The sequence below is a fragment of the Hemitrygon akajei genome, chromosome 31 (genome assembly GCF_048418815.1).
Source record: "Hemitrygon akajei chromosome 31, sHemAka1.3, whole genome shotgun sequence".
Taxonomy (NCBI): Eukaryota; Metazoa; Chordata; class Chondrichthyes; order Myliobatiformes; family Dasyatidae; genus Hemitrygon; species Hemitrygon akajei.
Window position 1 is genome coordinate 11,413,475 of NC_133154.1, and position 288,358 is coordinate 11,701,832.

At 46.4% G+C, this 288,358-nt stretch overlaps 5 protein-coding genes across 19 annotated transcripts; 3 read left to right on the plus strand and 2 right to left on the minus strand.

Annotated features, from left to right (window-relative positions):
• Positions 1–2,264: 2,264 nt before the first annotated feature.
• On the plus strand, positions 2,265–116,384 carry LOC140719031 (uncharacterized). Of its 14 annotated transcripts, XM_073033371.1 has the most exons (78): positions 2,266–2,432; positions 3,455–3,484; positions 9,676–9,732; positions 11,834–11,890; positions 14,287–14,322; positions 14,462–14,497; positions 15,370–15,426; positions 17,485–17,520; positions 18,678–18,734; positions 19,854–19,889; positions 20,685–20,741; positions 22,326–22,382; positions 24,649–24,705; positions 26,601–26,636; positions 29,713–29,769; positions 32,755–32,811; positions 34,075–34,110; positions 34,621–34,677; positions 36,593–36,637; positions 40,065–40,121; positions 41,084–41,119; positions 41,793–41,849; positions 42,400–42,435; positions 42,988–43,044; positions 44,963–44,998; positions 45,824–45,880; positions 47,295–47,351; positions 48,428–48,463; positions 48,980–49,036; positions 50,874–50,909; positions 52,717–52,752; positions 53,576–53,632; positions 55,866–55,910; positions 58,319–58,375; positions 60,121–60,156; positions 60,706–60,762; positions 61,992–62,027; positions 62,577–62,633; positions 63,722–63,757; positions 64,317–64,373; positions 65,461–65,496; positions 66,065–66,121; positions 67,209–67,244; positions 67,808–67,864; positions 68,952–68,987; positions 69,425–69,481; positions 70,562–70,597; positions 71,408–71,464; positions 72,551–72,586; positions 73,396–73,452; positions 75,414–75,449; positions 76,262–76,318; positions 77,405–77,440; positions 78,249–78,305; positions 79,392–79,427; positions 80,238–80,294; positions 82,257–82,292; positions 83,104–83,160; positions 84,247–84,282; positions 85,097–85,153; positions 86,238–86,273; positions 86,821–86,877; positions 90,322–90,357; positions 90,859–90,894; positions 92,024–92,080; positions 93,294–93,329; positions 93,478–93,513; positions 96,569–96,613; positions 97,001–97,057; positions 97,343–97,378; positions 97,516–97,551; positions 102,057–102,092; positions 105,221–105,256; positions 105,401–105,436; positions 106,954–107,010; positions 108,278–108,313; positions 112,485–112,560; positions 114,092–116,384. In XM_073033371.1, exons 1-78 carry the CDS (start codon positions 2,372–2,374, stop codon positions 114,228–114,230), a joined length of 3,732 nt encoding a protein of 1,243 aa, XP_072889472.1. In that variant the 5' UTR covers positions 2,266–2,371; the 3' UTR covers positions 114,231–116,384. The 14 variants fall into 14 exon arrangements, with proteins under 14 accessions (XP_072889473.1, XP_072889478.1, XP_072889482.1 ...); XM_073033372.1 differs by lacking the exon at positions 36,593–36,637 and having other exon boundaries at positions 2,265–2,432; XM_073033374.1 differs by lacking the exon at positions 73,396–73,452.
• Positions 116,385–122,823: 6,439 nt separating this feature from the next.
• On the minus strand, positions 122,824–172,620 carry ddx47 (DEAD (Asp-Glu-Ala-Asp) box polypeptide 47). Its single transcript, XM_073034021.1, has 12 exons — positions 172,509–172,620; positions 167,723–167,816; positions 157,676–157,864; positions 156,335–156,406; positions 152,799–152,917; positions 147,438–147,509; positions 146,524–146,640; positions 145,794–145,940; positions 145,558–145,695; positions 143,131–143,201; positions 133,425–133,554; positions 122,824–123,270 (listed from the first exon to the last, which is right to left on the minus strand). Exons 1-12 carry the CDS (start codon positions 172,608–172,610, stop codon positions 123,151–123,153), a joined length of 1,371 nt encoding a protein of 456 aa, XP_072890122.1. The 5' UTR covers positions 172,611–172,620; the 3' UTR covers positions 122,824–123,150.
• Positions 172,621–175,973: 3,353 nt separating this feature from the next.
• LOC140719282 (E3 ubiquitin-protein ligase TRIM56-like) lies at positions 175,974–189,421 on the plus strand. 2 transcript variants are annotated; one of them, XM_073033800.1, is made up of 3 exons: positions 175,974–176,191; positions 177,429–177,506; positions 184,514–189,421. In XM_073033800.1, the coding sequence occupies exon 3, from the start codon at positions 184,528–184,530 to the stop codon at positions 186,505–186,507; it is 1,980 nt and encodes a 659-aa protein (XP_072889901.1). In that variant the 5' UTR covers positions 175,974–176,191; positions 177,429–177,506; positions 184,514–184,527; the 3' UTR covers positions 186,508–189,421. The 2 variants fall into 2 exon arrangements, with proteins under 2 accessions (XP_072889901.1, XP_072889900.1); XM_073033799.1 differs by lacking the exon at positions 177,429–177,506 and having other exon boundaries at positions 175,975–176,191.
• Positions 189,422–194,105: 4,684 nt separating this feature from the next.
• Positions 194,106–206,559, minus strand: LOC140719353 (parvalbumin, thymic-like). Its single transcript, XM_073033932.1, has 5 exons — positions 206,527–206,559; positions 205,481–205,548; positions 200,749–200,881; positions 196,972–197,081; positions 194,106–194,294 (listed from the first exon to the last, which is right to left on the minus strand). Exons 2-5 carry the CDS (start codon positions 205,539–205,541, stop codon positions 194,257–194,259), a joined length of 342 nt encoding a protein of 113 aa, XP_072890033.1. The 5' UTR covers positions 205,542–205,548; positions 206,527–206,559; the 3' UTR covers positions 194,106–194,256.
• A 41,516-nt stretch (positions 206,560–248,075) lies between these two features.
• Positions 248,076–262,936, plus strand: LOC140719494 (G-protein coupled receptor family C group 5 member B-like). Its single transcript, XM_073034212.1, has 4 exons — positions 248,076–248,199; positions 251,202–252,175; positions 259,645–259,715; positions 261,400–262,936. Exons 1-4 carry the CDS (start codon positions 248,180–248,182, stop codon positions 261,517–261,519), a joined length of 1,185 nt encoding a protein of 394 aa, XP_072890313.1. The 5' UTR covers positions 248,076–248,179; the 3' UTR covers positions 261,520–262,936.
• Positions 262,937–288,358: the final 25,422 nt, after the last annotated feature.

Below are 288,358 nucleotides of genomic sequence, written 5' to 3' on the forward strand. Positions count from 1 at the left end.
TGGCTGTGGGAAGCAGAGTGGAAGAATGCAGATGTGCCTGAGTGATTTGTTCGAAGTACTGATGTCAGCGTGGGGGGGGGGGGGGGGGGGAGGAGGCAGCTGCGTAAGGGGCAGCGGGGTGGAAAACGGGTGTAGGGAAGGAGAGCGAGACCCTTGGTTGGTGGTGGCTGAGGCGGACGGAGGGGCTGGCGGGATCACGACGGGAGAGGAACGAGATTGGGTGGGTGGAGGGAGAGACGGATTAGTCAGTGAGGGAACGTCGGGGAGGGGTGGGTGCGCAATGTAAAGAAGCGTCAACGGGGGTGACGTGTGATGGGACGCCACGTACAGGGGATGCGGAGTTGCAACCAACACTGGGCTGGGTGGCGGGGGGGGGGGTGGTGTGGGGATAAACAGTATGCGCTGAGTGGCTGGGGTAGGAGGTGAGAGGTGTGGGGCTGGACAGTACTGGGCAGAACGGAATGGACGAAAGGGAGGCAGGAGACGCCAATCCATAAAGAGAAGAACGGTCGGGATGGCAAACAATTTCTGCCCTCAGGCCTTCAGGCTTCTGAACTCCCTGCCACATCACATTCCGTGTGTCACCAGATAACCTGTTCTGTATAATTAATCTATATTATTTTTATAATATATATTAAATTTATGCACTTTGTTTATAGAAACATAGAAAACAGGTGCAGGAGTAGGCCATTCAGCCCTTCGAGCCAGCACCACCATTCAGTATGATCATGGCTGATCATCCAACTCAGAACCCTGTACCTGCTTTCTCTCCATACCCCCTGATCCCTTTAGCCACAAGGGCCATATCTAACTCCCTCTTAAATATAGCCAATGAATTCTGCATAATTCACCTGTAGATTTTATCATTAAGTCATTGTGTGTTATGTGTTCTACTGTGCTTTACCGCCCAGTCTGGAGAAACGTTGTCTCGTTTGACGGTATACATTCATATAGTTAAAAGACAAAAAAACTCGAGTTGAACAGTGTGTGTGGATGAGGTCTGCAGGGTTCCAGAGCTGGGGTCGGTGAGGTGGGAAGACCCTGTACACATCAGACTTCCAATATAACTCGGAGTCCTACTATGTGCAGAAGTTCGCTGATAGTGGGGTGTGTCAGGAATGGACAGGAGGAGGAGTATAGGAAACTGATACAGGACTTTGTGATATGGTGCAACTCAAACTACCTGCGTCTCAATATCACCAAGACCAAGGAGATGGTGGTGGACTTTAGGAGATCTAGGCCTCATATGGAGCCAGTGATCATTAATGGAGAATGTGTGGAGCAGGTTAAGACCTACAAGTATCTGGGAGTACAGTTAGACGAGAAGCTAGACTGGACTGCCAACACAGATGCCTTGTGCAGGAAGGCACAGAGTCGACTGTACTTCCTTAGAAGGTTGGCGTCATTCAATGTCTGTAGTGAGATGCTGAAGATGTTCTATAGGTCAGTTGTGGAGAGCGCCCTCTTCTTTGTGGTGGCGTGTTGGGGAGGAAGCATTAAGAAGAGGGACGCCTCACGTCTTAATAAGCTGGTAAGGAAGACGGGCTCTGTCGGCAAAGTACTGGAGAGTTTAACATTGGTAGCTGAGCGAAGGGCGCTGAGTAGGCTACGGTCAATTATGGAAAACTCTGAACATCCTCTACATAGCACCATCCAGAGACAGAGAAGCAGTTTCAGCGACAGGTTACTATCGATGCAATGCTCCTCAGACAGGATGAAGAGGTCAATACTCCCCAATGCCATTAGGCTTTACAATTCAACCGCCAGGACTATGGGACATTGGAAAAAAAAAAGTTGAATTTCCCCATGGGGATGAATAAAGTATCTATCTATCTATCTATCTATCTAAGATCAGTGTGGAGGTTGGGGGGGGATTCTAGATTTCTTCGACAGAGGAGGTAGGCCGCGGAGAGCCACCGGGCCACAGCCCTGAGATTATGGCATCCCTTTGGAATCCCCGGCTGGAACAATGTCCAGATCCGAAATAAAAAAAAAACGATGCACTTCATTGAGAGTGTAAATAGACTGCAAGCCTAGCGTGACCACATCTGCCCGGAATTAGCTCGGAAGAGGTGGAATAATTTGTCTCACAGACACACACACACACACTCTCCCTATACATTGTGAGCTGCGATGGCTGGTCCTGTCAGGATTGTGAATCACCGGGCAGGTGGCGGCGGGGGGTTCGGGGTTTGGACGCTGCTGCCCTCGCTGTGGTTACCTCTGGTCCATCCTGCGAGCAGATGGTAGAAGCCACAGCATCACATGACTCACTCCGCCAGGCAGCAGGAGCGGCATAAAAAAGCCAGGTCTGCCCCTTGTAGATCATTGCATTGCCGGTCTCCAGCTCGCTGCCAGGACACGCGGAGAGATGAGAAGCCTGCTGCTGCTGCTCGCCCTGCTCGGACTGGTGGCTCACACCTACTGCCGAGGTAGGCAGAGGAGTTAAATCTGCTCCGGTTAGCCCCCCACCTGCTGTAGCACGGGAAGGATGTATCTCGCACCTTGGAGACGCCAATCCAAGGGATGTTTTTTAGTGCGCAGTCATTCATTCTGCGATGCGGGATCGCGCGTTTTAATTCACCCTGGCTTCCTCGCACTCTCCGGGGGAAAAAACACAGATCCCAGGGGCGCATCTGCATAGATGGGGTTTAAATGAGGTGCTCAGCTCCTGCACCACTCTCTCTCGCAGCCCAAGCGCTCTGCCCCCCTCCTCCCCACTGCAGCAACAGCCCCGTGGGGCTGCAGTGCGTTTCCCCTGCCCCCTCCACCCCCGACCGTCCTGCCGGTTAACCCGGGGCGGAGGCGAACCCCAGGCTTGACCTTGTGCCGCTTGCGGTGACATTGGGATCTTTTCACCATTCCCCGCCATGGTTGCGCCTCCCTCCCCCCCGGCCCTGACGATGACCCTGCGTCGCTTCAGTGACCCTTACGACCGCAGCAACCCAGCCAACCCTGTGACCCGTCACTGGAACCCCGGAAACCCCTGCTGCATGCTTTTACAGCAGCCCCCTGGGGAGGGGAGGGGAGGGGGTGTGAGGATCTCTGGCACCGGGAGAGTCCCTTCCTGAGCGTTACCCAGTCCGAGGGGGGGTCTGTAGAAGGTTCCAGGGGAGGGCTGGCATCCTCAGCCCGTTAGGATGGACCGACCGTCAGCCAAAGGCAGCAGGACAGGAGCATGTAGTTGCAGGAAGTGGGTACTGCAGATGTGCTAAAGATGCAGTAAGACACAAGCTCCACTGCAATAATGTGGAGACCTGCCCGTTCCCCACTCGCGTTCAAATAACGGGGCAGGGGGGGCAGAGGGAGAGGGAAAACAAGGCGAGAAACATCCAGAAACAGTCAGAAAGATTCTTGAAAATCCCTCCGTGGTAAATTGGTCTGTTGACACCTATCTTTATTGATCGATCGCACTGGAAGCATCATTGTGACACGGTATTTCTGTCTTTTGCAGTGATCGTGAAAGACCTTAATGAAGGAGACGGTCAGTATCTTTACTTCCCTTCAACTTTCGTAGTGTCCTGTTGCGATTCTATTCTGATTTAAGATTTCTATTTGTATATTTTTGCTATTACTGCCAATAACTGAGGACTAATTGCTACTGGAGGTTGGTATATTTGCAATTTAGATGTAATTAGAAGATCCCTTGATCAGTCTGTTCATTCCCTGTAACAGCTAGCAGCTAAGTCCCGTTCTGCCACTTACAGGGCTTTTCTCGTTGTGTTTTGAAGGTTGCTGTAGTGCTGGACCTGTACAAGTGTAAGGAGTCAGTTTACAAATCAACACTCTCTCCCTCTCTCCCTTCCCTCCCTCTCTCCCTTCCCTCCCTCTCTCCCTTCCCTCCCTCCATTTTTTATGTTCGAGTGAGTGGACACTTTATTAGGTACTCCTGAGTGCATAAAAGCATGCACACATGGTCAAGAGGTTCAGTTGTCGTTCAGACCAAACATCAGAATAGGGAAGTGCCTTTGACCGTGGAATGATTGTTGGTGCCAGCTGGGGTGGTTTGAGTATCTCAGAAATTGCTGATCTCCTGGGATTTCCACGCACAACGGTCTCTAGAGTTTACAGAGAATGGTGAGATCAACTAAAAAAAAATTCAGTGAGGGACAGTTCTGTGGTGAAAATGCCTTGTTAACAAGAGAAATCAGAGGAGAACGGCCAGACTGGTACAAGCTGACAGGAAGCCAACAGTAACTCAAATAACAACAGTGGTGTGCTGAAGAGCATCTCTGAACGCAGAACACGTTGAACCTTGAAGTGGATGGGCTACAGCAGCAGAAGACCACGAACATACACTCATTGGCCACTTTGTTAGGTACAGTGGCCACCGAATACAGTATATACAGAGGGAGGGCAAATGAGGAATAGCAATAAAGAGAGTCAGACAGTGCAAGACAGAGAGAGAGAGAGACTGAGTAAGAGAGAGAAAGACGTAGAACTGGGCAGGGCAAGAGACAACTAGAGACTGACAGCTCTAATATCTTTATGTCTGTCTATGTTGCAATCTCCTTTTCTCCGTTGTTACACGGAGGCAGAGGGGAGGATAAGATACGGAGAGACAGACTGAAAGGCAAAGAGAGACGGAAGAGCAGATGGTGACGAGTGAGATGAGCAGAGAGAGAGAGAAGGACAGATGGAGGTCGGAGAGGGAGACAGACAGATAAATAGATAGGTTGGCAAAAGAGAGAGACGGAGACATAGTCGAGGGAGAGTGCAAGTCCTTACTGGCGTGCCTTTGACCTGCCCTTGTGCAGGATGCTCCAGCTTCTCCTGGCACCGCTCACTGGGTTGGCTCTGGCCCAGCCAGTGAGGCAGCAGGTCCCTAATAAATCCTGTGTTGCATTTGGCTGCTCATCTGCTGTTACTGATAAGCTACAACGTGAAGCTTCTAGTCACTCCCCTCCCGAAAGTAATGTTTTGCTCTCACCCACCTCATCTATTACAAGCCTCCGATGAGGGTCCCAGTGACGGTCAATATATCCACTTACCGTTGCACTGATCAGTGCACCCCCTTCCTCAATGTCGGACCCCTTAGGAGACGGAGGTCTGGGGTGTTACACAGAGGGTGGTGGGCGCATGGAGCACCTTGCCAGGGGCGGTGGTAGAGGCAGATACATGAGGTAATTAAAGAAGCTCTTAGATGGGCTCATGGATGATAGAAAAATGGAGGGTTATGTAGGAGGGAAGGGCTAGATTGATCTTGAGAGTAGATTAAAATTTTGGCACAGCGTTGTTGGCTGAAGGGGTGTATTGTTCGATAGATAGTCTATGTTAGTCGCTATGTTAGTTCCTCCAGAAATACTATACAGTTTTGATACAAGATGGGTCCTTGTCGTCCTGGCGTTTTATTGAGTAGCAGCAGGGTGGGGGTGGGGGGGGGGACCGGAAAATAGGAGGGTGATTCCGGAAAGCCGGAATGCCACAGGCTGAAGAACCTGCGGAGCAGCGGAGCATCTCCGTAACAACAAGCCTCGGCTCGAGCACCTCCTCTGCTTTCCAGTTCACTGGCGGCATCAGGGTTAAAATGACGAACCGTGCGTCCAATTCTGTCTGAATTCACTGCTCTACCGGACTGGTTGGGGTGGGGTAACATGCAGGTGGAGAGAATAGGCTGACATCTCCTCCCCATCATGATGCCTATTTCTGCCCTGTGATAGGCAAGGCAGGGTTCACTTTATGGATAGGCGAGGACCCTCCTGATAAGAAAGAATCTGACCTGTCCATGTGAATATCCAGCACATCATTTGATGCTGGTTTTCAATGCTGGAGCGATTGAATTTAAGAGCGGGGAAGTTATGCCGTAACTCTACAGGGTATTGGTGAGGACACACCTGGAGTACTGTTCATTTCTGGTCTTCTTACTTGTGCAAAGATATACTGGCTGTGGAAGTGGTTCAGTGGAGATCCACGAGGTTGATTATGGAGATGAGGGGTTTAACCTCTGAGGAGAGATTGAGTTGCCTGGGACTACGCTTGCTGGAATTCCGAAGAATGAGAGGAGTTCTTATACAAACATTTTGATAGATACAATAGAGGCAGGAAAGTTGTATCAACTAATAAGTGAGACTAGAACTTGGGGACATAATCTCAAGATTCAAGGGAATAGATTTAGGAGAGAGATGAGGAGAAACTGCTTTCCCCAGAGACTATTGGCTCTGTGGAATTTTCTGCCCAAGGAAGCAGTAGCGGCTACCTTATTTAACATATTGAAGGCACAGTTCGGTAGATATTTCCATAGCAGGGGAACTAAGGGATTCTGGGGAAAAGACAAGTAGGTGGAGCTGAGCCCACAGCCATGATCTTATTAAATAGCAGACCAAGCTCAACGGGCCAAATGGCCTTGTCCTCGTCCCATTTCTTATGTTTTTTTTGCTCTTACATCTGAACCCTGAGACCGTGCGATCTGTCTATCTCTCTGGGGTGAGACTGTTCAGCTCAGTGACACAGTTCCCCCAAGCCTCCTCCTCCTCCTCCCATTGGAGCTTGGTAACACCCTCATCCAATTAGTCGCCTTGCTTTTGGTCATGTGATCATTTCTCTCCTCCCCGCCTCTAAATATATCATTGAACAATTCCTTTAAAATTTCAAAGTCTCTTGGTGCAGAGAGTGTAGAGAAGGTTTAGCAGAATGCTCTCTAGAGTGGAAAGGGTTTTGGATAGGCTAGGGTTAAATCGGGGAGTTGCTGGGCAGCACGGCTCGAGGGGAGGAAGGGCCTATTCTGCGCTGTATCTCAATAAATAAATTAACAGCTTGATCTTTATATTGTACTTGCCCTGGCTTGCTGGAACGCAAGATCCATGGTAGACCCCAACTCTACAACTAGATAAGTACAACTAGATCAGGGGTCACCAACAGACCGGTTTAATATTGACAATATTCTTGTGGACCGGCCGACGGGAGGGGGTTGTTAATCGCGACTGGAATACAGCGATACTCGAAGGAGGTTCCTTATGTCCAGTCTATTCCGCAAGTTAGTTTACGCAGCAATCAGCACTTGCTTCTGTCCCGCTTGCTTACGTTTTTTCCCGCTCAAAAAACTCAACGGGTTTGTCTTTAAATGTGGGGTGCTTGGACCCAAGGTACCGAAGCAGTTTTGAGGGCTTCATTGCCTCATTAGACAGCCTCCAGGCCTGAACTCCAGCCTCCCGCCCACCCGCTGCCAGATGCCTTGGCCAGATGCAGCAGGTCATGGATGGGGTGAGAGGACAAGGGCAGGGCCGGAGGTCCCCGTACCGGAGCCGCGACGGTCGCAGTCCGGAGAGAGGGACAGGGAACGTGCCCCCTTTGTAGGATCCATCGGCTGACAAGGGTTTGTCTGGAGGGATGACTTTCAGTAGATCGCAGCGAGGTAGCTGCTCTGCTACTTACAAAACCCTGAGCCCGAATTAGGCCGTCTGCGAATATTTTAGCACCGGTTTCCCCGTGAACATTCAGTGTAGTAAACAGGTTTAGAGGCAGCGCCCACCTGTCCGCGCTCCGGGCCGGTAGCAACGGCGCTTCCCGGCGGCCACGCAAAGCCAACCAGTGATCCCTGGCGCGAGGGTCTCACTGCGTTTAGGCGATTGATGACCTCGCGTGCGTTCAAGTTCAACAGTCAGCGTGACAGGGAATGAGGAAAGGTGCAGCTGACTCATATCGTTTCATATCGCCAAGTCATATCGTTTCCTCGCAGCCCGGTGGTTGGGGACCACTGAACTGGATAACTCTAATCCTACCCTAAGCTAGTGTTGCATTTGGAGATGATATTGGAAGTCAAGTCATGTGGTTACAAACATTTCATTAAAGGAATGTCAGTGAACCACAGCAACTGGGAACTAACTCTAACTGTAACCAACTCACTCTAACTGAGAACCTGCCTCGTGACCTCTCTTTGTACTGAAAACCAGTTTAAGGTGGCAGATAGAGTGGATGTGGAAAGGATGTTTCCTGTAGTGGAGGATTCCAAGACCAGAGGACACAGCCTCAGAATAGAGGGATTTAGAGAGTTTTAGATGGGAGATGAGGAGGAATTTCTTTAACCAGAGAGTAGTGAGTCTGTGGAATTCTTTGCCACAGGTGGCTGCGGAGGCCAAGTCATTGGGTATATTTAAGGCAGAGGTTGATAGGTTCTTGATTGCTCAGGGCAATGAGGGATACTGGGAGAAGGCAGGAGATTGGGGCTGAGAGAAAATGGATCAGCCATGATGAAATGGTGGAGCAGACTTGATGGGCCAAATGGCCTAATTCTGCTCCTATGTCTTATGGTCTTATAAGGGAATCTTCTCCGATTTTAAAAATTGCTCATGAGACAACAAAGACAGTCTTGATTAAGGCTCACAAAGAAAGAAAGAGAACACAGAGCCAGCTATGCCGCAAGTGATTGAAAATCGGCTGAATGTTTACAGGCAAACAGCTGATTATAAGCATGTAAACAAGCATAAAGAAGATTAAATTACAAGAGAAATAGCAATTTGGACCCCAATCCACCACCAGGCGCTTAGGTATGGGGAGATAGCTGATGGGGATTGCGTAGGTATGGGGAGATAGCTGATGGGGATTGCGTAGGTACGGGGAGATAGCTGATGGGGATTGTGTAGGTACGGGGAGATAGCTGATGGGGATTGCGTAGGTACGGGGAGATAGCTGATGGGGATTGCGTAGGTACGGGGAGATAGCTGATGGGGATTGCGTAGGTACGGGGAGATAGCTGATGGGGATTGCGTAGGTACGGGGAGATAGCTGATGGGGATTGCGTAGGTACGGGGAGATAGCTGATGGGGATTGCGTAGGTACGGGGAGATAGCTGATGGGGATTGCGTAGGTACGGGGAGATAGCTGATGGGGATTGCGTAGGTACGGGGAGATAGCTGATGGGGATTGCGTAGGTACGGGGAGATAGCTGATGGGGATTGCGTAGGTACGGGGAGATAGCTGATGGGGATTGCGTAGGTACGGGGAGATAGCTGATGGGGATTGCGTAGGTACGGAGAGATAGCTGATGGGGATTGCGTAGGTATGGGGAGATAGCTGATGGGGATTGCGTAGGTACGGGGAGATAGCTGATGGGGATTGCGTAGGTACGGGGAGATAGCTGATGGGGATTGCGTAGGTACGGAGAGATAGCTGATGGGGATTGCGTAGGTACAGGGAGATAGCTGATGGGGATTGCGTAGGTACGGAGAGATAGCTGATGGGGATTGCGTAGGTACGGGGAGATAGCTGATGGGGATTGCGTAGGTACGGAGAGATAGCTGATGGGGATTGCGTAGGTACGGGGAGATAGCTGATGGGGATTGCGTAGGTACGGAGAGATAGCTGATGGGGATTGCGTAGGTACGGGGAGATAGCTGATGGGGATTGTGTAGGTACGGGGAGATAGCTGATGGGGATTGTGTAGGTATGGGGAGATAGCTGATGGGGATTGTGTAGGTATGGGGAGATAGCTGATGGGGATTGCGTAGGTATGGGGAGATAGCTGATGGGGATTGCGCAGTCTGGGAGTCCGTTATGGAGGAGCAATTGGGGTTGATGTCCTCTCCTTGATGAGGTGTTTGACCAGCCCCTATGTTGGCCAAGTTCTTTGGTAATTCATAATAGATTCCTTCCATAATTCATCGCCCAGTCACATGTGTCACTGGGAACCTTCCACGCTCATTTTCCATTTTATAACCAAAAACCGGTTTTTCTTTACAGATTCCAAAGAGGGCGTCGAAAGGAAAGTCAAAGTCTTCGGATCAGAAGGAGATGATGGTTTGTGGATCTCTCTGTATGGGGGTAGACTGGGTCAGTGGGGATTAACAAGCACATGATATCAGATCCACGGGTACCAGCAACAGAACGGGGAGTGGAAGGCCAGATACAAAGCAGAAGGATTCGGTTTAGGGAAGGCCCGATCGAGGGAAGAACCCCCCACCCCCCCAGTGTGCTGAGGGAACTGAGGGGACGGGGACGGGAGAGGAGGTAGCTGGAGGCCATGGGCGCTTGCAAAATTAAAAATTGAATGAGATGAGCAGAAAGATTTAGGAAAGAGATCAACAATGCAAAACAGCAACACAGTTAAATAAGGTGAAAAATAGACTGTGGAGTTCACTCCCACACTAAATGGTTGAGCGATGTAACAGTGAAGAAGATGTACAAAATACAAGTAACAACGATATACAAGAACATAGAATCGTAGAATTGGCCAATCAGGTCTATGCCTGCTCTAACAGAGTAACCCCCTTCCCGTTACCCACAGCTCTGCATGTTATTCTATCTCAGTTCCCAAACCCAGTTCCTCGATCGGGGCACGCTCAGATGCAAAACTACAATTTGTACAAAGAGAGGTCCACAAACATGCCTTCTATCTTTGTCCACCATTTTGAAGCTGTGACCCCTCCTCTTTGGATCTTCCGCTGCCAGGGTCCGCTTCCTTCAGTTTACCTCAAAGAAAATGTTATGATCTAGGTCTGCTCTTTCCAATATCTCCCCAAGGAGAGCAATTCTCTCCAGGATGACCTTATACCTTTATCCAAGTCCCAGGAACCATTCCAGATCCTTGTTCCTGTACCCTCCACAAATCCTTCACGCCCTTGCTAAGGTGAAGTGTCTGATGTTGGCCAGGACTCTCCAGAAGCTGCCATCCCAGAGATTTACACAGGCTGGGCAGAACCACCCTATACTTGCCACCAATGCCTCTACGTAGGCCCTCTGTTGATCAGGGTCAATCACGGATGTTGCATCCTAGATGTCTGCGCTTCCCAGGGCCCGTGCGGCAGGCTCCCCCTCTCCACGCAGCTGATGAATCCAGGGACCGATACGGTTAATCACCAGCGGCATTGCAGGAGTTTCCAGTCGGTGTTGAGCTCAGCGTAGGACTGCCTTAGGGACTCCAGCTTCAGGTTTTTCCTTGGGGTTTACTCCTGAAGCCTCCCCCATGAGTGGATATAACCTCAAGGCAGTGGAGGTTTGAGATCAGAGTTCTTCCTCCTCCTAGATGAGCTGCCAACCACGGCTGAGGAGCCCCAACTGCTGGAAGCGGCTGGTTTTGGCACCAGAAACCCACCTTTGTCGCTTCTCCTGTTGGTAGAAACTGTTCTGCTGGGTTTAGTAGCTAAGCCACATGTGAAGGCCAGGAGCTGGACTTGATTGCCAGAGGCTATTTGAGGTGCACGCCATTGGGAGGATTTAATAGGCAATCCCCATTACCATCCCCGACTATGACAACCTTAAGGATCCAAACACTATGTACTAAGGCCAGATCCCCCTTTGGTTTATGGTGGCCAACAGGAAGGAGACTTGAATGAAGCTTAAATATCAGCACACGTTTATTCCTGTTTATTCTACATACAGTAAATCTGATAATCCGCTATCGGCTGCTCAGAAATCCCAGTGTATCAGCACCTAATTCCTGTACTCCCTTCCACGAGCTGGAGCCGGGATTTGTCCTGCTCTAAGCCGAGCTGGTTCTAGTTCCCCAAACGCCCTTGAAACTTATCGAGAAGGGTCTCGCCCCGAATCGTCTCCAGTCTACTCTTTTCCATCGATGCTGCCTGACCTGCTGAGTTTCTCCAGCATTTTGTGTGTGTGTCTGTCGCTTTGGGCTTCCAGCTTCTGCAGACTTCCTCTGTGTCTGTGCGTTGACTGGAAGACTTAATACATTGGGAGGACACCGACTCGGCAGCCAGGCATCTCAGATCAAGGGGTAGGAGACCCACTCGCCCCGGAGACTCTGGGGTTCAATTAGCGGTGAAAAGCTGGACAATTCCACCCACCCTGAGTCAGATCGGTAGGGATGCAGCATTGGAATATGACTGGGAACACAGATGCCCTTTCTTCGCAGTGTATGATCAAAAACTGGTTTTGCTTTCAGGTTCCAAAGAGAGCGGCGAGCGGAAGATCAAAGTGATCGGACCCAGAGAAGACGATGGTTTGTGTGGGGATTATTGACTAAGCTGGTGTGGTGAGGGTGGGGGGGGGGGGGGGGGGGGGGAAGAGAGCTGACACCGTGAGGATTAAAAGGCTGCTTGTTTCACATCAAACCCGTGTGGAGTCGGGGGACCAGCCGCGGAGCAGTGAACAGGCTGAATATACAACAGAAACGGTAGCGAGGCGGTCAGCGCGAAGCTATTACAGGGCGTCAGAGGTCGGAGTTCAATTCCGCATCCTCTGTAAGCAAGTTGATATGTTCCTTCCCGTGAGCGCGTGGGTTTCCTCCGGGTGTTCCGGTTTCCTCCACAATCCAAAGACAAAGGTTGGTAGGTTAATTGTACTGTGACTTGGCTAGGGTTGAATCGGTGGGTAGCTGCGTAGTGCGACTCAAAAGGCCGGAACAGCCTGTCCTTGCACGATATCGCTAAATAAAATCAAAACATTTGGTCCCGGGGCAGACTATGCTACCATACGGGAGCTGGGTCCATTGTCATGTTCATCACCCTAGGATAAATAGTTTCAATAAAGATTTGGATGGAAACAAGGAGACAGGCTCAGGTGGGGAGAAAAGGAGGGGACATTCTGTTGTGAAAACAGGGCAGCAACTGGTGTGGGGGAGAATAGAGAAGTGGGGAGATGCGATCGTAACTCATTCGAAGTAGACGGGTGATAGAATCAGGTTTACTATCACCGGACAACAACACACACAAAATGCTGGTAGAACACAGCAGGCCAGGCAGCATTTTGTGTGTTGTTGTTGTTTGAGTTTCCAGCATCCGCAGATTTCCTCGTGTTTACTATCACCGGCATAGGTTGTGAAAATTGTTAACTTTGCGGCAACAGTACAAAGCAATACATGATAATAGAAAGGGAAGGAAACTGTAATAATAATTAGCTGTCATAAAGCTATAATAATAAGCAGAAAATTAAGGGATAACCTGTACAAATCATTTCAGAAGAACACAGATGCTCTAGGAAACAGGGGTTGGTGAAATGGAAAACCAGCAGGGTTAGCCTTGAGGCAGCTGGATTGAAGGATTGGGAAAATCAAAGCAGAAGGATCCAGGAAGCAAGTGTAAATTAACCAGAATGAGTCAATCTGATATAAAAATAAATCATGCCAAAAGAAATAAATATTCCTGGAACTGTTACCAAGTGTGATCGCAGTTATCGTTTCTATAATAGCACGTCCAGGCTTCTTTAGCTGTTGGGATTAAATATAACGACTTATTTTTAATCCTAAGTAATTTATTTCTTATTTTGTTTATTTAGATACAGCACGAAACAGCCGCACCTCCCAGCCCACCTTTTAACCCTATAGTCTAATCTCGGGGCAATTTACAAAGACCTATTAATCTACTAACGGGTTCGTCTTTGGACTGTGTGGGGGGGGAAACTGGGTCACCCGGAGGAAACCTACGCGGTCACGAGGAGATCTTGCAAACTCCTTACAGAAAGCACTGTAATTGAACTCTGATCTCTGGAGCTGTAATAGTGTCATGCAAAAAAAAACCCACCACGCTAACGTCTGTCTGCCCGTTATGCCGCCGGCATTTAGGGCAGCGATGAAGGTCCTCCATCTCTGGCGGTGTTCAGGGCTTCCTTCATCGTGTCAGCGGTTTCCTTGCGGTTTTCACCACTGTCAGCCATGCAGGTCCCGGGTGGCGACTCAGGAATACCGTCACGCTCCGATGTAGAAGGACTCTTCATTGCTGTTTCCGTAACAGTTTTGTTTTACCAGCTGGGGGTAGTCAGCCCTGAGCTGAACCCCCAAACCTGGAGAACCACCATGTCACCGTACAGCCCTGTTAGTAAGATAAGATTAAAAATAATCATCATAATCTTTAAACAGCCATCTGATTGAAAATTGATTAGCCTGGATTGAACTGGGTTTGCAAGCACCACTGATGGGGCAGGCTCAGACGCAGGGCAGAGAGCTGCTCTCTCTAGCGAAGGGGCTCCCAACCCTTTTTAATGCCATGGACCCCCTACCAGTCACCAAGGGCTCGTGGGCCGCAGGTCTAGTGCAAAGATCATGGATCTGAGGCCCTGGAGAAGGTGAATCAGTGATGCATGGGGATGATTGGGAGGTCGAAACTATCAGGAAGAAGGAACAGAGTGGAAATCCCCTTCTTTAAGTGTAAACATTACCTTCATGAGAGGTGTTGTTAATGAGGGGTAGGCCTGATGATGTCAGAGCTTGTGCTTCACACCAGGGCCAGGAACATTACTGTAAGATTCTCAGCGATCCTGAGGTCCCACAAGGAAGGAAGGGGAAGTTTTCTCAAAGATTGCAATGTCTCGGTGTCCACAGGGGGAGTGGGACTTTTGAGAAATGTTTGAGTAGCTGACTGTGTGCTCGGGAAACTGAAATTCTCTCCCTTTACGTTTCAGACTCTGCCGAGAATGAGAGTGGGCCGGACGCTAAAGGTATGTCTGCTGACCTGTCGACAATACGTCACTGGGATATGTCATAAAAGCGGGACGGGTAGAGTTTAAAAGAGTGCAATGGATGGGAAATAGAAAGCCTTGCGGTTTGTGAATCGATTTCTTTATTTGACTCTTCCAGATTCTGTTGAAAAAGAGAGTCACTCCGCAGCTCGAGGTATTGATATTTATGATTTCAATGTCACCCTATCACATTCTCTGGTGAATAATCCACTGATGACTGGATTAATGACTCTCGGAATCTGTTGGAATCCATTGGCCTTGGCTGGAGTCCCGAAACTGTGAGCTCGGAGCCAGTGCTGGGCTCTCTGTTACGATACGCACCCAACCATGCCGCCTTCCAGGGTTTAGGTGCTCTGACTCTCCAGAATATGGATAGCATTTAAAGCCTCAGGCCTGCCCCGCTAACTGGCGGCCATGTTTTGAAGCCAAGATTTTAATACTTAACGAGCACCTGACCTGAGGTTAGGTGCTCAGCTGTCAGCTTTATTTTGGATTCTTGCCTAGGGTCTAGTTTAGAACCCTTTCCTCGTCTTTGTCTTGGATCAGGCCTCGATTCTAGGCTCAGATACTCCAGCACTTGGGTCCTAACCGCACCCACCTAGGCCTCTCGTCGTACCTGGCTCCTGTATCCGAGGAGCTGGGAGGCCAGAGTGGATGGGGGGAGGGACATTCTCATCCCCGGACACCAGTGCTTTGGAACAGAGGGCATGTGTGTGGCGCGACTGGGTTGAAACTGGCAGAGGTGGGTGGATGCCAACCTGGACCCAGAGGCAGGACTCTCACTTGCCCCAGAGACATTGGATTTCAGGCTGCGGTGTCCCGGGGTAAAGGTCAGACCCTAATCCCAACCTCAGCTGGGGCTTTGGGCAAAGGGCGATCAGCTCATGGGGAGGCACCCAGATTAGTGGGGGGCATGCAGTGCATTAGGATGGACAGATAGTTGCACGTTACATGTTTGCACTTGGGAGCCGGGAACTTTATAGACACTCGTCTTCCATTTTATAATAAAACACTACTTTCTTCCAGACTCCAAAGAGAGCGGCGAGCGGAAAATCAAAGTGATCGGATCGCGAGAAGACGACGGTGTGTGGATCTCTCTGTGTGGGGACTATTGACTGAGCTGGTGTGGGGGAGCTGGCACTGTGAGGAATAACAAGCTACTTACTCCACATCAATCCCATTAGGCCACTCGGTCCATCAAGTGCTCTGCTCTCCAATCATGGCTGATTTATCCTCCCTCTCAGCCCCGTTTTCCTGCCTTCTCCCCGTAACCTTTGACGCCCTGACTAATCAAAAACCTATCAACCTCCACTTTTAACACACCCAGTGACCTGGTCTCCACAGACGTGCGTTGCAATGAATTCCATAGAATCACTACCCACTGGATAAAGTTGCTCCTCATCTCTGCTCTAAGTTGACATCCCTGAAGCTGTGCCCTCTGGTCTCGGGCTCTCCCACTATTGAAAACATCCTCTGCACATCCACTTTGCCTAGGCCTTTCAATATTTGGTAGGTTTCAATAACAGTACCCACCCCCCCCCCCCCCATTCTTCTAAACTCCAGCGAGTACAGGCCCAGAGCCATCAAATTCTCCTCATACATTAACCCTTTTATTCCCGGGATCATTTTTGTGAACCTTCTCTGGACCCTCTCCAATGCCAGCACATCCATTCTTGGATAAGGGGCCCAAAACTGCTCTCAATACTCCAGACAGAACTGGACGTACAACAGAAGCAGCTTCCCCAGTGCAGTCTGCGCTGCTGAACAGGAACTGGGCCTGTTAATTGCCCCAAGGCAGTGAATGGCTATATCTTTGATAAAGATCTGACTGGGAATGAGGAGACTCACTCTGGCGGGGAGAAAAGGAGATGACAGTCTCTTGTGAAAATAGGAGGGTAAATGGGTCAGGAGAGAATAGACAATACGTGCAGGAGTAGGCCATTCGGCCCTTCAAGCCAGCACCGCCATTCACTGTGATCATGGCTGATCATCCACAATCAGTACCCCCGTTCCTGCCTTCTCCCCATATCCCTTGACTCCGCTATCTTTGAGAGCTCTATCTAACTCTTTCTTGAAAGCATCCAGAGAATTGGCCTCCACTGCCTTCTGATGCACAGCATTCCATAGATCCACAACTCTGGGTGAAAAAGTTTCCTCAAGAATGGAGATCCGGGGAAACATAATTACAACTCGTTCAAAGCATCTCGGTACTTTTCATGCTGTCCTTCAGTAACCAATGGGCCCTGTTTTTACACAAATCCAGAAATCATTTTTTGTCCTTACACCAAAATCTCATTATATAGTAACTATACTGCCCCATGAATGGAATCCAAAGCACATCAGATCAATAAGAAAGAACACTGTTATGAAAATTACAGAGAGACAGGAAAGTAATTCTTCCATCTGTAGATAAGAACCTGATGTACACACATTGGACTTCTGAATTTAATCATGTTATGGGAGGGCTCCCCTTAAGTTGGGTATTCGTAACCCAGGTAATTAGTAAAAGGGTCAGGAAGAAGCATTTTCAGGTTATTTCAGGATTATGGAGATGTTCTACTGAAAAAGTGATGACATTGGAGAGTGCTGTCCCAGACACTGGGCCCGGAGATGGAACTCTCCACCACAATGAAGCCGAGTCCTTGGAGAGGACGCAAAGTGGTATTCAGGGGTAATACCAGGACTGGGAGGCTGTACCTGTTAGGAAAGATTGGGTAATCAGTAGGAAACTCCTCTAGGAAAGTCCACTGCATTTATCATTAGGTAATGAGAGCTGTTGATAGGGTAGACCTGACAAAGATCTCAGGGCTTGTTTCTGAGACCAAGGTCATCACTATAAGACCGTAAGTGATGCAACGAGGAATGAAGAAGAAGATTGCTCTTTCTGGGCACCAGTGATTTTCACAGCCGGAGATGAAACCTTTTTTTTTTTGGTAACTGACCATATGCTCAAGAATCTAAAATGATCTTCCTTGCATTTCAGTCTCGACTGAGAACGAGAGTGGGCCAGATTCTAAAGATAGGTCTCCCAATCTGTGAAGGATTCATTGTTGGAAAAAAAAAGAGATTTAAACTATTCTGACAGCAGGGGAAAAAATGTCTTGAAATGGATATGTTAAAATCCTTTTTCTTCTTTTCCAGACTCTACCGAGAAAGAGAGTCACTCTGCAGCTCGAGGTACGGATATTTATAAATTTTAATGTCTCCCTGTCACATTCCCTGGTGAATTATCAACTCAGCAGTTGTCATACCGAGCTGAGATGGATCTGGAGCGGGTGTTTTCTATGGGGCATCTATAAAAATTGGTGAGGGTCAACAGGGACATGTTGATTTTCCGTCAACTTCTGAAGAAGTGAAGGTGTTGGTGTGCTTTCTTGGCCATTGGATCTACGTGGTTGGACTAGGACAAGCCTTTTGTGTTGTTGACACCTTCAAACTTCACCAACTCACACCACACAATTAACACATAGAGGGAACTGTATGGAAGCACTTCGATACTGTGGAACTCCCCCAACAATTTCCATTTTATTGTGTTTTTAATATTTAAGAAAGTGTGTGGGTGTGTATCTCATTCGTTTAAATAATTAATTACAGGTTATATGTAAAAATATGTCATTCTACCTTGTGATACATGCACTCCTCGCTTCGAGTAAAATACAAAGTTATACCCACATTCTTTGGACTTCCCGGAGGGCACCCATTTCAGTTCTACTTCCCATTCTCAGTCCATGGCCGCCTCTGCTGCCACAATGAGGCCGCACTCGGGTTCCGTCTGGGTAATCGATCCATGAACATCGGTTACTCTAACTTCCAGAAATTGCTCCCCTCCCCCCGCCTCTCCTTCACCATTCCCCGTTCCTGTTTCCCCCTCTCAGCTTATCTCCTTACCTGACCATCACTTCCCTTTGGTGCTCCTCCCCTTCCCCTCCTTCCATGGTCTTCTGTCCTCTCCGAATAGATTCTCCCTTCTCCAGCCCTTTCACCAATCAACGTCCCAGATCTTCACTTCAACCCTTCCCCCTCTCTCAGTGTCCCCTCTATCACCTGCCACCTTGTACTTCTTCCTCCCCCCCCCCCACCAAATCTTCTTAATCTGACTTCTCCCCTTCCTTTCCAGTCCCTAATAACGGGTCTTAGTCCGAAACATCGACTGTTAACTGTTTTCCTGACCTGCTGAGTTCCTCCAACACTTCATCTGTTGCTTTGGATTTCCAGCATCTGCAGATTTCTTCGTGTTTGTTCTTCGGACTCCCATGTTTTCTTAGAACTAGTTTAATGTTTTGAAGATACAAGACATAACACACTTTATAATCAAAAACTGGTTTTGCTTTCAGATTCCAAAGAGAGCGGCGAGAGGAAAGTCAAAGTGATTGGATCGCGAGAAGACGATGGTTTGTTGATCTCTCTGTGTGGGGATTATTGACTGTGGGGGAGCTGGCACTGTGAGGAATAACAAGCTACTTATTCCACATCAGATCTGCGTGGAGTCAGGGATCTGGCAGTGGGACAGTGAACAGACTGGTTATTCGACAGAACCAATTACTCCAGCCCACTGTCCAAGAGCTGGGTCCGTTATCGTGTTAGTCACCGCAAGGAAGTAAATTGTAAATATCTTTGGATGAGATGATTCACTCGGTTGAGGAGGAAAGGAGATGACAACCTCTTGTGAAAATTGGAGGGTAAATAGAAATAGAACATGGTCTGTTCAGCACAGTCTAGGCCCTTCAGCCCACAATGTTGTACTGACCAACTCCACAATCAATCTAACCCTTCCCTCCTACACAGACCATTGTTATTGTTCCTTTCCATGCCTTGTGACTCATCAGGTGGCAACCTTAATGTTTCTTTAGGAATTTGTGTCTGTTTTACGAGCCCAAGTTGCTAGCTCGAAGCTCAATCCAGCACGGATGGAAAGTGTGCAAGGAGCCGACCGGATTCGAACCCCGGACAACTCGACTCCAAGTCCAGGGCAGATACCATTACACCAGCAACCGGCACGCAGCCCATAACCCTCCATTTTTCTTGCGTGCGCCTATCTAAGATTCTTCTAAATGTCCCTCTTGTATCAGCCTTTACCCCCACCCCCCAGCAGTTCATTCCACACACCTATCACTCTCCGTACGTGAAACTGTCTCTGACATCTCCCCGGAACTTTCCATCACTCATCTTACAGGGCCATTACTAGCCTGGGAAAAGGGCGCTGGGGAGAACAGAGTTTAGGGAAGACAGATTTACATCTCATTCAAAGTAGCCAGGGACGATAATAAAAATAATAAGGGAAAAATATTTTGGAAGAACACGAATGTTGGGGTGAATGTGTACTTAGACATTGGTGAGTGCAGACCTGGACGCCTGGGGTCAGAACTGCTCTCTCTCTACTACTGTGAGGAGACTGGGGCCCTGGAGACAGAGCACCAGTGGTGTACAGGGATAAAATCAGGACGGTAATTTTATGAGAAACAGACGATGTATTCTGATGGATAAACCAAAATTCTTTTCCTTCTTTCCAGATTCTGGAGAAAAAGCGAGTCACTCTGCAGCTCGAGGTATTAATATTTATGATTTCAATATCTCCCTATCACATTCTCTGGTGATTAGTCCATTGACACTTGTACCAATGAATCTGGCAATCTGCTGAGATCCACTGGGCTTGTCTGGAAGCCCAAAGTTGTGAGCCCAGAGTCAATGCTGTATCTGAGGAGCCAGGAGGGTGGACTGTGCGGGAGAGGGACATTCTCATCCCCAGACTCCAGTCCCTCAGGAAACGGGACATGTGTGTGTGTGTGTGTGTGTGTGTGTGTGTCTCCGAGGGTTTGGGATGAGGAAACAATGGGCAGCACAGTGGAGCATCTAGTAGGGAAGCTGCTTCGCATCTCCGGAGAACAGGGATCAATCAGGGTGTCATCTGTGTAGGGTTTGCATGCGCTCCCTGTGACCATGTGGTTTCCCACCCAAATCTCAAAGATGTATGGAATTGTGAGTTAATTAACCAGTATAAATCCACAGATTCAACATTCTCTGGCTAAAGAAATTCCTTCTCACCTCTGTTCTAAAAGGACACCCCTCTATTCTGAGGCTGTGTCCTCTGGTCCTAGATTCTCCCACCAGAGGAAACATCCTCTCCACATCCATTCTATCAAGGCCTTGCAACATTCAATAGGTTTCAATGAGGTCACCTCATTCTCTTTCAGCATTTGGGCGACAGGCAAACAGTAGATGGGGAGGGACCTAGATGTGAGCGTAACTGAGTGTGATCAAACACAAATGCACTTTACTACTGCGAACTTTGCACACTCTTTCCCAATTTATAACTGGAAACCATCTTTTTTTTAAAATTTCAGATTCCAGAGAGAGCAGTGAGAGGAAAATCAAAGTGATCGGATCCCGAGAAGATCACGGTTTGTGGAGATTATTTACTGCTCTAACATTTGGGACCGAGGTCCAATATCATATGAGACACCCATGGGTGTGAGTGATGGATCGGGGTGAGGATTGAGGGGAATGAGGAGCCCGCAGGTGGGGCGAGCAGTGGGGTTTGTAGAAGGAGTTTGTGGGAACAAGTTTGCACAATGAGATAAAAATCCTCAACACAAAACCTTGAAACCTAATTTCACTGGAAAACTAAGAATACTACACTCTGTAACATCTAAGCAAAAGCCAATTTTGTGTGGAGTAATAACCAGGAAAATGACCAACAATGCCGAAAATCCATCATGTCTCCCGATCACATTCATTGGTGAATAATCCATTGATTGATGATTGATAATTGGGAATCTGTTGGGATTCATTAGCCTTGGGTGGAAACCCAACGCGTGAGCCCAGAGTCAGTGCTGGGCTCCCTGTTCATGTACCTGAGGAGGGTGGAGTGTGCGGGAGAGGGGCATTCTCATCCCCAGACTCCAGTCCCTCAGGAAACGGGATGTGTGTGTGTGTGTGTGTGTGTGTGTGTGTGTGTGTGTGTGTGTGTGTGTGTGTGTGTGTGTGTGTGTGTGTGTGTGTGTGTGTGTGTGTCTCTCTCTCTCTCTCTCTCCCCGAGGGTTTGGGATGAGAAAACAATGGGCAGCACAGTGGAGCATCTAGTAGGGAAGCTGCTTCACATCTCTGGAGAACAGGGATCAATCTGGGTGTCATCTGTGTAGGGTTTGCATGCGCTCCCTGTGACCACCCAAATCTCAAAGATGTATGGAATTGTGAGTTAATTAACCAGTATAAACTTGCCATAGTGCGTGGTAGAGTCTGGGGGAGGGGGAGATGATGAGAACTTAGGGAGAATAAACTAGAGTTGATACAACTGGGTGATTGATGGGTTGTGGGAACTCATTGTGCTGACGGACTTGATTTTATTCTGACTCCCTCTGTGACACCAACAAGGACCCACTTTCACTTCTCTCATTCTGCTGGTGGAAGGCCACAGTTTACTCCCACTCTCCACAAGACCATTGGATGTAGGAGCAGAACTAGGCCATCGAGTCTGTTCCGCCATGTCATCATGGCTGATCCATTTTTCTTCTCGGACCCAATCTCCTGCTTTCTTCCCTTATCCCCCCATTCCCTGACAAATCAAAAATCTACCAATGTCAGCCTTAAATACACCCAATGACCTGGCCTCCACAGCCGCCTGTGGCAATGAATTCCACAGATTCACCATTCTCTGGCTAAAGAAATTCCTTCTCACCTGTGTTCTAAAAGGACACCCCTCTATTCTGAGGCTGTGTCCTCTGGTCCTAGATTCTCCCACCATAGGAAACATCCTCTCCACATCCATTCTATCAAGGCCTTGCAACATTCAATGGGTTTCAATGAGGTCACCTCATTCTCTTTCAGCATTTGGGTGATAGGCAAACACTAGATGGGGATGTGATCACTAGAACACTAGATGTGAGCGTAACTGAGTGTGATCAAACACGAGTGCACTTTAGTACCACAAACTTTGCACACTCTTTCCCATTTTCTAACTGGAAACCACCTTTTTTAAATTTCAGATTCCAGAGAGAGCAGTGAGAGGAAAATCAAAGTGATGGGATCCCGAGAAGATCATGGTTTGTGGAGATTATTTTCTGCTCTAACACTTGGGACCGAGGTCCAATATCATATGAGACACCCATGGGTGTGAGTGATGGATCGGGGTGAGGATTGAGGGGAATGAGGAGCCCGCAGGTGGGGCGAGCAGTGGGGTTTGTAGAAGGAGTTTGTGGGAACAAGTTTGCACAATGAGATAAAAATCATCAACACAAAACCTTGAAACCTAATTTCACTGGAAAACTAAGAATACTACACTCTGTAACATCTAAGCAGAAGCCAATTTTGTGTGGAGTAATAACCAGGAAAATGACCAACAATGCCGAAAATCCATCATGTCTCCCGATCACATTCATTGGTGAATAATCCATTGATTGATGATTGATAATTGGGAATCTGTTGGGATTCATTAGCCTTGGGTGGAAACCCAACGCGTGAGCCCAGAGTCAGTGCTGGGCTCCCTGTTCATGTACCTGAGGAGTGAGGAGGGTGGAGTGTGCGGGAGAAGGGCATTTCCTCGGGACACAGGATATGGGTGTCTGCGCGCCTAGGTTTGGTTTGGGACTGCCAAACAAAGGAGAGCTCGGTGTGGCCCCAATAGCCGCCACTCTCTGGAGTTTGCACCTTCTCCTGGTCAACACATGGGTTTCCTCCGGATGATCCGGTTTCCACCATATCCCAAATGCATACCGGTTAGTAGGTTAACAGGCTGCTGCAGATATTCCCTACTGTGTAAGTAAGGGGTAGAATCAGGAAGTAGTTGATAAGAACGTGGGGAGAACCGAACAGGATTAATGTAAATGGATGAATGGTGGTCAGCACTGAGTCAGTGGGCCAAAGGGCCTATATCCACACTGCGTCTCACTGTGACACTCTGACAGCAACCAGAACCCACTTCCACTTTTCTCACTGTCCTGATGAAAGGCTGGACCTTGATCACACTCACATCAGGCACTTGGGCAACGGGAAGTGAGAGGGGCGGCCTCCAGATAGCGAACTGAGTGGAACTGATTGTACCTGGACTCTTCCAATTCTGTGTTTCTTATTCTGTGTTTCTCACTCTTTTTTTGTTGCTGCTTGCATGATTTGCTTTTTTTTTCTTTTGTGCTTGGTTTTTTTGGAACAGGCTCCATGATTTTCTTTGTTTCTCGGCTGTCTGTGGGAAGACGAATCTCAGGGTTGTACACTGCATATAGACTTTGATAATAAATGTACTTTGAAATTTTCATACACGGGGAAGGATCCAGATCGCTGTGGGTATGATCAAAGATTCACGTGTGACACTAACACAGTTTAACACTTGGAACATTCCACACTCAATATAACTGGAAATCGCCTTCTCATTGCAGATTCCAGAGAGAGCAGCGAGGTGAAAATCAAAGGGGCCGTATCGTTAGCTGATGATGATTTGTAGATCTCTCTGTGTGGGGTTTACATGGGAGCTGTGTCCGTTATCATACAAAACAGCTGTGGGTGTGGGTGGCAAATACCTTCAGGGCAGATTAGGATGAGGATTGAGGGGTGTAAGAAGGCTAGCTGCAGGTGGGATGAGCAATGGCATCTGTGACGGGAGAGATTCCCTGTCCATTAAAGTGCAGTGAATTAAACACCTTGCTGTCTTGTGCCCTTTTAGACTTACCGGATTCCTTTCCCCATTCTTGCCTGGACATTATCTTAACCCTTGCCTTACCGCACCTTCCTCGGCTGGACCCCAGTCCCACTCTCATTAGACATCTGGGTGATATGGCACGATGGGCACTGGCAATATCAGGACCCAAGTGCGGAGGAAAGATAGACTCTGACGTAAAGAGGGCGACCTGAGTTTATTCATAATAATTCCGAAAGCACATCGGTGGCTCGGCTGAGCGACACCGCAAGAAGCAGCATTCTCAAAACTAGGACCCCCGTGATCAGCGCTAATCAGGCGTCCGCTTAAACAATACGAGTAACACAGAATCCCTGAGTCTATCAAAATAAACTTAACAAGTTAAACGAAAGGCACCAGGAGGCCGCAATACAAAATGAGTCATGGGAGAAAAACACAACAACCTGTAATGAGTGTCATTAAACCACAATTAACCAATTCAGGTGCTCCAACACCTCGGAGCCCAATGGTCTCTGGCGCCCCACTGAGGAACTCATTACATGATAGAGGAGCAGTACCCGGATTGGTGTGGCTGTCTGAGTTTGATCAAAGACTCAAAAATTCGCACTGACACAGTTTAATACTGGGAACCTTCCACACTCAATCCTGTGTTATAACTGGAAATCGCCTTCTCATTTCAGATTCCAAAGAGAGCGGCGAGAGGCGAATCGAAGTGATCGGATCCCGGGAAGACGATGGTTTGTGGATTTCTCTGTGTGGGGATTATACCAAAGCTCTGTGCGTCATCAAATCAAACCCCACATGGGTGTGAATGGCAAACGCCTTTGGGGATAGATCAGCATGGAGAACGAAGGGAAGAAGAGCGTCACTGGCAATGTAATCTGTGATCGGACTGGTTCACAATTCGATAAATCAAAGTATTTATCAAAGCAAGAGATGGGAGGTTATGAAGTTGTATGACACATTGGTGAGACCTAATTTGGTGTATTGTGTGCAGTTTTGGCAACCTACCCTCAGGAAAGATGTAAACAAGGTTGAAAGAGTACAGAGAAAATTCACAAGGATGTTGCTGGGTTTGGAGGACCTGAGTTATAAGGAAATATTGAACAGGTTGGGACTGTATTCCTGGGAGTGTAGAAGACCAAGAGGAGATTTGATAGAGGTGTACAAAATTATGAGGGGTATAGATAGGATAAATGCAAGCAGACTTTTTCCACTGAGGTTGGGAGGGACTACAACCAGAGGTCATGGGTTAAGGGTGAAAGGTGAAAGTTTAAGGGGAACATCAGGGGAAGCTTCTTCACTCAGAGGGTCGCGAGAGTGTGGAACGAGCTGCCAGCACAAGTGGCCCATTTGAGCTTGATTTCAACGTTTAAGAGAAGTTCGGATAGGTACACGGATGGTAGGGGTAAGGAGGGCTATTGTTCCGGTGCAGGTCGATGGGAGTAGGCAGTTTGAATGGTACAGCATGGGCTAGATGGGCTGAAGGGCCTCTTTCTTTGCTGTACTTCTCTGTGACTCTAACCATCTCAGAGAGCCTAATGAGATGCCCCTGTCTCCCCCTGGACTCTGTTTAGAAGTGGAACATTTATTATACTATTCCTCTTCAGTTTCCTGCGATCCCTCTGAACAATGCAGGTTCACAGGAAGTTTATTATACTGTTCTACTGTCTCAGATCCTAACAAAATTCCATTACGTGTGCTGGAGCCGAGTAACATCCAACAGCATGGAGGTTCTGCTGGATTGCTACCAGCTATGTGCCAGATTACAGGACTGTCAATGGGAATTATGTAAAGGATTAAAGAGCGGAGGTGTCACAGGGAACGTGTGCCGGATGTTAGGTCAGTGTTAACGCAGTGGGCAAGGGGGTCTATCACTATGCTGTGCAACCCTGTGACACTGTGATGCCACAGCAGCGTAGCGGTCAGTGTTGTTACAGCTTGGGGTGTCGGTTCGGAGTTTAACTCCGGTGAGGTCAATAAGGAGATCGTGTGCTCTCCCCATGACTGCGTTGGTTTCCTCCCTCAGGATTAGTAGATCACTCCGGTAGTGAATTTCTGGTAATGGCCCCCCCTTCACCATTCCCCATTCCCATTTCCCCCTCTCACCTTATCTACTCACCTGCCCATCATCTCCCTTTTCCCTTTCTTCCCAGGCCTTCTGTCCTCTCCTATCAGATTAAGAGAGTCCAGAACCAATCTGGGTTCAAAAGGAGGGGGTGTTTGTGGGGTAGGCAGTACAACATGGGCTTGGAGACCAAAGACTGGACTGTCAATGTAATATGGCCACTGACCTAGTCTGATCTAATGAAGGAGATTTCTGCAGGCGGGGTTGGGAGTGGTGACGTGAAACTCCATTTCACAGGGAAAGGGTGCGAGGAGGCTGGTATACACCAGGGTGTGAAGTAAATCACACGATGTGGTGGCAGCAGCAGATGGAGGTCCAGGTGTGAAGCACAAGCTCTGGCACGGCCCAGCTGGGACACTCGGCCGGATCCTGCGCTGTAGATTCAATGTTCACCTGTGCAAAGAATCTGCCTGGCAACATCACCAGCCCAGGTGCTGGTGGGGATAGTGACCTTGAAAGGCCGTTCGGGTAACTTAAACTGAAACTCTCTTCCTTGTGTTTCAGACTCTGCAGAGAATGAGAGTGGGCCTGATAATAAAGGTACTTCTCCTGATCTGTGAACAGTACATCCCCTCGATCGAGTGAAATGTCATTAAAATGGGAGGGCAAGTTTTTAAAACTACTCTGAGAACAGGTTAGGTATTTCTTGTGACCACTGAACTGAAATACTTTCCCTTTCTCCCCCCCCCCCCCCCCCCCAGAATCCGCTGAAAAAGAGAGTCACTCTGCAGCTCGAGGTATTGATATTTATGATTTCAATACGTCCCTGTAACGTTCACTGGTGAACTATTGTGCTGACGACTCTGGGAATCTGTTAGGGTGCTGGAGTTGTTCTAGTTTGAGACTGTAAACACCGGGCAGCACAGTGCGTCAGCTTATAGACCCACTGCCGCTCAGCGCTGGTATCCACAGGTCAATCTGGACCTTGGCTGGTGTCCACGTGGAGTCCCCGTGGTCCCCCCATGAGCTGTAGAGTCACAGGGCACCACAGCATAGAAATAGGCCCTTTGGCTCCTCTAACCTGCCTAGTGCCACTGACCTGCACCTGGACCACAGCCCTCCATACCCCTCCCATCCATGTACCTGTCCAAATTTCCCTTAAATGTTGAAATCGAACCCGCATCCACTGTTTGTACAGGCAGCTCACACCAGCAAATGTTCTCTTTAAACACTTCACTGTTGACCCTTAACCTGTGACCTCTAACCTCACCCAACCTCAGTGGAAAAAGCCTCCTTGCATTTCACCCATCTAAAGCCCTCATAATTGTGTATACCTATCTCAAATCTCTCCCCAGTCTCCTCCACTCCAGAGAATAAAGTCTATTCAAACATGGGTTTCCTCTAGGTGCTCCCATTCACACAGAAATCCTCGGGATGTACGAGTTGGAATGTGGATCGTGATAAAATTAGGGCAGCGGAAGTTTAAAGATGTGATTAATGTAGAATTACTGTAGACTGGGTGTTGCTTGCTTTTATTGTTCACAGGATTTGTGTTTTTTTTCCCCCCCCTCTCTTTCTCTGCAAGTTGGGTGTTGGTCTTCTTTTAATTGGGTCCTTTCAGTTTTCTTGCTTTGTGACTGTGTGGAAGCAGGCAAATCTCAAGGTTTATGCATTCTTTGATAATAAATGTACTTTGATGGTCAGTACAGACTCTGTGGGCTAAAGGGCCTGTTTCCATTCTCTATCCTATTTTCAAGCTGGTGGTTGCAGGTTCAATTGCAACTTCTAAGAGAAGTTTGGGTAGCTAAAGAGATGCAACGGTTATGGTGGACTATGATATGACGTGGATAAATGGAACGAGGCAAAATAACCTTTTTGTCTCTTTTGCCAATCTCTCTTCAATGTGTTCTTAGTTCTTGATTCCTTCACAAATGGGAGCAGTTTTTTTCCTGTCTACAATGCTAATATCCTTCATGGCTTTAATGCCTCTAGCAGATCTTCTCACAAACTCTATATTTTGTATAGGAGTGTACAAAATTATCAGGGGTATGGATAGGGTAAATGTGAGAGGGCCTTTTCCACCAAGGTTGAGTGAGGCTAGAAGTAGAGGTCATAGGTTGAAGATGAAATGTTTAAGGGGAACATGAGGGGGAACTTCACTCAGAGGGAGGTGAGAATGTGGAGTAAGCTGCCAGCAGAAGTGGTGGATGTGGGTTCGATTGTAACATTTAAGATAGGTACATGGATGGGAGGGGTATTGAGGGCTATGGTGCAGATGCAGGTCTACAGGACTAGGTAGAATAATAGTTCAGCATTATGGGCTGAAAGGCCTGGTTTGTACTGTACTGTACTGTACTGTAGTGTTCAGTGAGTCCTTGAATCTATCTCTCTGTTACTCTGACAACAACCTGAACTCATTTGCAACTGTCCTGGTGGAAGGCTCACTAACTGCCACACACACACACACACACACACACACACACACACACACACACACACACACACACACACACACACACACACACACACACACACACACACACACACACACACACACACACACACACACACACACACACACACACACTCTCTCTCTCCATACTGTCCTGAAGTCTGAACAGAGAAATGGTATTTTCATACAGAATTGACTAGCAGTTGTGGACGTTGACCAACTGGTAACCTTGAGAGATCAATCACAGTTCATAGTTATTCGTTCATTGTGTGCCGTGTCGTATGACATGTACGATCATGGTCTTTCCATGCCCTTGCTTGTTCTTGCAAGTTTTCTACAGAAATTCTACATGATTGTTCTTGGCAAAATTTTTCGACAGAAGTGGTTTGCCATTGCCTTCTTCTGGGCAGTGTCTTTACAAGACAGGTGACTCCAGCCATTATCAATACTCTTCAGAGATTGTCTGCCTGGCGTCAGTGGTCGCATAACCAGGACTTGGGATATGCACCGGCTGCTCATACGACCATCCACCAGCTGCTCCCGTGGCTTCATGTGACCCTGATCGGGGGGCTAAGCAGGTGCTACACCTTGCCCAAGGGTGACCTGCAGGCTAGCAGAGGAAAGGAGTGCCTTGCACCTCCTTTGGTAGGGACATTCATGATACAGGTGTTAAAAGTCAATTGAAACTACAAGCTAACAACTGATGATACTTGAAGTTAGTAAAGTAATTGTCTCTTAGTTAGTGTGTGGCTTCATGGTCTAATTGCGTCCTTATCTTGTCTCTGTATGCCAAATGGCTTAAGACCCCTGCTGTGCACCGAGAAGCACAATGGGTCAGCTTGTAGACCCACTGCCACTCAGCGCTGGTGTCCACAGTTCAATCCGGACCTTGGCTGGTGTCCACGTGGAGTCCCCATGGTCCCCCCATGAGCTGTAGAGTCACAGGTCACCACAGTACAGAAATAGGCCCTTTGGCCCATCTAATCTGCCTAAACAATTAATGACTGTTATTAAACAACAATTAACCAATTCAGGTGCTGTAGAAACCTCAGAGCCCAACGCTCTCTGGCGCCCCACAGAGGCCTGAAGAACTGGTTACACGATAGAGGAGCAGTACCCAGATCAGTGTGCCCGTGTGAGCTCGATCAAAGATTCATGCATCACACGGACACAGTTTTAACACCTCCACACTCAATATATCTGGAAATCACCTTCTCATTTCAGATTCCAGAGAGAGCGGCGAGGTGAAAATCAAAGCGGCCGTATCGCTAGCTGATGATGGTTTGTAGATCTCTCTGTGTGGGGGTTACATGGGAGCTGTGTCCATTATCATATGAAACAGCCCATGGGTTTGGGTGGCAAATATCTTCAGGGCAGATTAGGATGAGGATTGAGGGGTGTAAGAAGCCTGGCTGCAGGTGGGATGAGCAATGGCATCTGTGACGGGAGAGATTCCCTGTCCATTAAAGTGCAGTGAATTAAACACCTCACTGTCTTGTGCCCTTTTAAACTTACTGGATTCCTTTCCCCTCAACCCCTTGAAACATATCACTGCTACTTTATTATATGAATTTACCGTGTATAGTCTAAACAAAAGCCTTAAGTGAGACTGGAGTATTAATTCTAGTGGGAGGGGAGGGGGGCTTTGGGGTTCTGATGTTACCATCATTTATTCTTTGGGGGTTTCTTGTTTTGTGGATGTCTGTGAAGAATATGAATTTCAGGTTGTACACATTCTCTGATATTAAATTCAACCATTTGAAAATCAAGGGAGGGAAATGGGCGGTTGATGTTTCTGGTCAAGACCCTTTATCCAGACCAGGGGTTCCCAACCTGGGGTCCACAGACCCCTCGGTTAATGGTATTGGTCCATAGTATAAAAAAGGTTGGGAACCCCTGATCTGGACTGAAAGAGGGAAGATAGCGCTTATAAAAGGTGGAGTATAATCTGACAGGATGAGAAAGAGGATTAAGGTATAAAGACTTTAAGACCATAAGAGTTAGGCGCATTAAGTCTGCTCTGCTATTCTATCATGGCTGATTTTATTTTCCCTCGCTACCTTATTCTCCTGCCTTCTCCCCAAAACTTTCAATGCTCTTTCTAATCAAGAACCTATCAACCTTTGCTTTAAACATCTTGGCAAATTTTTCTACGGAAGTGGTTTGCCTTTGCCTTCTTCTGGATGGTGTCTTTGCAAGGCGGGTGACTCAGTGATTATGAATACTCTTCAGAGATTGTCTGCCTGGACTTGTGATATGCACCATTTGCTCATACGACCGTCCACCACCTGCTCCCATGGCTTCACCTGACCCTGATCAGGGGGCTAAGAAATGTTCTACACCTTGCCCAAGGGTGTCTTGCAGGCTAGCAGAGGGAAGGAGCACCTTACACCTCCTTTGGTAGAGACGTATCTCCACCCAGCCACCCCACTTTAAATATGCCCAAATAAAAAGGGACATTCCACTTTCATTTTCTGTCAAACTCCATCTTCAGTGCTTCATCCATCACCTCCCAGACTCTTTTCCCCCGTCTGCTTATCACAGACCCTCACCTGGATCCACCCAACACCTGCCTCCAACTCTTCACTTCTCCTTTCTAAACTGCCTTTCTCCCCTCTATCCTTTCAGTCCAGATGAAGGGTCTCGACCCCAAATGCCAACAATCAGTATCTCTCCGTCGATGTTGTTTGGCCAACTTTGTGTGCTGCTGCTCTAGATTCTGCAATTTCTTGCATCTACGGTACAGAAAATCTGTTGGATTGACACCACTGAAGTGTTGGAATAGGGAAGTTTCTCTGCGAATGGGAAGATCATCAAGGGGAATTATTTCTGGAGTTTAACTGTTCCTGCACCAGATGTTGGGCTCAGTGATGGTTGGTGCTACCTCAGTAGGCCAAAGCGTCTGTCACTGTGCCACGTGTCTCGTTGACTCTACAACAGAGCCGGTCTCTCTGTCACAGAGAACGCATGGGAACCCAGACGGGTACCACAGTGCTCCATCCGGGAAGATGGCGCCAGCGAGCAACACGACCAAGGGCGACATCCTCCAGACGGTTCACAAAACTATTTCTTTCGCCTCCTTCCCTTCTTTTTCTTTCAAATGATACTTTCGGAGCCTGTGATCTACGTCTTGGTGGTGTGCTTTTGGATTGAGTGATCTGGCGCTTTGCTGTCTCCAAGGGGGTTCGGCAAGCCCACGATCGACTCCATTTCCCGCTGGTCTCGCCAATTAAAGTGTCCAGGAAGACTGAGGTCATCGAGGACGAGATCCGAAGGCGAGTGGGTGTTCAGCGCCATCTGCCTGCGGGTGTCTGGTCTCTCTCTGTCTCTCCCACTCGCTCACTGCTGCCGAAGGAAGTTGTCTGTGTGCGTTTCTCTCTCCCCCCCCCCCCCCCACCTCTCAACCACTGCTCCCAGAGGAAGGTCCCCATGTTCCAATGATCTCCCTCCCTCTCACTTGATGCTACCGGAGGATAGTACGGAGTTCTGGGTCCCGGGGCAAGGTTGAATCAACGTGGTTTGTGGGTTGGACTCTGTAGTTCATGTTATGATGTGTTTCTGGTTTCTGGTCATTCCTTTTTTGGTTGCTATTTTGTGCAATTTTGATCGGGGTGGACTGACTCCGTGGCCTGAAGTTAATGAATGACGCAGCACGAGATTAAACTGAATATGCCTGGACTGTTTTGATGGCTTGTGGTTCAAAGTTCAATTCCGGTGTGCTCTGTAAGCAGTTTGTATGTCCCTCCTGTGAGTGAGTGAGCCCACGGGTTTCCTCCCACAGTCCAAAGATGTACTGGTTGGTAGGCTAATTGGTCATTGTAAATTGTCCTGTGATTCGGCTGGGATTAATTGGAGGGATTGCTGGGAGGTGTGGCTTATTGGGCTGGAGGAGCCTGTTCTGCACAATACCTCTAAATCAGGGATTCTCAACCTTTGGTATGAAACCCTGCCATTGACTGGGGGGGGGGGGGGGGGGGGGGTCCATGGATCCCAGGGTGAGAACCCCTGCTCTTAAAAAAAAATAATTAACTAGATGTAAGAAGAAAGATCTACACTCACGCCTGAGATACCAGGGTTTGAGCCACAGTATCCTGGGGAGATGGAGGACCCCAGTCCCTCCCTCAGCAGGGTTTTTGGGTGATGGGAATGCAGCTCACTTGTGGAGATACCCAGGCAAGTGTGCGGGTGGTGCCAGTGCACTTTGACACCCTGAATCTTCCACGTTCTTTTCTCCACTCTCTAACCGGAACTTTCCTTCGGTTTCAGACTCCAAAGAGAGCGGCGAAGCGAAAATTAAGGAGCTGAGATCCGGAGGAGATGACGGTTTGTGATTCTCTCTGTATGGGCATCAGTGTTGCGCTCGTAACCGGGGGGGTGGGTGCCTGCGCCTGTCATCGTTGGTGTAAGTAATGAACCCACAGGCTCTGGAGAAAGAAAAGGCCTAAACAGGATAGGGGAAAGGGCAGAGGGATCTGGGAGATTTGTTCTCAATATTGCAGAAAGTCGCAATATTGGATAATATAGGAAAAAGTGGAAGCTAAATATAAGGTCATTTCAGGAGACCAGAGCATCAGTGTAATGTTGCCAGTGACCCAAAAAAAAAGGATTAAAGGAGTGGTTTCCTCAAGCAGAGAATGGAAAGAATATGAAACTGCCACCCCAAGGGGTGGGGAGCTGGTAAACACCCGTGTGAAATAAATGGGGGAGTGGAGGTTCAGTGGACACTGGTGTGGAGCGTAACCTCTGGTTCAGCCCTGCTGGGCCACTCGGCCAGGTACTATGCTGTAAATTCAACGTTTCTGTGTAAATAATCTACCTGAACTGGTGCTGGGTGTGTCGGTGCTCACGGGGACCGTGATCTCGGAAAACCGTTTGGTCACCTGACCGCGTTGAACTTCTCTTCCTTGTGGTTCAGACTCTGCCGAGAACGAGAGTGGGCCCGGACACTCAAGGTAGTTCTGATCTGTGAACAGTACGTCATTGGGATAGAGCGAAATGTCATTAAAGCGGGAGGGAGAGCTTTAGAACCCATCTGTTGTGATGGAAAATAACTGGTTCTTTGAGTCTCAACAGTAGAGGCCTGGACACACACAGTTTTAATAATAAGGAATTTATTTACAAGGGGAAGTCAGGTCAACACAAGCAACTACAATACACAGGAAGCGGTGTGGGGACAGGGTACGGTTACACATACAAAGAACAAGGGAAAAGCACTACAACAGCTATCCCCCTTGACCTTGGATAGCTGCGGCTCCCTTACCAGGACAAACGATAGACCTTCCCAAACATAAACCAATGCACTTACCTCCAATGAGGTGGTCTGTAAGAGAGACCGAGCCAGGGCCAAGTCTCACCTTTTATAGCGTGGGGCTGGGCGCGATAATCCAATTAAGGTGACCAATAATTTAGGTGTGCATTGATTAGTTGGGAAGGACCAAATGTTGATTGGCGTGTGGTGTGTCCTCCGACCAGCCAGGTGGCAGTGCGTCTGTCACGTGGCCGGTATCTCTGGATACAGCGTCTGTTGATGGGACACAGAGAATGTCTGAGAACTGGTGAACTGAAATTCTTTTCCTGCTTTTCCAGATTCGGGAGAAAAAGGGAGTCAATCCGCAGCTCGAGGTATGGACATAATGTCTCCCTATCACATTCACTGGTGAATAACCCATTGCCGTTTGCGCTAAGGTCACTGGAAATCTGCTGGGATCCATTGGCCTTGCCTGGAAACCCAATGCTATGACCCTTTGCTGGGTCAGTGCTGGGCTCCCTGGTCCTGTACCCAAGGAGCTGGCAGGGTGAAGTGTGGGGAGACACTGGAGCTGTGTGCTGCTCTGAAAATTAGAGATAGGCACCGACCGGGCTGGACCCACGGGTACCTGCTTCACACCCAGGACCAATGGCAAATTCATCCCAAGAGACACTGTTACTAGGGGAACAGCCCTTCCTTGAACCCACAGCATAAGCGGCCATTGGGTAATGGGAAAGCAGCTCGTGGGGTGGGAGGGGGGCTACCTAGATCAGTGGGGAGTGCAAACTGTAAGTGTGATGAACAGTAACAAGGACACACTTTGACACTGTGAACCTTTCACGCCTATTTACTATCTTCTAATCAGAAACCGGTTTCCGTTTCAGACTCCAAAGAGAGCGGAGAGCAGAAGGTCAGAGTGACTGGATCCAGGGAAGATGATGGTACGTGGATTTCCCTCTGTGTGGGGATTATTGGCTGTGGTCATCTACGGGAACTGGGGCCTTTGTCATTTGAAACGCCTTGAGGTCAGAGTGAGGGATGAGGAAAATGAGGAGGACACAGTTTCCTGAGCAAAGCTTAAATGTGGCTGGGAGGGCAATGGGGGATTGAGGAGTAACATCCACAATTTGCTCACAGCAGCGCGAGAGGCTAACAAGGAGAACGTTAGAAAAATAACAAAGAAGATGATTTATTTTTTATTTATTCATTGAGATACAGCGCAGAATAGGCCCTTCCGGCCCTTCAGGCTGTGCTGCCCAGCAACCCCTGATTTAACCCTGGCCTAATCACAGGACAGTTTACAATGACCAGCTAACCATAAGACATGGGAGCAGAATTGGGCCATTCAGCCCATCGAGTCTGCTCTGCCATTCCATCATGGCTGATCCAGGATCCGGCTCAACCCCGTACACCTGCCTACTCGCCATCTCCTTCGATGCCCTGACCAATCAAGTAACTATCAACTTCTGCCTAAAATATATATATTTTTTAATCCACTTACGGGATGTGGGCGTCGCCAGCTAAGCCAGCATTTATTGCCCATCCCTAGTTGGCCTTGAGAAGGAGGTGACGAGCTGCCTTCTTGGATCATTGCAGTCCCTGAGGTGTGGGTACACCCACCGTGCTGTTAGATATACGCACTGACTTAACCTCCACTGCAGTCTGCGGCAGAGCATTCTACAGATTTACTACTCCCTGGCTTAAAAAAAAATATTCCCCCTTATCTCTGTTCTAAAGGGTCACCCCTCAGTTTTGAGGCTGTGCCCTCTAGTTCTAGATGCCCCCCCCCACAGGAAACATCCTCTCCACATCCACCCTATTGAGTCCTTTCAACATTTGTTAGGTTTCAATGAGATCCTCACGTATTCTTCTCAATTCCAGTGAGCACAGGCCCAAAGCTGCCAAGCGCTCCTCATATGTTAACCCCTTCTTTCCCAGAATCTTCCTCTTGAACCTCCTCTGGACTCCGTCCAATGACAACACATCCTTTCTGAGATGAGGAGCCCAAAACTGTTGACAATACTCCAAGTGCGGCCTGACTAGTGTCTTATAAAGGTTCTGCATTATCTCCTCACTTTTATATTCTATTCCCCTTGAAATAAATACCAACATTGCATTTGCCTTCTTTACCACTGACTCAACCTGTAAATTAACCTTCTGGGAGTCTTGTACGTGGACTCGTAAGTCCCTCTGCACCCCTGATGTTTGAACCTTCTCCCCATTTAGATAATAGTCCGCACTATTGTTCCATTTACCAAAATGCACTGACATCTTTGGACTGTGGGAGGAAACTGGAGCACCTGGAGGAAATCTGTGCATTCCACGAGGAGGATGTACAAGCTCCTTATAGAAGACGTTGGAATTGTACCCCGAATGGCCACACTGTAATAGCGTCACACTCGCGCTGCCGCAAGGAATTAAAGAACTTGATTAGAGAATGAAAGAAGTAAAGAGAGAAATTGCTGGAAACACTCAGCAGGTCAGACAGCATCTGGGGAGGGGGAAACCAAGCAAAGGAAGACCCTGTATATGAACTGATCACAATGTATTCGGAGTGACTGGACCATTGATCACAGACGACTCTCAGGGCAGAGTGGGACAGTCCGCTCTGGGTCTGGTCCAACTTCTGCCCTGAGCTCTGGGACTGTTTAGTGCCGGGGTGGTGGAGCAGGATCTGAGGAGCTGCAGGCCCCCGGGAAAGCTAGGAGCGGGGTGTGTTCAGAGAGGCCCCTCCCGCACATTGCCACCCTCCCCTGGTTTTAACGAGAATTTGAGGGGGCTGGAGCAGTTCTAGCACGCGGAGATTTCCCAGACATCCCTCGGTGACCAAAGGTTGTTCTGTTGTCTCTGATGCAGATTCGGGTGAGAGCAGAGAGAGGAACAGCAACAACAACAACTCCAGTGAGTAGACAATTCGAAGTTTTACTGAACCCGTGCGTGTGGCGACCGGACAGTCTGTCCGCTGGGCCTCGGTCCCAGACCCTCTCAGAACCAGCACGCACCCCGAGTAGAACGGGAGCTCAGGGATAAAATTAAACCGACCCAAACTCACCTCGCCAAGTTAAATCCATCCCCATCCGGGCAAAGAAAACATGAAAATAACCACTGTTGTAGGCCACTCATCCCTCAAGCCTGCCCCATCAATGAAAAGCGTCACGGCCCGTCTACTCCAAGCCAAGGAGTCATACAGCCAGAAGACCAGGTTGGCATGGACTAGATGGGCCAAATGGCCTGTTTCTGAGCTGGAGTACTCCATGAATGGTGAACTAGTGGCCTTTGTTGCAAGAGTATTGGAATGGGAAAAAAAGTGGAAAAGATTGTGTTTTTCACAACCTCTTGTGGACTACTCTGATGTCTACATAAGGTATGGTCTATTGGAGCTGGTTCAATAGACTGATTTCCTGAGATGTGGAGGTTGTTGTGTGAAGATGGGTTTATACTCACGATAGATAATACAGGGGGTCCCGTTGAAATATATAATTCCAATGGCGCCCAACAAGACAGATGTTGTGACTACAAGACCACAAAATACTGGAGCAGAAATTGGACCATCAGCCCATTGAGTCTGCTCCACCATTCAATCATGAAATTTTTTTTTAATCGACCTCCTTCTCCTGCCTTTTCCCCATTATGTTTAACCTGCTTACCTCAAGAACTTATCAAAGCCACACACACAAAGTGCTGGAGGAACCCGGAAGGTCAGGCAGGATCCATGGAAATGAATACAGTCGGCGTTTCGGGCTGAGACCCTTCACCAGGACTGCAATGGAAGGGGGAAGACGCCAGAATACAAAGATGGTGGGGAGGGGAAGGAGGCTAGCTGGAAGTTGATAGGTGAAGCCAGGTGGGTGGGAAAGCTTAGGGTCTGGAGATGAAGGAATCTGATAGGAGAGTGGACCATAGGAGAAGGGGAAGGAGGAGGGGACGGGGTGGGGGGGAGAATGTGATAGCAGATGAGAAGAGGTAAAAGGCCAGAGAGGGAAATAGAAGAGTGGAGGGGGAGGGAAAATAACATTTTCCCAGAAGGAGAAATGAATCTTCATTAAAACCTATCGATCTCTGCCTTAAATACATCTGATGATTTGGCTTCTACAGCTCTCTCTGGCAATAAGTTTCACAGCACACTCTAGCTGAAGCAATTCCTCCTCATCCCAGTTTTAAAGGGGCATCACTTTATTCTGAGGCTGTGCCCTCGAATCCTTGATGCTCCTCCACATTCACTCTATCCAGGCCTTTCGGTATCTGGTAGGTTTTAGTAGGAATCCCCCTCCTTCTGCTGAATTCCATCGAGGTAAGGCCCAGAGATATCAGACATTCATTGCCAAGATCACTCTTAGGAAACCCCGCTGGACCCTCTCCAGGACCAGAATGTCTCTCCTTAAACCCTCTTCAGGACCAGAACGTCTCTCCTTAAACCCTCTCCAGGACCAGCACGTCTCTCCTTAAACCCTCTCCAGGACCAGCACGTCTCTCCTTAAACCCTCTCCAGGACCAGAACGTCTCTCCTTAAACCCTCTCCAGGACCAGAACGTCTCTCCTTAAACCCTCTCCAGGACCAGAACGTCTCTCCTTAAACCCTCTCCAGGACCAGAACGTCTCTCCTTAAACCCTCTCCAGGACCAGAACGTCTCTCCTTAAACCCTCTCCAGGACCAGAACGTCTCTCCTTAAACCCTCTCCAGGACCAGCACGTCTCTCCTTAAACCCTCTCCAGGACCAGCACGTCTCTCCTTAAACCCTCTCCAGGACCAGCACGTCTCTCCTTAAACCCTCTCCAGGACCAGCACGTCTCTCCTTAAACCCTCTCCAGGACCAGCACGTCTCTCCTTAAACCCTCTCCAGGACCAGAACGACTCTCCTTAAACCCTCTCCAGGACCAGAACGTCTCTCCTTAAACCCTCTCCAGGACCAGAACGTCTCTCCTTAAACCCTCTCCAGGACCAGAACGTCTCTCCTTAAACCCTCTCCAGGACCAGAACGACTCTCCTTAAACCCTCTCCAGGACCAGAACGTCTCTCCTTAAACCCTCTCCAGGACCAGAACGTCTCTCCTTAAACCCTCTCCAGGACCAGAACGTCTCTCCTTAAACCCTCTCCAGGACCAGAACGTCTCTCCTTAAACCCTCTCCAGGACCAGACCGTCTCTCCTTAAACCCTCTCCAGGACCAGCACGTCTCTCCTTAAACCCTCTCCAGGACCAGCACGTCTCTCCTTAAACCCTCTCCAGGACCAGCACGTCTCTCCTTAAACCCTCTCCAGGACCAGCACGTCTCTCCTTAAACCCTCTCCAGGACCAGCACGTCTCTCCTTAAACCCTCTCCAGGACCAGCACGTCTCTCCTTAAACCCTCTCCAGGACCAGAATGTCTCTCCTTAGACCTTCTCCAGGACCGGCAGATCTTTTATTGGTGGGGGGGGGAGGGGGAATCGCTATGGTAACACAGTAGTTAGCGCAATGCTATTTCAGCTCAAGACATCGGGGTTTGAAGCTCAATTCAGATGCCATCTGTAGGGAGTTGGTACGTTCACCCCGTGACCTTGTGGGTTTCCTGTTGGTTTCTCCAATTTCATCCCACGGTCCAAAGATGTACAGGTTCGTAGGTTAATTGGTAAATTGTCCTGTGATTAGGTTAGGGTTAAAAAGGTTGCTGGGCCTGTTCCGCACTCTGTCTCTAAATAAATAACCAAGTAAATAGTTACAGGTCCTAAAATTACTCACAACGTTCCAAATGCAGTCTGATAAACATTAAATAAAACCACAGCAGGACTTCCTTGTTTTTTTTTAATGTTCCAGTCCTCTTGATATAACTGCTAACATTGTACTTGCCATTTAACTGCCGACTCAACCTGCAAGCTAAGGGAATCCCGAACTAGGACTCACGGTCGCTTTGCACCTCTGATTTCTGAATTCTCTCCCCATTTAGAAAGGAGTCTACACCTTTACTCTTCCTACCAAAGCGTGCGCCTCACATGAAATCTCCCCCTGGTGTTTTTGGCAGGGCAGAGGGTGTAAGCACTAGGGGTATTAGCTCAAGATAAGGTGTCACCCCTTTATTCAGTGTATAATTTTCTCTGAGGGCATTACTAAATATTTTCAAGGTTGAGGTTAGATCAAGATGATTGAAGGAAAGTGGTTCTGAGCCAGACGGTCTCATTGAATGGAAGAGATAACATGGCTGACACCAGCTTCTGTACTTTACCTTCTAACCTGGGCTTCTGGGCAGCAGATACTGAGAGTGTGTGAGCACGCAGCCATGTGAGAGGCAGACAACCACTGTGAACCCTTCACGCTGAATTTCGCTTCACAATTGGAATCCGGTTTGTATTTCAGATTCCGATGAAAGCGTCGAAAGGAAGGTCGAAGTGCTGGCGCCCGGAGGAGACGACGGTACGTGGGGAGTTAACTCTGTGTGGGGATTATTGACTGCGCTGACGTACGGGGGGGGAGCTGTCTGCTTGAGAGCTTGCCTGCCCGCCAGCTAATCCGTGAGGAATCCGGGAACGGGCAGATGAATGGAGGGAAAACGGGATACAGAGCAGTCAGATTTATTCCGGATCAGGGGAATGGTGAAGGGAACTGTGATAAACAAAATTCAGAAGGTGGACTCCAAGGAACAAATAAATTGGATTCAGATCAGGGTGAGGAAGAATATTGTATTGGGAAGGATAAGGGTACCACAGGCTCCTGGGATTGGTGAAAAAGCAGGAGGGGAGGGATAGGGGGTTACAGGAGGTTGAAGGAGAGATTTTGAATCATTCATCAACGTGCCAAAGTTCCTTTTGCAAAGATGTTGCTCGGACCAGATAGTGTGAGTCTTCGGAGAGGTTTGCCAGGCTAGTTTTCATTCCTTGGGACGTAGGGAATGAAGGAAGACTTACAGAAAGTACGAGAGGCATTGATAAGGTGGAGGGTGACGGCCTTTTCCCCATGGTAGGGGAGTCCAAAAAAACAACAACCTGTGAAAATACAGATCGACAAAAAAAACCCAAACAAAATAGTAAGCAATAAATATGGAGATTATGAGACGAAGAGACCTTGAGAGTGCATCTAGAGGTTGTGGGAAAAGTTCAGTGTTGAGGTGAGTGAAGTTATCCCCTCTGGTTCAAGAACCTGATGGATCAGGGGTGCTAACTACTCCTGATCTGGGTGGTGAGAGTCCTGAGGCTCCTGTACCTTCTTCCTGATGCCAGCAGTGAGAGGACAGCATGACTCCTGATCCGTGAATAATACGTCACTGGTAGAGAATGAGATGTTATTAAAATGGGGGAGTATTAAACTATTCCAATAGCCAGACACAGAAAACATCCTGTGAATTGTGAACTTTAGAATTCTTTCTCTTTCTGTTCCAGATTCTGCAGAAAAGGACAGCCACTCTGCAGCTCGAGGTATTGATATTTATGATGCCAATACATCCTCTGGTGATAATCCATTCAGAATTGCACTAATGACTCTGGGAACATTAGTTCTGGGAATCTGTTAGGATCCACTGACCCAAAGACGTGAGCGGCCAAACTTGTCTCACACTCAAGACCAATGCACAAACTCAACCAGGAGACCATAAGATAATAGGAGCCATTCAGCCCATCGAGCCTACTCCACTACTTCATCATTGCAGATTTATTACCCTTCTTGACCATATCCTCCTGCCTTCTTCCCCTAACCTGTAACGCCATGACTGATCAAGACCGTATCAAGCTCCACTTTAAACATACCCAATAACTTGGTCTCTACAGCCGTCTGCAGCAACAAATTCCACAGGTTCACCACCCCCCGGCTAAAGAAATTCCTCCTCATCTCCGTTCTAAAGGAACGTCCTTCTATTCTGAGGCTGTGCCCTCTGGTCCCAGACTCCCCTAATATAAGAAACATCCTCTTGACAACACTGAGCTCGAGCCGCATTTCCCAGGCCCTGATCCAGTGCCAAGTATAGCCTTTGGGTAATGGAAGAACAGCCTGTGGGAGTTGGGGGGGGTGGGGGGGGGCTTACCCAGATCAGTAGGGAGTGCAGTATGTGGATGTGAACGAACAGTAACACTGCGAACCTGGTTTCCATTTCAGACTCCAAAGAGAGCGGCGAGAGGAGAATCAAAGTGATCGGATCCAGAGAAGACGATGGTTTGTGGATTTCTCTGTGTGGGGATTATTGGCTGTGGTAATCTGCAGAAACTGGGGATTTAATCCTATAAATCACCTCAGGAGTAAACAGCAAATAACTTTGGGACAGAGCAGAGTGAGGACGAGGAGAAGGAAGAGAAAACAGATTTCTGAGGGAAGCCTAAATGGGCAAAGGGGTTTGAGGAATAATGTTCACAATTCATTCACAACAGAGAAAACCAAGAAGAGAAATTGAAAAAAAATGAAGAGAATTATTTCCAGAATAAAGAAATGAAAGGACTTGAAAGGTTTGAAATAAAAATAGAAAATGCTACAAAGACTCAGGAGGTCGGGCAGCATCTGTGCAGAGAGAAACGGAGCAGAGTGAGAGCCCTGATTCTGTGTTCAGAATAGGTGGATCAATTTGTCACCAGCTGAGAGTGAAATCCCACTAAGGTGGGAGGAAGAGATTTGGGAATATGGCAATAACGGCAAAGAAATTCCTGCAAGTGTTGAACTGAAATTCTTTTGGAAAAAGGACCTAGTGCTAATTCTTTTCCTCCTTTTCCAGATTCTGTGGAAAAAGGAAGTCACTCTGCAGCTCGAGGTATGGATATTAATGGTTTCAAAGTCCCTCTGTAACATTCTTTGGTGGATAATCCATTGACGATTGTACTAATGACTCTGGGAATCTGTTGGGTCCAGTTGCCTTGGGTGGAGTTCCAATGCTCTGACCCCAGAGTGAGTGAGTGTGTGTGTGTGTGTGTGTGTTCCTCTCTCTCCCCTCCCTCTCTCCCCTCCCAAGGGCGCGATAATTCCAGTGAATAAAGTAAGTTTAAACACGACTTATGTTCACGGGTTCATGGACCATTCAGAAATCCGATGGTGGACATTAGAAGCTGTTCCTATAATTTTGAGTGTGTGTCTTTAGGCTCAAGTATCTCCTCCCTGATGGTAGCAATGAGAGGGAAGCAGCTCTGGGTGGTGGGCATCCTTAATGATGGATGCTGCCCCTTTTCAGGTATCACCTCATGAGGAGGTCCCGAGATCGGAGGGGGTGCGGTGTATGAGTGTGGTCTAGCAATGATGCGAGACCGGTTCATGTTTTGAAAACACACTCGCTTTCCATTTTATATTCAGAATCCGGTTTTCATTTCAGATTCCAAGGAGAGCGGCGAAAGGAAGATCAGATTGATCGGATCCAGGGAAGACCATGGTTTGTGGATCTTTCTGTGTGGGGGGGGTTACGGACTGTGGTGAGATACGGGGGCTGGGACTGTGGGCTTTTTAACTTTGAGAAATTCTCATCAAGCTGTGGTTGTAAGCAGCGGATGAAACGTATCGCGTGCAGGGAGAGGCGGTGTAATCCAGAGAGGGGAATAGAATCAGGAACCAGAATCAGGTTTATTATCACCAGCATGTGACGTGAAATTTGTTAATTTAGCAGTAGCAGTCCAATGCAATATATAATCTAGCATAGTGAGAAAAAATAATAAAAATAAACAAACTAATCAATTACATATGTTGAATAGATTTTTTTAAATGTGCAGAAACAGAAATACTGTATATATTTTTTTTAAAAGCTTCTTGCAAAATAAAGTGGGTGAATCGGGGGAAAATGTTTCACAATTCTTTCGACCAGAAGTGTGGGTGAATTAGCAGGGAAATGGACCCTGGTCCCTGAAGTAGAGTTAATGGAAAGTTCAAAGTAAATTTATTATCAAAGTGTGTGTGTGTATATTATATATATAAAATAATAGATATATTATCTATAAGTGTAATAGATTAATAGATATATATATATAATGTGTGTGTGTGTGTATATATATACACCACCATATACAACCCTGAGACTCATTTTCTTGCAGGCATTTACAGTAAAACCAGAGAAATACAATAGAATCGATGAAAAACTACATACCGACAAAGACTGACAAACAACTACTGTGCAAAATATAGTAAATAAATAATATTGAGAACTTTGTAGAGTCCTTGAAAGTGAGTCCATAGGTTGAGGAATCAGTTCAGAGTTGAGATGAGTGAAGTTATCCACAATGGCTCAGGAGCCTGACGGTCGAAGGGTATTAACTGTTTTGTGGGACCTTAGTCTCCTGTGACTCCTTCCCGGTGGAAAGAGTCGGGATCCATATTCAGTGTTGGTTCTGTTTTATTACTGGCTCATGTAGCAAGCTACGGTGAAGAGTGTTCCCACCGATCAGATCACTACACAATGCACTGAGGTCAAACCATCACCGAGTGCAGAATGAGGTGTAAAAGCTGCTGAAAAAGTGCAGCGCGGGCTAACGGTAAAGTACAAGATCGTGAAGTCATGAAGGTGCAGGGAGCAGAGGGGACTGAGGACACAACTTCGTGAGGCACCAGCATTTAAAATAATCATAGCAGGGTGTTCTGCCTGTCCTTACTGGTTATGATGGATTCAAGGAGAAGATGGATAAACATACAAGCTAGAGAGGAACAGAAGGCTTTGGAATCTTTGGAGCCGACAAATAGACCATCCGGCCCGCAGAATCCATGCTGACTCCAGTGAATCCCACTTCCCCACTCATCCCCCATTGTCCTTTCCTGTTCCTGCTGAAGGCCCTGATTATTTCTGATCCCATCCCCCTCATGACAATACACTTGGTTAAAAAATACCTTCCAGACGTGTCCTCTGCATCTTTTGCCCAGACTTTTAAAATCATTGACCCCCCCCCCCCACCCCGGCCCTTGAGCTAATTGGGAACGGGATCAGTTACGGGATCAGTTCCCCTCGGTGTGACATACCTAACCCAATCAGGATCTCAGAGACTTCTGCCATATCACCTCTCAGTCTGTTTTACAGTACAGTCTAAATTTATCCCTGAGCACCCTCATTTCAGGACCCATTCAAGTAAACCTTTCATCCACTCCCCGTAGGACCTCCACCTTCTTCCTAAGGTTAGATCGTCGGCCGTGATCTAGCTGTGGCCTAGCAAGTGTTTTCACAGCTTCAGCATAAATTCATCTCTTCTGTACCCCAAGGCTCTATTCATGAATTTCCTGCGTTACATGCAGACACCCTGTGTTATTCTGATAACCAGACAGAGAAAATAGCCATTTATTTGTGAACTGAAATTCTGTTTCTTTTATTCCAGATTCTACAGAGAAAGAGAGCCACTCTGCAGCTCGAGGTATCGATATTTATGATTTCAATGTCCCCCTATAGCATTCACTGGTGAATTATCCATTAATGATTGTACTAATGGCTCTGGGAATCAAAATCAGACTCTGGTTTATTATCACTGGTGTATGTTGTGAAATTTGTTGTTCTACGTCAGCAGTACAGTGAATACATAATCTTTAAAAAATCTGTTGGGGTCCATCAGCCTTGACCGGAAAGCCAAAGCTGTGAGACCGCAATCAGCGCTGGGCTCCCTGTCCCTTTATCTGAGGAGACGGGAGGGCAAAGTGCATGGGGGAGGGGAAGTGTGTGGGTTCGGGCTCCGCTGGGCTCAGACAGGTGGACTTAGCAAGGATACATAAAACCAGAATCAAGTTCATTATCACTGATGTATGACGTAAAATTTGTTGTTGTGTGGCAGCAGTACAGTGCAATGCATAAAATATACTATCAAATACAATAAGAAATATACAGCATATATATAAATTAAATCAGGAGTACGAAAAGAGCAAAAGTACTGAGCTAGTCTTCATGGGTTCATGATCCGTTCAGAAACCTGATTGTGGGTGGGAAGAAGCTGTTCCTAAGACATTGAGTGTGGGTCTTCAGGCTCCTGTATCTCCTCCCTGATGGTAGCAATGAGAGGGGAGCAGCTCTGGGTGGTGGGGATCTTTACAATGGATGCTGCCCTTCTGAGGTATCGCCTCATGAGGAGGTCCCGAGATCGGAGGGGGTACGGTGCGTGAGTGTGGACAAACAACGATGCGAGACCGGTTCGCACTTTGAAAATACATCCGCTTTCCATTTTATATTCAGAATCCGGTTTTCATTTCAGATTCCAAGGAGAGCGGCGAAAGGAAGATCAGATTGATCGGATCCAGGGAAGACCATGGTTTGTGGATCTTTCTGTGTCGGGAGGGGGGGGGGGGGTTACGGACTGTGGTGAAATACGGGGGCTGGGACTGTGGGCTTTTTAACTTTGAGAAATTCTCATCAGGCTGTGGTTGTAAGCACCGGATGAAACGTATCGCGTGCAGGGAGAGGCGGTGTAATCCAGGGAGGAGAATAAAGAGTCACAAACTCCTTCCAAAATAAAGTGGATGAATCTGGGGAAGGAGTTCGCAGTCCTCCCTCAGACATTCCAAGGATACGCTGGGACACAGACAGGGAGAATACACACAATCTTTTCCTTAAGGGGAAGGAAACCAAACACTAGGTTTAAGGCGAGAGGGGGAATATTTAAAAGGAAACTGAGAAGAAAGTGCTTCACGCAGAGAATGGTGCACATTTGGAACGAGCTGTAAGTAACCGAGGCAGGCACAGCACCAACATTCATTCGGTCAGTCAGTTAGCTTGTTCGTTAGTTAGTTATTGAGGCACAGCATGCAATAGGCCCTTCCGGCCTTTCGAGCCACGCCACCCAGAAACCCCCAAATTAGCCCTAACCTAATCACGGGACAACGTACAATGACCATTTACCCTACTGACCAGTAGGTCTTTGGGCGGAAACCAGAGCACCCGGAGGAAACCCATGCGGTCACGGTGAGAACAAACAAACTCCTCACAGACACGGGGGTGAACTGAAGCTTGGTCACTGGTGCTGTAAGGTGTTGTGCTAACCACTACACCACCATAACTTTTGGATAAGTATATGGATGTGGAAGTGTTTAGAGGGAAATAGGCCTAGTGTAAGGAAGTGGGAGGAGCTGAGGTGGGCAACCCTTGGTCGGCCGGGCCCAGTTGGGCCGAAAGGCCTGCTTCCATACACTATGAGTTCAGGGCTGTGTGACACCAACATGGACCGGACTCTGCACCAGCAGAAACACCACAAACACCACTGTGAGACAATGGGGTTCGAGCTTCCGTGTGTTGGGGACAGACTGGACCCTTAACCCAACCTCATCTGGACCTTTGGGTGGTGGGAGAGCGGTTCATAGGGATGTACCTGGATCGGGGTGTGAGCATGAGCAAATTGCAACGTATTATTGACCCTGTGAACCGTCCACTCTCTCTTTCCATTCATTTATTGAGATTCAGCAGGGAACAGGCCATTCTGGCCATTCTGAGCCATTCCTCCACACTCCCCGATTTAACCCCAGCCTAATCACAAGACCAGTTAACCTACTAACCAGCATGTCTTTAGACTGTGGGAGGAAACCGGAGCACCCGGAGGCAAACCACGGGGAGAATATCCAAACTCTTTACAGACAGCAGGGGGGAGTTGAACTCAGGTCACTGGTGCTATAAGGTGTCATGCTAACCCCTACGCAGTTGTGCCACTAATCAGAAACCGTTTCCCATTTCAGACTCCAAAGAGAGCGGTGAACAGAAATTCGAAGTGGTCGGATCCCGAGAAGACGATGGTTTGTGGATCTCTGTGTTGGGCGGGGCGGGGGAGGGGGGAGGTTTGTAGACTATCTGAGATACCGGAACAGGAACCGTGGGGATGAACTGACCGGTTAGCTTTATGATGTGGACTCCACGTGGAGTCAGGGGTCCAGCAGCAACGTGGAGGGCCGGGTGGATGCAAACGAGAAACAGTTCTTCCTGGGAGATCAGACTTAACGCAGGGGGAAATAGGACAAAGTTTTCATCTTAAATCAGGGTTGTAAACGGGAAATGGGAAATTCTGCGTAGGGTAGGGGTTGATGATCATGTTGCTGCTTGTGTGAGTATTTTTTCACATGGAGGGTTGATGATTGTTCTGTCATTTGCAAGATTTGTTTTTTTTTGTGCGGTTAAGGTGGTTTGATGGTTTCTTTGAACGACCTCCATGGCTTGCTTTGTTTCGTGGCTGTCTGGAGAAGACGAATCTCAGAGTTGTGTACTGCATGCATACTTTGATAACAAATGAACCAGATGAACCTGTGAACCTTTTGACGAGGAGTTGGGGAGATGAAGGAGGCCACAGGCTCCTGGGAACATCAAAGTCCAGATTTGGAGAATGTTAAATCGCTGACAGCTCCCACAAAAAACCCGCTTTGTGTCCCAGACTCCGCGTAACTTCACCACGTTTGTTCCCTGAGCCTTTGTTCAGGAATCCCGGGATTCTGTTCCCTTTACGGTCTGACACTGTGACGTCTCAGTGCATCCGAGACGGTTTCTGTGAGCGTGAATACTAGCCCGCAATATGATGTTTGTTACAGTATTGTGAATCTTATGGCTGTGTGAAGTGCTTTCACCTGCCCGGAGGGAGTGAAAATGTCCATGTCTAGACAAGGTGCTCAGGAAAATAAAGCTCTATTCTTTGTGTTTCAAACTCTGCTGAGAACGAGAGCGGGCCGGACACTAAAGGTAGTTCTCTCAATTCATCAACAGTATGCGACTGGAATAGAGTGAAATGTCATTAAAGCTGGAGTTAGCTTTAAACAATTCTGACAATCAGACACAGAAAGCAACAGTTTAATTATGAACTTGAATTCCTTTCCTTCCCTTCCAGATTCTGCAGAAAAAGGGAGCAACTCCGCAGCTCGAGGTATTGACATTTCTGGTTTTAATGTCTCCCTATTCACTGGTGAATAATCTGTTGCTGATTGTACTCGTGACTCTGGGAATCTGCTGGGATCCATTGGCCTTGCTTGGAAACCGAACTCCATTAGCACGGAGTCGGTGCTGGGCTCACTGTTCCTGTATCTGAGGAGCCGGGAGGGCAGAGTGGGTGGGAGAAGGAACCCTCATCCCCGGATGCCAGTTCCTCGGGACAGGGGGCGTGCGTGTGGCTTAGCTGGGTTGTATGTGACGTATGTTGGGTGGACACCAACCTGGACCCAGAGGCACCTGTCTCCCCACCAGGAGAAAGACTCTTGCTCATTCCGGTGACATGATTCGTGTCCTGGGGAAGGTCAGATCTAATCCCAACTTCAGCTTGGGCTTTGGGCGAAGGGAGGTCCCCAGATCAGTGTGAGTGTAAATAGACAGCAACGTATAACATACAACATGGACACATCCACACTTTTACAACTCTGTGACACAAAGCTGGTTTGCATTTCAGATTCCAAAGAGAGCAGTGAGGGGAAAGTCAAAGTGACTGGATCCCGGGAAGATGATGGTTTGTAGATCTCTCAGTGCGGGGATTACTAAATTCGCTCAGACACGGGATCTGGGAAACCGAGGATGAATAGTCTTTGACTTTATCCCCGAAGTCTCTACGCATTCTCCCCGGTGTGCCTTTCTCATTCCAAGCTGAAGGCCATAGTTGACTCTGCTTTCCCTCCCCTCCAGGCAGTGAATTCCTGATTTTTGTTAAAAATAAACTTTCTGCACATCCCCTCTGTATCTTTTGCCCAGACTTTTAAACCACTAACCCCTGGACTTTGAACCAACTGCAAATGGGAACAGTGGGGTGCTAGCTTAGCGATTAGCACCATTGTTTTACAGCTCTGACAACCGATCTGGGTTGGATTCCCGCCGCTGTCTGTTGGGAGTTTGTACCATCTCCCCGTGACCACGTTGGCTTCCTCTTGACGGTCCAGATTCCGCCCACATTTCAAAGACATACAGATTAGGGTTAGTAAATTGTGGGCACATTATTGTTGGCATCGGAAGCATGCCGACATTTCAGGCTGCCTTGAACATCCTCAACACAAATGATGCATTTCAAAAATTCTAAGTACGTTTATTATCAAAATATGTATCCAACCCTGAGACTCGTCTCCCTCACAGTCAGCCACGAAACAAAGAAAACTACCGAACCCATTCAAAGAATAAAACATCAAACCTCCCCCCTTCCCTACACACAAAAAAAAATGGTAACGAGAAGAAGGTTTGAAAAACGCAGAATATAAAATAACAAACCACAAAGTCTTCAAAACAGTCCAGGAACATTCAGTTTCAGCTCAGTTCAGTTCAATCTAGTGCTGCGTTGTTCATCAACTGCAGGCCGTAGAGCCTATCCGCCCCGATCAAAATTGCACAAAATAGCAACAAGAACAGAATCAGAACCAGAACAGCATGTGTCGTGAAATGTGTTAATTTTGTGGCAGCAGTACAATGCAATACATGATAATATAGAGAAAACTGAACTATAGTAAGTGTATGTATATGTGTGTGTGTGTGTGTGTGTGTGTGTGTGTGTATATATATATATATATATGTGTGTGTGTGTGAGTGTGTATATATATATAAAATAGTTAAATTAAATAAGTAGTGCAAAGAAGAAGAAGACTAACCCTTAACTCAGCAGTGGAGTTATCGGGGCACCGTCATGACGGTGTTTCCGTAGCGAGCTATTCTTGTTTTTACGAGACCGAGTTGCTAGCTCGACGCTCAACCCGACTTGGATTCGAACCCGGCAATCTTCACTCCGGAGTCCAGTGCTGATACTATTGCGCCACTGAGCGGGACAAATCAGAAATAAAAAAAGTAGTGAGTTAGCGTTCATGGGTTCATTGTCCATTCAGAAATCGGGTGGCAGAGGGAAAGAAGCTGTTCCTGAATCACTGAGTGTGTGACTTCAGGCTCCTGTACCTCCTTCCCGATGGTAGCAATGAGAAGAGGGCATGTCCTGGGTGATGGGTCCCTAATGATGGATGCTGCCTTTCTGAGGCATCGCTCCTTGTAGGTGCCTTGGATACCTCAGAGGCTCGTGTCCATGCTGGAACTGACCAAAGGGAGCAAACAGATCAGGTGCACACCATGACATGATCTGCAGAGTCCAAAGATTCGTAATTTTTACATGCTGACGTTGTGAGGGGACGAGGGGGGAGGAGGTTTCTGTGAGGCTACTGCACACTCCGAAAGGTCCCAGCATCGATTTTAAAGGCTAACTCCCTCTGGGGATGTCAGCTACCCAGCTATTTAGTGCGCTGAGTCTCCAGGCTGAGAGAAACCGTTCGGGTAACTGACCATGTGGTCGGAAAACTGAAATTATCTTCCTTATGTTTCAGACTCTGCTGAGAACAAGAGTGGACCAGATAATAAAGGTAGTTCTGTGCTTCACCAGGATACAATGAAATGCTCTCAGGGTGGGAGAGTGGGTCTTAAAACTATTCTGATAATGGGACAGAGAACATCCTGTGATTTTATCACATGGATCAGTGCTGGGACTCTTAAAGTTTGCATTGTACGTCAGTAACTTGGATTGGAAGGTACGGGGTACAATCGGTTAAGTTTCCAGATGACACAAAAGGATGAGGGATGAAAAGGCATGTCTTAGATGACAGTATGAGATAGATCAGCTGGAAAGTTGCGCAGAATTGTGGCAGGCGGGAATTACTTCTGACAAGCACAAAGGAATACATTTTGGAAGGATATAAAAGGATAAGGCCTTCACGGTAGATTGTAGGGTTTTCAGGAACGCTGATGAGTACAGATTAGTAAGTTTCTGAAAGTGAATAGAGAATGTTCTAGGCCGGGAGCCTTTCGCTGCAGCGGTACCTGGGTCCCAGTGCAAGGTACGTTACACTGTTTGGACAATTTAGACACTGGCTCAGATATACTGGAAAGACAGGGTGTCGAGCTTGGAGACGAGAGCTGATTTTGCTCGCTGAGGCTATGAAGACTGCGCCCGGCTGCTGCGTTCTGTGCCTGCTAATATAATGAGCCAATACTAAGGCTTTAGGCCTACTCCAGGGTTCAGATTTAAGGACACTTTCTGGTTCAGAATGTTGTTGTTCCCTCCCATTGTTTGCATGATTTGTTGTCTTTTTTTTCCCCTTTCTCTGCATATCAGATGTTGGTCTTGTTTTTAATTGGGTTATTTTGGGTTTCTTGCTTTGTGGCCGCTTGTAAGCAAACAAACCTCAAGGTTGAATAATTTGTACATTGAATCTTTGTTTGGAGCGAGGTGGGGGTGGGTGGGGTGTTGGTCGGAGAGACAGGGGCCTGAGGGAGGAGCATGGATTTCCACAGCCACGGCACAGAGTATAACAACACGATCATATTAAGTTATAAAATATTGGTTAATGTCACCCTGAGTGCCGTGGGCAGTTCTGTCCACACACAATACACTGATTGGACCGGAGAGGGTGCAGTGGAGATTTGCCACCCTGGACTTCAGCAGGGAGGAGACTGGGTTTGTTTCACCTCAGAGGCTGAGTGGCAAGCAGATAGAGGCATAGAAAATTATAATGGGATAATTGGATAGGTAGATACTTTTTCCCACATCCGTTGTCTAAAACAAGGAGGAATAGTATAAATTGAGGAGGTTTAGAGGGAATCTGGGAGGGGGGATTTTTCTTCAGACGGAGCATGGTTGGAATATGGATCCCACTGCCTGAGGAGGTAGTGGAAGCAGGTACTGTTCACTACATTTACCAATATTACACAAGCAAATGAACCGCCAAGGCCGAAGGTCTACAGACCAAGCATGGATAAACGGGTCTTGTATGGGCGTGGAGAAGATGCTTTCAATAATGGGAGAGTCTAGGATTGGAGGGCACAGCATCAGAATACAAGAAGGCCGAATTTCTTGAGAGAGCGAAGAATCTGTGGAATTCATTGCCACGGACAACTGTGGAGGCCAGATCATTGGGTATATTTAAAGCTGAGGGTGATAGGTTCTTGATTAGTAAGGGCGTCCAAGGTGAGGGGGAGAAGGCGGGAGAATGACGTCCGGGAGGGATTGTAAATCAGACAGGATCAATTGGTGGAGGAGACCCAATAGGCCAAATAGCCTAATTCTGCTCCTATGGTCATTTGGTTAGCATTGGCACGATAGGCTGTGGAGCTTGACTCTGTACCGTAGAATTCAATCACTCTAATTCAAATTCTTTTACCTTTTTTTTCCAGATTCTGGAGAAAGAGAGAGTCACTCTGCAGCTCGAGGTATGGATAGTTGTGATTTCAATCTCACCCTATCACTTTTCTCTGGTGAATAATCCACTGATGAGTGTACTATTGATTCTGGGAGTCTGTTGGGATCCATTGGCTTTGGGTGGAAACCCAACACTGTGAGCCCGGAGTCAGTGCTGGGCTCCCTGCTCCTGAATCTGAGGGAGAAGGCCATCCTCATTCCAGGACACCAGGCCTGTCTGTTGGTTGGAGATGGGTGGACACCACTGGGGTTGGTGGTGGTGGGGGGGTGGGTACACTGACCTGAACTCCTGTGTACCTAATTCATACCAAGGACCAAAGCACAAAGGCATCTCAGAGACACTAGGGCCCGAACTGCACTGCCCAGGGGAACATCCCCACCCTGATCTAGTGCCAAGCCTGGCCATTGTCTTGTCTTGTCCATACCGCACCAATCGCCGCCACTGGGCTGTAAACGTGCAGGAGCAGTGTGTGGTTAAGTGCCTTGCTCAAGGACACACACACTGCCTCGGCTGAGGCTCGAACTAACGACCTTCAGATCGCCAGCCCAAAGCCTTAACCACTTGGCCACGCGCCATTGGGAGATAGGAAAGCTGCTGATGGGGAGGTACCCAGATCAGTAGGGAGTGCAGCGTGTGAGTGTGAACAAACACGCCTTGACATCATGAACCTTCCTTCACCCTTTCAGGCAGGAGACTGGGGCTGAGAGGAAAATGGGTCAGCCATGATGAAATGGCAGAGCTGATGCAATGGGCCAAATGGCTAATTCTTCTCCTATATCTTATAGTCTTATGGTCGTTACCATTTTATAATTGGAAACCGGTCTCCATTTCAGATTCAGAAGAGAGCGGTGAACGGAAAATCAAAGTGATTGGATCCAAAGAAGACAATGGTTTGTGGATCTCCGTGTGGGATTTATTGGCTGTGGTACTCTGCAGAAACTGGGGCCCTTATCATATGTATCACCTCAGGAGTTAGTGGCAAATAACTTGGAGACAGATCACAATGAGAAAATGTAGTGTCTTGAGAAGAAGGAAACAGCCACGGGCTCCTGGGGAAAATAATAATCTAAACGGTGTGAGAACGCAAAGGCATTTAGGGAGCAAACTTCAAAATCTGTGTGAAGCAGCCGCAGGGATTACTGAGGGAAAGGATGTTCTTTTTATTCTTTGCCCTCGTAATATTGTTACACCTCTCCGTGCCCTGTGGCGGATTGGGTGGCCACCTTCCCTGTTCCTTCAGCATCTGTTTGTTTTTTACGAGGTCGAGCTACTGGCTCGAAGATCAACCCAGCACAGGTGGAAAACAAGCAGGGGGATAGCCGGATTCGAACCCAGGACCACTCGTCCCAAAGTCCAGTGCAAATGTCACCACTCCACCGGCAGGTTATCATAATATTATACACCTATTAATATCCTTCCAAAATCATCTGTCCCAAATTAAACTTCTGAAGTCAATTGAAATTCTGACAACTGAAGTACTCCCACACACCCAACATCCTTAAAAATCTTTTCTATAACCTCCATGTGCAATCTTAACCCTCGAGTCCTGGCAACATTCTCGCAAATCCTCTTTGCACTCTTTATAGTCTAATAACAAGGTGACCGAAAAGGTACACAATTCTCCACCTACAGTCTCACTTACTACACGGAGGTTAGCGCAACGCCTTAAAGCACCAGTAATCAGCGATCGGGGTTCAATTCCTGCTGCTGTCTGTAAGGAGTTTGTATGTTCTCCCTGTGACTGTGTGGGTTTCCTCTGGGTGCTCCAGTTTCTTCCCACAGTCCAAAGGGTTATTAAATTGCGGGCATGCGACGTTGTCGTTGGAAGCCCCCCAGCATATATTCAGACTGTGTCAGTCATTGATACAAATAACGCATTTCACTGTATGATTCGATGTTTCTATGAACATCTGACAAATAACCACCAATCTTGTCGTGAACACAGAAGACATTTGGACAGGTACTTGGAAAGGAAAGGGTTAGAGGGTTAAAAGGTCTCCGCCCAAAACATTGACTGTTTATTCCTCTCCATAGATCAGACATTTCCCAACCCTCCTTATGCCTTGGACCAATGCCATTAAGCAAGGAGTCCATGGACCCCAGGTTGGGAACCCCTGACACAGATGCAGCTTGACCTCTTGAGTTCCTCCAGCATTCTGTGTGTGTTGCTCTAGATTTCCTGCATCTGTAGAATGTCCTTGTGTGTATAAAGCTAATTTTTTATCATCGTCTTTAATCTTCGTACACTTGCAATTACCTTCCCAACTCCTGTGCTCAATGCCCAGACTGAGAATAATCCGAACCTTTCTCTACACCAGTCAGGCTGATGGTCAGAATCGATTTACCAGCATCTGGCCCCATCTTCAGAGTGGCTAGCCATTTTATGCCCCTGATTGCGGTCAACTCTCAGGACAGAGCTGGCCTGTCCAATCTAGATCTGGTCCAGTTTCTGTTGTAAGATCCAGGACTGATGCTGGATCTGGAGGACCTGAGAAATAAGGAAATATTGAATAGGTTAGCACTTTATTTCTTAGAACATAGAAGGTTGAGAGGAGATTTCATAGAGGTATAGAAAATTATGAAGGGTATAAATAGGGTAAATACAAGCGGGCTTTTTCCACTGAGGTTGGGTGGGACTACAACCAGAGGTCATGGGTTAGGGGCGAAAGGTGAAAGGTTTATGGGGAACATGAGGGGAAACTTCTTCACTCAGAGGGTCGCAAGAGTGTGGAATGAGCTGCCAGCATAAGTGGTGCATGCAAGCTCGATTTCAATGTTTAAGAGAAGTTTGGATAGGTACGTGGATGGTAGGGGTATGGAGGGTTATGGTCCTGGTGCAGGTCAATGGGAGTCGGCAGTTTAAATGGTTTCGGCATGGTCTAGATGGGCCGAAGGGCCTTATTCTGTGCTGTACTGTTCTATGACTTTATGACTGTTTGGTCTTGGGGAGGTGGAATGGGAGCTGAGGAACACCTCCCCCCCCCCCACCAAAAGCCCTGTATCCCAGGAGAGCCCCTCCCCTGGTTTTAACGAGAATTTGAGGGGGCTGGAGCAGTTCTAGCACGTAGAGATTTCCCAGACATCCCTCGGTGACCAAAGGTTGTTCTGTTGTCTCTGATGCAGATTCGGGTGAGAGCAGAGAGAGGAACAGCAACAACAACAACTCCAGTGAGTGGACAATTCGAGGTTTTACTGAACCTGTGCGTGTGGCAACCGGACAGTCTGTCCGCTGGGCCTTGGTTCACAATCGGTGTGCTTATTTTCTCCATTCCTACTTGTTTTATTAATGGATATTTATCACGGCAATGATGAGAAAGGCAAAAGGAACATAGGCCTTTGTTGCTATTGAGATGGGATGCGGAATTGGAGGAAAAATTGCAGTAAAATTGAATGGCCTAGATAGAATGAACATGCGAAGGATGCAAGAGTCTGGGACCAGAGGGCTCAGCCTCAGAATACAAGGATGTCCCTTTAGAACAGAGATGAGGAGAAATTTCTTCATCCAGAGGGTGGTAAATTTATGGAATTAATTGCCACAGATGGCTGTGGAGGCTAAAGCTTAGGGTATATTTAAAGTGGAGGTTGATAGGTACTTAATTGGTAAGGGTGTCAAAGGTTACGGGGAGAAGGCAGGAGAATGGGGTTGAGAGGGATAATAAATCAGCCATGATAGAATGGTGGGGCAGACTCAATGGGCCGAATGATCTAATTTTGCTCCTGTGTCTTCTGGCGTTACGATTTTACAAATACGGCAGATTATGTTGAGGCCTCACTGAAGTCGGCTTGGGTTTCACTTAAGGAAAGAGTATCTCCTCTGAAGCCGGGCTGAACGTTTGGGACATTGTTAAGAGAGTGGGAGTTGACGTCATTGAAACTTGTACAATTCTGCTGGTGCTTGACACAGTGAGAATGGTTCCCTGGGTGGGCGTGGGGTGGAATCAGGAGCAACTTGTTTAGGATGCAGGTGAGAAGCTAGTTCTTCCCTCAGAGAGTTGTGTGCCTTGCAGATTTCAAGTCGTGTTTAAATCAGTATTGTTTATTGCTTTACTGTTGTCACATATACCATGTGGTGCTTGTCCCTCACGTCTGACGATGACAGGAGGCCTGTGAGGGAGAGTTTTTAAAGCGGGGGAGCCGTTGCACTGTGGGACAGTTCCACTTTCTCCAGTGGTACGAACAAGCGCCACAAACTGGGGTCCTCCTCGGTCACGGTGGATGACCGTGACGTCTCCTGGGCGCTGTCACGCCCTCCGCTCTCCGCGGAGCCTTGCAGTGCCGCCTTCCTGGCCGTTGGATCTCGGCTGCCCAGTCCGCTGGAGCTGGCTCCGCTTGCTAGGACAGCCACGTCCCTAGCTCACTGGGGTACGAGGCCGGCAGCTACCCTCACCCGGTTTAGCCCACCTGTCGGAGTGGCGAACCGGGGTGTTACAGCTGTCGCATGCAGACAGCAATTTGGAGCCACGGGTGAGAGCCGAGCGTCCGGTGAGGACCAAAAATGAGTGAGCTCCCCGGAATGGACACGACAAACCCCCCCACCAGAGGCGCCACCCCTCCCTGGACACCTCATCCAGTGAAAAGTTTGTCTTGCATACTATTCGTACAGGTCCAACCATCACACAGTGAGGTAGGACAAGATAAAACAATAACAATGCAGAATTAGGTGTATAAGTACAGTGAAAATGCAGCGCAGGTAAATTATAAAGTGTGAGACCATAACAAGACGGGTTGAGAGGTCAGGAGTCCATCTTATTGTACAAGAGGGCCGTTCAAGAGCCTGTCAGCAGAGGGATGGAAGCTGTCCTCGAGCCTGATGGTACGTGCTTCTGCCCGCTGAGGGAGGGGAGAAGAGAGAATGCCCAGGGTGCAGTGCTGGCAGCTTTACTGAGGCAGCAAGAGGTGTCTCAAGCGTCCTTAGAAGGAAGGCTGGTTTTCTGTGATGAGCACAACCAGAGTGAGGGACGGGTCCGGAGTAAAACTTGCTTGCAGGAACAGAAGCAGAGGGAGCTTGGATCGCACATGTATTATATATAAATTATGACGGTGAAGGGAGAGGGAGACAAAAGAGTGTTAAAGCGAGACTCTAGTGCAAAATCAAATACACAATCAGACTTGTCCATGGTAGAGCAGAAGGTGAGGTAGAGTGAGTTTTGTGCAGGTCGTTTCAAGAACGTGGTGCTTGTAGGAAAGAGTCTGTTCCTCACCCTCGTGGGTTTGGGACCTTGGGTTTTTATACCCCCGGTTGATAGCAACGGCGGGAAGAGTGCACGAGGAATTCCCACCAAAAGGCGTTGAGTGTATTCGAGGGTGCGGTGGATTCCTTGGCGGGAGGTGAATGCAGACTGTTGGTGATCGTGCATGAGGGCGGGGAGCAGCCCGTGGCCACGTACTGGGGGGGGGTCACGTGGATCACTCTGCCCAGTGTCTGAGCCAGAACTCTACCTTCTAACGAGGGAGTTCCTGATCCTATGGGGGCTGCAACACGCGAGTGTGAACTGGCCTGCGACACAGACAATCTTAACAACTCGGCCTTCCTCACTGACTTTCATTCCGTAACCAGAAGCCCATTTTCATTTCAGATTCCGATGAAAGTGCCGAAAGGAAGGTTAAAGTGATTGGATCAGGAGAGGATCACGGTGTGTGAACGTCTCTGCTTTGGGGAATACTGACTCGGGGACTGATGGAGATTCAGAAAGTTAGAGAGCACAGAACAGGCCCTTCGGCCTAGCCTAACCACGATTCCGATCTACACCGATCTCATTTGGCTCGTATCCCTATAATCAAAGAATCATGTGCCGTCTTGGTCATCGTGTTATAGGAAAGACATTGTTAAACCACAGACGATGCAGGAGAAATTTACCAAGGTGCTGCCTGGACTACAGGGCCTAGTTACAGGGAGAGGCTGACTGTGCTGGATCTTTGTTCCTTGGAGTGTAAGAGAACGGTGGGGGGGGGGGGGTGACCTCAGAGAGGCTTATAAAGTCTTGAGAGGTACGGATAAGCTGGATAGACATAATCTTTTATTCAAGGTAAAGTCTTAATGGCAGAGAAATCTTTAAAATAGGCCTGAGAACTAACTCCTTTACACAGAGGGTAATGAGTGCCTGGAATGAGCTGCCTGAGGAAGTGGTCGAGGCAGATACAATCGGAACATTTAAGAGGTATTTGGATAGGTATATGGAGGGGGTGAGTTTGGAAGGTTTGGGAAACAAGAGGATGCATGGACCAGATGGGCCGAACAGTCTGTTTCCACACAGTATTACCCTATGATGCTAAATGGTTTCTATCCGTGTATCTGTTGAAATACCTATTAAATGTTGTGCCTCTGTTACCTGCTCTGGCAGCTTATCCATCTACCCACCATCCTGTGTGCGGAAAACTTGTCCCTCAGAACCCCGGTAAATCTTTCCCCTCTCATCTTAAATCTGTGCCCTGCAGTCTCCCCCTACCCTGGGAAAAGACTGTGACCATCTACCCTGCTTATAAGCATGATACGTTGGGGACCAGTCTATGAAAATTTACAAGTTGTTTATTTAATAAATGATCCTTGCAGGGTTAGGGGTCGGAAGCAGAATTGAGAACAGGCTGGTGACAAAAGGATTCACTCCAGGAAATCAGAATGGAGGGAGAATCAACAGTGGGGGGGAAATGATAAGGAAATGTAATGTATTAATTGTGAGTATTTTGGAAGGGATGCAGAGAAGATTTACCAGGATGCTGCCTGGATTAGAGAGCATGTCTCTTTGCTCCTAAGAGAAAACCTTAGGTTTCTCAGTCTATCATCATAAGACGTGCCCCTGAGTCCATTCAGCATCCTGGTAAATCCTCTCTGAAGCTTCCTCATCCTTCCTGACGAGACCTGAACACAGTATTCCAAGTGTGGTATAACTACGGGAAGCAGGATAAGAGGTGGTGTGAATGAAGTGTACAGTAAAGGCGTAGATAGAGTGGACAGCCAGAGATATTTTCCCAAGTGGAAATGGATAATAGAGGGAGCAGAACTCCCGTGTTTGTGGGAAAGTACGGCGAGGGAGATGTCTGGGATTTGTTTTTATACACAGAGAGCAGTAGTTGTGTAGAAAGCTCTGCCGGGGCTGATGGTAGAGGAAGATAAATTAGGCACATTTAAGAGACTCTGAGGGAAATGATGAAAGAAAAATTGAAGGATTCTGTGAAAGGAAAGTGTCAGATTGATTTTGGAGAAGGTTAAAGGGCCTGGACTATACTGTACTGTTTTCTGCTCTATGATCCGTGCACAATTCATCACCGGCTTAAAGTGAAATGTCATTAAAATGGGGGAAGAGTTTGAGAACTGAACTGATGATGGCCATAGAGGATGTGTTGGGATTGGTGAACTGAAATTCTTTTCCTTCTTTTCCAGATTCTACAGAGAGAAATAGTCACTCTGAAGCTCGAGGTATCGATATTTATGATTTCAATCTCTTGCTGTAACATTCATAGTGAACAATCCACTGATGATTGTACTAATGACTCTGGGAATCTGTGGGTAACCACTGGCCCTGGCTGGAACCCCATCACTGTGAGCTCAGAGTCAGTGCTGGGCTCCTTGTTCCTGTGTCTGAGGAGTTGGGAGAGCAGAGTATGGGGGGAGAGGGAAACCTTCATCCCCGACAAAGGTTTCTCGGTATGGGAGGCTCAGTTGTGTTGAAGCTGACCGGTGTGGGTGGACACCAACCTGGACCCTTAGGCACCAGTCTCACTTCCAGGGAAAAACTCTCACTCGCCCCAGATCGACCGTATTCGGACCACAGTGTCCCAGAAAATGTCAGGTCAAATATCAGAGGTATTAGGCAAAAGGTGAGCAGCTCGTGGGAAGAGAATCAGATCAGTGGGGTGCAGTGTGTGAGTGTGAACAGATAGGCACACGTTGTGAGGATGCATTTTGAAGCTGGGAGACTTTCCACACTCACCTTCCATTTTATCATCAAACACTTTTTACTTTCAGATTCCAGAGAAAGTGGAGAAAGGAAAATCAAAGTGATTGGATCCCGAGAAGATGATGGTTCGTGGATTTCTTTCTATACGGAGATTGTGGACTGAGCTAATCTGGGTCTGAGAGGATTAGTTCTCTGGTTATTTATTTGACGTCAGAATCCACAAGGAATCAGGTAGAATGGGGAAGAGACTGGATACAAAGCAGAAGCATTTATTGCAGGGGAGGCTGAGAAATGGCAGATGGAGTTCAACTCAGGAAAGTGTGGAGTGATTCAGGTTGGAAGGTCAACCTTGAAGGCAGAATTAGTCGTGGGATCAAGTTCAAGAGCCACAGGTAATGTTGCAGCTCTATAAAACTCTAGTTAGACCACACTTGGAATATTGTGTTGATTTCTGGTCACCTTGTTAAAGGAAGGATGTAGAAACTTTAAGAGAGAGTGCAGAGAAAATTTACCAAGCTGCTGCCCAGATTAGAGAACATGTCTGTTTGCTCCTTGGAGAACAGCCTTAGCTTGCTCCATATATCTTCAAAAGACGTCCTCAAGTAGAGTCACCGTCCTGTTAAATCTTCTCTGCTTCCTCATCCTTCCTATAACGAAGAGACTAAACACTGAACACAATATCCCAAGTGTGGTCTAGCCACAGGAAGAGGATAAGAGATGGCGTGATAGAAGTGTACAGTGAGGCACAGATAGTAAACACAAAGTACACTGCAGATGCTGGGGTCAAATCAACACGTACAAACAAGCTGGATGAACTCAGCAGGTCGGGCAGGATCCGTGGAAAGGAGCCGTCAACGTTTCGGGCCGAGACCCTTCGTCAGGACTCGAGAATAGATAGAGTGGACAGCCAGGGATGCTTCCCCAAGTTGGAAATGGATAATCGAGGGATCAGAACTCACGTGTTCGTGGGAAGTACAGGGGAATGTCAGGGGATGGTTTTTATTCACAGAGAGTGGTAATTGTGTGGAATGCACAGCCAGGGGTGATGATAGTGGCAGATATATTAGGGATATTTTAGAAACCCTGAGGCACATGGATGAAAGAGAAATGAAGGACTATGTGAGAGGAAAGGGTAAGGTTGATCTTGGAGAAGGTTGAAGGGTTAGCACAACATTGTGGGATGAAGGGCCTGGACTGTGCTGTACTTTTCTATGTTCTGTTCTCTGTAAACTAAACATCACCAGCTTAAAGTGAAATATCATTAAAATGGGGGAAGAGTTTGGGAACTGAACTGATGATGGCCATAGAGACTGCCCTGGGATTAGTTACTGAAATTCTTTCTCATCTTTTCCAGATTCTACAGAGAGAAATAGTCACTCTGAAGCTCGAGGTATCGATATTTATGATTTCAATCTCTTGCTGTAACATTCATAGTGAATAGTCCACTGACGATTGTACTAATGACCCTGGGAATCTGTGGGCCTTGGCTGGAACCCCATCACTGTGAGCTCAGAGTCAGTGCTGGGCTCCTTGTTCCTGTATCTCAAGAGTTGGGAGAGCAGAGTGTGGGGGGAGAGGGAAACCTTCATCCCCAACAAAGGTTTCTCGGTATGGGATGCCCGGTTGTGTTGAAGCTGACCGGTGTGGTTGGACACCGACCTGGACCCTTAGGCACCGGTCTCACTTCCAGGGAAAAACTCTCACTCACCCCAGAGCGACCATATTCGGACAACAGTGTCCTAGAAAAAGGACGGATCTAATCCCAACTTCAGCTCGAGCTTTGGACAGTTGGTGGGCAGCTCGTGGGAAGAGAATCAGATCAGTGGGGTGCAGTGTGTGAGTGTGAACAGATAGGCACACGTTGTGTGGATGCATTTTGAAGCTGGGAGACTTTCCACACTCACCTTCCATTTTATCATCAAACACTTTTTACTTTCAGATTCCAGAGAAAGTGGAGAAAGGAAAATCAAAGTGATTGGATCCCGAGAAGATGATGGTTTGTGGATTTCTTTCTATACGGAGATTGTGGACTGAGCTAATCTGGGTCTGAGAGGATTAGTTCTCTGGTTATTTATTTGACATCAGAATCCACAAGGAATCAGGTAGAATGGGGAAGAGACTGGATACAAAGCAGAAGCATTTATTGCAGGGGAGGCTGAGAAATGGCAGATGGAGTTCAACTCAGGAAAGTGTGGAGTGATTTAGTTTGGAAGGTCCATCTTGAAGGCTGAATTAGTCTTGGGATCAAGTTCAAGAGCCAGAAGGTAATGTTGCAGCTCTATAAAACTCTGGTTAGACGACGCTTGGAATATTGTGTTGATTTCTGGTCACTTTGTTATAGGAAGGATGTAGAAACTTTAGAGGGAGTGCAGAGAAGGTTTACCTGGATTAAAGAACATTTTTCTTTTCTCCTTAGATAAAAGCCTTAACTTGCTCAATAAACCTTCATAAGACAGGCCCTTTAGAACAGGCAGCATCCTGGTAAATACCCCCTGCACCCTCTATAAAGCTTCCTCATACTTCCAATAATGAAGTTAGCAGAACTGAACACAATATTCCAAGTGTGGTGTAACCACAAGATGTGGGAATAAGCAGGGGTGTGATAGAGGTGTACACTAAAGACATAAATAGAGTGGACAGCCAGAGATATTTTCCCAAGGAGGAAATGGAAAATTGAGGAAGCAGAACTCACACGTTTGTGGAAAGTTCAGAGAGATGTCAGAGATTAGTTTTTATACACAGATAATGGTAATTGAGTGGAATGCTCTGCCGGGAGTGATGGTAGCGGCAGATATATTAGGGACATTTAAGAGACTCTGGGGAACATGACGAAAGAAAAAAATGGAGAACAATGTGAAAGGAAAGGGCAAGATTGATCTTGGAGTAGCTTAAAGTGTCAGCACAACATTGTGGGCCAAAGGGCCTGATCTGTACAGTACAGTTCTATGTTCTATGATCTTTGAACAATTCATCACAGGGATTAAGTGAAATAAAATAGGAGGGAGAGTTTGAGAACTGAACTGATGATGGGCATAGAGAATGCCCTGGGATTGGTGAACTGAAATTCTTTTCCTTCTTTTCCAGATTCTACAGAGAGAAATAGTCACTCTGAAGTTCGAGGTATCAATATTTATGATTTCAATCTCTTGCTGTAACATTCACTGGTGAACAATCTACTGACGATTGTACTAATGACCCTGGGAATCTGTTGGGATCCACTGACATTGGCTGTAGTCCCTAAACTGTGAGCCCAGAGTCCGTTCCTTTGTCTGAGGATTTGGGAGAGCAGAGTGTGGGGGGAGAGGGAAACCTTCATCCCCAACAAAGGTTCCTTGGTATGGGAGGCTCAGTTGTGTTGAAGCTGACCGGTGTGGGTGGACACCAACCTGGACCCTCAGGCACCTGTTTCATCTCCAGATGAAAGATTTTCACTCACGCCGGGGGGACCAAATTCAGGCTGTAGCGTCCTAGAAAAGGTCGGATCTAATCCCAACCTCGGGTGGGGTGTTGGGCAATGGGTGAGCAGCTCATGGGGGGGGGGGGGGTACAGTACTCAGATTAGTGGCAGTGCAGTGTGTGAGTGTGAACACATCGTTACAGGTTACAGGGATACACTTTGAAGCTGGGAGACTTTCCACACTCACCTTCCATTTTATCAACAAACACTTTTTACTTTCAGATTCCAGAGAAAGTGGAGAAAGGAAAATCAAAGTGATTGGATCCCGAGAAGATGATGGTTCGTGGATTTCTTTCTTTACAGAGATTGTTGTCTGAGCTAATCTGTATCTGAGAGGATTAGTTCTCTGGTTATTTATTTGACGTCAGGATCCACAAGGAATCAGGTAGAATGGGGAACAGACTGGATACAAAGCAGAAGCATTTATTGCAGGGGAGGCTGAGAAATGGCAGATGGAGTTCAACTCAGGAAAGTGTGGAGTGATTCAGGTTGGAAGGTCAATCTTGAAGGCTGAATTAGTCGTGAGATCAAGTTCAAGAGCCAGAAGGTAATGCTGCAGCTCTATAAAACTCTGGTTAGACCACACTTGGAATATTGTGTTGATTTCTGGTCACTTTGTTATAGGAAGGATGTAGAAACTTTAGAGGGAGTGCAGAGAAGATTTACCTGGATTAAAGAATATATCTCTTTTCTCCTTAGATAAAAGCCTTAACTTGTTCAATAAACGTTCATAAGACAGGCCCTTTAGAACAGGCAGCATCCTGGTAAATATTCCCTGCACCCTCTATAAAGCTTCCTCATACTTCCAATAATGAAGTTAGCAGAACTGAACACAATATTCCAAGTGTGGTGTAACCACAAGATGTGGGAATAAGCAGGGGCGTGATAGAGGTGTACACTAAAGACGTAAATAGAGTGGACAGCCAGAGATATTTTCCCAAGGAGGAAATGGATAATTGAGGAAGCAGAACTCACACGTTTGTGGAAAGTTCAGAGAGAAGTCAGAGATTAGTTCTTGTACACAGATAATGGTAATTGAGTGGAATGCTCTGCCGGGAGTGATGGAAGCGGCAGATATATTAGGGACATTTAAGAGACTCTAAGGAACATGACAAAAGAAAAAATGGAGGGCAATGTGAAAGGAAAGGGCAAGATTGATCTTGGAATAGTTTAAAATGTCAGCACAACATTGTGGGCCAAAGGGCCTGATCTGTACAGTACAGTTCTATGTTCTATGATCTCTGAACAATTCATCACAGGGATTAAGTGAAATAAAATAGGAGGGAGAGTTTGAGAACTGAACTGATGATGGGCATAGAGAATGTCCTGGGATTGGTGAACTGAAATTCTTTTCCTTCTTTTCCAGATTCTACAGAGAGAAATAGTCACTCTGAAGCTCGAGGTATCGATATTTATGATTTCAATCTCTTGCTGTAACATTCATTGGTGAATAATCTACTGACGATTGTACTAATGAATCTGGGAATCTGTTGGGATCCACTGACATTGGCTGTAGTCCCTAAACTGTGAGCCCAGAGTCAGTTCCTGTGTCTGAGGATTTGGGAGTGCAGAGTGTGGGGGGAGAGGGAAACCTTCATCCCCAGCAAAGGTTCCTTTGTATGGGAGGCTCAGTTGTGTTGAAGCTGACCGGTGTGGGTGGACACCAACCTGGACCCTCGGACACCTGTTTCATCTCCAGATGAAAGATTTTCACTCACCCTGGGGGGACCAAATTCAGGCTGTAGCATCCTAGAAAAGGTGGGATCTAATCCCAAACGGATGGGGTGTTGGGCAATGGGTGAGCAGCTCATGGGGGGGGGGGGGGGGGGGGGCGGGTACAGTACTCAGATTAGTGGCAGTGCAGTGTGTGAGTGTGAACAGATCGTTACACGTTACAGGGATACACTTTGAAGCTGGGAGACTTTCCACACTCACCTTCCATTTTATCATCAAACACTTTTTACTTTCAGATTCCAGAGAAAGTGGAGAAAGGAAAATCAAAGTGATTGGATCCCGAGAAGATGATGGTTCGTGGATTTCTTTCTATACGGAGATTGTTGATCTGAGCTAATCTGGGTCTGAGAGGATTAGTTCACTGGTTATTTATTTGACGTCAGGATCCACAAGGAATCAGGTAGAATGGGGAAGAGACTGGATACAAAGCAGAAGCATTTATTGCAGGGGAGGCTGAGAAATGGCAGATGGAGTTCAACTCAGGAAAGTGTGGAGTGATTCAGGTTGGAAGGTCAATCTTGAAGGCTGAATTAGTCTTGGGATCAAGTTCAAGAGCCAGAAGGTAATGTTACAGCTCTATAAAACTCTGGTTAGACCACACTTGGAATATTGTGTTGATTTCTGGTCACTTTGTTATAGGAAGGATGTAGAAACTTTAGAGGGAGTGCAGAGAAGGTTTACCTGGATTAAAGAATATTTCTTTTCTCCGTAGATAAAAGCCTTAACTTGCTCAATAAACCTTCATAAGACAGGCCCTTTAGAACAGGCAGCATCCTGGTAAATATTCCCTGCACCCTCTATAAAGCTTCCTCATACTTCCAATAATGAAGTTAGCAGAACTGAACACAATATTCCAAGTGTGGTGTAACCACAAGATGTGGGAATAAGCAGGGGTGTGATAGAGGTGTACACTAAAGACGTAAATAGAGTGGACAGCCAGAGATATTTTCCCAAGGAGGAAATGGAAAATTGAGGAAGCAGAACTCACACGTTTGTGGAAAGTTCAGAGAGAATGTCAGAGATTAGTTCTTGTACACAGATAATGGTAATTGAGTGGAATGCTCTGCCGGGAGTGATGGTAGCGGCTGATATATTAGGGACATTTAAGAGACTCTGGGGAACATGACAAAAGAAAAAATGGAGGACAATGTGAAAGGAAAAGGTAAGATTGATCTTGGAATAGATTTAAGGGTCAGCACAGCATTGTGGGCCAAAGGGCCTGATCTGTACAGTACAGTTCTATGTTCTATGATCTCTGAACAATTCATCACAGGGATTAAGTGAAATAAAATAGGAGGGAGAGTTTGGGAACTGAACTGATGATGGGCATAGAGAATGTCCTGGGATTGGTGAACTGAAATTCTTTTCCTTCTTTTCCAGATTCTACAGAGAGAAATAGTCACTCTGCAGCTCGAGGTATCGATATTTATGATTTCAATCTCTTGCTGTAACATTCATTGGTGAATAATCTACTGACGATTGTACTAATGAATCTGGGAATCTGTTGGGATCCACTGACATTGGCTGTAGTCCCTAAACTGTGAGCCCAGAGTCAGTTCCTGTGTCTGAGGATTTGGGAGTGCAGAGTGTGGGGGGAGAGGGAAACCTTCATCCCCAGCAAAGGTTCCTTGGTATGGGAGGCTCAGTTGTGTTGAAGCTGACCGGTGTGGGTGGACACCAACCTGGACCCTCGGACACCTGTTTCATCTCCAGATGAAAGATTTTCACTCACCCTGGGGGGACCAAATTCAGGCTGTAGCATCCTAGAAAAGGTCGGATCTAATCCCAAACGGATGGGGTGTTGGGCAATGGGTGAGCAGCTCATGGGGGGGGGGGGGGGGGTGGTACAGTACTCAGATCAGTGGCAGTGCAGTGTGTGAGTGTGAACAGATCGTTACACGTTACAGGGATACACTTTGAAGCTGGGAGACTTTCCACACTCACCTTCCATTTTATCAACAAACACTTTTTACTTTCAGATTCCAGAGAAAGTGGAGAAAGGAAAATCAAAGTGATTGGATCCCGAGAAGATGATGGTTCGTGGATTTCTTTCTATACGGAGATTGTGGACTGAGTTAATCTGGGTCTGAGAGGATTAGTTCACTGGTTATTTATTTGACGTCAGGATCCACAAGGAATCAGGTAGAATGGGGAACAGACTGGATACAAAGCAGAAGCATTTATTGCAGGGGAGGCTGAGAAATGGCAGATGGAGTTCAACTCAGGAAAGTGTGGAGTGATTCAGGTTGGAAGGTCAATCTTGAAGGCTGAATTAGTCGTGAGATCAAGTTCAAGAGCCAGAAGGTAATGCTGCAGCTCTATAAAACTCTGGTTAGACCACACTTGGAATATTGTGTTGATTTCTGGTCACTTTGTTATAGGAAGGATGTAGAAACTTTAGAGGGAGTGCAGAGAAGGTTTACCTGGATTAAAGAACATTTCTCTTTTCTCCTTAGATAAAAGCCTTAACTTGCTCAATAAACCTTCATAAGACAGGCCCTTTAGAACAGGCAGCATCCTGGTAAATACCCCCTGCACCCTCTATAAAGCTTCCTCATACTTCCAATAATGAAGTTAGCAGAACTGAACACAATATTCCAAGTGTGGTGTAACCACAAGATGTGGGAATAAGCAGGGGCGTGATAGAGGTGTACACTAAAGGCATAAATAGAGTGGACAGCCAGAGATATTTTCCCAAGGAGGAAATGGATAATTGAGGAAGCAGAACTCACACATTTGTGGAAAGTTCAGAGAGATGTCAGAGATTAGTTCTCGTGCACAGATAATGGTAATTGAGTGGAATGCTCTGCCGGGAGTGATGGTAGCGGCAGATATATTAGGGACATTTAAGAGACTCTAAGGAACATGACAAAAGAAAAAATGGAGGGCAATGTGAAAGGAAAGGGCAAGATTGATCTTGGAATAGCTTAAACGGTCAGCACAACATTGTGGGCCAAAGGGCCTGATCTGTACAGTACAGTTCTATGTTCTATGATCTCTGAACAATTCATCACAGGGATTAAGTGAAATAAAATAGGAGGGAGAGTTTGAGAACTGAACTGATGATGGGCATAGAGAATGCCCTGGGATTGGTGAACTGAAATTCTTTTCCTTCTTTTCTAGATTCTACAGAGAGAAATAGTCACTCTGCAGCTCGAGGTATCAATATTTATGATTTCAATCTCTTGCTGTAACATTCATAGTGAATAATCCACTGACGATTGTACTAATGACCTTGGGAATCTGTTGGGATCCACTGACATTGGCTGTAGTTGTGTTGAAGCTGACCGGTGTGGGTGGACACCAACCTGGACCCTCGGGCACCTGTTTCATCTCCAGATGAAAGATTCTCACTCACCCCGGGGGGTCCAAATTCAGGCTGTAGCGTCCTAGAAAAGGTCGGATCTAATCCCAACCTCGGATGGGGTGTTGGGCAATGGGTGAGCAGCTCATGGGGGGGGGTACAGTACTCAGATTAGTGGCAGTGCAGTGTGTGAGTGTGGACAGATCGTTACACGTTACAGGGATACACTTTGAAGCTGGGAGACTTTCCACACACACCTTCCATTTTATCATCAAACACTTTTTACTTTCAGATTCCAGAGAAAGTGGAGAAAGGAAAATCAAAGTGATTGGATCCCGAGAAGATGATGGTTCGTGGATTTCTTTCTATACGGAGATTGTGGGCTGAGCTAATCTGGGTCTGAGAGGATTAGTTCACTGGTTATTTATTTGACGTCAGGATCCACAAGGAATCGGGTAGAATGGGGAACAGTCTGGATACAAAGCAGAAGCATTTATTGCAGGGGAGGCTGAGAAATGGCAGATGGAGTTCAACTCAGGAAAGTGTGTAGTGATTCAGTTTGGAAGGACAAACTTGAAGGCTGAATTAGTCGGGGGATCAACTTCAAGAGCCACAAGGTAACGTTGTAGCTCTATAAAAATTCTGGTTTGACCACACCTGGAGTATTGTGTTGATTTCTGTTCACTTCTTTATAGGAAAGATGTAGAAGCTTTAAAGAGAGTGCAGAGAAGATTTACGAGGATTATACCCAGATGTCTCTTCGCTCATGAGATAAAATCCTTCGCTTGATCAATATATCTTCATAAAACATGCTCTCTCATCCAGCCAACGTCTTGGTAAATCTTCTCTGCACCCTCTCTAAAGCTTCCTCATCCTTCCAATAATAAAGTGACTAGAACCGAACACAATACTCCAAGTGTGGTCTAACCACAAGAAGGAGGATAAGAGGTGGTGTGTTCAAAGTGTACAATAAAGCCATGGATAGAGTGGACAGCCAGGGATATTTTCCTGAGGCAGAAATGGACAGTTGAAGGATCAGAACTCGCGTGTTAGTGGGAAAGTACAGGGGGATGTCTGAGGTTGGTTTTTATACACAGAGACTGGTAATTGTGTGGAATGTGCTGCAGAGGGGATGGTAGAGGGACATTTAAGAGACTCTGAGGCACATGGAAAAAAGAGAAATGAAGGACTATGTGAAAAGAAAGGGTATGATTGATCTTGGAGAAGGTTAAAGGGTTAGCACAGCATTATGGGCTGAAGCACCTAGACTCTACTGGACTGTTCTGTGTTCAATGATCTGTGAAAAATTCATCACTGGCTTCAAGTGAAATATCATTAAAATGGGGGAAGAGTTTGGCAACTGAATTGATGATGGGCATAGAGAATGCCCTAGGATTGATGAACTGAAATTCTTTCCCATCTTTTCCAGATTCTACAGAGAGAAATAGTCACTCTGAAGCTCGAGGTATCGCTATTTATGATTTCAATCTCTTGCTGTAACATTCACTGGTGAATAATTCACTGACGATTGTACTAATGAATCTGGAAATCTGTTGGTAACCATTGGCCTTAGCTGGAAACCCCATCACTGTGACCCTTGTTCCTGAATCTGAGGGGACAGGACGGTGGAGTATGTGGGAGAGGGGGGCAACATCATCCCCGAGAAAGGTTCCTTGGTAAGGGAGGCTCAGTTGTGTTGAATCTGACAAGTTTGGGTGGACACCAACAAGGACCCATTGGCAAACACGAAGAAATCTGCAGATGCTGGAAATTCAAACAACACACACAAAGTGCTGGTGGAACGCAGCAGGCCAAGCAGCATCCATAGGGAGAAGCGCTGTCGACGTTTCGGTCCCAGACCCTTCGTCAGGACACCCTTCCGAGCCCCTTCCTGTTGAAAGGTCTTGGCCCGAAACGTCGACAGCGCTTCTCCCTATAGATGCTGCCTGGCCTGTTGCGTTCCACCAGCATTTTGTGTGTGTTGCTTGAGGACACATTGGCACCTGCCACACCTCCAGGGATAATTCTCTCTCGCCCCAGAGAGACCATATTCCGGTCGCTGGGTCCTGGGAAAAGTTGGATCTAATCCCAACCTCGGGTGGGGTGTTGTGCAATGGGTGAGCAGCTCATGGGGGGGGGGGGGGGTACGGTACTCAGATCAGTAGCAGTGCAGTGTGTGAGTGTGAACAGATAGCTATCCGTTACAGAAATACACTTTGCTGCTGGGAGACTTTCCACACTCACCTTCCATTTTATCATCACTTTTTACTTTCAGATTCCAAAGAAAGTGGAGAAAGGAAAATCAAAGTGATTGGATCCCAAGAAGATGATGGTTCGTGGATTTCTTTCTTTACAGAGATTGTTGATCTGCTAATATACGGCATCTGTGTCTGAGAGGATTAGTTCACTGGTTAATTACTTGATATCAGAGTCCACAAGGGCTCGGGAATAAAGGGGAACAGACTGGATACAAAGCAGAAGCATTTATTCAAGAACAGGCTGAGAAGTGGCAGATGGAGTTCAGCTCAGAAAAGTGTGGAGTTATTCACTTTGGAAAGTCAAACTTGAAGGCAGAATTAGTCGGGGGATCAAGTTCAAGAGCCACAAGTTAACACTGCAGCATTGCAAAGCTCTGGTTAGACCACACTGAGAGTATTGTGTTGATTTCCATTCACTTCTTTACAGGAAGGATGCAGAAGCTTTAGAGAGAATGCAGAGAAGATTTACGAGGATCCTAGCCAGATGTCTCTTTGCTTCTTAGATAAAATCCTTAGCTTGGTCAATATAAATTCATAAAACATGCTCTCTCATCCAGCCAGCGTCCTGGTAAATCTTTACTGCACCCTCTCTAAAGCTACCTCATCCTTCCAATAATAAAGTGACCAGAACTGAACACAATACTCCAAGTGTGGTCTAACCACAAGGGTGGTGTGATAGAGGTGTACACTAAAGGCGTGGATCGAGTGGACGGCATGAGATAATCTCCCAAGGTAAAAATGGATAATAGAGGGAACAGATCTCCAATGTGTATGGGGAGGTACAGGGGGATGTCAGAGCTTGGTTTATATACACAGAGTGGAAATTGTGTGGAATGCTCTGCCAGGATTGATGGTAATGGCAGATATATTAGGGGTATTTAAGAGACTCTGAGGCACATGGATGAAAGAGAAATGAAGGACTATGTGAGAGGAAAGGGTAAGGATGATCTTGGAGAGTGTTGAAGGGTTAGCACAACATTGTGGGATGAAGGGCCTGGACTGTGCTGTACTTTTCTATGTTCTGTTATCTGTAAACTAAACATCGCCAGCTTAAAATGAAATATCATTAAAATGGGAGAGAGAGTTTGGGAACTGAACTGATGATGGCCATAGAGACTGCCCTGGGATTGGTTACTGAAATTCTTTCTCATCTTTTTCAGATTCTACAGAGAGAAATAGTCACTCTGCAGCTCGAGGTATCGATATTTATGATTTCAATCTCTTGCTGTAACATTCTCTGATGAACAGTCCATTGACCATTGTACTAATGAATCTGGGAATCTGTTGGTAACCATTGGCCTTAGCTGGAAACCCGATCACTGTGAGCCTTGTTCCTGAATCTGAGGGGAGAGGATGGTGGAGTATGTGGGAGAGGGGCAACATCGTCCCTGAAAAAGGTTCCTTGGTAAGGGAGGCTCAGTTGTGTTGAATCTGACAAGTTTGGGTGGACACCAACAAGGACCCATTGGCAAACACGAGGAAATCTGCAGATGCTGGAAATTCAGGCAACACACACAAAATGCTGGTGGAACGCAGCAGGCCAGGCAGCATCTATAGGGAGAAGCGCTGTCGACGATTCGGTCTGAGACCCTTCATCAGGACACCCTTCCGAGACCCTTCCTGATGAAGGGTCTTGGCCCGAAACGTCGACAGCGCTTCTCCCTATAGATGCCTCCTGGCCTGTTGTGTTCCACCAGCATTTTGTGTGTGTTGCTTGAGGACCCATTGGCACCTGCCACACCTCCAGGGGATAATTCTCACTCGCCCCAGAGAGACCATATTCCGGTCGCTGGGTCCTGGGAAAAGTTGGATCTAATCCCAACCTCGGGTGGGGTGTTGGGCAATGGGTGAACAGCTCATGGGGGGGGGCGGGGGTACGGTACTCAGATCAGTAGCAGTGCAGTGTGTGAGTGTGAACAGATAGCTATCCGTTACAGAAATACACTTTGCTGCTGGGAGACTTTCCACACACACCTTCCATTTTATCATCACTTTTTACTTTCAGATTCCAAAGAAAGTGGAGAAAGGAAAATCAAAGTGATAGGATCCCGAGAAGATGATGGTTCGTGGATTTCTTTCTATACGGAGATTGTTGATCTGCTAATATACGGCATCTGTGTCTGAGAGGATTAGCTCACTGGTTAATTACTTGATATTAGAGTCCACAAGGGCTCGGGAAGAAAGGGGAACAGACTGGATACAAAGCAGAAGCATTTATTCCAGAGCAGGCTGAGAAGTGGCAGATGGAGTTCAGCTCAGAAAAGTGTGGAGTTATTCACTTTGGAAAGTCAAACTTGAAGGCAGAATTAGTCGGGGGATCAAGTTCAAGAGCCACAAGTTAACACTGCAGCATTGCAAAGCTCTGGTTAGACCACACTTAGAGTATTGTGTTGGTTTCTGTTCACTTCTTTACAGGAAGGATGCAGAAGCTTTAGAGAGAATGCAGAGAAGATTTACGAGGATCCTACCCAGATGTCTCTTTGCTCCTTAGATAAAATCCTTAGCTTGGTCAATATAAATTCATAAAACATGCTCTCTCATCCAGCCAGCGTCCTGGTAAATCTTCACTGCACCCTCTCTAAAGCTTCCTCATCCTTCCAATAAGAAAGTGACCAGAACTGAACACAATACTCCAAGTGTGGTCTAACCACAAGGGTGGTGTGATAGAGGTGTACACTAAAGGTGTGGATAGAGTGGACAGCCTGAGCTAATCTCCCAAGGTAAAAATGGAAGATAGAGGGAACAGATCTCCAATGTGTATGGGGAGGTACAGGGGGATGTCAGAGCTTGGTTTATATACACAGAGTGGAAATTGTGTGGAATGCTCTGCCAGGATTGATGGTAGTGGCAGATATATTAGGGGTATTTAAGAGACTCTGAGGCACATGGATGAAAGAGAAATGAAGGACTATGTGAGAGGAAACGGTAAGGTTGATCTTGGAGGAGGTTGAAGGGCTAGCACAACATTGTGGGATGAAGGGCCTGGACTGTGCTGTACTTTCCTATGTTCTGTTATCTGTAAACTAAACATCACCAGCTTAAAGTGAAATATCATTAAAAGGGGGAAGAGTTTGGGAATTGAACTGATGATGGCCATAAATCATAGGTGTCAAACACAAGGCCCGCGGGCCATATCCGGCCCGGCATACAATTATATCCGGCCCGCGAGATTATTTATTAATGGCCCGGCGATATGAAGCGCTGATAACACGCAAACTACAGATCCCATAATGCAGCGCAACAGCTGCCGATAGGCTACCCGGGAACATTCCCGCGTCAAGTATCTGTTGCTGTATACAACGCTATTCTGAAGTCAAAGCTGCAGTGTAATGGGACACTAAAGGCAAAGTACGACACTGCAGGGCCCGTACAGTTTATTCGCTCCATTCCTGAAGCAATGCCTCAGCTCCGTCTACATGCGGCTCGAACCTTGTGCATGTTTGGTAGCACATATCTGTGTGAGAAGCTTTTCTCAGTGATAAAAATTAACAAAACATCACACAGGAGTCGTCTCACTGATGAACACCTGCAGTCCATCCTGAGAATCTCCACAACACAGAACCTTACACCAAACCTAAACGAACTTATTGCCAAGAAAAGATGCCAAGCATCCAGCTCTGACAAAACGGCATAAGAGCAAAGAAAACTGAGTGTTTTGATTTGTTGTTGTTTTAACTTTTGCTGAAAAGCACAAATTTTATTTATATTTTCAGGGTTTTTTTGCAGCATGCTCATATTTCTAACTTGTATAATACTGACAGGAGATATTTTTATGGAGAGCAAAATATTTAAGTTATTTAAAGTTTTAGTTTATTTTTTCTGGAATAATATTCCTGTCTGTTTTTATTCATATTTATGTTCAAAAAATGTTTAGTTTTAGTGTGTTCAATAAATGTTTATCCTGTTCGGCCCGCGACCTGAAGTGTGCTTTGAGTTTTGGCCCCATGTGCAATTGAGTTCGACACCTCTGCATAGAGACTGCCCTGGGATTGGTGAACTGAAATTCTTCCTCATCTTTTTCAGATTCTACAGAGAGAAATAGTCACTCTGAAGCTCGAGGTATCGATATTTATGATTTCAATCTCTTGCTGTAACATTCTCTGATGAACAGTCCATTGACCATTGTACTAATGAATCTGGGAATCTGTTGGTAACAGTTGGCCTTAGCTGGAAACCCCATCACTGTGAGCCTTGTTCCTGAATCTGAGGGGAGGGGACAGTGGAGTATGTGGGAGAGGGGCAACATCGTCCCTGAAAAAGGTTCCTTGGTAAGGGAGGCTCAGTTGTGTTGAATCTGACAAGTTTGGGTGGACACCAACAAGGACCCATTGGCAAACACGAGGAAATCTGCAGATGCTGGAAATTCAAACAACAACACACACAAAATGCTGGTGGAACGCAGCAGGCCAGGCAGCATCTATAGGGAGAAGCGCTGTCGACGATTCGGTCCGAGACCCTTCATCAGGACACCCTTCTGAGACCCTTCCTGATGAAGGGTCTTGGCCCGAAACGTCGACAGCGCTTCTCCCTATAGATGCCTCCTGGCCTGTTGTGTTCCACCAGCATTTTGTGTGTGTTGCTTGAGGACCCATTGGCACCTGCCACACCTCCAGGGGATAATTCTCACTCGCCCCAGAGAGACCATATTCCGGTCGCTGGGTCCTGGGAAAAGTTGGATCTAATCCCAACCTCGGGTGGGGTGTTGGGCAATGGGTGAGCAGCTCATGGGGGGGTGGGGGGGTACGGTACTCAGATCAGTAGCAGTGCAGTGTGTGAGTGTGAACAGATAGCTATCTGTTACAGAAATACACTTTGCTGCTGGGAGACTTTCCACACACACCTTCCATTTTATCATCACTTTTTATTTTCAGATTCCAAAGAAAGTGGAGAAAGGAAAATCAAAGTGATAGGATCCCGAGAAGATGATGGTTCGTGGATTTCTTTCTATACGGAGATTGTTGATCTGCTAATATACGGCATCTGTGTCTGAGAGGATTAGCTCACTGGTTAATTACTTGATATCAGAGTCCACAAGGGCTCGGGAAGAAAGGGGAACAGACTGGATACAAAGCAGAAGCATTTATTCCAGAGCAGGCTGAGAAGTGGCAGATGGAGTTCAGCTCAGAAAAGTGTGGAGTTATTCACTTTGGAAAGTCAAACTTGAAGGCAGAATTAGTCGGGGGATCAAGTTCCAGAGCCACAAGTTAACATTGCAGCATTGCAAAGCTCTGGTTAGCCCACACTTAGAGTATTGTGTTGGTTTCTGTTCACTTCTTTACAGGAAGGATGCAGAAGCTTTAGAGAGAGTGCAGAGAAGATTTACGAGGATCCTACCTAGATGTTTCTTTGCTTCTTAGATAAAATCCTTAGCTTGGTCAATATAAATTCATAAAACATGCTCTCTCATCCATCCAGCGTCCTGGTAAATCTTCACTGCACCCTCTCTAAAGCTTCCTCATCCTTCCAATAATAAAGTGACCAGAACTGAACACAATACTCCAAGTGTGGTCTAACCACAAGGGTGGTGTGATAGAGGTGTACACTAAAGGTGTGGATAGAGTGGACTGCCAGAGCTAATCTCCCAAGGTAAAAATGGATAATAGAGGGAACAGATCTCCCATGTTTATGGGGAAGTACAGGGGGATGTCAGAGCTTGGTTTATATACACAGAGTGGAAATTGTGTGGAATGCTCTGCCAGGATTGATGGTAGTGGCAGATATATTAGGGGTATTTAAGAGACTCTGAGGCACATGGATGAAAGAGAAATGAAGGACTATGTGAGAGGAAAGGGTAAGGATGATCTTGGAGAAGGTTGAAGGGTTAGCACAACATTGTGGGATGAAGGGCCTGGACTGTGCTGTACTTTTCTATGTTCTGTTATCTGTAAACTAAACATCACCAGCTTAAAGTGAAATATCATTAAAATGGGAGAGAGAGTTTGGGAACTGAACTGATGATGGCCATAGAGACTGCCCTGGGATTGGTTACTGAAATTCTTTCTCATCTTTTCCAGATTCTACAGAGAGAAATAGTCACTCTGAAGCTCGAGGTATCGATATTTATTATTTCAATCTCTTGCTGTAACATTCTCTGATGAACAATCCATTGACCATTGTACTAATGAATCTGGGAATCTGTTGGTAACCATTGGCCTTAGCTGGAAACCCGATCACTGTGAGCCTTGTTCCTGAATCTGAGGGGAGAGGATGGTGGAGTATGTGGGAGAGGGGCAACATCGTCCCTGAAAAAGGTTCCTTGGTAAGGGAGGCTCAGTTGTGTTGAATCTGACAAGTTTGGGTGGACACCAACAAGGACTCATTGGTAAACACGAGGAAATCTGCAGATGCTGGAAATTCAAACAACACACACAAAGTGCTGGTGGAACGCAGCAGGCCAAGCAGCATCCATAGGGAGAAGCGCTGTCGACGTTTCGGTCCCAGACCCTTCGTCAGGACACCCTTCCGAGCCCCTTCCTGTTGAAAGGTCTTGGCCCGAAACGTCGACAGCGCTTCTCCCTATAGATTCTGCCTGGCCTGTTGCGTTCCACCAGCATTTTGTGTGTGTTGCTTGAGGACACATTGGCACCTGCCACACCTCCAGGGATAATTCTCTCTCGCCCCAGAGAGACCATATTCCGGTCGCTGGGTCCTGGGAAAAGTTGGATCTAATCCCAACCTCGGGTGGGGTGTTGTGCAATGGGTGAGCAGCTCATGGGGGGGGGGGGGGGTACGGTACTCAGATCAGTAGCAGTGTAGTGTGTGAGTGTGAACAGATAGCTATCCGTTACAGAAATACACTTTGCTGCTGGGAGACTTTCCACACTCACCTTCCATTTTATCATCACTTTTTACTTTCAGATTCCAAAGAAAGTGGAGAAAGGAAAATCAAAGTGATTGGATCCCAAGAAGATGATGGTTCGTGGATTTCTTTCTTTACAGAGATTGTTGATCTGCTAATATACGGCATCTGTGTCTGAGGGGATTAGTTCACTGGTTAATTACTTGATATCAGAGTCCACAAGGGCTCGGGAAGAAAGGGGAACAGACTGGATACAAAGCAGAAGCATTTATTCAAGAACAGGCTGAGAAGTGGCAGATGGAGTTCAGCTCAGAAAAGTGTGGAGTTATTCACTTTGGAAAGTCAAACTTGAAGGCAGAATTAGTCGGGGGATCAAGTTCAAGAGCCACAAGTTAACACTGCAGCATTGCAAAGCTCTGGTTAGACCACACTTAGAGTATTGTGTTGATTTCCGTTCACTTCTTTACAGGAAGGATGCAGAAGCTTTAGAGAGAGTGCAGAGAAGATTTACGAGGATCCTAGCCAGATGTCTCTTTGCTTCTTAGATAAAATCCTTAGCTTGGTCAATATAAATTCATAAAACATGCTCTCTCATCCAGCCAGCGTCCTGGTAAATCTTTACTGCACCCTCTCTAAAGCTACCTCATCCTTCCAATAATAAAGTGACCAGAACTGAACACAATACTCCAAGTGTGGTCTAACCACAAGGGTGGTGTGATAGAGGTGTACACTAAAGGCGTGGATCGAGTGGACGGCATGAGATAATCTCCCAAGGTAAAAATGGATAATAGAGGGAACAGATCTCCAATGTGTATGGGGAGGTACAGGGGGATGTCAGAGCTTGGTTTATATACACAGAGTGGAAATTGTGTGGAATGCTCTGCCAGGATTGATGGTAATGGCAGATATATTAGGGGTATTTAAGAGACTCTGAGGCACATGGATGAAAGAGAAATGAAGGACTATGTGAGAGGAAAGGGTAAGGATGATCTTGGAGAGTGTTGAAGGATTAGCACAACATTGTGGGATGAAGGGCCTGGACTGTGCTGTACTTTTCTATGTTCTGTTATCTGTAAACTAAACATCGCCAGCTTAAAATGAAATATCATTAAAATGGGAGAGAAAGTTTGGGAACTGAACTGATGATGGCCATAGAGACTGCCCTGGGATTGGTTACTGAAATTCTTTCTCATCTTTTCCAGATTCTACAGAGAGAAATAGTCACTCTGAAGCTCGAGGTATCGATATTTATTATTTCAATCTCTTGCTGTAACATTCACTGGTGAACAATCCACTGACAATTGTACTAATGAATCTGGGAATCTGTTGGTAACCATTGGCCTTAGCTGGAAACCCGATCACTGTGAGCCTTGTTCCTGAATCTGAGGGGAGAGGATGGTGGAGTATGTGGGAGAGGGGCAACATCGTCCCTGAAAAAGGTTCCTTGGTAAGGGAGGCTCAGTTGTGTTGAATCTGACAAGTTTGGGTGGACACCAACAAGGACCCATTGGCAAACACGAAGAAATCTGCAGATGCTGGAAATTCAAGCAACACACACAAAATGCTGGTGGAACGCAGCAGGCCAGGCAGCATCCATAGGGAGAAGCGCTGTCGACGATTCGGTCCCAGACCCTTCGTCCACCCTTCCGAGATCCTTCCTGTTGAAAGGTCTTGGCCCGAATCGTCGACAGCGCTTCTCCCTATAAATGCTGCCTGAACTGCTGTGTTCCACCAGCATTTTGTGTGTGTTGCTTGAGGACCCATTGGCACCTGCCACACCTCCAGGGGATAATTCTCACTCGCCCCAGAGAGACCATATTCCGGTCGCTGGGTCCTGGGAAAAGTTGGATCTAATCCCAACCTCGGATGGGGTGTTGTGCAATGGGTGAGCAGCTCTTGGGGGGGGGGGTGGGGTACGGTACTCAGATCAGTAGCAGTGTAGTGTGTGAGTGTGAACAGATAGCTATCCATTACAGAAATACACTTTGATGCTGGGAGACTTTCCACACACACCTTCCATTTTATCATCAAACACTTTTTACTTTCAGATTCCAAAGAAAGTGGAGAAAGGAAAATCAAAGTGATAGGATCCCGAGAAGATGATGGTTCGTGGATTTCTTTCTATACGGAGATTGTTGATCTGCTAATATACGGCATCTGTGTCTGAGAGGATTAGCTCACTGGTTAATTACTTGATATCAGAGTCCACAAGGGCTCAGGAAGAAAGGGGAACAGACTGGATACAAAGCAGAAGCATTTATTCCAGAACAGGCTGAGAAGTGGCAGATGGAGTTCAGCTCTGAAAAGTGTGGAGTTATTCACTTTGGAAAGTCAAACTTGAAGGCAGAATTAGTCGGGGGATCAAGTTCAAGAGCCACAAGTTAACACTGCAGCATTGCAAAGCTCTGGTTAGACCACACTTAGAGTATTGTGTTGATTTTCATTCACTTCTTTACAGGAAGGATGCAGAAGCTTTAGAGAGAGTGCAGAGAAGATTTACGAGGATCCTACCCAGATGTCTCTTTCCTCCTTAGATAAAACCCTTAGCTTGGTCAATATAAATTCATAAAACATGCTCTCTCATCCAGCCAGCGACCTGGTAAATCTTTACTGCACCCTCTCTGAAGCTTCCTCATCCTTCCAATAATAAAGTGACCAGAACTGAACACAATACTCCAAGTGTGGTCTAACCACAAGAGTGGTGTGATAGAGGTGTACACTAAAGGCGTGGATAGAGTGGACAGCCTGAGATAATCTCCCAAGATAAAAATGGAAAATAGAGGGAACAGATCTCCCATGTTTATGGGGAAGTACAGGGGGATGTCAGAGCTTGGTTTATATACACAGAGTGGAAATTGTGTGGAATGCTCTGCCAGGATTGATGGTAGTGGCAGATATATTAGGGGTATTTAAGAGACTCTGAGGCACATGGATGAAAGAGAAATGAAGGACTATGTGAGAGGAAACGGTAAGGTTGATCTTGGAGGAGGTTGAAGGGCTAGCACAACATTGTGGGATGAAGGGCCTGGACTGTGCTGTACTTTCCTATGTTCTGTTATCTGTAAACTAAACATCACCAGCTTAAAGTGAAATATCATTAAAAGGGGGAAGAGTTTGGGAATTGAACTGATGATGGCCATAAATCATAGGTGTCAAACACAAGGCCCGCGGGCCATATCCGGCCTGGCATACAATTATATCCGGCCCGCGAGATCATTTATTAATGGCCCGGCGATATGAAGCGCTGATAACACGCAAACTACAAATCCCATAATGCAGCGCAACAGCTGCCGATAGGCTACCCGGGAACATTCCCGCGTCAAGTATCTGTTGCTGTATACAACGCTATTCTGAAGTCAAAGCTGCAGTGTAATGGGACACTAAAGGCAAAGTACGACACTGCAGGGCCCGTACAGTTTATTCGCTCCATTCCTGAAGCAATGCCTTAGCTCTGTCTACATGCGGCTCGAACCTTGTGCATGTTTGGTAGCACATATCTGTGTGAGAAGCTTTTCTCAGTGATGAAGATTAACAAAACATCACACAGGAGTCGTCTCACTGATGAACACCTGCAGTCCATCCTGAGAATCTCCACAACACAGAACCTTACACCAAACCTAAACAAACTTATTGCCAAGAAAAGATGCCAAGCATCCAGCTCTGACAAAATGGCATAAGAGCAAAGAAAACTGAGTGTTTTGATTTGTTGTTGTTTTAACTTTTGCTGAAAAGCACAAATTTTATTTATATTTTCAGGGTTTTTTTGCAGCATGCTCATATTTCTAACTTGTATAATACTGACAGAAGATATTTTTATGGAGAGCAAAATATTTAAGTTATTTAAAGTTTTAGTTTATTTTTTCTGGAATAATATTCCTGTCTGTTTTTATTCATATTTATGTTCAAAAAATGTTTAGTTTTAGTGTGTTCAATAAATGTTTATCCTGTTCGGCCCGCGACCTGAAGTGTGCTTTGAGTTTTGGCCCCATGTGCAATTGAGTTCGACACCTCTGCCATAGAGACTGCCCTGGGATTGGTGAACTGAAATTCTTCCTCATCTTTTTCAGATTCTACAGAGAGAAATAGTCACTCTGAAGCTCGAGGTATCGATATTTATGATTTCAATCTCTTGCTGTAACATTCTCTGATGAACAGTCCATTGACCATTGTACTAATGAATCTGGGAATCTGTTGGTAACAGTTGGCCTTAGCTGGAAACCCCATCACTGTGAGCCTTGTTCCTGAATCTGAGGGGAGGGGACAGTGGAGTATGTGGGAGAGGGGCAACATCGTCCCTGAAAAAGGTTCCTTGGTAAGGGAGGCTCAGTTGTGTTGAATCTGACAAGTTTGGGTGGACACCAACAAGGACCCATTGGCAAACACGAGGAAATCTGCAGATGCTGGAAATTCAAACAACAACACACACAAAATGCTGGTGGAACGCAGCAGGCCAGGCAGCATCTATAGGGAGAAGCGCTGTCGACGATTCGGTCCGAGACCCTTCATCAGGACACCCTTCCGAGACCCTTCCTGATGAAGGGTCTTGGCCCGAAACGTCGACAGCGCTTCTCCCTATAGATGCCTCCTGGCCTGTTGTGTTCCACCAGCATTTTGTGTGTGTTGCTTGAGGACCCATTGGCACCTGTCACACCTCCAGGGGATAATTCTCACTCACCCCAGAGAGACCATATTCCGGTCGCTGGGTCCTGGGAAAAGTTGGATCTAATCCCAACCTCGGGTGGGGTGTTGGGCAATGGGTGAGCAGCTCATGGGGGGGGGGGGGGTACGGTACTCAGATCAGTAGCAGTGCAGTGTGTGAGTGTGAACAGATAGCTATCCGTTACAGAAATACACTTTGCTGCTGGGAGACTTTCCACACACACCTTCCATTTTATCATCACTTTTTACTTTCAGATTCCAAAGAAAGTGGAGAAAGGAAAATCAAAGTGATAGGATCCCGAGAAGATGATGGTTCGTGGATTTCTTTCTATACGGAGATTGTTGATCTGCTAATATACGGCATCTTTGTCTGAGAGGATTAGCTCACTGGTTAATTACTTGATATCAGAGTCCACAAGGGCTCGGAAAGAAAGGGGAACAGACTGGATACAAAGCAGAAGCATTTATTCCAGAACAGGCTGAGAAGTGGCAGATGGAGTTCAGCTCAGAAAAGTGTGGAGTTATTCACTTTGGAAAGTCAAACTTGAAGGCAGAATTAGTCGGGGGATCAAGTTCAAGAGCCACAAGTTAACACTGCAGCATTGCAAAGCTCTGGTTAGCCCACACTTAGAGTATTGTGTTGGTTTCTGTTCACTTCTTTACAGGAAGGATGCAGAAGCTTTAGAGAGAATGCAGAGAAGATTTACGAGGATCCTACCTAGATGTTTCTTTGCTTCTTAGATAAAATCCTTAGCTTGGTCAATATAAATTCATAAAACATGCTCTCTCATCCATCCAGCGTCCTGGTAAATCTTCACTACACCCTCTCTGAAGCTTCCTCATCCTTCCAATAATAAAGTGACTAGAACTGAACACAATACTCCAAGTGTGGTCTAACCACAAGGGTGGTGTGATAGAGGTGTACACTAAAGGTGTGGATAGAGTGGACAGCATGAGCTAATCTCCCAAGGTAAAAATGGAAGATAGAGGAACAGATCTCCAATGTGTATGGGGAGGTACAGGGGGATGTCAGAGCTTGGTTTATATACACAGAGTGGAAATTGTGTGGAATGCTCTGCCAGGATTGATGGTAGTGGCAGATATATTAGGGGTATTTAAGAGACTCTGAGGCACATGGATGAAAGAGAAATGAAGGACTATGTGAGAGGAAACGGTAAGGTTGATCTTGGAGAAGGTTGAAGGGTTAGCACAACATTGTGGGATGAAGGGCCTGGACTGTGCTGTACTTTTCTATGTTCTGTTATCTGTAAACTAAACATCACCAGCTTAAAGTGAAATATCATTAAAATGGGAGAGAGAGTTTGGGAACTGAACTGATGATGGCCATAGAGACTGCCCTGGGATTGGTGAACTGAAATTCTTTCTCATCTTTTCCAGATTCTACAGAGAGAAATAGTCATTCTGAAGCTCGAGGTATCGATATTTATTATTTCAATCTCTTGCTGTAACATTCTCTGTTGAACAATCCATTGACCATTGTACTAATGAATCTGGGAATCTGTTGGTAACCATTGGCCTTAGCTGGAAACCCGATCACTGTGAGCCTTGTTCCTGAATCTGAGGGGAGAGGATGGTGGAGTATGTGGGAGAGGGGCAACATCGTCTCTGAAAAAGGTTCCTTGGTAAGGGAGGCTCAGTTGTGTTGAATCTGACAAGTTTGGGTGGACACCAACAAGGACCCATTGGCAAACACGAGGAAATCTGCAGATGCTGGAAATTCAAACAACACACACAAAGTGCTGGTGGAACGCAGCAGGCCAAGCAGCATCCATAGGGAGAAGCGCTGTCGACGTTTCGGTCCCAGACCCTTCGTCAGGACACCCTTCCGAGACCCTTCCTGTTGAAAGGTCTTGGCCCGAAACGTCGACAGCGCTTCTCCCTATAGATGCTGCCTGGCCTGCTGCGTTCCACCAGCATTTTTTGTGTGTTGCTTGAGGACTCATTGGCACCTGCCACACCTCCAGGGGATAATTCTCACTCGCCCCAGAGAGACCATATTCCGGTTGCTGGATCCTGGGAAATGTTGGATCTAATCCCAACCTCGGGTGGGGTGTTGGGCAATGGGTGAGCAGCTCATGGGGGGGGGGGGGGGGTACGGTACTCAGATCAGTAGCAGTGCAGTGTGTGAGTGTGAACAGATAGCTATCCGTTACAGAAATACACTTTGCTGCTGGGAGACTTTCCACACACACCTTCCATTTTATCATCAAACACTTTTTACTTTCAGATTCCAAAGAAAGTGGAGAAAGGAAAATCAAAGTGATTGGATCCCAAGAAGATGATGGTTCGTGGATTTCTTTCTTTACAGAGATTGTTGATCTGCTAATATACGGCATCTGTGTCTGAGAGGATTAGCTCACTGGTTAGTTACTTGATATCAGAGTCCACAAGGGCTCGGGAAGAAAGGGGAACAGACTGGATACAAAGCAGAAGCATTTATTCAAGAACAGGCTGAGAAGTGGCAGATTGAGTTCAGCTCAGAAAAGTGTGGAGTTATTCACTTTGGAAAGTCAAACTTGAAGGCAGAATTAGTCGGGGGATCAAGTTCAAGAGCCACAAGTTAACACTGCAGCATTGCAAAGCTCTGGTTAGCCCACACTTAGAGTATTGTGTTGATTTCCATTCACTTCTTTACAGGAAGGATGCAGAAGCTTTAGAGAGAGTGCAGAGAAGATTTACGAGGATCCCACCCAGATGTCTCTTTGTTCCTTAGATAAAATCCTTAGCTTGGTCAATATAAATTCATAAAACATGCTCTCTCATCCAGCCAGTGTCCTGGTAAATCTTTACTGCACCCTCTCTAAAGCTTCCTCATCCTTCCAATAATAAAGTGACCAGAACTGAACACAATACTCCAAGTGTGGTCTAACCACAAGAGTGGTGTGATAGAGGTGTACACTAAAGGCGTGGATAGAGTGGACTGCCAGAGCTAATCTCCCAAGGTAAAAATGGATAATAGAGGGAACAGATCTCCCATGTTTATGGGGAAGTACAGGGGGATGTCAGAGCTTGGTTTATATACACAGAGTGGAAATTGTGTGGAATGCTCTGCCAGGATTGATGGTAGTGGCAGATATATTAGGGATATTTAAGAGACTCTGAGACACATGGATGAAAGAGAAATGAAGGACTATGTGAGAGGAAAGGGTAAGGTTGATCTTGGAGAAGGTTGAAGGGTTAGCACAACATTGTGGGATGAAGGGCCTGGACTGCTGTACTCTTCTATGTTCTGTTATCTGTAAACTAAACATCACCAGCTTAAAGTGAAATATCATTGAAATGGGAGAGAGAGTTTGGGAACTGAACTAATGATGGCCATAGAGACTGCCCTGGGATTGGTTACTGAAATTCTTTCTCATCTTTTCCAGATTCTACAGAGAGAAATAGTCACTCTGAAGCTCGAGGTATCGATATTTATGATTTCAATCTCTTGCTGTAACATTCATTGGTGAACAATCCATTGACGATCATACTAATGACTCTGGAAATCTGTTGGGATCCACTGGCCTTGGCTGGAACCCCATCACTGTGAGCCCAGAGTCAGTGCTGGGCTCCCTGTTCCTGTATCTGAGGAGTTGGGAGAGCAGAGTGTAGGGGAGAAGGACATCTTTATCCCCAACGAAGGTTCCTTGGTATGGGAAGCTCGGTTGTGTTGAAGCTGACCGGTGTGGGTGGACACCAACCTGGACCCTTGGGCACCTGTTTGACCTCTAGAGCAAAGACCCTCACTGACCCAGGAGAGACCAGATTTGGGACACAGCGTCCTGGGAAAAAGTTAGATCTAATCCCAGCCTCATCTGAGGCTTTGGGCAATTTGAACAGCTCGTGGAGAGGGAACCAGATCAGTGGGGGGGGGGGGTACTTGTGTGAGTGTTATATGGTTGTACTTTGAAGTTTTGAGACTTTCCACATTCAACTACTATTTTATCATCAAACACTTTTTACTTTCAGATTCCAAAGAAAGTGGAGAAAGGAAAATCAAAGTGATTGGATCCCGAGAAGATGATGGTTCGTGGATTTCTTTCTATACGGAGATTGTTGTCTGAGCTAATCTGGGTCTGAGAGGATTAGTTCACTGGTTATTTATTTGATGTCAGAATCCACAAGGAATCGGGTAGAATGGGGAACAGACTGGATACAAAGCAGAAGCATTTATTCTGGGGGGCAGATGGAGCAATATTGGTTGGTGGTGTTGTCAATAGTGTAGAAGGTTTTTGCAGATTGCAACAAGACGTTGATAGGATGCAGAAGAGGCAGATGGAGCTCAATTTGGAAAATGGTGAAGTGATTCATTTTGGAAAGTCAAACCTGAAGGCAGAATACAGGGTTAATGACAGGATTCTTAGCAGTGTGGAGGAACAGAGAGATCTTGTGGTCCAAGTCCATTGATCTCTCAAAGTTGCAATGCAAGTTGATGGGGTGGTTAAAGTACATGCCACGTTGGCCTTCATTTGTCGGGAGACTGACTTGAAGAGCGACAAGATAATGTTGCAGTTCTACAAAACCCTGGCTAGACCACATTTGGAGTATTGTGTTCGGTTCTGGTCACCTCAGTATAGGAAGGATGTGTAAGCTTTAGAGAGGGTGCAGAGGAGATTTACCAGGATGCTGCCTGGTTTAGAGAGGGTGCAGAGGAGATTTACCAGGATGCTGCCTGGTTTAGAGAGGGTGCAGAGGAGATTTACCAGGATGCTGCCTGGGTTACAGAGGGTGCAGAGGAGATTTACCAGGATGCTGCCTGGTTTAGAGCGCCTGCCTGATAAGGATAGGTTGCACAAGCTAGGGCTTTTCTCTTTGAAGAGAAGGAGGATGAGCGGCGACGTGATGGAGATGTACAAGCTGATAAGAGGTATAGATCGAGTAGACAGCCAGAGACTTCTTCCCAGGGCAGAACTGGCTAATACGAGGAGGCCTAACTTTAAGGAAAGTATAGGGGGGACGTCAGAGGCAAGTTTTTTTAATACAGAGAGTGGTAGGTGTGTGGAACACGTTGTCAGGAGTGGTGGTACAGACACAGAGATTTAAGCGACTGTTGATAGGCTCCTAATCCTTGATTGGTAGGGACCAGTTGGATCTAAGGGCCTCTTTTCGCACTGTATAACCGCATGATTTTAAGATTTATCTCCCTAGTTAAGTAATGAAGTGGAAACAAATCTGTTGAATCTAGTCCAGTGAGAAGTCTTGACCCAAGTGTCCATGGATACTGTCTGACCCATTGAGATCCTCCTGCAGATCATGTTTCACTCTCCACCGAATCCACCTTGACCCAAAATCACCCATGCACATCAATCCCACACCCACGCCATTTTATTCTCCCCAAATTCCCAGCAGCTCTCCCTGGATTCTAGCACTCGCCTACACACCAGGGACAGTTTGCAGTGCCCAGCTGCTCTTCCAGCTCGCCTGTCATTGGGATGTGAGGGGGGGGAACCCATGTGCTCACAGGGAGAGCATGCAAACTCCACACAGACAGCACCAGAGGTCAGGAGCAAACCAGGGTCACAGAACGTGGAATCTGTGGGGAGGTAAATGCCAACAAAGACATTGGGTGAGTGGCCTCAGTCTGCGCCAAAGATTCAATATGCCACTACATTAATCATTTTTTTTAGTGTTGCTTCCTCAGAATTTTTTTTGTTGAAGCCAAATGCAAATATAATTTCAGGCTATTTGTATCACGTTGGAATTTGGAGAAACAAGAAATTAATTTTTATTGAATATAATGTGTTTAATTGCATAATGGCGCTGACGCTTTGCAGTAGTTCAACTGACCTAAAAATGTTTTGTTGATGATTTTCATTTATACTTGGTGTCTGAAGCTTCTCGCTTAAGTGTCCAACAATAAACAGCCAGCATGGATGGATTCCAGCTGCCCTGATACTGTTTCTCCATGACCGCAATGTCCCGGTGAAACCTTTCCCCACGCTCATCACTGACAGCACCAGGATTTGCGGAGTAGTCTAAACGGGAATGCAGAGAATGTATCTTTAGTGACTTGTTAATGTCACCTATATCAATGATCTGGATGATAACGTGGCAAATTGGATCAGCAGATTTGCTGATGATACAAAGATTGGAGGTGTAGTGGATAGTGAGGAAGGTTTTCAAAGCTTGCAGAGGGATTTGGACCAGTTGGAAGAATGGGCTGAAAAATTGCAGATGGAGTTTAATGCGGACAATTGTGAGGTATTGCACTTCGGAAGGTCAAACCAAGGTAGAACCTACAAGGTAAATGGTAGGACACTGAGGAGTGCAGTTAGAACAGAGGGATCTGGGAATACAGATACATAATTCCCTAAAAGTGGCGTCACAGGTAGATAGGGTCGTAAAGAGAGCTTTTGGCACATTGGCCTTTATAAATCAAAGTATTGTGTATAAGAATTGGAATGTTATGGTGAGGTTGTATAAGGCATTGGTGAGACCGAATTTGGAGTATTGTGTGCAGTTTTGGTCACCTAATTACAGGAAGGATATTAATAAGGTTGAAAGAGTGCAGAGAAGGTTTACAAGGATGTTACCGGGATTTGAGAAACTGAGTTACAGAGAAAGGTTGAATAGGTTAGGACTTTATTCCCTGGAGCGTCGGAGAATGAGGGGTGATTTGATTGAGGTGTATAAAATTATGTTGGGTATAGACAGAGTGAATGCAAGCAGGCTTTTTCCACTGAGGCCGGGGGAGAAAAAAAACAGAGGTCATGGGTTAAGGGTGAAGGGGGAAAAGTTTAAAGGGAACATTAGGGGGGGCTTCTTCACGCAGAGAGTGGTGGGAGTGTGGAATGAGCTGCCAGTTGAAGTGGTGAATGCGGGCTCACTTTTGACATTTAAGAAAAACTTGGACAGGTACATGGATGAGAGGGGTTTGGAGGGATATGGCCCGGGTGCAGGTCAGTGGGACTAGGCAGAAAAATGGTTCGGCACAGCCAAGAAGAGCCAAAAGGCCTGTTTCTGTGCTGTAATGTTCTCTGGTTCTTGTTACGCTTCATGGTTTTGTTTGCTTGAAGCATGTTGTCAACCAGCTGCACATAGTTTGGTGCTCTGTAGTTGCCAAGAAAATTTTTAACAATATCCTCGAATGCCTTCCATGCGATTTTTCTCTGGTCCCACTAGAAGTTCTTCGAATTGCCTGTTTGATTTGTGGACCATTAAAAATGCCTTCCTTAGTCTTGGCATCAGTCATGAATCATGATTTGAAATAACAAATAATGGTGATTTTTTTTAAAGTGGTGAAGTGATAGGGAAATTTCATGGTGGTTTTCGTGATCAGGAGCCCAAAATCCATAAGATACACCCAGAAGTATTCAGGAAGCAAAATCTTTGTTGTCCAGAGTAATCTGGCTGACAACATGCCCCGGGTGTGGATGTGTCAGTGTTTGGAGAGAGAGGAAAGTCTCGGGAAAGTGCTTGCGAGGTTGATTGCAAGGTCAGAAACTGAAATTCTCTTCCTCTATGTTTCAGACTCTACCGAGAACGAGAGTGGGCCGGACACTAAAGGTAGATCTCCTGATCTGCACTCATATTGGCTCGTTGTTATTATCGCACAGACTGAGATACGTTGAAAAACTTTGCTCTGCAAAGCATCCGTACAGAGCGATTAAAAGCATAAATACGACGAGGCAGTACACAATAACCGAACACAGAACATAGTGTTACAGACAAAGTGCAGTGCCGGTAGACAGTAAGGTACAAGGTCTTAATGAGGTAGATTGTGGGGTCGCGAGTTCATCTTCAGTGTATAAGAGACTCATTGAAGAGTCTCTGAAGACCCACTGAACGGTAGGGTAGAACCTGGCGGTTCATGTTTTTGGAAACTTTTGTACCTTCTGCCCGAGGGAGAGGGGGAAAAGGGGGGATGCCTGGCGTGGAGGATCTTTGGTTACGCTATCACCTGGACAGAGTGAAGTGTTATTAAGACAGGATGGAGAGCTTTTTTAATTGATTCCACTGAAAATGTCCTATGACTGGAAAACTGAAATTCTTTTCCTTCATTCACAGATTCCGCAGAGAGAGAGAGTCACTCCGCAGCTCGAGGTATCGCTATTTATGATTTTAATGTCTTCACTCTCTGGTGAATAATCCACTGATGATTGTACTTGTTGTTATTCCAGTGCTGCTCAGTTAGCCACTCCCACGTGGGAGGAGTTCGGTACAGGCAGAGTTAGCAGTAAAGTTCGTTTGAATAGCCTGCTTGCTGCCATGCTGGTGTGCTCTCCACTCTCCCTCATTACCAAACACAACACTGACGACTCTGAGAATCCGCTGGGATCCACTGGCCCAACACCGTGAGCCCGGAGACAGTGCTGGGCCCCCTGTTCCTGCATCGGAGGAGCCCGGAGGGTGGGGTGTGTGGGAGGAGGACACGCTCATCACTGGACACCAGTCCCTAGGAACAGGGGACACGTGTGTGGCTCTGAATGGTAGAAGGTGGCAGATGTGGGGGGTCACCCGCCTGGATCCTTAGACACCTGTCTCACTGGCAGGGGGAAGGACTCACTCATTCCGGAGGCTCTGAATTTGGGCTGCAGTATCCCAGGGAAAGGTCAGATATAATCCCCTGACGAAGTGGCGAATCTGCAAGTATCTTTTAAAAAAATGATTGTGCGGGAGGCCATATTTACTGCACAGGTTATCAAAACTATCAAATATGTTATCAGTGTACAAATCCTTAAAGCGCTTAAGACCGTTCAAACCCCATTGTTTAAAAACTCACAGGGTGGCTGATGAATTGTAATACGAGTGTATTCTGGATCATCTGACATGTGGGTGTGTGTGGACCTTCGTCTTGAAGGAGTGTGGGGGTATAGTTGTGAAATGTCCGTACTTTGTGAATTGTTCTATTGTAAATACATTAGCTGCCATGGTATGTTCGGGGAGGACAGGTGAGGGGAGATTTGTTTAGGGGTAAGATACAAAAGCAAAAATAGAGGAAAATGTAATTGGTGGTGCAGTGTGTGTGTGTGTGTGTGTGTGTGTGTGTGTGTGTGTGTGTGTGTGTGTGTGTGTGTGTGTGTGTGTGTGTGTGTGTGTGTGTGTGTGTGTGTGTGTGTGTGTGTGTGTGTGTGTGTGTGTGTGTGTGACAGGTAGTTACACGTTGGACCTTGAAACTGAACCTTCCCCGTCCACCTTCTATTTTCCAATTAAACACTGTTTCTCCTCCCAGATTCCAAAGAAAGTGGAGAAAGGAAGATCAAAGTAATTGGATCCCGAGAAGATGACGGTTCGTGGATTCCTTTACGTAGGGATTGTTGAATGAGCTAGTATACAGGATATGGGTTGAAGTGCAGAATCAGCTCCAGAACCAGGCTTGCTCCCACTGACGTACAACACTGTGCAAAAGACTTAGGCACAAATCCAAAAAAATTCTGTAAAGCGAAGATTCCTTCAAAAATAATGAAATGAGAAGTTTCTAAATATCAAAAAAATTACTATAAAGAGCAGTAAGCAGTATAAAACTAAATCAAATCAATGTATGGTGTGTCCACCCTTTGCCTTTAAAACTGCATCAATTCTCTTAGGTACACTGCCGTGCAGTTTTATAAGAAAGTCGGCTGGTAAGCTGTTCCAAGCACCTTGGAGAACTTGCCGCAGTTCTTCTGTAGACTTTGGTTGTCTTGCTTGCTTCTGTCACCCAGAGAGTTGTGGATCTATGGAATGCTCTGCCTCAGAAGGCAGTGGAGACCAATTCTCTGGACACTTTCAAGAAAGAGTTAGATGGAGCTCTCAAAGATAGCGGAGTCAAGGGCTATGGGGAGAAGGCAGGAACGGGGTACTGATTGTGGATGACCAGCCATGATCACATTGAATGGCGGTGCTGGCTCGAAGGGCCAAATGGCCTACTCCCGCACCTATTGTCTATTGTCTCTCCAGGTCATCGCAGACAGCCTCAATGATGCTGAGATCAGGGTTCTGTGGAGGCCGTACCATCGGAAACCATATATATAAAAAATCTAGAGTGCCTAAGACTTTTGCTCAGTGCTATATGTTGTAATTTTTTTTTCATTTTGCAGCCGTACAGAGCAATACATAAAATATTACTGGAAGTTACAAATAAGAAATCTGTAATATAACTAGTGCAAAAAGTGAGGTAGTGTTCCTGGGTTTCATGGTGAATTCTGAAATCAGATGGTGGAGGGGATACAGTTGTTCCTAAAACACTAAGTCTTCAAGCTCCTGTACCTCCCCCTTGATGAGAAGCACTGAGAAAGAGGACAGGTCCCGGGTGATGGGGATCCTTTTCAAGTTGAAGATGCCAACACGGACTTTGGGTTGAACGGACTGAGTCCGCACCAAAAGTTCAACACACTGCCACAGAAAGAATCTGCCTGACAGCATGGCCCTGGGGTGGGTTTCACCGTTTGCTGGCGGGGGGGCAGTTATCTCAGAAAATCAAGTGCGTGCTCAGGTAACTGAAATAGTCTTTTATGTTTCAGACTCTGCCGAGAATGAGAGTGGGCCGGATACCAAAGGTAATTCTCCTGTCCTGTGAACACTGCCTCATTGGGACAGAGGAAGAAAAAACATCAAAACGGAATTGAGAATTTAATATTATTCTGGTAATGGGCCATAAAGAACTTCATCGATTGGTGAACTGAACTTCAATTCTTTCTTTTCCAGATTCTGCAGAAAAAGAGAGTCACTCTGCAGCTCGAGGTACGGATGCTTGTGGTTTTAATATCAGACGTTACTTATCTGACACCTGTTGTTTAACGATCTGAGATCTATTGATAAGCTTTGCCGTAAGGCCATTAATACGAGGAAAAGAGGATGACTGTGTGGAGGAAAAGAGGTGTACAAGAGTGGCCAGCTGGAGACTTTTTCCCTGGGTGGAGATAGCTAAGGGGGCATAATTTGAAGGTTATTAGAGGAAAGAATAGGGAGAATGTTCTTTTCAGAGAGTTGTGGGTGTGTGGAAGGCCCTATCAGGGGTGGATGGTAGAGCCAGATAGATTAGGGACTTTTAAGAAACTTTAGGTAGGCATATGGAGAATAGAAAAATGGGGGGCTATGTAGGAGGGAAAGGTTAGATTGATTTCAAAGTAGGCTGAGAGATCAGCACAATATGAAGGGCTGAAAGGCCTGTTCTATATTCTACAGGGCTGTGACTGTGGGAAGCGGCGTTAATTCATTGTTCTTACGAGGGAATGCAAAGTCGAGATTCTGGAGTCCCAACTTCCGCATCTGGAGAGCTGGGGTGGGAGGTGAAGCGAGGAAGATCTCGCCCCCAGACACCAGGCCTTGGTGCACTTTAATGGGGATGAGGCCTGTATCTGACCCACGTGGGCCTACCTCAGAGATGGGAATAAGACTCACACCAAAGATGGGGGAGGTAGATCAGTCAGGTGCAGAGCCTTGTGACTGCCATCTTTTCTACATATCCTGCTGCATTCTGGGATCTGTGAGATCCCTCTGTTCCTACGCTCCACTCGGTTTCTTACCGTTAGGTATTCCTTTTCCAACGGTGCTGCGCGGATCAAATTCCATTTAGAACTAATCTGACAACCTGACCATTACTCCATCCTGGGCAACCTCCGTTCTCGCTGTCAACCAAACTTGCAAGTGCTCGACTCGGTGGCAACCTGCTTAACTTGCTGGCCTGTATCCGAGTGTGTAAGGAACACATCACTGAACCCTGTGATACAGCAGAGTAGCTCAAGCTTCGAACTTTGATCTGCTCAGCCTGGACAACTATCCTGTCACTTGTAAATTTCAGAGATTGGCTTTATTTGTCACACCAACGTGCAGTGAAATCCGTTGTTTGCGCCGGTGACTGACGCGGTCTGAGGACGTGCTGGCCCCGTTTTTGGCACCAACCTGGCATGCCCATAACTTACTAACCTCAACTCGTACATCTCTGGAATGAGGGAGGGAACCCAAGCGGTCAGGGGGAATGCGCGTACAAACTCCTGACAGCGGCAGAAATTGAACCGCGATCGCTGGCGTTGTAAAGCGTTATGCTAATCGCTGTGCTACCGTGCCACCACTTCGATCATTACCCTTTGCGCCCTGGCACTGAAACAACTTGGGATTGACTTCGCTTTGGGTTGTTACTTCTCTAATCTGGTTCTCATCTGGGACTTTGTCTGAAGTCTTGCTAACCTTCACGCAGACACAAAATGAAGTCCTGCCCCTCAAACGTCTGCCAGAAACCACCTTCCCTTAAGTCCACGTTTCTCTAAAAGTCGTTCATAATTTATTCCATGTAAGTGCTTGGTTTTAACCTGAAATCACATCAGTGGTCGCAGTGCCTTCAGAATATCTGTCCCTTGATCCCAGTCCACTCCGTGCAGAACTGAACAGTCACCCTGAGTCCAGGGTCCTCCATTAGCTGAGTTGCTCGTTGATAAAATCAAGGATGTGATGCTGAGACTTTAAGAGGCAGTGGTCAGATGGCAGTTAGAGTACTGTGGGCACTTTTGGGCCCATATCTAAGCTAGGGTGTGCTGGGATTGGAGAAAGGTCCAGAGGACCTACACAAGAATTATCTCAGGAGTGGAATGGTTCATGTGTGGGGAGCATTTGATGGCTGAAGGCCTGTACTCGTTGGCGTTTAGAAGAATGAGGGAGAATTTAATTGAAACATGGAAAGGCCTAGATCAGCGGTTCCCAACCTGGGGTCCACAGACCCCTTGGCTAACGGTAATGGTCCATGGCATAATAAAGGTTGGGAAGCCCTGGTCTAGATCGAGTGGACATGGAGAGATGTTTCTAGTGGGAGAGTCCGGGACCAGAAGGCCCAGCCTCAGAATAGACAGGGATGAGGATGAATTTCTTTAGTCAAAGGGTGGTGAACCTGTGGGATTAATTGCCGTAGACAACCGTGGAGGCCAAGTCATTGGATGTTGATAGGTTTTTGATTAGTAAGGGCTTCAAAGGCCATGAGGACAAGGCAGGAGAATAGAGTTGAGAGGGGTAATAATTGAATGGTGGAACAGTCTTGATGGGCCGAATAGCCTAATTCTGCTCCAATGCTTTACGATGATCTCTTAGGGGCAATGAATCACGAGCTGAGTAGTGTCCCAAACACTTCCTTTGAGATTTGAGGGAGCACTGGGGTTGCATGGTCCTATCCTCACTGTCTGTGTTTACCGGCTTCACAAAAAACTCGGGGAATTGAGCGATTCTGAGAATCAAAATCAGGTTTATTATCACCGACACATGTAGTGAAATTTATTTGTGGCAGCAATTCAATACATAAAACATACATTATATATATTTGTTGTAGTTTATAGTATTATTAAAAAAAAAATAAGAGCGCAAAATAGCGGGGTAGTGTTCACGGGTTTATGGTCCACTCAGAAATTGGATTGGAGAGGGGAAGAAGATGTTCCTGAATCATTGAATATGGTCTTCAGGCTCCTGTGCTTCCTCTCTGCTGGTAGTAATAAGAGAGCCTTGCTTGGGTAATGGGGTCCTTAGTGCTAGATGCCGCCGCTTGATGGATCACCTTTTGAAGTTGTCCTCGATGCTGTGGAAGCTAATGCCCGTGATGGAGCGGGCTGGGTTCACAGCCTTTTTCCGATCCTGTGCACTGGCCCCTCCGTATCAGACAGCGATGCAACCAGTTGGAAAGTCCTGCGTGGTACACGTACAGAAATTTGCAAGAGTGTTTGGTAACCTCACAAATCTCCGCAAGTTCCTAATGACACGCTGAGAGTTCAAAATGACCTTTTTGTGATCGGAGGTTGCTTTCTTATTTCCGCTACAGATTCAGATGAGAATGGGAAGAGGAACGAGAACAACGACGACTCCAGTGAGTGAACAATTCAGAGTTTTATTGAAGTCGTGCGTAGGGCCAGAGTCAGTCTGCTCGCCGGGTTTCTGTGCCAGACTCTCTCAGAATGACGTTGACACAGGAGATTTGTAGATACTGGAATTTGTTACCACAGGTGGCTGTGGAGGCCAAGTCATTGGGTATATTTAAGGCAGAAGTTCATAGAGTCGTCTTCAGTCAGGGCATGAAGGAATATGGAGAGACAGCAGGAGATTGGGGCTGAGAGGGGAAATGGATCAGCCGTGATGAAATGGCGGAGCAGATTCGATGGGCCAAATGGCCTACTTCTGCTCCTATATCTTATGGACGCACTTTGTATCTGTGAATCTTTCCCATTGATTTGCCATCTCATTGTTTTCATTTCAGATTCTGACGAAAGCGTTGAGGGGAAAATCAAATTGATTGGATCCAGAGGAGATGACGGTATGTGTTATTACCGACGTTGTTCTCGTTTGTCTGTCCCGATGGGAGTTGAAAGTGGTTGAATCACACCAGATTCTGAGGGGATTCAACAAGGAGGAGGAGGAGGTTATTTCCCCTCATGGAGAATGTCAAATTATGGGGCCTAGTTTTAGAATAAGGAGTCGCCCATTCAAGTGGACATGAGGAATTTTTTCTATGTTTTTTTAAAAATATAGTAATGTCCTCTAGTTCTGGACTCACCCAGAACTGAGTGTTGAAACTGAAACTCTCTCTCTTTTGTTCCAGACTCTGCAGAGAATGAGAGTGGACCAGATACTAAAGGTATTTGTCCTGATCTGTGAACAATACATCCCTTAGATAGAGTGAACTCTCATTAAAATGGGAGGGAGAGTTTTGGAACTGATCTGAAGATGGGAGACAGAGACCGATGAACTGAAATTCTTCTCCTTCTTTTCCAGATTCTGCAGAAAAGGGGAGTCACTCGGCAACTCGGGGTAACTGTTTTGTTAAGTTTATATCTTGTGTAATCAGTTGTCCTAACTGTGGGGAAGCCAGTGGGTGCCAAAGCCTTGGGCAGAAACCACAAAGGAGATAAGAGACTTTTGTGCCCAGGACTGGCAGTTGAAGGAAATGATAAGTGATGGCAGGCTACTGAGGGGATTCATAGTTCCATAAGTTCATGGTCATAGAATCATTCCACTTCTGAATAGAGCAAACACGAGGAAATCTGCAGATGCTGGAAATTCAAACAACACACACAAAATGCTGGTGGAACACAGCAGGCCAGGCAGCATCTATAGGGAGAAGCGCTGTCGACGTTTCGGGCCGAGACCCTTCGTCAGGACTTCTGAATAGACTGATCCATACATGGATCCATTCAACATGGAAGCAGGTCCCGGGATGGCGGGACTGTCATATGTTGAAAGATTGGAGCGACTGGGCTTGTATACACTGGAATTTAGAAGGATGAGAGGGGATCTGATTGAAACATATAAGATTATTAAGGGATTGGACATGCCAGAGGCAGGAAAAATGTTCCCGATGTTGGAGTCCAGAACCAGAGGCCACAGTTTAAGAATAAGGGGTAGGCCATTTAGAATGGAGTTGAGGAAAAACTTTTTCACCCAGAGAGTGGTGGATATGTGGAATGCTCTGCCTCAGAAGGCAGTGGAGGCCAATTCTCTGGATGCTTTCAAGAAAGAGTTAGATAGAGCTCTTAAAGATAGCGGAGTCAAGGGATATGGGGAGAGGGCAGGAACGGGGTACTGATTGTGGATGATCAGCCATGATCACATTGAATGGCGGTGCTGGCTCAAAGGGCCAAATGGCCTACTCCTGCACCTATTGTCTATTGTCCAAGGTGATCATCATTACACACAATTTTAGTTGTCCTGTTATAGGAAAGATGTCACTTGTCTGGAAAAAGAATGAAGATTTACAAGGATGCTGCCAGGACTGAATGAATTATAGGGAGAGGCTGGGCAGGTTAGGACTTCATTCTTTGAACAAAGGAGACTAATGGGTGACCTTACAGAGGTGTATAAAACCGTGAAGGGGCACAGATGGGGTGAAGGCACACAGCCTTTTTCCCAGCGAAGGCAAACTAAAGACTAGAGGACATAGGTGCAAGGTTGAGAGGGTAAACATTTACAAGGGACCCAAAGGGGCAACTTTTCCACACAGAGAATGAGCTGCCAGAGCTGGTAGTCGAGGCAGTTATGACAACCGCATTTGGATATATACAGATAGCAGGGGTTTAGAGGGACGTGGACCAAATACGAGCAAATGGGAATAGTTTGGTGGGCAGGATGGACTGTTTCCATGCTATAAGACATAGGAGCAGAATTAGGCCATTCAGCCCATCGAGTCTGCCATTCCATCATGGCTGATCCCAGATCCCACTCAACCCCATACACCTACCTTCTCGCCATATCCTTTGATGCCCTGATCGATCAGGAAACGACCAACATCCGCCTTAAATACACCCACAGACTAGGCCTCCACCACGGTCTGTGGCAGAATATTCCACAGACTCGCTATTCTCTGGCTAAAAAAAAAAATTCCTCCTTATTCCTGTTCTAAAGGGTTGCCCCTCAATTTTGAGTCCATGTCTAGTAACCCCCTTTTACCAGGACTTGGCCTATGGACTTCTACGCCTGGAAGGGTCAAATATTTTCAATCATGCGAGAGTACCATCCTCCACCATCTTCTCAGACCGTGTGTTCCGGGGTGTAACCACCCTCTGGATGATAAGCATGACCTTGGATCCTCCCTACCTCCTCAGCTTAAACGTTGGTCAGAGCATTGCGTATAGGAGTTGGGATGCAATGTTAAAATTGTACAAGGCATTGGTGAGGCCAAATTTGGAGTATAGTGTACAGTTCTGGTCACCGAATTATAGGAAAGATGTCAACAAAATAGAGAGAGTACAGAGGAGATTGACTAGAATGTTACCTGGGTTTCAGCACCTAAGTTACAGAGAAAGGTTGAACAAGTTAGGTCTTTATTCTTTGGAGCGTAGAAGGTTGAGGGGGGACTTGATAGAGGTATTTAAAATTATGAGGGGGATAGATAGAGTTGACTTGGACAGGCTTTTTCCATTGAGAGTAGGGGAGATTCAAACAAGAGGACATGAGTTGAGAGTTCAGGGGTAACACGAGGGGGAACTTCTTTACTCAGAGAGTGGTAGCTGTGTGGAACGAGCTTCCAGTAGAAGTGGTAGAGGCAGGTTCAATATTGTCATTTTAAAAAGAAAAATTGGATGGGTATATGGACAGGAAAGGAATGGAGTGTTATGGGCTGAGTGCAGGTCGGTGGGACGAGGTGGTAGAAAGCGTTCGGCACGGACTAGAAGGGCCAAGGTGGCCTGTTTCCGTGCTGTGATGGTTATATGGTTATTCCTCTGGTTTTATATGTTTCTGTTATGGAGGAAAGTTTCTTAGCAGCTGCTCTACCTGTGCCCAGAACCAGTGCTAGTCCCACTGTTCCTGTCCCTCAAAAAAACCAAGAGGACTAAGAATTGACCCAGGGTAGTGTAGTGGTTCGCACACTATTACAGCTCAGGGCATCCTAGAGTGCTGAGTTCAATTCTGGCATTCTCTGTAAGGAGTTTCTTTACACCTCCCCAATGGAATGCACTGGTTTCCTCCCACAGTTCAAGGACGTACCAGGTAGGTTAGTTGGTCGTTGTAAATTGTCCCGATAGAATCAGTGAAAGGCCACATGCGACAGGACTGATAACAACGCAAAAAATACAGCAAAAAAGGAGAGAAAATAATAAACATAGTAAATAAATAAGCAATAAATATCAAGAACATGAGATGAAGAGTCCTTGAAAGTGAATCCAAAGGTTGGTGGAACACTTGGGGCGATGGGGCGAGTGAAGTTGAATGAAGTTAATCCCACTGGTTCAAGAGCCTGATGATTGAGGAGTAATAAATGTTCCCCAACCTGGTGGTGCAGGCCTTAAGGCTCCTGTGTCGCCTTCCTGATGACAGCAGCAAGAAGACAAAAGTGTTGAAAGGAAAATCCAAGTGATTGGGGTTCAGAGAAGATCATAGTTTGTGAACTATACTGTCTGGGGACTAATGACTGCATGTCAGATTGGCGTCCATTTGAGGGTGTGAGAGTACTGCCCCCTGCTGTCTCATTCTGAAACCTACACTCTGGTTGGCCTCAGTAGATAGATAGATAGATAGATACTTTATTCATCCCCATGGGGAAATTCAACTTTTTTTTCCAATGTCCCATACACTTGTTGTAGCAAAACTAATTACATACAATACTTAACTCAGTAAAAAATATGATATGCATCTAAATCACTATCTCAAAAAGCATTAATAATAGCTTTTAAAAAGTTCTTAAGTCCTGGCGGTTGAATTGTAAAGCCTAGTGGCATTGGGGAGTATTGACCTCTTCATCCTGTCTGAGGAGCATTGCATCGATAGTAACCTGTCGCTGAAACTGCTTCTCTGTCTCTGGATGGTGCTATGTAGAGGATGTTCAGAGTTTTCCATAATTGACCGTAGCCTACTCAGCGCCCTTCGCTCAGCTACCGATGTTAAACTCTCCAGTACTTTGCCCACGACAGAGCCCGCCTTCCTTACCAGCTTATTAAGACGTGAGGCGTCCCTCTTCTTAATGCTTCCTCCCCAACACGCCACCACGAAGAAGAGGGCGCTCTCCACAACTGACCTATAGAACATCTTCAGCATCTCACTACAGACATTGAATGACGCCAACCTTCTAAGGAAGTACAGTTGACTCTGTGCCTTCCTGCACAAGGCATCTGTGTTGGCAGTCCAGTCTAGCTTCTCGTCTAACTGTACTCCCAGATACTTATAGGTCTTAACCTGCTCCACACATTCTCCATTAATGATCACTGGCTCCATATGAGGCCTAGATCTCCTAAGGATCTAAAGTAAAGTATTACTCACTAACTGTGGCAAGTCTGTTGGTATACATTTTCAGAGGACTAGAATATAGAACCAAGGATGTTGAGCTATTATAAGGTCAGAATATTGTGTGCAATCTTGGGCCCCATATCTGAAGAAAGATGTGTTGGCCCTGGAGAGAGTCCGGAGTAGGACATTTGATAATAGATTTACTTTGAACTTGGAAGTGAGACGAGAACTTGAGGACATAGCCTCAATATTCGGGGGAAATACATTTAGGACAGAGATGAAGAGACACTGCTTTTCCCAGAGTGTAGTGGAACCCTCTGCCCAGGGAAGGGGTAGAAGCTACCTCATTAAATATATTTTAAGACACAGATAGATTTTTGCACAGCAGGGGAATTAAGGCTTATGGGAGAAAAGGCAAGTAGGTAGAGATGAGTCCATGATCTTATTGAATGGTGGAACAGGCTCAACAGGTCAGATTCCTGCTCCTGTTTCTCACGCTCTTATAAAATGTCTTTTAAAATGGGAGGGGGATGTTTGATTCTACTCGGATTGCCTGTAATTGCTGAACTGAACTTCAGTTATTTTTTTAATTCCAGATTCTGCAGAAACAGGGAGTCACTCTGCGGCTCGAGGTATCAACATATTTTCTTTAATTATTACTGTTCCTAATTGGGTGGCGGGGTGGAGATGCATCTCTACCAAGGAGGTGCAAGGCACTCTTTCTCTCCGCAAGCCTGCAGGTCAGCCTTGAGCAAGGTGTAGCGCCTGCTTAGCCCCCTCACCCCAGTCCGCCATGGGGGCAGGTGGTGGATGGTCGGACGAGCAGCCGGTCCATATCACAATACCACCGACGCCAGGCAGACAATCTCTGAAGAGTATTGATAACGGCTGGGGTCACCCGTCTTGTAAAGACACTGCCCAGACAAGAAGACAATGGCAAACCACTTCTGTAGAAATATTTGCCGAGAGCAATCATAGTCATGGGACCGTGATTGCCCACGTCATACAACAGGGTGCATAATGATAATAACTGTTCCTAATGTTCAAAACAAAGATTTATTTAAAAAGACTGGCAGATGACTCATCTGGTGCATTGCCATCAGCTGAAAACCTATTGCTGTGAGCCAAGAACCAGAGCTCCCATCATGGCTCGTGTAATTAAAGAGCAAGGAGATGGTGCAGGCTAGGGACTTTCAACTTTGACCCTGATCTACAGGTCAGGTTGTGTAGAGAGGTGGAGAAGCGCTGTCAATCCTGACGAAGGGTCTCGGCCCGAAACGTTGACAGCGCTTCTCCCTATAGATGCTGCCTGGCCTGCTGCGTTCCACCAGCATTCTGTGTGTGTTGCTTGAATTTCCAGCATCTGCAGATTTCCTCGTGAAGCCTGTTCAGTGTCCAGTGAGAGTGAGCAACATGCGACCACGCTCGCATTCAAACTTTTAGATTCATTTTCCATGTTATAAAGTTTTAATCACATCTACCCTCCCCTGCCTCCCCCCCCAGTGGGTTACTCCAAAACCTGTGCTTTGATTGGTCCTCTGCACCCTCTGGGTGGCTTATACTGAAATGTGTTCTGTGATTGGTTCTCTGTGCCCTCCGAGAGGCTTACCCCAAATCCTGCACTGTAATTGGCCTTCGGCACCCTTTCGAGTGATTTACTCTGAAACACACCCTGTGATTGGCTCTGGGCGCCCTCTTGGTGACCGACTCTGAAACCCAAGCTGTGATTGGTTCTCTGCACCCTCTTGGTGACCAATTCTGAAATCTGCTCTGTGATTGGCCCTCTGCACCCTCTCAGTGGCTTGCAATATTGTACATTTATCTCCACCAATTATTTTACAACGTTCTTATTTCTGTGCTCTATTTGTGGCTGCTATTACAGGGATAACATTATTGGCCATAAAGCATTTTGGAACATTCTGATGATGGCAAAGATGTGCTCCAGTTGCACCTTAGAGTCACAGATCCTGTAGGTGCAGGCATTTCCAGACTTGCTGACCAATTGCCTACCTGAATTAGTCCCATAGTCATAGAGCAATATAGCACAGACACAGGCCCTTCTGCCCAACTAATCCAGGGAGGCCATGGTGCCCAACCAGCTAGTTCCAATTTCCTGCTTTCAAGCCTTATCCCTCAAAGCCTTGCTCTCCAAGAGCTCTTATACCAAACTACTGTACCATTGCCTTTGTTAAACTGACCTGCCCAAGCGTATGGCGCACTCTATTGAATAGGTGCAGCATGGCGACAAACAGAACAGAAACAACTCGGGTATTTATTCCCGATCCTTGCATAGAGTATTTGCTGTGTTGTTTTTTGCACTTTGTGAATGACACTAAGGGGTTCTGTTTGATTCAAGGCCAAGCCAGACTCCAGAATTTAGAAGAGTACAGCACAGGAACAGACCCCTCAGCCCAAGATGTCTGGGCTGAAATCGGTGCCAAATTAAAATATGGAGGGGAATAAACAGTCAAGTTTTCGGGCCCATCTTGACACGTTGGTCCATGGCCTCCTTTGCTGCCACGATGTGGCCACTCTCAGGCTGGAGGAGCAACACCTCAAATTCCACCTGGGTAGTCTCCAACCTGATGGCATAAATATCGATTTCTCCAACTTCCGGTAGCTTTCCCCCCTCCTCCCTTCACCATTCTTCAATTCCCCACTCTGGCACCCCTCGTTCCTCTTCTCCCGCCCATCGCCTCTCCCGGCGCCCCTCCTCCTTCCCAGTCTCCTTTCCTCTCAGATTCCTCCTCCTCCAGCTTTCTACCTTTTCCACCTCCCAGCTTCTTACTTCAACCCCCTACCCCCACCCACTTGGCTTCACCCATCACCTTCTAGACTGGACTCCTTGCCCTCCCCAACCTTCTTGCTCTGGCTCCTTCCCTCTTCCTTTCCAGTCCCGATGAAGGATCTCAGCCCGAAACGGCAACTGTTTATTCCCCCTCCGTAGACGCTGCCCAACCTCCAGAGAGTGTAGCTCTGGGTTTCTAGCATCTGCAGAATCTCTTGTGTTTGCCTCCAATTAAACCTCTCTCTTGCCTTCACGTCATCCATATCCCCCATTCCCTGCAAATTTAAGCGCCTTGTTGTTAATGCTATCGCAGCTCTCTCTGGCAGCCCTTTTCAAGCACCTACAGCTCTCCGTGTAAAAAGTCTTACCCACGCATCTCCTTTTAAATCATTCCATTTCACCTTAAATGCATGTCCTCTAGTATTTGACATTTCTAGGAAGAAAAAGAAGATTTTACCCTATATATGCCTCCTTATGGCAAGAGACCAGCTAATCTGTTTGAAGCAAATGCTGAAAATCTCTGTACCTTTATCAGAAATTTCGCAGGTTAACCAACTCTATAACTGAGTGGCCATTTTATTAGGTACACCTGAACACCGGTTGGTTAATACAAACATCAAACCAGCAAATCACATTGCAGCAATTCAATGCATAAAAGCATGAAGACATGGTCAAGAGGTTCAGTTGTTGATCAGAATGTAGAGGAAACATGTTCTAAGTGACTTTGTGGAATGGTTGTTGGTGCCAGACAGGGTGGTTTGAGTATCACATAAAACTGCTGATCTCCGGGGATTTTCACACACAACGGTCTCTAAAGTTTACAGAGAATGGTGTGAAAAACAAAAAAAAAACATCCAGTGAGTGGCAGTTCTATGGCCAAAAAATTGAGTGTGCAGGTGTTTGTAAGTGATATGAGAATCTTTGAAAACTATTGGTGTAACAGAAATTAAAACTCCATTTCTTGTGTTTCAGACTCTGCTGAGAACAAGAGTGGTCCAGATACTAAAGGTAGCTCTCTTGATCTGTAAACAATGTGACATATGTAGAGCAAAGTCCTATTAAGACAGAAAGGCAAGTTGAGAATTGTTCTGGTAATGGGACGCAGAGGTTTTGAATTGAACAGTAATTCTGCTCTTTTTTTTTAAATTCTAGATTCTGCAGAAAGAGAGAGCCACTCTGCAGCTCGAGGTACCGAGGTTTTCATATTAAAATATCCTTGTTTGTAAAATTCCTCGCCAGGACACACAGATTGAAACCATTTGGCAGAAGAATCCGAGGGAATGTGACAAATCCCTACTTAATGCAGCAGATGGCTGTGATCTGGAACAAGTTGCATGAAGAGGGTGTAGATCTATTGTTAGATTGTTTAAAAAAAGAACTTAATAGATATTTCAGTGGTTAGAAGACATGGGGCTGTGGGGAGAGTACTTGTGATTTTATTTATTTAGAGATAGAGTGCAAATCAGGCCCTTCCGGCCCAACAAGCCACACCACCGATAACCCACGTATTTAATCCCGGCCCGTCACAGGACAGCTTACAATTAAGCTACAAAATCGGAACATCTTTGGACTGTGGGGGAGACTGGAGCACAGGGAAGAAACCCACGCGGGTCACTGGGAGAACGTACACACTCCGTACAGACGGCGCTGGAATTGAACGCTGAGCTCTGAAACTCCCCGAGCTATAACAGTGCCCAACACTGATACAACGGGCTGAATGGCTGACATCTTTCTGTACCACAACCGTTCCACCTTCATTGTCAGTTGCAGAAACAGATCCAGAAAGTAACTTGCATTGATTGGCCTTGGCTGCAAACACATAGCTGGGCTTTGTGAGAACACTTCCCCCCCCCCCCCCCCCCCCAAATATACTTTATTCGTAATATTCAGTGAAACTGCAATTGGTCTCACTGGGCAATGATTCATCAGAAACCCACCTGCTTCAGCCCCTCCTGAAGCTTTCCGGGGTCCTGGTTTCCCCAGTCCCTCAGACACCCGTTTCAATGGAGAATTTATTATAACAGGGTGTAGCATCTTCAAAGCAAAACAAATTGAAAGTGTGTTGAGTCATTAATGTAAATAACATCACAAGCAAGAGAAAATCTGCGGATGCTGGAAATCAGAGCAACACACACACACAAAATGCTGGAGGAACTCAGCGGGCCAGGCAGCATCTGTGGAAAAGTGTAAACAGTTGGTGCTTTGGGCCAAAACCCTTCGGCGTATATGAATAACATTCCAGTTTGTAAAATCTGGCAACCCAGCATCACTGAAGTCTGGGTTTTTCTGTTCACAGTACGTACAGTCACAACATGCCTTTCTCTACGTCAATTACGATTATCGGAGCTTTACTGGACACAGTTAATGTTGGGAAAGGCACAACCTGATTGTATTTACTATATCTCCAATCCAGGATATTCCCTGACAGTGTTTTGATGTCACTCATGTATACTCCTTTATAGAGTGAATCCCTGAAGCGTTTGAAAGGCTGTTACATGAGGCCCAGTCCCTCAGTGAGGCCCTAGACTGTGCTCCTTCTCTGGGAGATTAGGGATAATGTCACTGTGGAGACTCTGGTCCCCTGGTCCTGCACTTTATAGCAAAGGAGGTGCTAAGGCTCATCCAGCGAAAAGCAACACTGACATTGTGAATCTTCACAGTCAACTCCCATATTCTAATTTTTTAAAAAATGTTTTCTGTTTCAGATTCTAAAGAAAGCTTCAAAAGAGAAAGCAAAAGCATTGGATTTGGAGGAGATGATGGTTTGTGGATCTCTCTGTGTATGGGGTTTACAGGGGAAGGGGTGAGATGGGTCTACGAGGGGTGACTATGATGCTGCTTATTCTGCATCCCTGAAACTTGAACCACCACTGGGCACGCTAACCATGGTAAACCACCTCCTCATTCATTTTCTTGAAGACTGTGGTGTCTCCGAGGTCCCATGGAACATCCTCCTCTTCTCCAGCATGAGCAATCAGGCAACTGCTCCCTCTGCCGAGCCCCAGGATTTCAGCAGGGATGCCTCTGAAGTGGAGTTATTTTCCTAACTAGGACATGGCTTCTCGGGAGCTGTAGGATACGAGCAACAAGGCTGGTCCAAATCCACCACTATGGGATGTGTCCCAGTGACGACACTAAACGAGTTTCATTTGACATATCCTAAAGCTGGGAACAGCGTTACAAATCTGAAGTTCAACAGAATATTTGCACCCCCCTCTAAACCTGGGAGAGGGAGCTTGATAAACCATGCCAACAAAACGACTCCAGGAATTATTCCAGATCATTAAACACAGGAATTGTTGCTCTGTGCTCTTTGTGCGTAAAGATCAGAGGTCTTTGTTGATGCCAGACTCAAACCAGGCTTGACATGGACACAAAAATTCTGGAGGAACTCAACAGGTCAGGCAGCTTCTGTGGACTGAAGTAAACAGTTGATATTTCAGCACTTCATCATGATTTGATGAGTTTGAGGACCAAACGGAGAGCTTTGTGGCCTTCCTGATGGGGGGTAGAAGTGAATAGGGACTGGACATCCTTAGTGAAACTGAGGCGATCAGGGCCAGGGCGCTGAAAGTGGTTGAAAAGATCAAGAGCACGTCAACTGTCACAGAGACGTAGGTTGGAAGCGATCGGACCAAATAGAGCCAAGGTTCTGTTTACTGATGGAGAGAGGCCAGATAAACTGCCTGAAGCACTCTGTGAAAATCTCCCCACCGTCGAATGAAAAGAGAAATTCCTCAGATTAACAAGATCCTTGCCTTTGAAGGCCTGAGATCACTCTGTTGGTGGCTCCAGTCCAATTGTGTTGGTGATTTCACGAGGAGAGAAAAGTCATTCTGGTAAATGGCTGAGAAACTGAAATCCTCCTCCTTATGATTCAGACTCTGGTGAGAATGCAAGTGGGCCGGATACTAAAGGTAGAGAACAATACCGGGACAGAGTGAAATGTCATTAAATGCGAGGGAGGGTCTGAAGTTCATTCTGATGAGAGGCTTCATTAATCAAAATTCTATTTCTTTTCTATTCCAGATCCTGTTGAGAAAGTGAGTCACTCTGCAGATGGAGGTAATGGTCATGTCAGAATGAAAATAATTGGCAAACAAAAATGGGGAAAATAGAGAACGGATCACCACAGAAACAGGCCCCATGTCCCACTATTTCCACACCATCCATCAGGCATGCAATTACACCAGGGGTTCCCAGCCTTTTTAATGCCAAGGGCCCCTAACCGAGGGGTCCATGGACCGCAGGTTGGGAACCCCTGATTTACACTGGTCCTATTCTTTATTTTAATCTTCCACACATTTCTGCACAGGATTAAAAAAAAGAGGCTACAGTAAGTTGTAAAATTAGTCAGCTCCATCATGGGTACTGGTCTCCGTGGTATCCAAGACATCGTCAAGGAGCAGTGACTCAGAAAGGTGGCGTCCATTATTAACGACCCCCGTCACCCAGGACATGCCCGCTTCTCATTGCTACAGTCAGGGAGGAGGTACAGAAGCCTGAAGGCACACACTCAACGATTCAGGAACAGCCTCTTCCCCTCTACCATCCGGTTCCTAAATGGACAGTGAACCCATGAACACCACCTCACTTTTATTTATTTTTTTTGCACTATTTTTAACTAATATACATACAGTCTATATACTTGCTGTAACTGATATACTTATCATGTATTGCATTGTACTGCTGCCACTAAGTTAACAAATTTCATGACATATGCCAGTGATATTAAACCCGATTCTAACATTTCCATCAACTTGCCCAAGATTCGACCACTCAAAGTTCAAAGTTCGAAGTATGTATATATCACTAAATAATAAGGTTCATTTTCTTGCAGACAGTCACAGTAGAATGAAAAATACCAGCATCACTGAAAAATTACACACAAAGACTGACAAACTGTGCAAATACAAAAATAAGTAAATAGATTTTTTTAAAAAAACACTGAGAACAAGAGTTGTAGAGACCTTGAAAGCAAGCAGGAGTGTTTATTTAACAATAAGCATGTAACAGCTAAGCTTCTAGAATTAAACACATCAGGAAAATGAGTTCTGATGCATCACTTTCTCATTGGCTTTATGGCCAATCCAATGTAAAGGAAATGGCCCCCTTCCACCTGAACAAGATGCAAATTTTGTTTTTTAAAAGCTAATGTTCAGCTTTGGGCTAAATGAGCTGCTGAGCATAAATCTTGCAAAGGCACTGAGGCACCCGGAATAGAACTGGGAGACTGAACCGTTCTGCTATAGTAGAGAACCGAGACACTGGGACAACGTACATCTTCATTCAGAGTCCTGGCGACTTAAGACCGAAGAATGTCTCTTCAGTTACTGGATTACTAAAAGCAGGTTTTAAAACAAACATCCTTTAGGTCCAAAGTCCAGGATCAGGCTTCAACCAGTGTCTGGTTCTGGTCTGAGAATCAGCATCTGGCTCCCAGCTGTTGGAGTCTTGGCAGCCATCGAAGACACAAAAACATTGGAAGGAAGGAACGCCAACTAAAGGGGAGCCTTGATCAGTAACTTGAGAAGGAAGGGAATGGAGAGGAGGGTGATAATATCATGTTTATGGGCTAGTCTGATCACCCAATCACAAGTGCACTGCCAGATGGTGTGGCGGATGCTTGGCTACAGTCTGTCCTGGTGACCAGAGTCCCCCATCGCAGGAGAGGAGTTTGGACCAGCCATGACTTCCAGCTCCAGGACCAGGCCCAACTACATGACCCGGCTGCAGTCCAACCTCTCGCCCAACTCTGCATCCAACTTGTGAAACGAACATCAGGTTCCAAGTGTGTTCAAGTCACAGCAGAGGAAAATGCTCCCTATTGTTAAACAGAGAACACGAAGGGATTGGGCAAGGAAGGAAGGAAGCCCATTCCATCACAGAAAAATCCCTCCCCACCACTGAGCACGTCTACAAGCAGCACTGCCAACATCCATCACCAGAGACCCCCACCATCCACACCATGCCCTCTCCATGTTGCTGCCGTTGGGAACCCAGGTCCCACACCGCCAAGTTCAGGAACAGTTTCTACCCTTCAACTATTAGGCTCCTGAACCAGTGTGGACAGCTTCATTCAACTCAACACCAAACTCACTCCACAGCCTGCAGTCTCAACTCACGTTCCAGAGCCCTACAGCTCGGTCTCGATATTATTTTTCTTTGCCTTTTTAATATATGCGTAGTGTGTCATCTTTTGCACACTGTCAGTCTTTCTTACTGTGTAGTTTTTCATTGTTTCTATTGTATTTCTTTGTTCTACTGTAAATGCCCACAAGAAAATGGTTCTCAGGGTAGTATATGGTGATGCTGGGTCCAACTGTTTCATTCTTAGATTAGACTATTTAATTGTAATTTTCTTTGCAGTTTAACAATTAATTACCTGCTTGTATTTTTAATAGTTCTTATAAACATAACAACAGTTTAATATGCTCTAGCGCAGGGGTTTTCATGTCAAGAATGCCTGCCGTTAATCCGAGGGGTCTGTGGACCCCAGGTTGGAAACTCCTGCTCTAGTGGATATACAAAGAATAACTTTGGAAAGCCCTATAAACTTCTTTGTTCTGCATTATTTGAATAATTGCTTTCTCATAGGTTAACTTGGTACTGCGGTATTTGAATAACGGCTTTCTAATTGGTTAATTCTTACTTAAAATTTTGAATGGAATTTTCCTCACCTCTGTGGGTGTAAAAATAGCTGTTCTATGCTAGATTTGTGTTTTTCTTTCTTTTTCTTTTTCTTTCTTTTCCTCCCTCTCTCTCTCTCTCTCTCTCTCTCAACCTCTATCACTGCTTGCTCAACTTCCCTTTGTCCTATCAACTCTTGACAAAACAATCACGAAATAACAAGTTTTCTGCTTCCTTCCTGACTATGGAAAAAACCTTGGATCAAGAACATCGGAATCCAACTGTGACGTTTACAATGCCCACAAGAAGTATTCCCCCCCTTGGAAGTTTTTGTGTTATATTGTTTTACAACATTAAATCACAATGGATTTAATGTGGCTTTTTTGACACTGATCAACAGAAAAGACTTTTGTGTCAAAGTAAAAACTAATTTCTTCAAATTGGTCTAAGTATATTACAATTATTAAACACAATAATTGATTGGATAATTACTCACCCCCTTCAGTACAGTATTCAGTAGATGCACCTTTGGCAGTAATTACAGCCTTGAGTCTGTGTGGATAGGTCTCTATCAGCTTGAACTGCGATTTTTCCACATTCTTCTTTACAAAGTTACTCACGCTCTGTCAGATTGCATGGGGATTGTGAGTGAACAGCCCTTTTCAAGTCCAGCCACAAGTTCTCAATTGGATTGAGGTCTGGGCTCTGACTTGGCCAATCCAGGATATTAACTGAATTGTTTTTAAGCCATTCCTGTGCAGCTTTGCCTTTATGCTTGGGGTCACTGTCTTGCTGGAAAACAAATCTTCTCCCAAGTCACATTTCTCTTGCAGATTGCAGCAGGTTTTCCTCCCTGTTATCTTGCTGCATTCATTTTACCCTCTACCTTCACAAGCCTTCCACTGGTGAACCACCTGGACAACAGTTGCTGTATGCGTAGTCTCTCCCATGAAGCTTGGCACTCCTCCAGAGTTGTCATTAGGTCTCTAGTCCCCTTCTTTCCATTTCTTGATAACTGAGTTAATTGTACTTCAGTGACTTGGAAATTTTCTTGTATCCATCTCCTGACTTGTGCTTTTCAATAACCTTTTTACGGAGTTGCTTTGTGTAGTTTTTGCCAGGATACTGACTCACCAGCAGTTGGACCTTCCAGACACAGGTGTGTTCTTACCACAAGCAATTGGAACACCTTGACTGACAGGTGATCTCCATTTAACTAATTATATGACTTCTAAAGCCAATTGGCTGCATCAGTGATGATTCAGTGTGTCATAATAAAAGGGATGAATACTTATGCAAACAATTATGCTTTTTAATTGTAATTAATTTAGATCACTGTAGAGATCTGTTTTCACTTTGACACAAAGAGTCTTTTTCTGTTGATCAGTGTCAAAAGAAAGCCAAATTAACTCCTGTCTTTCAATGTTGTAAAACAATAAAACATGAAAACTTCCAAGGGGCAGTGAATACTTCTTATAAGCATTTTATGTTCTTAGGTAATAAATTTGTTTCAAACTTAGATTTTTCCCTATGGACATCATGAGAGCAGCTTTCTGATATTCCATCATTGACTGGTCATCTCGATCACTCTTCTTCTTTGTTCTAGGTCCCTTCCTCGAGAAGAAGAAAGCCAGCTCTGTTGTAAAGAGGCCCAGAAGATCAATCCGTGAATATTATGAAAGGTCAGACATACGGAATTTAATATTCTTTTTCAATTATCTTTCTTCAGCAGCTCTGGATCGCTGCTCCACATACATGACAGAAACAGGACCCTTCATTCCAATTACCACCCACTTACATTAATCCCATGTTCATCTAGTGGTCTGAAGGTCGCTAGTTCGAGCCTTGGCTGAAGCTGCGTGTGTGTCTTTGAGCAAGGCACTTACCCACACATTGCTCTGCGATGACACCGGTGCCAAGCTGTATGGGTCCTAGTGCCCTTCCCTTGGACAACATCGGTGGCGTGGAGAGGGGAGACTTGCAGCTTGGGCGACTGCCGGTCTTCCATTTTAAAAAAAAACCTTCCCCAGGCTTGTGCCCTGGAAACTTTACAAGGTGCAAATCCATGGTCTATCAAGACTAACAGAGGCCCACATTAATCTCACCACTCGCCTACACTCACGGGGCAATTTTCAATGGCCAATTAACCAACTGGCACAATAGCATAGCGGTTAGCATATTGGTATTCCAGTGCCAGTGACCCAGGTTCAATTCCTGCTACTGTCTGTAAGAAGTTTGTATGTTGTCTCCATGAGTGTGTGGGTTTCCTCCGGGTGCTCTGGTTTCCTCCCACATTCCAAAGACATATGTTTTCATTGGGTGAAATTGGGCTGAAAGGACCTATTACAGTGCTGTATCTCCGCCCTGCATTTCTCTGGGATATAGGAGGAAACTGAAGCACCTGGTGGAAGCTACACAGTCAAAGAGGGAGCCTGCAAACTCCACGCAGACAGTGGGGAAGGTCAGAATTGAACCTGGGTTTCTGGAACTGTAGAGCAGCAGATCAGCCACCAGCTGCAGCACTAATGGTGCAAACCCAACCCCGGGGGATTCTCAGACACGCTTCCCCGTTAGATGTAGGATGGCAGAGGTGACCGAAAGTTTGACTATCTGCTGGTGTTTGATCAAAAGGTCCGGGGGCTTTCAGGGTGCGGGGGGTGGAGCAAAGGGAATGCCAGAATGTAAGATGTAAGGGAATAGTCTGGGGCCGAGGAGTACCCGAGGGATAGGGTTTAAGGATTTAAGCATAGAACACTACAGTGTGCAGGCCGTTCAGCCCACAATGTTGTGGCAACCATTTGACCAACTCTAACAACAATCCAACCCTTCCCTCCTACATAAGCTCTCCATTTTCCTATCATCTATGTGCCTATCGAAGAGTTTCTTAAATGCCCCCGATGTGTCCAAGCACTCTTCACTCTCTGGGGTGAGGTGAGAAGTTCACCATTGGACAGGTGAATCCAATGAACCCTGTTCCCAACCACCAACAACTCCTGGGAATCAAAGTGGGAGTTCAAAGAAATGTTCCAAAATTTCTCTCTAGCGTAATGAAGCAAGGTCTACAACAGCGTGGCTGATGCATAGGTGAACAAACTTGTTCATCGCGGTCTCCGAACTCAAATCCAATATCCCTCCTTCCTAACCTCCAAACATTCCACTCTTCACAAATCAAAATACAGCACCACACTTAACATTAACCTGTCTTCATTCTAGGCACCGTGAGTATTATTACAAGACACCCTACGAGCGTCGTCGAGAACTATGTGAGTCCTTCTATCCCTGTGACTACCTGGCCAACAGGATTGGATTCCAAACTGCCTACCAACAATACTTCGGAAATTATTATAAATAAACTCGAGCCTAAACATCAGCAATATCACAGTACTTTATATCACACATAATGTTTATACAATGGATTGGACCATGTTAATTGGAATGCTGAACAAATACTTGCGTAGTTTCCATCAGGGTATTTGAATCTAGTTCTGCTGGTCACAACTTTTGCCTGTTAAGAACCTTTGACTTAAGGGGTCCTCACTGCCGTCTGGAACTGGGACGAGATAATGTTTTGCTTACCAATGACCCAATCCAATCTTCCACACTACAACTCATGGCCTGCTTTGAATCTTAAAACTGAACAGATTTTCCAAATCTCTGGTGACTAAATTATGGTCTTCCCCACACCACCCCCCAAGCACACCCATTCCTTTGCCAATTTTACCATAAAGTATGTACAAGCTGCTATTTCTACTGAATGTATGTCCTTTGAAATAAGTGTGTTGTGAAAGGCTTTCATGAAATATCACCATCCCAATTCCCCCAATATTACAGACCCAGAAGGCTGCATACCAGAATGGCATTGCACGCGATCTGTTTCCAACGCCAAGATGTTCTAAGCTGGCCAGAGCGGAGTATTTGCCCAGACAAATTAGCTGCTGGCAGCAAATGGGCTTTTCATTGTTCCGAATTTAGCCCTTTTCCTCACCAAGGCCACAGTGCAGTTGATGTTGGAGATGGGGACGTGCCTGCGGTTTACAGGGAGACGTGCTCGTGAGGGCAGAGCCATTGTGTACGCTCACCGCTGTTGCACCTGCAAGTGCCTGGTGCCAACACTGAATGCCTGATGAAGGAATGCTCCGCAGCCAACTAAAATATCCTTCGCCTCAACAAATCTAGCAGACAGGTTATTGATTTTCCCCTACCCTTTATTCAGTTTAAAAACAGAACAATTTCCAGCTCGGCTAACATTAAGCTTTGCCAGAAACACCGAGCGGTAAAGAGATTGAATAGCCAAGAGCCAGTGAGGGTCTATCCTTGCATACCAACGCACAAGGCTGAGAAAAATGAAGTGCGTGAAAACATGGAACATTTAAATCAGTGTGTTTGCATTCTGTGTGATATAATTGTGCATGTGATGAGGTAGTGGGTTACCCAGTGGACACCAGGCCTGAGGGAGGCAAAGACTCCTGATGTACTGCTGCTTGACAGTACTAGACCAAATACTTACATAAGCATATTTTGGCTGCTTCAAGGGAACCGGATAACCTCTTGTTACAATCGCAGCCAAACGGTTTATATACGAGCAAACTGTGTAGTATTAGCATGCCAAATTTATGTATAATAACATCACACGGGACATTTTCCAGGGTCGAGGTTATGTGCAATATCGTGTAAACTAACTGAAGTAGTGTACTTTTCTTCAGCATGGAGTAAGCTGGGTCTCCTACTGTGTCCTTTTTAGAGTTTAAGCACCAATGTTTACTTCTGTCTTAAGGCACAAATGTATTATAATTTAAACATCAAAAGACACATGGTCATCCTCTCTCCAACAAGCCCAAATACTGACTGTACAGTTGTACATAGTTGAAACTTAAGGCGTTTTAAGTTTTGTAAATTATTTGTTTAGACTGACGCTGTAAATTGGCTCTGTGGGGCAGAACAGCACTGGACAAGAATGGGAGCATTATTTTAAAACAAGCTCTTTGGCTGCTCTTCAATTATTTCTGTGCTAATGTAAAAAGTTTTGCAGGAATTAAATTGTTTACAGAGCTACTCTCTCAGGAAAAAAAAACCGACCTGAGGGTCAACAAGTGACATCCATTCAGTTCATTTGTTAGAGAGTAAAGAATCCTAGAAAACAAGGAGATTAGTATTAGTCTGCCCTGAGCAGACACAGATTTCTAACATTTGCATCAGTTTTTAAGAGGATGAAATAGATTTGTACAAAGAGGATAAACAGCTTCCTTAATTTGGGAGAAAAAATTCCAACAATACTCAGAGGGATAAAACACACCTTCACAACATGGTATCTGTTCCCAGGGGTTAGGGGAGACCAGTGGTGTCTTTGGTTATGTGTTTCGTAATGTTCAGAATTAGTATCACTGCACAAGCTGAAATTAATGCACTTGCATTCTTTGCATTGTATTTTCCTACTTTAGTTAAGCAGAAATCCTGTAGTTTGATGTCTGTATTTTATGAATATAACAATAAAAATTAACAAAACTAATCATGTTTGAGTTGTGTCTCAATAACAGTGGTTGGTACCACGAGAATTCATCTCATCTATGCTCTGTCAAAGTCACTTTACATTTAATGTAGCGAAGTGGTTAGCACTCTTTACAGTACCAGCCACACAGGGTTCAGCTCCCGTCGCGGGTCGGTTACGGTAGTTGACTGGTCATCGTAAATTGTTCTGTCATTACTGGGTGGTGTGGCTTGAAGACCCCATTCCATGTTGTATCTCATGGAAGATGACCCTTCTTACATCTGGTGGAACACAGCAGGCCAGGCAGCATCTATAGGGAGAAGCACTGTCGACGTTTCGGGCCGAGACCCTTCATCAGGCCTGGCCTGCTGCGTTCCACCAGCCTTTTGTGTGTGTTGCTTGAATTTCCAGCATCTGCAGATTTCCTCGTGTTTCCTTCTTGCATCTCTTGTGTTCGAACTATTACGAGGATCTTAGCATTGAGATGGTAGCCAATAAGGAACACCCAACGGGGGGAGTTCTTCAGGGAACAGAAGGCCGAAAGGGCCTTTAAACTAGTTTAAAGCATAGAGCAGATACGGTGGAAAAGGCACAAATACAAGATGATCACTTACCAAGAAAACCTTCATTCAGGGTGGCTAGTGTGGGGAATTATTCCCAACAGCAGTGGTTGAGGCAAGTAGTAGGGGTGGTAGAAGTTTTCCTTAAACTTCCCCTTAGATTCCCAGGAGGTGGAATTATTGGTGGTTGGGGACGGGGTACATCGGATCCACCTGTCCAGTGGATGGAGTGAATCAGGCTTGGTCTGAGGATAACCATTTTTGTGTGAGGGTCACAGATGGTTCTATTGGAGGGAGGCTGGTGGAAGGTTAGAGATGAGGTTACCAGTGCTCACTATTGGGAACATTTGATGGCTCTGGGCTCATACGTGCTGGAGTTTAGAAGAACGAGGGCGGGTAAACGAGTAAATGAAATAAATAGATCGGCTGATGGTGAGAGATGGAGGAGTGTGGGAGAACAGAACAGAGGCCCAGTCACCAGAAATAAAAACAAGCTGTTCCCAGGTTTCAGAGTTGTTCCTCGCCCCACAATGTCTGTGCCAAATTAAACCAATCCCTCTAGTCCCTGGGTATTCTTGTACCTATCTAAAAGCTTTTTAAACATCTCTATCGTATTTGTTTCCACCACCATCCCGGCAGCCTGATCGGGCACCTACAGACACCCTGTTTAAAAGAAAATTTGCCCCGGCATCTTTAAACTTCCCTCCTTCTCACTCCTTACATGAATATTCTCTAGTTCTTTTTGACCTTGAGAAAAAGATTCAGACTATTCATCTCGTCACCTCTCTACAGGAAGGATGTGGATACTATAGAAAGAGTACAGAGGAGATTTACAAGGATGCTGCCTGGATTGGAGAGCATGCCTTATGAGAATAGGTTGAGTGAACTTGGCATTTTCTCCTTCAAGCGACAACGGATGAGAGGTGACCTGATAGAGGTGTATATGATGGGCATTGATCGTGTGGATAGTCAGAGGCTTTTTACCAGGGCTGAAATGGCTAGCACAAGGGGGGCATAATTTTAAGGTGTTTGGAAGTAGGTTCAAGGGGGGTGTTATAGACAAGTTTTTTTTTTACTTAGATAAAGTGTTATGCACTAGGGAAATGCTAGAGTAGGTTACATAGTCGGCATGACATTGTGGGCCGAAGGGCCTGTAATGTGCTGTAGATTTCTATGTTCTATCCTATTTACACCTTTCAATTTAGGTCTCTCCCCAGCCTCTGCCACTCAAGAAAACAACCCAAGTTTTCCACTGTACTTCCGTACAGTGACAATAAATCATTTTACCAACCATCATTGAAGGCAAGTATGTGAATCGACTCCAATCGAACCTCTTCCATCAGATTGCAAGGACTGGATCACTGAGGAGACTTTGAGTCTAGGCAACCAGAAATGTGGAGGCCCTGGAAGCCCATCGATAGCGGTGCTTGTTCTCTAGCCTCTGATGGGGTGGTGAGTAGCTGAGAGGCTTGAAGGATGGAGTCACCAAAAACCTCTGCCAGAGCAACACACACAAAATGATGGAGGAACTCAGCAGGTCAGGCTGCTTCTAAGGAAGTGAATAAACAGTCGATGTTTCTGGCCTGGACAGTTCTTCAGGAATGCAAAGGAAGGGGAAACACAATTAAAAGGTGGTCGGGAGGGGAAGGTGGAAAGCTAAAAGGTGATAGATGAAGCAAGGTGGATGGGAACGTTCAAGGGCTGGAGAAAAAGGAATCTGATAGGAGAGGAGAGTGGATCATAGGAGAAAGGGGAGGAGGCGGCGACACAAGGGCAGCTGAGAAGAGGTAAAAGGCCAGAGTGTGGAACAGAGGAAGAGGGGAGGAGGGGAGAAATATTTACCAGAAGGGGGAAAACAAAAATCGATATTCATGCCATCAGGTTGGGCTATCCAGATGGAATATAAGGTGTTGCTCCTTCAGCCCGGGGGTGGCCTCGTCTTGGCACAGGAGGAGCACACAGCAAAGAATTGAAGACAAAACGAAAGAATTAGAGACAAAATGTCATAATTGTACCAAAGGAAAGCAGATGGTCAAATTTAACCCAGCTTTGGCAATTCAGCGAATAGCTCCAATCACCTCCAGCATTAGCCTTGTAGATACAGCTGAAATTATGCACTGTAACCCTTTCCCTGGTCCTCTGTAATAAACTGTCCAAGTGGGAATGATCCACAGATAGCAAAGCTAGGAGGGGAGATTGAAGGATGCCCGTTGTCCTTCGTAGACTTGGCTGTGAAAAAGGGAGTGGATCCGAGGTGAGAGCTCCAAATTGCTGCAAGGCAAAACTGAAAGCTGAGCCACAAGGGAGAGTGAAAGGAGAGCCGTCAGAGGTTTGAGAGCCTCCCTTGGTCAGGGTCGACCATGGACGTTGTGTCCCAGCTGCCAGGACAGTATGATATGGAGCAAGCTGTTGTCCATGCAGCCGGTGAATCCAAAGGGAACAGCACAGACCAAGAGAGTTTGGCCTTGAGTGCAACATAGGGCTGCCTTAGTGACTCCAGCTCTGGACTTTTCCCTCGGGGTTTGCTCCCGAAGCCTCCCTTGAGTGGATACAGCCGCAAGGCAGAGGAGGCTTGGGATCAGAGTTCTCCTTCTCCAAGATGGGCTGCCAGCCACAGCTGACAAGCCCCATTTGCCCAAAGCGACTGGTTTTAAGGCGCCAGTAACTCACTTTTGCCCCTTCCCGTCAATAGAAATGGTTCCGACTAAGCCGCATGGAGGCCAAGAGCTGGCCTTGGTTGTTAGAGGCTATTTGAGACACACGCCACTAGGAGCATTTATTAGATAGTGGGAGCTTATCCCCACTACCACCGCCCAGTTATAACAACCTTAAGGAACCCAGAGGCTGCAGTGAAAGGAAGGAAATTTGCCATTAAGGGATCAAAATCTGAAAAAAAAAAGGCTAACCCCAATTACGGACAATCATTACATCTGGCACATGCCAACTGCAAGAACTACTGAAAGAAGCAGTGGCACTAAAAGGGATTTTTTTCTTTTACTGTAGAATATTTAGTTAATTCTCCTTGGTTATGCAGGGGTTTTGAAGAAGCAATTAGATTGGGCAATCTGCCACAATCTTTTTATAGAGCTTCCATTTCTTTAATATTGAAGAAAGATAAAGGCCCTACTGACTGTGCATCCTATAGACCAATATCTTTATTGAATGTAGATTCCAAGATCTTTTCCAAGTTACTGGCATCCAGGCTGGAGAAGGTATTACCCCAAATTATTTCGGAAGATCAAACTGGTTTTATTAAAAATCGCTATTCTTTTTTCAATGTTAGGAGATTATTGAATATTGTTTATACTCCTTCACATAGCACTTCAGAATGTGTCATTTCATTAGATGCGGAGAAAGCATTTGATAGAGTTGAATGGCCATACTTATTTAATGTGCTTGAGAAGTTTAATTTTAGTCTGACATTCATTTCTTGGATTAAACTGATATATCATACTCCAGTAGCCTCGGTGCTTACTAACAATCAAAGATCTCCCTTTTTTCGTTTATTTTGGGGTACTAGACAAGGCTGTCCTCTTAGTCCATTATTATTTGATATTGCTTTAGAACCCTTGGCTATTGATATCAGAGAATCACAGAACATTTTTGGCATTAATCGTGGGACATAAGTTATCATTATATGCAGATGATTTATTATTATTCATTTCTGATCCTGAGAAATCCATTCCTGTAGTTTTATCATTGTTGGCTCAATTTAGTGATTTTTCCGGGTATAAATTAAATCTTAATAAGAATGAATTCTTTCCTTTAAATAGACAGGTTCCAATTTATGGAAATTTACCTTTTAAATTAGTTAATGACTCTTTTATTTACTTAGGGATTAAAATCACAAAAAACTATAAAGACTTTTTTAAGGTTAATATTTTACCCTTAATCGATCAGATTAAATGTTTGTTTACTAAGTGGTTACCACTATCTTTATCTCTGATAGGTCGGATTAATGCTATTAAGATGGTTATTTTACCCAAGTTTTTATATATATTTCAAGCGGTACCAATTTTTATTCCGAAATCTTTTTTTGCTAATGTTGATTCAAAAATTTCCTCATATATATGGCAGAATAAAAATCCTAGGTTAGGTAAAATATATTTACAGAAGGCAAGGAAGGAAGGTGGATTGGCATTGCCTAATTTTAGATTTTATTATTGGGCAGTTAATATCCGATATTTGATATGTTGGTTAAAGGATTGGGATATATCTTTTAGCCCTCATTGGGTGAACCTGGAAATTAAATCTGTACAAGGATTTGCATTGGGTTCTATTTTAGGGACTTCTCTTCCCTTTGCTCTTTCTAAATTGCCAAAACAAATTGACAACCCGATAGTTAAACATACTTTACGTATATAGTTTCAATTTCGGAAATTTTTTGGGTTGACTCAGTTTGTTTTAAATATTCCTATTGTATCCAATTGCTTTTTTTATCCTTCTATTATAGACCAAGCTTATTCAGCTTGGAAGACTAAAGGATTACTACGTTTTTCTGATTTATTTTTGGATAATTGTTTTATGTCTTTTGAGCAATTATCTAATAAATATAATTTGCCTAGATTTCATTTTTTTAGATATTTACAGATTAGGAATTTCTTAAATACTGTACTTCCTACTTTTCCAAATTTTGTGTCTTCAGGTATTTTGGAGAATTTGTTTGAACTAAATCCTTCTCAGAAAGGGCTAATATCAAAACTTTACAATATAATTATGAAGATACGTTCAGAGCCCTTCTATAAGACTAAAAATGATTGGGAAAGAGAACTTAACCTTACTATCCCTATTGAGAATTGGGATAAAATTCTTCAATTAGTTAATACATCATCTATATGTGCTAAACATTCATTAATACAGTTTAAGGTTGTGCATAGGGCTCATATGTCCAAGGATAAATTGGCTCATTTTTATTCCTATATAAATCCTATTTGCGACAGATGTCATTCTGAGATAGCGTCCTTAACTCATATGTTCTGGTCGTGTCCGCTTTTGAAAAAATATTGGAAAGACATTTTTGATATTATTTCTGCGGTATTGAACATTGATTTACAACCTCATCCCATTACTGCAATTTTTGGTTTACCAATGATGGACTCAACTCCATTTATCCTCTTCCGCTTGTCGAATGATTGCATTTCTTACATTAATGGCTAGAAGATCTATTTTGTTGAATTGAAAAGAAATTAATCCTCCTACCGTATTTCATTGGTTTTCTCAAACTATGTTATGTCTAAATTTAGAAAAAATTAGAAGTGGTGTATTTGATACTTCTATTAAATTTGAAAAGATATGGAGACCATTTATTCAATATTTTCATATGATGTAATATGACCTTGTTCCAAGCCTATTTGTTTTTCCAGTTTCGATTTTATATATGTTGAGAGGATCGGAGTTGACGACACTGATGATTTTGTATTTTTGTGAGATATTATAAACAGCCCTTTTTTTCCATTTTTTCTTTTTCTCTTTTTTCTTTTTTTGTTTTGTTTTCCTTATTAGATTATTAGATTAGTTTTTTTTGCATAATTTTTTTTTCTTTTTCTTTTTTCTGTTTTTTTTATATATATATATATATTTATTATGATATACCTAGGTTTGCCTTGTTTATTTGTATATTGTATCATCCATGATTTGGGAATACTCATTTATACTGCAATCATTGCTTATGTATTCTTTCATGTTCAGTTGAAATGTGTATGTTTGTAATCCTATTATCTATGTATCAATTTTATTTTGTTGCTATTAATAATAATAATAAAAAGATTGAAAAAGAAAGAATATTTAGTAAATTCTTGTACCCTGTTGGAGCGCTCTTTCATTGATTCCATCACGGTTATTGGGTCTATTGAGTGTACCCGCAAGAAAATAAATCTCAGTGTTGTACATGATGACACACGTACTTTGATAATAAATTTACTTTGAACATCTCAAATGGTACTTTACAAGTGGAAATTCTCTTTGAAATAAAAACAAAATCTTACAAGGTTTTTTTTTCCTGCAAGAAAATAGCGATAGAGACAGAACATTGGCTGGTTTGCCAGGAACAGCTGTGCACGACAGCAAAAGGTATGACTTCATCTGGCAACGGTAAAGTCTTCGCAGGAGATCCAAGTGAACAGATCGAACCAGGCACTGGTTGATTTTAGCTGTGGCCAGCAAACAAAATATAAATATCACATCCAATCTGTTCGCTATTTCAGCAGACTGTCCACGGTTAAGGAAACTCAGCGATGCTTTTTCCTCACTTTGCCCCCTGCCACTTTTTTCCTGATGCCCAGCGACTGTTCGGTATCATCATCGTCTTCCTGCGGCCGCTTCCTCTTATCCCCCCGTTCTCTGAGCTCCTGTAAAAAAACATTTACATCGGCTGTTATAACAGCACTTGGTCACTAATGCAATCAGTGATCCCAACGTCGTACAGTACTGTACTGTGATAAGTCCCTGAGCAGCCTGTATCCTACCCACGATTCCATCGGTGAGAGACAAAATGGATGCCACTTGGGCTACACTGGTACCCCACAGAACACCAAATCGTTTCAGTGCTACTGATCCCTAAGAGTTCCAGAACTTGCACATAGGATGTGCTGCTGCCAATCAGTTCCAAAGATATACACTCAGTGGTCACTTTATTAGGTACAACTGTGTGTTAATGCAATTACTTAATCAGCCAATCAGGAGGCAGCAACTCTATGCATAAAAGCATGCAGTCATGGTTAAGTGGTTCAGCTGCTGCTCAGTTCAAACTTCAGATGGGGGAGGAAATGTGATCTCAATTACTTTGACCGTGGAATGATTGCTGGTCACAGACGGAGTGGTTTGAGTATCTCAGAAACTGCTGATCTCCTGGGATTTTCACGCACAGCAGTCTCTAGAGTTTACAGAGAAAGGTGGGGAAACAAAATCCAGTGAACTGCAGTTCTGCGGGCGAAAGGGCCTCGTTAGTGAGAGAGGTCAGAGGAGAATGGCCAGACTGGATCAAGCTGACAGTAACTCTAATGTGTTACAACAGTGGTGTGCAAAAGAGCATCTCTGAATGCACAACATGCTGAATCTTGAAGAGAATGGGCTACAGCAGCAGACGACCACACTGGGTTCCGCCCCTGTGCCTAATAAAGTGGTCACTGAGAACTGGTTCGATCCTGACCTCGGGTGCTATCTGAAAAGCTTCTATGCTTTCTCCACCACAGCACCGAGTTCCATTCACATGGAGATTGGCTACAAATCACCCCTCAGTGGCAAAAACACGAATCTCTGGAGAACTAAAGGGCATGTGAGAAAGAAGAAGTTGTAGGGGCACAGAGAAAAAGGATGGGGGAGTCTAGGGCCGGAGGGAACAGCCTCAGAATACAAGGACATCTCTTTAAAACAGAGATAAGGAGGAATTTCTTTAGGCAGAGGATGGTAAATCTGTGGAATTCATTGCCACAAATAGCCGTGGTGGACATGCCATTAGGTATATTTAAACAGGAGGATGAAAGTTTCTTGATTAGTAAGGGTATTAAAGGTTATGGGGAGAAGGCAGGAGAATGGGGCTGAGAAGTAAAATCAATGAGATAGGATTGAATGGAGTAGCTGACTAAATGGGCTGAATGGCCTAATTCTACAATTATAGTCTTATGAAAATAGTGTTACAGTCTTATGAAAATAGGACCTGCACTGGAATTAATATGGGACAAATGGCTGCTTTGGAAAGGGGGGAAACAGGCGTGTTTTGCTGTGCCAGAGCCTGCTCTCCACTGGCACGGAGATCGTTTGTGAGGGCCGGGGAGCAGTGCGGAGCTGCAGCCATCACTGCAGACCACCAGTGACAGTTCACGAGCTGGCGGACCGCCCACACAACAGAGCCTAATCATCCCGACGGATGTGATGAAAGCTGGCAGTCTCCTCATCTGCGCCCACACAGCCCTCGCCAGCCCTGAGGTTTCTCTATGGTAGCAAACGAGGCCAAGCCACAACATTAACCGTTCACTGTTGGATCCGTTATGTAATCTGACTCTGGCACCAGGTTATTAATATCTTAACCAGCAAAACATGCTGATGAATTCTTTATCAACCAAGACATCTTCACTCCCGCAGTCTCCAGAATCAGAGCTATGACATCATTTCCGTCTGCTCGCAGAGTGGCTCAATAATTACTATTTTGTCAGGTAATTTTTGACTCTTAACAGCTCCAGCTAAGCATTCAAGTGATTCATTGTTATTGCTATGACAGTGCCATAGTCCAAGCTAAGCCCTCAGCAACAATCTCTCTCACTCTCCTCTCCTCCCACCCGACGTTTGGACCCCCACCATCCAGGCCATGCACTCTTCTCACTGCTGCCATTGAAGTGGAACCAGCATGGATAATTGCCCAGCAGTGTCTCTACTTTCTGCGAAGGCTGGGGAGAGTCCATCTCCCACCCCCCCCATCCTCATCACATTCTACAGGGGTTGTACTGAGAGCATCCTGAGCAGCTGCATCACTGCCTGGTTCGGAAATTGCACCATCTCGGATCGCAAGACCCTGCAGCGGATAGTGAGGTCAGCTGAGAAGATCATCGGGGTCTCTCTTCCCACCATTAGACATTTACACCACACGCTGCATCCGCAAAGCAAACAGCATTATGAAGGACCCCACGCACCCCTCATACAAACTCTTCTCCTTCCTGCCGTCTGGGAAAAGGCATCGAAGCATTCGGACTCTCACGACCAGACTATGTAAAACAGTTTCTTCCCCCAAGCTATCAGACTCCTCAATACCCAGAGCCTGGACAGACATCTTACTGCCCTATTGTCCTGTTTATTATTTATTATAATGCCTGCACTGTTTTGTGCACTTTATGCAGTGGTGGGTAGGTCTGTAGTCTAGAGTAGTTTTTTTCTGTGTTGTTTCTTTACGTAGTTCAGTCTAGTTTTTGTACTGTGTCATGTAACACCATGGTGATGAAAAAACATTGTCTCATTTTTACTGTACCAGCAGTTATGGTCGAAATGACAGTAAGTGACTTGACTTGACTTGCACTCACCTCAACTCAAATCTGAACTGATTCCACAATCTACAGACTCACTTTCAAGGACTCTACAACTCACGTTCTCAGTGTTATCATTTGTTTCTGTGTATATGCAGTTTGTCTTCTTTTGCACATCAATTGTTTCTCCGTCTTTCTCTGTCGTAATCAGAATCATAGACTCATCGAACACTAGAGAAACGGAAAGAGACCCTTTGGCCCTTCTAGTCCATGCTGAATCATTAATCTCCCTAATTCCATTGACCTGCGCCAGTTACCGTCACCCTCTATAGCCATCTCATCCATGTACCTATCCAAATTTCTCTGAAACGTTGAAATCAAAACTGTATTCACCACTTGCAGTACCAGCTCATTCCACCCTCTCCCTAAGCATTTCACCTTTCACCCTCAACCCATGACCTCTAGTTGTAGACTCACCACAGTGGAAAAAGCCTGCTTACATTTACCCTATTAATGCCCCCTCAATCTGGCAACCACTCTCTGGCTTCTCCTGAGAAGCCGATGTCTTATCCACTATACCACCTCATTTTGAATGCCAAGCAAATGAACTTTCTTAACCAACCTCCCATGCAGGACCCTGTCAAGGCTTTGTTCATGTAGTCAACATCCACTGCCTTACCTTCACCAGCTTTCCTGGTAACTTCAAAAAAAACTAAGGTTGGTTAGACATGGCTTACCACACACAAAGCCATGCTGACTATCTCTAATCAGTTCCGGTCTGTCCAAACACCTAGATATACAATCCCTTAGAATGCCTTCGAATATTTTTCTCACTATCAACGTCAAGCTCACCAGCCTATCATTTCTTGGCTTATCCTTAGAGCCCCTCTTAAACAACCGGACAACATTAACTATCCTCTATTCCTCCGGCACCTCCACGGTAGCTGAGGATGTTTTAAATATCTCTGCTAGGGTCCATGCAATTTCTACACCAGCCTTCCACAAGGTCTGAGGGAACACCTTATCAGGGCCTGGGGATTTATCTACCCTACTTTGCCTCACTATAGACTCTGTCCGTATCCCGAATAAATACAGATGCAAAAAATCCATTTAAGATCTTCCCCATCTCTTTCAGTTCCATGCACAGATTACAACTCTGATCTTCCAGAGGACCAATTTTGTCCCTTGAAATCCTTTTACTCTTGATATATCTGTAGATATATCAGGATTCTCCTTCACCTTGTCTGCCAGAGCAACCTTATGCCTTCTTTTACCCCTCCTGACTTTCTTCTTCAGTGTTCTCTTGCATTTCTTAAACTTAAGTACTTCATTTGTTCCTACTTGCCTATATCTGTTATGCACTTCTTTTTCTTAACCAGGACCTCAATATCTATCAAAACACCAAGATTCCCTAAACCTTTTATCCTTGCCTTTTTGACAGGAACATACAAACTTTGTACTCTCGAAGTTTCACTTTTAAAGGCCTTCCACTCACATTTGTCAGTAAACAATCTGTCCCAATCTACACCTGCCAGATCTTTTCTGACACCATTGAAATTGGGCTTTCTCCAATTCAGAATCTCAACTCGAGGAACCGACCCATTTATTTCCATAATTACCTTGAAACTAATGGCATTATAATCACTAGATGCAAAAATCTTTCCCCACACAAAATTCTGCCACCTGCCATCTCGTTCTCTAATAGATCTAGTACGTTTCTATTATATTTCTTTGTTCTACTGTGAGTAACTGTAAAGAAAACAAATCTCAGAGTAGTAAATGGTGACGTATACATAATTTGATAATAAATTTACTTTGAACTTTGACTTTTAAAGAGTGGGGGCAAGGAGAGAGTAGCATTACATTAGGCAGGAAGCTGAAAGGTGGTGAGATTGATTATAATGGGTAGGCTGTTGCGAGGAAACGAAGGTTGGAGTTTAAGCATCAATTTCATTAGCACATTCTTTTCCCTAGGTAAGTCTAAGTACAAGTGAGGTCCTCGTGTATAGTTTGGACAAGGGCAGGAGGTTGCCTTGGAAACAAAAACCTCACACTCACCGATTGAATTCAAATGAGCCCGTTTGTATATTTGTATTTGATGCTTAGAAAGACTGAACTGTTGCTTGTGTGCAAGCAGAACATCTGTGCCCAAACTCCTGTTAACGTCTTTAAGAAACAGGAGACATCTCCGAGAGGGCCACAACTTTGTCGTGGGGTATGGATGACCCTGAGGGCAATGTCAGGGCTTTGTGACCATAAGGCAGAGGCCAGACTGAGAGTGGTCGGCCGGTCCTCCAGGTTTGGGGAAGGATTCAGCTCAAGGCTAACAATCCTGACTGGTAAAACAAAATTGTTATGGAAACAGCAATGAAAGACCCTTCCGTAGCTGTGTGTATAGGCAGACAGAGACAGAGGACCTTCGTTGGTGATGTAAACGGGAATGGTATAATGGGCAGTAAGCAAGTAACAGAAGAGAGACCCGTTGTGCAATTTGTCAGTATTTATATACATTTATTAATTATTGAGATACAGCACGGAATAGACCCTACTGGCATTTCACGCCGCACCACCTCCAATTTAACCCCAGCCTAATCACAGGGCAATTTACAATGACCAACTAACCTACCAACTGGTACGTCTTCAGACTGTGGGAGGAAACCCACACAGTCACAGGGAGAACTCACAAACTCCTTACAGGCAGCGGAGGGAATTGAACCCAGGTTGCCGGTACTGTAAAGCGTTGTGCTATCTGCTCCGCTACCGTGCCACCCTATTTAGGGATACAGCACAAGAACAGGCCCTTCCAGCCAACGAGTAGCACCACTCAGCAGCCCATCTGTTTAACCCCAGCCTAATCGCAGGACAATTTACAACGACCGATTAACCTACTAGCAGAATCAGGTTTATTATCACCAGCATATGTCGTGAATTAGTTGCCTCTGAGGCAGCAGTACAATGCAATACATGATAGAAAAAAAACTGAGTTACAGTATACGTATAAAACATTAATATAATGTATTGTATTGTACAGCTGCAGCAAAAGTAATAAACTTCACAACATATGGCAGTAATAGTAAAACTGATTAAACATCATTAGAATGTGGGATGAAACGGGAGCACTCATAGAAAACCCACGTATTCCACAGGGAGGGCGCAGACTCCTCACAAAGGACATTGAAATTGAACTCCGACACCCCAAGCTGCAAAGCATCTCTCTCACAAAGCGTTTTACCGAGCCTGAAACGCCCTTCTCATGGTCTTTGGGAGTTTTGGGGGGGGGGGGGGGCAGGATCGTAAAATTCAGATAGTTAGGCATCTTAGAAACAAGCAGTCCCACGCAAGAAAATAAATCACCTCCCTGCCCACTCACTTGTCACTCTGCATCCAAATGCGAATCAACTTTGGAGACGGTTCCCAATTAATTCTGACAACATTCTAAACAACTAATTTTGCCAGTGATGAGATTTAATTAAAAACATTCTACACGGCCACAAGTATGAATTGTATAAACAAGGTTTGAACCATTCCTGCTCATACAGCACACAGTGTACCGAGCCTGCCTCCTCTGATGGTATATATAGATCAGCCTGGGTCTCATGGGACATCATAGAAAAATACACACACACATACACACACTTGGTTTTCCCCACATATTCATTGCCTTAATACATAAATACATTTCCTATCACTAAAAAAGATTGTTTGCAGTCTTTATCTAAAATGGGCAACTTATCTTCAATAGCATTTTTTTAAAAAAACAGGAAAGATATTAATAAGATTGAAAGAGTGCAGAGAATATTTGCAAGGATGTTACCAGGATTTGAGAACCTGAGTTATCAGGAGTGGGTTAGGACTTTATTCCCTAGAGGACAGGAGAATGAGGGGGCGATCTGATAGCGGTATACCAAATTACGAGGGGCTTTAAATAGGGTATTTGCAAGCAGGCTTTTTCCACTGAGAATGGGTGAGACTAGAACGAGAGGTCATGGGTTAAGGGTGAAGGGGAACCTGAGGGGGAACTTCCTTCACTCAGAGGGTGGTGAGAACTAGGAACGAGGATGCAAGTTCAATTTCAACAGCTAAGAGAAATTTGGATTGTCACATGGATGGGAGGGGAACGGAAGGCTACGGTTCAGGCGCGAGTCGATGAAACTAGACAAATTAGTAGCTCGGCACGGTCTAGAAGGGCTGGAGGGCCTGTGCTGTAGTGTTCTATGATTCTGACTATGATAGACAATTGTTGTGCAAAACACAAACTGTGTAAATAGACTAAAACAAATAATACTGAGAAAATGTGCTGCAGAGTGCTTGAAAGTTAGTGTGTAGGTTGTGGAATCTGTTCAGAATTGAGGTGAGTGAAGTTATCCACGCTGGTTCGGGAGCCTGATGGATGAAGGGTATGGTGGATGAACTGTATACATTCCCAGGTGGTAGGTAGGCATCATTGGCAATATTGCTCACCCCTCAATGCCTGAAATGAGTGGTTTGCTGGAACAGTTCAGGGGCTGTTAAGAATTAAAATTAGAAAATTACCTGACAAAATAAGCAACAACAGTTACCACACCACAACCATTCTATTCACAGACTGAGATGATGCAATAAGCTCCAATTCTGGACTCTACAGGAAGGGAAATGTCTTGGTCGATATACAATTCACCAGCACGTTTTTATTTTTGGTTAAGATGTCAATAACCCCAGAGCTACGATCGAATTACCACGTCCGCACTGTGTCCCAAGTTGAACTCTTCCAGCATATGGAAAACCGAGAATTGTTTTTTGGAGCAGTTGGGAAGGCAGGAAAGTGCGTAAGCAGATCGAACCCAGTGGTCCACGTTGCTGCTCCCCAAAGTCCGTTTGTCTTGCTAACTCAATCTAGCCTGGTCTGCAGCCCAGCGCAAGTTACGTAAGCTGGCAACAAAAATCTTGGCATGGATTCTGCTGGGACAAGTTCTGAATACCAGAGTTTCTGCTAAAGGATGACGATGACTTCACCCAAGTTATCGTGCTTGCTGGCACTAATCACACAATGCCTGTACATTCTGAACGCCTTCCAGCATTCATGCAGACAACATCGCCTCTTGCTTGGCACACGTAAGATTCTGAGGCCACTGGGGGTTCAGCTCCATGTTCATTCCCCATCAGACAACCACGACCAGTCACTTTGGCACTCAAAGTATTTAACCATTTCCATTCCTTCACACAGTTACGTGTCAGGAGACACTGAACAGTGACTCGGGTCAGGATCCTTGGTAGCTCCGGGCCCATCTACACTCAGTAGCCACTTTATTAGTACAGGAGTGGAACCGGGTGTGATCTTCTGCTGCTGTAGCCCGTCCATTTCAAGGCTCACCATTTCAGAGATGCTCTTCTGCACACCACTGTTATAACACAGTTATTTGAGTTACTGTCACCTTCCTGTCAGTCTGGCCATTCTCCTCTGAGCTTCCTCATTAAGAAGGCGTCTTTGCCCACTCACTGGACCTTTTGTTTTTGGTTCTCACACCATTCTCTTTAAGTTCTAGAGTCTGTTTTGCATGAAAATCCCAGGAGATCAGCAGTTTTTCAGATACTCAAACCACCCCATCTGGCACCAACTATCATTCCATTATCAAAGTCACTGAGATCACATTTCTTCCCCCGTTCTGATGTTTGGTCTGAACAACAACTGAACCTCTACACCATGTCTACGTTCCTGTAAGGAATGAGTTGCTGCGGCAAGACTGGCTGATTAGATAAACACACAAAATGCTGGAGGAACTCAGTGGGCTGTACTTTTCAAAACGCCGACTGTACTTGTTTCTATAGATGCTGCCTGGCCTGCTGAGCTCCTCCAGTAGTTTGTGTGTGTTGTTCGGACTTCCTGCACGTGCAGATTTCCTCATGTTTGCATTAAAGTGGCTATTGAGTGCATATTGGACAGGTCATCTGCACGCAAGATGAAATGACACACGTTGCAAGTGGCCTAACAACCCACAGAGGCGGGTTCAAACCCCATGTCAGCTCAAGCAACACAGCACAGAAACAAGCCGCTCAGTCCACCACTGAACACGAATCCCACCTTACACTGCTCCCACCTCCCCCCCACCGCCCTCCCGGTTTAACCTGGATATTAGGGGCAACAGAGCGACCAATTCAAACACTAACACCCATGGCTTTGAGAGGACGTGGGATGAAATTAGAGCATCTGGGGCAAAACCATGGGGGGGGGGGGGGGTCAAAAGTAGACCATGCAAGCTCCACACAGATAGAGGTTGGAATGAACCTGAGTCACCAATGCTGCAAGGCTGCAGCAATACTAACTTTTCTTTTTCTATATTGGGAGATATAGGCCCTTCCAGACGCACCTCTCAGCGACCTACCCGTTTTAACACTAGCCCAATCACAGGACATACCAACCGGTACGTCTTTGGACTATGGGAGGAAACCAGAGCACTCGGAGGAAACCCACGCGGTCACGGGGAAAACATACAAACTCGTTACAGTTGGTGCCAGTATTGAACTCCGAGCGCCCACAGTTGTAACAGCGCCAGGCTAACTACTACGCTACCACGGTGCCCTAAGTTAACTTATTAATAACGTGGAGCAGTTAGACTGTCATCAAAAACCGAATCAGGATCGAGGATGGTCTTTGGGGCAACCTGTCAGCCCGGCCTACACGTGGCTACAGATCCACTGTGGCTGAGTCCCAGACAGCTGACTAAGGACCATCACTGTTACAGCGAAACAAAGAAACAAACAAAAAACCTAGTGGTCGTTTACCCTGGCACCCAGTACGAACACAACAAATTGGGTAAACAGGACAAAGTCAGTTGTAGCACAATCAACCATGAAAAATCCTCTTTACTTGGACATACACTGAAGAGTTTGCCCCACAGATTACTAAAGCGACACAAGTCATAGAACACTACAGCACAGAAATAGGCCCTTCTAGTCCATGCTACTCCCATTGACTTGCCCCTGGACCATAGCCCTCTATAGCCCTCCCATCCATGTACCTGTTCAAATTCCTCTTTAAAAAGGTCTGAACATTCAGGATTGAGCTCTCCATCACAATCGCTGCGTACACATTGGATAAAGAATGTGGAAGACACAACCAGAGGTGGGAGTACAGTGAAACAGGCAGGAGAGGACTTGCAAGTCCTAAGAACTGGCTCCGGGTCAGAGATGGGCAGGGAAATCTCGTTCCGGTTATAGCCAACCACCCTCCCTCAGATAACAATACTACGCTCTTCCACGGAACGCAGGTCGAAGGGCCTGTACTGTGCTGTGTTTTGGCAGCTAAAGGTAGTGAGGACAGAGAACGTACTTCACAAAGAGCAGCTTGCCAATAGTACTGACTGACAGCCAAGTTCCATTCATCAGCGAATTCATCATCGCCAGTTTACTGCAGGTCAGTACCCGAATCGCGGTAAAATGTGCTCATACACCATTCAAATGCTGAAGTTCAGAATCTCCTGTTGGATCAATGGTTGTTACTCTAGAGGACTCATAGTAATTTTAAGGAAATCAAATACCCATCTCCCCCATATTAAACCCGGTGCCCCACATACCAGTCGTGCGATCCTCTGTGCCTCCGACACGCGTTCCACCAACAACATGACCTCTTCCTCTTCCGTGGGAAATGCTGGGAGCTTCTTCCCAATCAGATGCTCGATCCTCTGGAACAACTCCACGTCATATCTGAAATCGGCAAGAGCAATTAATAGCAGGAAGTCTTACAACCTCTGAACGTACAATTACAGCACCAGCAGTACCCTCCTATCTTTCACCATTTCTTTCTCCTGCTCTGAAGTTCTCCAACTAGATGTCCCCCTCATTACTCTTAAAGGGTTAGTTAAACCTCACCTTCAACTCAAATTCCTCACCAGAGTGAAGCTTCAAGATCGTTTAATGTCAATTCCAGTACATAAATATGGAGGATGGAATAATTGTTACTCTGGGTCTGATACAGCAAGAAAAAACAAGATAAAGAACACAATAATAAAAAAATACAATAAATATAAGTACATATATACATTGATTGATTGTATGTACATAAAGGCACAGGCACGGTGACTGACAGGAGATGATAAAGTAGTGGTGGGGTGTGTTAGTGGGTGGAGGTGTTGATCAGCCTTACTGGTTGGGGAAAGTAATTGTTTTTGAGTCTGGCGGTCCTGGTGTGGATACTATATAGCCTCCTCCCTGATGGGAGTGGGACAAGCATTTCATGAGCAAGATGGGTGGATTTCCCAGCACCTTTCTGTATATTCGCCCTTGGTGGAGGGTAGGCTGGCGCCAGTGATGAATCGGGCAGTTCTGACTTCCTGTCCGCCGCAGTGAGGTTTCAAGCAGTGAAGCAGCCCGTTCGGATTCTCTCTACTGTGCGTCTTTAGAAAGACTGACTTGCGCAGTCCAGCTCTCTTCAGCCTCCTCATGAAGTCGAGGTGTTGGTGAGCTTTCTTGATTGTGTAGGATGTGTTCTGGGACTGTGGGAGGTTGTGCAAGATGGGCACTCCCTGGAGTTTGAAATTGCTCACAGTTGAAACAGAAAATGCTGGATAAAAAAAGAACCAAATTAATATTTCAGGTCTGATTCCTTTGTCACAACGTTCTGACAAAGGGTCACAGACATGAAATGTGGAACTGTTTCTCCTTCCACAGGTGTTACCTCTCAAGCGGAACACATCCATCATATTGTTTACCTTCATGTTTACATCATCTGCAGTTTCTCTGATATTCTATGTGGCTCAGTGCCAAAGTTTGTATGGGTTAACCTGGCATTAGTATCAGCCAACAAATTTCACATTGAGAAGGACAAGGTGGGAACTGGTCACAGTACTGATCGAGAATACTGCAGCACTGGATATAACAGCATCAGAACAATCAAGGCCAGAATCTGCTAATAATTACGAATAGCCAGTGTTTGATAACACTACCGTGACTATTCTATAAACTGCCAACTTGTGGGAAAGATATTGAGGAGCTAATCTGCTGAAAACTTACATGGATGTACAAAATCCACAAAGTAGTGAATAGAGTGATAGAGTCATAGAAAAGTACAGCACAGAAACAGGCCCTTTGGCCCATCTAGTCTGTGCCAAACCATTTAAACTGCCTACTCCCATCACCAGCTCTCCATACCCCTACCATCCATGTACCTATCCAAACTTCTCTTAAACGTTGAAATCGAGCTTGCATGCACCACTGGCACTGGCAGCTCGTTCCACACTCGCATGAACCTCTGGGTGAAGAAATTTCCCCTCTTGTGTAGTTGAAATCAACCCAAAGAAACTGGGTTGCTTACAACTATACAAGTTAGACCTTAATAACATTTACAAGGGAGAGGAGTTATTTAAAGTGCATTCAGAACTTTCTTGATCAGTCTGTTTCTGACCCAAAGATGAACGCAGCATTGCTGGACTCATTCAAGAAGAGTAAGTATATATAGGGGCCAAATCTAGAGAATATCAAACAGAATACAAGAGCTACACACACAAAATGCTGGAGGAACTCAGCAGGTCGGACACACCTATGGAAATGAATAAACAGTTGATGTTTCAGGCCAAGAAGGTGATAAGTGAAGCCAGGTGGGGAGGAGATAAAGTTAGAAGCTGAGGAAGGTGATAGGTGGAAAAGGCAAAGGACTGGAGGAGGAATTTCACAAGAGAACAGAATGTACAATGGCAGAACTGCAGGGACGGGGAGGTGATAGGCCGATGAATAGAACAGAAGAGGTAACAGGAGATCCAAAGGAGGAAATTGGAGAATAGGGAAAACTACTGGGAGTTGGAGAAATCAATGTTCGTGGTTGGCAGCTACCTAGAAGGTGTTGCTCCTCCAGTCTGACAGTAGGCTCATCATGGCATTAGAGGAGGCCACGGACCAACATTTCGGAATGAGAATGGGGACTGGAACTAAAATGGTTAACCACCACAAATCCTGCTTTTTGCAGATGGATCGAAGATGCTCGACAAAGTGGTTCCCCAATCTACGTCAGGTCTCACCAATGTAGAGGAGGCTGCATCAAGAGTACCAGATACATTAGACAGCCAATAAAGATTTGCAGGTGAGGTGTTGCCTCAACTGGAAGAATTGTCTGGGGCATTGAATCGAGGAGGGAAGAGTGCCAGGAGGTAGATTAGTGAGAGGCATGAAAAGATAAAGGAATCATGGACTGAACAATCCAAGGTGAAGATGCTAACTGGTAGCACAGTCCCAGTTCCAGCATCTGCAGAACCTTTTGTTTATAAACAGAAAAGAAACCATTTTAGAATAGCTTTGGTAAAGGATACACAGAGCCATAGGCAACTAGAAGATGGCCAGTTTGAATGGGTCAAGTACAAATGTGGTCTGGGTAAAATTAGGTAAAACTTGGCAAAGAACTCCATATTTTAACAATCAGATGCCTTTAAAAAATGGAGATGATTCAGCAACAAACTAGGTACAATTCCCATGTAAGAACCCAATAAGAAAGTTTTCTCATAGAAGCAAATGACACATTTGAGGTTTAGAAGAATGAAGGAGATGTCACTGAAATCTATCAAATATTGAAAGGTGGAGGTAGAGTGGGTATGGCGAGGTTGTTACCTATAGTGGGGGGAGTCCAGCACCAGAGAGTACAACCTCCGAATAGAAGGATGTCCCTTTAGAACAGAGCTGAGGAGGAATTTCTTTAGTAGTGAATCTGTGAAATTCATTGCCATACATGGCTGTGGAGACCAGGTCATTGGGTATACTTAAACAGAGGTTGATAGGTTCTTTATTGGTAAAGGTGTCAGAAGTTATAGGGAAAAGGCAGGAGAATGGGACCGAGAGGGATAGCAGAGCTATCTCAATGGGCCAAATGACCTAATTTGACTCCTATGTCTTGAGCTTTGAACAACTATATGAAAGGCTAATCATCAAGCTATCTTGCAATGAAGTAGATTGTATTAGCATGCGCAGAAAGTTGGCTTTTGGCAAACAGATGAGCAGAGTAAGATTCTTTTTGGGGCTGAGGATCACTGTTCTATTCTTATTGATTATAGAGCATAATATCCTAATTTGGAGATGATAAAGCTTAGGAGCCATTGTGGAATGTAGGAAGACAGTAAGAGACTTTAAGGAGATGCAGAGGTGTTAAATTTTGATCTTATGAATGAGAGGAGGCATTATAAACTAGAGACAACAATTCAGAAAGCTGCAGAAGAAACTGATCTGCGAGTACACAGGGCAAGTTGAGGTAGTGGATGTGAGCAAATGGGATCAAGGAGCTTCAAGTTCAAGTGTCCATACATACATGACTAGCAAGGAATACAGTCAAAAACAGCATTACGCTGGGGTCAAGGTGTAAAACACAATACAAACTGTCGTACACAGCACAAGGGACATATAGCACACAAGCACATATAAGACAGCAAGCACAAGACCCTGATTCTATAAACATTGCAGGAGTCTGCAATCGAACACAATACGGCCCGTCTTCTGCTGAGCGACCACGAGGGGGCAGCACCGGCTCCAGCTTGGACGCTGCAGCAAACTGCCCCCCTGGCTCTCCAGTGGAGTGCAAACATACAAGGGCAAGGAAGTCACGACGTGCCCTTATAAAACATGCAGGTTCATCCACACCGTGCAGACCGTGCCCAGTTCCAGTGGCCATGCTGCAAGAAAGATATGAAGTCTTTAGAGAGGCTACACATGATATTTATGAAGATGATTCCAAGGATAAGTGACTTGAATTACATGGATAGACAGGGGCCAAGGTTGGATTTCCCTGGAATGCAAGAGTCATAGAGCACTGCAGCACAGAGCAGGCCCTTCAGCCCATCTAGTCCATGCTGAACTATTCTGTCTAGTCCCATTGACTTGCATCTGGACCATAGCCCTCAACACCCCTCCCATCCACGTACCTATCCAAACCCCTCTTAAATGTTACAATTGGATCCACGGCCACCACTTATGCTGGCAGCTCGTTCCACCCTCTCACTGCCCTTCAAGTGAAGTTTCCCCTCATTTTCCCCTTAAACATTTCATCTTTCACCCTTAGCCTATGCAAAATGGAGTTTGTGAGATGATCTGCTAGAGGCATTAAAGCCATGAAGGATACAGACAGCAGACAAAAACTGTCAGGATTGATTACAGTCAATGGACTGGGCCATGTTCAAAGACTCATCTGCGGATTGGAATGAATACACCATGGTTGCCTTGGACTTTATAAAAATAGTCATAGATGAGTGTGTCCCCATAAAATCATTGAGAGCCCTCCCCAACCAGAAGCCCTGGCTGAACCATGAGATCCACTTTCCACTTGCGGAGGGATCAAGAACTACGAACACAGATTGAGGATACTGGCAAAAGAAATGAAAGTAATACTGGATAGGTTTTGTGTTTAAAAACCCAGGATCTGCAGTAGAGGCAGATACAACTGGAGCTTTCAAAGGAGAGCCAGTTAAGTCCTGAAAAGAAAACCTCAAAGCCACAGAGAGAAGGTAGGAAAGTGGGACTTGGTGGGTGTACCTCTGACATAGACCAAGGTAACTATTCTTTAATTCTAAACAGAAGTGCAGTCTCACTGATCCCATCACCTCAATGAGCAACAAGATCATAACACAAAGGAGTAAAATTATGCCACTCGGCCCATTGAATCTGCTCCACCATTCCATCATGGCTGATTTATTATCCCTCTCAATCTCATTCTCCTGCCTTCTCCCCATAAACACTGACACCCTTACTAACCTAGAACCTATCAACCTCCACTTTAAATATACCCAATGACTTGGCCTCCACAAATCCACCCCCCCCCACCCCCAGCTAACAAAATTCCTCCTGGTCTCTGTTTTACTGGGATGTACTTATATTCTGAGGCTGTCCCCTCTGGTCTATGACTCCCCCACTATTGGAAACATACTTTCCACACTAGGACTTTCAATATTCAATAGGCTTCAATGAGATCCCACCCTCATTCTTCTAATCACCATCGAGTTAAGGCCCTGAGCCATCAAATGTTCCTCATATGCTAACCCTATTCTTGAGAACCTCCTACGGATTCTCCCCAGTGCTATCATGTCCTACCTGAGAACATGGGAGCTGAAGCTAACTGCTGCACCCCATGTCAGATGCAGGGTTGAGCACCCCTGTGTACCTTAGGCAGAGCTGCCAGTAGCTGGGATGTGGACTCAGTATGCAGCACAGGAGAAGCACTCGTTCCAAGCGCCGTGCGGGCTTCAAAGCTTAGCTGCCTTCCAGCGTAGAGACTCAGCTCCAGAACCCTGCATGACTCAGGGTCTGGTCTCTCAAGAGGCAGGGCTTCGTTTGTTCTGGCCTCATTATCGCACAGTCTCAAAAGAAACAGAGACACGGAAACACAAGCTCTGTTGCACAATGGCTGATTAACTGGCTCCAGCCGTATGAGGTCAAATTGGAAAACAAGTCTGTTTTCAATCCCTTCTCTCCACCTCACGGTCGGGCCTGCTGCACAAAGCAAAACCACCAACACTAATTTGTTTTGATTTATTTTACATTCTCCTCTTAATTCCTGCAAGAGGACCACAACCTTGATGTGGTTTGCAGGATTGCGTGTCTCAATGACCTGGAGAGTTATGTTGACTGGAGTCAGGTCTTTATTCTTTGGCTCTTGGTAGTGTCACCCATGCCAAACAGGTCAAAGGGTAGAGGAGAGAGTAAGAGTGGCCTACCGATCCTCCAGGTTCAGGGATTCAGCTGAAGACCAACAACCCTGAATGGTACAACAAACTGAAACAGAAACAGCAATGAAGAGTCCTTCCACATCTGAGTGCGACGGTATTCCTGAGTCTCCATCAGAGGCTTGCATGACTGGCTGTACTGAAAACCGAGTGGAAGCTATTGAAACAACGAAGGAGGCCTCGAACACTACCAGAGATGAAGAACCTTCATTGCTGCCCTAAACCGCGGCAGGTAACAGGCAGGGACTCCTCGTAATCATCGTGGGAAGGAAAGGGAGGGCCGGCGGATGACTGTCGGTTGTTACAGGCTTGTACTCGACCAAAGCCATCACAGCCCAAGCTGGGGGTACAAAACAATGCCGTGATTCATGCTGCTTGCCAAGCTGCAGCCCACTGAGCAGGAATCTGAAACCCTTGCAACCTACGAGCATCGATCGGCAAACTGCTCAGTCTCACGGGCAGCACCTTCCTCAGTCTGCCCCAGAGAGCTGTCTCAGACGACTAAAGCGTAACAGGAGCGCCTGTGTCAAAGTTCAAATAAAATTTATCATCAAAGTGGTGGGGGGGGGGGGGGGGGCATGGTAGGGTAGTGATTAGCACGACATCTTCTCAGTACTGGCGAGCCGGGTTCAATTCCCGCCACTGCCCGTGAGGAATTTCTACACTCCCTCCCCCCCACCCCCCAATGTAGGTTTCCTCCCGGTGCTCCAGTTTCTTCCCACTGTCCAAAGATGTACCAGTTGGTAGCTTAATTGATCACTGTAAAGTGTCCCGTGATTAGGGCAGGATTAAATCAAGAGACTGCTGGGCAGTGCAGCTCGAAGGACCAGAAGGGTCTATTTTGGGAGGGGCTGGGGGGGGGGGGGGAACGAGGTAGACAGGCAGACATCTTCGTCACCATATTCTACCCTAAGGTTCTTTTTTCTCACGAGCCTTCACAGTCAATACAAAGAAACACAATGGAATCAATGAAAATCTGCACACAAAGACGGACAAGTAACCGGTATGTAAAAGATAACAAACTGTGCAAGTACAAAAAGAAAAACTAAATAACAATAATAAATAACTGATAAATAATATTGAGGACTTGAGTGGTAAGAGTCCTGTAAGTGAGTGATAGGTTGTGGAATCAGTTCAGTGTTGAGGTAAGTGAATTTATCCACTCTGGTTCAGAAGTCCAATGGTTGAGGGACAGTAACTGATTCTGAACCTGGTGGCGGGGACACAAGGCTTCTGTACCTCCTTCCTGATAGCAGCAGTGTGGAGACAACATGGGCTGGTGGGGGTCCTTGATGATGAGGCAGCCACCTCAAAAATATTGGCGTCCTTGGACACTGAACTTTACTCAGTGCCTATGCAAGAGGGGGGGTTTTCACATTGTCTCACTTGGGGGGAAAGAGGTCACCTTCCCAATGACATGTTAAAGCTTGTCTGTCCTCTTGGACGGAGGATCCCAGGAGGCAATTTATATCAGAGCAGGACACACACACACAACTCAGAGTACTGGAGGAACTCAGCAGTTTGGGCAGCAATTACCTCTGAGGAACAGTTAACATTTTGGGCCGTGGCCCTTCAACAAAACCGGAAAAGAAGAGGGCAGAAACCAGAGTAAGATGGTGGGGTGAGGGGAAGGCGTACAAGCTGGCAGGTGAGCCCAGGTGAAGGGTAAGGAGGTGAGAAGCTGAGAGGAGTTAAGTGGAAGAGGTAAAGGGCTGAAGAAGGAACCTAAAAGGAGAGGACCATGGAGGAAAGGGAAGGAGGAGAGAAGTGACAAGCAGGTGAGGAGAAGAGGCAAGAGGGGAACCAGAATGGGGAATGGAAACAGCAATAAAGGGGTGGGAGGAGAATTTAGGGGCAGTTTTCTCTTATGCTCCATACCCATAATTAATACTCATCCTAATAACTGAAACAGCTTCTATTTATCACCCCAATAAATGTCCTAGATAAAAAAGTTGCTGCCACATTCCCCAAATTGCAACTGCGATCAAACTACACTGCCCGTAACTCCATCAAGCCCCACCTGATACAACCAACTTCCCACTGCCGTCTGCTCTAAACCAGTCTCGCCCTTGGTGGAATGACTCCCCCCCCCCCCCCCCACCCCCTTCACTAGGCTGGTGCGGACAGCCCTTGGGTCACTGTCAATGATACCGCCTCACCAATGAACCCCCAACCAAGGTCCTGCCATTTACTTACACACGCCCCTTACATTTAACCTCCCAAAGCACAACTCACACTTGCCCAAATTAAACTGGTCACCGTTTCTCTGTTGATACAGATCTGCAATTGATCAATATCCTGCGGTGTCCTTTGACAACCTTCTTAACACTTCAGCACTTTGTGGTGTCACCAGCAAACTTACCAATCACCCCTTCCACACTTGCGTCCAAGTCCGTTATACATAACACAGACAACAGAAGTCCCAGCACTGGTCGCTAACTCTCAGTCAGATTAACACCCCTCCACTACTCACTACCCTCTGTCTTCTATGCTCTATCCAATTTCAAGTCCGTAGTCATAGAACCGTATAGCACAAAAACAGACCCTTTGGCCCATCTAGTCCATGCTGAACTATTTAAACTGCCACTGACCTGCACCATAGTCCTCAATACCCCTACGAAAATATTAAGTTACTGTGGATCATGAATACATCTTTATACCCTAATGAGCTACCACCTTGTCGAATGCCCTACTGAAGTCCACGTAGATAACATCCACTGTCCTATCCACAATCTACTCATTATCTCATCAAAAAAATTGCAATTAAGTTTGTATGATACAACTTGCCCCAAAGCCATTATTCCTCATAATAGTTCTACCCCTAAAATGTTCTCCAATAGTTTCTCTACCACCAGTCTATAATTTCCTAAATAATCCCCATTGTCCTTCTCAAAGGAAACAGCACTGGCTACTCTCCAGTCAAACTCACAGTTATGATCACATGAAAAATCGAGGCATGCAGTGCAACGTGTTGTTTACGTTAACAACCAACACGCCCGAGGCCACAAATGTCGCCACACATTCTGGCACCAACACAGCATGTCCACAATGTTCTGCAGAACACAAGCAGCAGCAACAACATCAAAACAGCACAGCAAAGTCCTTTTCCCACCCTCCCGGCCTACCCACCCATTCACATACACAGAAAGGACTCCAACCCCAGGACAGGCCGCCAGTCTCTTAGATTCGCAGCTCATCTGATAACTCATCTCTGGCCAGATAAGATATAAAGATCTTTGTCAAGGCTTCAGTAATCTCCTCTTAAGCACAAGACAGACTGCAGATGCTGGAAATCCATAGCAAAAAAAACACACAAACCTCCTTGATCTCAATATACCCTTGATTATTAGCATCTCTCTCTCGTTTTACGGCGCTTGGCACCCAGCTGACTGCTGCATTACCGCGACCCTTAGCATATGCCACGTTCACCTTACTGGGTATTCCGCACTCCCAACATGCACTAGGTTTCATGAAGACAGGTAACCTACAAGGGGCTGTCCTCTTCCCCGAAACTCCGTCTGGTCACTTCAGTAGCAAGTTGAATGAGTGAAAGGGAACCAAGAGTTGCCACACCTCGACGAGCAGAACTTACTGGGTGACGAAGGTGATGGACTTCCCCGAGCGGCCGGCTCTGGCTGTGCGCCCCACCCGATGGATGTAATCCTGCAAGATAAAAATCAGGCTTGCGTTAAACTGGGGCGGACTGCGCAGCCGCACACACAGGAAACGTGACAAGCATCAGCAAGCTGCCTCGCAGAAGTGGGGCGAAGTGGGGAGGAAATCAGTAATAAAGCTCCTCAATGCTTCTCGTAACCACACGCACATCTGCTGTTTCTAAGCTCCCAGGCACCAAAAGGATCAAGAGGGATGTGAGGGGGTAAGTTTTTTTTTACTCAGAGAGTGGTGAATGCCTGGTATGATGGTAGAAGCAAATACATTAGAGGCTTTTAAGAGACATTTGGAAAGGCACATGGATGTGAGGAAGGTGGAGGGATAAGGACGTGGTGCAGGAAGGAGGGATTAGTGTTTGGGTGTTTCTGATTTGCTTTTTAGCTGGTTCAACACATCATGGGGCAAATGGCCTTTTCCTGTGCTATGTTCTACTGGGAAGGGTGGGACTACAACTAGAGGTCGTGGGTTAAGGGTGAAAGGTGAGAAGTCGAAGGGGAACATGAGGGGAAATGTCTTCACTCAGAGGGTCGAGAGAGTGTGGAACGAGCACAGGTGGTGTATGCGAGTCTGATTTCAACATTTAAGAGAAGTTTAGGCAGGAACATGGACGGTAGAGGTATGGAGGGCTATGGTCCCGGTGATGGTTGATGGGAGTAGGTGGTTTAAATAGTTTGGCGTGGAGTAGATGGGCCAAAGGGATTCTTTCTGTGCTGTACTTCTCCATAACTCCAGTATCACATCCAAACCCCTATTGTCCAAAAACAGCAAACATTGAGCAGGAGAATCTTTGGCTGATTCCTCACATTCAATGGTACTGCAGTTAATTGTAGAACACTGACTGAAGTCAGCTAACTCAGAACATTACCTTATGGGAGCTGATTACACTTATTCCATTGCCCTCAGTTTACCCTTCATATAGAACATTGAAGAGTTCAGCACACGAACAGGCCATTCGGCCCACAATGTTGTGCCAAAAGCAAATCAAAAACTTCTAAACACTAATTCCTCCTACCTACAACAACTCTGAGTAAAAAATGTACCCCTCACATCCACCTTGAAACTACCCCTTCTCACCATCAAGGCGTGCCCTCTGATATTAGGCACTTCAACCCTGGGAACAGATGCTCCCTGTCTATGCCTGTCATAATCTTGTAACTCTCTATCAGATCTCCCCTCAGCTTCCGGCACTCCACAGAAAACGACCCAGGTTTATCCAGCCTCTCGTGACAGGAAACCAGGCAGCACTCTGGTGAAACTCTTCCGCACCCGCCAAAGCTTCAATATCCCTCCTAGAGTGGGGCAACCAGAACTGGACCCAATACTCCAGCTGTGGCCTCACCAGAGTTTTATAAAGTTGCAACATATAAACCTGACTTTTGAACTCGATGTCTCAACTAATAAAACCGAGCCTTCTTAACCACCTTATCGACCCGTGTAGCCACCTTCAAATATCCCAAGATCTCTCTACTCAGCAACACTGTTAAGTATCTCGCCCTTAACCATGTTCTGTCTCCATGCATTTGCAACACCTCACATTTATCTGATCAGCTAATGCACAGAGGTCCACATGTTCCCTGACAAAGTTATTTTCTGCATAAGTAACATAGACAAGACAGTAAGATACAAGAGCGGAATTAGGCCAATTGATTATGGCCGATCCATTTTCCTCTCAGCCCCATTCTCCTGTCTTCCTCCCTCCTCCTGAATCTTTCACGCCCTGACTAATCAACAATCTGTCAACCTCCCCCTTAAATACACCCAATGACCTGGCCCCCACAGCTGCCTATGGCAACAAATTCCACAGATTCACCACCCTCCGGCTAAAGAAATTTCTCCTCATCTCCGTTCTAAATGGTCATTACTCTATTCTGAGGTTGCGCCCTCTGGTTCTAGACTCCCGCAATATCAAAAACATCCACTCCAGCCCGGCCAGTGGTTTCCAACCTGAGGTCCACGGAGCCCTTGCTGAATGGCTGGGAGCCTCTGATTTAGACCTTTCAAATTTCAATAGAGTTAGATCAAGAGGACAGCCAGGAGACTTTATCCCAGGGCGGAAATTGCTATTACAAGGGGGCATAATTTTAAGATGACTGGAGGAAAGTATAGGAGAGATGTCAGAGGCAAGTTGTTTTTTTTTTAAAACACTGAGTGGTGAGTGATTGGAACGTGCTGTTGGCAGTGCTGATAGAGGAAGATACATTAGGGACGTTCAAGAGACTCTTAGGCACGTGGATGATAGAAGAATGGAGGGAAGGGTTAAATAGGTTAAAAGGTTGGTACAACATCATGGGCTGAAGGGCCTGGACTGTGCCATTGTTCCACGTACAATGTTCTGTCCCAGGCTTACCTTAGAATGTGTGGGAATGTCGAAGTTTATAACTACATCCACATGAGGAATATCCAGGCCCCGGCTCGCCACATCCGTAGCCAGCAAGATCGACCGAGACTTGGCCTTGAACTTATTCAAAGCACCCAATCGTTTGTTCTGCAATTGATTTAATAAAAAAAAGTGCCAAGGAAAGGATTTTAAACAGAATCACAAGACAAATTCGTCGCTTGGAAGTGTAAAGAGCGTCAACCCACCTGATTCAGCTGGCCGTGCAAGGGAATGGCATTAAATCCCAGATTGCGAAGGAGCAACGCTGTGCGCTGGGTATTGTTACACGTGCTGCAGAAGATGATGAAGGAATTCCCAGCAAGCTCATTGAGAATGTAAACCAGGTAACAATCCTAGCGGAAAATCAGAAAGACAGACAAATCATGGAACTTCCCACCATGTGAGCTTTGTACAACTATTCGCTCAATCCAGAACACAGATCCAATTATTGTCTGTGGCCCATAGCTAATATTATTAATTGGAACGTCAATTTCTGATTAAAGGTAAAATTTAGCTTTTTACTTCTCACATGTACATCCAAACATAGTGTAATTTGTCGTCTGTGCCAATGACTGACACAGTTCGATGGGCCAGGGGCAGTCCAGTAATGTCGACATGCACCAACACAGCAGGCCAACAACTCACTAACCCCGACCTGTACATCTTTGGAATGTGGGAGGGAACAGGACCACCCGAAGGAAACACACGGGATCACGGAGAAAACACGCAAACTACATACAAACAGTGGCAGGAATTGAATCTGGGTCACTGGCGCTGTAAAGTGTTACGCTAGCCACTACACTACAGTGCCATCCCAATTCCGCTATGTAAAGTGGCAGACAAACTCTATAGGTATAAAACTTCCTTTGTCAGCATCCCACAGGCAAAAAACATCGGATCACTAAATCGGCGAAAGACCGTTTAAATGCGCGGTACCTTGAACTTGGAAGGAATAAAGACGTAATATTGTTGCAGCTTCTCCACTGTCTGGTACTTGGTTGATACTGCACATTTCACCGGGTCTTTCAGGGCAGCTCGCTGGAGCTTTTGAACCTGATGAGGGGAGGGAGAGGTGGAGTGTGAGAAAGACACACAAACACACACACACGAGGGCAGACAGAAGCAGCTCCAGAAAGAAAAAAACACTGCAACTTTTAAAGATACTAATAATTGAACCAGGTTTCTTGTTGGTTCCACTAGTTCTCCTTCGGAATGAGGTTTGTACATTAGCAGCTGTAGAGTTTTACTTAACCTCTCTCAGACACCTACCCTCTCTATCACCATGTGTACTGAGGTCCTCCATCAGACGCATGCACACAGATACATTAAATAAACCTGTTTCAGTACACCCCTCTGAGGAATTGCGGATATAAAAATTATCTTGAACCTATGTAACCTCTGGCTAAAAGAATTGGGATTGTATAGGAATTTTTCAACTGAAGTAAACTCTGTCTTCAGAGAGACATTTCAGAGATTGATAACTTTGTACTCTCGTTTGAGTAGGGGGAGGCGGGCTCACCAATAAGGACAGGAATGAACATCCATCTGTAATTAAGTCTCGACCTAGCGGACTCCCTTATCTGTAACTAAGTTCTGCACAAACAGACTTGGTGGGCGTACCAGTTCAAATAACATCTTGCAGCAGTAATGTAAGGGGCTTACTATCTATAAATCTATGGCAGTAACCTGAGGGAGAAGGTCCACTTGTCGGATGGTGGCAATACTTACTCGCCCTCCCTTTGACGAATTGGTCCCAAACTCCTTTTAGGAGGGTGTGCAATAAACTGTGGTAACTATAAGAATCTGATCTCCCGTGTTTTATTCAGATTCAACTTTAACACCTCCCTTACCTTCTTAGTCATTGTAGCTGAGAAGAGATAGGTTTTCCGCTCTCTGGGAATCACCTTGAGAATTTTATCAACCTACGGAAAAAAAAATTATGGGTCAGAGAAACATAATAAGAAAGTGGACTTTACATTCAAAGGTCTATTCCCCACAATTAACAAATCCTACATCACCCATTAAAAATACACTCAGCGGATAATTTTTAGGTGCCACTGTATGTTAACACAAGCATCTAATCAGCCAATCATGTGGCAGCAGCTCAATGCACTGATCTCCTGGGATTTTCACGCACAGCAGTCTCTACAGCATATATGTCAAACTCAAGGCCCGCGGGCCAAATCCGGCCCGTGGTGGAATTATCTTTGGCCCGCGAGATAATATCTAATTACTATTAAAGCTGGCCCCAGTAATCGAAGCGCCTATGGCGTATGATATGGCTAATGCTGAGTTTATTCAGGTACCAGGTTTTCAGGGTTTTTAGTGTTTATTCGGCAGTCTTCTTCATAAGAAACGGAATTTGTAAAGTGAAACACTTTGTAGTTATAGCAGAGACTGAGACACATGAGAGCAGGCTGAAAAAACGGAGGCAACGAAAGCTGCGTTCGCACCCGTCCGACTGATCCGGCCCGCATGAAGCTGCATTTTGCTCAATCCGGCCCCTGACCTAAAATGAGTTTGACACCCCTGCTCTACAGCAAGGGCTCCCATCCTGGGATCCACAGACCCCTCGGTTAATGGTAAGGCTCATTGGCATATAAAATGAAAGGTTGGGAACCCCCGTTCTAGAGTTTACAGAGACTGGTGAGAAGAATCAAAACACATCAGTGAGCAGCAGTTCTGTGGGCAAAAACCCCTGTTTAATGAGAGGTCAGAGGAGAATGGCAAGTCTGGCTCAAGCTGACAGGAAGACGACAGTAACTCAAATAACTCTGTGCACCAACTGCCTAGAGAAACAGTATTCCAACAAACAGTGGAATGAATATTAAACATTAGTCTAATCGCTTTCTGCAGCATCGTGGACAATGGCACCATCTACTGGCCAATATACAGAATACAGGTTAATTCACCCAATGACAGGACTCAATACCACAGAATGTTTCCACTCTTGCTAGTTCAGGATCTCTTCAAGCAAATGACATGGGCACTAAAGGAAATATATTCTCTAGACTGTATAAGAATAAAAGGAGAACTCATCAGAACACACAACGTTCACTTAGGGCTTGACAAAGTGCACAAAAGGCACTTCCCTCGGACCAAGAGGCACTTCTCAGAGCAAGGGTTAGGATTAAGATGAAGAGAAAGTTCTTAGTCACGAAACTTCGGAATACTCTAGCCCAGATCACTGTGAAAGGTCTGCAACTGTGCTCATTGGAGACAAAATACAAATTGATTCTGATCATAGAGAGAATCAAAGGATATAGAGATTGAGCTGGAAGATAACGGAGGCAGATCAACTGTGGTCTGCAGATGGCACGGTAGGCCAGAAGGGCAGAATGGTCTTCTCCCTTTTTTAGGTAACAGTCTGCTGTCCCAATTAAGCAACAACGTGTCCCAAATAAATGAAGGGAATCCCGGCTATTTTCTCCATTCAGTTTTATTGTTTAAGAGTTGCCCCAAATAAGCGGCTTCCCAATTAAGCTGCACAAATAAGCTGATGGCCCAATTAACTGGAATCCACTATATACACAACTTGTACTTCTGGATTACCTTTCAAGACAGATAAATGAGACGAGTTTGGTGGGCACAATGGTCAGCACAGACCAGATGGGCTGAAGGACCTGTTTCCATGCTGTCTTACTCTATGAGATTTTACAACTCTAGGATGCCCCAAAATATTTTCTAATGATGATGTTATCTTTGAAACCAGCATGACAGGACAAGAGCAAAGTTGCCCTCTCTGCTCTTTGGTCGAGGGCCGAGTCTGGTTTGGAGGAACAGGTTCTGCTTCTTAGGAGCAGGCACTGAAGATTACTGGAATTGAATGAACATTTGGGACTGCAGTGTAGGAGAGCTGACAGACCCACTTCCCCAGAACACCAGCACGTCCGATCGCAACCTCCGCTGCTGTGCAGAGATTGTACTGTGTCAGCTTCCCCCCACCCCCGGGGGCTCTGGTGTCCTCCCGCACATCAAACTGCTAGGCTCATTGGCCACTGCAAATTGCCTCTAGTGAGGAGGGCAAGGGATAGAATCTGAGAAGAGTTGGTGAAGACAAAATGGGTGCTTGACGCAGATGGGCCAATGGGCCTGCTTCTGTGTTGTATCCCTCTCCAATTGCTCTGCCATCCAGGCAGTGTTAATCAGTAAGCAGACCATCAGGACTCGAGCTCAAAACTCAAGAGGTTATGTTGCAAATTTATTAAACTCTGGTTAAGCCACATCTGGAGCATTGTGTACAATTCCAGCTGCCCAATATAGGAAGGATGTTGAGGCTTTGGAGAGGGTGCAGAAGAGGTTTGCCAGGATGCTGCCTGGTTTAGAGGGCTTGTGCTATCATGAGAGGCTGGATAAACTTGAGTTGTTTTATCTGGAGCAGCGGAGGAAGAAGGGAGATATGATGGAGGTTTATAAGATTATGAGAGGCATATATAGAGTAGACAGGGAGCACCCCAGGGCTGAAATGTCTAAAACCAGAAGGCATGCATTGAAGGTGAGCAGGGTAGGTAGGATGCGAGGGTTAAGTTTTTTTACTCAGAGGGTGTTGGATGCCTGGTATAGTGGCGGAAGCAACTACACTGGAGGCTTTTAAGAGGTGTTTAGATAGGCACATGAATATGAGGAAGATGGAGGGATAGGGCCATGGCGTAGGTAGGAGGGATTAGTTTTGATTTACTTTTATTTTTAAGCTGTTTCGGCACAACACTGTGGGCTGAAGTACTTTTCGTGTTTTGTACTGGCCTATGTTCTATGTATACAATGTCCTGTGTATGTTACTCAAAATGGGTTTTTTTGGTTTGTTAAGAGTAGGAATGCTTCTTTGTCTGATAAGTGTTTCTCTCGCAGTTGTTTTGCTTTATACTTGCTGAGCTGGGAGAACCACTACAGCGCATCTTCAACATGAGCCTGGAGCAGAGGAGAGTACCCAGACAGTGGAAAACATCCTGTATTGTCCCGGTACCGAAGAAACCACAACCAAAGGAGTTGAATGACTTCAGACCTGTTGCCTTGACGTCGCACGTGATGAAGACCATGGAGCGGCTGATAATACAGAATCTGAGGCCACAAACCAGGCACGCTCGGGATCCTCTTCAGTTTGCGTATAAGGAGAAGGTGGGAGTGGAGGATGCTATCACGTATTTGCTGCACAAATCCCTCTCTCACCTAGACGGCGTCAATGGTGCTGTGAGGATTACATTCCTGGACTTCTCTAGTGCCTTTAACACCATCCAGCCCAAGATCTTAAGGCACAAACTAACGGAGATGGGAGTAGACTCTCACATGGTGGATTGGATAGTGGACTACTTGACAGATAGACCTCAGTATGTGCGGTTGGGAGACTGTAGGTCTGACACGGTGGTCAGCAGCACAGGAGCGCCGCAGGGGACCGTGCTCTCTCTGGTCCTGTTCACCCTGTACACATCAGACTTCCAATACAACTCGGAGTCCTGCCATGTGCAGAAGTTCGCTGATGACACGGCCATAGTGGGGTGTGTCAGGAATGGACAGGAGGAGGAGTATAGGAAACTGATACAGGACTTTGTGATATGGTGCAACTCAAACTACCTGCATCTCAATATCACCAAGACCAAGGAGATGGTGGTGGACTTTAGGAGATCTAGGCCTCATATGGAGCCAGTGATCATTAATGGAGAATGTGTGGAGCAGGTTAAGACCTACAAGTATCTGGGAGTACAGTTAGACGAGAAGCTAGACTGGACTGCCAACACAGATGCCTTGTGCAGGAAGGCACAGAGTCGACTGTACTTCCTTAGAAGGTTGGCGTCATTCAATGTCTGTAGTGAGATGCTGAAGATGTTCTATAGGTCAGTTGTGGAGAGCGCCCTCTTCTTTGTGGTGGCGTGTTGGGGAGGAAGCATTAAGAAGAGGGACGCCTCACGTCTTAAAAAGCTGGTAAGGAAGGCGGGCTCTGTCGTGGGCAAAGTACTGGAGAGTATAACATCGGTAGCAGAGCGAAGGGCGCTGAGTAGGCTACGGTCAATTATGGAAAACCCTGAACATCCTCTACATAGCACCATCCAGAGAAGCAGTTTCAGCGACAGGTTGCTATCGATGCAATGCTCCTCAGACAGGATGAAGAGATCAATACTCCCCAATGCCATTCGGCTTTACAATTCAACCGCCAGGAGTAAGATATGTTAAAGTGCCGGGGTTAGGACTCAATGTATTAAGTAAACTACTTAAGAACTTTTTAAAAGCTATTATTAATGCTTTTTGAGAGAGTGATTTAGATGCATATCATATTTTTACTGAGTTAAGTATTGTATGTAATTAGTTTTGCTATAACAAGTGTATGGGACATTGGAAAAAATGTTGAATTTCCCCATGGGGATGAATAAAGTATCTATCTATCTATCTATATGGTAATTGTATTCATTTGTTAACCAATGGGGAATGTTATTTTGTCTTGTGAGGCTGGGAACTTGGGGGAGGGGTTTTTCGCGGGCTTTTGGTGAGGAGTCGGGAGGAAGACGCCGAGGAAGGTGAACGTGCGCTGCACTGCTCGGAAGACCACCGGGGGGTCCTAGGTGCGAAGACGTGGAGGTCGGAGGCAAGCGACGAGGGGTCGGATGGTTCGATGGTTGAGCTCCAACGATGTGCACTAAACTGACTGAACTTTGATAAGTTGGCACCTTTTGTTTTTTTCCCTTGCATATATATTGTATTGCCTAATACTCTTCTAATTTTAGTAAACTCTTTAAAGTGTATTTCATAACGGTATTTGTTGTGGGTTTGATACTGTGGGCAGGCGCGAGGCACAAACTCGATTCTCACAGCACCTGCGTGTACGGGAGGTGGGGTTGGTGTGTGGCTGGATCTCCTTTTCCCCTAGACATATACCAGCCTGTTGGGTAAGTGTTACATATGAATCAGAAAGTCCCTGGTTAAAGCCCCACTCTAGCCTTGGGCAGCAATGAGGATATACGTCATTGTCAGAGGTTTGACATTGCGACAAAGTTTTGTCTGCCTGATCCCAATGTGCAATTCTGAACAATACAATGCCCTAGGGTACTTATACCTCAAACATCTTGATCACCTCAGTTATTACAGTACAGTCAGTGAGACTACACCATAAAACAAAACTCCTCAAAGTCCTGAAAGGTTCCAATTAAATCCTGCAGCATCAATCAAATGGAAATACTCCCAGAAACAAATGAGAAAAGCATGAGAAATCCTTGTTCACATACTTCAACTTCAAAGTCCATGTTAAGGATTCTGTCAGCTTCATCCATCACCAGGTACTTGAGCGCTCGCAGATTAAAGCCCTTCGTATTCTGCAGGTGATCCATCAGGCGGCCTGGCGTGGCTGGAGGAGAGAGAGCAATTTTAGAAACGTCCTCTGAAAACAAATCACGGAAATGGCACAACAACACTGAAGCTCCCCGCCTTGAGGCCTCTCGATTCTCACTACTTCTATGTGGGAGTCACGGGTGACCATCGTGCAAGGTCACAGGGAGAAATTCACTCGGGCAGTATTTCTCTTCCACTTTAATGCACGAAGAGCACTTGATGGCTCCGGGCCTGTACTCGCTGGAGTTTAAAACAATGAGGGGGATCTCACTGAAACCTATCAAATATTGAAAGGCCGAGACAGAGTGGAGAGAATGGTTCCAGTAATAGGGGTTCTAGCACCAGAGGGCACAGCCTCAAAATAGACCCTTTACCCTTTACAACAGAGATGAGGGGGAAATTACAATTAGACCCTTTACAACAGAGATGAGGGGGAAATTTTTTCTGCCAGAGGGTGGTGAAATTCTGTGGAATTCATTGCTGTGAACGCCTGTAGAGGCCAAGTTATTGGGTACATTTCAAGCAGAGGTTCCTGATTTGTGAGCTTTCAAAGGTTACGGCGAGAAGGTAGAGAATGGGATGGAGAGAGATAATAAATCAGCCATGATGGAATGGCAGGGCAGACAAGATGGGCCAAATTATGCTCCTATTGTCTATGGTCTTCTGGATCAAGTGCCTCCAGTTTAAAGAATGTGTTCTGATCTAGGAGTGAGGACTATCTAGTGCAGTAACTATTGCTGCTCTTACTGCAGAATCCAATATGCCATGTGGCCCCTATTCAAGATTTATGGCTGCATGAAATTGAGACCTTACCTAAGAGGAGAACATGGAAAAAATCAACCCCTTGCAAAACTTTGGCTATAGGTAACACATCAAAAACATTATAGCAATTTTTTGCAGACCACATTATTGAAAACCAGATAGTGGACTTCCAAAATCGACAATGTTCAGAGCTCTGGCAAAAAAAGAGATGACCAGGTGGACAGAGGAAGAGTTTCAAGAACGTGCATAGAATCTCCTTGAAAAATGCTATATCCCGACTGACTCCCAGGAATTCCTGGCCCTTTCCCAAACAAATTGGGAAGAACCATTTGGGATGGTATTAAGAATTTTGAGTGCACACACAGGGAGCTCAAGTATCTCAGTGGAAGGAATACACCAGCTCACAAATTATCCTTCAGCGACCGTGAAAGATTCTGTACACTGCTCTCTCAGATTCTTTAAAAGCCAGAGTGGAAGTGAGTCATCCATGATCCCCGGGGACTGGGAGAGGTAAATTTTAAGCACAGGAATACAGCCTTGTGCTAAATAAGCTAAAAAAAAAACCCTGATGCATAGTGAAGATTTGATTGACATCTAGCTGAAGGTACTGAAGCAAGAAAAGAGCAGTTTTGTGTTGATCCAATTGTCCCGTGATTAGGCTAGGATTAAATCGTGGGATTACGGAGAGGGGAGGGAGGGACGCACAGACGTACTGGAGGAACTGAGGCAGCAGAGGAATAAAGAGCCAACGTTTTGGGCCAAGAATTACAGGAAGGATATTAATAAGGTTGAAAGAGTGCAGAGAAGGTTTACAAGGATGTTGCTGGGACTTGAGAAACTGAGTTACAGAGAAAGGTTCAATAGATTAGGACTTTATTCATTGGAGTGTAGAAGGATGAGGGGAGATTTGATAGAGGTATATTAAATTATGATGGGTATAGACAGAGTGAATGCAAGTAGGCTTTTTCCACTGAGGCTAGGGGAGAAAAAAAAGAGGACATGGGTTAAGGGTGAAGGGGGAAAGTTTAAAGGGAACATTGGGGGGGGGGGCTTCTTCACGCAGAGAGTGGTGGGAGTGTGGAATGAGCTGCCAGATGAAATTGTAAATGCAGGCTCACTTTTAACATTTAAGAAAAACTTGAACAGGTACATGGATGAGAGTGGTTTGGAGTGATATGGTCCAGGTGCAGATCAGTGGGACTATGCAAAAAAATGGTTTGGCACAGCCAAGAAGGGCCAAAAGGCCTGTTTCTGTGCTGTAATGTCCTATGCTTCTAAGACCCTTCATCGGGACTGGAAAGGAAGGAGAGAAGGCCAGAATAAGGCGGCGGAGAGGCAAAGGAGTACAAGCTGGCAGGTGATAGATGAGACCAGGGGATGTTGAAGTGAGAAGCTGGGAGGTGATAGGTGAAGTAATTTAAGGGCTGAAGAAAAAAACTTACAGGATTTTTGCACTATTTTTGCATTTTTCTCCTCGTTGCACCATAGGAGAAAGGGCAGTCACAAAGCAAGAGAAAATCTGCAGATGCTTGAAATCCAAGCAATACACAAAATGCTGGAGGAGCTCAGCAGGCCAGGCAGCATCTAGGGAAAAGAGTAAACAGTTGATGTCTCGGGCTGAGACCCTTCATCAGGACTTAGAGGGCAGTAATAGGCAGGGGAAGAGAAGGGGTAAGAGGGGAGCTAGAATGGGGAATGGAAGGGGAGCGATCAATAAAGAAATATAGTTGCTGGGTTAAAGTCAATGCCTGGGTTGTTTGATCATGTGTAAAATCTAATCTGTAAAAGCCTAGCGTGTCTATATTGTTGAATGCCTAGATCAGCAGAGAATTGTGGCGCTACCCTTTTAGCCTACTGCAATAAACACGAGGCCATGGGACTTAGTTGAGGAAGAAAATTCTGAATAAACTTTTAAAATATCTGAGTTGATAACACCCTGTACCTTTCTTTAATTAACAACATGCCTAGAGCTGATTCTAGTGCTTAACGTAGCAATGTAAACAAGATGGAGACGGTCATAAATTGTAGGGAGGACCCTGTGGGCTGTCAAGTGTCTTATAACTAAACCTTATGTATGGTTTTCCTTCACCAGTCTGGTACTGATATACAAAACAAACGTTACTTTCGTGCTTCAATGACTTACTGCATCTCAGTTTTAATGGACCCTCCTCAAAGTAAAGACTCATCATTTGGCCTGGGATCTCAGCACACTTGCAATAATCTCTCTCAAGTTTCAAGGATGTTCTGACAACCTATCTGTGTGTTGTGGGTAGAAAAGAAACCGCCTCCAGCATTTTTGTTAGAATTGATAAAACACACAGGATTGACTTTTTGAACCTTGACTGTTGTAACTGACTTTCTGTGTGCATCTGTAAAAAAAGTGAGTCATTCTTCCCTTAATCGTGAATAAAGGTACTCTCTAGTCACTTTGAAGTCCGTGTCCAATTTATTAGTGTCTAACTTTAATTGAAATGCCTTAACAAATTAATTTCCCTGACAGCGTCTCATCACATTGAAGTAGATTCCGCTGGTTTGAGACATAGAGACATTGGTCCTGACTCCTACAAAAAGACTTCATCAGGTGCCAAGGAATACCCAGAAGTTGGAGGTACAGCTGGCAGTATGTCAGTGTTTAGCAGAGGAGGGAGGACACAGGGATGCCAAAACTCACCTATGATAACATGTGGTTTCTTCGCCAAAGCAAGACTCTGTGACATCATATCAATTCCACCCACAATCACCGCTGCAAGGGAAAAGGCAGATTCATCAGATTAGGAAAAAGGGGAGGTCCTCACCATAACACCACGTCCCAGCAAAGCTATGAACCATTTTAGTATCTTGTAACCAAAGGCACGGATGATAACAGGCAATGCACCAAGCATGAAATGACCCAGCCACAAGGTGGCTTCACTACTGCATTCCAGTGGGGACGAAAGGCAAAGAACACCTCACATATTACACAACCTCTCCCCACTGAACATCGACGGCTCCTCGGTAGAGATCGTTAAGAGCACCAAATTTCTTGGTGTTCACCTGGCAGAGAATCTTATCTGGTCCCTCAACACTAGCTCCATAGCAAAGAAAGCCCAGCAGCGTCTCTACTTTCTGCGAAGGCTGAGGAAAGTCCATCTCCCACCCCCCATCCTATTCTACAGGGGTTGTATTGAGAGCATCCTGAGCAGCTGCATCACTGCCTGATTCGGAAATCGCACCATCTTGGATCGCAAGACCCTGCAGCAGATAGTGAGGTCAGCTGAGAAGATCATTGGGGTCTCTCTTCCCACCATTACGGACATTTACGCTACACACTGCATCCGCAAAGCAAACAGCATTATGAAAGACCCCACACACCCCTCCTACAAACTCTTCTCCCTCCTGCCATCTGGGAAAAGGTACCGAAGCATTCAGGCTCTCACAACCAGACTATATAACAGTTTCTTCCCCCAAGCTATCAGACTCCTCAATACCCAGAGCCTGGACTGACACCTTACTGCCCTATTGTCTTGTTTATTATTTATTGTAATGCCTGCACTGTTTTGTGCACTTTATGCAGTCCTGGGCAGGTCTGTAGTCTGGTGTTTTTTTTAATGTAGTTCAGTCTAGTTTTTGTACTGTGTCATGTAACACCATGGTCCTGAAAACACATTGTCTCATTTTTACTATGTACTGTACCAGCAGTTATGGTCAAAATGACAATAAAAGTGACGACTTGAACCTCAATCTACACCAACTCGCTACCAATGCCTATACCTCACCTCACACCATCTATAAATTTTCTTTTTCCTCCAAGTCTACCACATCCCATCATAACTTTTCTCTCCCCCCCCCACTTCCCATCCAAACTCAACATTACACCTTTCTTCCCATCCAAATTCAACATTACTCCTCCCTTCCCACCCAAACTCAACATTACTCCTCCCTTCCCATCCAAACTCAACATTATTCCTTTCTTCCCATCCAAACTCAACATTACTCCTCCCTTCCTATCCAAACTCTTTTCCCCACTACTAACCGGACTTCACTCCAATCGATGAACCCAGAGCCTCAAACTGCTCAGAGATCTGGAAGGCCAGCTCCCGAGTTGGCGTCAGGACAAGTGCGAAGAGGCGCTGAGGCTTCTCCAGCAGAGCTTGCAGAATCGGCAAAGCAAAGGCACCCGTCTTTCCAGAACCAGTCTCAGCCAGGCCAATAATGTCCCGCCCTGAAAGAGAGAGGGTGACGTGGTCAAATGCAGCCCATCTCAACACAAGCAGAGCAAGAGGTGGGTACCCCGAAAATGCTGGGGTACATGCTTAGTGGTAAACTTCAGTTCACAGTGAGACACTGGTAAGTTTTATACTATGTTGGTGGCGAAGGCTCACAAAAATAGTTAGTGGATACAGTCAGGAAATCTGGCTCTTCCAATGCAAGTATGAGCTTTGAGATTGACAGTTAGATCAGTACAACTCTGCCATAATTCAGTAACGCTAGGCTTTTGACTCAGAGAATCAGGCTTATCATCATTGACACATCATGAAGTCTGTCGTTTTACGGCAGCAGAACAATGCAATATATAAAATACTATAAATTACAATAAGAAGCATGCAGAAAGAACGCAAAAACAGTGAGGTAGTGTTCATGGATTCATTGACGGAGATGGAAGAAGTTCTTCGTAAAACATTAAGTATGTATCTTCGGGTTACTGATCTCCTCTTTGGTGGTGGTTATGAGAAGAGAGCGCGTCCTGGATGGTGGGGGCCCTTAATGACAGAGGCCATCTTTTTGAGATATCAACTTTTGAAGGTGTCCGTGATGACTAATACCCATGATGGAGCTGACAGAGTTAAAAATCTCTGCGGTTTTTACTGATCCTGCACAGTGGCCTCTCCATACCAACAGTAATGCAACCATGTAGTGGTTAACTGCATGGAAAAGCTGCCAGAATTAGTGGTAGAGGCACAGATATTAATTTAAGAGACTCTGAGATAGACACATAGATGAAAGAAAAATGGAGGGTTATAGGGAAGGAAGAATTTGATTCATTTTGGAGTAGGTTAAAAGGTTGGAACAACACCATGGGCCAAAGGACCTGTACTGTGCTGTTCTATGCTATAGACAGGTGATTTTACTTCAACTATTATTGGAGTATAAAAGTTGCATTGTTTGCTGTGTAACCAAAACTGTATAATCAGCTTTGAACTTGCTATTTGCTATGCATGTATCCAATTTAGTAGGAGAATGAAATCTTAAGAATGTAGAAGACAATGGTGTGTTAATGAGAGGCTAGCTAAGAGATGTAGATTATGTAGTCAGCTTTGAGTTTGCTATTTTGCTATGCATGTATCCAATTTAGTAGGAGAATGAAATCTTAAGAATGTAGAAGACAATGGTGTGTTAATGAGAGGTAGCTAAGAGATGTAGATTAGAACATGATTAAGTCAATGGGTAGAAACAATAGTGGCGGATGTACTTGTGATACGTAACTGTAGACCGATTGGATATGCTAATACTACTAAACTAGGAGATTGCTATAAAAAATGCTATGTACAAGGATCGGTGGGTAATCAGCGACTAGCTCAATGATTGTCTCAGCCTTGATTTGCAAATTAAAGTTTAACCCTTCTTTAAGAATCTTCTGCGTCTCCTGGTCGTTTGTGGGGCACGAGAAACCACGACAAAATTGGCGACCGCGGCAGGACCGGAAAGAGACCCGCGGAAAGGAAACGGCTGATTGGGGATGCTTCCCAGTCCTCTAGGGACCCCCACAAGGCTAACAGAATTAAGGGTGCACCCAAACAAAAGGTAAGCGCTTTTTGCGACAATTTGGACTAAGAATTCTGTTGGCTTTGGGGAGGTCTTGGAGTCTCAGAAGTGTGGAAACACTGCCGAAGGGTCTCTCCGGTCCAAAGAATCTGGCATAATTGGGGGTTAACAGGAGGCTCAGAGGATTGATCAAGAACACTGCAGTGGGGGTAAGTACAAATAAGCTAATAAGAAGTTAAGTGAAGAAAAATTCCACGTGGTGTTGGTAAGTCCCTGTGGATACCGCTTCGTATGAAACAAAGGTCTTGAACGGGCAGGGAAAGAAAAAATAGAGAGAAAATCCTCGTGGATACTGCCTTAAGAGACAAGGGTCTGAATAGACGAGGTGCATAGAGAAAATCCCTGTGGATACCGCTTCGTATGAAACGAAGGTCTGAACTGGCAGGGAAAGGAAAATAGAGAAAATCCTCGTGGATACCGCCTTAAGAGATAAGGGTCCGAATAGATGAGGTGCAAAGAGTAAGTTCTGTGGATACCGCTCTGAGTAGAGGTCTGTACGGGCAGAACAGAATAGGAAACAAGGACAGTCCAATATATAGTTTAAAGCGCTGGTAGATAGACGATAGACTAGGCATAGAATTAGAGTAAATAATAATATCCTGTAAATGAACTGTGAATCTCTGAAATACCTTAAAAAGAGAGAACAACATGACAGGTAAAGGAACAGCAGTAGAGATTCTGAGCAAAAAAATCCCGGTAAATAAATATGAGATCACAAAAACTTCAGAAAAATGGAAAAAGAGAACCAAAAACCTGGTCACAAAATGGCCAAGAGAAGGAACGTTTGATGTAAGCTTGTGCGAAGAAATGGAGGCACTAATTAAAAATTACAAACCAAAAGATAAATCTAAGAAAACAGGGCAAAAAAAGAGAATGAGAAATGGAAGTGCTAAAACTCTTCAGAACGGAGGGAGAAAGGCTGAGGAGGACAGGTAGAATATTGATTACAAGCGAGTAAGACACTAAGGTGCTGGAGAAACAGCCTGTTAGAGAGAGAGGAAGGTACAGTGAGAAGCTGGCTTCAGCTCCGTACCCGGATGTGAAAGAAACAGTAAAGCCCCCTCCCTATAATGAGGAATGAACCCCTGAGCAGTGTCCCCTGCTGACGGGAACAGTAAACATGCAGGGAGAAGTACAAGTTTGGGATAATGAGGAGGAAAAAAGACAATACGAGAAGGAAAAAGCGGCGATATGGAAGGAGATACAGGCAGAAAGGATAAAGGTGGAACAGGCAATGAGAGAATGAAAGAAGAGATTGAACGGATGAAATACTTGAGAGAGGAAAAGGAGTATGAGGAGTATCGGTTATACCATAGAAATAAACAGACTAGAAAAGAAAGTGGCTCATCAGGGCAGGAAGAGATGAGGCATTCAAGAGGAAGTGGAAAAAAGATAGGAGATGAGAGTCTTGGAGAAACACAAGAGAGAAGGGAATCAAGCACGAGTAAGGATCATGAGGAGTCCCTGCCACAGGTGTACAGACACGGACAGGAAGAAAGGGAAGGTGACTCATTGGAGGAGCAAGAGTTAAGTGGAGAGAGAGGATGCGAGAATTTGTGGGGAAGAGGTAGGAGGCAGAAGCCTAGAAGAGCAGAAGGAGGCGGTAGGGAAGCGACTTGCGGAAGTAGAGAGAGAGCCAGATAAGTTACTGAGAGGGGATTGCCAGAGGAGATGCGAAAAATACTCCAGGGGCCAACCAAGTATTGAATCAAGACAGAAAGGAAGGACTCCACAGGGAGACCGAGGGAAGAAGAGGACCCCGGAGAAATTTGTGTGGGAGGCAGTAAAGACATACCATGAGACAGATGGGGGAGTCAGACGAGGAGGAGAGCCAGGGCAGGTGGGAAGAAGGAGGAAGAATGATGCTGTTGTTAGGACAGGATGCACTTGTCCTGACAAGGATCAAGTGCAGTACATCCCTTGGTGATCCCAGGACCTAGAAGGGCTGAAAAACACTCTGCCCAATCTACATGAAGGAGCAGGGAAATGGATTAGAGCCTTTGAAGAAGAAACGGCGGGACGATTATTGGCTATGGGAGATTTGAAGGCACTATTGATAAGGTTGATGGGAACCTCCAAATTTAATGAACTAATGGAAATGGCTGGCATAGTAAACTCGAACGACCCAAGAACTGATGGAGACGGGTTTGACAGAGTGAGGCCCTCAGGAAGCTTTATCCACCCAAAGTGGACCCCAAAGCCTTAAAGGGGGATCCATTGGGAGACACTGAAAACCCAGCAGCCTACGTAGAAAACCTGTTGAAAAGGTGGAAACTGGAGACTGAGCAAGAGGTGGAAAATAGCTTATTTATCACCACACTGTTCCGACATAGCATTTTGGATGCAATGCCTCCGCAAGTAAAATCCAAACTGGAGGAAGTGGTTGGGCTGACATCAATGACCCCACAAGAATTTAGAGACCACATAGTCCATGCGGTTGAGAAATACCGGAAAGACAAACGAAGGTTGGCTGAGCAGCAGGAAGAGGTGCAAAGAAAGTTAATACAAATGCAGCTCGAAGAACTCAAAAAGAAGGAAAAAGAGAAAAGCAAAAAGATGCTGCCAGCAACCACCGGTCCGAGTACAGCCATCGAACTGGATAAAGCACCGCTATATGGAGGAACCGATCATACTGTAAGACAAGGGCCAGAAAACCCCATGCCAATAATCATCCTCTTTGGAGGAGCATTCCCACAAATGCCCTATCAGGAACAGACCAAATTCAAACAGCCGAGACAGGACTGGAAGTCCCAAGGAGGGGGACAGAGGAGCTATGGGCAGAGGGGACCAGTGAGGAAACGGGGAAAGAGAGGTAGAGAGATTGTGCTGGGGATGTAATCAGCCAGGTCACATGAGAAGAGATTGTCCATTTACACCATGGCCTGTCACACACTAGCAGGAACCGATAAGAAGGGAACTAAAGTTTAGCCATGGACCAGGCCCAAGCGGACCTGTGAACCCCTATGCGAGATATTAGGGGTGCCCCAAGAACTCGAGTGGGAAGGGACATTACCCAATGATAACAAGGGAGGCAGACGAGGAACCCATTGTTCAGGTTATGTTAGAAGGGCAATTGACACCAATGATGATAGTTACTGGAGCCACGTACACTTGTGTACAGCCACAGTATGCCCTTCACCTTTCCATGTCAGGAAAGTTTATTAAGACGGTAGGGTTCTCGGGGAAAACACAGTTGACACAGTACACGGCTCCAGTGCAGTTGAGAATGGGAAATAAAGGAATTGTTTTGCCGGTGCTAGTATTTAAAGGAACTCCAATTAATTTGTTAGGCAGAGGTGCCTTATTGAAACTGGAATTAAAATTAGAATGCACCAGAAATGGGCTGAGTGTGGGAAGAGCAGGGGCTCAATTGATAGTGCGAGAAGACAAGAAGGCTGATGTCTTTTGGATAGGAGACATCGCAGATCAGATTCAGGAAACCTGGGAAAAATTGAAAAAGGGCGTGCAGGCTATATTACCCAGGGCGGTAATGCCCAAATCTGAGCTACATTGTACAGTGATTTTTGACGAGACTCAGAACAGGGAGTTACAGGAGAGATGGCACCTGGAGGCATGTAGCCAACAGCACCTGGAAGGGGAGGCTGTGATAATTGAAAAGCAAGGGGCAGCTTTACAAGTTAAGTGGAACACCTTTTTAGAAAAATGGTACAGGATACCGGAGGCTGCGCCCCACATAACGTTGTTGGTAAACAAGGGATATCAGTCTAAAGACTTAGGACCCTTAGTTAAGAGTGCTGAAACCGTAACAGTGTGGAGGAAAATCACGCCAGAGGTGTGGATATCAGAAGACAACAATTGCATTAAAATAATGGTAAGTGTGGATATGGTAGGGACAGTGAGAGAGGTCGAAATAACTCCCCAACCACACATGCCATTGCTGGGGAAAAGGCCAGCAGAAAGATAGGTTAGATGAGTTGCCGTCTATTCTGTGGTCGCAGCATGACACGGACATAGGGAAAATAAAAACAGCTAGTCTGGTGGAAATAAGGCTGAAAAAGGGAGCAATTCCACCCAGGAGACCACAATACCCTCTAAGACCAGAAGCAGAAGAGGGAATAGCATCGACAGTGCAGGGGTTGCTTGAAATAGGAGTGCTTAAAAGAACAAACAGTCCATGCAATACCCCGTTGCTGCCGGTCTTAAAAGCAGATAAATCTAAGTGGAGATTGGTGCATGATTTGCGAGCAGTAAATGATGTGGTAGAGGACTGGCCAGCGGTAGTCCCCAACCCACACACGCTTTTGACTAATGTTCCACCCGAAGCAAGTTACTTTTCAGTGATTGATTTGTGTTCGGCTTTCTTTAGCATTCCTCTGGCCGACCAGTGTCAGTATCTGTTTGCATTTACTTACAGAGGTGCTCAGTATACCTATACCAGAATGCTGCAAGGGTTTAAACATTCACTACATGTTTTTAATCAGGTGTTGAAGGCAGACCTAGAGGGCATACCATTCGAAAGTACATTGTTACAGTATGTGATTTGTATGCGTTACCTGTTGATTTGCTCCCACAGTACGGCAGGACGGGACATAAAGTATCCAAAAAGAAACTGCAATTTTGCACGCAGCAAGTGGAATACTTAGGCAGGGTAATATCCAAGGGAGTGAAGGCGATAGCACCAGATCAGATTGAGGCAATAACTAAGGCCTCAAAACCCCAGACTGTAGGGCATATGATGACGTTTTTGGGAATGGCAGGGTACAGCTCAGATTGGATAGGAGAATATGCTGAGATGGTGGCACCTTTGAGAAAGATAATGAAAGAAGCAGGACATACAAATTTGAAGAACGGCTTACAGTAGAATGGAGAGGCGGAGATAGCTTTCAATACTATTAAGCAGGAATTGCAGTCAGCACCAGCATTAGCTTTGCCTGACTACGAGAAGGTTTTTCATTTGTATGCATCCAACCGACAGGAGGGTTATGTCACAGCGGTTATAACACAAGAGGCAGGCACAGGAAAAGCAAAGCAGCCGATAGCATACTACAGTACGAGACTAGATGAGGTGGCTCAGGGGTATCCACCCTGTTATCAGGGATTGGCGGCGCTGTACTATGCATATGAAAAGGCATCATCTGTAACCCTGGGCTATCCTGTGACTCTGTACACACACCACAAAGTAGCAGAATTGCTGGAAAGAGGGAAATTTGTGCTGACGCCAGCCAGGATAGCAGCGTATCAGATGCTATTGACATTTCCAGGCATAACTATACAGAGATGCACTACCAGTAATATAGCCAATTTTGTCCCTTTGGGCTATGAAGGAGAACCCCATGATTGTGTAGGGAAGACGATGGCATTTGCCAAATTGAGAGCAGATTTACGGTCAGAACCACTAGAGGATGCAGATAAAAAGGTTTTGTTTGTAGATGGCTCTTGTTATAGGGATTATGATGGAAATCATGCAGGGTTCTCAGTAGTGCAGCAGGATCAGTCGAGCTATAAGATTATTAGGATGGAGTCCTGTCCCCAACCGTGTTCCGCCCAACTAGCAGAAATCAAAGCCCTGACAGCTGCGTGTGAAATGATAGAAGGTGAGAAAGTAGACATCTATACTGATTCGGCATATGCTCATGGAGTATGCCATTTATTTGGGGCAGTGTGGAAACAGAGAGCGAATTCTAGACTTAATAGAAGCCATGATGAAACCTAAAGCATTGGCTATAGTAAAATGCCAGGCACATAAAAAGGGAAATGATGTATTAACAAAGGGAAATCAAGCTGCGGACAAGGCAGCCAGAAAAGAGTCTGGATGTACATCAGCTGTCATTGCCCCCCAAGTAAGCCTAGCTCCAGAACCTGTGGTAGAGGACCTAATTGAAATACAAGGTAAGGCAACTTTGGCAGAACAGACAATGTGGAGACGAAGGGGGGCCAAGCAGAACCCGGAAGGCTTGTGGAGCATGGAAGACGGTTTGTTGGTAGCGCCCACCCCTCTACTGACGATTCTGATTTCAGAAGCGCATGGGATTGACCATTGTGCAAGGGGGGAAGTGATAAAGAAAATAAAGAAGGATGTTTTTTGGTCACCTTATTTACAGGCTTCAGTGGACTTTGTCTTGTCACAGTGCGAGGTATGCGCACAGAATGCAGGGTTCGGACATCAGTTATTTGACTGGTTAGAAAGTAGACAGAGGATGGGGAGCATGGCTGACTAAAATGGCAATAACTGTCAGTATTGTATTGTATTGTTGAGCTGTGCGGTTTTCTTCCTTGTCTCAAGTCTCTTGTAGTGCGTGCTGCAACCAAACAATTTCCGATGCTCGTGGCAATTACTGAAGCAAGCTTAGTGGAGAAAGAAACACCGAAAATGTATCGTTACAGCCTACAACACCTGCAGGATGAACAAGAGCAAAACGACAGTGGGAGTAGATTGTAAGGGCTTCTGAGTTTTTTTCCCCTGTACAAACCTGTACAAAGGGACATGTTTTTGGCTCAGCGGCCCAGGCTAACAGGGAGAGAATACTTTGAGGTCTTGGCGCAGAAAATTATAGTTTAACCCGAGATTTGGGAATAAGTGCTTGAGTTTATTGGGGCTTTTGTGCGCGGACTCTTAGTCTTTCTCTGTGTGAGACCAAAGGAGGGATATATTGGAGTGTAAAAGTTGCATTATTTGCTGTGTAACCAAAACTATGTAGTCAGCTTTGAACTTGCTATTTGCTATGCATGTATCCAATTTAGTAGGAGAATGAAATTTTAAGAATGTAGAAGACAATGGTGTGTTAATGAGAGGCTAGCTAAGAGATGTAGATTATGTAGTCAGCTTTGAGTTTGCTATTTTGCTATGCATGTATCCAATTTAGTAGGAGAATGAAATCTTAAGAATGTAGAAGATAATGGTGTGTTAATGAGAGGTAGCTAAGAGATGTAGATTAAAACATGATTAATGGGTAGAAACAATAGTGGCGGATGTACTGGTGATACGCAACTGTAGCACGATTGGATATGCTAATGCAACTAAACCAGGAGATTGCTATAAAAAATGCTATGTACAAGGATCGGTGGGCAATCAGCGACTAGCTCAATGACTGTCTCAGCTTTGATTTGCAAATTAAAATTTAACCCTTCTTGAAGAATCTTCTGCGTTTCCTGGTCGTTTGTGGGGCACGAGAAACCACGACAAAAATCAGATTCATCTCCTATGATTCTGCGAGACTCAAGTGTGATCCAATTGAAGTACAGTTGCAAGAAAAAGTTTGTGAACCCTTTACAATTAACTGGTTGTCTGTATTATGACCACTCATAAAATGTGGTCAGATCTTCTTCTAAGTCACAATAATAGACAAAAACACAATCTGCCTAAAATAATAACACACACAGTTGGAATTCTTCACACCGATACGGAGAACACCAATTTAAACAATCACTAGGCTAGGTTCAAAAAGCATGTGAGCCTCTGGGGTAATATGCCTTCTACTGGAGTCAGGTGCTCCAGTCAGTGAGACGGGATTGGAGGTATGGGTTATAGAGGCGCCCTGCCCTATAAAAAAAAGACACACAGAGACAGGTTACTGACAGACCCTGCTCTTCTCAAGAAAGTTCCGTTTCTGTGCACGGGAGAATGCCTTGTGAGAATAGGTTGAGTGAACTCGGCTTTTTCTCCTTTGAGCGGCAGAGGGAGGATGAGAGGTGTCCTGATAGAGGTGTATAAAATGATGAGAGGCTTTGATCGTGTGGATAGTCAAAGGCTTCTTCCCAGGGCTGAAATGGCTATCATGAGAGGGCACAGTTTTAAGGTGCTTGGAAGTAGGTACAGAGGAGATATCAGGGGTAAGTTGTTGTTGTTGTTGCTGTTTTTCTTTTTACGCAGAGTGGTGAGTGCATGGAATGGGCTGCCGGCGACAGTGGTGGAGGCGGATACGATAGGGTCTTTTAAGAGTCTGCTGGATAGGTACATGGAGCTTAGAAAAATAGAGGGTTACGGGTAACCCTAGGTAATTTCTAAAGTAAGTACATGTTCGGCACAACATTGTGGGCCGAAAGGCCTGTATTGTGTTGTAGGTTTTCTATGTTAAACGTGAGCCAGGCACTCAGGAGAAACTTCCCCTTCAGAAAATGCCACAGGAATTTTTAAACACCCAACTGGGCAGGTGATTGATATGTGCAAAAGTGCAATCATTAACCAGGTCACCAAAGCTTCAATCAGCAACCAGGCAAGAAAACATCTACATATAAAACAGCAAAAAAGGTTTGAGATATCCAGCCGGACAGCAGCCACTGTTGGTCTATCTCTCACCTTGCAAGGCCACGGGCAAAGCCTCTTTCTGGATGCTGGTGGGAGATTTCCATCCCAGTTGCTCACAGGCCTCACACAAAACCTCAGTCACACCCTAGAATACAAAGAGATACCAAAACTGAGTTACACACACAGGAAAACATTCCGACACCCCTTCAGGCAAAAGTCAAATAAGGGCCTCGGGTATGACTGCTGCCACAGCAAGGCTATGGGAAAAGGAATGGAGGTACTGATGGCTGACACAGAGATATCCAAGGGAGATCTTCAAGTCAGAGAGGTAGTTACACCCAAATGAAGGAAATGGGTATTGGGAGACCATCAGGAGGGGGAAATGGTTACCTTTGCCGTTGTTCCCACCAAGAACAGATATACTGTTGGATACCATTGGGGGATGGTCCAGCAGAGGACAGCCACAGCGGTTAGGTCTCTGGTACCAAGTCTGACTCTGTGGCTCAGAAGGGAATGGGGGAGGAGGCAAGCTGTAGCGAAAGGAGATTCTATGGTTAGCGGAACAGATAGGGTTCCATAGATGAGAACGGGATTCCCAGATGGTATGTTGCCTCCTGGGTGCCCAGGCTAGGGATATCTCGGCTCGCGTCTACAGCAGTCTTTAGTGGGACGGTTAACAGGCAGAGATCGTGGTCCATTTCGGTACCAATGGCATGGGTAGGAAGAGTGACGAGATCGTGCAAAGTGAGTTCAGGGAGTTAGGTGCCAAGTTAAGGAACAGGATCTCCAGGGTAGTGATACGAGGATTGCTACCTGTGCCATGTACTAGTAAGGCCAGAAATAGGAAGCTAATACAATTTAACAGATGGGTAAGGAGATGGTGCAGAAGGGAGGGATTCAGGTTTTAGGATCATTGGAATCTCGTCCAGGGAAAGTGAGACCTGTACAGCTAGCATGGTTTGCACCTGAACTGGAGAGGAACAAATACCACTGTAGGAAGGTTTGCTAATGTTGCACTGGAGGAGGGGGGAGGGTTGTTTAAAACCTAGAGTTACAGGGTACCAGAGTGGTTGTAGGAAAAGATGTTGTTAATCCTACGTACAAAAACGAGAACTGAGATGTCGAACATGGTGGGAATAATGTTCAGAGCTGCATCCATCTCAATGCATAGAGTGTCACAAGAGAGGCGGAAAAGCTTAGAGTATGGATCAGCACGTGGAATCATGACATCGTAACCACTGAGAGTTGGCTGCAGGAGGGGCAGGACAGGCAGCTCAATGTTCCGGGGTCCCGTTGTTCTACATTTGATAGAGCAGGAGGGATTAAAGGATGACATTACCAGACAGGAAAAAAGTCACAACAATCCTCAGACACAACAGACCAGAGAGCTTGTCTACTGACACGATACGGTGCAACTGAGGAATAAGGCAGGATGATCACATTAATGGGATTATATTATAGACCACCCAAATTTGTAAACAGTCGCAAATTTGTAAAGTGATCACAAACAGTTGCAAAAAAAACACAAGGTTATGATAGTAGATGATTTTAACTTTCCACACATTGTCTGGGACTCCCATACTGTAAAAGGGCTAGATGGAATAGAGTTTGTCAAATGAGTTCAGTAAAATTTCCTTCATCAATATACAGCGGTCCCAACTACAGAGATTCTGATACTGGATCAGCTATTAGTGAACAAAAGTCAAGGAAAGTGGCAGAACTGTGAGTAGGGAAACACCGGATCTAACGATCATAATGCCATTAGATTCAATATAATTACGAAGAAAGATGGATCTGGTCCTCAGGTGGAGATTCTAAATTGGAGAAAGACCAAATGTCATGGTATCAGAAAGGATCTGGTAAGTGTGGAGCAGGAAAGATTGTTTTCTGGCAAAAATGTGCTTGCTAAGTGGGAAGCATTCAAAGGTGAAATTTTGAGAGTACACGGTTCCTGTCAGAATGAAAGGCAAGAGTAACAGGCTTAGGGAACCTTGGTTTTTGAGATATTGAGGTCCTGGTTAAGAAGGAGGTGCGTAGCAGGTAAAAACAGCAAGGAACAAATGAGGTACTTGAGAAGTACAGGAACAAGAGAACACTTAAGGAAATCAGTGGGCACGAGGACAAGGTGAAGGAGAATCCCAAGGGCTTCTACAGATGTATTAAGAGCAAAAGGATAGCAAAGGACAAAATTGGTCTTCTTGAAAATCAGAGAGGCCATATATGCATGGAGCCAAAAGATATGGGGAGATATTAAATAGATAATTTGCATCTGTATTGACTAGGGAGACAGATACAGAGTCTACAGAAGTGATGCAAAAGTGATACAGAAGTATGGTCACAGACTATGTGTATACAGATTCCGGAGAGGAAATGCTTGCAGCCAAGAGGTAAATTAGGGTGATTAAATTCCACAAAGTCTGAGAAGGTGTTCCATTGGACCTTGTGGGAGGCTAGTGCAGAAATTGCAGGGGCCCTAGCAGAGGTGCTTAAAACATCTTTGGCCATGGGTGAGGTGCAGGAGAATTGGAGGATACCCAAGATTGTTCTTTTGTTGAAGACTCTAAGAACAAGCCGAGAAATTATAGGCTGGTGAGCCTGACATCAGTAGTGGCTAAGTTACTGTAAAGTATTCTAAGGAACAGAACACACAAGTACTTGGATAGACAGGGACAGATTAGGGATAGTCAATGTGGTTTTGTATATGGTAGTTTGCTTCTGACCAATTTTATAGTTTTTCAAAGAAGTTACCAGGAAAGTTGATAAAGGAAAGGCAGTGGGTATTGTCTACACGCAAGGCCTTTGACAAGGAGGATGGTCAAATAGGTTCAGTCGCTTGGCACTCAAGGTGAGGTAGTAAGTTCTATTGATTTCGCGGGAGGACCGTGACTAGCGGTGTTCCCCAGGGATCTGTACTGGGCACACTGTTTTTTATCATCTATGTCAACGATCTGGATGATAATGTAGTAAAATGGATCAGAAAATTTGCGGATGACACCAAGTTTAGGGGTGTAGTGGACAGCAAGGAAGGCTATCGTGGCTTGCAGAGGGATCTGGATCATGCAGAAAAATGATAGATGGAATTTGAAGCCTTGCACTTTGGGAGGTCCAGCCAGGGTTGGACTTTCACAGAGAGCGGAAGGGCACTGCAGATTGCAGCAGAACAGAGGGATCTGAGGATATAGATCCATAATTCCTTGAAAGAAGCATCACAGATAGGGTAATAAAGAGAGATTTTGGCACACTGGCCTTCATAAATCAAAGTACTGAGCACAAGAATTGGGATGTCATGTTGAAGTTGTCCAAGACATTAGTGAGACCCAATTTGGAGTACTGTGTGTACTTCTGATCTGAGTGCAGAGGGAGTTTACAAGGATGCTGCCAGGATTTGAAGATAGGGAAAGATTGAATAGGTTTTTAATGTTATTCCATAGAGGGAAGTTTTGATAGAGGTATACACAATTGGGGTGGCAGGGTGGAGATACATTTCTACCAAAGGAGGTGTAAGGTGCTCCTTCCCTCCGCTAGCCTGCAGGTCACCCTTGGGCAAGAAGGAGCACCTGTTTTGCTCCACCACCACCCCCCCCCCCCCCACACACACACACACACACCAATCAGGGATACATGAAGCCATGGAAGCAGGTGGGATGGTCACACAGGCAGCTGGTGCACATCACAAGTCCTGGTTATGCGACCACTGACACCAGGCGTACAGCCTCTGAAAGGTGTTGGTAACAGCTGGGATCACCCATCTTGAAAAGACACTGCCTAGAAGAAGGCAATGGCAAACCACTTCTGTAGAAAAATCTGCTGAGAACAATCACGCTCAAAGATCATGATCTCCTTCGTCATAGAGTGGATGTGGAGAGGATTGTCCCTAAATAGGGCGAGTCTGGGACCAGAGGGCACAGCCTCAGAATAGAGGGACATGCATTTTAACACAGATGAGGAGGAATTTTCACGAGAGTAGTGAATCACTGGAATTCACTGCCGATGCCACCTGCAGACTTTGGGTATACTTAAAGCCAATTTTGTTAAGTTCTTGATTAACCAGGATGTCAAAGGTTACGGGGAGAAGGCAGGAAAACATGGTTGAGAGGGATAATAAATCAGCCATGATGGGATGGTGGAGCAGACTCAGTGAGCCAAAAGGCCTAATTCTGCTCCTACGTCTTCTGGTTTTAGAACAAGAGGACATGGGTCAAGGGTGAAAGGTGAAATGTTTAAGGGGAACATGAGGGGGTAACATCTTCACTCAGAGTGGTAAGAGTGTGGAACAAGCTGTCAATAGAAAGTGTGAATGCACACTTGATTTCAACATTTAAGAGTAGTTTGTATAGGTACCTGGATGGGAGGGTATAGAAGGCTGTTGTCTCGGTGCAGGTCAATGGGACGAGCAGAATAAGTTCGGCACAGACTAGCAGAGCCTAATAGACTGTTTACGTGCTGTAATGTTCTATGACTCAATGAAAAGGGGAGAGGGCAGTGGAGATGAATGGTGGGGGGGGGGAGAGATAGTAGTGGGTGGTGAACCTGCACATACAGAACCATCCCCATTCTACCCCAACCCCCTCTTCTTCTCCCCTTCCCCCCATCTTCCATCCAAACTACCACCGCATCGCTCTCCCCTCATCTGACCCCTTCCCCACCGCTCTTCCTACTCCCCCTCATCCTACTTTCACTCCACCTCCCTCCCCTTCCCCGCAATCCGGTACCGGACACCCGACATGTGCCCCAGGCCCAACTTCAAACCACTGAGGACTCTGGGCAAAGAGAGGCTTCTCAGACAGTGTCTATTCCCCCGCCCCCAACCACTCAGCGCCGTCCCAGGACCGGTTACCAGATCTCGGAAAGTCTGCGGCTGCTGCTCGGGTTCCCCCTCGGGCTCCCCCTCGGGCTCGGGACTCTGCCGGTCCGGCTCCTCAGGTAACGTGTCCTCCATCTTCACTAACTCAGTGAGCATGCGCGAACCTTGCGCGGTGTGCGCTGGGAATTGTAGTTCTTAATTTGCTGACGTCACCGCACGACTGGGATGACAAAGGTCAACATCAGCAGCATCACAATCAGTAATGTCGTGAAATTTGTTGTCTTTGCGGCAGTGGTAAAATGTACAGTATATTACAGAGTGATAGAAAAAAGTGAATCACAGTATATATATATTAAATAGTTAAATTAAGTCTCAAAGTAGCTCAGATGAAATGCAGATTTAAGAACGAGATAGCTACTGAAAATACTGGAAGCATTCAACAAGTAAGGTAGCACCTTAGAAAAAAAGACTAGCTAGGTTATAGGTGAAGCCAGGTGGGTGTGGAAGCTAAAGGGCTGGAGAAGCAGGAATCTGATAGGAGTGAGGGAAGGAAGAGGGGACCCGGGGGGGGGGGGGGAGGGGGGGGTAGTGATAGGTACTGTAGGTGAGAAGATGTAAGAGGCCAGTGTTGGAATAGAAGAAAAGAGGAGGTGGTTTTTTTTTATATAAGATTGAGAAATTGATGTTCATACCACCCAGATGAAATATGAGGTGTTGCTCCTTCACCCTGAGAGTGGCCTCAGCGTGGCAGAGGATGAGGCCATGGATTGACTTGTTGGAATGGAAATAAAGTTGACCACTGAGAAATTCAACTTGTGGCGGAGGTGTTTGACAAAGCAGTACGAGGCTGATTTGGGGAATGATAGTAGAGTGAATGGGCTGGTGGAGGGTGATTTGGGGAATGATTGTAGAGGGAATGGGCTGGTAGTGGAGGGTGATTTGGGGAATGATTGCAGAGGGAATGGACCAGTGGTGGAGGGTGATTTGGGGAATGATTGTAGAGGGAATGGACCAGTGGTGGAGGGTGATTGTATACAGTGTGCTACACATTGTTCTTTTCCAATCAACTCACAGTTCTTCACTGGAGTGAGAGAAGTCTGTTAGCCAATGGACAGGAACTTAAATCATAAGTTTGAGTGTTATCTGTGTCCAAGAAGCTCAGTTGCGATCGTGTATTGTTTAAGATTCCGGGTTATGAGGATGCAAGATATGACAGATGTCCAGCTGTGGGAGTGGGGGGGGGAGTGTGCCACCTTTCTGAAGGACGGTTTAGCTGTCTCCAGAGAATTCCGAATGCATAATTATTGAATTGATCCCTCCACAGGGAATAATAGTAGAGTCTTGTTGGGTACCTCTACATGTGGGTGTATCGGGTAATGAAAGGGCAGAATTTATAGCAAAACAGGCACTTACTAAGTCTGAGGTTTTTTTTTGGGTAAGTATGAAACCAGACCTTGTGTTAGGTTGGCTGGGGTAGGGAAATGGCAGAAATTGTGGGATAGGAGTGGGACAGGGATTTATTACAACTTATTTCCATCTGTCCAGGGGAGGCACATTCTGGGAAGGGATATGAGGGAAAATGTGTGGTCGGCGAGACTGAGGTTTGATGTCCAGCACATAATTCTCCGTAGATCCCACCACCAAGCACATCGCCCCTCCTCCCCCCCCCCACACTTTCTCCTTTCTGCAAGGGTCACTCCCTGTGTGACTCCCTTGTCTATTCGTCCCTTCCCACTGATCTCCCTCCTGGCACTTATCCTTGCAAGCGGAACAAGTGCTACACCTGCCCCTACGCCTCCTCCCTCACCACCATTCAGGGCCCCAAACTGTCCTTCCAGGTGAGGCAGCACTTCATCTGTGAGTCTGTTGGGGTCATCTACTGTATCTGGTGCTCCCGGTATGGCCTCCTGTATATTGGTAAGACCCGGCGTAGATTGGGAGACTGCTTCACTGAGCACCTACGCTCCATCCGCCAGAAAAAGCGGGATCTCCCAGTGGCCACACATTTTAATTCCACTTCCTATTCCCATTCCGACTCCAACATGTCAGTCCATGGCCTCCTCTACTGTCGTGTTGAGGCCACACTCAGGTTGGAGGAGCAACACTGTATATTCCGTCTGGGCAGCCTCCAACCTGATGGGATGAACACTGATTTCTCAAACTTCTGATAATGTCACCCTCCCCTTCATCATTCCCTATTCTTATTTCCCTCTCTCACCTTATCTGCCTGCCTGCCCATCACCTCCCTCTAGTGCTCCTCCCCCTTTTCTTTCTCCCACGCCTTCTGCCCTCTCCTATCAGATTCCCTCTTCTCCAGCCCTGTATCCCTTTCACCAACTTCCCAGCTCTTGACTTCACCCCCCCCCCACCTACGGATTTCAACTATCACCTTGTGGTTCTTCCCCACTTTCTAACTGACCCCCTCATGTTCTTTTCCTGTCCTGATGAAGGGTCTCGGCCTGAAACGTTGGCTGTGACTCTTTTCCATAGATGCTGCCTGGCCTGATGAGTTCCTCCGGAGGGAGGGAGGGTGAGTGTGTGTGTGTGTGTGTGTGTGTGTGTGTGTGTGTGTGTGTGTGTGTGTGTGTGTGTGTGTGTGTGTGTGTGTGTGTGTGTGTGTGTGTGTGTGGTGTGTGTGTGAGAGTGTGTGTGTGTGTGGTGTGTGTGAGTGAGTGTGTGTGTGTGAGTGAGTGTGTGTGGTGTGTGTGAGTGAGTGTGTGTGGTGTGTGTGTGTGTGTGGTGTGTGTGTTGTGTGTGTGTGTGAGTGAGTGTGTGTGGTGTGTGTGTGAGTGTGTGTGTGTGTGAGTGAGTGTGTGTGGTATGTGTGTGTGTGAGTGAGTGAGTGAGTGTGTGTGTGTGTGTGTGTGCGAGTGAGTGAGTGTGTGTGTGAGTGTGTGTGGTGTGTGTGTGTGTGAGTGAGTGTGGTGTGTGAGTGAGTGTGGTGTGTGTGAGTGAGTGAGTGTGTGTGTGGTGTGTGTGTGAGTGTGTGTGTGTGTGTGTGGTGTGTGTGTGTGAGTGAGTGTGTGTGTTGTGTGTGTGAGTGAGTGTGTGTGGTGTGTGTGTGTGTGAGTGAGTGTGTGTGTGTGAGTGTGTGTGGTGTGTGAGTGAGTGAGTGTGTGTGAGTGTGTGTGTTGTGTGTGTGTGAGTGTGTGTGTGAGTGAGTGTGTGTGAGTGAGTGAGTGTGTGTGTGTGTGTGGCTTGAATTGCCAGCATCTGCAGATTTGCCCCTGTTTGCCTTTGGACACTCGGCGTTGGCACTTGTTGCTGTGCATGGGGAGTGGGTGCTGTGATGTTTCCCGGGCCCCACAGACGGAATATGTGATCACGGTGTGCCGCAGGTTTCAGTGAGAACTTGGGGGACTCATTGGGTAGATCTGGGGTGCCTAGTTCAGTCGTGGGTGGTGAACTTTTTCCATTTAAAACAGGTCCGGGAGCTGGGATCCGATCCCCCGTCATACTCCGTTGCAGTAGGTGGCGGTAATGCCCCTTCCTGATGGGTAAGAATCGTCATTCGCACAAAAAGCAATTTTCCAATTGACCTGTTATTTTGCTGATCGGATCGGGGAAGACGGGGACCCGGCAAAGTGGGATCGCACTGGGCGGGTAGCAGGCACAAAGGCCACCGGGAGTGGTTACCATCTCTCTCCTCCCCCTTTGCCCTCCGGGTCCAACCACTCCGCCGCTGCCGGGCACAGACCGGGGACTCGCTCGCTCAGGTGAGAGGGGAGCTGGGGTGTTGCCCCCTGATCTGCCGAGGGAGGGAAGCTGGGGGGTTGCCCCCTGATCTGCCGAGGGAGGGGAACTGGGGGGTTGCCCCCCGATCTGCCGAGGGAGGGGAGCTGGGGGGTTGCCCCCTGATCTGCCGAGGGAGGGGAGCTGGGGGGTTGCCCCCCGATCTGCCGAGGGAGGGGAGCTGGGGGGTTGCCCCCCGATCTGCCGAGGGAGGGGAGCTGGGGGGTTGCCCCCCGATCTGCCGAGGGAGGGGAGCTGGGGTGTTGCCCCCCGATCTGCCGAGGGAGGGGAGCTGGGGTGTTGCCCCCCGATCTGCCGAGGGAGGGGAGCTGGGAGGTTGCCCCCCGATCTGCCGAGGGAGGGGAGCTGGGGGGTTGCCCCCCGATCTGCCGAGGGAGGGGAGCTGGGGGGTTGCCCCCCGATCTGCCGAGGGAGGGGAGCTGGGGGGTTGCCCCCCGATCTGCCGAGGGAGGGGAGCTGGGGGGTTGCCCCCCGATCTGCCGAGGGAGGGGAGCTGGGGGGTTGCCCCCCGATCTGCCGAGGGAGGGGAGCTGGGGGGTTGCCCCCCGATCTGCCGAGGGAGGGGAGCTGGGGGGTTGCCCCCCGATCTGCCGAGGGAGGGGAACTGGGGTGTTGCCCCCCGATCTGCCGAGGGAGGGGAGCTGGGGTGTTGCCCCCTGATCTGCCGAGGGAGGGGAGCTGGGGGGTTGCCCCCCGATCTGCCGAGGGAGGGGAACTGGGGTGTTGCCCCCTGATCTGCCGAGGGAGGGGAGCTGGGGGGTTGCCCCCCGATCTGCCGAGGGAGGGGAGCTGGGGGGTTGCCCCCTGATCTGCCGAGGGAGGGGAGCTGGGGGGTTGCCCCCCGATCTGCCGAGGGAGGGGAGCTGGGGTGTTGCCCCCCGATCTGCCGAGGGAGGGGAGCTGGGGTGTTGCCCCCTGATCTGCCGAGGGAGGGGAGCTGGGGTGTTGCCCGTGGCACTCGAGCTGGCCGGCCGGGGTGGTTCGATGCAAAGCGACCGAGGCCTCTCCGCCCTCGGTCGGCTCCCTCCAGCCCGCGGGAAAGCATGCGGTTCCCCCTGAAGCTCGCTGATTGATATAAAGAAAAACCGTTCGGCGGGTCTAATTTGAGGGGTGGGGGCATTTCCCGAACATATAACAATGCATCTCGGCGCGTCTTCTTTCACTTTCGATTCGGGAATCATCCCTAAGTTTCCTTTTCAGTGAGAGGTTATCATCACCGTCACAAGCAGGTTGGAAAGCGGCACCCACGTAGAACACTTTCAACGCTGATCACATCGGGTCAGTTAAAAAGGAAAACCGAAATGTAGAATCGTAGTTACAATCAGATTGGGGGAGATTGGGGAGGTGGGAGATCAAGACTTTATCGTTCGGTGTGTCGGAGGTCCCTCACAGAGTTCGGGAACAGCGTGGCTGAAGTTGTCCTTGTTTTTGGAGATCTGCTGCTGTTTTGATTCTTTTGCCCAATGGAATGAGGAGGGGAGGGGGGTCCTGGATTATGTCAGCTGCTTCCCCAAAAGGCAACCAGAAGCGTGGGTGCAGGAGGGGCTGGTTTTGTGTGATAGACGGGGTGGGGGGGCTTTGATCACAACTCTGCAAGTTCTTGCAGATGGTCAGAGCGGTGGTACAGCCAGACAGGATGCTTTCTATGGTGCATCGAGGACCCCCATGCTCTCTTCCTGCTTACTACCATTGGCAGGAGAGAGGTCCCCACCAGCTTCAGGAACAGTTATTTCCCTTCAGCCATCAGCTCCTGAACCAGCGTGGGTAAAGTCACTCACCTCAACTCTGAACTGATTCCACAACCAAGGATTCTAACTTGTGTTTTTAGTATTATTTATTAAGGTGTAGGTTATTGCTGGTCTTTATGTATAGTTTTTCTTAAAATTCTAATATAGTTCTTTATTTTCCTGTAAATGCCTGCAAAAAATGAATCTCGGGATAGGATGTGGTGATATATATGTACTTTGCAATAAAATTTTACTTTGACAGCTATGGAAAATAGAACCGTAGAACATTACAGCAAAGAAACAGGCCTTTTGGCCCTTCTTGGCTGTGCCGAACCATTTTTCTGCCTAGTCCCACTGACCTGCACCTGGGCCCATATCAGTTACTTTATTGTCACCAAACAATCGATACTAGAGCGTACAATCATCACAGCGATATTTGTTTCTGCGCTTCGCGCTCCCTGAAGTACAAATGGAATTTCTCTCCAAACACCTCTCATCCATGTACCTGTCCAAGTTTTTCTTAAATGTTAAAAGTGAGCCCGCATTCACCACTTCATCTGGCAGCTCATTCCACACTCCCACTACTCTGCGTGAAGAAGCCCCCCCCCCCCCAATATTCCCTTTAAACTTTTCCCCCTTCACCCTTAACCCATGTCCTCTGGTTTTTTTCTCCCCAAGCCTCAGTGGAAAAAGCCTGCTTGCATTCACTCTACCTATACCCATCATAATGTTCTATACCTCTATCAAATCACCCCTCATTCTCCTATTCTCCAGGGAATAAAGTCCTAACCTATTCTCTGTAACTCAGTTTCTTTTTTTTTAATAATATTTATTTATTAAATTTTAGAAATTACAAAGAATAAATGTGGTGATAAAATAGTAAGAAAAATATTAATCCTCCCCCCTCCCCTTAACCCTTATCTAAAGAAAGAAAAAAAGGAAAGAAGAGAAAGATTGCCTGGATATCGGAGGATCCCCACATGCTCCATGGAGCTCAAAATAATTTTGATATTTATTTTTACTTTCCCCAATTACTATAATTTTATCTTTAAAGGACCTATGTATTTAATCTTATCTTTTGTAAGTATGGGAACCAAATTTTCAAAAATATATCATATTCATTTCTTAGATTATACATAATTTTTTCAAGTGGAATACAACTATGTATTTCATTATTCCAACGATCCATAGTTAAATATTAATCAGATTTCCAAGTAACTGCGATAACTTTTTTGGCTACTGCCAATGCAATTTTTATAAATTTTTTCTGGTACTTATTCAATTTAAGTTTCGTTATTGCCCCTTCAATGTCTCCTAATAAAAATAATAGTGGACTATGTGGGAGTTGTACTCCAATAATTTGTTCCAATAAAAGTCTTAAATTTATCCAAAATGGTTGAATTTTAAAACAAGACCAAGTAGAATGTAAAAAAGTACCAATTTCTTGATTACATCGAAAACATTGGTCAGACATATTTAAATTTAATCTATTTATTTTCTGTGGTGTTATATATAATTGATGTAAAAAATTATATTGTATTAATCTAAGTCGAACATTTATTGTATTTCTCATACTATCAGAACATAATCTTGACCAATTTTTTCCATCAATTTTAACATTCAGATCAGATTCCCATTTTTGTCTTGATTTATGAATTCCTAATTTAATTGTCTGCTTTTGAATCAAATTATACATACAAGATGTAAATTTTTTAATTTTTCCTTTCTGAATTAATATTTCCATTTCACTAGGTTTTGGCATCAACATTGTTTGTCCCAGCTTTTCTTGTAAATAGGCTTTTAATTGAAAATAACAGAAAAGAGTGTTGTTTGATATTTTATATTTATTTTTTAATTGATCAAACGACATCAATATACCCCCTTCAAAACAGTCACCTATATATTTAATCCCCTTTTGAAACCAATTATGTAAAAGTTTATTATCCATTGTAAAAGGAATAAGCCTATTTTGAATTAAAGTTCTTTTTGCTAATAAAGATTTATTTATCTCATCGTCCATATTTACCTTATTCCATAAATCAATCAAGTGTCTTAATATAGGAGATTCTTTTTTTTCCCGTATCCATTTGGATTCCCATTTATATATAAAATCTTCTGGTATATTTTCTCCTATCTTATCTAATTCTATTCTAATCCATGCCGGGTTTTCTTCATCAAAAAAAGACGCAATAAATCTAAGTTGATTTGCTTTATAATAATTCTTAAAATTTGGAAGTTGTAACCCTCCTAAATCAAATTTACATGTCAATTTTTCCAATGATATTCTTGACATCTTTCCTTTCCAAAGAAATTTCCTTACATATTTATTCAGTTCTTGAAAAAAAACTTCTGAGGTAATTGTATTGGTAAAGTTTGAAATAAATATTGCAATCTAGGAAATATATTCATTTTTACAACATTAACTCTACCTATTAATGTTATTGATAACATCATCCATTTATCAAGATCCTCTTTTTTTTTAATAATGACAAATAATTTTGTTTGTATAAATTTTTTACATCATTATCAACTCTAATACCTAAATATTTTATCCCATTTATTGACCATCGAAATTGAGTTGCTAATCGACATTGATTATAATTTCCTTTGGTAAGGGGTAAAATTTCACTCAGTTTCTCAAGTCCCGGCAACATCCTTGTAAACCTTCTCTGCACTCTTCAACCTTATTAATATCCTTCCTGTAATTAGGTGACTCACAATGCTCCAAATTCGGTCTCACCAATGTCTTACATATTAAATATGTCTTAGACATGGTAGGAGTCATGTTGAATTTCCTTGGTGTGCATTCTTGGCCACGTGCTGGGCCAGGATCAGTCTGGGCTCATTAAAAATTCAAAAGGTTCAAAAGTAAGATTATCGTCGAAGTAACGCGCAGAAGTAGCTGGAGGAACTCAGCAGGTCAGGCGGCATTGATGGAAGTGTGTAAACGTTTCGGGCTGAGGAAGGGGGAAGAGGCACGGGAGGGGAAGGAGGACTCGCTGGAAGGTTAAGATAGGTGGGAGAGGCAAAGGGCTGGAGAGGAAGGAATCTGATAGGAGAGTAGACCGTGGGAGAGAGGGAAGATGGAGGGGCACCAGGGGGAGGTGACAGGCAGGTAAGGAGAAGGGGTAAGAGGCTAGAGTGGGGAAAAGAAGAGGGAGGAGAAAAGAGAAGAACGGAAAAATACCAGAAGGAGAAATCTGTGTTCATGCCACCATGTTGGAGGCTACCTAGATGGATTATGAGGCGTTGCTGCTTTACTCTGAGGGTCCCCTGCAATCTTATCAAAGTGTACAGTACATACCATGTGCAGCCTCTAGGTTCATTTTGTTTTCAGGCCCCTACAGGAAAATAGAGAAATACAATAGCATCCATGAGAAACCACACATCACAAAGGCAGAGGGCCTGAAAGTGAGTACGCGGGCTGTGGAGCTGGCTCATCACCGTCCACGTCAGCCCAGGAGCCTAATGCTTGTAGGGCAGCAGCTGTTCCTGAACCTGGTGGCTTGGGGGCGAGAGATAACACTCACCCCTGCCAAACCCATCAGCCCTTGGTTCCCAAGATATAGTTCAGGGTCAATCCCCGTGTGGTTTTTCCTGAGGTGGAGTCAGCAGGTACCTGCTGGATTAGAAGTGTGCTCAGGAGGAAGATGAGGGCTCTAGGTGTAGTGATGGGGGAGAAGATAACACACTTAGCAGTGAGACATCCTCACCCCTCCCGAGAAGTCCCCACTGATATGGCAGAACGAATAAACAGCGCCGTGGGCCGAGACCCTTTTTCAAGACTGAAAAGGAAGGGGGAAAGACATCGGAATATGCAGTTTGGGTGAGAGGAGGAGGCGGCTAATGTGGTTTCTCGTGCCCCACAAACGACCAGGAGACGCAGAAGATTCTTCAAGAAGTATTAAACTTTAATTTGCAAATCAAAGCTGAGACAGTCATTGAGCTAGTCGCTGATTGCCCACCGATCCTTGTACATAGCATTTTTTTTTAGCAATCTCCTGGTTTAGTTGCATTAGCATATCCAATCGGTCTACATCCGCCACTATTGTTTCTACCCATTGACTTAATCCTGTTCTACTCTACATCTCTTAGCTACCTCTCATTAACACACCATTGTCTTCTACATTCTTAAGATTTAATTCTCCTACTATAAATTGGATACATGTATAGCAAATAGCAAGTTCAAAGCTGACTACATAGTTTTGGTTTGTTACGAACCCCCGTAACTGGGTCACTTACCAGCAAAGATAGAGAGATCCGTTGAAGTCTGATGGTACTATTTTTAACAGTATTTATTAGTAAAAATACTCAAAAATAATATCAATGCAAACATACAGATAATATACGTCGTCAATACTAAATCTAAAAGTGCGGGTATAATAATAAGAAATAGCTCTATCGTTGTCTAGGGGATAATGTATTGTCCGATGGAAATATAAAAGTCACTCCGTTCATTCAGGCTGCAGCCTTTGGTTGGAGACAAGAGAGAGATTTTTAGAAACTTGCCAGCTTTTCCTTTTATGATTTCGATCCTTCGAGAGTTCCGTTGGTGTGGCCGGTCACTTGTGGCCTCTCCTTTAGCTAAAGCCGTTCTTCCGTGGCGAGCCCGCCAATTCCCAGGCAAGGGAAAAGGACGCACGCGAGCCACCCACCGGCTGTCGCTATTCAACGCTGTCATGGGATTTCTAGCATTTCTCCTGGTGCGTCTAAAGGGGTTGTTCCCCAGACCCTCTTTTATCCTTACTCACGGGGTCTCAGATGTCAATCAGGTTGGGATGATGCAATCCCTCAACCAGCCCACTCTGGTTGTCCCCTGAGGGGCTTCAATGAATAGTACAGTACTCAATACACAATTCTGTCTCCAAGAGACAATGGCCGTTATCCGTGGCTTTGTCTTGCTGAGTTCAGGACACATTCCAAAACCTTGAAGATTCTCTCATTTCCTGGGTCCCAGACCTGAATTAATAGCGATCTTGCGATTCTCAAGAAGAGGGGGGCTACTTTGTACCCTTCGGCCCCTCAGAGTTGTGGCACATTCGTGACAGGTTACACAGCAAACAATGCAACTTTTATACTCCAATACTTAGCAGGAAGGCGATAGGTGAAGCTAGGAGGGTGGAAAAGGTAAGGGGCTGGAGAGAAAGGAATCTGAGAGGAGAGGAGGGAGGACCATGGGAGAAAGGGAAGGAAGGGGGGAAGTGATCGGCAGGTATGAAAAGGTGAAAGGCCAGAGTGGAGAATAGAAGTGGGGGGGGAGGAAGGGGAAAAGATTACTGGAAGGAGAAATTGATGTTCACGCCATCAGGTTGGAGGCTCCTACACCTTGAAGGACCGACGTGGCAGAATGGGATCGTTTGGCCACCGGGGAAGGTCAGCTTTGGGTGGATGAAGCAGCACCCCCCCCCCCCCCCCAGTTCACGGCGGGTCTTTCCAATGTAGAGCAGGCTGCCTCATGAGCACGATCCCAGCAGTTTGGCAGATGAAGTGTTCCCTCGCCTGGCAGGACTGTCTGGGGCCCTGAATGGAGGTGAGGGAGGAGGTGAATGGGCAGGTGTAGCACTTGGGCTGCTTGCAGGGGTAATTACCGGGTAGGAGATCAGTGGGGGTGGGGAAGAGAACGAATGGAAAAGGGAGTCACGGAGGGAGCTATCCCAACGGAAAGCGGAGCGGGATGGGCGGTAAAGGTAGATTTAGTGGTTGGATCCCTGTGGAGATGGTGGAAGTTGAGGAGAATGATGTGTTGGGTGGTAGATGAGGACAAGAGGAACCATCACTGTTAAGGTGGCGGGAAGATGAGGTGAGCGCGAATGTTCAGGAACTGGAGGAGATGCGGGCGAGGGCAACATCAATAGTGGAGGAAGGAAAAGCCCAGGTTTGAAGGAGGAGGACATTTGGAAAGGAAAGCTGTGACCTGGGAATGAATGCGGTGGAGGTGAAGGAACTAAGTGCCATTTTCGCAGGGGACAGGGTGGGTAGTGGTGTATTCAAGATAGCCATGGGAATTGGTGGGTTTCTGAAAGATGCCAGTTGACAGTTTGTCTCCAGAGATGGAGACAGAGAGCTCAAGAAAGGGGAGGAAGGTGGCGGAGGAATGGACCGAGTGAGTTTAAGGGAGGGTGGAAAGTTAGAGGCAGAGTTAATGAAATTGACGAGCTCAGCATGGGTGCGGGAAGCAGCACCAATGCAGTCGTCAGTGTAGGGGAGGAAGAGTCGGGGAGTATTGCCCGGGAAGGCTTAAAACGCGGACTGATCTACATAGCCAACAAACGGAGGAATAGCTGGGACCCATGCGGGCTACCCCTCGCACCTGCACAAAGCGGGAGGAGCCCAAGGAAAATATTTTGAGAATGAGGACCAGCTCAGCCAAACAGAGGAGGGTGGTGCTAGAGGGGATATGTTCGGTTCTTTCATCGAGAAAGCCAGAGAGCTTTGATGCTTTCTTGATGGGGGACAGAAGTGTGTAGATCTGATGCACGTTAACGTTCAGAATCACCTAAGCTATCTTACTAAGATCTCAACTTTATATAACCAGACATCTGTTCTCTTCTGTTTCAGGCTGTGTTTTCATCATGGCTACGTCTTTGGCCATTACAGATCAAATCGAAAATGACATTTTAAACTGCAAGATCTGCTTTAATAGGTTTAACCAACCGAAGATGTTGCCTTGCACCCACACCTATTGCTTTGACTGCCTGGAGAACATGGTGAGAGGAAACAGAAAGATTCGTTGTCCCGAGTGCAGGGAAGAGGTGGACGTGAGCGGGGGCGTCAGCAAGCTGAAGACCAACTTTCAGATCAACTCCCTTCTGGATATCTTCAAGGGGCAGGAGAGCGAGGAGGCGGCCTGCAGCCTGTGCGCCATAGTGGGGAAGAGCAGGACCTCTGCGGCAGCTCAGTGCCAGACTTGCTCCGTTCATCTCTGCCTCTCTTGCAAGGTCAAGCACACGGCAGGCAACCCAGGCCACATGTTGACGAGCCTGCCCGGATTCAGTTCCGGCCCCTGTGAGGCCGAGGTGACGATGCAGAAGAAGGTGTACTGTCAGCAACATCCCAGAGCACTGGTGGATTACTTCTGTACGTCCTGCAACTCCGCCATCTGCGCCAGCTGCTCCTCGTACTCTCATGCCCAGCATAAAAGAGTGCCAGTGGCTAAAACAGCGCAAACCACGAGACCCATGGTGACGAAGCTCGTCGGAAGACTGAGTACTGAGCTTCAGTCGCTGGCGCGGCAGGACGACAGTCTCAACGACGCAGTGAACAAGCTGAAAGCTACGGAGTGCTCCTTGATGTCAATGATCGAAAGTACCCTGACGGAGGTCATAAACAACTTGATCAAGCAAGGCGACGGCATCAAAGTCACGGTCGCCGATTACGTCAGGAAACAGGAGGAGCTGTACAGGAACGCCAAGACAGAACTTCATCATCAGATAAAGAAGGCGGAAGAGACCAGAGAGTTTGCCGAGCGCATCCTGCAATCTGGCCATGCCAGAGAGATCGTATGCCTGCAGTCCATTGTAGAAGAGCATATTAACGCTGTCCAGGCACTGAAGGCACCCAGAGGAGAGAAAAACAGTCCCAGCCTAAAGGTCAATGAATCAATAAAGAAACAAATTTTCCAATCGAACCTATTCAGCATCACATTCGAGGGAGAATCCATCCCTGGGGCCCAAACAACTCCAACCAGAACAAAGCAGAATAGGAGTCCGGCCAAAACTCCTCAGGCAAGGGTTCCAGTTCCTCAACCCAGGCAGAAGGTGTCGAGCATGTTCAGCTTCGACACTGAGCTGTCGGACGACGATTGTGATCCCAAGCTGACCGGTATTAGCGTTGCCAGCGATGGAACCATCATAGTCGCGGACGAAGGGAATTCCATTCTGAAATGCTACACGGACACCGGATACTTCATTCGGGTTATTGAGCTGCCCGATGACGAAGATGACCCGTGTAGTGTTGCTGTGTTCGATGACACCATTGCCTGCTCGGCAGGGAACAAGCTCTACTTTCTGGACCTGGACGGAGTTTTTCTGAAGAAGCTTTTCCTGCGTGGCAATGAATCCGTTTACCCCATCGCTGCCTATGAAGACGAATATGTGGCGGTGAGTGAGGGGGCTTTGTGCTCCCTGTCTCTCTATGATGTCGACGGGCATGTGGTCAGCAGGGTCAAGCCGTTCGGCTACGAAGGCGTCAGGTTTCTCTTCCTGGCAATCAACTCTTCGGAGCAGTTCATCGTAGCCGATAGTGGGAAGAAATGTATTGTCATATTCAACAGGTGCGGGGAGGTCCTCACTCTCTGTGACCAGATCACTTTGAATGGGCTGGATTGTGCATTAAAACCATATAGCATTTGCACAGATGTAAATGACAATATCCTGGTCACTGAGCGAAATAGAATCCTTTTGTTTTGGTCAGATGGAACTTTTAGGGAGGAGCTGTTGAACACGGGAAATGGACTTCACAAACCTCGCGTCATTGCCGTTAATGATGAAGACAGCCTCATCGTTACCCAAAGCAATGGGTTTGTCTCGCTGTACAAGCTTGACCTATCTTAGCTTCAGAGCAGGGTTCAGAGTGAGCACAACCTCCTCGTGCCCTGCGTAATGAAGGGGGGTGCTTAGGGGGCAAGGGGAGGTGGTGGTAGAAAACCCACGATGTAGTTTGAGTCTAGTTCCGTGCACCCTGTACATACACGCAGTGGCCACTTCATTAGGTGTGCTTCTGGACATTCTCCTCTTGACCTCTCAATCAATAACAAGGCGTTTTCACCCACAGAACCACCTCTCACTGGATTTTTTTTTGTTGACCATTCCTGGTAAACTCCAGAGACAGTGGTGCGTGGAAATCCCAGGAGATACTCAAACTGCCCTGTCTGGCACCAACTATCATTCCACAGTCCACTTTTACTCCCTATCCTGATGTTTGGTCTGAACACCAACTGAACCTCTTGACCACATCTGCGTGCTTTTATGCACTGCGCTGCTGCCACGTGATTGGCTGATTAGATGTTCGCATTAACAAGCAGGAATACCTAATAAAGTGGCCACTATGTGTACATAAACCATTCCAAAAAAAAGATTAACATTCCAAAGCGATACATAAGAGTTCTGACGGGCAAAATCCTCCGAACATTTTTCACTGATGTCTCTTTCTAATCAGCACCATCATCTCACCATGACCCCGCAGACTTGGATCTGGACTCCATTTAGACCATAATCAGGCCATTTGGCCCATTGAGTCTGCTCCGCCATACCATCATGGCTGATTTATCATCCCAAATGCGGTTCCACTTCCTCGCATCCCCAATGATTTGCAGGACCTTTGTGCTCCAGTCATTTCTATGTCACATGAAATAAACTCGAGAGATCTCAGGTCAATTAGTAAGCGCAGTGGTACAAGACAACGACGGTGCCCCTAATTTGACATCGTTGGCACATGGTGTCAGAAATGGGGTTGGCGTATGTGACTGAAATAGATCCAGCTATATTGACGGTGTTCTTCACATTCTGGGCCTTTGTCAGAGTGGAGCAAGATACACTTTTCACTCTTGGAGCGAATTTGATGCTAATATTTCATATTGCCTGAAACATTCCAAGCATGGTCTCTGCAGTCCCAGGAGGCAACGCTAGCATTCCTCCAGCAGACTGTTTGCCTCAGCAGTTTCCCAGCATCTGTCAGCTCTTGTGTCTCCCGTTTTATTTAAAATATAACTTGCTTCTTTTTATTCTTGAGGCCAACACCCATACTGGAGTATAGGCCACTGACAGCAGCTCCTCTGTCCTGGACAAAAGGTTGATCGGCCACATGGCCTCCCCTTTCACCACACAATTTCATACGCCTTCGAGGTGAAGATCCTTTCTCTCCCAGGGATGAGGTCTTTGGAGCTTCTGTAGCTCTGGGTCTTTATAGGATGTGGTTCCTAGCCCCCTGCCCAACCCTCCTCCTCCTCTCACACTGGGGCGTGGGACTGTCTATGGCAGAGTGAAAACTTGCTTAGACATTACCAATGTAGCATCCGTGCCCCCAATTTACCCCGTTCGCCTAGGTTGAACTGCCGTCGCCTTGCCAATAGTGCAATACTTCGGTGTAAGTACGGTGTAAAGCCCCCCCCCCCAGTACACGCTCGCAACGCAAATACTAGACAATACACCAAAGGTAAGTAATTAATTGCAACTTTATAGTTAGTGGTGGGTTAGTAGAAACAGATAACCTAAAGGCGCCAAATCAGTAAGTTTATCAGTTTGTGCACATAATATTTTAATACGTCAGAGCTCACGCCTCCGGTTCCATCCACAACGACCTTCCGAGCCTTTGGCCACCGTCCGAACCGCCGACGTCCTGTATCTGCCACTCTGGAACCGCTGACCGTTCCTCACACGTCCGCCCTCCTCGCTCACCTCCCGAAAAAGACCGCGAACTCCCGCTCAGTTTACACATACAAGATAGCATAGCAATTCTCCATCGGTTAGCTCCCCCTCTTATCTGCAGTTATAACCCAAACATTCCAGATACAGAAACCCATTACAGCATTAAGTAACTTTACAAAGGAGCCATTTTGTTAGGCTGAACAGTTAACGCCACAGTTACTGGTACTGAGAGCCCTACATTAGCTTAAAACTGCACTCTTATCTGCTTTTTGATCTCTACCATCTGTTTACTGTTCAGACCACAAACCCCCCCCCCCCCCCCAACCACCGTGTTACAAAACATTTGATGAGGCATGGACCATGTCTGTCTGTAAGCCGCTTGTATGTTTCCCTGTGCCCGCATAGGTTTCCTCCCACATTCCCAAGTTAGTAAGTTAATTGGGCAGCACAGATTCGATGGGCCAAAGGGCCTCATAACCATGCTGTAAAACAAATCATTAACAAAAATTACTCATCCATAAGGATGCCTGGGAACTAACACGGAGAGCTTTGATGATGACTTTGTTAAAAGTAGTAAATAATACATTAATAAAGATGATTATTTTAGTGAAGATTTATTGAGGGTAAAGGAAAAGCTTTTGATTGTTATATAAGATATCTGGTGTTGTAAAGAAATGCTTCTTAAATAGAAAAACTGCAAACAAATCCAAAAACAAAAGCTTAAGAATTTGTTTTGATTACCTTTTGAGAGATCAACAAAAATTAATAAAATCACAGTTAGGTTTAAAGATCAAGGAAATTTCATAGCAGGTAGACTCTGTGGTTGAGCTTTACATCTGATTCCAGTGTTGGACTTCCAATGAACAGTTCTTGGTTAAGATCCACTTTGAATAGTGACCTTTGATTAGCTCTCCCAAGCTTGTTGATTTAGTCATGTTTGGCGATTATGTTAACGGTGTAGGTGCCAGATCCTGTCAAAATGTTGTTGTTGTACTTGCTGAAAAATAACCAATTATTCCGTTCTATCTGACTTGTTGGTTACTCCAATGTACTCTTTTACTGCAGCATCTAAAAATGTTGAAATAAAACTTTTTTGAAGTTCCTTAATGTTACGTATGCGCTGAGCAGGAACAACAATGGAGTGGTGTGGTTAAACGTTCTACTGGGTCATGTCAGCTATTGTAGACACTGGGCAACTTACAACACGGCAGTGACCAAGTGAGCACGCTGGGACGAAAAACGTGCACTCGAAAGCCCACGCAGTAAGAGAGTGCCTCCTGCGTGTAGCGGACACAGCCGATTCAGCCACTCGCACACGTGCCACGTTCTCACAAACCATCTGATGGGGTTCACTTAATGGCAGGAAGTTGTATAGACCAGTGGGCAGCCCAGCTCAATGCCATTTCCATTCTGGACGCTCCCACCCTATCTGGGACTGCCACACTTGGCCCAGGCATCTTATAGAACAGTACAGCACAGGAACAGGCCCTTCAGCCCACAATGTGCCAAACCAGCTTTTAAAAAAAATCCCTCCAACCTACAGAATATCCATATCTTTCCATCGGCCTCACATTCATGTGCCTATCTAAACATCTCTTAAAAGCCTCCAAAGTATTTGCCACTACCACCAGACTTAGCAGTGCATTCCAGGCATCTGCGACTCTCAGAGTAAAAATCTTACCCCTCACATTCCCCCCCCCCCCCCTCAATGCATGCCCTCAGGTTTTAGACATTTCAACCCTGGGAAACAAATACTCCCTGTCTGTCTATGCCTTTCATAATCTTATAAACCTCAATCGGATCTCCCCTCAGCTTCTAGAGAAAGCAACCCAAATTTATCCAGCCTCTCATGATAGCACATGCCCTCTAAACCAGGCAGCGTCTTGGTAAACCTCTTCCGCACCCTCCAAAACCTCAGCATCCTATAGCGGGGGCGACCAGAACTGTGTGCAATACGGAGAAGATAGTTTGTTGGTCCACGATAGCAGTGCTGACAAATACTTTTCTGTGCCACTCTCATTTATCCACATTAGTTGTGGCCTAAGCAGATGGTTATAAAGTTGCAACATAACCTCTTGGCTTTTGAACTCAGTGCCTTGACTAACAAAAGCAAGCATTCCATAAGCCGTCTTAACCGCCCTATCGACCTGTGTAGCCACTTTCAAGGAGCGATGAACTTGGATTCCGAAATCTCTGCTCAGGATCTTGCCCTCAACAGTGTAATGTCTCCCTGCATTTCCCCTACCGAGGTGCAACACCTCACATTTATCTGGGTTAAACTCCATCTTCACGTAACATTGGCCGCAGTCTTCACCCTCGTCAGCTATTTACTCAACATAACTGCTCTCCCTATTTTTCCAGTAGTAGGAGGAAAGGGATTCTTAGCCAAGGCTTATGATCACTTTGGTAGGAAAGATCAAGAGGTCTCTAAAATGATTCAGTAGCTTGAGAACTTTACCCTATTTATCCACACAGTGCCCTACAGAGATGATACTTTGTTGGTCCACCATATCAATGCTTACAAATTACTTTTCTGTGCTTCTCCCATTTACCCACATTTAGTTTGTGGTTTTCTATGCCATGATTATTCAAGTGACTGCCTAAATATCTGTTTAAGAGTTTAAAGATGAGCCTGCCTTCACCAGATATCAGATTCCTCCTCCTCTCCGTGTGAAAGCATCCCAGATCTCCTCTGCACCTCCCATCTCTCACTTTAGCTTTCTTGCTTTGGTCAACCCCACCGTGAAGAAGAAAAAAATAATCTTGCTATCAACAACAACTATACACTCAGTGACCACTTTATTATGTACCGAATAAAGTGGCCACTGAGTATGTTGATGGTTGTCTGCTGCTGGAGCCTATCTACTTTAATGTTCAGCATGGTGTGTATTCATAGATTTTCTTTGAATACGACTATTGTAACGTGGTTATTTGAGCTGCTGTCAGCCTGAAACAGTCTGGCCATTCTCTGACTGTTCATTAAAAAGGTGTTTTTGCCCACAGATCTGCCCTTCACTAGATTATTTTTTGTTTTTCGCACCATTCTCTAAACTCTAGAGACTGTAGTGTGTGAAAATCCCAGGAGATCAGCAGTTTCTGAAATACTTAGAACATCCTGCCTGGCACCAACAACCATTCCATGGTCAAAGTCACTTAGATCACATTTCCTCCCTGTTCTGATGCTTGGTCTAAACAACAAATGAACCTTGTGACCGTGTCCGGATGCTTTTATACATTGAGTTGTTGCCTGATCAGATAATTGCATCAAAAAGCAGGTATACAGCACATCATTGGCTGATTAGATCATTACATTAACAAGCAGTGGCCAGTTTATTAGGTAATAATGAAGTGGTCACTGAGTATGTATTGTGTGTCATTTATACTGAGGAATGAGTCCAAAAGGAATTCAGAAAGACAATATGGATCATGAAAAGAAGCTATAAAGAGACATAGACAAGCTGACTGAGTAAAGTCCATGGCAGATGTAAAAGTAACAAGGATAAAGGTGAAGTCATCTTGGTACAGTGACTTTCCTCAGAACAGGGAGCTGGGAATCATGGGGTAATTAGCTAATGGTGAATTAGATCCGCATCCACAAAACTGATTGAACCTGACGTTCTGTCTGAGTCGCAAGCAAAGACTGGAGGAACGTCCATGAGGGGAATGGACAGTCAACGCTTCGGGTTGAAACACTTCATTTGGACTGGGTCAGGATCCTAGCGATGATCATCGAGCCACTGTCACGGACTTCCCCTCCACAGCCACCAACCTCTAATGCCTTGGAGAGGCCAGAATTGAGATGAAGGAGGAACACCTCATATTCCACCTGGGTAGCCCGCAGCTTGATGACATAGACATCAATTTCTCTCTCTCAGGGTACTTTCTCTGCCCTCTCCCCTTCTCTCTTTTTCCATTCTCCATTTTGATCACCTCTTTCCCTTACTGCTTATCACCTCCTCCTTCCCTTTCTCCCATGGTCCACGTTCCTCTCCAATCAGGTTCCTTCTTCAGCCCTTTACCTCCTCCACCTACCACCTCCTTACTTCATCTCCCCAATCACCTTCTAGCTTGTGCTTCAGCCCACCTTCTGTCCCTTCCCATCCTGAGGAAGGGTCTCGGCCTGACTGTTTATTTGCTACAGATGCTGCCTGACTTGCTGAGTTGCATCATTTGGTGCGTACTACAACAGAGAGCCAGGCTGAATGGAGTCTCGGTTTCCTGCCCTACCTTATATGGACAGTTGTAGTCAAAGATTCCCTCCAAGTCTTCATCCTTTGAAGTTACTAAGATTGACTCTCTCACCTCGCAATCCAACTGGTTTAGTCAAGTGAGGTACGTAGAAGGTGACTCCAGCTGCTTGGTAACCTAACTGCACCTCCCCCCCCCACCCCCCCACCCCCAAATCAGCCATCCAGAACAAGCGTATCTCTGCCCTAGTGATCAACGGTGAAGAACCTTGGACAACTGACCAGATGCTGGAGGAACTCTGAGCATGCGTGAGGGGAAATGGACAGTCAATGTTCCAGGTCTAGGCTCTTCATCTCAGCTGAATGATGGAGGGGAGACCACCAGCATAGAAAGGTGAGGTGAGGTGTTGGAGCAAGAACTAATAGCGTGGACTGCAGCCAGTGAGAGACTACTTTGGGGCCTCCATCCAAGGGACCGAATAGGGCACAGGCACCACCTGAGTTAGGAACTGAACTTCCTGAAGGGCAGTGAACCCTAGGCTCTGGGAGTCAAGTGCAACACCTCGTGTTCGGGTCCTGGACAGGTAGTCCGAGTCTCAGTTGTATTGCACGATTAACCCCGTGTGTGTGCGAGCTTGCGTGCATGTGTGTGTACAGTATGTGTCTACGTGTGCAAGTGTGTGCTTGCATATACGTGTAGCCTCCCGTATATCGGTGAGACCTGCCCTAGATTGGGAGACCGCTTTGCCAAAAAAAAGCGGGATTTCCCGGAGGCCACCCATTTCAATTCCACTTTCCCATCAGTCCATGATCTACTGCCACAATGAGTCAGGTTGGATATTTGATCTGGATAGCCTCCAACAGTGATTTCTCGAACTTGTGGTAATTACCCCTCCTCCTCTCCTTCACCATCCCCCATTCTTGTTTCCCACTCACCTTCTCACCTGTCCAAAACTTCCCCTTGATGCTCCTCCCCCTTTCATGGTCTCTTCTATCAGATTCTCCCTTCTCCAGCCCTTTATCTCTTTCACCAATCATCTTCCCAGCTCTTTACTTCACCCCCCCCCACTCCCAATTTCACCTATCACCGCCTTGTACATCTTCCTCCCCCTCCCCCCACCTTCTCACTCTGACTTCTGCCCCCTTCCTTTCCAGTCCTGATGAAGGGTCTCGGCCCGGACTGTTTATTTCCATCCATGGATGCTGCCTGACCCGCTGAGTTCCTCCAGAACATTGTGAGTAATTCTCGATCTCCAGCATCTGCAGTCCCTCTTGCATCTTATGTGTGGATGAGTCTGTGTGTGTGAATGAAATTGTTTTTGCCTGGGACTCAGTCAGAATTCATTCAAAACAGAGACTGATAGATTTCTGGACGTGGGTAGAATTGGGAATATAGGGAGAACGTGATATTACTGACAGAATGGCCAAGCCGAATGATTGAGCAAACTCAATCTCAATGATTCTGATTTTTCCATTCTTATTCTGAAAGAAACTCTTTTGTTGTCAATGGACTGTCCTTGGCATTAGGTTAAAACCACTGTTGGCAACATAACACATTCCACTCCTTATTCCCAGGCGCAAAGCCAAGCCAAACATAAAGAGATTTTATTGCAATTAAATAATTCCAGCACCTGGAGCACAGTGACAGTCCATTTGGTAAAACTCGGTGAAGCTTGAAAAGTGCTGATCGATTTGCAGAGTTGCAGAGATGCTTAGGGCCGTCCAGTCGAAGGATGGGGGGATATCTTCATCAAATTTGATCCATCGAGGTTATCAGACTCTGGAATTCTGCAATTCCAAAACAACCCACTTCACCATTTTGTGTTTATTTTCGATCCTGCCGCAGGCCCTCCTCCAACAGAGTACCCAATGCTATAAGCGGTGAGTGGGGACAACAGGTGACCACGACCGCGTCCTGCTCCAAATCCTTCCTCCGACGGGATGTGTGCATCGTCAGCAAAGCTGGCACTCATTTCCCTATTCCCAGGGTTAGAGAGCGCGTCTTACGAGGAGAGGATAAGCAATCTAGGGCTTTTCCCTCCGGAGTTAAGGAGGATGATAGGTGATTTGATAGAGGTGGTACAAGATGATAAGAGGCAGAGGTTCAGTGGACAGCCAGTGACTTTTTTTTCCTGGCAGAAATGGCTAACAAGGAGGTGATTTGAGGGAAAAAACGGATGTCTGAGGTGACTTCTAAACACAGAGTGGTGGGTCCTGGTGGTGGAGGCAGATACATTAGAGCATGTAAGAAACTAATAAAATGGTAGAGTAATGGTGGGTTATGCAGGAGGGAAGTATTAGGTTGATCTTAGACTAAGATAAAAGTCTGGCACAAACTCTTGGGCCAAATGTTATATTACAATGCTATAATGTTATATGTTCTACGTAAGGTGGGATATCATCATGAACCACAGTAGTGTTTCTAGTGAAGGTTCTCCCACAATGTAGGGGAGAGAATACAGTGATGTAGCTGAACAGTGGCTCAACGGTGATTGTTACCGGGCTGGCAGCCAGAGTTCTCAGTCGTTATCCAACTGCTGATCACGATAGGCGGGGAATTTAAAAACAATCAGGCTTTTATTGACCAGTGAGGGTCAGTGTGTGTGGGACACGTCTCCCAGTGAGGGTCAGTGTGTGTGTGGGACCTGTTCCCCCCAGTGAGGGTCAGTGTGTGTGGGACCTGTTCCCCCCCAGTGAGGGTCAGTGTGTGCGTGGGACCTGTTCCCCCAGTGAGGGTCAGTGTGTGTGGGACCCGTCCCCCAGAGAGGGTCAGTGTGTGTGGGACCCATCCCCCAGTGAGGGTCAGTGTGTGTGGGACCTGTTCCCCCAGTGAGGGTCAGTGTGTGTGTGGGACCTGTTCCCCCAGTGAGGGTCAGTGTGTGTGGGACCTGTTCCCCCAGTGAGGGTCAGTGTGTGTGTGGGACCTATTCCCCCAGTGAGGGTCAGTGTGTGTGTTGGACCCGTCCCTCAGTGAGGGTCAGTGTGTGTGGGACCTGTTCCCCCAGTGAGGGTCAGTGTGTGTGGGACCTGTCCCCACAGTGAGGGTCAGTGTGTGTGGGACCTATTCCCCCAGTGAGGGTCAGTGTGTGTGTGGGACCTGTCCCCCAGTGAGGGTCAGTGTGTGTGGGACCTGTTCCCCAGTGAGGGTCAGTGTGTGTGTGGGACCTGTTCCCCCAGTGAGGGTCAGTGTGTGTGGGACCTGTTCCCCCCAGTGAGGGTCAGTGTGTGTGTGTGACCCGTCCCCCAGTGAGGGTCAGTGTGTGTGGGACCTGTTCCCCAGTGAGGGTCAGTGTGTGTGTGGGACCTGTTCCCCCAGTGAGGGTCAGTGTGTGTGGGTCCTGTTCCCCCAGTGAGGGTCAGTGTGCGTGTGGGTCCTGTTCCCCCAGTGAGGGTCAGTGTGTGTGGGACCTGTTCCCCCAATGAGGGTCAGTGTGTGTGTGGGTCCTGTTCCCCCAGTGCGGGTCAGTGTGTGTGGGACCTGTTCCCCCAGTGAGGGTCAGTGTGTGAGTGGGACCTGTTCCCCCCGTGAGGGTCAGTGTGTGTGGGACCCATCCCACAGTGAGGGTCAGTGTGTGTGTGGGACCCATCCCACAGTGAGGGTCAGTGTGTGTGTGGGACCTGTTCCCCCAGTGAGGGTCACCCAGTGAGGGTCAGTGTGTGTGTGGGACCTGTTCCCCCAGTGAGGGTCAGTGTGTGTGGGACCCATCCCACAGTGAGGGTCAGTGTGTGTGTGGGACCCATCCCACAGTGAGGGTCAGTGTGTGTGTGGGACCTGTTCCCCCAGTGAGGGTCAGTGTGTGTGTGTGGGACCTGTTCCCCCAGTGAGGGTCAGTGTGTGTGTGTGGGACCTGTTCCCTCAGTGAGGGTCAGTGTGTGTGGGACCTGTTCCCCCCAGTGAGGGTCAGTGTGTGTGTGGGACCTGTCCCCCAGTGAGGGTCAGTGTGTGTGTGGGACCTGTTCCCCCAGTGAGGGTCAGTGTGTGTGTGTGGGACCTGTTCCCTCAGTGAGGGTCAGTGTGTGTGGGACCTGTTCCCCCCAGTGAGGGTCAGTGTGTGTGGGACCTGTTCCCCCAGTGAGGGTCAGTGTGTGTGTGGGACTTGTTCCCCCAGTGAGGGTCAGTGTGTGTGTGGGACCTGTTCCCCCAGTGAGGGTCAGTGTGTGTGTGTGGGACCTGTTCCCCCAGTGAGGGTCAGTGTGTGTGTGTGGGATCTGTTCCCCAGTGAGGGTCAGTGTGTGTGTGGGACCTGTTCCCCCCAGTGAGGGTCAGTGTGTGTGGGACCTATTCCCCCAGTGAGGGTCAGTGTGTGTGTGGGATCTGTTCCCCCAGTGAGGGTCAGTGTGTGTGGGACCTGTCCCCCAGTGAGGGTCAGTGTGCACCCTTTCCAAGGCAAGTATTCTTTCAGTAATTTATACACAGGCTGTGATTCGGGATTATAAATGTGAATATAAATATTTGAAAACTTACCAGCACAATCAATCCTCCCGTCGCCATTTTCATCTCCAACGGAGACAAAGCTGTCTGTCTCAGCTTCGCTCAGCTCCCGGGCTTGCGGGCAGAAAAACCGAAGGAAGAGCCTTCAAACATAAGTGTGTCTATTAGCAAACCCTGACATGTATATACAACAGCATAGTGAATTGACCATACATGTGCACATACTTCATACATGTGTGTCTTGGGCATGAATTTAAGATTGGATATCCTGTTGATGGTCATAGTTCCATTTTTCATGAATAATAGTTTCTCGGGAACCGATATGAAACTGGCCCCTCACATAACTTTCCAGCTTCTCCCCTCCATTGGGTATCTGCGAGGTGTTCTCACACACGAGCACAGGAGGAGTGGTAAGCTGATCAACCCTCAAGCCTGCTCTGCCTGTTAACAAGATGGCGGCTGTTGTGATCCTCTGCCCCAAACTTCACTCGCCTCGCTGATTTGCGTAACCCACTGCCTCTACCAAACACCCTCCTAACTATCGACACGCACAGAGTGCTGGAGGAACACAGCAGGCCAGGCAGCGTGTATGGGAAGGAGTACACCGTCGACGGTTCGGGCCGAGACCCTTCATCGGGACCGAGAAGGAATGGAAGAAGGCAGTCAGAAGGTGGGGGGAGGGGAAGAAGAACTACAAGGTGGCAGGTGACGGGTGAAAGGTGACAGGTGAAACCGGGAGAGAGGCAGGGGGCAAAGTAAAGAAAATGGGAAATTGATTGATGAAAGAGATACAGGGCTGGAGAAGGGGGAATCTGATCGGAGAGGACAGAAGGCCATGGAAGAAACGGAAGGGGGAGGAGCACCAGAGGGAGGTGATGGGTAGGTAAGAAGATAAAGGGAAATGGGAATGGTGAAATGGTGAAGGGTTGTGGGGAGGGGTGGGGTCAATTACCAGAAGTTCCAGAAATCAGTGTTCATGCTATTCACCTGACGATGGGTGGCAGGAGTCACTCCGATAAACTTTAGCTGCTGCTCCTCTCTAGGCCCGGAAACCAGACCTGTGGACACTTGCCCAGGGGTGGACTCACTGACGTCCTGTACCACTGTGTCGAGGCTCTCAACCTTGTACTACAAGCTGCCTGTGATAGAGGACAACGTTCCCCTTTTCTGTTTTCATGATGTACGAACCCGATCATTACACAACACGGAACAGGAAGAGGCCATTTGGCCCATCACGTCCTTCTTGCTGACCTTTTCTGCCAGTCTGACTAATCCCATCTCTCTGTAAGTGATCTGTTTCCCTCCGTTCCCTGCCTGTTTACGTGACCTTTAAAATGCCTCTTAAACACCGTTATGGTATCTGCTTCCACCACTTCTGGGCACCTACACTCTCTGTGCAAAGAAACTTGTCTCACGAATCTTCGTAAGACACAGGGGCAGTATTATCCGAATCAGAATCAGGTTTATTGTCACTGGCGTGTGTCGTGAAATTTGTTAACTTAGCAGCAGCAGTTCAATGCAATGCATAATATAGAAGAAAAAAAAGTAAAAATAAGTAAATCAATTTATATATATATTTATAGAATAGATTTTAAATAGTGCAAAACAGAAATAATATATATTAAAAAGTGAGGTAGCATTCATGGTTCAATGTCCATTTAGGAATCGGATGGCAGAGGGGAAGAAGCTGTTCCTGAATCGCTGAGTGTGTGCCTTCAGGCTTCTGTACCTCCTCCCTGATGGTAACAGTGAAAAAAAGGCATGTCCTGGGTGCTGAGGGTCCTTAATAATGGACGTTGCTTTTCTGAGACACCGCTCCTTGAAGATGTCCTGGGTGCTTTGTAGGCTAGTAACCAAGATGGAGCCGACTAAATTTACAACCCTCTGCTGCTTCTTTCAGTCCTGTGCAGTAGCCCCTCTGTACCAGACAGTGTTGCAGCCTGTCAGAATGCTCTCCACAGTACATCTGTAGAAATTTTTTGAGTGTTTTTGTTGACATACCAAGTCTCTTCAAACTCCAAATGTAGTATAGTCACTGTCTTACCTTCTTTAATACTATATCAATATGATGGGACCAGGTTAGTTCCTCAGAGATCTTGACACCCAGGAACTTGAAACTGCTCACTCTCTCCACTTCTAATCCTCCTTGGTATGTGTTCTTTCGTCTTACCCTTCCTGAAGTCCACAATCAGCTCTTTCGTCTTACTGACATTGAGTGTAACGTTGTTGCTGTGACACCACTCCACTAGCTGGTATCGGTCACTAGCCCATTCGATCCATCAAGTCTGCTCTGCTATTCCATCATGGCTGATTTATTTTCTCCCTCGACCCCATTCTCCTGCCTTCTCCGCATAACTGTTGACGTCCTGACTAATCAAGAACCTGTCAACCTCCACTTCAAACATACCCGATGACTGAGCCTCCACAGATGTCTAGCGACAAAGACACACACTCAGCTTCTTCCTCTCTGTCATCCAATCTCTGAATGGAGATTGAACCCATGAACACTACCTCACTACATTTAAAATTTCTATTTACTGTACTTACTGTAATTCATGTTTTTGTCTATTATTATGTACTGCTGCCACAAAGGTAACAAATTACACGACATATGCACACATTTCTATTCATGAGCCAATGGCTTTTCAACCTGCCTCCCGCAGCTTGTTCCTTCTTCCCATCATCAGCCGTGTGAAAATGTTTCTCCTCAGGTCCCTCTTAAGACTTACCCTCTCACCTTAAATCTATAGATTTATAGCCCCCTACACTGGAAAAAAGATTGTGGACATCCATCTTATCTACATCCCTCGCGGTTTTATACATATCTCTTAGCCTCCTATATTCCAATGAGAAATATCCCAGCCTATCCAGCCTCTCCTTATAACCCAAGTCCTCCAAAATCCCATCAATCCTTCTTGCAACCTTTACAGCTTAATGGCACCCTAGTTATTGACAATTTCATCTGTAAAAAAAGAACTATCTACCCGCTCTATAGCTCTCGTAATTATAAATAACAGGCCACCCTTCTGCCTTTAGGTCTGTCCAACTTGCAACAGTACAGCACAAGAACACAGGCCATTCAGCCCACAGTGTTGTGCTGAACCAGCTAAAAAACAAATCGAAAATGCCCACAAACATTAATCCCTCCTACCTACACCATGTCCCTCCATCTTCCTTACAACCACATGTCTTATCCAAACGTCTCTGAAAAGCCTTTAATGTATTTGCCTCTACCAGCAAACCAGGCAGCACATTCCAGGCATCCACCACTCTGAGTAAAAAAAAACTTAACCCTCACATCCCCCTTGAACCTACCCCCCTCACACCTTCAATGCACGCCCTCTGGTACTAGACATTTCTACCGTGGCAAACAGAAATTCCCTGTCTTCTCTATCGATACCTCTCATAACCTTATAAACCTCTGTCAGATCTCCCCTCAGCCTCCGACGCCCCAGAGGAAACAACCCAAGTGTATCCAGCCTCATCGTGATAGCACAAACCCTCTAAACCAGACAGCATCTGGTAAACCTCTTCTGCACCCTCTCCGAGCCCTCAACAACCTTCCTGTAGCGGGGCAACCAGAAACGTACGCAATACTCCAAATGTGGCCTAACCAGAGTTTTATAAAGCTGCAACATAGGTTCCTGACTTTTGAGCTTCCCCCTCCCCTCCATAGTTAATACCCTCCAATCCAGGCAACATCCTGGTGAACCTCCTCTTCACCTTGTGCGTTCTTGTACATCCCGAGCGCTAACCATGACCTCGCGTGATTTCACGTCGGTGCTTAAGAGAAAATGAGAAGTTGCCTACTTGAGCTCTGTCTTCTCTATGAAACCACTGCTATCGTCGTCGAGAATGGCGAAGATTTTCGTGATCACTTCAGGAGATTTCTTGGCAAGACCGGAAGTTCTGGAAAATTTCTTGAAGTGGAAGGAGCCCGGATCTGGAAGAGGGCAAAGCCATTAGCGGAAGTGCATTGGAGGGAAGTTTGAGCTGCTCAGACTTCGGAACTGGAGGTGCATTGGGTAGTGCCTCAGAACTCCAGGGATCCTCCTTTGCTGCTTCTGTGGAGTTTGCGTGCTCTCACTGGGACCAGCTGGATTTCCTCTGGATGTCCTGGCTTCCTCCCACATCCCCAAAATGCAGTGGTGGTTAAAACAGACACTGAAAATTTGCCTTAGTATAGGTGAAGGACAAAATCAATTAAAGGAGAATGGCTGGGCAGAATGAGTTGCAGGGCTACAGAAAAGAAGGAGATGGGCAAAGAGATGGATGGGATTGTCCTGCTGGGAGCTTGGAATCAAGGACATTCTATACTCTTCCCCACCTGTCAGGCAGGAGATACAAAAGCCTGAAAGGACAGACCACCAGGCTCGAGTTCAGCTTTGGATCCACGTTAAAAAACTTGAATGATCTCCTTGTACAATAAAATGGAGTCTTGACTTCACAGTCTACCTGCTCTGTAACTGTAAAACTTCAGACGCTAAGACCATAAGTCATAGGAGCAGAATTAGGCCACTCGGCCCATCGAGTCTGCTCCGACATTCCATTATCCCTCTCAACCCCATTCTCCTGTCTTCCACACATAATCTTTGATGCCCTCACTAACCAAGAACCAATCAACCTCTGCTTTGAATTACTCAATGTCCTGGCCTCCACAGCTGTCCGTGGCAATGAATTCCACAGATTAACCACCCTCTGGCTAAAGCAATTCCTTCTCATCTCTGTTCTAAATGGACATCTCCCTATCCTGAGGCTGTGCCCTTGGTCTTAGACTCACACTATAGGAAACATCATCTCCACATCCACTGTCTAGGCCTTTCAATATTCACTAGGTCTCAATGCAATCCTTCCCCCAGTTCTTCTAAACTCCAGTGATTACAGACCCACAGCCATCAAATGCTCCTCATATGCTAACCTTCTCGTTCCCAAAATCATTCTCATGTACCTCCCCTGGACTCTCTCCGATGCCAGTAGGGACACGAAACTGTTCACAGTACTCCAAGTGCGAACTGACCAATGCCTTATACGGCCTCAGCATCACATCCTTGCTCTTAGATTCTAGTCCTCTCGAAATTAATGCTAACGTTGCCTTTGTCTTCCTTGTCACTGACTCAACCTGCAAGTTAACCTTTAGGGAATCCTGCACAAGAACTCCCAAGTCCCTTTGCACCTCTGATTTTTTCATTTCCCCCCGGTTTAGAAATTAGTCTATACCTTCACTCCTTCTACCAAAGTGCATGTCCATACACTTCCCTATACTATATTCCATCTGCCACTTATTTGCCCATTCTCCCAAAATGTCCAAGTCCTTCTGAAGACTTTCTGCTTCCTCAACATTATCTGCCCTCCACCTATCTTAATATTGTCTGCAAACTTGGCCACAGTTCTGTCATCCAAATCATTGACATAGAATGTAAAAAGAAGCAGTCCCAACACCGACCCATGCAGAACACCAACCAGAATAAGTCCCCTTCGCCTCCTGCCAATCAGCCAATCTTCTGTCCCTGCGGGTATCTTTCCTGTAGTACCATGATTTCTCATCTTGTTAAATAGCCTCATGTGTGGCACCTTGTCAAAGGCCTTCTGAAAATCCAAGCAAACAACATACACACTGACTCTCCTTTCTCTATCCTGCCTGCTATTTCCTCTAAGAATTCCAACAGATTTGTCAGGCAAGATTTCCCCTTAAGGAAACTATGCTGACTTCGGCCTACTTAACCATGCCCCTCCAAGAAACCCAAAACCTCATCCTTAAAAACGGATTCCAACTTTTCCCCAACCACTGAAATCAGGCTAACTGGCCTATAATTTACTTTCTTCTGCCTCCCTCCCTACTTAGAGTGGAGTGAAATTTGTAATTTTCCAGTTCTCCTGAACCGTTCCAGAATCTAGAATAGATCTGGAGAAAATTCTTATACATCTGTGTACACACAGCCATCAAGAATCTCTGCCCTTAAGGCAAAAGTCTTCGATCTGACTACTGCTGAAGACTCGGACTCTGACCTCTTTACTTAGAGATGTCATCGGGTGAGCCTTCAATCTTAGATGACCCTCCCCAAGACTGCGATTACCACAAATCAGGCCTTGCAGGCATCTTCGCAGGTATCATCTCCTGCGAGAGACCCAAAAACCCTGACACCTCCACTGACATATGGGCCAATTACCCCCACACTCAGGCAGAAAGCTTTGAGGAAGCGGTCAAAAATGACCCACACTTGCAAGATATTATCGCTCAACAAGACCCAAAGAAACTCCCTTTCCCAATTATAACTTTTTGAGTCATAAAAGCACAGAGGTGCTTCAAAGGTAGGCTCAAAATTATAAACATTTTGTCAGTTTTGGAGCACAAGATGACTGGCACCTCCACAGTCTCTTCAGCCACCTCTTTCAGAACCCTGGGGTGCAGTCCATCGGGGCCAGGTGACTTCTCTACCTTCAGACCTTTCAGCTTCTCAAGAACTTTTCTCTTTAGCAACTACTCACCCTGCCTCTCGGCCCTCTTAAAATGCTAGAGTACTGCTGATGTCTTCCACAGTGAAGACTGATGCAATATACTTACTTGTCATTTATTCTCATCCCCCATTACTACCTCTCCGGTGACATCCGACATCCATTCTCGCCTCTTTTACTCTTCATATATCTAAAATAACCTGGTATCCTCTTTAAGATTTTTGGCTTACTTACCGTCATATTTCATCTTTATTCTGCATTATGTTAGTATTTTTTCCTTGCACTACCTCAAGGTACTGATGTAATAAAATGATCTGAAGTAATAAGACATTTTTTTCTCTCTGAATCTTGCTTCGTGACAATAATAAACCCATTTACCCATTGACTGGCCTCTCAAAGTCCAACCCTACATCTCCATCGGGTAAGGCCAGCCAACAGGGCTCTGGTACATCTGTACGGGCCAATCCCTTGTACAGTGGATTGCAGAGGTGTTGATGAACTCCAACCACACCATCAACTTCCGAGGACGATGGAGATGGGAGGCCATCAATGGCCTTGGCTCCACTGAGGAGCTAAGGGCTCAAGACAAGTCGAACAGTTTACCAGCTTTGATGGCCTCCTTCAGCGTCAGAAGAAATAAACGCCGTGAGGAATTCTTCGGTGGGCAGCACGATAGCAGTTAGCGCAACGCTTGGGAGCTGTGAGATTGGGGTTCGATTCCCGCCACCGTCTGTAAGGAGTTGGTGCCTCCTCCCCGTGACCGCGCGGGTCTCCTCCAGGTGCTCTGGCTTCCTCCCGCAGTCCGAAGAAGTGCGGTTAGGGTTAGTGAGTCGTGGGCAGGATAGGTTAGCGCCAGGTGCGTGGTGCCAGCATAGCATACCCAGAGCTCTCAGCTCGCGGCCTGCCCTGCACAATCTTCACTGAGTAGATTCAAAGCGACACATTTCACTCTAGGTGCCGATGTGCGTGCGATTAATAAATAAATAAAGCTAATCTTCTGGTGTAAAAGTGCTGGATAAAAAGAGATAATGTTACTACATACTCTCAACGGCCACTTTATTAGGTAACTCCTGTCCTTCTGTAATAAAGTGGCCACTGAGTTCAAGCAGACACGAGGAAATCTGCAGATGCTGGAAATTTAAGCAACACACACGAAATGCTGGTGGAACGCAGCAGGCCAGGCAGCATCTATAGGGAGAAGCACTGTCGACATTTCGGACCAAGACCCTTCCCACTGTCGACGTTTCGGGCCGAGACCCCAAAACGTTCACAGCGCTTCTCCCTATAGATGCTGCCTGGCCCGCTGCGTTCCACCAGCATTTTGTGTGTGTTGACTGAGCGAATGTTCGTGGTCTTCCGCTGCTGAAGCCCGTCCACTTCAAGGTTTGACATGTGGTGCATTCAGAGATGCTCTTCTGCACGCCCCTGTTGTAATGTGTGGTTATTTGAGTTCCTGTCAGCACGAACCAGTCTGGCCACTCTCCTCTCACCTCTCTCATTAACGAGGCATTGTCACAGGTAAAAGGCAGAGAACTGCCACTCACGGGGTTTTTTTTTGGTTTATCTCACCACTCCCTTTAAACTCTAGAGACTGTTCTGTGTGAAAATCCCAGGAGATCAGCCGTTTCTGAGATACTCAAACCACCCCATCTGGCACCAACAATCATTCCACAGTCAAAGTCACTTAGATCACATGTCTCCTCCATTCTGATGTTCGGTCTGAACAACAACCGAACCTCTTGGCCACGTCTGCAAGCTTTTCTGCATTGAGTTGCTGCCACATGATTGGCTGATTAGATATTTGCATTAACGAGCGGGTGTACCTAATAAAGTGGCCGGTGAGGGTACAAAGCATTGAAGCGCTGATTGGGAATCTAGCAAACGGAAGCCCAGCCACCCGGTGTTTGGACTGGGATTAGTGTGTCGCAGAAGGTTTCAATGGGCTGCTCGTGTGCTGGGTTCCCAGATCCAAGGGAACTCACTGAGGCGATGCCCGACTTCAGGTGAGTGATCCCAGGTTACACAGGCCTCAGGTGACACCGGGACTCCATGAAGGGAAAAGTCAGCGACAATGGAAGAGGGAGATTACCGCTGCATTCAGCGAGAGCCGCCGCGACATCTCCAGCGACGAGGAAATCGGTGACGCTCATCGTAAACCTGGTAACGGGAAGTGAGCAGACTTAGTGCACCTGGAATGAGCTTTGTCACGTGCAGCGGAGGCACGAGAGACCGCGGCATGCGGGAATCTGGAGCAGCGCACGGTCTGCTGGAGGGACTCAGCGGGCCGAGCAGCGTCTGCGGAGGTCGGACCCGAAACGCCGGCGGTGCACCGAGCTCCGCAGAGGACGCTCGACCTGCCGAGCACCTCCGGCAGGCTTTTTCGTTCAGCTGCAGCGCGCATTTCGTTTCAGAGTAACACCCACAAAACGCTGGAGGAACTCCGGAGGCCAGTCCTGGTGAGGACTGAAACCTCCACAGTTTCTTCTCCACAGATGCTGCCTGGCCTGCCGAGCTCCCCCAGCATCTTGATGAAGGGTCTCGTCCCGAAACACCAACTCTTTATATATTTCCAAAGATGCTGCCTTTCCTGCTGAGTTCCACCAGCATTTTGTGCGCGTTACCCTGGATTTCCAGCGTCTGCAGAATCTCTTGTGTTTATTTATGTTGTATTATTTGTTAAATAAATTCCCCTGAGCTCCTGACAATCGGTCACTGACTCTCCCCACAAAGGTCTCCCTGTTCCACTCTCTGCTGCTTTATTAGAAATCAACACTCGAAGCCAGAAGCAGCAACAGAAAACACGGGGGAACCTCAGCAAGCCAGGCAGCATCTGCGGAAAGAGAAGCAGTCCACACTTCGGGTCCGGGGCTGGTTCAGCCCTCCCTGCGTGAAGTGTGTCTTCCCTTCCTACCTCACCAACCTCTACAAAACATCGCAGGGAGCATCCCCTAAGTTCTGGGCAACTTTACCTCTCTGGGGCAATTGAAGACAAAACTCTCTGAGCATTTAATCAGCTCCTGCTCCACAGAAAGTTCACACTGGATTCTAATCTGAAAAATTCCAAAGACAATTCTTCCATGCAAACAATAAAGCGGCACAATGGTACGTTTCAGATCAATTAGAAACAGTACTTACACTCTCTTGCCGTTCTGTGACTGAGGAAGGCGGCTGTGGGTTGAACGCTTGTGTGCTTTCTGATCACACCTTGCACTTATATACCACAGGGACTGCCTCTGTTTTTTTCAACGACAATTATAAGCAGGGGGAGACCAGTACCATGAAAAACAGTTAAGATGATTTCAGAATGGGTCCGTAACAGTCTGAATGCACTGTGTTTACACTGCAGACAAAGCTGAACCGGACAGAGTGTTGAGGGGCCGTGAACGGTCGAGGCATCCCTGCTTCCTCTTGCCCAGAGCAGTAAGCGTCCACAAGCCAACAAAAGCTGCCAACAAAGACAAGAACGCTGAAGAGCTCAGACATTCAAGCAGCTTCTGTGGACAGAGAAACTGGTTAATGATTTAGTCTTAGGGACCCTTCCTCAGTAAAGATAAAAAGTGATCTCACATCTGACAGTGAGGCACTCCCTCAGTACTGTCCCTCTGACAGTGAGGCACTCCCTCAGTACTGTCCCTCTGACGGTGAGACACTCCCTCAGTACTGTCCCTCTGACAGTGAGGCACTCCCTCAGTACTGTCCCTCTGACAGTGAGGCACTTCCTCAGTACTGTCCCTCTTAGTCCATGGGAAAGTTGCCTTTTCTGTCACGATGTGTTGGGTTTGTCAGAACTGGCCACGACTCGTGAGGGAACAGGCACCTTTCTAGTTTTCTCCAACGGGTAGTGACGGAGTGGACCCAGGATCAGCATTCTCCTCAGTACCTGTGGTGCAAAGGCGGCTGCCACTCTCTGTTAGGCCACGTACCAATGAATAAGAAGCGTTTGACTGGCCGTAGAGCCGTCAAGCAGAGAATTAGGGCCCTTTACCTTGACCTTTGAACTTCTTTAGCCCTCCATGTCGGTGCCAGCCAGTAATCCTACACTGCACTGATGCCCGACCCAGGAGATTCTGCAGATACTGGAAGCCTTGAGTGAAATACATCCTCTGCATCACCATTTTCACTTGCTATGTGCTGGGGGGCAGCCCGCAAAGCGTCACCACACCTCTGGCACCAACATAGATGCCCGCATTTATTTGTTTTTTTAAAAATTATTTGCTCCGTTTGTCTTCTTTTTCACATCGGTTGTTAGTCTGGCCTTGTTTACGGAAAGGTAGTTACTGCCTGTTACTGCCCCCAGCACATGGCAAGTAAAAATGGTGACGCGGAGGACGCATTTTGCTCTATGTTTCAACGTACCTGCGACAAACAAAGTTTATTATTGTGCTGGAAGATCCCGGCAAGTTAGGCAGCATCAATGGAGGGAAATAGACAGTCAATGTTTCAGGACGAGGCCCTTCAACAGGACTGGAATCTACTCTTTATTCTCCTGCATAGGACGCTACTTGAGTTACTGAGTTCCTTCAGCACTTGGTGCATTTTGCTCCCTCACTAATCCTATATCTTATTCTCCCCACATTCCCATCTACTCCCCCCACAGAAGCCACCCTTCAGGGGGCAATTGGCAGCAGCCAGTGAACCTATCAAGCTGCACGATTCTGAGATGCAGGGAAAAAAGAAACTGGAGCTCCCGAGTGTTCACAGGGAGAACATGCAAACTCCACACAGACAGAACGCAAGGACAGGTTTGAATTGGGTACTTGGAACTGCGAGGCAGCTGCTCGACCAGTGTGCAAAGATATCGCTGGGGGGGGCAGTGGGAGTGAAATTGATGTGGGTGGACCTGTAGGCCAGGGAGGGAGGGAGGGGGGAGGGGAGGGGGAGAGAGAGAGAGAGAGAGAGAAGAAAGGGAAAAGGAAAGGGAAAGGGGAAGTGATCAGAATCAGCTTTAATATCGCTGGCCTGTGTCATGAAATTTGTTAACATCGGCAGCAGTACGTTGCAATTCATGATAAATATAGAAAAAAATAAATGAATTACAATAAGTACATATATGTGCATTAAATAGTTATATTTGAAAATAGGAGTGCAAAACCTGAACTAATAAGAAAGTGAGGTAGTGTTCATGGGTTCAATGTCCATTTAGAAATTAGAAAAAATATTCTTAACACTTTACTTTCTTATTATTATTGATATATTGCTTAGCTTTATTAATCAGTTATTTGCTAATTTAATTCTTTATTGCACATAATGTCATATTGACTTAATGTATCTTTTTTTGTCAATCTTCAATAATAATTAATAAAAAGATTTTACAATGAAAAGGAAATCGGAAGGCAGAGGGAAAGAAGCTGTTTCTGAACTAGTGAGAGAGAGGAGAGGGGGAGAAGGAGATAGAGAGAAATAGAGAGAGGAGGGGATAGAGGACGAGGAAGAGATATCAAGAGAGAGAATAAGAGAAAGAGGGAGTGGGAAAGAAGGAATGAGAAAGAGAGAAAGAAATTTAGAAAGAAAACAAGAGAGAGAGAGAGGAGAGGAAGTGATATCAAGTGAGCTTTAGAGAGGAGGACAGAGATAGGTAGAGAGGGGTAGTGAGGGGGGAGAAATTGCAAGAGAGAGTTTAACAGGAGCGGAAGGTCAATGCCAAGGTGAGGTTAAAGCTGCAGCTGATTTTGCTTACTGACAGCATGACTGGAGGGAATTCTGCACAATTATGTCACCACACAGCTGTGTAATTCGTATAATCACACCTGCCAGGATCCCAGGCAGGGATAATGAGTTACCCAGGGCAAGGTCACCACAGATGCCCCCTCCGAGAAACGGGTGCCCCAGAGAACCGCAATTACGGAACCTGTTCGGGGCACAGGGTGTCCGAAGGTTTAGGGTGTCCGAAGAAAGGGTTGGGAGGCCGCGTGCGAGGCAGGCAGGTCGAATAGGCGGAGCGCCCTGCGTTGCCTCTCAGGGACCGAGGGTGGCTGGGCTCTGAAGTTGCCGATGAGGACAACGTCAGAGCTGCAGTCTCCAGCACAGATGGGCAGGAGGGGGTAGGGAGGTAGGGTCATTTCAGGAGTAGCTTCTTCCAGCCCGTCATCAGATGCATGAGCGCATGAACACTACCTCATCACACCTTTTTTTAACACCACACCCTTATTTCGTATTTTATGTTAATGTTACGTCTTTGTACTGCAAATCGACAGATTTCACATCACTTACGTCAAGTTGCCTGACTTCATCGCACCATCACCGTGAGGCTATCCATCGCCATCACTCCTGCTGTCTCCTGAGGAATGTTAATGAGCAAAGCCCTTGTAGTGGAGGGTAAATAATCCAGGAAGAGTTAAATCAACAGTCTCTCTCCCCTCTTATCTGTAGCAGATGTTCTTGCCTGTGTTTCATCTCTCTCTCTCTCATGAGCAGCATAGCAACAGCAATAGTTTGTAGTTCTGGGGGGGGGGGGGAATGGTTAACTCTGCACCCCATCGTCCATCACTCATAACAAATGTACACATGTTTTGATAATAAATGTACTTTGAACTTTGAGCAGGTGGCCATGGTGGAATGACAGTTTCTTGGGAAGACGGGATTGAGGAGGTGTTTGAATATAAGAAAGCTGGTAGAGCAGTGCCAGAGACAGGGGTGGAGGGCACAGTGTGAGCCTATAGAGGTGGGGTGTAGAGGTTTTGCTGGCTGCTCACTGTGCAGAATCTACTCTCTCCTTGGCATTACAGGGGCAGCAAAGAAAAGAGCCATCAGGACATCACAGAGGCTACAGACTGAGCCATCAGATGCCTATGGATCAAGAGGTGAGACCCATGGACTGATGCTGCTGGGACACAAGCCGGGGCCTTATCAACCCCGGCTGGGTCACCTCGGCGAGAGCGTCTGACGTTGAAAGACCCGAAACACCCGATGACCCCAGGTTACATCACTGACGATCTGTCCCAGCACATCCTAGAACAGAAACATAGAAAATAGGTGCAGGAGTAGGCCATTCGGCCCTTCGAGCCTGCACTGCCATTCAGTATGATCATGGCTGATCATCCAACTCAGAACCCTGTACCTGCTTTCTCTCCATACCCCCGATCCCTTTAGCCACAAGGGCCTCATCTAACTGAGAATGTAGCGCAGCATCACACACACACCAGGTACAATTTACAACGGCCACTCAGCCTAGCAACCTGCACGGCCTTTGGGATGTGGGAGGAAAGCGGGGCACACGGAAGAAGCCCACGCAATCACTGCAAACACAGGGGAGTCTGCAGACGCTGGAAGTCCAGAGCAACACACACAAAATGCTGGAGGAACTCAGCTGGTCGGGAAGCATCTATGGAAATGAATAAAGAGTCAACGTTTCTGGCTGGAAGGGGAGAAGATGCCGGGATAAAAAGCTGGTGGGGTGGTGGTGGGGGGGGGGCGGGGAAGGAGGATAGCTGGAAGGTGATGGGTGAAGCCAGGTGGGTGGGAAAGGTCAAGGGCTGAAGAGGAAGGAATCTGATAGGAGAGGAGAGTAGACCATGGGAGAAAGGGAAGGAGGAGGGGGCCCGGGGGAAGTGATAGGCAGGCGAGAAGAAGTGGGGAATGGGGGAAGGGGGAAAAGTTTGCTCGCCGGAAGGAGAAATCGATATTCATACCGTCAGGTTGGAAGGTACCCTGACCGAATATAAGGCTGCTCCTCCCAAATCAATAAGTTTATCAGTTTGTGCACATAATATTTTAATACGTCAGAGCTCACACCTCCGGTTCCATCCACAACGACCTTCCGAGCCTTCGGCCACCGTCCGAACCGCCGATGCCCAGTATCCGTCACTCTGGAACCGCTGTCCGCTCCTCACACGTCCGTCCTCCTCGCTCACCTCCTGAAAAAGACCGCAAACGCGCTCAGCTCACACATACAAGATAGCATAACAATTCCCCATTGGTTAGCTCCCCCCTTATCGGCAGTCATAACCCAAACATACCAGACACAGAAACCCATTACAGCATTAAATAAACATTACAGAGAAGCCATTTCGTTATAACAATACAGAGAAGCCATTTTGTTAGCCCAGACAGTTAAAACCAGAGTTACTGGTACTGAGAGCCCCACAGAAGTCTGTGGCACTGAGTCTGGTTCTGCGGCTCAGAAGGGAAGGGCGGAGAAGAGGAGAGTGAGGATAAGGAATGCAGTAGTTAGGAGAAGGGACAGAAGATTCTGTGGGTATGAAAGAGACACTGGAAGGTATGTTGCCTCCCAGGGGCAAGGGTCAGGAAAGTCACAGATCAGGTCCTCAGCATTTTTAAGGGAGAAGGAGAGCAGACAGAAGTCATACCAACAACATACTTTAGGTAGGAAAAGGGACGAGGTCCAGAAGGGTGAAGATAGGGAGCTAGGTAGGCAACCAGAAAGCAGTACCACAGAAGTACTCACCTTTAGATTGCTGCCTATGAGAGTAAGGAGAGGATGATTTGGCAGATGAATGGGCGGCTGGAGAATTGGTACGGGGCGTGAGTTTCAGATCTGTGGATCTTCGGGGGAAGGTGTGACCTGTACAAAGGGACGGGTTACGCATGACACCAAGAGTGAGCAGTGTCCTTGCAGGCAGCTTTGCTAGAACTGTTGGTGGGTGCTCAGGCTAGGTTGCTAGACAGGTCGGAAGCAGATGATGAAGCGGTCGGTATAAAGATAGATGCAATGCGTAGAGAGACACATGTGAGGGGGAGTAGGCGGTGGATAAAGCAGAAATGCAGTCAGTTGGATGAGTTGAAACGTGTATAGTTTAATGTGAGAAGTATCAGCAACTTAGAGCATAGATCAGAACTAGAAGCTACGATTTTGTGGCCATTAGAGACTTGGCTGTCCTGGAATAGATGTTGGAACTTCCGAGGTTTAGAAGTTTCAAAGGGGACAGGGAGGGAGGTAAAAGAGACAGGAGAATAGTATTGCTGATCAGGGACAGTATCACAGCTGCAGAAAAGGAGGAATGAGTCAGTGTGAGTGGAAGACAAACACGGGAAGGGAGCAATCACTTAGCTAGGAGTATGCTACAGACTCCCCAGTAGAAACAAAGACACCAAGGAACAGATTGGGAAGAAGATTTTGGAAAGGTGCAAAAATAACAGGGTTGTTGAAACACTTCCCTAATATTGATTGATACTTCTTTAGGTGGGGCAGAATTTGTTCAGCGTGTCAGGAAGGATTTCAGACACAATATTGGACAGGCCTTACTGGATCTGGTGTTGGGCAATGAACCTGCTGAGGTATCAGATCTCTCGGTAGGTGAGCATTTTGGAGAAAGAGACCACAACACCCTGAACTTTAGCATAGCCGTGGACAGGGATAGGTGCAGACATCTGGGAAGGTATTTAATTGAGGGAGAGCAAAATATGATGCTATTAGGCAAGAACTTGGGAGCATAAATGGGGAACGGATGTTCTCAGGGAAATGAACAACAGAAATTTCAAGGTTGTTTAGGGACCACTTGAATGGGGTTCTGGATAGATTTGTCTTATTGACACAGGAAAGGATGGTAGGGTGAAGGAACTGTGCAAGAAAAGTGGAACATTTAGTCAAGAGGAAGAAGGAAGGTTAAGGTTTAGGAAGCAAGGATGAGACAGGGAACTTGAGAGTCACAAGGTGGCCAGAAAAGAGCTTAAGAATGGACTTAGGAGGGCTAGAAGGGGGACATGAGAAGACCTTGGTGAGTACGATTAAAGAAAATCCTCGAGGTGTTGTACACATCTGTGAAGAACAGGAGGATGACTAGACTGAGGGTAGGACTGACCAAGGATGAAAGAGGAAACTTGGGACTGGAGTTGGAGGGAGTTGGGGAGGCTAGTCACCAGTATTCACCATTGAGAGGACATTAACGAATGTTAGGTCAGCATAAAATATGATGATATGCCAGAACATGTCAACATTAAGAAATAGGATGTGCTGAAACTTAAAAAAAACATTTGGATAAATAAGTCCCCGGGACTGAATGGAATATACCCTGAGTTACTACGGGAAATGAGGAAAGAGACAAGGTTGTTGAAATGGGGGACTTCAGCTTTCCTAATATTCATTGACTCTTCTTTCGATTATCCTGGGAATTATAGACCAATAAGTCTTACATCAGTGGTGGGAAACTGTTGGAGAGGATTCTTAGAGACTGGGTTTAAGAGCCTGTGGAGAAATGCATTCTGATTAGGAACAGTCAGCATGACTTTGTGAGGGGTAGGTCATGCCTCACGGGCCTGAGAGAACCTTTCAAGGATGTAACAAACCAAACTGATGAAGGTAGAGCAGTGGATGTGGTGGATATAGATTTTAGAAAGGCATTCAATAAGGTTCCCCATGGTAGGCTCTTTCAGGAAGTCAGGTGGGGTGGGGGGGGATCCTAGGAAACTTGGCTGAATGGATTCAGGATTGGCTTGCCCACAGAAGACAGAAGGTTGTTGATATGTATTAATAGGTATAGATGAATGCAAGTACATTTTTATACCGATAATTATGAATATTATCACTGCCAGTACTTTTCCAGTTGTGGGTATTTTTCATGATCACTTTTAGAATATCCATTGTAACTGTAGGTGTTTGCATTTCTTTAACCGTGTGTGTGTGTGTGTGTTCTTTTTCCTCCCTAATCCAGCTTGCTTCTTGATTGTGCTTCGCCCTGTTTGACCAGGTATTTGACCAAAAGTTCATTATCTCTGTGTTTGTCGGTGATTCTGTGCTAAAGGTTGAGGACATTTTGGTGAGTTGAATTTAATCTCAAAGTCCTGCATTAGCGTGTGTCATTGTTCCAGAACTGATGACTCCACTTTCTTCGTCTGGCACATTTTGTGTATCGATTTTGTCTGGCTTTGTATGTACCAAACTTTTGGTTAGTGTATCTATGAATTCTACAATGCTTTTGTTAGGTTGATGATATATTGTTATGGATCTGATATTTGCCTAGTATTTCCTTAGCTTTTCTCCGAACTTTCTTGCTCATGTTATCCATCTTATACTCCATAAGGCGGGCTATTTCTACTCTTAAAATTGCAATTTTGTTTCTTAATCTCTTCTGCCATTTCAGTGTTCTCATTTCATTACCCAGTTTTGGGTTTCTATTAATGAGTGCCTCTATTTTGGAGCCATTGCACTGCACTGCCGTTAGTGCTGTACTGTATGTTACTGTGTGTAGTTCTTCAAATGTTTCAAGTTTTCCTAAATACTGTGGTAATATAATATTGTTGAGAGTATTAACAATTTTTGCAAACTTTGATGACATGTTTTTGTTTTGGCACGTGGGGTCAATTTGTTGGGTCGGTGTTATTATTATTTCTTATTTTGTATTTGCACTGTTTGTTGTCGTTTGCGCACTGGTTGTCCATCCTGTTGAAGGCAGACTTACATCGATTCTATTGTGTTTCTTGTATTTACTGTGCATGCCTGCAAGAAAATGTATCGGGGTAGTATATTGTGATATATATGTACTTTGATAATAAATTTATTTTGAACTTTTGAACATTTTTACCAAATCCCCAGGATTTGCCTTGCGCAAATGCTATTCCACTACTCACCAGCAGTGGGCACAGGAGAGCTGTAATGGTGCGGGCATTCTGCGAGATGCAATTCTCAGTCAGGTTTATTATCACTGACATTGGTCGTGAGAATTTGTTGTTTTGCAGCAGTGGTACAACTCAAGACATTAATAAGATAGTATAAGTTACAAAATAAACGAATCGTGCAAAAGATGAATAACGAGGTAGTATTCGTGGGTCCATGGACTGTTCAGAAATCTGATGACAGAGGGGAAGAAGCTGTTCCTAAAACGTTGCAAGAGCCTTAAAGCGCCTGTTCCTTCTCCCCAATGGCAGAAACAAGAAGAGGTATGTCCCAGATAGTGAGGGCCCTTCATATGGGCGCTCCCTTCTTGAGGCTCCACCTCTTGAGGAGGACCTCAGTGACCAGGAGGGTTGTGGTGGGATGGAACTGGCTGAGTTTACAGCCCTCTGAAGATGAAATCAGATTAGACCAAGACCCGGAGTCTTTATCTCACAGGATGTGGACATTAGTCACAGGACCAGCATTGATTGCCCTGGACACACACAGGAAGATATCATTCAGTCGCAGCACAGTCCACGTCACTGGGCTATGGTCCAGTTTTGCCTCTGTAATGTTACACATTTGTGGTTGATATCATGAAGACTTACTGGCCATTGCTGGTATCAGTGAAGAGCCAAAAGTATTCCTCCCTGTCCCTTCCCTGAAGGACTTTAGTGAACTGGTGTTTTCCTGATTATTGAAGTTCAAAGTAATTTTTTTATTATCAAAGTACATAAATGTTAATGGTAGGGCACTGAGTGCAGTAGAACAGAGGGATCTAGGAATACAGATACAAAATTCCCTGAAAGTGGCGTCACAGGTAGATAGGGTAGTAAAGAGAGCTTTTGGTACATTGGTAAATCAAAGTATTGAGTATAAGAGATGGAATGTTATGGTGAGGTTGTATAAGGCATTGGTGAGGCCAAATTTGGAGTGTTGAGTGCAGTTTTGGTCACCGAATTACAGGAAGGATATTAATAAGGTTGAAAGAGTGCAGAGAAGGTTTACAAGGATGTTGCCGGGACTTGAGAAACTGAGTTACCGGGAAAAGTTGAATAGGTTAGGACTTTATTCCCTGGAGCTTAGAAGAATGAGGGGAGACTTGATAGAGGTGTATAAAATTATGATGGGTATAGATAGAGTGAATGCAAGCAGGCTTATTCCACTGAGGCTAAGGGAGAGAAAAAAAGAGGACCTGGGTTAAGGGTGAAGAGGGAAAAGTTTAAAGGGAACATAGGTGGGGGGGCTTCTTCACACAGAGAGTGGTGGGAGTGTGGAATGAGCTGCCAGATGAAGTGGTAAATGCGGGCTCACTTTTGACATTTAAGAAAACCTTGGACAGGTACATGGATGAGAGGGGTTTGGAGGGATATGGTCCAGGTGCAGGTCAGTGGAACTAGGCAGAAAAATGGTTCGGCACAGCCAAGAAGAGCCAAAAGGCCTGTTTCTGTGCTGTAATGTTCTATGGTTCTATGTCATCACATACAACCCTGAGATTAATTTTCCTGTGGGCATACTCAACAAGTCTATAGAATAGTAACTTTAATAGAATCACTGAAAGTCTACCCAACTAGGACATTCAACCAGAGTGCAGAAGACAACAAACATAAATAAATAGCAATAAATAAGGAGAACATGAGATGAAGGATTGTTGAAATTGGTTGTGGAAATATATGAAATTCCCAGCTGTAGTGGGGCAAGCTGATTATTTGTTCTAGCCCCCCAGATTTTTGTACCCATAACAAGCCTATCAAAGTTCAGGCAACCTGCTCTCCCTTTTCTCCCTTTTCTCTCTCCTCCTGATTTATCTAGTTCATCCTACGATCACTCATCAGTGTCTCTTTCCTCTCCCCCACCCTCTCCATCTGCCCATCACCCACACACTCCTTCCACTGGGTCCCCTACCCATCAGTTCTCACCTGCCCTCTCCACCTCAGTTCCTAGATTCCATGCTCCACCTACTTCTACTATCAGATTCCACCATCTGCTGCTGTTCATTGCCCCCACCCGTCACCTTCGAGCCTCTGTGACTATTCCTGCTTTCTCCTCCTCTATCTACCTATAACCCTCCTCACTTAGATCTACCTATCACCTACCAGGTCTTGCTCCACTCCTTCCCTACCTCTTAATGCTTGCTACCTCCCCTCAATCTGTCACTCCAGATGAAGGGTCTTTTCCTGAAATGTCAATTGTCCATTTCCTTCCACAGATGCTGCCTGACCCACCGAGTTCCTCCAGCTCCAGGTGGGTTGCTCCAGATTCTAGAGTCTCTTATGCACTGTTTCCGCTAAGCTGCTCGGCCGCGCAATAGCCTAAATGCTCCCACGCACATAACCTTTGCTGCCACGCCGCTAGAATTTTAATTTATGTACAATGAGAGCGTTGTCTCAAAAATATCGCAGCAATACTGTGATTTCAAAAATTCTAAGAAAGTTAAAACTGGTTCAATAAAGACATTCACTGATATGTTGAACTATGTGCTTAGAAACAAAGAATTTGAAGAACAGACAATTCATGTTGACGTCGTTGGAACATTTCAAGCTTCTAGTGCTGACTACGAATGTGCGTTCAGTTTTATGAATTTAATCAAATGTAAATTCAGAGACAGACTAGAAGCTGAACATTTGGATGGTCTAATGAGGGTGAAGATGTATCTTTCATCTGGATATGAAATTAATCTGGATAATGCTTGTGCTGCCTTTATGGCAGTTATTTAGTTTATAATATTTTCGCGTAGTAATTTGTTAGCATTTTTTTAGTTAAAGTTAGGATTGTTTAAATCAATTGATTTGTCTGTAATACATCGCGGCTGCGATGACGTCACATCTGGGTTCGCCGCGTCTTGTGGGGAATTACCGGTTTGAGATTCACGCAAGGGTGGGGGTCACTCACATGTGCCGCCATAACGCTGACTAGGGTCTCTCTATGCACCAAAGACACAGTGAAAGCAACGCTGTAAGTCATTAGATAATCGGTATTTTGAGTTAAAATGTTAACGCCAATTCTGTTAAAAGTAACGACGGTCGGTAAGGTTTACCTTTTCGTCAGTTAAAGAGTCGGGATAGTTTGTATTGAAGTGTATCTAAAGCAGCCAATGGAGCAGCTAGATTCTGACTGTATGCTGCACTTTAATGTAATGTAGTTATTGTAGTTTTACCTTTGCAAGTATTCACAATGTAAATGTGATATTTAGAAGGAAACAAACACTGTACCAATCTTGTATTGTTTTTCAACAGTTTTCACCATGCGTTAATGTGAAGAGTGAACAGTAAATGGTTAATCTTACTGCGGTCTCGTTTGCATTGATTCTGGTTTATCTCGACGTTTACCTCGGCGTTACGTCACACCCGAGCGAGAACGTTACAATGCTTATAGTCAATGGATTTGTAATAAAGACAGATGAGAAGAGGTTTATGAAACGTGTAAGGATTTCTTTGTTGTACTTTATTTTACTACAGCCTTCAATTAATAAATAAAATCAAAAGAATGTGAGTTTTCAATTTTCATTCTAAATATTCATGGTATGTATTTAGCAAAACAAAATATGTAAAATCCGCACAGTTATCAGGCCACATAACAATTTCTTGCTCAGAGCAATGGATGGACTCTGTAGTTCATGTTATGATGTGTTTCCGGTTGCTGGCTGTGATTTTTGTGTTGCTATTTTGTGCGATTTTTGATCGGAGTGGACTGGCTCTGCGGCCTGCAGTCAACAAATGACACAGTGCTAGATTAAACTGAACATTCCTGGGCTGTTTCGATGACTTTGTGGTTTGATGTTTTATATTCTGTGTTTTATCATTTTTGCGATTTGTTCTTTTTTTTTGCATGTTGGGGGTTTGACGTTTTCCTTTGAACAGGTTCCATGGTGTTTCTTTGCTTTGTCACTGTCTGTGGGGAAGATGAATCTCAGAGTTGTATACCGCATACATTGATAATAAATGTACTTTGAATCTTTGGTCTGCGCAGCTGGTTAAAAATACAGGGAACATTGCTCTTGTGTGTCCACGGTCCTATTATTCACTGGGTGAAACATCGCGACTGAGTTGCTGGACCAATAATGCAGAGAATAAGGATCAAATCCCATCAGGACAGTTTCAGAACGTGAACTTCCTTTCAAAAGCATAAAAACGAGGAACTGACCTTCATCTCTCTCTAAGGCTGTTGAAGTATCATGAGTACGCATCCGGTTCAAAGACATCTCGTTAGACCATAAGATCGCAAGACATGGGAGCAGAATTAGGCCATTCGGCCCATCGAGTCTGCTCCACCATTCTGTCATGGCTGAATTATTATCTCTCTCAGCCCTGTTCTCTTGCTTTCTCCTGACCAACCGAGAACCTATCAAACTCCAGTCTAAAAATACTGAAGGACGCGACGTTCCAGGTACATTGTTGAGGACTGATAGTTCACCCTGTTGAAGGATTTTCTGACATCGATCGCAGAGACAGAGATCACAGTGTCACTGGATGCTGCCGAGGTTCGTATAGGTGTAGTGTCATCCTCCCTTCCAGAGCGTGCATAAAAAGTATTGAGCTCATCAAAAAGTGAGGCATCACTGCCATTAGGTTTTACCTTGTGGGAAGTAGTGGCATTAAATCCTGTCACAGCTGACATGCATCTGATTGTGTCTTCAAGTTCAAACAGAATTGTCTTTTCACTCTTACTCTTTATTTCTTTATTTTTAAATTTTTATAAATCATCATTATCACTATGTGCCATGTTGTATGACAATATCACTATGCGCCATGCCGTGTGACATCATCATTATGTGCCATGCCGTATGACATGGGCGACCATAGTCTTGACCATGCCTGTTCCTTCTACAAAAGTTTGCCATTGCCTTCTTCTGGGCAGTGTCTTTACAAGACGGGTGACCCCAGCCATTATCAATACTCTTCAGAGATTGTCTGCCTGGTGTCCGTGGTCACGTCACCAGGACTTGTGATTGTGCCTCAGCTGTTCACACGACCACCACCACCTGCTCCTATGGTTTTACGTGACCCTGATCGAGGGGCAAAGCAGATGCCACACCTTGCCCAAGAGTGACCTGCAGGCTAGTGGAGGGAAGGAGCTTCTTACACCTCCTTTAATAGAGACACATCTTCACCTTGCAAGGAATTTAATCTCGAAGTAGTATATAGTAAGATACACACACTTTGATAATAAATTTACATTGACTTTGACTATCCTTCAGTAGATGGTACCAGGGCTTCTTGTAGATTTCTGTTTCGACGTTCTTGAACTCCGCAGACCTAACCCTCAGCAGACTCCAGCGCTGCCGGTTTGGGAAGATGCCGCATGTTCCCGAAGGAATACACGCAATCCACGCAGGTCTTGGTGAAGTTAGTGACGGCTGTGGCATACTCACTCAGATATGAGGTGCAATCCCTGAATTATGGTGCAGTCCACTGATATACAACAGCTCCTCTGCCTCCCTCGACCACACCTGCGCTGCCCTCGTTGCCGGTGCCGCGGCCCGCAGTCTCCGCCAGGAGGAGGAGCGCAGCCAGGCGATTGGAACTGGTGGTTGTGAAACCAGGATTGCGCTGGCTTCTCCGGCTCTGCAGGTGACATGTTGGCGGTGGTGTGTCAGGCACTTCTTCAAGCTAGTCTGGTTGAAGTCTCCCTTGATTGTGTTGTCCTGTAACTGTTGGTCACAGTGCTCAGCTCCTCTGGTGCCAGCCTGACATTGGCCAGGGAGTGATGGAGGAGGACTCCCTCAGCTGATAGAACAGACGACACATGGGGCGGGCGGCGGGACTGGGACAGAACCGCCACATCTGTGCACAGCACTCATGAAGCAAATGCTGCCACCTCTGTCTTTACCTGACACCACCGTCCAGTCCACGCGGTGGATGATGAAGCCCTACGGCTGGAGTGGGGGTGCTGGGGGTGAGCCAAGTCTCCGTGAAGCAGAGTATGCAACAGTCCCCAATGTCGCTCTGGTCCTGTAGTCTTCAGTGTAATTTCCAGAGACTACATAACATTGTTCAGGAAGATGGAGGTGGGGTTCTAACGCCCCTGCATTTCTGTTTTATCTCCCCACCAACAACACCCACTCCCAACCTCCTCCTGGCAGCCATGTTTCCTGAGATAATGGAGACATCCCCGGAGCTTGCGGCTACTTCACTCGCTCCATGGTGGCCTGGATTCCTGGGTCTGCAGGTTCCGAAATCCCTAATTGTTTGAATGAACCCAAAACAGTGTTACTACAGTGTGCCTGCCTGCAGTTGTAAAGGGATTACAGTCGATTCCGGTTAACTGGGACACATCAGGACCAGTACACTTAATGTTACTGTAGTGTACTAGCCTGCATAGGTCCCACATAGGAGATCCACATAGTGGATTGCTGGACTGCCAACACAGATGCCTTGTGCAGGAAGGCACAGAGTCGACTGTACTTCCTAAGAAGGTTGGCGTCATTCAATGTCTGTAGTGAGATGCTGAAGATGTTCTATAGGTCAGTTGTGGAGAGCACCCTCTTCTTTGTGGTGGCGTGTTGGGGAGGAAGCATTAAGAAGAGGGACGCCTCACGTCTTAATAAGCTGGTAAGGAAGGCGGGCTCTGTCGTGGGCAAAGTACTGGAGAGTTTAACATCGGTAGCTGAGCGAAGGGCGCTGAGTAGGCTACGGTCAATTATGGATAACTCTGAACATCCTCTACATAGCACCATCCAGAGACAGAGAAGCAGTTTCAGCGACAGGTTACTATCGATGCAATGCTCCTCAGACAGGATGAAGAGGTCAATACTCCCCAATGCCATTAGGCTTTACAATTCTACCGCCAGGACTTAAGAACTTTTTAAAAGCTATTATTAATGCTTTTTGAGATAGTGATTTAGATGCATATCATATTTTTTACTGAGTTAAGTATTGTATGTAATTAGTTTTGCTACAACAAGTGTATGGGACATTGGGAAAAAAAGTTGAATTTCCCCATGGGGATGAATAAAGTATCTATCTATCTATCTATCTATCTATCTATCTAAAATCAAAGCTCAGGGCATCGGGGGGAAGACATTGACATGGATAGGAAACTGGTTGGCAGATAGAAAGCAAAGGGTAGCGGTGAATGGGTGTTTCTCAGAACGGCAGGTGGTGACTAGTGGGGTGCCACAGGGCTCGGTATTGGGACCACAGCTGTTTACGATTTACGTCAACGATTTAGATGAAGGCATTGAGAATAACATCAGCAAGTTTGCTGATGATACTAAGCTGGGTGGCAGTGTGACATGTGATGAGGATGTTAGGAGAATTCAGGGTGACTTGGATAGGCTGGGTGAGTGGGCAGATACTTGGCAGATGACGTTTAATGTGACTAAGTGTGAGGTTATCCACTTTGGGAGTAAGAACAGGAAGGCAGATTATTATCTGAACGGTGTAGAGTTAGGTAAGGGAGAAATACAAAGAGATCTAGGAGTCCTTGTTCATCAGTTACTGAAGGTGAATGAGCAAGTGCAGCAGGCAGTGAAGAAGGCTAATGGAATGTTGGCCTTTATTACAAAGGGAATTGAGTACAAGAGCAAGGAAATCCTCTTACATTTGTACAGGGCCCTGGTGAGACCACACCTGGAGTACTGTGTACAGTTTTGGTCTCCAGGGTTAAGGAAGAACATCCTGGCTGTAGAGGAAGTGCAGCGTAGATTCACAAGGTTAATTCCTGGGATGTCAGGACTGTCTTATGCAGAGAGGTTAGAGAGACTGGGCTTGTACACGCTGGAATTAAGGAGATTGAGAGGGGATCTGATTGCAACATATGAGATTATTAAGGGACTGGACAAGATAGAGGCAGGAAATATGTTCCAGATGCTGGGAGAGTCCAGTACCAGAGGGCATGGTTTGCGAGTAAGGGGTAGGTCATTTAGGACAGAGTTAAGGAAAAACTTCTTCTCCCAGAGAGTTGTGGGGGTCTGGAATGCACTGCCTCGGAAGGCAGTGGAAGCCAATTCTCTGGACGTTTTCAAGAAGGAGCTAGATAGGTATCTTATGGATAGGGGAATCAAGGGATATGGGGACAAGGCAGGAACCGGGTATTGATAGTAGATGATCAGCCATGATCTCAGAATGGTGGTGCAGGCTTGAAGGGCCAAATGGTCTACTTCTGCACCTATTGTCTATTGTCTATTGCAGATTTCAGTTGTAGTGGCTTGTAAAGGGAGTATTTGATAGCCCCCCCACCTTAGGAGCTGTACTCAAAATGTCACCCCTCCCTGATGTCTGTTTTACACAGAAGACTCCGGAGGAACTCAGTGGGTTAGGCAGCATCTGTCGAGTGAAATATGCTGTTGACTTTTCGGTCTGAGATCCTTCATCTGACCCAAAAATTCGACTGTCCATTTCCCGTACCTAATTAAAGTACAGGAAGTGCACTGAGTGTATATTCACGGTCTTCTGCTGCTGTAGCCTATCCACTTCAAGGTTTAACATTCTTAACATAGTAGTGGAATTTCAAGGTTGTATACTGCATAAAAACTTTGATAATAAATGTATTTTAAATCTTTGAATGGTCTGACAGCTTTTCCAGTCTTTCTCTCCCTCACACGTCCTTGTCTTTATCTCTAGCTCTTAACACTATTTGTGATCCAGCTTAGAAAAGATTTCCACTTACACAAAGAAATCGCCTCCTTTTAAACTCTTCAAGATCCCTCCAAAACTTTAGCATAACTTCCACCCCAGTGCTTTTCCATCCCCTAGTGGTACCTGCTTATCTCTTCTGTCCTTTGACCCGGGCACATGACTCAGAGAGAACGACAACTGTCCATGAGGAAACCGTTCTTCACCAGTACCTAATCAAAAGGACATGCTCGGTCTCCAGATTATAATCACATTCCAACCTGACACCATATTGTGTTAGAAATTTCCATTTGGTGTTACACGTTTTAGCATATACAAAGGAGGAATCAAGTTTAACTCTTTCTTTACACCCAACCTCTTGATTCCTCACTGGTAAAGGAAAGAAAAAGTAAAGAAAAGTAAAATCAAGATGGAAGTAACACACTACGTGAACAAAAGAGATCCTGCAGATGCTGGAGATCCAGCGTAACACAACTCAAAATGCTGGAGGAACTCAGCAGGTCGGGCGGCATCTATGGAGGGGAGAAAATGGTCGACATTTCAGCCTGAGATCCCTCATCAGACCTGATGATGGAACTTAGTATGAAACATCGACTGTTTACAGAATGGTGCAGAAGTCAAAGGCACTCTATATAGCTAGGTTGCCTAAAAGCTTTGCACCATCCTGTATTTGCCAGCACGGAGCGGAGAGCGAGTTTGTAAATCTGGTGGGAGCAAAGGATGTTGGGAATGGTGATGGTAGAGTGCCATGGGCACGGCGTGGACAGGTGGCAGAGAAGGAATGCCAGGGGAAAGTGGTGGTCGTGGCACGGGTACAGACACACCCAGCCCTGAGACACCGGGCAGGGTCATTTGATTCCAAACAATTGGTTTAGTGATCATTAGAGAATGTCCCTCTGGTGCTGCCTGCTTCCTTCCTCTTTTCCCAACCACGATTCCCCTCTCCCTGCCCCCTTCCCACTCTCGGTCCACAATGGAGACCCACATCAGAATCAGGTTTATCATCACTCACATAGGTCATGAAATTTGTTTTTTTTTTGTGCGACAGCTGTACAGCGCAATACACAAAATTACAACAGTACTGTGCAAAAGTCTCAGGCGCCCTAGATATACATATATACCCAAGCCTTTGCATAGTACTGTATTCCCCTCCATAGATGCTGCCTGACCTGCTGAGTTCTTCCAGCATTTTGTGTGTGCGTTACATTACATTAATAAACTAGATGTAAATTGAGTATAAATGTTAAACAGCGGGGGTTATAATAATGTGGGTTCCATATGGGAAGGAAATCAGACAATATAGAGGAGGTCTGGCACTGCAAACATCTGAACGTAAGGTTTTAAGCTAAAATAAACTGCTCTACAAACACAACAAACATTACAATTACAAGATTTGACAAGATCCCAAGCCAGGGGTGTTTCTGGATCTTGGTTTCCCCCAATCCCAAAGCTTATCCCAAAAATCTGATTTGGATCTTGCATTGTGTGGTGAGAAATGATTGAATTAATAACATTGAAGAGGAGCCTGTAGGGGCAGAATGATCATAACAGGACAGCATTATTAGGTACCTCCCGTAACTATAAAGTGGCCACTGAGTGTATGTTCATGGTCTTCTGCTGCTGGAGCCCGTTCCCTTCAGGGTCCGATGTGTTGTGTGTTCAGAGAAGCTCTTCTGCACACCACTGTTGTGATGTTACTGGAGTTACTGATGTTGCCTCCCTTTCAGCTTGATCCGGTCTGGTCATTCTCCTCCGACCTCTCTCACTGACAATACATTTTCGCCCCCAGAACTGCTGACGCTCGCCGGATTTTTTTTCTGTTTGTTTTTCACGCCATTCTCTGTAAACTCTAGAGGCTGCTGTGCATGAAAACCCCAGGAGATCGGCACTGGTGGCAGCTTCAGACTCCCGAGACTTCACATCTCACGCAGCCTCTCATGGTCCCAGGGCACGAGTCAGGAAAGCTCACCGACGCCTCTAGCTCCTGAGGAGGCTGAAGAGACCTGGACCTTGCACGCCCGCACTCCCACGTTCCACAGATGGTACGGAAATTGCACTGCAATGGATCTACGATGGGCAGTCAGAATGGGGCTATGGCCTACCCGCCATCAAAAACATATGTGCAGAAAGGTGCCAGAAAAGGGCCAGTGACATCATGAAGGGTCCCACCCACCCTGTTCATAAGAACAAAAGAGCAGGAGTCGGCCATCCGGCCCATCAAGCCTGCTCCACCATTCAATAAGATCATGGTTGATCTGACCGTGAACTCATCTCCACCTACCTGCCCTTTCCCCGTAACTCTTAATTACCCTACTATGCAAATAGCTGTTCACTGAAGTAGCCTCCACTGCTTCATTGGTCAGGGAATTCCACCAATTCACCAGTTCCTCCTCAACTCCATCCTAAATTTACTCCCCGAATCTTGAAACTGTATCTCCTAGTTCCAGACTCATCTACCAGTGGAAACAACTTTCCTGCCTCTATCCCTTTCATAATTTTATATGTTTCTATAAGATCTCCTCTCATTCTTCTGAATTCCAGCAAGTCCAGTCCCAGGCGATTCAATCTCTCCTCATAGTCTAACCCCCTCATCTCTGGAATCAACCTGGTGAACCTCCTCTGCACCGCCTCCAAAGCCAGTATATCCTTCCTCGAGTAGGGAGATCAGAACTTCATGCAGTACTCCAGATGCGATCTCACCAGTACCCTGTACAGTTACAGCATAACCACCCTGCTCTTGAATTCAATCCCTCTAGCGATGAAGGCCAGCATTCCATTTGCCTTCTTAACGGCCTGCTGCACATGCAAACCAACCTTTTGTGATTCACGCACAAGTACTCCCAAGTCCTTCCGCACAGCAGCATGCTGCAATCTTTTCCCACTCCCATCAGGGAGGAGGCCATGCGCCATCCACACCAGGACCACCAGACTCAAAAACAGCTACTTTCCCCGAGTAGTAAGGCTGATCAATACCTCCATCCACTAACTCGACCTCTACAGTATAATATTCCGCAAGTCACCTTATGTGCAGCCTGGCGTCACTATATGGACATACAATCAATCTATGTATATAAACAATATTATGTATTTATATTTATTGTCTTTTTATTACTGTTATTATTATATTGCTTATTTTTTGTGCTCCTTACAGTTATTTTGTTCTCCTTACACTAATGTACAAGAAATTACCTTAAACTATCTTGAATCGAGAGTTTATGACACACTCAAACCACCCCATCTGGCACCAGCAATCTTTCCATGGTCAAACTCACTTGGATCACATTTCTTGCCTGTTCCTCTCATTCAAACCCATTATTTCCCCTAATAAAAGGTCTCTAAGCTGAACCAATTGAGTCTGCTTCTCTTCCCATAGATGCTGACCGCCCTGCCGAGTATTTCTGGCAGTTTACATTTAGAGCAACATTCTGTTTCCTTTTAGTTCATCCCTGCTCACATACAAGTCTTGGAGCAAAGCAGGAATATCGGGACAACAGGGAGGAATTAACAGAGAATGGAGATATGACAAGAACTAGGCTCATGTTAACCCCTTTATAGACCGATGGCTGGGCCTCAGTTGGAAGACTTTATCCAGTTCAGATCAGTTTCAAGGTCTCAGAGGTAGAGTTTTGCTGAATTATCTCTGGACATTAATGACATAGAGCACTACAGAACAAGAACAGACCCTTCGGCCCATCTGGTCTGTGCAGAACCGTTGTGCTGCCTCGTCTCACTGACAGATCAGGGAAATCAATTTTTCCCTGAAGTTAAGGAACCTTGAGAGAGCTGTTGGTAGGAAAAAAATGGGAAAAAGATTAGGGGTGAGGTCAAAAGGACACAGATATAAAACAATTTGTAGAAAAGTGTCAGAAATAAACTCTGTAGTGGTCGTGATCTGAAATTCACTGAGTAAAGAGGCAGGTGGCCATAGATTCAACAGGAATTTGTAAAAAATAAAGTTGGATAATAACTTGCTAACTGTGCAGGCTGCTGCATAAATAGCAGGGATGGGACAGGGTGACGGGTCGAATGGCACGCTCGACAGTCCCAACCTGTCCCTCCCTGGGGACCACACCCCACGCTGCCTTCAGCCCGTTGCAACATCTGCAGAGGGTGTAAGTCAGACCCAGCCTCAGGACCTGCATCAGTTGCCAAGGACATCACCATTCTAAAAACAGGGCTGTGGAAATACTGGCAGGAAATGAGCTCAAAGTGTGTGGCACTGGGTTGGAGAGCGGTGGGTCTATAATTATCTCACTCCTCCTAGCAGCACATAGCTGGGTTTCTTAAATAGTTCTGGGGTAAGTCGAAAATATCACGGCTCTGACTCAGAGTATACCACGATTGCAAAACCATTGCCTTTCCCATGTATTGTCACATGACGTAGATTACAGAGTCATAAACTGAGTTACATAATAATAACTAACAAAACTAGACATGCCAGTCTTGTGAAATAATAAAACAACAATAAATTCAAAGTTTCTTGTTTCCCCTTTCCATCACATAGCTTCAAATAGTCACACTTAGTCAGTGGCCACATTATTAAGTACACCTGTACACCTGCTCGTTAATGCAAATATCTAATCAGCCAATCCGGCAGAAACTCAATGCATAAAAGCAAGAGGATCGGTTGTTCAGAATGAACATCAGAGTGGGGAAGAAATGTGATCTGATCGAATTTGACTATAGAATGATTGTTGGTGCCAGATGGGGTGGTCTGAGTATTTCAGAAACTGTTGATTTCTTGGGGTTTTCATGCACAATAGTCTCTAGGGTGGGTGTTCCCACCACCTCAGACAGGCTCTCTCTCACTAGCTAGAGAGAGAGGGAGAGGAATTGCTCCTATAACAGTGAGAATGGCAGACCAGCAGCTTGCTGTTCTGATGTTACAGTCTTCTACGTTGCCCCTCCAAGCCCCACAACTTGGGGACTGACAGGCTGGGGGCAGAAGAGAACGTAGGATTAGGTACGTTATACAGACAGCAGCAGGAATTGACCAGCTCGGTAATCACGAGCGCTGTAAAGCGATTCTGAGTTCAAAGTACGCTTACTTTCAAAGTCCGTATGCAGTATACAACCCTGAGATTCGTCTTCACCACAGACAGCCACGAAACAGAGAAAAACCACGGAACCCACTCAAAGTGAAGCAACAACCCCCCTCCCCGCCACACGTAAAAGAGAAACAAATTGGGCAAGTGCCGACAAGAACATCGTCACCCCCATGCGCGAATAACAAATTGCAATAAGCGGCAACAGGAAAGAATGAGCAAAAATACAGAATATAGAGAGACAAAATCAAGAGAGAAAAAGAAGCTCCATTCGAACACAGGGGCCTCCCCTCGGGAGCAGCAAACGAGAGGGAGACCATCATGCATAGACACCTTCCTCTGGCAGCAGCGAACACGAGGCTGGTAGTTGCCGCTAAACACTCGCTCGCCCTCTGCCCTCGCCTCAGTGCTTCAACATAAGTGGAGATGTGGAGAAAGCGAACCAGCTGAACAACTTCTTCAACAGGTTCGACAGCTCAATCTCATCCTCACCGCAGAAATCCACACCAGGCTTACTTCCCTCACAGGAAAATAGCCACTCACAGGAGACCTTGCCCACGCCCAGGATTACGGCTGCACAGGTGGAAGGTCAACTGAGGAAGATCTGTACCAGCAAGGCGGCTGGACCGGATGGAGTTTCCCCACGATTACTGAGGGCCTGTGCGACTGAGCTGGGAGAACCACTACAGCGCATCTTCAACATGAGCCTGGAGCAGAGAAGAGTACCCAGACAGTGGAAGACATCCTGTATTGTCCCGGTACCGAAGAAACCACAACCAAAGGAGTTGAATGACTTCAGACCTGTTGCCTTGACGTCGCACGTGATGAAGACCATGGAGCGGCTGATAATACAGAATCTGAGGCCACAAACCAGGCACGCCCAGGATCCTCTTCAGTTTGCGTATAAGGAGAAGGTGGGAGTGGAGGATGCTATCACGTATTTGCTGCACAAATCACTCTCTCACCTAGAGGGGGTCAGTTGTGCTGTGAGGATTACATTCCTTGACTTCTCTAGTGCCTTTAACACCATCCAGCCCAAGATCTTAAGGCACAAACTAACGGAGATGGGAGTAGACTCTCACATGGTGGATTGGATAGTGGACTACTTGACAGATAGACCTCAGTATGTGCGGTTGGGAGACTGTAGGTCTGACACGGTGGTCAGCAGCACAGGGGCGCCGCAGGGAACCGTACTCTCTCCGGTCCTGTTCACCCTGTACACATCAGACTTCCAATATAACTCGGAGTCCTGCCACGTGCAGAAGTTCGCTGATGACACGTCCATAGTGGGGTGTGTCAGGAATGGACAGGAGGAGGAGTATAGGAAACTGATACAGGACTTTGTGATATGGTGCAACTCAAACTACCTGCATCTCAATATCACCAAGACCAAGGAGATGGTGGTGGACTTTAGGAGATCTAGGCCTCATATGGAGCCAGTGATCATTAATGGAGAATGTGTGGAGCAGGTTAAGACCTACAAGTATCTGGGAGTACAGTTAGACGAGAAGCTAGACTGGACTGCCAACACAGATGCCTTGTGCAGGAAGGCACAGAGTCGACTGTACTTCCTAAGAAGGTTGGCGTCATTCAATGTCTGTAGTGAGATGCTGAAGATGTTCTATAGGTCAGTTGTGGAGAGCGCCCTCTTCTTTGTGGTGGCGTGTTGGGGAGGAAGCATTAAGAAGAGGGACGCCTCACGTCTTAATAAGCTGGTAAGGAAGGCGGGCTCTGTCGTGGGCAAAGTACTGGAGAGTTTAACATCGGTAGCTGAGCGAAGGGCGCTGAGTAGGCTACGGTCAATTATGGATAACTCTGAACATCCTCTACATAGCACCATCCAGAGACAGAGAAGCAGTTTCAGCGACAGGTTACTATCGATGCAATGCTCCTCAGACAGGATGAAGAGGTCAATACTCCCCAATGCCATTAGGCTTTACAATTCTACCGCCAGGACTTAAGAACTTTTTAAAAGCTATTATTAATGCTTTTTGAGATAGTGATTTAGATGCATATCATATTTTTTGAGCAATGTGCTTTAGTCCAGATGGGTTTGATGGAAGGAGAACACATTGAATAAAACACTTAAAAATGGGAACAATGATCTGCAGATTCGCCACTTTGTCAGGGAAAAATTTCCCTCTTTTCCTGATCTACCACCTGCTACATTGTGGGAAAAACTCACCCTTAGCTTTAATGTCTTTGGAAGTTCAAGACTAAGACTAGGTGGGAGGATGACCTTGGTATGGGTCTGGCTGAGGAATATTGGGCAAAAGCATTGAATAGGGTTCATTCCTCCTCGTCATGAGCTAGACTGGGGCTCATACAATTTAAAGTTTTACACAGGGTACATTTAAGTAAAGCCAGGCTTGCTGACATATATCCCGGGGCAGACGCTGGCTGTGACAGGTGTTCCTTCTCTCCGGCTGGTTTGGTGCATGCATTTTGATCTTGCCCTCGGCTTGATGGCTATTGGGCACTGGTTTTTAAAATTATCAGTGAGGGTTTGGGGGTGACACTGAGACCTTGCCCGCTGATAGCTGTATTTGGTGTGACGGGTGATGCTTTGGGTTTAAATGCAAACCAGTCGGGTATCGTTGCATTTACACCGCTTTTGGCCCGCAGGAGAATCTCACTGGTCTGGAAATCTGCCACTCCCCCATCGGCTGCTGCTTGGTTAGAGGACGTAATGTTTTACCTGAAATTAGAAAATATTAAATTCACTTTGAGGGGGCCTGTGAAAGAGTTCTATTCGAAATGGGGACCTTTCTTGTCATATTTTGGGAGTCTTAAGGAATTACCTACTAGTTGAGGGCATCTGATTGTACTTGAGAAGTTGCCTCGCTTCTAACACGCATATGGTTTACCTCACAGGGTGGCTGATGAATTGTAATATGAGTGTATTCTGGATCATCTGACATGTTGTGGGTGTGTGTGGGCCTTCATCTTGAAGGAGTGTGGGGGTATGGCTGTGAAATGTCTGTACTTGTATTTGTGAAGCGTTGTATTGTAAATACATTAGCTGCCATGGTATGTTCGGGGAGGACGGGTGAGGGGAGGTTTGTTTAGGGGTAAGATACAAAAGCAAAATGGAGGAAAATGTAATGCATTATGTATTCTGTATTGTGTCATTCCTTGAATAAAAATATATTTTTAAAAAAAAGAACAATGCTCTGGAACAGAATTCATCTTGCACAGGGGCTGCACAGCCAGGGGAGAGTCTGCCACGGTATTGCCGTAGCAACCATCCATATCCAAGGAGCTGGGATGGAAGGATATTACATAGCCTGCAGATGCTGGAATCCAGAGCAAAAAAAATCAACAGGGTGGTCCAGGCAGCACCTGTGGAGGCAAAAGTACGTTTGAGGTTTTGGGAAGAGACCCCGGATCAGGACTGAGAGGGTGGAGGGGCAGCAACGGGAAGGTGAAAGCTGGGTGCAAATGTGGACGGGAGGAGGGAAGGAGGGGCAGATATGCCAATGAGCAATATTCAGAATATTCAGAACGGAAGGTGGACAATGGAGCCAGGTGGGGGAATGGATGGCGGGTAGGTAGGAATAGGAAGGGAAAGGGTAGGGGACACAGTGGGTTAAGTTTGTGGGTTATAGACCACAAGATGGAGGCAAGTAAATTGATAAATTGGTATGTTATTGTCAGATGTACCGCAGTAGGATGAAAAAAAATATTTTGCATGCCATCCATACAGATCATTCCTTTGCAACAGCACAGGAATGCAGAGCCCAGTGTTCCAGTGACAGAGGAAAATGCATTACAGGCAGGCAGAAAGGTCCCTGCGTCCTGTAACGTCACTGGTGTTTAGGGCAGCAATGAAGGTCCTCCATCACTGGCAGAGTTCCGGGCTTCCTTCATCGTGTCAGTCGCTCGATTTTCACTGCCGTCAGTGTGGTGAACTAGATATACCTGTCTGACTGCTCCTGTGGCTCCTCCCACTGACCCCCCCCTGCTGACAGCTCCTGTGGCTCCTCCCACAGACCCCTGCTGACTGCTCCTGTGGCTCCTCCCACTGACCCCTGCTGACTGCCCCTGTGGCTCCTCCCACAGACCCCCTGCTGACTGCTCCTGTGGCTCCTCCCACTGACCCCTGCTGACTGCCCCTGTGGCTCCTCCCACAGACCCCCTGCTGACTGCTCCTGTGGCTCCTCCCACAGACCCCCTGCTGACTGCTCCTGTGGCTCCTCCCACTGACCCCTGCTGACTGCTCCTGTGGCTCCTCCCACTGACCCCTGCTGACTGCCCCTGTGGCTCCTCCCACAGACCCCCTGCTGACTGCTCCTGTGGCTCCTCCCACAGACCCCCTGCTGACTGCTCCTGTGACCCCTCCCACTGACCCCTGCTGACTGCTCCTGTGGCTCCTCCCACTGACCCCTGCTGACTGCCCCTGTGGCTCCTCCCACAGACCCCCTGCTGACTGCTCCTGTGGCTCCTCCCACTGACCCCTGCTGACTGCTCCTGTGACTCCTCCCACAGACCCCCTGCTGACTGCTCCTGTGGCTCCTCCCACTGACCCCTGCTGACTGCTCCTGTGGCTCCTCCCACTGACCCCTGCTGACTGCCCCTGTGGCTCCTCCCACAGACCCCCCGCTGACTGCTCCTGTGGCTCCTCCCACTGACCCCCTGCTGACTGCTCCTGTGGCTCCTCCCACAGACCCCTGCTGACTGCTCCTGTGGCTCCTCCCACTGACCCCTGCTGACTGCTCCTGTGGCTCCTCCCACTGACCCCCTGCTGACTGCTCCTGTGGCTCCTCCCACTGACCCCCTGCTGACTGCTCCTGTGGCTCCTCCCACTGACCCCTGCTGACTGCTCCTGTGGCTCCTCCCACTGACCCCCTGCTGACTGCTCCTGTGGCTCCTCCCACAGACCCCCTGCTGACTCCTCCCACAGACCCCCTGCTGACTCCTCCTGTGGCTCCTCCCACTGACCCCTGCTGACTGCTCCTGTGGCTCCTCCCACTGACCCCTGCTGACTGCTCCTGTGGCTCCTCCCACTGACCCCTGCTGACTGCTCCTGTGGCTCCTCCCACTGACCCCTGCTGACTGCTCCTGTGGCTCCTCCCACTGACCCCTGCTGACTGCTCCTGTGGCTCCTCCCACTGACCCCCTGCTGACTGCTCCTGTGGCTCCTCCCACTGACCCTGCTGACTGCTCCTGTGGCTCCTCCCACTGACCCCCCCGCTGACTCCTCCTGTGGCTCCTCCCACAGACCCCTGCTGACTCCTCCCACAGACCCCTGCTGACTCCTCCCACTGACCCCTGCTGACTGCTCCTGTGGCTCCTCCCACAGACCCCTGCTGACTCCTCCTGTGGCTCCTCCCACTGACCCTGCTGACTGCTCCTGTGGCTCCTCCCACAGACCCCTGCTGACTGCTCCTGTGGCTCCTCCCACAGACCCCTGCTGACTGCTCCTGTGGCTCCTCCCACTGACCCCCTGCTGACTGCTCCTGTGGCTCCTCCCACTGACCCCTGCTGACAGCTCCTGTGGCTCCTCCCACAGACCCCCTGCTGACTGCTCCTGTGGCTCCTCCCACAGACCCCTGTCTGACTGCTCCTGTGGCTCCTCCCACAGACCCCTGCTGACTGCTCCTGTGGCTCCTCCCACAGACCCCCTGCTGACTGCTCCTGTGGCTCCTCCCACTGACCCCTGCTGACTGCTCCTGTGGCTCCTCCCACTGACCCCTGCTGACTGCTCCTGTGGCTCCTCCCACTGACCCCTGCTGACTGCTCCTGTGGCTCCTCCCACAGACCCCTGCTGACTGCTCCTGTGGCTCCTCCCACAGACCCCCTGCTGACTGCTCCTGTGGCTCCTCCCACTGACCCCTGTCTGACAGCTCCTGTGGCTCCTCCCACAGACCCCTGCTGACTGCTCCTGTGGCTCCTCCCACTGACCCCTGCTGACTGCTCCTGTGACTCCTCCCACAGACCCCTGCTGACTGCTCCTGTGGCTCCTCCCACTGACCCCTGCTGACTGCTCCTGTGGCTCCTCCCACAGACCCCTGCTGACTGCTCCTGTGGCTCCTCCCACAGACCCCTGCTGACTGCTCCTGTGGCTCCTCCCACTGACCCCTGCTGACTGCTCCTGTGGCTCCTCCCACAGACCCCTGCTGACTCCTCCCACTGACCCCTGCTGACTGCTCCTGTGGCTCCTCCCACTGACCCCTGCTGACTGCTCCTGTGGCTCCTCCCACAGACCCCTGCTGTGCTCCTGTGGCTCCTCCCACAGACCCCTGTATAAAGGCGACTGTGGGCTGCTGCTCTCCCTCATTTTCCCCAGGATGTAGTGTTGTTTATTCTTCCAGTCAATAAAAGCCAATATCTCGCTTCCTAAGTCTCAGCGTGAGTTATTGATGGTGCATCAGTCAGTCATGCAAGTTTCGAGAGGAGGCTCAGGAATACCCTCACACACAGACGTAAAGGATTCTCCATTGCTGTTTCCGTAACTATTTTGTTTTAACAGTCTGGGTTGTTAGGCTTGAGCTTAACCCCCCCCCCGAACCTGGAGGACCGGTGGACCACTCTTAGTCTGACCTCTACCCTTTGACCTGTTCGGCGTGGGTGACCCTACCAAGCACAAGGCCCTGACTCCAGCCAACATAGCTCACGGGGTTGGACAGCAAGCCTCCAAACCCTACGACAAGGTTGTGGTCCTCTTGGAGGAGACAATAAGGTGCAAGGCCATAACGAAGTATCTTCTTGTACCAGAGGACGGCTCGACAGTCTCATAAGAGTGGGGCAGAAGCAATCCTTGATCCTGGGGGTACATGGTTTCAGGCTTTTGTACCTCCTGCCCGATGGAAGAGGAGTGAAGAGAGAATGTCTAGGGTGGGGGGGGGGGTCCTTTGCTCATGCTGGTAGTTTCTCTGATGCAATGAGTAGTGTAGACAGGGTCCGTGGAGAGGGAGCTGGTTCTGTGGTGTACCAAGCCATTATGCATCTGGACGGGATGCTTCCTATGGCGCATCGGTAAAAATTGTGGAGGGTCAAAGGGGACTTGATCAATTTCCTTCGCCTCCTGAGGAAGTAGAAACGCCAGCTGTCCTTCTCGCGGGGGCGGCGGGAGAGGCGAAGGAGGAAAGGGAAACTAAAAAATCAGGTAATACGTAAAATGCTGGAGGGACTTGGCAGGTCAGGCAGCGTCTTTTGAAACAAGCAAACAGTCGAGAGCCTTCTCGAAACGTCGACTGTTTGCTCTTTTCCATAGATGCCGCCCGACCTGCTGAGTTCCTCCACCATTTTGTGTGTGTGTGTGTGTGTGTGTTGGTTTGGATTTCCAGCATCTGCAGGAATTCTTGTGTTTAGATAACCAGGTGTTGCAAAGGGGGGCGGGGGGTGTGAGGGTGACACTATTACAGTTCAGGGCCTTGGATTTCAGTTCCAACGCCATCTGTGAGGGAGTCTGTACATCATCCTTGTGGAAAGCGTGCGATTCCTCCGGGTGCTCCAATCTCCTCCCACAGTCCAAAGACGTACCAGTTAGTAGGTTAATTGGTCATAGTAAATTTTACCAGGATTAAACTAGGGTTAAATCGGGGGTTGGAAGGGCCAGAAAGGTCTATTCTGCACTGTATCTCAATCAACCAATCAATACACAAATAAATAAATGGATAGATAGTAAGACTTGTGCTGAGTGCGGTGTCTCTCTTCGAAAGTAAATGCAATATTCCTGAACTCTTGGGAGCTTCTGGCCCATGAGTGCTCGAGGTAGAGAGGGAACATTGGGCTGGCACTGAGAACCTTGCAGGCAGAAGCCCGACACAGCCGCCACCTCTTGCCTCGTGTGGAGGAGTCCCTACCCCTCGCCCCGAATTAGGCCGATTTTATTCTTATTGCTGTCACGTACTGAGATATGGTGAAAAGCTCGTCTTGCATCCTGTCCCTGGTCGTACTTATTAGATAATTACATAGAGTACTACAGCTCATAATGAGGTCCTTCTGTCCATCCAGTCCGTGCCAGCCTAGTTTTCTGCCTAGTCCCATCTATACCTATGGCCCTCCATACCTTCTCATCCATGTACCTATCAAAACTTTTCTTAAATGTTACAATTGAACCTGCATCTACCACTTCTGCTGGCAACTCATTCCACACTCACACCACCCTCTGACTGAAGATGCCCCCCCTCAGCTTCCCCTTAAATATTTCACTTGTCACTCTAAACCTATGATAGCTCGTCCGACCACAGGGAGAAAAGCCTGCACGCTTTATCTATACTCTATCTGTACCTCTCATCATTTCGCATAACACTAGAAGATGTCCCTCATTCTCCTACTCCCCGGGGAATAAAGTCCTAACCTATTCAACCTCTCCCTGTAGCTCAGAGCCTCAAGTCCTGGCAACATCTGTGTAACTTTTCTCTGCACTCTTTTGATCGTATTGACATCTTTCCTGTAGGTAGGTGACCAGAACTGCAGACAATACTCCAAATAGATCACCCATGTCAAGTCCAACTTCAGCACTGCATCCCATCCTCTGTTCTTAATCAATTCACCATATAATACCCTGAGATTCATTTTCCTGCAAGCTCTGATTAACGAAGGCCAATGCGCCAAGAGTATTTTCAGCTCTGTGATGCCACCTTCAAGGGACCAAGGATCTGTCTGCCCAGACAGATCTCCGTTCTACCGGAAACTCAGTGCCCTACCATTACACAGTACCTTGAGATATTACAAGGGTCTTACATAGGGTCTTTTAAGAGGCTTTTAGATAGTACATGGAGCTTAGTAAAATAGAGGGCTATACGTTAGCCTAGCAATTTCTAAGGTAGGGATGTGTTCGGGGCAACTTTGTGGGCCGAAGGGCCTGTATTGTGCTGTAGGCTTTCTATGTTTCTATCAACGTACAGTGTAGATAGACATAAGGTGCAAGATCGTTATGAGGTAGATTGTGAGGTCAAACGTCCAACTTATATAACCATGTAACAATTACACTGTCACTGGAACACTGGATTGCATTCAGGTGTGCCCAGGTGTGTCAGCTCCTGCGTCAGTACACTCTCGCACAGGGGCGAATACCTGCCGACGTTTTGTCTTACCTGTTTCCCCCGCCGCCTGGAGATTCGAGTTTCTCCCGCCGGGCTCGGATTGCCGTCACCCCCGCTGAGCTGCATTTCCTTAGCGCCTGCCGAACTCCCCAATGCGATCTCCAGCCAATGAAGCCGGCACTCTAACCATATAACAATCACAGCACGGAAACAGGCCATCTCGGCCCTTCTAGTCCGTGCCGAACGCTTACTCTCACCTAGTCCCACCTACCTGCACTCAGTCCATAACACTCCATTCCTTTCCTGTCCATATACCCATCCAATTTTACTTTAAATGACAATACCGAACCTGCCTCTACCACTTCTACTGGAAGCTCGTTCCACACAGCTACCACTCTCTGAGTAAAGAAGTTCCCCCTCGTGTTACCCCTAAACTTTTTGCCCCTTAACTCTCAACTCATGTATTCTTGTTTGAATCTCCCCTACTCTCAATGGAAAAAGCCTATCCACGTCTACTCTATCTATCCCCCTCATAATTTTAAATACCTCTATCAAGTCCCCCCTCAACCTTCTACACTCCAAAGAATAAAGACCTAACTTGTTCAACCTTTCTCTGTAACTTAGGTGCTGAAACCCAGGTAACATTCTAGTAAATCGAAAATCGCACTATTGACTTATTTAATAGTCTTTATAACAATTGGGTAGAAGCTGTTCTTGAGCCTGTTGGTAGTTGCTTTCAAGCTTTTGTCTAATGGAAGAGGGAAGCAATAAAAATGTCCGGGGTGGGTAGGAGAATTGATTAGATAGATAGATAGATACTTTATTCATCCCCATGGGGAAATTCAACTTTTTTCCAATGTCCCATACACTTGTTGTAGCAAAACTAATTACATACAATACTTAACTCAGTAAAGAATATGATATGCATCTAAATCACTATCTCAAAAAGCATTAATAATAGCTTTTAAAAAGTTCTTAAGTCCTGGCGGTAGAATTGTAAAGCCTAATGGCATTGGGGAGTATTGACCTCTTCATCCTGTCTGAGGAGCATTGCATCGATAGTAACCTGTCGCTGAAACTGCTTCTCTGTCTCTGGATGGTGCTATGTAGAGGATATTCAGAGTTTTCCATAATTGACCGTAGCCTACTCAGCGCCCTTCGCTCAGCTACTGATGTTAAACTCTCCAGTACTTTGCCCACGACAGAGCCCGCCTTCCTTACCAGCTTATTAAGACGTGAGGCGTCCCTCTTCTTAATGCTTCCTCCCCAACACGCCACCACAAAGAAGAGGGCGCTCTCCACAACTGACCTATAGAACATCTTCAGCATCTCACTACAGACATTGAATGACGCCAACCTTCTTAGGAAGTACAGTCGAATCTGTGCCTTCCTGCACAAGGCATCTGTGTTGGCAGTCCAGTCTAGCTTCTCGTCTAACTGTAATTATGCTGGCTGCTTTACTGAGGCAGCGAGAGGTACAGATATTAGCCACTCAGACCTCACAAAATTGGGGCTCAAGCAAACTTGGCAAAGCTGAGGACTGCCAAAGGAGATCTTACTCTACCCAACACAACCCTGACAACGCACAGTGGAATGAAAGGTAAAGCCTCTCTCAGCTCCACTGCTTCCAGCTAAAGCATCTCGCTCTTCCTGCTGGGTGACTCACATCAAGTTACAAGAGATTATGCCGCGGCTGGGAGTCTACAGCAACAACGCGCAAAAATGCTGGAGAAACTCAGTAGGTCAGCCAGGGTCTTGACCTGAAACATCGACTGTTTGTTCCTCTCGACAGGCGAGTTCCTGCGGCATTTTGTGTGCGTGGTATCGGAATGCACGGTCTTGCACAGTTCTGCTAGCCGCAGCTCAGGTGCTGGTTATGTTACAAAGCCTCCCCCCCACCACCACCCCCCCCCCCGACCTCTCGTCACACCCGCCATTGTCTCCTCCTGTTCTTTTCTTTCTCCTGAGCTGATGCAGCTGCCCCCTTCACTGGCGAGTAACAGGAGACGGAAGGGAGTTGAACTGAGCCCTCTAGGTAAATTCCTGGTGTAGAATTTCGCCGCGAACCTTGAAGTAAGCGGTTAATTGAAAGAATGCCAGGAACTGCAGAACCTCTGATCAATTCAACATCATTTCAGCAAACGCGATACGGGGAGGGGGATGGGGGAAGTGCCACAGACTCAGCTCGAATGCTTTCCAGCCAGCCCACGTGAACAGCTTACTGCCCTCATCTGAAGCTTTCTTTGGCTGAGCGGCACGGTAACACAGCGGTCAGCGAAACACTACTGCAGCGCCAAGCAAACCGAGCTCCATTCTGCCGCCATCTTCACCGAGCTTGCGCGTCGCCCCCGTGACCGCGTGGGTTTCCTCCCGGTGCTCTGGTTTCCTCCCACGGCCCAACCACATTCGGATTAGTGCGTGTGTTGGTCACGTGGGTGGAAGAGGGCGGCGCAGGCTTGTTCAAAGGTTCCATTTAATACCAGAGCACCTGAGATTCTCACTCTTCACAGACGTCCACCAAACAGAAGAAAAAAATCCCAAAGAACGAATGACAGATAAAGCACAAGAGCCCCAAAGCCCCCTACCCTCCTCCCACACACAAGCAGCAGCCAGCAGTATCAACCCTGCCCCCCCCCACCTATTCTAGCACCGAGCATCAGCACTCCCACCATGCAAGTGACGGCAGGCCAAATCTAGACAGAGCAAAACGTGGTCGATCGGTGAGCTCCAAAGATGAGAACTAGCTGCCGTGCAGACATCGCGGTCTGGGCGCCGATGTAGATCGAAGGTCCTGACAGGTCCCCAGCCACCCTGAAGAGGAAAGTAGAGATGTTAGAATGGGAAGAACTTAACGAACTGGGAGAGGTTGCCCTCTGGCGCCATCTTTAGCTCCGCCTTGTTGGGCTCTACCTCCACACAAGTAAAAATAAAAACATCATCGTCTTCATGGAGGGATATCAGGGTCCTCGGAATGCCCTTTGCTGGTGGGTAACTGGCATATTGCCCAGACTGAACGGTCAGCACAGTAATGCACCTAGTGGAGACGGAGTCTTTGATCACCAGGCCCCCACGTCCCATCCTGACCCCCGGTGCCAGATGCCTGGGGTGGAACAGCAATGTAGCAATTAGTGTTAACGCTTTCCAGTGCCAGTGATCAGCAGCTGGGGTTCATTCCTGCCACTGTAGGTGTGTTTTGTACATTCACCCCCCCCCCACCTCCCGTGACGCTATGGGGTTCTTCCAGGTACATTGCAAAGGTGGACGGGTTAGGCTTAGCAAGCTGTGGGCCGGAAGCATGGCAGTAGTTGAAGGCTTCCCACAGCACAGCCTCAGACTGTGTTGGCCGTTGACGCTTTCACTGTATGTTTCGATATACGTGTGACAGACAAAGCTAACCTTCAGAAGTCTGAAAAAATCTGGCTTCCCCCCCCCCCCCCCCCCCAGTGTCCTTGCTTTCCCCCCCACATGACAAAAACACGTGGACTGGTAAGGTTAACAGGATGTCCCTTGTGTGGAGGTGAGTGGGCAGATCTGATGGCAAAATGAAATGGGGTTAGTGTAGCTGGGTGAAGCTTGTACCCTCCAAAGAATGAACAAGATTCTAATATTCCAATGTTTGGGAAAACTCAATATGGTGAATGCCAAGTTACTGTGTTCCATCACTGGAGGGTACAGACGTGGGAGGCACAGTCTAAGTACAAGGCACTTAGGCTGAGGTAACTATAGGCCAGTTAGCTTAATATCTGTAGTCAGGAAAGTGCTTTAAGTCATTAAGGAAGAAACAGAGAGATATCTGGATAGAAGTGGTTCCTTCAGGCAGATTCAATATGGATTCATGAAGGACAGGTCCTGTTTGACCAATGTATTGGAGTTCTTCGAGGATGTAATGAGAGAGGTGGATAGAGGGGAGCAGGTGGATCTTGAATTTCCAGAAGGCATTTGATAAGATGCCACATGAAAGACTTCTCCATAAGATAAAGAGGTATGGAGTTGGGGTAATGTATTAGAATGCACAGAGGATTATCGTCACCATCACCACTCTGCGGCTGATCATTGGCCTTCCACCAGTCTTTAATCTGAGAAGTTCTAATAAGCTCTTCAAAACTTTTTCCTGTCCATCCCTTCATGTACTGTAACTCAAGAATGTCCTGCACCATCGACCACAACTTCTTCTTCCATCAATTTTTCCCTTCACTACAAGATGGTAGGCATAGAAGACAGGTTAACCAACAGAAGACAGAGAGTTAAGAACTGAGTCGGGTCTTGAGGACCTGAGTTATAGAGAGAGATTGCATAGGTTAGGACTTTAGGACTTCATTACCTGCAGCATAGGGGACACTTGTTAGAGGTACACAAAGTTATGAGGGGTATAATTAGCATAAATGCAAGCAGTCTTTTTTCCACTAAGGTTGGGTGAAACCAGAACTAGAAGGTGAAAAGTGAAATGCTTAAAGGGAACCTGAAGGGGAATTTATTCACTCAGAGGATGGTGCGAGTGTGGAACGAGCTGCCAGCAGAAGTTGTATGGGCTCAATTGCAAAGTTTAAGAGGAGTTAATGATTGAGAACAGAGCATTGAGTGTAGCATATCTAAGCCTGCTGAAGATACTAAGTTGAGTGGAAAAGCAAATTATGCAGAGGATGTGGAGAGTCTGCAGAGAGATATAGATAGGTTAAGTCAGTGGGCAAGGTTCTGGCAGATGGAGCACAATGTTGGTAAATGTGAGGTCATCCACTTTGGAAGGAAAAGCAGAAGATCGGGTTTTTATTTAAATGGGGAAAGATTGCAGAGGGACTTGAGAGAGCTGGCGCATGAATTGCAAAAGGTTGGTTTGCAGGTGCAGCAGGCTATCAAGAAGGCAAGTGGAATATTGATCTCCATTGCTAGAGGGATTAAATTTAAGAGCAGGGAGGTTATGCTGCAACTGTACAGGGTACTGGTGAGGCCTCACCTGGAGTACTGCGTGCAGTTCTGGTCTCCTTACTTGAGGAAAGATATACTGGCTTTGGAGGCGGTGCAGAGGAGGTTCACCAGGTTGATTCCAGATGTAAGGGGGTTAGCTAATGAGAAGAGATTCAACCACCTGGGACTATACAGGCTGGAATTTAGAATGAGTGGAGATCTTATAGAAACATACAAATTATTAAAGGAATTGATACAATAGAAAGTGGTTTCCATGGGTAGGTGAGACTAGAACTAGGGGCATAGCCCAAGATTCAGGGGAGTAGTTTTAGGATGGAGATGAGAAGACTGCTTTTCCCAGTGAATCTGTGGAATTCTCCATCCAGGGAGGCAGCTGAGCCCACCTCATTCAATATACTTAAGACGCAGTCAGGCAGATTCTTGCATTGTAAGGGGGATTAGGGGTTATGGGGGAAAGGCAGGTAGGTGGAGCTGAGTCCATGGCCAGATCAGCCATGATCTGAAATGGTAGAGCAGGCTCAGTGGGCCAGATGGCCTACTCCTGATCCTGTTTTGTATGCTCACGGAGTTGACAAGAAATTGATTCGCAAGGGATTGTTGCTCTATATCTGATCCCTTGCTTGGTTGTTGGGGAGTAGAGAACACTGTTGCCTAGAGACCTTCAAAGGGTTGTGGTAAGGTTAACGCAGGAAGTTAGAGTTGCAGTGAGTGAGGGTGATACAGGAGTATAATAAGACCATAAAACCATAAGATACTGCAGCAGAAAGAGGCCATTTGGCCCATCGAGCCTGCTCCTCCATTTCATCATGGCTGATCCATTTTTGAACCTCTTGACCATGTCGGCATGCTTTTCTGCATTGAGTTGCTGCCACATGGTTGGCTAATTAGGTATTTAGGGTGTACCTAATGAGGTGGCCAGTAAGTGTATGAATTTTTGAGGTGTCAGTTTGCTAATATTGGTATGACAGTAAACAAGAAATGGGCAGTTTTTAAGGAATATGTATTTTACAGTAAATATACATTCCTTTAAGGCAGGGGTTCCCAACCTGAGATCCATGGACGCCTTGCTTAATTGTAATTTTTCATAGCATAAAAAATGCTGAGAATCCCTGCTTTGAGGCAAGGAATTTACACGAGATGTCAACCAATCCGTGGCTACTAAGAAAAATTAAAGACATTATTAGATCAAAAGGAAAAGGTTTATAAAGTTCCCTAAAAACAGTTGCAAGCTGTATTCACATTTGCTTAAGTCATAGACCATTTGTCCCTCTGAGTCTATTCCACTCTCCTCAAATTCTCATCCATTCCTCTCCCCCCACGTTACTTCCCTCAGCCTACGCAATAAAACCAAATCACGGCGGCCAATTAACCTACCGACCTGAACGTGCCTGGGCTGTGTAGGAAATCGGATGACCCAAGGGTCACAGAGAGAACATGCAAACTCCACACAGGCAGCACCCAAGGTCGGAATGAAACCCAGGTCATCAGAGCTGTGAGCCAGCAGTTCTACCAGTTGAACCGTTGGGCTACCCAAGTAAGTCTGAGCAACACACACGAAATGCTGGAGGAACCCAGCAGGTCAGCAGGAGGGGAGCAAACGGTCAACCTTTCTTCGCTACTGGAGAAGAAGATGAAGGGCCCCAGAATGAGAAGGTGGGGTGGGGGGGAAGGAGGAGGAGTAAAAATTGGCAGGTGTGAGGGAAGATGGGCGGGTTGAGGAGAACCATCAATTAAGGAGCTGCAAGGTGATAGGTGGAAACAGGTGAAGGGCTGAAGAAGGAGGAATCTGATAGGAGAGGAGAGTGGACCATGGTGGAAGGGGGAAGGAGGAAGAAAACCAGAGGGAGGTGATGGGCAGGTGAGCAGAATAAATGGGGCAAGAGGGGAGCCAGAGTGGGGAATGTGAAAATTGCCAGAAGTTAAGGAAACGGATGTTCATGCCATCGGGTTGCTTCTCTGCTAAGGAATTGATAAGGGAAGGAAACAAAAGAAAACAAGAAAATAGGAGCAGGATTGAGTCCCCTGCCCCTGAAGTCAGTCCCATTCTAACTTTGAATCATAGAGGCACAGCAATACCCGTCATGGAAACAGGCTCTTCTGCCCAACATCTGTGCTGACCAGGTTGTCTAACTGGGGTAGTCCCATTTAGCCTGTATCCCTCGCTACCTGCCCCTGGGCCTCAACTCTTCTGCTTTAGTAGCTCATTGCCCTCACCTCCCAAGGATCGAGACTCAAGCAGCAGCTTTATTCACCGTAGACATTTTATATTTGCTGTGGTGTGTTGGTCAGACCACAACGTGCAGCCAAAAAAAAGGCGCATTCAGCAATGATAAAGAATAAAGAATTCTATAAAGAAATAAAGTTAGATGCTAAAGTAAGGATATGGAATTAAATGTGCATAAAATACAGTACTGTGCAAAAGTCTAAGTATATATATATATATATATATAAAGACTTTTGCACAGTACTGTACTTGTCAATATGGAGTGGAAAGCGTGTTTGTAAATCTGGTGAGAGCAAGGGCAGAGTACTGCGGGGGGGGGGGGGGTGGGACAGGTGGCAGGGAAGGAGAACCAGGGCAGGGGGTGGCACGGGAGCAGACGCACCCAACGCTGAGACACCAGGCAAGGTCATTTGATTCCAAACAATTGGTTTATTGATCATTACAGAATATCTCTCTGGTGCTTCCCTCTCCCTTCCCCTTTTCCCAACCATGATTCCCCTTCCCACTCTCAGTCCACCATAGGGACCCATGTTGGAATCAGGTTTATCATGACTCACGTAGATCATGAAATTTGGGTTTTTTTTGGTGGCAACTATACAGTGCAATACATAAAATTACTACAGGACTGTGCAAAAGTCTTGGGCACCCTAGCTATATGTATGTATGCCTAAGGTTTTTCCACAGCATTGTACATAAATAACAGCATGTATTTACAATGTAAACAGCTTTATAAAAAGTGGTTTCGTGTTTACAGTGCTTGCGATGACAGGGTTTAAAAGATAGAGGGGGCTGGGGTAGGGTTAATCAGATTAACTCCCAGGTCTCCCTTAATTGTATCTCCCTGCTCCTTAAACAGCTCCTAGAAAGGAAGGGTACAATACAAGGAGGATTTGAGTACAAGATTAGGGATGTATCTCTCCAATTACAAAATTTTAAAAGATTAAAACTACTTCTGAAATATTGGTCACAGCTCTGGTATCCCGATCAAAGGGGGGGGGGGGGGGGATAAACTGGCACTGAAAGGGGTGTGGTGAAAGTTTATCAGACTGATTATTGGGACGGCAGGCTTGCTGTATGAGTAGAAGTTAGCATGTGTTCTCTTAAGATTAGTAAAATGAGATGGAGCCTTGTCAAATTAACATTGAACTATATTTCAATATCTATCTTGAACATACACAAGGACTGAGCCTCCAGAACCTTATTAAATTAATATCAAAGGATGTTTCAATTTTTACCTTCCACATATTCAATAGTTTGCATGATTTTTATTTTTTTCTCATTTCCCTTGCACATTGGGTGTTGATCTTTTTTTTCTTTAATTGGGTTCTTTCAGGTTTCTTGCTTTGCGGCCACCTGTGAGCGGGCAAATCTCAAGGTTGTATAATTTGTACATTCTTTGATAATAAATGCACCCGAATCTTGAATCTTGAACCTCCGGAACCCTCCAGTAGAAAACGATGCAGGGATGGGTGTCAGGATCCGTGGGTCACAGCCTCAGAATAAGTGGTCAGCGATTCAGGGCGAAACAAGAAGAGGTTTCTTCACTGAGTCATAGAAAGTCCTACAGCATTAAAGCAGGACCTTTGACCTATCCGACCAAGTTGTCCACCTGAGCTAATCCCATATTCTAAACCTTTCCTGTCCTTGTATGGAAAAGTTGCCCATCGTGTCTCCTTTCACCTTAAACCTAGAGTTTCCAGATTCCCTAATTTGGTGGGATAAAAAACTGTAACCATCCACCACATAATTTTATAAACCTCTGTAAGCTCATCTCCTCCGCCCCCTCCACTCCAGGGATAAAGGTCCCAACATGGGCAGCATAGTAACGTAGTGGTTAGCACAACCCTTTACAGCACCAGGGACTCGGTTTCAAATCCCGCTGCTGCCCATAAGGAGTTTGCATGTGTGTCCCCCCCCCCGTGACCACATTTCCTCCGGGTGCCCTGGTTTCCTCCCACAGTCCAAAGACGTACCAGACGCTAGGTTAATTGGTTATTGCCCTGAGATTAGGCTAGGATTAAATCAGGAGATTGGTGAGTGGTGTGGCTCAAACTGTATCCCAGTAAATAAATAAATACCCAGCCACTCTTTCTAACTTAGACTGGTAAATCTTTGCAATTTCCTACCGGAGTATTCTGGTTCAGTCCCCGTGTAAGTCCGAGGCACAAACTGAGACTTCATTCCATATCAGGAGAATCTCGAGATTCGAGATTAATGGGGGAAAGTGATGGAGAGGTGAAAGACCTGTCATGATCTTACTGAGTGACAGTCCGGGAGGGAGAGGCTTCAATTTCTAATGTACAAGCTGGAGGGGCCGAATGGCCTACCCCAGCTTTCTTGCAACCATAGTACTGGAGCACAAACCGGACCGGTGCCAGAGTTTAATGCTGATAAGTGTGAGGTGCTACATTTTGGTAGGAATAATCAAAATAGGACATACGTGGTAAATGGTAGGGCATTGAGGAATGCAGTAGAACACAGTGATCTAGGAATAATGGTGCATAGTTCCCTGAAGGTGGAATCTCATGTGGATAGGGTGGTGAAGAAAGCTTTTGGTATGCTGGCCTTTATAAATCAGAGCATTGAGTATAGGAGTTGGGATGTAATGTTAAAATTGTACAAGGCATTGGTGAGGCCAAATTTGGAGTATAGTGTACAGTTCTGGTCACCGAATTATAGGAAATTCAAAAGATAGGAAAGATGTCAACAAAATAGAGAGAGTACAGAGGAGATTTACTAGAATGTTACCTGGGTTTCAGCACCTAAGTTACAGACCTAGGTCTTTATCCTTTAGAGCGTAGAAGGTTAAGGCGGGACTTGATAGAGGTATTTAAAACTATGAGGGGGATAGATAGAGTTGATGTGGATAGGCTTTTTCCATTGAGAGTAGGGGAGATTCAAACAAGAGGACATGAGTTGAGAGTTAGGGGGCAAAAGTTTAGGGTTAACACGAGGGGGAATTTCTTTACTCAGAGAGTGGTAGCTGTGTGGAACGAGCTTCCAGTAGAAGTGGTAGAGGCAGGTTCCATATTGTCATTAAAAGTAAAATTGGATGGGTATATGGACAGGAAAGGAATGGAGGGTTATGGGCTGAGTGCAGGTCAGTGGGACTAGGTGAGAGTAAGCGTTCGGCACGGACTAGAAGGGCCGAGATGGCCTGTTTCCGTGCTGTGATTGTTACATGGTTAGGGTGCCGGCTTCATTGGCTGGAGATCGCATTGGGGAGTTCGGCAGGCGCTAAGGAAATGCAGCTCAGCGGGGGTGACGGCAGTCCGAGCCCTGGCGGGAGAAACTCGAATCTCCAGGCGGCGGGGGAAACAGGTAAGAGACAAAAACGTCGGCAGGTATTCGCCCCCTGTGCGGCAACGTCAGGCTGGGAGGGTGAAGTGACGCAGGAGCTGACACACCTGGGCACACCTGCACGCGGCGGGCAATAAAAGGAGAGCAGGGAGGCAGCTCCGACATAGACAGAGAGCGAGATGGCAGGGGCAACGCCGAGGTAAGGCACCACCTTCAGACCCCCCTCTCCCCCGTGGAAATCCGGCCCCGAAGGAGCTGGGTTCAGGAATGCTTGAAATCTTTCTTTTCTCTCCTTCTCTACTTTGAGGCGTGAAATCACGGTTCCCCTCCTGAGTTTATATTTTGTTTTAACCCGGGGGTGGGGGGGGCGCCGGAGTAGGGTCCGCTTGCTGCCCTTCCTCAGACCGGGATTGCGAAGCCGAGGGGGTTCGCGCGTCCCCCCGACCCTCCCAGGCTTTGGGGGGGACGAGATGGACAATGGTCGCCGGGGCTGGGAGCTGTCTGTTTGTGATGCCGTCCCGTCCCGCTTTCCCGGCGGAAAGTTAACTCCGGTTTTGTTCGGTATAATCGACTTGTGGACTAGATCCCTGACCCCCCATCCCCGCCACGGTTCCGGTAGATCGTTCCCACACTGATACATGCTGGCCGATGCACTTTAGGTTCGCATTTACTCATCACAGTCCGTTTAGTTTTGAGATACAGGGTAGGCCCTTCCCGCCCAGCAACCCCTGGCCTGGCCACGGGAAAGTTTACAATGACCAATTAACCTACCAGCCGGTAGGTCTCTGGACTGTGGGAGGAAACCGCAGCGCCCGGTGGAAACCCACGCAGAGTCACGGGGAGAACGTCCAGGCAGCGGCGGGATTTGAACCCGGGTCCCTGGCGCTGTAAAAGGCTGTTTTTACACTACTACTATGTATATCCAAACACTAAGTAAAATGCGATCTTTGTTAATAACCAGCACCACTTAGGGGTGTTGGGGGCAACGTAGCACGCCCGCTGAACAACCCAGGACAGGACAAAATAAAATATAACCAGCTCGAGAAAGCAAGCCCCTTTCCTCCCTCCCACCCACCCACATACACACAGACAGCCCTCTTGTCAACCAGATCCTAGCCATTGTTCAACAGATCTTCGCTTAGAGATCTACCAGGATCAGAACATCCTTCCCCTGCCTTCTCCATTGGTGGCATCTTTGCAGGTGATTCACTCGTTGTGTTGCTTCTTGTCTGCCAGCCTCGAACTTGCCCCTTGCCACCCCCACCCTTCCCCATCTGTTCAATAGATCTTTGCTCATGACTCGTGTGTTGACCAGTTCCCCCCTGATCAGTAGATCTTTTCCTCTGCCCTATGCATTGACTGGACCCTTCTTGGTGGTGGTCAGCAGATCCATCTGATCATCCGCTACCGGGCTGAGGGGTTGAACTCTGCCCCTGTTCCGCCGTTGCTGCTCAGTTTCCAAGATCTGCATGACAGGATTTGTTTTCACCTTGTCAGTAGGTCACAGCTGATACCAGCCATCGGGGGCCGACCGAGGTTCTGTGTTATAGTTCATCTCATAGGGGTACATAGGGGACGAATGTCCCTTCCCTCCAGGGACAGAGATGCCATTTGCCTCACCTAATCCTGTGTGTTGCCCCCTGAGTGCCCACCTTTGCTGAGACCCCACTTAGAACCAACCCGTGACTGTATACCAGCTGTGTAGCAAGCACAGAGGGCAAAAACAAAGCATCGAGACTCACTCCATTTAATCGGAGATTTGGATTTCTGCGAGCGGCGGGGGTTAATGGTGTGCACTGTTAAAATCTCGGCCGAGTGGCGTTGTTGACCGATGTGTAAAGGGCGAATCCACACCCTTGGGAGACTATCCCAACCAAAACTCTGAGTCAAGGTCAGGTGAATCATGTTTACCTTAAACATGTTGCAAGAGGCAACAGACATTTAGTGCAGCTTACGGCCGGTTTCTCCTGGAAATGAGATACGAAATTACAAGTTGATAGTGTGGTTAAGAAGGCGTACATTAGTTGGCCTTCATTAGAAAATCCACAAGGAAACATTGCAGCTCTGTAAAACCCTGGTTAGACCACACTTGGAACATGGTGTTCTGTTCTGGTCACCTCATTATAGGATGTAGAAGGGTGCAGAGGAGATTTACCAGGATGCTGCATGAATTAGCATGTTTTATGAAGATACGTTAGCGAGCTGGGGCTTTTCTCTTTGGAGTGAAGGAGGATGAAAGATGACTTGATGGAGATGTACAAGATGATAAGGAACATTGATAAAGTGAATAACCAGAGACTTTTTCCCAGGATGGGAATGGCTTATTCAAGAAAGCTTAATTTTAAGGTGTTTATGGAAAGTATGGGGGGGGTGGCGGGGAGGGTATCAGATGTAGGTTTTTTATATGGAGGGTGGTGTGAGTGTGAATTGCCCTGCCAGGGGTGGTGGTAGAGGCAGATACGTTAGGGGCATTTAAGAAACTCTTAGATAGGTACATGGTTGGTCTACCTTGATGGAGGTAACATCTTGGGTTGAAGGGCCTGTACTGTGTTGTAATGTTCTATGTTTTAAAGTCGAGGGTTAATGTAGGATGAGAGTTTGTTGGCTGTGGGCCTGTACTCACTGGAGTTTACAAAAATGAGAGGGGACCTCATTAAAACCTATCGAATACAGGTCTCTCCCCCCCCTTTACAAAGGTAGATAGTTCCTATGAAACCTTTCTCAAGCCGAAATGGCATAAAGCGAAGAACCATTCATTTAGTAAACAGGTTACTAATGCAAAAACAGATGCGTAAAGCAAGCGTTTGTAAAGCAGGGGACACCTGTATTGAAAGGCCGAGGTAGGGTGGACGTGGAGGGGGTGTTTCCTATAGTGGGGGGAGTCTAGCACCAGAGAGCACAGCTTCAGAATAGAAAGGTGTGCCTTTGGAACAGGAATGAGGAGGAATTTCTTTAGCTGAGGAGCGGTGAATTTGTGGAATTTATTGCCACAGACGGCTATGGAGGCCAAGTCACTGGGTGTATTTAAAGCGGAGGCTGATAGGTTCATCATTAGTAGGGACATCAAAGGTTACGGGGGAGAAGACCAGAGTATGGGAGGGATAATAAATCAGCCGTGGTGAAATATCAGGGCAGACATGATGGGCCTCCCTATGGTCTTGAGGAGAAGCTACACTTTAAATCGTTGGTTTTGTTTTTCAGTTTCTCCTTTAGGGTGATCGCGGCGCTGCCCTTCCTGTTGTGTGTGTTTAATTATGGATCTGCTCAGAGCACTCCTCCCAGAGGCTGCGGTCCCAACCTTCTAAGCGCTTACTTCAACCTGTGTGACCTGGATGCGGTCTGGGGGATTGTCTTGGAAGCGTTCGCCGCTCTGGGGGTCGTCACCAGCCTGGTGCTGGTCTTGGTGCTCCTGGGCTTCACCCCGTTCATCGTCGACGGCAGGAAGAAGGCTTCCGTTCCCATCCACTGCATCTTCCTGCTCGGCACCATGGGCATCTTCGGCCTAACCTTCGCCTTCATCATCAAATTCGATCAGAGGACGTGCCCCACCAGGATCTTCCTCTGGGGCGTGCTCTTCGCCGTTTGCTTCTCCTGCTTGCTGGCCCAGGTCTGGAGGGTGCTGAAGCTGGTGCGGTCAGGAGACGGTCCGTCTGGGTGCTGCATGGTTGCCGTGGTTCTGTGCCTAACACTAGTCCAAGTCATCATTGACATAGAGTTTCTGGTGCTGCTAACCTACCGAATGAAACAAGACTGTTACTACACCAGCACTGACTTCACCATGTTGCTCATCTACGTCATGTTCCTGATGGCGCTGACTTTCTTCCTGTCCATGTTCACCTTCTGCGGCCGCTACCACAAGTGGAAGAAATATGGTGTGCACGTCTTTGTGACCATGCTGCTCTCCATTGCGATCTGGGTGGTGTGGATAGTCATGCTGGTGCGCGGGAACGCCGCGCTGGGCAAGAGGCCCCTGTGGGACGACCCGACGCTCAGCATAGCGCTGGTCGCCAACGGCTGGGTCTTCCTCCTGTTCTACAGCATCCCCCAGCTCCGGCACATCACCTGCCCAGCCAAGCCCGAAGACGGCCCTCTGGAGGCTGTGCCTCCGAATCTACACAGTGGAGTGATGGGTGGCGTAGACAACCGGGCGTTCACATACGAGGAGCCAAACACAGGTGAGTGAGGGGTTCTTGCGAGACGAGCAGCTATGAATATCTCCAGGGTGGAAGATCTTGGCTTGAAACTCTGAACTAGGAGTTGGCCAAAAAGATCTTCTCAAGTAGAGGCAAACAACCAACCCTTCGGCCCAGTGAGTCTGTACTATCATTTACACTAATTGCACTTTATTCTCTCCACGTTCCCATCCACTTTCTCCAGATTCAGTTTCAGATTCAGAATTAGAATCAGGTTTAATATCATCGGCATATGCTGTGAAATTTGTTAACTTGACGGCACATGATAATAGAGAGAAAGAAAGAAAACTGTGAACTACAGTGAATAGTTCAATTAAATTATGGAATTAAATTTATGGAATTCTTTGCCACATACAGCTGTGGAGGCCCAATCATTGAGGGTTTTTAAGGAGGCGATTGACAGGTATCTAATTAGCCAGGGTATCAAGGGATATGGGGAAAAAGCTGGAAATTGGAACTAGACAGGAGAATAGTTTAGCTCATGGTGGAGTGGCGGAGTGGACTCAATGGGCCGAATGGCCTACTTCTGCTCCTTTGTCTTGTGATCTTGTGTAAATAAGTGGTGCAAAAAATTAGGAAATAAAGAAGTAGTGAGGTAGTGTGCGTGGGTTCAATATCCATCGAGAAATCGGATGGCAAAGGGCAAGAAGCTGTTCCTGAGTCGTTGAGTGTCCGGCTCATTAATCACATGGACATCAGAAGATGAAATGTGTCGTTTACATTACCAAGGATGTCCCAATGAGGCGTCTCAGCCCGAATGTTGACTCTTTACTCCTTTCCGTTGATGCTGCCTGACCTATTGAATTCTTCCAGCATTTTGTGTGTGGCTCCCAAAGATCTGTTACAATGCATTAGGAACCGAAGATCCACCACTCACCTCTGCGTCAGGGGCAACTTGCAGAAGCTGATTAACCTCCTTTGGGATGTGGGAGGAAACCAGAGCACTCGGGAGGGGTTAGTGAACCCACTCAGTCACAGGGAGAACGTGCAAACTCCACACAGACAGCGCCGGAGGTCAGGATTGAACTAGGGTCGCCGCAGGTGTGAGGCAGCGGCTCTGGTAGCTGCATCAATGTGCAGTTGTGCTCCCTGGGATTTACTTAAGGTCTGGAAATGCTGAGCATTCGCAGAGAGGGAAACAGAGTTACAGTCACAGGGGGAGTGACTTTCAATGGTTCAATACAGTAGACCACCTGAAATTCTTACTCTTCACAGGCATCCACGAAACAGGAAAAAAAACAAAGAATGAATGACAGAAAACGTTAGAACCTAAATGCCCCCCCCTCCATCCTCCAATGCACAAACAGCAATAAAAGCAACAACCCTCCCTCCACTTGCTCCTGCAAAAGCATCAACCCCCCCCCCACCACCGTCGGAGCAGGGGGACAGTGCAGGGATGAACAAGTTGCAAAGATGGAGAAGAAAGCAGGGACAACTTAATAATGGCATGAAGTGGAAGGGGTTGATTAAGGGACATGCAAAGACAATGAAAGCAGGATTAGCAGTATCTTTGCCCTGGGGGTGGGGGAATAGGTTGTGGAATTTGATATTGAATCCCTGCAACCTGGTGCAGGGGCGAGGTTAGAAAAACCATTCTATATCGCAAACTGAGAGATGAGACAGGGCCTAAACTCCCCAGGGGTAAGAAGAAATTGTCTTAATGAAGCATATGATTACTTGTGATGCTTCACTGGGCTGATGCAGGAATGTTGTTTGCTGAGAAAGATCAAAATGGAAATGAAAACAGAAAATGCCGGAAGAACTCAGCGGGTCAGGCAGCAGCTGTGTGTGTGTGGGGTGGGGGGGGGGGGGAACTGTTAAGCAAGCTTTGGCTGGAGTGTTTGAAAGTACAGGGGTCTAACGGGGTTGTCATTGAAAATCAAAGCTGCTACAGGAGCCGAATGGAGTACACAAGAGACTCTGCAGGTGCTGGAAATCCAGAGTAACACGCACAAAATGCTGGAGGGACTCAGCAGGTCGGGGAGAATCTATGGAGAGGAATGAAGAGTCATTGTTTTGGGCTGAGACTCTTCACGGGCTCCTTATTCCTCTCCGTAGTTGCTGCCTGACCTTCTGAGGTCCTCCAGCATTTTGTGTGTGCTACGCTGTACGTGAGCCTATTAACTGAACCTTGCTTCGGTTTCATGGTCTTACAGGCTGTGACTTTTTTGACCAGGGGTTGTTGGTCCTGATTTGCCTTCAAGACGTTTCCACAGGGTCCACTTTCAGCTCAGAGTCTCTGCATCGGGGAGACCTGATGTAGATTGGGAGACCACCTTGACAAGCAACTTTGCTCCGTCCACTGCAAAAAGTGGGGTTTCCTAACGGCTCCCCCAGTTGAATTCTACTTCCCATTCCCATTCCAACATGTTGGCCCATGGCCTCCTCTACGGCCATGATGAGGCCACTCTTGGGTTGGAGGAATAACACTTCACCTTCTGTCTGGGTAGCCTCCAACCTGATGGCATGAACATCAATTTCTCTAACTTCTGGTAATATCTTTTTCCATTCCTCTTCTGGGTCCTCTCTCATGCCTTCTCTTCTCCTCACCTACCCTCCACCTATCACTGATGCCCCTCCTCCTTCCCTTTCACCCATGGTCCACTCTCCTCTCCAGTCAGATTCCTTCTTCTTCAGCCCTGTACCTCCTCCACCTATCAGCTCCCAGCTTCTTACTTCATCACCCACCCACCTTCCCCCTCACCTGGTCTCACATATCACCTCCCACTCACCCCCCCCCCCCACCCCGCCACCTTCTTACATTGGCTTTTTCACCTTCCTTTCCAACCTTGACGAAGCATCTGGGCCCAAAATGTCAATTCCTCTCCGCAGATGCTGACTGACCTGTGAGTTCCTCCAGCATTTCGTGTGTGTTGGATTGGAAACCGAGTCTAACAGTGAGTGATTTCCTGGGGCTGAGGTTGGCCTTGAATAATACAGAACAAAATAACTGGTAATAAATGGGAGTACATCTCACTTCAAAGTGATAACCGGTTAGACAAGAGAAACCAAACTTGGATCTGTATTATTTGGCATTTAGATGAATGGGGAGTGGGGATAATTTATTGAAACATAAGACCCCAAGGGATCTTGACCAAGTCGTCATTGGGACATTTTCACTAGTTAGGGAATCCCCAACAAGTTCAAATCCTATTCATTTAAAACAGACGCGTAACTATTTCTTTTTGTAAAGGGTGCAGAATCGTTGGAATTCTCTGCCCTAGGAGGCTGTGTCATTTCCAAGTATTTGAGGTGGAGGTTCCTGAAGAATGTTCTCAGCCCAAAACGTCGATGGTTTACTCTTTTCCGTGGATGCCACCTGGCCGGCTGAGTTCCTCCGGCATTTTGTGTGTGTTACTCAGGTGGAGGCAGACACAGTTTTGAAAATTTATCGGTGGGGATCCTGGCATGGAAGAGGAGGAGAGGTCTGGTCTCAGCCCGAAATGTCGCCTGTTTATAAATGCTGCCTGACCTGCTGAGTTCCTCCACCATTTTGTCTGCATTGCTTTGGATTTCCAGCATCTGCAGACTTCCTCATGTTTTAGATAAGTCATGATCTTATTGAATGATAGGACAGGATCGATGGGCTGAGTGGCCTACTCTTGCCTCTATTTTCCTGTGTTCTCCAAAGCCAGTGATGGCCTCACACACTGACACTATTCACTGTGAAACAAATTCATTTGATGCTCCCAGATCAGATGTTTACAAGAGGACATAATAATGAGTTTCCAGTAGCTGACAATGTCCTACCAGAGTCGGTGTTTTTTGGGGGGAGGGTGTGGGGTAGCGTGACACTATTACAGCTCAGAGCATTGGTTCCGGTGTCCTCTGTTTAAAAAAAGTTTGTACGTTCTCCCCACGTGCTCGTGAGTTTCCTCCGGGCACCCTAATTTCGTCCCACAGTCCGAAGACGTGCCGGTTAGCAGGTTAATTGGTCTTTGTAAATTGTTCTGTGGTCAGGCTAGGGTTAAATGGGTGGGTTGCTGAACAGCATAACCCGGTGGGCTGGTACCACTAAATAAACAAATAACTGACTGTTGGCAGACTTCCTTCAACACCGGGACATACACGTTCACCATTGGTACAAGGTGAACAAAAGGTCAGGCACTGAATGGATGCAGTAACAGGTGACTTAAAGCACACATCTGTGTCTGTGTGCTGACAAGGTAATTCAATAACCTAACCCATCACCTGCAGGCAAATGATGTGTTTTCAACCCAGCTTTAATACCTGCTCTTGTGAAATAAACAGTGTGCTTTGTACTGGCAAGTCCCACTTCAACCCAGGAGAAAGGCGCGGTATTGAAAGACGTCTACGGACCTTGCTCGATTGTTCAATTAGGATATGACACAGCTCCTCTGCTCTCCATTTCTCCCCCCCCGCCCCGACTCCTTTCTCAGTATGGGTGTCTTCCAGAAATCCTCTCAAGTGGGAAAAGAAATATCCTCATTTCTCACACAAGAGGTTATTCAGATGCTGGAAGTCCAGAGTGTCACACACAAAATTGCTGGAGGAACTCGGCAGGTCGGGTAGCATCTGTGGGGAGGTATCAACGGCCGATGTCTCGGGCCGAGACCCTTCATCGGTACTGGAAAGGAAGAGGGAAGTAGCCAGAATAAGTGGGTGGGGGAAGAAGTACAAGATGGAAGGTACATTTGGCTGAGGTAGCAGGTCTGGGTGAGCGCACAGTCAAAGAATCAGAGGGCAGCAGAGATCACAGAAGGGGGGGCAGTGAGAGAGAGAGTCTCACTGAACTCCAGATGAAGAGAAGATTTAAACTTCTTCAGGTAGGCATCCTTCGAAGTGACTTCGCAGTGGAGCATCAAATCATAAACACGAGAGATTCTGCAGAGATCTTGTTTCTCTAACTGTTAAGGTTAAGCTCTTCGTTTTAATTTTAATAATTTCTTTACAAAAACCCCATTATTTTAATTTGCTTCAACACTGGACCAAATACAAACGTTTGTATAAAGTTTATAATTAAACCTTCTAGTCCCTCTAGATTTAACTACTTCTCCTGGAAAAAGAAAGTTTTTAATGCTCCTATATATTCCCATTTGGATCATTTTTCATTAGAATATCAGTTTAAATATTCACTGACTGGAGATTAGGTATTGCGTGAATGCACGCTTGGTTAATATACATGCACAATTACATTTATTTCAAATTGTTAATATTGGAGACATAGAAAAGTACAGCACAGAAACAGGTCCTTCGATCCATCTAGTCTGTGCTGTTCTGATTGAAAATATAAGGGGATCTGATTGAAACATATAAGATTATTAAGGGATTGGACACGCTGGAGGCAGGCAGCATGTTCCCACTGATGGGTGAGTCCAGAACTAGAGGCCACAGTTTAAGAATAAGGGGTAGGCCATTTAGAACAGAGATGCGGAAAAACTTTTTCACCCAGAGAGTGCTGGATATGTGGAATGCTCTGCCCCAGAAGGCAGTGGAGGCCAAGTCTCTGGATGCATTCAAGAGAGTTAGATAGAGCTCTTATAGATAGCGGGGTCAAGGGATATGGGGAGAGGGCAGGAACGGGGTACTGATTGTGTATGATCAGCCATGATCACAGTGAATGGCGGTGCCGGCTAGAAGGGCCGAATGGCCTACTCCTGCACCTACTGTCTATTGTCTATTGTTCCGTTTAAACTGCCTGTTCCCATCGACCTGCACTGGGACCATAGCCCTCCCTACCCCTACCCATATGCTTATCCAAACTTCCATTAAACATTGAAATGGAGCTTGCATGCATCACTTGCGCTGGCAGCTCGTTCCACACTCTCACGACCCTCTGAATGAAGAAGTTTCCCCTCATGTTCCCTTTAAACATTTCACCTTTCACCCTTAACCCATGACTCCTAGTTTTGTTCCCACCCAACCTCAGGTAGAAAAAGTCTGCTTGCATTTACCCTATCTATACCCCTCATAATTTTGTACACCTCTATCAAATCTCCTCTTGGTCTTCTACGCTCCTAGGGATGCAGTCCCAACCTGTTCAATCCTTGTGAATTTTCTCTGTTCTCTTTCAACTTTGTTTACACCTTTCCTGATGGTAGGTGACCAAAACTGCACACAATACACCAAATTAGGCCCCACCAACGTCTTAAGCAGCTTCAGCTAAGGAACTTGATAGAAGTACTCCACACACTACGTTATCAAAACTGCTTAAGAGAGCGAAGAAGCGCAGCACTTCAAATTCTCCCATCAGACCCAGGAGCGCCCAGCAATCTGAAATTCCGAATACAAGCTGAACCATCCAGGAAGTCCACAAAGTGCAATCAGAACCCTGTGTCCCACATTTACGACCACATCCCTTCACCGCGGGTTGCTAGAATTTAAAGGCTCCAATATCTCAAGGGTTTAATGTTATACGCCGTGTTTTGGGGAGGTCAAAGTTCAAAATGATGGCTCAGCCCCTTTCAACCCACGCAGTGGTTTCACCGGAGTGACAGAGAGGAAATCATACACTCACTGGTCACTTTATTAGTACACCTGCTCGTTAATGCAAGTATCTAATCAGCCGATCACGTGGCAGCAACTCAGTGCGTAAAAGCACGCGGGCACGGTCAAGAGGGCCATTTGTTGTTCAGACCAAGCATCAGAATGGGGGAAGGAATGGGGCGCCACAGTAGCGTAGCGGTTAGCGTGACGCGTTGACAGCTCAGGGTGTAGGGATTTGGAGTTCAATTCCAACGCCGTCTGTAAGAAGTTTTTATGCCCTTTCTGTGACTGCGTGGCTTTCCTCCCACAGTCCAAAGACGTACCGGTTAGTAGGTTAATTGATCATTATAAAATCGTCCTGTGATTGGGCTCGGGTTAAAGAGATGGTCTGCCGGGCGGTGCAGCGCTTTGGGCCTGTTCCACACTGTTTCTCTAGACAAATGTGACCTTGACCGTGAAATGTTGATGCCAGGTGGGGTGGTTTGCGGGTGGCACCGTGGCCTGGCGGTCAGCGTAATGGGGGATGTTAAAGTTCAGAGTTCAATTCTGGTGCCGTCTGTAAGGAGTCTGTACATCCTTCCCACGGAATGCGTGGGTTTCCTCCGGGTGCTCCGGTTTCCTCCCACAGTGCCAAGACCTACCGGGTAGGTTAATTGGTCACTGTAAATTGTGCTGTGATTAGACTAGGGTTAATTGGGGTTGTCGGGGGTTGCTGCAGGGGCATGGTACTCCTCCCCCTTCTCCCTCCTCATTTTTTTATATGCCTCGTGCTCACTTCCTGACGAAGGGTCTCAGCCCAAAGCGTCGACTGTTTATTCATTTCCAAAGATGTCACCTGACCTGCAGAGTTCTTCTGGTATCTTGCGTGTGTTTCTCTGGATTTCCGCCCTCTTACGTTTGAGATACGAATGAGGGGTTGTGATTTATTGAAATGGATAGCTGGCGTGAGCCACGGAAACCATTACCTCAGCTTTCACTCACACCTGATTTATCTGCCTCCGCAGGATTTGCCATGACTCATCCCAGCATTGCCTCCTCGCCTCACTACAGCAACTCCATCGCAATGGAGAACAATGTAAGTTCTTACCTGCTACCATAACCAGCCTCTGTACTCCGCTTTTGATTCTGCCTCAGTGGGTTCTTGCTGGACAAAGGGTACAAGGTGTTATCGAGGCAATTGCTCCAATCTACCATTGCTGAGTGTTAACAGACTCGGGAGCCTTCACCATCAGGCTCCTGAACCAGCGGGGATAACTTTACTCACTACAACACTGACCTGTTCCACAACCCTACGTACTCAGTAAAGGACTCTACAACTCATGTTCTCAATATTATTTGGTGAGGCGTATTTTAGAGTAGCTCAGGTGAAGTTTAGGTAACTAACCTACAGGAAAGATGTAAGTAAGATTGAAAGAGTGCGGAGAAAATTTACAAAGATGTTGCCGGGATTGGAGGCCCTGAGTTATACGGAAAGATTGAATAGGTTAGGACTTCATTCCCTGGAACGTAGAAGATCAAGGGGAGATTTGATAGCAGTATACAAAATTATGAGGGGTAGAGATAGGGTAAAGCTTGCTTGCACTTACCTTCTGAGGTTGGGTGGGACTACAACTAAAGGTCATGGGTTAAGAGTGAAAGGTGAGAAGTTTAAGGGGAAAATGAGGGGAGACTTCTTCACTCAGAGGGTGGAATGATCCAGTAGCACAGTTGGTGCATTTGAGCTCGATTTCAACATTTAAGAGAAGTTTGGATAGGGACATGAATGTTGGGGATATGGTGGGCTAAGGTTGATGGGAATAGGCAGTTTAAATGGTTCAGCATGGACTAGATGGGCCAAAAGGCCTGTTTCAGTGCTGTATCTTTCTTTGCCTCTGTGTACTTTAACTTTGGAATAACAAAAGGCAGACACTTCACAAGAGAATTTTATCTGTGAAACGTCCCCCCAACCCTTTCAAAAATATGGTCCCTTTATTGTATTCATCTGTGTGGTTTAATGATCAGAGCTTCTACCCGGCTCCTTGCTCTATTCCACATATTGTCCAATCACCTCATAGAAGGTTTAAAGCATCACAGCACACCAGCCACCACCTCCACTCCCCAGCCCTCTCCTAATCCCAACCTTGACCCCTGCCTGACTCACTCAGCTGACTGAGGAAGGTCACCTTGGCACCAGTGGACCTTGCTGGGTCAGTGTATCCTGAACACTGCGCACGTTCGACAGGAAACCTGTGGATCGAACTCACACTCTGACCACCGCTCAGTAGAGTAGGAGGCTATGTAAGCAAACTCCAAACAGGAAGTTCAGGGGACTCCATAGAGTGATCTTTCAAAAGGTGCTGACGGGAGGGTGTTTATTAAGGTGGAATTGTTTCTGTGAATATTTATTTCTGAGAGTATCCAGGCTACAGTGGAGCCCTTTGCTGAGAGCGTGGCCTATAAACCGCCCAAATCACAATGAAAATGTCAATTGGACAAACTCAGTTCAAGGAAAGGTGAAGTCCAAGGGTCACCAGCTTCCATGTGGGTCACAGGGACAGTGCTGGAAATAGGCAGCAGGCCAGGTTGCCTCTGTGGAGAGAGACGTTAGCCCTGCCTCTCTCTTCACAGATGCTGCCTGACCTGCTGAGTGTTTCAGGTGCTCCCTGTTTATGTTTCAGATTCCCGGCCTCTGCCAGTATTTTGTTTCTGTCTTGTTCCATGTGCAAACTTGCATTTATTATTCACGTGCCTAATCTAAACCCTCTTGCATTATGTTATAGATGTACAGCGCGCCGCAAGAGTTTACAATCCCTCGGCCACAGACGAAGAGCAACTACTACCCGTCGCCTTTCCTACAAGATCCCTATCTCAACTATCAGACCAGACAGACAGTGTTCTAGAGCTCTTGGGGCCAGTTGGAAGGCCCGGGCGACTCCTCGTCCCGAGAGGCGCACTCCCTGCTACAAACCACTCCCCCACACTGTCAGACGATTAAGATGTAAGCCTTTCTCGCACACGACTGTTTACATACCGACTCATTCTCTTGCCAGTTACCCTGTTAGCGCAGCGGTGCGGGGAGTTCAATTGGTTATCGCAGCCTGCTTATCTGACAGGCAGAGTTACAGAGGTTGGCCAAGGGGAAAGATATAGCTAACGAGTGGTTTGATCTACAGTACGAATTAGATAAACGAGCCCTTGAGATTGGTGCTTCACATCTCACTGCTCCTAAAGTGTATTATCGGTGACACGCTGGCAGCAATGTCAACGGCTGGACTTGTAAATGCTTGCAGGGTCCCGCCACTTGCATTTGCCTCCCTTCTTTCCCCAGCGCTGCAGAGGGTAACTACCACAGTCTCAGCCCATCAGGCAGCTGTTCCACCTGCCCTGGCTCCCCGGCACCACCCTTCGCGCCCGCTTCCACCTTGAGCGGCCAGACCTCCAGAGCACCCTCCCGCCTCTCCGATCGCCTGACCGGAGGCAACCAGTGTTCAGGATGATGCCCCTGTTGGCCGCCAGGCACTGGAAGGCCACCGTCTCCCTGAGACTGGGGCAGCTTCTTTCTCCTGTAGCCCCATATTGCAGCCAGTAAAATGGGCCGGCCACTGGTTCGCAATGTGTTTGAATCTGGTAATAGTTTTCTGAGGACATTGTATAATAAACCACCCAGGTCTAGAGGGGGAGAATCAGCAGAGAATCCCAGCTAAGCCTTTTTCATCCAGCCTTCAGGGCCTATGACATTAGGGCACACTTCCTCCAGTCCAGATACAGGGTCTCAACTTGAAACGTCAACTGTCCATTTCCCTCCACTGACGCCACCTGACCCGCCGGGTCTCTCCTGCAGTTTGTTTTGTTTCTTGCGTCAGGTTCCAGCATCTGCAGTCCCTTGTAAAGTAGCTGCTAGTGCCGGCCATAAGCCCAGGCTCTGATTGCCACCGCTGTCTGTAAAGGAATCTGTACGTTCTCCCTGCGTGGGGTCCCTCTGAGTACCCCGGCTTTCCCCCCACCCCACACTCCAAAGGCGTAGAGTTAGGGTTAGTGAGTTACGGGCATGCTCTGTTGGCGCCGGGCGTGTGGCGACACCAGCGAGCTCCCCCGGTTGATTTGATTTGACGCAAATGACACATTTCACCATATGTTTTGATGTACATGAGATAAATAAATCTAATCCTAATCTTTTTCTTTCCATGTAACTGTAAATTGCATGTGTAACTTTAATGTAAATATTATTTATCTATTTTAAAGCAATAGATGTCAGTGTTTTACTCCTATGCCAAACTTTATTTAAGCATTTTTGTAGTCGCAATAAAATTTAATTATTTATATAATAAAGATGCCTTGGATTGGATTATTATTTTAACACAAGGAGAAGACATGAACCCTTAGCAGTGTTGCTGAGCAGAGAGATCTTGGGATCCAAGTTCATCACCCCTTGAAAGTGGCTACACAGGTCGATAAAGTGGTTAATAGGTGCAGGAGTAGGCCATTCGGTCCTTTGAGCCAGCACCGCCATTCAATGTGATCATGGCTGATCATCCACAATCAGTAACCTGTTCCTGCCTTCTCCCCATACCCCTTGACTCTGCTATCTTTAAGAGCTCTAACTCTTTCTTGAAAGCATCCAAAGAATTGGTCTCCACTGCCTTCTGAGGCAGAGCATTCCACAGATCCACAACTCTCTGGGTGAAAAAGTTTTTCCTCAACTCCGTTCTAAATGACCTACCCCTTATTCTTAAACTGTGGCCTTTGGTTCTGGACTCCCCCAGTTAAGGAGGTGTCTCCAATACGGGGGGGTCCGTGGGAGGAGCAGTCAGCGGGGGGGGCGTGTCCAGACAGGTATATGTAGTTCACCACAAGAGCAAGCTGTTGTCCACGTAGCAAGCTCCCCCTCTCCACACATCTGATGAGCCCAAAAGAACAGCAGAGACCGACACAGTTTGGCACCAACAGTGTTGCAGGAGTTGCCAGTCAGCGTTGAACTCAATGCAGGACTGCCTTAGGGACTCCAGGTGCTGACTTTTCCCTTGAGGTTTCCACTCGAAGCCTTCCCCGTGGGTAGGCATAGCCGCAAGGCAGCGGAGGATTGAGTTCTGCCAGATGAGCTGACGAGCCCCTTCTGCCCGAAGCGACTGGTTTTAAGGCGCCAGTAGAACGCCTTTGCCCCCTCTCTTGTCGGTAGAAGCAGTTCCGCCAGGCTTAGTAGCTGAGCCACACGTGAAGGCCGGGAGCTGGACTTGTCTATTTGAGTCACACACCATTGGGAGCATTCCATAGGTGGTGGAGTCTTATCCCCATTACCATCTTGGGCTTTTTTTTAGCGCGTCGCACCAGCCGGCCTTGGGCTACAACAGTCTTAAGGAGCCTAACATCTGGAGTACTGCGTACAGTTCTGGCTGCCCTTCTATAGGAAGGATGTTGGGGAGGGGGCAGAAGAGATTTACTAGAATGACACCTGGCTTAGAGGGCACGTGCTATCACAAGAGGCTGGGTAAACTTGCGTTGCAAGGGTGGGGACTGAGGGGAGATCTGATAAGGTTTATGAGAGGCACAGATAGAGTGGACAGGGAGTATCTGTTTCCCGGGTTGAAATGTCTAATACCAGAGGGCAGAGAGGGGGGAAGGTTCAAAGGAGATGTAAGGGGTAAGTTATTTTACTCAAGAGTGTGGTGGAAGCCTGATATGGTGGCAGAGACAAATACTTTGGAGGCTTTTAAGAGACGTTTGGATAGACACATGGGTGTAAGGAAGATGGAGGGATATGGACATTGTGTAGGTAGGAGGGATTAGTGTTTGGGTGTTTTTTGATTTGCTGTTCCTCTGGCTCAGCACCACATTGTGGGCCGAATGGCCTGTTCCTATGCTGTAATGTTTTATGTGCTATCATATTTTGTTCACCACTCAAATGGCCCGACCCCACCTAACTTCCCCCACCTCTTCTGATCTCCCCTACCCCCACGTTCCTCGGGATGGAATACCTGCTTCCCCTCTTGAGCCGTTTGTGGTATTTGTGGGTCAGAGAAATGCGGTTGTTGTAACAGCCCCCTTAGGGACCTGTCAAAGCACTCTGTTGATTGAAGCCTCTGTGGATAAACTGAGATTCACTATCCAGCATTTGCCACGGCTCTGTATATAGCAAAGGCTTCCCCTTATGGTCGTCTGGTGATAAAGACTGATAGATTCTTGATTGGTCAGGGCATGAAGGGATACGGGGAGAAGGCAGGAGACTGGGGCTGAGAGGGAAATGGATCAGCCATGATGAAATGGCAGAACAGATCTGATGGGTCAAACAGTCTAATGCTGCTCCTGTTATGGTCTTGTGGTGTTTAAATTTCTAGGGACATTCTACAGATTGGTGAAACAATGTTCCACCTTAGTCATTTGCACAGAATCACACATAGGAACACAATTGGGCCATTTGGCCCATCAAGTCCATTCTGTCGTTCCATCATGGCTGATTTATTATCCCTCTCAACCCCATTCCCCTGCTTTCTCCTCATAACCTTTGACCCCCTCACTAATCAAGAACCTATCAAACTCTGTTTTAAATATATCCAATATCTTGGCCTCCACAGTCGTGTCTGGCAATGAATTCCACAGATTCACCACCCTCTGGCTAAAGAAATTCCTTTTCATCTCATTCTAAATGGACATCCTTGTATTCTGAGGCTGTGTCCTCTGGTCCTGGACTCCCTCCTCCAGGAAACGTCCTCTCTGCATCTACTCTGTCTGGGTCTTTCAATATTCAATAGGTTTCAATGAGATCCCCCCTCATCCTTTTAAATTCCACTGAGTACAGGCCCAGAACCATCAAGCACGCCTTGTGTGTTAACCCTTTCATTCCTGGAATCATTCTCATGAACCTCCTCTGATCCCTCTCCAATTCCAGCACAAACTTTCTTAGAAAAGGAGCCCAGAATTGCTCTCCATATTCCAAGTGTGGTCCGACTGATCAGACAATATCCTACCTTCTCAGCTTGGTTCCTGTCGACATCCTGTTCCCACCGTCTGGATTGAGGTGATGAAGCAATGGTGGACAATTGAGGTTGACTTTGTGATGTCTTGTGAATTCAGGAAGGAAGCCACGCACCGATGGCCTGGACAATGATTTTGCCCATTTCAGGTAACCTGCTCCACTCCTGTCCCTTTCTCTCCCACCCCACCACCCCACCCAGCTCTGGTCTACCCATTTCCACTTACACACACCCAACTCACCACCACCAGCCCCACTTTCACTCAGTTTCTTGCTCTTCCCATATCTACTCCATCTGCCAATCACTACTCTTAACCCAGATCCACCTATCACCTGTGGGCTCTTACCACAGCCCTCCCTCTTTCTGGATCCACCTATCACCTGTGAGCTCTTACCACATCCCTCCCTCTTTCTGGATCCACCAATCACTAGTGAGCGCTTATGCCACCCCACCCTCTTTCCGCTTTATTCTGGTGATCTCTACTCTTTCAGCCCAGATGGAAGGTCTCAATCCAACCTATCCCCTTTGCCTCCACAGATGCCCCCCGACCCGCGGAGTCCTTCTGACAATTTGTTTTTTTTATTTTGGTCCCCATTATCACCCTCACCCCTCCCTTACCTGACAGCTCCTCACCCTTGCTGCGTTCAGCCCGTCTCCCTGAAACTGGAAAATGGCTTCCAGGGAGAGGAACAGCGAAGAAAGATGGGACAGTGGGTCAGCAGGTAGTGCTGCCGCCTCCCGGCTCCGCGGAGGGGTTCGATCCCCACCTCAGGTGCTGTGTGTGTGTGTGGAGTTCACTCATTTCCTTCCATGAGGGTGTGCTCCAGTTTCCATCCACTTCCTAATAACATGTTGCCTGGCGACAGTGAATTTCCCTTCTGTGTAGCTAAGTAGCAAAAAAAAATTACAGATTACAGGGGGAGTGAGTACGTGTGTGTGTGATACAGAGATTAACTTGCAAGGGCATAACTTATTTATTTAATTTTACTTATTTATTGAGATACAGCGTGGATTTGGACCTCCAAGCCACAGCGCTCAGCAATTCCCCCGACTTAACCCAAGCCCAGTCACGGGACAATTTACAATGAATAATTAACCTACCAACTGGTAGGTCTTTGGACTGTGGGAGGAAACCAGAGCACCCGGAGGAAACCCGCACAGTCACGGGGAGAACTTACAAACTCCTTACGGGCAGCGGCGGGGGTTGGACGCAGGTCGTCTGTATTGGAGAGCATTGTGCTAACCACTCCGCTACTGTGTCACCCTAAAGAAAAGGTAAAGGAATATAATTAATTGGTTTGCTCCATAGGGAGCCAGTGAAATCGTGATAGGCTGAATGGCCTCTTTATTTGTCAAAATAAATAAAAACATAACACTACTGTTGAATGATCTAGTGTGATAAGGTAGAGTCTTGGCCTCACGGTTTACCTCATTTCTGTGTGTCACAGTTCTTATATGTTACACCTTATAGTCTGCCCGTACTGCACTTTCTCTGTAATTGTACACTTTATTCTGTATTCTTTTAATGATTTCCTTGTACTTTCTCAATGCTCTGAAATGATCTGTATGGATGGCATGCAAAACAAAGCCTTTCAGTGTATATCAGTACACCATCATTATTATGTGCCGTGACATATGATGTGGGCGGTCATGCTCTCCTGACGATGATTGTGCTTCACAAATTTTTCTACAGAAGTAGTTTGCCATTGCCTTCCTCTGGGCAGTGTCTCTGCAAGATGGCCGATCCCAGCCATTGTCAATACTCTTCGGAGACTGCCTGTCCGGCCTGAGCGGTCGCATAACCAGGAACGGTGACATGCACCCAGCTGCTAATACCACCACCTTCCGCCTGCTCCCGTGGCTTATCGAGACCCCGAACCGGAGGGCTACAACCTACCCAAGCTGACCCGCAGGCTAGCAGAGGGAAGAAGCGCCTTACACCTCCTTTGGTAGAGACTTAATCCACCCCCACCCCACCCCAGTCTCAATGGTGACAGTAATTTACCAATTTGAAAGCATCGGTTTAAGGGTTGCGATTCCTGCAGAACCTGATTCCTCAAGCTCTTCAAGGCTTCTTTCCAGAGTGTAATAGAATACGCTCCGCTTCCAATTATATCGTTCTCAGCCATAACAACACAATAGAAGCCTAGCAGCATGCAGAGCCAAGCAGGTCTTCTGACCAACGGCCTTGAGCCTTCACAACCTGCACTGGCCCTGCACCCAGCCTGCAGTGCAGGCTGTGGAGAAGATCCGATCACCAAGACTTCTTCAATAGCGCCTCCCAAAACCCACGACTTCCAAAGGGCAGCGATGTCAATCCCCCCCAACCCGCAAAGATGGGACGGGGTCGCTGCACTACAGATCCATAATTCCTTGAGAGTGGCGTCACGTCACTCAATATACACTACACTTTTGGCATATTGGCCTTCATAAATCAAAGCATTAAGTACAGATGTTACGCTGAAGTTGTATAAGATGTAAGTGAGACCTAGCTTGGAGTATTTTTGTGCAATTTTGGTCACCCATCCACAGGAAAGATATCAATAAGATTGAAAGAGTACAGAGAAAATTTACGAGAATGTCGCTGGGCTTTAAGGACCTGAGTTATAGGGAAAGGTTGAATAGGTTAGGACTTTATTCCCTTGAGCAGAGGAGAATGAGGGGAGATTTGACAGAGGTGTACAAAATTATGAGGGATAGAGATAGGGTGAATGCAAGCAGGTTGGGTGAGACTGGAGCCAGAGCTCATGGGTCAAGGGTGAAAGGTGAAATGTTTAAGGGGAACATGAGGGGGAGGTTCTTCGCTCACGGGGTATCTTATCAAATGCCTTGCTGAAATCCATATACATTACATCTACTACTCTTCCTTCATCAGTGTGTTTAGTCACATCCTCAAAAAATTCAATCAGGCCCGTAAGGCATGACCTGCCCTTGACAAAGCCATGCTGACTACTCCTAATCATATTATACCTCTCCGAATGTTCATAAATCCTGCCTCTCAGGATCTTCTCCATCAGCTTACCAACCACTGAGATAAGACTCAATGGATATAATTTCCTGGGCTATCTCTACTCCCTTTCTTGAATAAAGGAACAACAGTCACAACCCTCCAATCCTCTGGAACCTCTCCCATCCCCATTGATGATGCAAAGATCATCGCCAGAGGCTCAGCAATCTCCTCCCTCGCCTCCCACAGTAGCCTGGGGTACATCCCATCTGGTCCCGGCAACTTATCCAACTTGATGCTTTCCAAAAGCTCCAGCACATCCTCTTTCTTAATATCTACATGCTCAAGCTTTTCAGTCTGCTGAAAGTCATCACTGCAATCACCAAGATCCTTTTCCATAGTGAATACTGAAGCAAGTACCTCTGCTATTTCCTCTGGTTCCATACACATTTCCCACTGTCACACTTGATAGGTCCTATTCTTTCATGTCTTATCCTCTTGCTCTTCACATACTTGTAGAATGCCTTGGGGTTTTCCTTAATCCTGCCCGCCAAGGCCTTCTCATGGCCCCTTCTGGCTCTCCTAATTTCCTTCTTAAACTCCTTCCTATTAGCCTTATAATCTTCTAGATCTCTAACATCTGTTTCCAATTTAAACCTCCAATTTCCTGCCTGAAAGCCTCATAATTCCCCTTACTCCAATTAAATGCTTTTCTAACTTGTCTGTTCCTATCTCTCACCAATAAAGGAGACAGAATTATGATCACTATCTCCAAAATGCTCTCCCACTGAGAGATCTGACACCTGACCGGGTTCATTTCCCAATACCAGTTCAAGTACAGCCTCTCTTCTTGTAGGCTTATCTACATATTGTGTAAGAAACCTTCCTGAACACACCTAACAAACTCCACCCCATCTGAATCCCTCGCTCTAGGGAGATGCCAATTGATATTTGGGTAATTAAAATCTCCCATCACGACATCACCATTATTATTACGCCTTTCCAGGATCTGTTTCCTTATCTGCTCCTTGATACCCCTGTTACTATTGGGCGGCCTATAAAAACCACCCAGTAAAGTTTTTGACCCCTTCCTGTTCACTTCTGCTCCTAAATCTTATGGTCCTTTGGTCTATAGGTCTCTCTGTCCCGAGTGGCCCACGCTACATGGATATGTTCATTCCATGACATTAAGGGTACATGTCCGTCGCTCCAAAACCCATCAAGTTCAGATTTCTGTGCACAGTACTGCCATCAGCAATGGGTTCCTTACATGCGGCACACTGGTGTTCTACGGAAATATGTCAGTGCTCCTTCACTGTGGCTGGATGTAGAATCATAGTCATAGAGCACTACAGAACAGAAATAGATCCTTCAGCCCATCTAGTCTGTGCTAAACTGTAACCCTGCTGGGTCCCATTGACCAGAACCAGGACCGTAGCCCTCCATACCCATCCCATCCATGTACTTACCCAAACTTCTCTTAAACCCTGGAGCTCCCCAGCGCTGCAACAGTGTGACTAGTTAAATCTACGTTAACAAGGCCATTCCCTTTGTCTTGAGGAAATAAGGGTCACTCCAAGGAACCTCTGAAGTGTAAGCTTTGAGAGAAAGATTTGCAGTAAGGTACAGAATACATTGCGGATACAATAGGGTATTTTAAGAGACTGTTAGATAGGTTCACGGAGCTTAGGAAAATAGAGGGCTCTGCGGTAGGGAAATTCTAGGCAGTTTCTAGAGTAGGTGGTCGGCACAACAGTGTGGGCCGAAGGGCCTGTAATGTGCTGTAGATTTCTATGTTCTATGTCTACTCAGGTGAACCCTTTCACTCCCATTGACTTCCCGTGCTTTTAACCATGCAGAGATTGCACTTTCTGAGGAAGCTTAAACAAGCATCACTCCCCACTAACGTCTCAACTACATTCTACAGAGGCGTGGTTGAGAGAGTGCTGTCCTTTTGCATCACAACCTGGTTCTCCAGCTGCAGTGCTGCCGACAAAAGAGCCTTGCAGAGGGTGGTCAGGGGAGCAGAGAAGGTTATTGGGGTCTCCCTACCTTCTGTCCAAGACCTCTTTCAGAGTCGATGCCTCCAGAAGACACGGTACATCATTAAAGACCCCTCACACCCTCTCCATGAACTGTTTGTTCTTCTGCCATCAGGTAAACGTTACAGGAGCATCAAAACTAAAACCACAAGGCTACTAAACAGCTTCCTCCCACAGGCAGTCAGACTGCTAAATAGCTGCTCTACCTGACTCTGCTTTGGACACTTTTAACTTGCACTGGACACTTACAACTTGATTTTAACCGACATGTGGCTGTTGTGTTTTACTATTTATTGTTGTGTTTACTATTTGTTGCTTTTTTAATGCTATGATTGCACTTGCCCCTGGGAAACACTGTCTCATTCTGCCCTGCAGAGCTGATGTATGGTTGGAATGACAACAAAGTCTTTGAATCTTGAATCTTCAATCTTCAATCTTCAACAAGACTGGGATTCACAAGAGAGTCAGACTTGGGTTTCAGATGCCTGGAATCAAAAGTCAGAAATACTGAGAACAAACTCAGCCCTTTGAAAGTGCAGACTAACCAAGAGCTAGCAGAGCAGAAGAAAATAGGAGCAGGCCACTTAGCCCATCAAGTTCAAGCTCAAGTTCAACCGTACATGTATACCACCAAATGGTTCTACCGGACCAAGGTGCACGGGACAGTACATATGATTCACACACAACTCATAAGGTAATGTTAGCACAAATAAATTAACAAGAGCCCTAGGTGGTGGCAGGGAGATCAGTAGTCTCGGGGCCCGGAAGAAGCAAACAATTACTTGGAACCACAGGTGTCTGGTGGGGACCGAAGGTGAGTGAGCTGCCCAGAATGGACCCCTCGCCAGAGGTGCCACCCTACCCCGGACACCCCATGCACCCCAGTGCTACTAGATCTAGACACGAGATGTTGAAACTCCAGGAAAAACAGACACACAAAACGCTGGGGGAAATCTTGCGTGCCGGGCATCTTCTGTGGGGAGGCATAGAGCTGACGTTTCAGGACTAGACCCTTCTTCGGGACTGGAAAAGGAGGGGCCAGAAGGAAGGGGAGGAGGAGGAGGAGGAGGAGGAGGAGTACAAGCTGACAGGTGATAAGTGAGTCCAGGCGAGTGGGTGCAGGAGTAACACACGCAAAATAGTGGAGTAACTCAGTAGGTCAGTCCCGATGAAGGGTCTCGGCCTAAAGCGTCAGCTGCTTATACCTTTCTATAGATGATGCTTGACTGGCTCAGCTCCTCCAGCATTTTGTGTGTGTGTGTGACCCTCTGTGTTATTATTGAGGCAAGGATTTGGATCAAACCCATGCCAAGCATTTCACATATGGCCTCGCCAACACTCTGCACGGCTGTAATAAAACCCCCCTATTTTAAAATTCCAACCTCTTTGTGATAAAGTACAAATGCTAATTGTCGTCTTAAGCACTTGTTGGACCTGCTGGTTACCTATTATGGATAATACACAAGAACACTTAGATCGTTTTGAATTCACTCCATTCAGACACTAATCTCCCTTTCATTTTCCTTACTAAAGTACATGACCTTGCACTTCCCCACCTTAATCGCCAACTGCCAGCTTTCCATTCGATCTCTCAATCAGCCCCTGTATCTTGTCACAGAATCACAACGTCCTCATCACAACCTATCATCAGCATGCTTCAAAACCCCACAATGTGGCAGATATGTTCGGAGCAGATTAAAGACTTTCAACATAGAACACAGCACAAGAAAAGGCCCTCCGCCCCACAATGTTGTGCTGAACCAGCTAAACTGCAAATCAAAAACACCCCAACACTAATCCCTGGTTAAGAGCAACTTTTTTTGGGGTTTGGCACACTAACGTTGAGCAAATGAGTTCGGCCACCAGTCTGCAGGTCTGTGGATTTAATTTGGAGTGCACTTCTGATCAATGGGTTCCTAAAAGCCATGGATCCCAGACCAGACAACGTTGATTAATATTCATTTGGGTGTCTGTGGTGTGGGTGCGAATCGGGAGGTGTGAAGTTCGTGTGTAGTTTCAAAGAAAGCATTGTGGCTACATTGTAAATATGGAATTGTCCTTTGATGCTTAGCACATAAAATTTCAAGCCAGCCAGACCTTTTGACTGACGGCGTCCCCGTATGATGCGCGTGTATCTTTTTTGTGTCGAATAAAGAAGCTGCTTTGTACCTACCAGTACTTTTCTCCGGTGGTTTCATTCACGCAACAACACCCTTCTACCGTGTCCATATCCCTCCATCTTCCTCACATCCATGTGCCTAGCCAAATGTCTCTTGAAAGCCTCTAATGTATTTGCCTCTACCGCCATACCAGGAAGCACATTCCAGACATCCACCACTCTCTGAGCAAAAAACTTAGCCTACCCCCTCTCGCCTTCAATGCATGCCTTCTGGTATTAGACATTACTACCCCGGGAAACAGATGCTCCCTGTCTACTCCATCTATGCCTCTCATAATCTCACAAACCTCTATCAGATCTCTATTAGATAAGCACATGGATGATAGAAAAATAGAGGGCTAAATGGGAGGGAAAGTTTAGATTAATCTTGGGGTAGGTTAAAGATAGTGGGCCAAAGGGCCAGTACTGTTCTATGTTCTGTGTTCAATCCCTTCTCCGGGTCACCAAGATATATAGTAAATAGTTGTTACGATCCCTGAGCTCTTTCCATTAAAGCATCACAACAGAAGGACTGCTGCAGATGGCTGTGGACGCCAAGTGATTCGGTGTATTTAAAGCGGAGATTGATAGGTTCCTAATTAGTAAGGGTGTCAAAAGTTGCTGTCAGAAGGCAGGAAAATGGGGTTGAGAGGATTATAACTCAACCATGCTGAAATGAGGGAAGAGACTCGATGGGCTGAATGGCCTAATTCCGCTCCTATGTCTAATGAATATGAGATGTTGCTCCTCATTCTGTAGCCTGACTACACTCCTGATCACTAATCTTTGTGTCATCTGAGAATTTACTAATCCTGCCTCTCACCTTCATATTCAAAGCAAAAGCCTTACTTGTACATTTACTATTTCAGTAACATTTCAATAATTTTGTAAATCTATTGTTTAATCAAGCATTCTTTGTTCTTTACATACAGTAACTCAGAACGGGTTATATGTAAAAGTACATGAATAGTATACGTTATTACGCCACTGCATCATATGTGAGCGCTTTAGATTAAAACAATGTACACACATTATTCCCTGGCTCCCATGTTGTTCTTTTGATTAATTTTTGGAATTAAAAAACAGAGCAGTGGTGATGAGTTAAGAAGAACCCAAGATGACTTCAGTCGACCTTCACTAATCCGACTACCTGTAATCCGGTTCCTTCAATAATCTGGCACTGATTTCAAATTTTCCACGCAACTGTAATTTCAAGTTTCCTGGGCCACCGTACCAATCTGCTGCACATTGTTTTGGTTGAGCTGGATCTGTTCACGTGTTGGCATGCTCTTGTAAGCACAGACAGGCAATTCCCGCTTGCTTTCCTGCATTTATTAATATCATTTGCGTGAGGCTTGGCCGCCCGCCTACTGGCAGTCACGCACTGCCCTCCGTTCTCTTCTGCCTACGACCTCAGATCAGATGTGGCGACCCGCTGAATTTCCTAAAGCGGAGGAAAAGAAACTAACGAGGATTCCCTCAGTAACTGCGAGTGAAGAGGGAAGAGCCCAGCGCCGAATCCCCGGCCACCTGGCGGCTGCGTGAAATGTGACGCATAGAAGACCTTCTTTCTCCGACTTCCACTTCTGCTCACCCAGATGTGCTGCCACCAACATCAACAGTTTTTAAAGAAACTGTTGTGCCAGTTTCAGCACCAGTTCCTGATGCTTCACTCATTTTTCAAGATGAAGAAGTTGATGATCCTGACAACCCCACACTTGCAGACATGTAACTTTGCCTGAAGGTATATTAAACGTCTCACTTTAGAAGCGGAAGTACTCAACTTTTCTGTATAAGTTAATTCCTGTACATTTACCTGTACCCTTTATTTTATCTGTGCCTGTACAGTATATTACTTTTTTAAAATTTCACTTGCTGCTCACTTAATATTTCTGTTTCATTATTATCTAACTTGTACGGATTTACATGATATTTTAAAGGTATGATGAGGTGGTTAGCTATTGCTTAATGTGATCCTTCTGTAATTCGGCATTTTCACTAATCCGGCACTCCGCAGTTCCCAATGGTGCCGGATTAGTGAAGGTCGACCTGTACCTACCTGTTGAAATACAGCACGTTTTTTTCTTCAGAGAAGGTAGAGAGGCTTTATTGACAGTTTCATAAACAGTGATAATAATATTTATTCTTTTAAAAAAGCAGAAATGGCTGGCTACATCGGAAAGATAGGCACTTATCCCTGCAAGCGGCCAAAGGGCTACACCTGCCCATTCATCTACTCCCTCACTTCCAAACAGACCATCCAGGTGAGGCGACACTTCACCTGTCAGGGTCATCTACTGGATCCAATGTTCCTAATGCAGCCTCCTCGACGTTGGTGAGACCCGACATGGTTTGGGGGACTGCTTTGTCGAGCTCTTCAGCTCCATCCGCAAGAAACAGAATTTCCTAGTGGCCAACCATTTCAATTCCGTTCTCCATTCCCGTTCCAACATGTCAGTCCATGGCCTCCTCCTGGGCCATGACGAGACCACCGTCAAGTTGGAGGAGCAACACCTTATATTCCATCCAGGTAGCCTCCAACCCGATGGCAATGTATCAATTTCTCCAACTTCCGGTAATTCCCCCTCACTTCCCGTCTTCTTCTTCTTCTTCCCCACTCTGCCCTCTTACCTCATCTCCTCACCTGCCTATCACCTCCCCCTGGTTCCCCTCCACCTCCCCTTTCTCCCATGGTCCACTCTCTTCTCCTATCAGTTTCATTCTCCTTCAGCCCTCTGCCTTTTCCACCAATCACCTCCCAGCTTCTTACTTCATCACCCACCTGACTTCACCTATCACCTTCTACCTTGCCCTCCTTCCTCTTCCCCCACCTTCACATTCCGGCATCTTCCCCTTTCCCTCCCAGTCCTGAAGAAGGGTCTCGGCCCGAGTCGTCAACTCTTCATTCCTCTCCATAGATGCTGCCTGACCTGCTGAGTTCCTCCGGCATTGTGTGTGTGTGTGTGTGTTGCTCTGGATTTCCAGCATCTGCAGGATTTCTTGTGTTTACGTTGTATTGGTTGCTTAGTTACAGGATGTAGATTGCCATTGGCAATGCCAGCATTTATTGTACATCACTAATTGCCCCTGAATTGGTAAGACAGTCAGGAGTCAGCTACTGTGGTAGGCTTGGAGTCACACCTAACCCAAACAGTTGATTTCCTTCCCTGAACACCGTAAGATCATAAGACCATAGAAGAGGAATTAGGCCATTTGGCTCATCGAGACTGCTGCACCATTCCATCACTGTTGATTTATTATCCCTCTTAACCTCACTAGCCTCCCTGGAACCTTAAGACACCCTTACTAATCAAGAACCTATTAACCCCTGCCTTAAATATACCCCATCACTTGGCCTCCGCAGCTGTCTGTAGCAGACCTTAGTGGTGTTGATCATGAAGAGCATAGGCAGGGTACAGAATGAGAAGCAACAGCTCATATTCATAAGATATAGGAGCAGAATTAGGCCATTCAGCCCATCAAGTTTTTTCCGCCATTTAATCACGGCTGATTTATTATCCCTCTCAACCCCATTCCCCTGCCTTCTCCCCGTAACTTTTGACACCCTGACTAATCAAAAACCTATCGACCTCCACCTTCAATAAAACCCAGTGACTCAGACTCCACAGATTCACCGCCTTTGCCTGAAGGGTATTAGTGACTCCAACGGGCTTCTAAGATGACACAGTAATTATTGCTGTTTTCTTTTAATTCCAGCTTTATTTCCTTATTTGAATGTAACTGTCCCAGCTGCTCTCCTGGGATTCGGATTGATGTCTACACATCACTGGTCTATAACCTTGGTTGCTGGACCAGTAGCCTAGCCATTACACCCTCAACAGGGGCAGTGAAAGCACACAGAACCTCCATCCTCTGACGGTTCGCTGCCCCAGGACCAGGTTTCGATCAAGTCTTTCTCCTCCACGGATGCCGCTCGACCCGTTGAATTCTCCAAGCGGAGCTCAGGTGGCGAGTCGCATTATGCTTTACAGTATCAGTGACTGGGGTTCAATGGCCACTGCGGGTGAGGAGTCTACGCTTTCTCACTACGGTCACGTGGTTTTCTTCTGGGTGCTTCGGTTCGCTCCCACATACGTTCCAAAAATGGGCGGGTTGTACGTTGTGGGCATGCTGTGCTGGCAGAGGTAACATGGCAAAACTTATGAGCTGCCTCCAGCACATCCTCACACCATGTTGGCCGTTGATGCCAACACTTCATTTCACCGTGCGTTTCAATCGTTTCATGTATTTACTTACAGCCCGTTTTGTCGCCAGCATTTAGGGCAGCGATGAAGCTCCTCCATCTCTGGTGGTGTTCAGGGCTTCCTCCGTCGTGTCAGTAGCTTCCTCTCGGTTTTCACTACCGTCAGTCATACAAGTCCCGGGTGGAGACTCAGGAATACCGTTGCGCCCAGGTGCAGAAGGGTTCATCATCGCTGTTTCCATAACAATTTTGTTTGACCAGTCGGGGTTGTTAGCCCTGAGCTGAACCCCCGAACCTGGAGGGCCGGTGGACCACTCTTACTCTGGCCTCTACCCTTTGACCTGTTTGGCGTGGGTGAACCTACCAAGAGCCAAAGCGTAAAGCCCTGACTCCAGCCAACATGTAGCATTCTGGGTCATTGAGCCTCCAATCCAACAACAAGGCTGTGGTCCTCCAGGAGGAGTCGGTGTGCCTATGAGAAATAAAGATAATCTTATCAGATCGTCTGTTGCTCCAGATTACAGAATCTGCAGTCTCTTGGTATGTAATGACAACTTAACTAACCTCAGGAATTCTTTGTATCATTTGGAAAATCCCTGAACAATTTTCACGCCGTACTTGGGTTTATTTGACTGTGGCGGCTGTCATGTGAACAAATTCGCTGGAGAGAGACTGAAGCTTCTGGATACACAAGTGGTTTGTTCAGCAAAAACAAGAGCAGGCATCGTATTGAGACCCTGCCGGAGGAAGCGGACTGTTTGACCCAACATTACATGACATTTTATATGCTAAAGATCAAAGGGCAGTTCTACATTTACAATGCATCTACAATGCTTCCTTTGAATTACGTATAATCTTCACACCTCCTTCTTCGCACCCACTCTCCAGACACCCAAAACGAACGCTAATCAACATTGTCTGGTTTTTCAATTATCTGCTGTCCGCAGCTCCAGGAAACTATTGTCCAGGCCTGCTTTTAAAATTTAATCTACAATCCATGTTCAGCTCTAAAGATTGGTTGCTGACGGCAACATTTTGCTTACAGAGCTCCCGAGTAGGCTCTCACAGTGAGAGCCTTCGCAAACACTGGAAACTCCTCAAATGTAAACCGTGGCCCATTATAAGTAAATTTTACCTGTCCTTCTAAACAAGACTCAAAATTCCTCTAAATACTGTGGCTTGTAGTACAAAGTAGAATCAATGACTGTGATAAACGCACAGCGAGCAGAATCTGACTAGATTGAAGACCAAAGTCAGCAAGTCCACAAGCCGAATCCTTGGTCTGCAAGTCTAGTGGAGAAGTCGGATGTCCTACACGTCCAGTGGAGAAGTCGGATGTCCTACACGTCCACTGGAGAAGTCAGATGTCCTACACGTCCAGTGGAGAAGTCGGATGTCCTACACGTCCACTGGAGAAGTCGGATGTCCTACACGTCCACTGGAGAAGTCGGATGTCCTACACGTCCACTGGAGAAGTCGGATGTCCTACACGTCCACTGGAGAAGTCGGATGTCCTACATGTCCACTGGAGGCTGGAACCGACAGCAGCCTATACTGGATTTGGAAGCGGGAGGGAGGAACAGAACTTGTTTTGCCCTTGTTGACTTCCTCTGCCCCTGTCATTGTATTCTTGTTGATGTGCTTTGTGTTCTTCTGCTGAACGCTGTGAGGATGCAGTATCAGCAACGTTCACAGGCGCTTGTTGAAAGGCGTGGGTAGAGCAAAAGTGCCGTTAGAACTGAGATGAGAAGTTTCTTCAGCACAGGGTGGTGGATCTGTGGAATCTGATGGCTGTGGAGAGCAAAAGTCATTAGGTATATTTAAAGTGGAGGTTGATAGGTTCTTGATTAGTAAGGGTGTCAAAGGTTACAGGGAAAAATCAGGAGAAAAAGTAAAAAACAGCCTTAAGTAAATGTCAGAGCAGACTTGATGGGCCAAAGGGCCTAATTCTGCTCTTATGCTTTATGGTCTTATAGTTTGATGGTCTAAGCAAGCAGGTGATAGTTGAGTCCAGGTGAGATGGAAGGCAGGTGGGTGGGATTGGGGGGCATGATGCGAGAGGCTCAGATGTGACAGGTGGAACAGGTAAAGTGCTGGAGAAGAGGAATCTGGTGCTGGAGGAAAGTGCAGCGTGGGATAAAGGGAAGGAGGTGGGGAACAAGAGAGAGGTGGTGGGCAGGTCATGAGGGTGAGAGAGGAGAAGAGAAGCGGCGAGAGGGCCACTTAACTTGGAGAAACTTGATGCTTCAGAAATATGTCACAAACTGAGATGTACTGTACATTCAGGGCATTCACAGGACGAGGGACAAGAAATGCACAAATTGAGGAAGAACTCTCGGTAAACCTGTTTTAGCCCTTTATGGTCAGAGTATGGCAAATGCGGATTTAGATCATCCAATGAAGACATCTGTTTTCAACCCACTGAATAATGTACCTTCACGAACTGTGTCCCAGAGAGAGACAACAGGAACTGTACTCCAGGGAGAGACATCAAGAACTGGGAGAGTCCACTGCTGTTATGGTCGAAATGACAATAAAAGTGACTTGACTTGACAACGGGAACTGTATCCCAGGAAGAGGCAGTGGGAACTGTACCCCAGGGAGAGGCAGTGGGAACTGTATCCCAGGGAGAGACATCAGGAACTGTACCCCAGGGAGAGAAAACGGGAACTGTATCCCAGGGAGAGACAACAGGAACTGTATCCCAGGAAGAGGCAGTGGGAACTGTACCCCAGGGAGAGGCAGTGGGAACTGTATTCCAGGGAGAGACATCAGGAACTGTACCCCAGGGAGAGACAACGGGAACTGTATCCCAGGGAGAGTCACCTCCTTACCTGCCCTTAGGGAGCATCAACATGATCACAGGAGCTGGTTGTATTTTTAAATATCCTGTAACGTTCTACCTTTCCTTTCCTCCGAGAAACAAACAGCAGATCAAACCCACCTTTCTTGAAATTTCCAGGACCACCCTGCAGATTTGGCGATCACTGGCACTCCACTTAAACCACGAACTTTAATCCAAGTTTGTGCTGGTAAGCAACACACAAAGTTCTGGAAGAACGGGGCAGGTCAGGCAGTTTCTGCGGAGAGGAATAAACAGTCAACAGTTTGAGCTGGAACTGGAAAGGAAGGGGGAAAGAAACAGAATAAGAAAATGGGTGGAGGTGGGGGAGTTTAGTCTGGCAGGTGATCGGTGAGATCAGGTGAGGGGGAAGGCAGGTGGGGGAGTGCGATGAAGCAAGAAGCTGGGAGGTGAAATAGGTCAAAGTAAATTAAATTTCAGAGCAAATTTATTATCAGAGTATACATATGTCACCATATACAACCCTGAGATTCGTTGATAGGTGAGGAGGTGACAGGCTGAAGTAGAAGGCATCTGATAGGAGAGGAGAGTGGATTACAGGAGAAAGGGGAGGAGGGGGTGCACCAGAGGGGTTGACAGGCAGGTGAGGAGAAGAGAAGGGGCAGGAAGGGAGCCACAGCGGGGGGATTGACAAAGAGAGGAGGGGGAGGGAGGTGAAATCGATGTACATGCTGTCAGGTCAGAGACTGCCTCGGCAAAATCTGAGATGTGCCCTGCCCCACCCCAAACTGCGTGTGTGGCCTCATCGTGACAGTAGAGGAGGTCATGGACCGACCTGTCCTAATGGAATGGGAAGTTGATTTGAAATGGGATGGCGATGGTTTTTTTGGAAGGGGCTGAGGTTAAAGAGGTAATTCCTGTGAGAATGCTGGGCGGCTGCACCGGAAGGGTAGAAGGCAAGCTAAAAGTCACAGGCCTGACAACAGGGACTGGCTGATTCAGGACCGCTGGATGACTGTGTTCGTGGAGCGGACTGAGGAGAGACTGACCAGCCACAGCTCAGCACAAACTCCCTGCCACGTATTTTAAGGACTCTTTCAACTCTCTTAGGAAAATTATTAACACATCCCTTGAAACTGGAGTTTTTCCAAATGCCTTCAAATCTGCAGCTCTCAAACCCCTCCTTGATAGTGAGGTACTAGCTAACTACAGGCCTATATCAAATCTTCCCTTCCTGGGCAAGATTCCTGGAGAGAGTAATTTTCTCCAATTCAACTCAACGATTTTCTGAATGAGAAAAAATATTCCAGAAAAGTTTCGGTCAGGTTTTGGAGCAAAACGGAGCTCAGAGACAGCCCTTACCAAACTTGTCAGCATCTTTAGGCTCGGCACTCAGATCTAAGTGCTGCCTTCGACACAATTGACCACAACGTTCTCCTCGATCACCTTGAGAATTGGGTTGGCATCGTTGGTAGTGCCCTTAATTAGTTTCATTCATCTATCTGAGAAAGAAAATTCATTGTCTGTCTTGGAGACCAGTTTTCTAAGAGATACAAGGTACTTTTTGGTGTTGCTCAAGGAAGCTGTCTTAGTCCCCTACTCTTCTCCTTATACATGCTCCCCTTAGGAGACGTCATTAGGGAGCATAAACTTTGTTTCCACAATTATGCAGAAGACACACAGTTGTATATCTCGGTTGAGCCTGATGATGATAACACCTGATCTCTCTGACTTCTGATATGGTTGCAAAAAACAAATGGGTGGGCAATAATTTCCAAAAACTAAATGAAGGTAAACCTGAAATACTTTTGGTTGGTCCCAAAGCCAAAAGAGATAAACTTGAGGATTTGGCTCCCCTTGTAACGTCAGAAGTAACAAGCCTGGGCGTTTTCCTCGATTCGGATTTGAATTTTAAATCCCACATAAAGAAAGTGACTGGAGCAGCTTTTCTGCACTTGCAAAGATGCGTTCATTGCTGTCACATAATCGTAACATGTTGTAAGGTTTCACTGCTAATGTAATGGTTTCTCTGTAGCAGCAATGTTTAGGTTATGACTAGAGATAACGGGGTTTTGGAATAGAAACATAGAAAACCTACAGCCCACAAAGTTGTGTCAAACACGTCCCTACCTTAGAACTACCTAGGCTTACCCATAGCCCTCTATTTTTCAGAGCTCCATGTAGCCATCCAGGAGTCTCTTAAAAGACCCTATCATTTCCACCTCCACCGCCACCACAGGCAGCCCATTCCATGCCCTCACCACTCTCTGCGTAAAAACTTACCCCTGACATCTCCTCTATACCTGCTTCCAAGCACCTTAAAACTATGCTCTCTTTCAAAAAATAATTGACACTCAACTTTTTTGAACTATGCTCCTAAATCACGGAATTCAACACCAGGAACTATATGGGACGCAGACTGTGTTGACACTTACAGATGCCAGCTCAAAACCTATTTATTTAACTGGTCTATTTTCAAATTATAAACCAATTTCTTTGCTTTCACAGATTTCCAAAATATTGGAAAAAAAATATTTGTAAGGAGGTTAAATGATTTTATAACAAAACATAATATACTCTGTGAACAGCAATATGGTTTCAGAAAAACACAGAACCACTGCAATTGCATTAATAGATTTTGTAGAAAAAATATCAAACGCTATAGAAAGAAATGAATACTCAGTGGGAATATTCCTTGATCAAAAAAAAAGCATTTGACACCATTGACCATAAATTATTATTAACAAAATTAGAAAGATATGGTATTAGAGGGGTGGCATATGACTGGTTAAGTAGCTGTTTGGAAGACAGGTATCAGTATGTACATATAAACAACTTGATTTCAAAACTTTTGAGGGTAACTTGTGGGGTTCCACACGGTTCAGTGCTTGGCCCATTGCTGTTCATTTTGTATATAAGCGATATATGTATGGTTTCTCAGACATTAAAATGTATATTTTTGCTGATGATACAACTATATTTTGTAGTGGGGAACATCTGAAACAACTTCTGGATACAGTGGAGAAAGAACTAAAATTTCTAAAGAAATGGTTTGATACTAACAAATTATCACTGAATCTAATAAAACTAAATTCATAATACTTGGAAACCGTGTACCAAACTCATAGAGTAAACAGGATAAATGATGTTGAAATTGATAAGGTATCTGAAACAAAAGTTTTAGGAGTGGTAATAGATAATAAATTAAGCTGGAAACCGCATATAAATTATGTCAAAACAAAAATGTCAAAATCTATTGCAATACTGTACAAAGTGCAAGATTTCTTATATCAGGAATCTTTGTGTACATTACACTGTTCACTTATAGTCCCGTACATGACTTACTGTGTAGAGGTATGGGGAAATACATACAAAACAAATACTAACTCTATTTTTCTACTCCAAAAGAAAGCCATACGAATTGTAAATAAGACAAGTTATTATGAGCCAACCAATCCACTATTTATTCAACTAAACACTTTAAAATTCAGAGATTTCATAGATTTTAAATAATACAAATTTTCTATAAAGTGAAAAATGGACAGCTACCACAAAATATCCAAAGGTTGTTTAAAATGAGAGAAAGTCAACATGATCTGAGAGGAACATGTGTATTTCAAACACAAAGGATAAGAACAAATGTAAAAAATCATTGTATTTCATTCAGAGGGGTGAATCTATGGAACAGCTGTAGTGAGAATTTACAAACATGAACCACACTTAACAAGTTTTAAAAATAATTTTAAAATAATTTAATGAACAAATATAAAATACATGACTTAAAATGAATGGGAGTAATGTAAATAAATGATACTTGGAATTGGATTTTGTGTTAAAAGATTATGACATTTTTTGTTTTGATGTGATGATTGATGCCAAATATGTTTTGTATGAGTAAGAGGGGTGGGTGTAATAAGCTATAGCTTCAGCCTACACCCTTCCGGTCTGTTTTAAAGATTTTTATTATTTAATTTTATGAAATCATCATTGAAAATGATGCTTTTTGTTATGTTTGTACTGACCGAAATAAAATTTCATTCATTCATTTCAAATAAAAACCTTGCAAAACCAGTATCATTTTGTTTTTTAATTTTATATTTATTCCAACCTTTATTTTCATGTTTGTACTTTTATCCTGTTGTAAACCACTTTGAAATGCATCATCTGTATGAAAGCGCTCTATAACTAAAGTTCAGAATCAGAATCAGGTTTAATATCACCGGCATCTGTCGTGAAATTTGTTGTCTTTGTGACAGCAGTATAATGCAATATACAGTAATAGAAAGAAAAGCTGTGAATTACGTTAAGTATATAAAATAGTTAAATTAAATAAGTAGTGCAAAAATATAAATAAAAAAGTAGCGAGATAGTGTTCATGGGTTCCATGTCCATTTGGAATTGGATGGCAGAGGGGAAGAAGCTGTTCCTGAATCGCTGAGTGTGTGCCTTCAGACTCTTGTACCTCCTCCCTGATAGTAACAATGACAACACATTATTAATTATTATTATTACTCCATTTCAGTTAAGTAACACAAATTATGCAATGTATCTATATTCTCAGTGAATCATTCTGCATGGTTACAAAATACTGGCAGTATTTCATCTGTTTAGTTTGCAATTAGCACACCTTTGATCACAAATTCTGGTTACCATGGTAGATGTCCAACTGTTGATTTGTGCTGAGGTTTGATTCAAGGCAGGAGTTCCAGTAAAGGCTGAGATCTATTTGCCTTTCTCATCACTGGAAGAATGGCGATTTCAACATCGGTAGACTCACCCAGGAGTTCAGTCTATGATTAATATTATCTATGCTCAGTGGCTATTTTATTTGGTATCTTCTGTACCTAATAAAGTGACCATGAGTGGATGTTCACGGTCTTCCACTGCTGTAGCCCATCCGCTTCAAGGTTCAAATGTTGTGCGTTCAAAGATGCTCTTCCACACGCCACTGTTGTAACACATGTTTATTTAAGTTAGTGTCGCCTTCCTGTCAGCTTGAACCAGTCTGGCCATTCTCCCTGACCTCTCCCACTAACAAGGCGTTTTCGCCCACAGAACTGCTGCTCTCTGGATGTTTTCTATTTTTCTCACCATTCTCTGCAAATCTAGAGTCCCTGGTGTGTGAAAATCCCAGTAATCAGCAGTTTCTGAGATACTCCAACCACCCCGTCTGGCACCAACAATTATTCCACAGTCAAAATTACTTAGATCACATTCCTTCTCCATTCTGATGTTTGCTCTGAACAACAACTGAACCTCTTGACCATGTCTGCATGCTTTTATGCATTGAGTTGCTGCCACATGATTGGCTGTTAGAAATTCGTACTAACGAGCAGGTGTACAACTAATAAAGTGGCCACGGAGTGTATGTTCTCAATGAATCATTCCGCATGGTTACAAAACATTCTTTGGAACTTCTGCCTTCTCCAACGGGATCTCACCACCAAGCACATCCTTCCCATCCACCCCCTCTCCCACTCTCTGCTTTCCTCAGGGATTGCTCCCTACACAGCTCCCTTGTCCAATCGACCTTCCCCGCTGATCTCCTTCCTGGCACTGATCCTTGCAAGCGGATCACCTGCCCCTACACTTCCTCCCTCACCACCAATCAGGGCCCCAAACAGTCCTTCCAGGTGAGGTGACACTTCACCTGTGAGTCTGTTGGTGTCATATGCTGTGTCCAGTGCTCCTGTATATCAGTGAGACCCGACGTAGACTGAGAGACCGTTTTGCCGAGCACCTACGCTCCATCTTCGGCTGCCAGTGGCCACCCATTTTAATTCCACTTCCCATTCCGATATGTCCATCCATGGCCACCTCTACTGTCGCAATGAGGCCACACTCAGATTGGAGGAACAACACCTTGTATTCCATCTGGGTAGTCTCCAACCTGATGGCGTGAACCTCAATTTCTCAAACTTCCCACCTCCCCCAACTCCTTCACCATTCCCCATCCCCTTTTCCCTCTCTCACTTTATCTCCTTGCCTACCCATCGCCTCCCTCTGGTGCTCCTCCCCCCCTTTTCTTTCTTCCACGGCCTTCTGTCCCTTCCTATCGGACTCCCTCTTCTCCACCCCTGTATCTCTTACATCATTCAACTTCCCAACTCTTTACTTCATTCCTCCCCCTCCCGGTTTCACCTATCACGTTGTGTTTCTCTCTCCCCTCCCCCCATGAACTCCACTCCTCATCTTTTTTTCTCCAGGCCTGCCAAAGGGTCTTGGCCCGAAACATCGACTGTAACTTTTCCCACAGACGCTGCCTGGCCTGCTGAGTTCCTCCAGCATTTTGTGTGTGTTGCTCGGAATTCCAGAATCTGCAGATTTTCAACCTGTTTACAAAACAAAGGAAGTATTTCATCATATATATATATATGAAATATGAAGTATTTCATAAGCAATTAGCACGCCTTTATGAACAAATTCTGGTTGCCATGGTAGATGTCCAAATGCTGATTAGTGTTGAGGTTTCTTTCGAGGCATGAGTCCCAACAAAGACTGAGATCCTTTTACCTCTGTCATCGATGCCTAAGTGGCAATTTCATCATTGGTTGACTCACCCAGGAGCCCGGTCGATGATTAACAACATTCCATCTTCACTTAGCATGGAACAAACACAAAACCACTTCCTTCTGGATTTCATGTGCTTTGATTTCAGTTGGTAAAGTCGGCAGAGACAAGAGGACATGGGTAATGGCGTTTTATGTCGTTACTGGGCTCTGAACCCATAGCTTGGAGTTATTACTGAAGCATCTAATAAGAGAACCCCAATATTATCAGATTCAAAAGTACAGGATTAAAATTAGCAACAATGATATTACTAATTTTGCCAAAGGGTAGCAGGATGGAGCTATGTTCCCACCAAGGGAGGTGTGAGTTGTCCTCAGGCACCTGCCTTACCCAACCCCTGCACCGATCAGGGTTACAGGAAACCATGGGAGCAGGTGATGGATGGTCGTATGAGCAGCCGGTGTGCAGATCACAAGTCCTGGATATGTGATCACTGACGTTGGGCAGTCAATCTCTGAAGAGCATTGATAATGGCTGGGGTCACCCATCTTGAAATGACACTGCTCAGGAGGAGAAAATGGCAAACAACTTACGTAGTAAAAAATTACCGAGAACAATCATGGTCACGGAAAGACTACAATCAGCTATGTCATATGACATGGCACATAACGACAATGATGTACGTACATCAGTCATAGTTTTTTAAATGACAGGAATTCTAATGAACGGATACAGGATATTGGCCCTTCAAGCCAGTCAAGTTTAATTAATTAATGTCTAATTACATTCTATTGTTCATTATGTGTAATGAGGGAATCCTTTACAGTGCGAGGGTGTGTAATGAGGGTATCCTGTACCGTGACAGAATGTGTAACGTGAGAGTCCTGTACTTTGAGAGGGTGTGTATTGAGGGAATCCTGTACTGTGGGAGTGATTGTAATGAGGGTGTCCTGTACTGTGGGGGCGGAGGTGTAATAAAGGTATCCTGTACTGTGGGAGTGCTTGAAATGAAGGTGTCCTGTACTGTGGGAGGGTGTGTAATGAGGGAATCCTGTACTGTGGGAGGGTGTGTAATGGGAGAATCCTGTACTGTGGGGAGGGTGTGTAATGGGGGAATCCTGTACTGTGGGAGGGTGTGTAATGGGGGAATCCCGTACTGTGGGAGGGTGTGTAATGAGGGAGTCCTGTACTGTGGGAGGGTGTGTAATGGGAGAATCCTGTACTGTGGGAGGGTGTGTAATGAGGGAGTCCTGTACTGTGGGAGGGTGTGTAATGGGGGAATCCTGTATTGTAGGGTGTGTAATGGGGGAATCCTGTACTGTGGGAGGGTGTGTAATGGGAGAATCCTGTACTGTGGGAGGGTATGTAATGAGGGAATCCTGTACTGTGGGAGGGTGTGTAATGGGGAAGTCCTGTACTGTGGGAGGGTGTGTAATGGGAGAATCCTGTACTGTGGGAGGGTGTGTAATGAGGGAGTCCTGTACTGTGGGAGGGTGTGTAATGGGGGAATCCTGTACTGTGGGAGGGTGTGTAATGAGGGAGTCCTGTACTGTGGGAGGGTGTGTAATGGGGGAATCCTGTACTGTGGGAGGGTGTGTAACGAGGGAATCCTGTACTGAGGGAGGGTGTGTAATGAGGGAATCCTGTACTGTGGGAGGGTGTGTAATGGGGAAGTCCTGTACTGTGGGAGGGTGTGTAATGGGGGAGTCCTGTACTGTGGGAGGGTGTGTAATGGGAGAATCCTGTACTGTGGGAGGGTGTGTAATGAGGGAGTCCTGTACTGTGGGAGGGTGTGTAATGGGGGAATCCTGTACTGTGGGAGGGAGTGTAATGGGGGAATCCTGTACTGTGGGATGGTGTGTAATGGGGGAATCCCGTACTGTGGGAGGGTGTGTAATGAGGGAGTCCTGTACTGTGAGAGGGTGTGTAATGGGGGAATCCTGTACTGTGAGAGGGTGTGTAATGGGGGAATCCTGTACTGTGGGAGAGTGTGTAATGGGGGAGTCCTGTACTGTGGGAGGGTGTGTAATGAGGGAATCCTGTACTGTGGGAGGGTGTGTAATGGGGGAGTCCTGTACTGTGGGAGGGTGCGTAATAAGGGAATCCT

Excerpts from the sequence above, each read along its gene's own strand:
- LOC140719031 (XM_073033371.1), top strand. The coding sequence starts at position 2,372 with ATGAGAAGCCTGCTGCTGCTGCTCGCCCTGCTCGGACTGGTGGCTCAC. Across the intron at positions 50,910-52,716 it reads GAGTGGACCAGATAATAAAG|ATTCTGGAGAAAGAGAGAGT; the intron begins GTAGTTCTGTGC and ends TTTTTTTTCCAG. Across the intron at positions 90,895-92,023 it reads GAGTCACTCCGCAGCTCGAG|ATTCCAAAGAAAGTGGAGAA; the intron begins GTATCGCTATTT and ends TTCTCCTCCCAG.
- ddx47 (XM_073034021.1), bottom strand. The coding sequence starts at position 172,610 with ATGGAGGACACGTTACCTGAGGAGCCGGACCGGCAGAGTCCCGAGCCC. Across the intron at positions 156,407-157,675 it reads ATCGATTGGAGTGAAGTCCG|CGGTGATTGTGGGTGGAATT; the intron begins GTTAGTAGTGGG and ends TTTCCCTTGCAG. Across the intron at positions 123,271-133,424 it reads CACAGAGGATCGCACGACTG|GAGCTCAGAGAACGGGGGGA; the intron begins GTATGTGGGGCA and ends GTTTTTTTACAG.
- LOC140719282 (XM_073033800.1), top strand. The coding sequence starts at position 184,528 with ATGGCTACGTCTTTGGCCATTACAGATCAAATCGAAAATGACATTTTA.
- LOC140719353 (XM_073033932.1), bottom strand. The coding sequence starts at position 205,541 with ATGAGCGTCACCGATTTCCTCGTCGCTGGAGATGTCGCGGCGGCTCTC. Across the intron at positions 200,882-205,480 it reads GGCTCTCGCTGAATGCAGCG|ATCCGGGCTCCTTCCACTTC; the intron begins GTAATCTCCCTC and ends GCCCTCTTCCAG. Across the intron at positions 197,082-200,748 it reads ATAGAGAAGACAGAGCTCAA|GCTCTTCCTTCGGTTTTTCT; the intron begins GTAGGCAACTTC and ends TTATGTTTGAAG.
- LOC140719494 (XM_073034212.1), top strand. The coding sequence starts at position 248,180 with ATGGCAGGGGCAACGCCGAG. Across the intron at positions 248,200-251,201 it reads ATGGCAGGGGCAACGCCGAG|TTTCTCCTTTAGGGTGATCG; the intron begins GTAAGGCACCAC and ends TTTGTTTTTCAG. Across the intron at positions 259,716-261,399 it reads CCATCGCAATGGAGAACAAT|ATGTACAGCGCGCCGCAAGA; the intron begins GTAAGTTCTTAC and ends ATTATGTTATAG.